The sequence below is a fragment of the Piliocolobus tephrosceles genome, chromosome 16 (genome assembly GCF_002776525.5).
Source record: "Piliocolobus tephrosceles isolate RC106 chromosome 16, ASM277652v3, whole genome shotgun sequence".
In the NCBI taxonomy this organism is placed as follows: Eukaryota; Metazoa; Chordata; class Mammalia; order Primates; family Cercopithecidae; genus Piliocolobus; species Piliocolobus tephrosceles.
This window is the reverse complement of record NC_045449.1, coordinates 13961548-14207745: the sequence shown is the minus strand read 5'-3', so window position 1 is coordinate 14207745 and position 246198 is coordinate 13961548. Positions and strand designations below refer to the sequence as shown.

The following is a 246198-nucleotide window of genomic DNA, read 5'->3' as shown; positions in this document are numbered from 1 at the left end:
AAAAAAAAAAAAAAAAAAAAAAACAATAATTAGCTGGGTGTGGTGGTGAGCGCTTGTAATCCCAGCTACTCAGGAAGCTGAGGCAGGAGAACTGCTTGAACCCAGGAGGCAGGGGTTGCAGTGAGCCGAGATCATGCAGATCAACTGCACTCCAGCCTGGTTGAAAGAGCAAGACTCTGTCTCGGAAAAAAAAAAAAGATATTTTCATGCACACCTACTGGGAACTGTACAAAACCCAGTGTCTCCACGGGTGGGGCGTTCATGGTGCTGGACAATGTAGCTCAGAAGCAATGGGCCCCAGAGTGTAAAATGTTGGAAGAGGGGTGTCAGTGTGATCCCAAGAGCTGAGAATCTGAGTGGTGCGGTTGTGGGGGGCAGCGCAAAGGGCAGGTGGGAGAGAAGGGATGAGTTGGTAGAGGAGGGGATGGGAGCAGGCCTCAGTCAGAGAAGGGGAGTCAAATGCACAGATGTTGGGGCAAGGGCTACAGGGATGGCAGGAAAGTGCTGGGTTGACACACGGATGGTGTGGTTGAAGACTGCCACCATCAACACGGGCATCACAGCAACAGAGACAGGCTAGGAACCAGTGTGGGGAGTAAAAGAGAATAGGGACAGAAAAATGGATGAAAAAAACAGAACCTTGCAAATGCTTTTAAGTGGAAAAGTCTACATCTTTGGGAGGAAAGAAACAACAGAAGAGATGGCTTAAACTGGTCCAGAAGGAACATGGCATTGAATTGCTGCCAGGTAGACAGCCTCCAAGTTGTGGAGTTTGAAAGGCCCTCAGGGAGTCATTCCCGTCTTCCTTAGGTCCAAGAGGTAGAGCCACCTACAGATACAGCTGTATGACCTTAGGCAATCTCTGTGAGTTTCCGTTTCCTCCCTTGGAAAATAACGGAAATCACACAGGAAGCATCACTGTGAAGATTAAGTAAGCGCCTGGCCCACTCGCCTGCACACAGCAAGTTTTCGCATACCGAGGCTAAGACATATTTTTTTTCCTTTTTTTAAAATCACACAGTCGCTGACTTTCTGGCCCCTTCTTACCTCCTTAGCCCTCTTCGGAAAGCTACTGGAAAAGTAAAATGCAAAAATCACATTTTAAAATTCGTACTACCTTATCTCATGCTTCTGCTTCCTCCTTAAATGGTTTTCAGATTTACCAGTAATTTAGTAGGACTAATGATTTCAAAAATAAAAATAAAAAATCAGGCTTCAATTGCCTGCAGATCTCCTTGAGCCCGTAGATGTCAGTCCACTGACTAAAACAGGCTTCTCGGGGACAAGTTCATGGCTCCTGTACTTCTTCAGTGCTTTAAGTGCTGCCTTGCCCTAGATGAGAGCAAGTGCTCTGATGGGATTTTGGAGGCAGTAAAACTACCCTGAATGCTACTATAATGTGGGATACAGGTCATTACGCATTTGTCCAAACCCATGCAATGTACAACACCAACAGTGAGCCTTAATGTAAACTGCGGACCCTGAGTGATGACGTGTCAAATGCGGGTTCATCAGTTATAACAAATGTACCAGTCTGGTAGAGGATGTTGATAGTGGGAGGCTGTGTGTGTGCAGGAGTGATGGGTATTTGGGAAATCTGTATAATTTATTAAATTTTGCTGTGAACCTAAAACGGCTCTAAAAATATGGTCTGGGTCTGGCGTGGTGGCTCACACCTGTAATTCCAGCACTTTGGGAGGTTGAGGAGGGCAAACTGCTTGAGTCTAGGAGTTTGAGACCAGCCTGGGCTAGCATAGTGAGATTACATCTCTACACATTTTTTTTTTTTTTTTTTTTTTAATTAGCCAGGCATGGTGGTGTGCACCTATAGTCCCTGCTACACGAGAGGCTGAGGTGGGAGAATCGCCTGAGCCCGTGAGGTAGAGGTTGTGCCACTGCACTCCAGCCTAGGTGACAGAACAAGACCCCATCTTAAAAAAAAAGAAAGGTATATATTTTAAAAAGTGCTCAATAAATCCTTGTTAGATGAGTGAAAAAGTAAGTAAACACGATTTATACGAATGTATTATTCATCGACTATAGAAAAGGATTTTAAATGGTCACCTTTGGCTTCCTCCATTAATAAGTATTTTAAATCAATGATAAGGTAATGATCACTGCCTTTCTCTCTTTACCCCATTACTTCCCACACTCATCCACCCACACACTTGGGGATCTTCCGTGGGAACAGGATGTTTACTGCTTTGTGTATCTGTGTCAACTGGCAGCACTAGCATATGCTAAGTGCCCGGAGGCAGACTGGAACAATCAGAGAAGAGGGCACCAGGGACCAGCCCGACAGCACATCAAGAGGAAGGGCTGGACCCAGCCAGGAGAGTTTCCGGTACACAAGGCCAGGACGGGCAGGGAGGGGCTGCTCAGCTAGGAAACCGCACCAGGAGCTATCTGGAAGAGAATTACTGGTCTCTAATTGTGTGCTCTGTATGTCTCTCCCCAGGGAAATTGTACTTCTTTAATGGAAGTAAGAACGAAATTTTGTATTTCTTCAACATCTCATGCAACAATGTTCAGCGTCTTATGTGCACTTCCCGACGTGCCCTTTTCATAGGCCTTTAGAAACGCGAGGAAAAAGGTTGCCTTTTTCAAATCCACAAGAGTTCTTGGCACCACGGAGGAAGCCTATCCGCAAAGGCTGGGGCTGGGGCGTTTGTGGGCTGAGTCCACCTTGGGCAGCCCGAGAAATGGGTGGGCTTATCAGTGCCCACGAGGAGAGATCCCCTCTCCCCTCTGAGGCTGTCCAGGAGAGCCTTCCTTTCCCTCCTCTGGCTAGGAGCGGCTGCAGGGCCCTGTGCACACGGCTTAGGGTTAGGAGGACTAGCCTTACGTGAGTGAGCAGCGGGGAAGGAGCTGGGGAGAGGGCGGACCACTCGGTCTGAGTCCAGGTGAGATTCAGGAATCGGAGGGGGCTTGAGACTTACTGGCCTTTTCCTTTTCCTCCTCTCCTCTCCATCCCAATCCTTCCCACTTTCTCTTCATCCAGTCATTTAATGGGCCAAATTATGGAAATGAAGGTATTCTATGTTATCTCCTGAATCTGCGGAATCGCCTTACAGGCACCCATTATAGAAGTGGGTGGAAAGAGGATTATCCATTTCTTTCCCCCAAAGAGAAAAGGGGGCGGGGAAAGGGAGAAACGAAACGCGTGCTCTTTGCAAACTGATTCAACTAAATTCACTTTCTTGCCAGCGACCCCTCCCGCTCCCCAGATCCAAAATAAGGTCGGAAAAAGCTGAAGTGTCCTCTCTGGCTGTAAAGAATCCACTAGGGCCCACGTCCTGCCAGCGAGGGCTGCATAAGGCGAGGCGGTCTGGTCTCCCTGCAGGACTCGGGAGCCGAACATTCGGAAAACAGACATCTCCGCTCCAGAACACAGGAGAATTTGTGCAGGAGGGTGCAGACAGGACAAAGAGAGAGGAACCAAAGGAAGAGAGTACAATAGATCAGCTGATAGGCTCGACTTGGAAAGCGAAGGCAGCTCAGGACCAAATCAGCAGCACCGAGTCGAAGCTGAGCAACAGAACAGCCAGGCCAGCACCGGCGGGGGCGGGGCGCGGCCGCTCAGCCCGCCTCTCTGGGCGGGGTTCTCCTCTCTGGCGGAACCCCATTGGTCTCTCCGCAGCCCCTCCACCCAATCAGCGCGAAGACGGGTCCCGCCGGCACCGCCCACCTCGGGTGCGGGCCGCTCAGCCAGGCTCAGCCCAACAGGTGAGGCCGGACCGAGGGGCTGGTCACGTGGCCACGGCCAACGACCCGCCCCGCAGAGGGGCGGGGGAGGCGGCCCCAGTCTCGGCTGCCAGCCCTGCCTCCGCCCTGGGAAGCTCCGCCATCTGTCTCCGGCTCAGCGGCCCCCGGGCCAGAGGCGGCGATCCCGCGCCACACCAGGGCCGCGTCGATTGATGCCCGAGGCCGGGCGGCTCGGAGCCATTTTCCCTGCCCGTGGCAGCGCCCCCGGCCACCCTTCCACAACGGGATGTCCAAGCCAACGCCCCCTTTGCTCCCGAAAGGAGCGGACACGTGGCAACATCGTGGGCCGCTGGGGCCCTGCTGGACACTTCCGTCCCCAGACCTGAAAAAGGGGGGCGGCTCTCCCCCTAGCTCCATTCATTAAATCACGAGTGGGATTCTCACTGCTCTTCCCAATGTTTCTTTCACTCTCCATTTGCTTCTCAAACCTCACATTGCCCAGAACCATCTTTCAGCATTTTATGGGTTTCTAAGCAAGTGTAACAGTGTTAAGTAGCGTGGGGCAAAAACTTGGGAGAAAACAGGGATTCTGAATCCTACGTGTAAGGTGCTTCATGGACACACATGGAATCGTTCACATTCTAGGCAATGGTGTTTAAAATAGTGACCCCTTGGCGAGAGAGTCTGGGCTGAAACACAATCAACTTGATATTAAACCAGAGTCTTCTTTGCCATATTTAGAACAAAAATATCTTATTCCAACCATGTATGGTGGGTGTACTTTTTTTACTGTCCGGAAAATATAAATTCCTCTCGGACAGTACTCTTTAACCAGCTCTAAATCTAAAGATACGCGCTCATAGTTTTTACAAACAGCAATCTTTGGGAGGCAAAACCTGTGCAGTACAACTTTGCTATTTAAACATGTTTCATCCACGACACAATGAAGTACATTTTCTGAATGAGCCAGTAACAAGATATTTTTGATATTTTTCAGGTTACAGAAATGTGTGTGAAATTTGTATTTAAAAGAACTTATAAAGGAAATTAATACCACTTTTATCTATGTACAAATAAAATTAATGGTGGGTTTTATTAGCATTAGCAGTATTTTAACACATAGCCTCTTGGCTGCCATAAAAATTATTTATTATCATTTTATTAAGATGGTAATTGCTTCTCACATCCTAAACTTTTCCCCAAATCTCTTGACAAGAAAAATCAGAAATAAAAATCAGCGTGCACGAACATCAGTTTTATGTGATGTTAGTTTTATTTTGGCGTAGTTTGAGAGAAATCCGAGAGTTCCAACAAGGTAATGTTTTAAATATATAAAAAGTTTCATGCTCTACTTACAATTAGTTTTCAAAGATATCAGTATCTCATTTCTTTTCGGTCATGGTAAATGTTTTCATTCGAGGTAGGCAGCATATTGTTTTCATTACCCTTTAAAATATGCCACATACTTGGGGGACTCATTTTGCTGGAATTCCTGACTGTCCCAACAGCCTAGGATTGAAATTTCTCTTACTGTCTGAAATCAGCGACTGTTAAATGAGAGAGGTAGCGCCCTATTTGGAAACTAACTCTATTCACAGCAAAAGAAATGCTCATTATGCCCTGCCTTTAGAGTAGGCATTTTGTGTTTCTGTCAATCAACTTAATTTCCATGTTCATAGAGTGAGAACATAAAGTATTCAAAATACTACTGACATAGAAACCAGTCGGCAAGCAGCCTGAGTCACGTATTTCAGTTCTGAAGCTTTAAATAAATGTCACCTCCCTGATTCATAAAACTAGCTGACTGGTGAGTTTGTCTTTTTAAAAATTCCTGGTGTGCTTTTAATTATAAATAATTTTAATGATTCAAGGAGTCATTTCATATAACCAGAAAACCTTATTCCTACAACATATTATAAACCAAAAGATAAATTAGCATACATATGTGGCATGAGGTTATGTGACATTGACTGTTCAAAATATTAAAAAGTTTTTTTTTTTTCAGACTAAAACATCAAACTAGAAACTCAGAAGCTGTGACAGGTCATTTTAAAGTTTCAACTTTAGCTGGAAAATTATCTTTCACAGATACTAGTCTGTGCTAAATTACAAATTTTCAATTATCAGATTCCATTAAAAAACATAATCTAGCTTATTAGCCAACATGTAATTCCTACTTGTAGTATTCTATTTTGATAAATATGTTTGAAGACATGTACTGCAACCTAATTTTTAGAGACCTGTTCAATAATAACATATCATTTGGAAGATAATAAGTGTAATCTAATTCATATATTTTAGCATCGTATTTATCTAAAACAAATGGGTTGCTATTAAATTTTGACTATTTTATTAACTCAGAGCATCTGGGAAAACACTTATGATTAGGTTAATTTATGTTATATTTTCCCTTCAACTTGTAGAAGATTAATCAACCATTTTATGGTCTAATTTAGGTGCCTAATTAAAAACAGAGTTCAACACATGCTCCACTGTCTTGCTAATAAATCTTGACAGCTTTGTAACATGATGGTTTGTATTTCAAATTGTTGCATACAAATGTAGATTTTTTTTTTTTTTATCTTCACCCAACATCTTGGAAGTCAGTTACATATTTGGTTTAAACTCTGGGACTGAGAGAGTACAATTACTTCAAAATGGATTATCCCCAATCAGATCTTATCTTAAATTTCCCTCAGTGAAGACAGAAACAGTTTTTGCTACCAGGTTTTCTGAAGTAGACTAGAAAAATAGGGGGCAGTTTTGTTTTCTCAGTATTTGTTAAATTGAAAATGTAGAGAATATTGCTATTTTCAGCTATTAGCCTTCAAGAGAGAGATTTCTGAAGTTACAAGATTTTCTATTTTCATTCTAAACAAATCTGCTAAAAGTGTTAGCTGTAATTGTCTGCTGATTAACCAGTACAAGTCAATTATGGACTTGATTTGGGGGCACTCTTTTTTATGAATAAATTAATTCCAAGAAGTTCTGGAACATGTCATTTAACCCCACATCCTCCCAGCCTTAAAAAGGGCACATGGCAGAGGATAAATCTCAAGAGGGACACTCACTATGTTTTCTCTGTCCGGATGCTTGAGGGATTTTTTGTCATTTTACTGACTCCCTTGATTCTAACTGTCCTTTGCAGAAAAATGAAACTGACACAGTGGTGTGATTATCCTCACTCTTGTTATTAACCAATGTTAGATGTAGTAACTAGCCTGTTTGGGGGCTGATATTCTTTTCAAGTGAATGACAAAATCTGCAGTCTGCACTGAGACCACTAAAGGCATGTCAGAAAGCTGTCAAACTCTTCTAAAGCAAACTCAGTTTTGGACCCATGCTATATGATAAATATCCTGCTTCGATCACTTAAGAGAGGAAGCATGATCCAGAATGATCCAGAATGATCTCTGAAGCAGAACTGCCTGGGTTAGTATATTAGCTTTGATTCTTCCCAGCTGTGAGATCTTGGGCAGATTGCTTAACCTCTCTGTGCCTATGTTTCCTCATCTGTAAAAGTACCTACTTCACAGAACTGTAATGAGGATTAAATTTGCTAATCCTGTAAAACTTGAAACAGTGCTTGGCACATAGGGAAAACATTCGGTAAGTGTTAGCTACCACCATTATTATGCCACACACACACACACATACAATATACTTTGTTTAATGTTGGCCAGAGCATTAAAGTGTCAGCTTATTTTGTATAACTCAGAATGGGAAAGGGAGGCGGAGGTGGTAGAGGGAATTTCTGCCGCTGTACAGTCTAAGGCATATTTTTGTATAACAAACAATAATTACGCAATATTTCGCTAACTTAATTCCCAAACGGAGGTCATTAAAATTTCAGAATATTTACCAACACTTAAGTAAAATCACAAAGTGAAACTTTAAAAGTTACAGATTTTTTTTTTTTTTTTTTGACCATTCAAGGTTTAACATCCCAAGCCTAAATAAATGTACAGGGCAGGTGCTTTCTCCACCTTGGCATACGTGAAATTCTCCTGAAACATAGCCCCATGTTTCCTAAACACTATGGGGTACCCGTGGAAGAGGAGTTAACACCCAGTTTCACCAGCCTGCTTGATGAGCCTCTCTGTGGTGCCTGCTAAGTTTGGGAGGCCTGATTCAAGAGGGCTGCATAATGAATTGGAAAAGTCAACCTAGAAGAGTCATCATCGCAGACTAAAACCAACTGGAGGTCCAGTGTGGATGGACTGTCCGTAATAGCACGTTTGATTTTTGCAGGGTGAAGGAGGTGGAAAGGCTCCCACTCTCCGGCCAGTGGCAGGGTCAGCTCTGTGCACCACCTCGGTGGGTTCCATCTCACCATGACACCTCCCGATCCGGCTGATGGTGTCTCCTTTTGCCAAGTGGAAGGAAGAGCAATCAAATTCCGAGATGTCAGGCAAATCTGCCAGGCCCTGGGCTACTGGTTAGGCCACTAGCAGGCTGTGTATTAACCGATTAAACCCGTTAACGACTCCCAGACACAGCCACGACCTCATTCTCTAACAGATTACGATGCTGATCCTCAGACTCAACCATCCGTGCCCATCGTTTTCTGTTCTTAATGCCTTCAAAATGTCTCCCCACTCTCATATTCTCTAGTTTTTGAGGACTTGTTTTAACCAGGTTTCTGAATTACAACTCTCCCTGGTTAATTACTATTTATACTCTTCTCCAATTGGCGGCCTGACTGCAGGGACAGAGAGGAGGTACAATGGCGCACACCTCTGGCAAGGAGCAAAGCTTGGCAGACAGGAGAGAACTCCAACAAGGGCGAAGGGTGCACTCTGCGCACCAGATTTCAGGTAAAGCTGGTAAAGTCAGATTTCCTGACTCTGGGTCAGGAGTCTCCTCCTGGCGGCGTGGTCTGTTTAAAGTTAAAAAAGCCGCCTTCAAAATAATTGTGACGTCCATATCTTTGCCCAGACATCCATTCATTATTCTTAAGTAATTAAAAATTTTAAAGTAAACAGATAGCGTTTAAAATATTTTTTCCCCCTTAGAAAATATCCACCAACCCTGCGGCCGCGCCAGGCGCTGCTGGTGCAGTCCAGGAACGCAGTGTTTGGGGCCAGTTGCGGCATTTACAGTGGGCTACTCCGGCCGCCCGGTCCGCCGGGTCACCGCCCCGGGCCCTGTGCCTCCTGAACCCGGTAGTCTTGCTTGTCAGTTCACTGAGATGGCTCGGGAGGACGAAGAACCTCCCGCCTCCGGCGGCCCAGCCAAGCCCTTGCGGCCCCCTAGGTCCAGCGGCCGTGCGTGGCCGCTCGCAGAGCAGCCCCCGGGCGCAAGTCCCCACCCGAACCTCCCGGGCTGCGCTCTCCGCTGCTGGCGCGCGGCGAGGGTTTCCATGCGACTTCATTCTTCATTCAGCGTTTTTGAGTCAATCAAAAAGAACGTGGCAGGTGGAGGGCAGCCGCCTAAGAGACTGAGTGAGCCTTTCTGTGGGGATTTCCATAGCTTGCCCCAGGTGCTTCAAAACCGCCTGACATTAAGGGTTCAGTCCTTTTCCTGCCAGTTCCTCCCAACCCGGCCCCAAGCCTGTCTGATCTCAGAAAATCCTAGGCTGCCTCGGGGCTCTGGCGGGTTCCACCTGGAAGGGCGCTAGTGATAGCCTGCCGCCCGGCCCTAGAATCACCATCCCAGGAGGAGGGGGAGTGCTGGTGGTAGAAGTAATAACAATACAATCGATGACAATAGCTAACAATTAGAGAGGCCCTCACGTGCCTGCGGGGCATCTTACCGTACCAGCGCATTCACTCTTCCCATCCCTGCCCAGAACCTGCATTATTCCCACTGCACAGATGAGAGCATCGAGGTTCACGCGACTAACCAGGACGTGAATCCAGGCGGCGGACTCCAGAGCCCCCATTCTTGTCCACCAGTATCCCGAGAATGGGTCACAGCCCGGGAACGGTGGGAAGGGTGACTGTCACAGCTGGCTAAACCTCGAGACTTGGGCAACTCCTGACAATAATAAAAAACGTTAAGGACAAAGGGGAAGGGGTAGGACGCGGCTGGGAAGGGAGCGGTTTTAATCCGCGGGGTCAGCCCTCTTTTATTCTCCATCGCACCCAGGTCCCGAGAGTGGGGTGGGCACAGGGAGAGGGGTTCAGTTCTCTTCTCCTCTTTTGTTTTCCCAAGTCTCGAGCCTCTGTGAAGCTAATTGGGCCTGGAGGGGTGCCTGAACGTCGTGTTGGCTGGGGTTGCGGGTGGAGACCCCAACGGAAAGGTGGGGGCCGGTACCTGGGTCCCTGGTTGAAGACAGTTATCGGAGGCCGAAATCTAGACCTCCTGCCCACTAGTGCCTTATCCGAAGCTCGGGAAATCCAACAGCTCACCCCAAAGACCAGCAGCTGCGGAAAGCAGTGGGCAGAGGTAGTGATTATGACCCGGGGGCCGCTGTCCCTTTGGAACCTGACCCGCAACCCGACTCCAGAACAGAATTTCCGGAAACCGCGACCTCGAAGCAACCCTCATTTCTCAATCAATGGGCCCCGAATATTCTTTGCCCCGGACGTGTAAAAGCCCCGCGGAGACACGCGTCCTTGCTTTCGCTATCCCAGCACCGAGGCCAGGGAGGCGGAAACGGGCGGCGATGCCCGCGAGCCCGGACGCCTTCAAAGCCGCGCGCCGCTCCAGTCGGTTGCAGTGCGCGCCTTTGCCCGACAGGGACCAGCACAACTCCACGCTCTGCGCGCCGCCCGCCCGCCAGGCGGAGGTGCCGGGCCACCCGCCCAGCTCACCCTCCCGAGCCCAGGCGGCTCGCGAGCGAGGCGGGTCTGACCCCCTTGGGGTTCCGGTAACCAGGCGGACTGTAACAAAAAGTTAACAGACTCGGCAGCCTCGGCGGGACGCCGCGGCCCCCACCCTCTCCCCATCTGGGAAGCAGAAGCTGCTCTAGAAGTTCTTTGAGGGCGGAGACCAACCAAAGGGGCGCAGAACATTCCCAACGTCTCGGACTCCGGGAGGAAAAATTTAAGACGGGTCATAAAATGCTATTCGAGTCGGATACCGCCATGGTTGGAGGGTGGCTTGCTTTGCTGAGCGCGGCCTCAGACGCTGCCCTTCTTCTTTGCGGCGAGGTCGCCTGATTAATTCAAGGGCACCATAGACCACTGAGCCGCCAGCGCTCCGCGAGAACTTTCTGGTGTTGTGACGAGAACCGAGAGCAGCGCAACCCTCACCGCACCCAGACAGGATGCGCGGCGCAATCTGCGGTGGTTTCCCTGCCCCGCCCCGGGTGGTCCGAAGTGGTAACCCTGTCACTTCCCTATCATACGCCATGTCTCCCTTCGTTCAGGGTCTGAATCGACGATGGAGACCCTGCCCCTGGCAGGGAAACTCACCGGTACCAAGCGAGGCCCTTGTCGTAGCTGCGATCGAAGAAATGGGGCTCCGCGCCCACGGCGCGCACGTCGGGGTGCACGCGCAGAAACTCCAGCAGCGCCCGCGTGCCGCCCTTCTTCACGCCGATGATGATGGCCTGCGGCAGCTGCTTGCTCCCAGACCCACTGAAAAAGCTGGAGATGGGGCTTGGGGAGTCCGGCACCTCGGGACTCTGCTCCTCAGGGCTCGCAGCGCCCTCGGCCATCTCCTTGCCTGAAGCCAGTGGGGTGGCTGGCTGCGCCCGGAACGGCAGCCTGGGGGGCGTCCCGTCCGGAGCTGTGGCCAGGGCTGGCGGGGCATGTGCGGCGCGGGACCCGGAGCCCAGCAGCAGCAGCCCCGGCGCGGCGGCGCAGGAGCCGGCACAAGAGTACAGGAACATATAGAGCCAGACGCAGAGCATGGCGAAGAGCAGCGCGAGCTTCCTCCTCACCGGCGGCGGGGGCGGCGGCGGCTGCGGTAGGAGCCGGCCGGGGACATCGAGGCAAGATCTGCCGCCACTCAGGCGCTGCCCCATGCGCTGCCCGCGGGCGCGACCAGGGGCATGGCTCAGCACATGGCGTGGGTCCCGCCAGGCAGTGAGCGCAGAGAGGGTTTCCCAGCCCGCTGGACGCCTGTGTGGCTCGGTTTATTGCCCCCGCGTGCCCGAGGCCGCCGCTGCTGCTGCTCTTCCCCAGGTGGCGGCGGCAGCTGTAGCGGCGGCGGCTCTTGACATATTGCCCGGCAGGAGCTGCAACTGCAACGGAAAGTCGGGACGGCGGTAACTGCTGACCGAGGGTCTGCTCCTGGGGCGCGACGACGCGCTCGGGGCCTGGAGGAGGTTGCACTCCCGCGCCCTGACTACTCTAGACGGTGCGCCCCGCCGCACGCCGGGGCTGCCTCCTTGCAGTCCTAAGAACTGAGCCTGGAGCAGCCCCGGCACTTCCCTGCAGAGGCTGCGGAGGCGAACTGCGCAGGAAGAGAGCTGGGGACCGAGGTGGAGTGGGCGGTCCCGGCCTTCCAGAGTGACGGGCTGCTCCACCTACCAAAAATCCCGAACGCCATGCAAATACAGGCACTTCGCCGAGCTCACAGCAGCCAACCCTCTCCCAAGACGTGGGGGTGTGGAAAGGCTTCTGGGCGGTGTAGGGCGGTCGGGGATTGCCATTGGCTGCAGAACAAGGGGCGGGCCCAGAGGGGCGGAGTTAGGGGCTGGTGACAGGAGCAGATGGTGGAAAGAATGCTGCAGTGACCGAGCGCTGGGAGAGGTCCTACCCTACTGAGTGGTGCCTTCCCGCACCCGCATGCATTTCCGTACTCGTTCCCTAGAAGTCAGCCTTGGCGGTAGTTGCCCAGATGTTGGGACACGAGTCCCCATCCAGATGTTTCGCAGGAGGTTTCGTGATGCTTACGTGTTGCAGAGTAGGGAGGCGGTTGGAGGAAGGAGACCAGGGCCGGAGATGCACTAGGCACTCGAACCCCTCCTCCTCAACCCACGCCGGAGACTTATTCGGAGGCCCCTCCTGAACAGGCACGGGATTAGGAAGTTAAAGCAGAAAGGGTGTTTGGAAATCGCTGTCGTGTGTGTGTGTGTGTGTGTGTGTGTGTGTGTGTGTGTGTTCTTTGCCTGGTTAGCTTGGCCTGCCGGTTAACTGAGATCAGTGTAAAGTGTCCTTAACAAAAATCTCCAGCCTTCCAAACTGCCCAAAGTAGGTTGGGGAGGGGAAAAGAGACAGGAGAAATTAACAGGAAGAGAGAGTCTGGTAAATGAAAGTTTCCTGGTCGAAACGTGTGTGGGGGAGTCAAGTGTAGGAAGTTTTATCTGGATATGAGTTTGTTGGAGACTTTAGGTTTGAGAAAATTTTCCGTCTCCCCCTTTTCCCTGAATAGATATAAAGCCAACATTTGCCTTAATTTAGGAGACAGTTTGATTTGCTAACCTGTGACATGGATTATTTCGTGTTGTCATTCGCCACACCTATTTTAAAAGTCAGACATCAATTTGGAACAAATCCATCACTGAGGTGCACTTATTTAATAGTGAAAGTCTACTCGAAGGTACTCCCAACCACATTTTCTTTGGCAGAATGACCCACCCACCCGGGACTGGGGCGGATAAGCGCGTCTTCCAAGAAACAGCAACCGCTAGCTGGGGGAAGTGTGGGTGAGCGGTGCTACGCTTTGCTGAATTCTTGCCCAGGCGTTTGGAGTTCAGAAGCTCGAGATCAAGTTCGTACTGGTCGTGTTCAGGAAGTTTTCGATGTCTGCAACCCAACCTCTGCGGGGCCAGAGAACCTCCAACTCCCGGCTGCAAGCGGTTCCCGGGACAGAACATTCCTTCCGATTCTGACCCCAGCGCGACCCCCAGGGCTGAGTGTCACTCACGAAGTGACTCACCGGGAGCCGCCGCCTGCACTGTACTTACATCACTGTCGGCGAAGGCTGGCGCAGTGGAACCGACCTGAGCCCTGGTCCCTCCACCACGCTGTCCAGGACCAGCCGCCAGCAGCCCGCCCCTCTCACTTCCTGAGTACATGTTCCCAAGTGTCCCCGAGTTTACGCAGCCCCATCCTGGGTCCGGTCCCCCACCTTCGGAAGCAAATTGAGAAAGCCAGATTGACTTTAACACCTCTGGTTTGAAAATGTGCCTGAGCAGCGGTAATGGTCAGAGAGGATTCAGATAGCACAGCCGCCAGCACCGGACCCGTGCGCCCCGGCTGTGCTACGGGAGACTTCTTTGCAACTACTTTGAGCCCAAGACGTTTTCTTACAAAACTGTTGAGGGAGAAATAAATGAGGCAGAGGGTTTCCCTCCCGCTTTTATATTCTCAGCAATAACTTCTTTCTAGCTTTTCTTTCCCTCTCTCACTGGGAGGTTGTTTGTTCTTCGAAATGACTTATTCGCTCTTAATTTTTAAAATCTAATCCATTTATTTTAAACTTCTAAAACATGAGAACAAGTGTATTTCTGAGCACTAACCCGACTCTACTTGGAAATGTGAGGAGAAAATAGTGTCTCCGTAGGGAGCGTCTTCAAATTTTATGTTATTTAGGTGGAAAATTCATGTTGTATAGGTGTGTGTTAGGCGAATTGTAGCTCCCATGTGGCTAACGTCAGGCCTGCCTGGGTGTGAGTCTTCCAGTGTTTTAAGGATTTTGGTAATGCCAATAAAAAAGGTCCCTGTTCTGAGGATTAGTACAGTCTACTAAGTGAGCAATTACAAATCGAGGCAGCTGAACACATTTGACATTTCTTTTTTCAGGGGGTGGATTGAGGGAAGAAGGGAGTAGAGGTAAAGATGTGGGCGTCGGAAATTGTTCTGACTGCAGAGCAGAGCTGAGCTCCCACAGCTGAGTCTAGGGCGGGGCCCACCCAGCGTTCATTCAATTCTCACTATTGAGAACGATAAGGGAGTTCGCGGTGCTCACCGTGCCGCAGGGCCTTCCCGGCACAACGTTGGAGAGTCGTCTGGGGCCTGGACAGCGCCCGGGCGGGCTGGGAAGCGGCGCCAGAGGACGACCTGGGCGGCGAACTCACGCTTTGGCCCTTTTGCCCACGCAGCTGATCCTCCCATTGCTCTAGAGAGTCGCAGTCTCTGCCGTGAAATTCCCACGCTGGGCAGTCGCTCTTGCTCCACCCTTGGCAAGCGCTACCTCTCCCAACCATATTCCCATTCCGCAGATGCAGAAGCCAAGGTTCAAACCTGGACAGAACTGGTAGCCAAATTAACCGTGAACCCAGTTTGAGCTTCTGCCCTTAACCTTTGCTCAGCAGTGCGGTGGTCCCCACGCTTGGATCCTGGGCATCAGCGAACTGCCACCACTAAAACCGAGGGAAAGTTTTACCTCTGATAAACTCATTCAAAATGTTTGCATTTGGAAATGGAGAAAGGAGAGAATTCTATTTCAGCACGCCTATATGGTTTGTGTTTTATTTTGGTCGGTTTATTTGGTATTACCTAATGGGGTGCGCAGCTAGGGCCTCTGAGGGCATCTGGGAGGCAGCTCCTCTCTTTTAGGACAGGGCAGGGCCGCCACAGGGGCTCTCTCCTCTCCCTCTTTCCCCAGGTACTGCTGCCAACAACCCTCTGTGCGAGCCCAATCGGGTCACTCTAAAATTTCACATCTGTAGAATGGGACACTTGAGCCAAAAGATCCCCGCAGTATTTTCCGCCTGAAGTTTCTCAGATTCTAGGCTCGTGATGGGAGGCTCCGCAGCTGCTCGAGCCCTGCGGCCGGCTCCGCCTCCCCAACAGCCGCCCTCCGGGGCCGAGCTCCCCCATACCCTCTGCGGGACCGCAAAGCAGGCGTTTCCTGGGGCCGCCTGGACCGGTGGCCCAGAGCCCCCGTTCCTGCCACCGGAATCCGGACCCTCCTCCCGCGCCCCTAGCCAGCGAGGCGGCGCCTCGGGGGTTAGCAGCTGCGAGCTCGCTCCGCCTTCTTCGGCTGCCCGGGTGTGAAGGGCAGTCGGCGCCGCAGCGGCTCCGATGCCCGCCCGGAAGGGAGCGCTCTGGTCCCGGTCTCGCAGCTGCGGGACAGCCGGGAGCGGAGCAGGGGGCAGCCGCGGCCAGTTGTCTCCCCAGTGGACTGGGAAAGGAACTTTGTCTCGGCCTGGACTCCCGCTGTACCTTTGTTGGGGGTTAGTGGGGAGACTGCGGTCGTCAGAGCTCCTGGATGTCGCGGGCGCCGCGATCCCCTCTTCCCCTATAAGGGCCGAGGGCGCTGCTCGACGCTTGGGAACCCCTGGCCAGAGACCGGCACTGGCGCGGCCCCGCGGATGCCGCTGGCCAAGCCGACGACAGAGATGAGAAATTCCTTGCAAGAGTGGCTGGAAGCCCCCGCGGAGAAGGAATAAGCGCTTCCCAGAGCGAGCTCCCACTGCGCCTTGGGAATGGTGCACTCTCCAGTCCCAGCTGGACCCTCTGACATTGTCACAGGAAGCGCTGCCATGTATGAGGAGCCCTCTGCAAACTACAGGCGAAGGATGACTGCTCTTGGCCTATCAATAAGATTTTGACACTCAGGTTGGTTTGATGACTTGTGTCATGAGGAGTAGGGGTGTGGGCTGATTCCAAATTCTTCTTCCACGCGGCATCCTGCTCTGGGCCGGAGCCTCCCTTGTCTCCTAGAGAATGGGGCAGGGAATGGAAGGATGGGGAGCCTGAGGGAGAGGCCGCTATTCCGCAGGCTGTCTCCTGGCTGGCTCCTGAAGGGCTGGCTGCTTCCCCCACCTGGAAGTCCAGGCCCCTGTCGGGAAGTCCTCTCCGCACAGCCTGACAATCACCTGGTTCTGTTACAATTGTTCTCCTCACGCTTCAGGCCTACGACGGCAAGGACAGCTCCCACTTACCAGAGCCAAGGCACGATGCCGTTCCTGGGTGTCCTCTTCTCCTCCAGCTCCTTTGTAAGTCACATGCTCCTCTATTGACCGGCATATGATACACCAGAGCTGCCTTGCTTTTCCGAATCTGGTCAAGCTGTAGAACACTTCTGAGCCTCGGTACCACCAGCCATCTGTGGTCCTCCATTTGTCCTCTTCTCCTACAAATACCTCCAGCCCCTCTCTTCCTCCATGATGCTTCTAGCATTGGAAATCCTCCAGGACAATTCTGCCTTCAACTTTCCTGGCCGGAGCCACTGAGTTGATGGAGGGAAACATGATAGAGATGACTGGTCCTGCTTTAATTTTCGCACTCCTATGAGCACATAAAGGTGCTCTGCCACTCTCCTAAGTGTCCCCAGGAGGCCCGCTTTCCCAGTCTCTGAGACAAACATTTCTTAGCCTTCTCTCCTGCAAGAGATATTTCTCAAAGTGTCTTTGAACATGTAGATACTGACAGAAGATGATCTATCCTTTCCACCACCAAACCTCCACACCAGTTGGCACTCCACCCTTGTCACAGGGAGGAAGTTGCAGGCTAGTTCCAGCAGACAGTGAACCTCAGTAGTGCTTTGCTTCTCAGCCTTTGCCATCTCCTTGTCCCTGAGCCATCTCCCTGTGGCGGACACTGATGGGCCACCAGCACTGCATCAGTGAAGGACTTGCTGCCCGAGCCACTGGCATGCTGTCAACGTGGCCTCCTGCAGCCCGCCTCTCCACCATTGCAGAGAGCAGCTAGGCTGGAGGGTAGGTATGCTGCTTCCCAGGTGACCCCTAGCCAGTGACTGATGTAGAAGCTAAAGGCTTGCTCTTCTCAGCCCAACTTCAGACATCTCTGAAGGGCTGTCCAATCTCTAGAGCTTCCTGTGAGTCGGGCAAAGGATGTTGGGCTCCATCATAGCTGACCTTCTCCCCGTGCCCACGCCTCCTTCCTCCTCCTCCCTTCTACAGGTGCGGGTGCTACATGCATTGGTTTATATGCTTCCTGTACACTTCCCAAGGAACTCAACCTGCACCTCTCCTCTACAGTATGGTTCCCATCAGCATCCAAACATACTCCTTTTTTTTTGCTTCTCTTCATAGCAAAATATATGAACAGTTTTTACCTTTCACCTGTCATTTTCTTTTTATTAAGCTAGTTTTTTTCTTCAGTGATGAAAAATTTATACACGCCCTAAAAAGGATCGAATGTGTAAGAAATACAGAATTTGACTCTGACCCCAAACTGCCAAACATTGTTTGCGAATATAAGCAAAAAAGTATACATTCCTCTCTTCCCCTCTTTTCTTTTCCCAAATGGCAGCATTAAAGAGCAATGTTCTGTCCTGTGGGTGATCGCTGTCTATCAGTGTGTGTTTCTTAGAAATATTGACTATAGGTAGTGACAACTTTAAAATGATTGAAGTTGTAAATGTCTCTTTATGCTTTCCTTACCTCTAAGCACATTTTCCTTTCCGCGGCTGCCCCCTGCTCCACTCCTCCAGGCTGTCCTGCAGCTGCGAGGCCGGGACCAGAGTCCTCCCTTCGGGCGGGCATCAGAGCTTCTCCAACGCCATTGGAGTATGGTTTCCTAAATGGTACCTCTAAAGGTAAGAAGAAAGTACAGGCTAGGCACGGTGGCTCACACCTGTAATCCCAGTGCTTTGGGAGGCCGAGGCGGGTGGATTACGAAGTCAAGAGATCTAGACCATCTTGGCCAACACGGTGGAAGCGTGTCTCTACTAAAAATATAAAACTTAGCTGGGCATGATGGTGCGCATCTGTAGTCCCAGCTACTCAGGAGGCTGAGGCAGGAGAATCACTTAAACCTGGGAAGCGGAGGTTGCAGTGAACTGAGATGGCACCACTGCACTCCAGCCTGGGTGACAGAGTGAGACTCTGTCTCAAAAGAAAAAAAAAAAGTACAATGCTTGTGTCTCGACTCATTTTTTAAACTACACATTTTCCCTGTTGACAGCATTTATTCACTCCTTAATCTTAAAAAATAGGTAAATTAGCATACATACTTGCTTTTGTCCTTCCAACTTAAAAAAATGAAGCAGTGTACATTTTATTTTACTCTATCACGATTGATAATATTTGTAGTCTTAACTATAATTCCTGGAGTTCTCTACTTTCAGTTTTATGTTTATGTGACTCACAGGAGCCAAGAAATCTGAGAACTTCATTTATGATACATTGTAGTTGGCTGGCGATCATGGAATGATTGGTTATTGTTTGTTGTTTGAGAAGTATTCATTGATGCTGTATTTTTTGTTGTCTTACCTGCTTGAGAATATCTGTCTGTTGCCTTTAATACTTGATGAAAAATTTGATGGAGTAGAGAATCTTTGGTTAAAATGTACTATTTCTTTCCACTTAGAATTGAATGAAACTTGTTTTATTCTCTACTGGCAAAGGACGTTGCTAGTTCATTCTTTGTATTCATTCTGCAATTTCTCACATTCATTGAATTTTTTTTTTTTTTTTTTTGAGACAGAGTCTCACTCTGTCGCCCAGGCTGGTGTGGTGGCCGGATCTCAGCTCACTGCAAGCTCTGCCTCCCAGGTTCACGCCGTTCTCTTGCCTCAGCCTCCCCAGAAGCTGGGACTACAGGCACCCGCCACCACGTCCGGCTAATTTTTTGTATTTTTAGTAGAGATGGGGTTTCACCGTGTTAGGCAAGATGGTCTCGATCTCCTGACCTCGTGATCTGCCCACCTCGGCCTCCCAAAGTGCTAGGATTACAGGCGTGTGCCACCGCGTCTGGCCCATTGAATATTTCAACCACTGTATGTGTTATATCCAGCATATCCATTTTTTAACTGTTAGTTTGCATGCCTCAATTGTCTATTTTTTTTCTCAGTGAGCTCATGTTCCTGGGGGCTATCAGCTGCTTAGTAGATAATATTTAGTTGGGAAGGACAAAAGTCCTAGGCCATAGCCTGTGCCCGCTCCACTTGCTTTTTTAGGGTAATGGGAACCCTGGTGTTGTCAATGGAGCTCAACTACTACCTATGGAACCTTCTTCCTACTAACTTCAGATGACTCCCACTGTCAGGGCAACTTCAAGTACCTGAGCTCAGGGTACCATTATTTCTTTTATTTTCTTTTTTGGGACAGGGTCTCACTCTGTCACCAGGCTGGAGTGCAGTGGTGCCATCATGGCTCATTACAACCTTGAACTCTGGGTTTAAGCAATCCTCCCACCTCAGCCTCCGGAGTAGCTGAGACTTCTGGTATGTGCTACCACACCCAGCTAATTTTGCTTATTATTTTGTGGAGACGGAGTCTCACTATGTTGCCCAGGCTGGTCTTTAACTCCTGGACTCAAGCAATCCTCCTGCCTTGGCCTCCCAAAGCGCTGGGATTATAGGCATGAGCCACCACACCCCAGCTAGCACTGTAATTTCTCATTGCTGCATCCTTACATTGTAATTATGTGTAGGGGAGGTGGTGGGGAAACAAAGCTCCTCCTTCACCTATTTCTTATGGTGGCAACTGGCCCCCTTCTGCTTTAGGTACCATTTTTCTTCCCCACAATGAAATACAAAAACCTTCTACCTTCCTAAGGCTTCTGGTGTTTTCCCCACCCTACAGTCTGGGATGTCTTGCTTCGGTGGCATCTTTACAGTCAAATGCAAGGGAAGAACTTTGCAAAACATGCTTTTCCAAAACTTTGATTCAAATTATCTGCTACTTTTAAAGCTGAGTAGCTTCACTAGCAGCTATTTTGACGTTGACTTTTCTGTATCAATTTTAATTGAAACATGATACGTTTCCAGCTTCATGGTTTACTTACTGCTTAAGGAGTATATTTTTAGTTTTCTTTTTTTTCTATTTTGCTTGTTTTATTTCTATTTTTCAGAATACGGTCATGTGCTGCAAAACAACCTTTTGTCAACAAAAGGACCACATAGAAGACAGTGGTCCCGTAAGATTATAATACTGTGTTTTTACTGTATCTTAGATACACAAACAGTTACCCTCATGCTATGATTGCCTACAGTACTCAGTACAGTAACATGCTCTACAGGTTTGTAACCTAGAAGCAATAGGCTGTACCATACAGCCTAGGTGTGTAGTAAGCTATGCCATCTAGGCTCATGTAAATATACTCTGTGATGTTGGTACAACAACAAAATGACCAAGTACACACTTCTCAGACATATGCTTGTCATTAAGCAACATGTGACTCTACTAATTACGAACTCAATACATCTCCTTTGTCTTTCATGCTTATACTTTTCTGTATAATAGTTTCAAATCTTAGATATTCTCCAATGTTTAATGTGTGTATCATTTCCTTTAGCCTGTCTAGTTGATCTCTGAACAATTCAATTATTTTCATTTTTTTACTTCTTCATTTTGTTCTTCTCTTTCACTCTTTTCTGCTATCTGTCAGCAGATTGCTTTTCTTTTTCTGTTTCTTCTTCTTCTTTTTTTTTTTTTTAGCATTTTATATGAACATGTCCATTCTTTAATCTTATTTGTTTTTCAGAAGGGTCATGTTATTTGTAATTCTTTGAGAGTTAGGGAATTATTATTCTTCCTCATCAATTTTTTTTGTAATGAGTTTTATTTTTTAGAGCAGTTTACATAAAAATTGAGTGGAAAGTACAGCGAGTTCCCATATATCTCCCTTAACACAGACACACACACACACACACACAGACACACACACAGAGACACAAACAGACACAGACACACAGAGACACACACACAGAGACACACACACACACAGAGACACACAGTCACACACAGTCACACACAGACATACATAGACACACACACAGACAGACACAAACAGACAGACACACACACAGACACAGACATGCAGACACACACAAACACACACACAAAAACACACACAGACATACACACACAGAAACACACAGACGCACACAGAAACACACACACAAAAACACACACAGACATACACACACACAGACGCACACACACACACACACAGACACATACAGATACACACACAGACACACACAGACACACACAGAGTTTCCCCTGTTGTTAACTTTTTGCATTAGCGTGATACATTTGTTACAATTGATGAGCCAATATTAATAAATTATTATTAATGGAAGTTCACAGTTTACACTAGGGTTCACTTTTGGCGGTGTACATTCTAGGGATCTGGACAAATGTATACTGACATGAATCCACCATACAGAACAGTTTCACTGCCCTAAAAATTGTCTGTGCCCTGACTATTCATCCCTGCCTCCCCACTAACCCCTGGCAACCACTGTCTCCACATTTTTGCCTGTTCCAGAATGACATTGCTATGATCTGAATGTGTTCCCCAAATTCATATATTGAAACTTAATGGCCAACATGATGGTGTTAAGAAGTGTGGCCTTTAAGAGGGGATGGAGCTGTGAGGGCTTTACCCTCATGAACGGTACTTGGTGCTCTTATGAAAGGGCTCAACAGGGAGCTTGTCCTTTTTCACCCCTTCTGTCCCTCCCACAGGGGACACTGTGTTCCTCCCATCAGAGGATGCAACAACAAATGCAATGTCATGGAAGTGGAGAGCAGCCCTTGCCAGACACCAAACCCATCAGCACCTTGATTTTAGACTACCAGCCTCCAGGACAGTAAGAAATAAATTTCTGTTCCTTGTAAATTACTCAGTCTCAGGCAGTTTGTTGTAGCAGCACAAATGAACTAAGACAGTCATACGGCTGGAATCGTGCAAGATGTAGCTTTTTCAGATGGGTTTCTTTCACTCAGTAGTGTGCCTTTAAGGTTCCTCTATGTCCTCTTTTCAGGGCTTGATAGTGCATTTATTTTACTGCATTGTATGGATATGCCACATTTTGTTTATCCATTTGCCTATCAAAGGATATCTTGGTTGCTTCCAAGTTTTGGTAATCATGAACAAAGCTGCTATAAGCATCTACGGTTAGTTTTCAGCATTGATGTAAGTTTTCAAGTCATTTGGGTAAAGATGAAAGAGAGCAATTTCTGGGTCCTATGGTAAGAATATGTAAAAAACTGCCAAACTGCCTTTGAAAGTGGCTGTACCATTTTACATTCCCATGAACAACAAACGGGAGTTCCCATTGCTCCATATCCTTGCTAGCATTTTGTATTGTCTACTCCTCACTTTTTAATAAGATTTAAAATATAATTCCTCTGTGAACTATGCCTTTTTCTTTTACTCAGTTTTAAACATACATTTTAAACAATGTATTCAGAAATATTTAGAGAATAGTTTTTAAAAACACAGAAAGTGATATAACAAACATCCATGATTCCATTATCCAAATATTTTACATTTATTTATGTATGTATGTATTTATTTATTTATTTATTATTTGAGACAGGGTCTTGCTCTGTTGCCCAGGCTGGAGTGCAGTGGTATTGTCTCAGCTCACTGCAGCCTCAACCTCCTGGACTCTAGCAGTCTTCTCATTTCAGCCTCCTGAGTACCTGGAACTACAGGCACATCACCACAACTAATTTTGTTTTTTATTTTTTGTAGAGATAGAGTCTCACTATGTTGCCCAGGCTGGTCTCTAACTCTTGGGCTCAAGCAGTTCACCTGCCTCAGCCTCCCAAAGTACCGGGATTAAAGGTGTGAGCCACTGCGACTGGCCTTCATAACTTATTTTTATTTTATTTATTTATTTATTTTTGAGACGGAGTCTCGCTCTGTCGCCCAGGCTGGAGTGCAGTGGCCGGATCTCAGCTCACTGCAAGCTCCGCCTCCCGGGTTCACGCCATTCTCCTGCCTCAGCCTCCGGAGTAGCTGGGACTACAGGCGCCCGCCACCTCACCCAGCTAGTTTTTTGTATTTTTTAGTAGAGACGGGGTTTCACCATGTTAGCCAGGATGGCCTCGATCTCCTGACCTCGTGATCCGCCCGTCTCGGCCTCCCAAAGTGCTGGGATTACAGGCTTGAGCCACCGTGCCTGGCATAACTTATTTTTAAATAAAGTATTACAGAGACAATTGAATCCCTTTTTATATTGCAAATAATGAAGTAGTTGCACTTATTTCTACCATTTTATTTGAGATGTTATTTGCCACCCTTTATCTTTGCTTCTTTTCCCCTAATTTTCTACCTTGTGTTGAACTGTCTTTTCTGCATTTCCACCCCTTGTTCTTTTCCTGATTTGGAAGCTATAGACTGTATTTTTATTCTTCTGGTGGTTGTGGTAGATGGTTACATTAACAGACCTCATTAATCCACACCACTTCGCATTTATACCCGTACATTTTCATCTCCCATACTGATTTCATTTGACACAGATTTGACCATGCGCCTTGATTTGTCCAATGACACATCAGCAAACATGACTCAAGTGGAGTTGTAAGAAGCCCTTGTGCATTGGGGCATATTGGAACATTGCCACCACTTTCTTCATGATGAAAGATCTCTTGGAGACAGAAGCCCAACCAGCTCATCTGCCTCCGAGACTCAACTGAGCTCAGTTCCCAACTGCCCCTCCAGATGAACATTGCCACCTAAGTGGGATGCATAAAAGAACTACCCAGCTAGCCAACAGGATCACAAGAAACAATACACTGTCATCTTAAGTCATTAAGTTTTGAGGTCGTTTCTTATGCAGCAATTGATAATGGAAACAGTGGGTATCTTTAAGTTTGTTATAGACATATGCAAGAAATCAATAAATTTTTCAAAAAGTTGGTTGTAAATGTATTTTTATAAACTTTTGGTTATGTGTCAGTCTGATTGGGTTTTTGCCTCTATGTAACTGCATTATCTAGAAACTTGTAAGTAGTTCTCTTTGTTCTTGGAGTTGTCGGATTTCTCAAGACAGGTAAAGTTCCTGACAATCCTTTCAGGAATTTAGTAAAGCTCTTCAACCCAGAGTGTCAAATCTTCCTCTCAAGGTAAATTCCTTCTTGTTGGTTGAACTATTGCCTCCCCTTCCATTGAGTTTACTCCCATTGGCATTTTTATTTTTTACTTGTTATAACTCCTTGACTTAATGCCAAGTATTCCATCTTTTCCTTCCTATTTTCTTTTCCTGTGGAGTTTTTGCTCTGATCTTGGAAATATTTCTTTCACTTGATCTTCCAAGCAACTTGTTTGGAACTCACCAGTGTCTACATGGTCCATCTACTGAATGTTTTGTTCCAAATTATGGGTTTAAAAAATTCACCATGTTCAGCCAGGCACAGTGGCTCATGCCTGTAATTCCAGCACTTTGGGAGGCCGAGGCGGGCGGATCACCTGAGGTCGGGAGTTCGAGACCAGTCTGAACAACAGGGAGAAACCCCATCTCTACTGAAAATTCAAAATTAGCCATGAGAGGTGGTGGGTGCCTATAATCCCAGCTACTCGGGAGGCTGAGGTAGAAGAATTGCTTGAACCTGGGAGGTGGAGGTTGCGGTGAGCCAAGATTGTACCATTGCACTCTAGCCTGGGCAACAAGAGTGAAACTCCGTCTCGAAAACAAACAAACAGACAAACAAAAAATTCACAATGTTTTGTTTGTGTTATACTTAAATGTCCTAAACTGTGCTCCTTTGTCTTGTCTTCCCCCAAGAGCTTTATTTTTTAAGGATCTCTTGTGAAAGTTCTGCTTGCTCCTTCTCTCTCCACCTGCTGGGTCCCCTTGGTGTGTTACTCTCTTCCCCAAGTCCTTTCAATGGGGCTCCATTCCTGCTGCTGTAGGACAATAAACGGTGCCGCCTTGAGTGGTGACAGGGTCAGCAGCCTGTCCCCAAGAGCCTACAGCCAGCGAGGCAAGGTTGTCAACCCCCCACAGAAACATACAAGGAAGACTCCATGTCTTTGAACTCCCATCGAAATGGAAAGAGATGACTTGGGCCACCTCCTTACACTTTCTGGAGTCAGGAAGGCCAGGAACTGGAACCCTCATGTGAATGGAGTCAGGAAGGCCAGGAACTGGAACCCTCATGTGAATGGAGTCAGGAAGGCCAGGAACTGGAACCCTCATGTGAATGGAGTCAGGAAGGCCAGGAACTGGAACCCTCATGTGAATGGAGAGCACTTTCTCTCCCAATTGTCCATGAGTCTGTAGCAGCAAAAGTCAGACACTTGCTTTTGGCTGCTTCTTGTCTCTTGGAAGGAGTTTGGCGTTGAGGTTGGAAGGGAAGAGGAAGCTGCGCACAGTTGGGATGACGCCATCTTCCCAGAGTCCCCTGATTCCCCCAGGGAGCCAGTGCACACTTTTCCGTCCTTATCTTGCATAGGATCTCAGCAGCATTAGATACTGTTGACCATTGTGTCCTGCTTGATACTCACCTCTTTTGGCTCCTGATACCTCATGCTCTTCTGTTTTTTTTTTTTTTTTTTTTCTTCACTGTAAATTAAAAATAAAATCCTAACCCCATCCTCACCAACCGAAAGAACTCCCTGTTGGCCAAGGGGACCACAGAAAAAACTTAAAACTGAGTTCCCAGTCATGATGGGATGGCAGGTCAGACATGCCTCATTATACCTCCTCTCCCGTCTGTGGTTTAGACACAACTGACCAGCAGTAATGTTATTATTTTATTATTATTATTTTTTGAGACAGAGTCTCACTCTGTCACCCAGACTGGAGTGAAGTGGCACCGTCACAGCTCACTGCAGCCTGGACCTCCTGGGCTCAAGCAGTCCTCCCACCTCAGCCTCCCAAATAGCTGAGATTTATAGGCCAAGCAGTTCTCCCACCATGACTTCCTAAATAGCTGGGACTTACAGGCATGCACCACTATGCCTGGCTAATTTATGTATTTTTTATAGAGATGAGGTTTCGCTATTTTGCCCAGGCTCGTCTTGAACTCCTGGACTCAAGCAGTCCCCCACCTTGGCCTCCCAAAGCGCTGGGATTATAGGTGTGAGCCATCACAACCAGCCAATATTAATATTAAAATAGAGATTATAAGACTGACATAATGAACTCTTTATGGCAATAAGACATCAAATTATAGGCCAGGCGTGGTGGCTCATGCCTGTAATCCCAGCACTTTGGGAGGCCAAGACAGGCAGATTGCTTGAGTCCAGGAGTTCGAAACCAACCTGAGCAACATGGCAAAAGCTTGTCTCTGCTACAAATACAAAAAATAAGTCAGGCATGATGGCACATGCCTTTAGTCCCAACACTTGGGAGGCTTAGGTGGGAGGATCACCTGAACTCAGGAGGTTGAGGCTCACTTCGAGGCTGCAGTGAGCCGAGATGGTGCCACTGTACTACAGCCTGGGCAACTGTACTGAGACCCTGTCTCAAAAACAACCTCCACCACAACAAACAAATTATAAACAGGAGAGAAGGCCATGCCAGGCAAGGGTTAATTCATGTACCCTACATTTCAAGAAGAAACTATGTTCTAACTACCACAAGGTTGTTCTTTTTCTCTAGCAGCTAAACAAGCACTGGCCTCGAGATAAACAATCTTAAAGCAATTAAAACTCATCCAGCTCACTGACACTGACTTAACTGAATCCGTGTTCCACCCCAGCTATGACTACAGCTTGAACTGGACGAGAGACTGATTTCAGTAGCTTTCTCCTGATGAGACCAGTGATCACGGACTGGTTCTGGCCAGTTGACAGAGATTGCACACTTGAGTATCTTTGTGTCCTGAAAAGGCCTTTTGACGTATAGGGCCTAATTGTAACACATTTATATGTTCAGTCTCCACCCAAAGTGAACATGGGTTATATGTTACGTGCATGTTTGTTCGGGATGTATGTGTCAGGACCACCTTTGTGAGTATTCATAGCTCCTCCTGTCATCTGTTGAATATGTATGTTTAGTCAACCCGACCAGTATAAAGCTCCTACTTCAACCCCTCCTCCTTCAAAGCGCATGTCTTTCAGGCTTTGTGTTTCCCAGCCTGTCGGATGGCTACCTTGTAGGCTGTAACCCCTGACAAGAAATAGTCTCCTTTTCCAAATGTATAGATTCTATGTTTTCTTTTAAGTTGACACACCTAACTGTTCACTATATCTCATCTTCATTTCCTTTACGTATTCCATACTCACTCCCTAGCTCAGTGGCTCTCAAGCAGGGGCGATTTTGTCTTCATCTCCTTTCTCAAAGGACATTTGACAATGCCAGGAGACATTTTTGGTTGTCACAACTGGGAAAAGTGCTACTGACATCTAGAGGGTAAAGGTCAGAAATGCTGCTAAACATCCAAAATGCACAGGACAGTCCCCCTCCCCGACCCCACCAAGAATTATCTGGCTCCAAAAGTCAAAAGTGCCTAGGTTGAGAAGTCCCGTCCTAGATGATTTTGCCAAGTCCAATGGCTTACAATATTTTCCATTTTATGATTACTCCAAAAGTACACGCCCAGCCCAGACTTTTTTCTGAGGTCTAAATTCATAACACCCAATGATTTATTAACAGTTCCACTTGGATGTCTCCCAGAAACATCAAATTTTACTTAGGATAGGAATCTTGATTTCACCCCAGTTTTGCTCCCCTCATCCTTATCTCTCATAATTTTTCAAGCTAGAAACCTGAGATGAATCCTTGATTTCCTTCTTCCCTCCACCTTCCACATCCAATCTATCATCACGTCTTGTCAGTTCCACTGAGACACAAAGCTTGAGTCTCCACTCTTCTCTTCACCATCATTGCTACTGGTCTGATCCAAGTGTCCATCTTCTCTTCCCCGGTCTTGTGCAACAGTCTTCTAACCCACCTCCTTCTTTCCATCCTTGGCCCACCTCCAATCCCACTTTCCAATTACAGCCAGTAGGAGCTTTAAAACACTCACCATATCCCCTTTGCTGCTTATAAGTTACCAGTATCTTCCCCAAATACTTCAGGTCCTCACACTGTGTCACAGGTTATAAGCCTCTGCATGCCCTAGCTCCTGCCAACCTTCTCAACTCATCCCGTCAACACTCTAGTTGATCACTGCAATCCAGTTACACTGGCCTTATTTCAACCCCTTAAATATTCCAAGTGTTTTTCCTCCTCACTGGAACTTTGTACTGCTAATCCCTCTCCTTGTAACTGCCCTTTACCTCGATCTTGAAAGATTGCCTCGCTCTCAATCTTTAGTTTCATTTAAATGCCACTCTTCAGAGTCCTTTTCTGATCATTTTATTAAAGGTAGGTCTTCTCCAGCTCAACTCCATTTTTTTCCTTCCCGGTACTATTGGTAATATTTAATAATGTTATTTATTTGCCCACTCATTGGATCATCTTTCTCCTCCACTAGGAAAATACTTGCTTACAGGCTTTGCATGTATATTCATTGAATAAATAGATTAGCTTGGGCGGATTAAATTAAAGTGTATGTGTAAGGTGCCTAATAATATACCTGACGCATTGTACACGTTCAGCAATATTTAAATTTCACTTTGTAGAATGTGGTTATTTCTACAAAGGTACCATGGGTTGTTTGCAAACAATCCAGCAAGTTCCCTTTGTTTTTGAAAGAGAAAAGATATACTTTGTGGAACCCTAGGAGCAGTGGTTCTCAAAGTGTGCTCCTTGGACCAGCAGTATTAGCATCACCTGGGAACTGGTTCAAAAGCAGTGTTACAGCACTCTGTGTTACTGTAACAAGACCTCCAGGTGGCTTCTGCTGTGTGCTCAAGTTTGAGAATTAGTCCTTTAGCATTTTGCTTTTCTTTCTTATTTTTTTTATTTTTACTTTTTATTTTTAGTTAGGTAGTCCTCTTTAAGTTTACAGTTCATAGTGTTAAGTACAGTGACATTGTCCACACTCACAGCCTCCAGAACTCTTTTCATCTTGCAAAACTCATCCAGCAACAACTCTCCATTCCTCCCTCCCCTAACCACTGGCAACCCCATTCTACTCTCTGTCTCTAGGAATCTGACTACTCTGGGTACCTCATGCAAGTAGAAATCATACCATACCTGTCTTTTTGTAACTGGCTTATTTCACTTAGCATAATGTCCTCAAGATTTATCCATGTTGTCCGAACTTCCTTCCTTTTCAAGGCTGAATAATATTCCATTTTGTGTATATACCACATTTTTCTGAACTATTCATCCATTGATGGACACTAGATTGTTTCCACCTTTTAGCTATTGTTAAGAATGCTGCTATGAACCTAGACATACAAATATCTCTTTGAGATCCTCCTTTAACTTTTCTGGAGCAGATGCCCAGAGCTGGAATTACTGTATCATATGGTAATTCTATGTTTAATTTTTTGAAAAACTAACATGCTGTCTTCTACAGTGGCTGCACCATGTTACACTCCTACCCACAGAGCACCAATGTTCCACTTTCTCTATAGCCTCACTGACACCTGTGATTTTTTGTGGGTTTTTTTTTTTTTTTTTTTTTTACTAGTAATGATGCTAATGGAAGTGGGGTGGTATCTCATTGTATTTTTGATTTGTGTTTTCCTAATAATAAGTGTGCTTTAGCATGGTTTTACTAATACTTGAGCCCAGTTTATAGGATAACAAACTTATCTGCAATACTGCTGGGGATGGGGAATTTTCAGTCACTTCAACATTTAATTTTTTAATTGGATGAAAATCCAAATTTCCTATCAATGGTCTTAAACTTTTGGCCTATCTGTATTTTTCAGTCATCAAAATGTGACCTTTTTTCCACCTCCACCATCACAGCCAGAAAGGCTAACAAACACTTACATGAACAGGTCTGTGCTGAAAACCTGCCTGCAGAAACTGACTCTTCCCTCACATAGAGACAGCCTGGTTAGAAAACGGTAGGAACCACACCCAGGAGTTCAATTGCCCTGAAGTAAATTGCTCAGGGAATTGAAAGAGCTTTTGAAGTAGCAGGTGGCAGTTTGAGAGCCTTTGAACCAGATTCTACTTACATATTGGCTAAAAAGGAATCTTGTCATTTTAATCGAAGAGAAAATCCTCAGAGGTATGTGGAGGCATCAGTGATTCTGATAACCTACCTCCCAAAGGCCTGCACACATTTCAATCCGATTCCTCTTAAAGTGGCAAGAAGTTATTGGCCCTTATATTTGATCCACCAACAGCCACAGACTTGCTGAAGTCATACAGGGATTTTTCCCAAACTAAACCCGTGGAAATATAATGTGGGATTCCTTCTAAATCTTGAGATATGTTCACCCTGGAATTTTCCCTGCAGCCAGTAGATGTTTGCTACCCTGTTTTGTGAATAGTTACCAGATTCGCCAACCTGGTTTGAATAAATGCAAACGCTCACTATCCCTTGCTCCATTTCTCATCCAAAGGGCTGCTGATTCCAGAGGTTTCCATGCTGGGTGTCACTGTCCCTTTATTTCCACTGGAAACGTCATCCACACTCACCTCACTGCTGATGCATTCTCTCCTTTTATTTCTGACCATTCTTTTCCATTTTCCACTCTCTCTCCCTCTGGAAATCACCTTTGTAACCTATTCCTCATTTTCAATTCCCAGCAGTCTCCAAACAGGCTGAAGCAATAGATAAGTGAGTCTCCTGTCGTCATAAATGCTAGACTCGTCTCCTTCACTTTGCTAAGTGCGTTATGGAAAAATTGGCCATGCAAGGAATATGATTTTCCCATTGACTTCCATTAGCAGTTTATGATTCCCCGAACTTTGAGCTTTTGGGAAACCCGCTTGAAATAGGAACGCCTGGTACTTTTCGTGAGGTAAGCGTGTGAGTATAAAGTAATGATATTGACTTTCATAAGCCATCCATGAAAATCAGTTATGTAACTGAATGGCAGGCTGGCAGGCTTTGTCTCCACAGCGCTCTGCCCAGTTTTTAAACTTCCGGAGGCCACAATCACACTTTTTTTTTTTTTTTTTTTTTTTGAGACGGAGGCTCGCTCTGTCGCCCGGGCTGGAGTGCAGCGGCCGGATCTCAGCTCACTGCAAGCTCCGCCTCCCAGGTTTACGCCATTCTCCTGCCTCAGCCTCCCGAGTAGCTGGACTACAGGCACCTGCCACCTCGCCCACCTAGTTTTTTGTATTTTTTAGTAGAGACGGGGTTTCACCATGTTAGCCAAAATGGTCTCGATCTCCTGACCTCGTGATCTGCCTGTCTCGGCCTCCCAAAGTGCTGGGATTACAGGCTTGAGCCACCGCTATATTTTTTTTAGTAGAAACGGGGTTTCACCGTGTTAGCCAGGATGGTCTCGATCTGCTGACCTCGTGATCCTCCCGTCTCGGTCTCCCAAAGTGCTGGGATTACAGGCTTGAGCCACTGCGGCCGGCCCACAATCACACTTTTAACCCTTGTTTCTATCTGCGAGGCACAAAAGCACAAATGTGAATCTATCAAAAAAAGAGACTGACTTACAAAACCCAGAGTTGCCTCTTATTTGGTTTCCTTCAGAATTCATCCTGGGGAGGTTAATGGTAAAAGTGCTTGGCAGGAAATTGCTTTTCCAGCCATTATCAACAATTCAATTAGTATGTAGTACCCAGGTTCTGTTCTGGCCATCCAGATCAATCAGTCCTCACCAACACCCATTTCTGCCTGTTGCCGTCCCACTCAAAGGCCTGTGGGGCTCCTTGGTTGTGCACATCTGTGGCTCTCAACCTTGGTTTCAGAGAGACTATCTAGCTCTGTTCTTTCTTTTTTTTTTTTTTTTTTGAGATGGTGTCTCGCTCTGTTGCCCAGGCTGGAGTGCAGTGGCACGATCTTAGCTCACTGAAACCTCCATCTCCCGTGTTTAATCAAGTCTCCTGCCTCAGCCTTGCGAGTAGCTAGGATTGCAGGAGAACTCCACCACGTCCAGCTAATTTTTGTATTTTTAGTAGAGACGGGGTTTCGCCCTGTTGGCCCGGCTCATCTCGAACTCCTGACCTCAGGTGATTCACCCGCCTTGGTCTCCCAAAGCGTTGGGATTACAGGCATGAGCCACCACACCCGGCCCTAGCTTTGTTCTTGTGTTACCTTGCTTCACCTTGGTTTCACATGAAGTAAGACTAGCTCTGTTCTTGCCATCCAAAGCTCTTTGGAAAGCTACTAATCTATTCATGCCCCCCTTTCCTCTGTAAAATGGGGTCCATCATGCTCGTAAGGGGCTTACAGCAGTGACAGGCCCAAGCAGGCATTCAGTGAACACTGGATCTTGCTATCATCACTGAAATGATCAGTACACGCCCCTCACCTGCCCTGATGGGATGCTCTTTGCTGTTGCTTATGACACCCTGTGATGCTCAGCTAAGGATATGAAGGGAGGGTACCATCAGAATCTCCAGACTTGGAAAACCTTGCTACGTTCCTACTCCCACTGGGGAGCCCTCTCCCACCCACACCAACATCCACATGCTCCCCGCGAATCACTTGCCTGAGGGTTACATTTTGAATTCTTTCTGATCCTTACACCTGTTTTGAAACTTGGTCTACAGACACAGACAGGCCAGGTAAGAAACAAAGGCGAGGCCCAAGGTCAACAGGAAAGCAGCGTGGCCACCTCCAGACTGGTATTTGCCTGGTGTTGTCAGATCTGATTTTTCCGGCAAAGCTGGAAAACTGGAGTTACTGAAATCACCTGGATTTTAAACATGAGTTGATTTTAAGTGTTACAAATTTGAATAAAATTTGAAAAGAGCTGTGCAGCCATTCATTGATGAGCCATACACAAGCCTGCACCATCGATTAAGATGGTAGAACTCCAACTTGTAACCTCTGGCCCCTGTTCTCTCCTTTTAGATAGTTACTGAAGACAAAGAGAAGTGACAGTATTAGAGTGGAAAGGACTTCTGTGTGCACAGAATCTAAACATTCCCCCCCCCCCCCCCCCCCCCCTTTTTTTAGACGGAGTCTCGCTCTGTCACCAGGCTGGAGTACAGTGGTGCGATCTCAGCTCACTGCAACCTCTGACTCCCTGGTTCGAGCAATTCTCCTGCCTCAGCTTCCCGAGTAGCTGGGATTACAGGCACCTGCCACCATGCTCAGCTAATTTTTGTATGTTTAGTAGAGATGGTGTTTCACCATGTTGGCCAGGATGGTCTCGATCTCCTGACCTCGTGATCTGCCTGCCTCAGCTTCCCTAAGTGCTGGAATTATAGGCGTGAGCCACTGCACCTGGCCAAAACATCCCTTTTCATAAAAGAGAACACCAACTTTCCACAAAGTGAAGTGACCTCCTGCTGCAGGTCATCTAGACTATAACACTGTCACTATTTCTCCACACGAGAGCCTCTTGCTCCGTAAGTCTCCTCATAGGGAGATGCATAGACCGCAGACCATCACTGACAGAGCCATTCCTCTCCTGTACTGTTCATTTTCTTCCCTGTGTCTTAGTTTGCAAGCTGAAGATCAGTTTTCTTCCACTTCTTTGTATACCCTCCTCCAATCCTGCCCCCTCTAGTGCCTGGTACAATCCTAGACCTACAGCAAACGACCAACAAATTGTTGTTTCTGAAAGTCACAAAAGCAATTAAGTGCCTTGGATGATTTCATTAGAGTAAGAACTTTTAATGTCCATTTAAAGACTTATATGGGTAATATCAGTTTATGGTCTGCTTCAGACCCCTGAGATTCTAAAGGAAATGAGTTTCTGGATCCTCCACTAGCTCAAAGCCTCCATTCACTTATTCATGTACTCACCCATTTGGCCTTTATTCACTCCTTGGTCTGGGCACTGTGCTGGCAACAGAGACACGGTTGGAAATCAGACTGCCCGAGGGCACGCTTTCATACACAGTCTATAGAACAATCTTGATATAATTAAGTATAGATATTAGAAAGATATACATTCATTACAAAATGGAAAAAGATATACCAATTTAATTCATGAACATAAAAAGTGAATGCAGGTAGAAACTGAGGCAGCTGTATATAAGGACTCTCTCTCCCTCCATCTGTCCTATATCCTTTCGGTGGCTCAGAAACAAATAAATATTTCCTCAAGCAACTGAGGAAGCCTCACTAATTCCTGCACAGCAAGTTGGCATCATAGGAACATAGTTCTGGAAGAGGCCTGGGGGATCTATTTGCCCCTACAGAAAGCATTTACCAACCTTTTAGAGCAGCATTCCATGACCTTCCATCTGCCTCTGGCGTCAGTGACTGCTGAGTATAAACACAGATACTATCTAAGTCATGATTCCAGCCATTAGACTCCATTGAGTAATTCTGGAGAAAGTTTATTTCAGTAAATCCTGGCACTCAGGCGGTCTGATCTGGACATGTTTTAGGGCCTAGCTAATGTGAGGCCATTCTTTTGCTGCTTCCCCCCATCCACTTGGCCTCTGAATGGTGGTTTCTAGGTTTTCCTTTTCTTTTTTTCATATACACTCTCCCTAGGTGATCTCATCAATTCTTCTGTTCTGATAAATTCTGTGTTTTGAGGGCTTCCACACTGACATCTCCAGCCTGGTCTTCTCATGTCTAAACCACAGCCTCATATGTCCTCCCTAACCAACATTTCCACTAGAGCTTGTATAGATATTTCAAGACAAATCAAGAGAAATCTTTCTTCCCTCAAATGTCCCCCAGTACAGTAAAGTGCATCATCATCTATTCATCATGTATACAAAACCAGGAGTCATTCTTAAGTTTCTTGCTCTTCCTTTCATCTATCCTGTCCATTCTATCAGAAAGCCCTGTCACATCCTCCACCATGATACAGCCACATCTCCCCCTTCTCTGCATTTCTATCTCTACCTTAGTGCAGACTACCATTCCATCCCTCTGGACTATTACAAACATCCTTCCAGGTGGCCTCCCTGCTCCCATAATGCCACCCTCCAATCAGTTCTCCACTCAGCAACAAGTAAGATTAAAAGATCAATCAGAGGCTGGGAACAGTGGCTCACACCTGTAATCCCAGCACTCTGGGAGACCGAGGCAGGTGGATCACGAGGTCAGGAGTTCGAGACCATCCTGGCTAACATGGTGAAACCCCGTCTCTATTAAAAATACAAAAACTTTAGCCGGGCGTGGTGGTGGGCAGCTGTAGTCCCAGCTACTTGGAAGGCTGAGGCAGGAGAAAGGCATGAAACTGGGAGGTGGAGCTTGCAGTGAGCCGAGATCGTGCCACTGCACTCCAGCCTGGGTGACAGAGTGAGACTCCATCTCAAAAAAAAAAGGTCAATCTGAGCATGTCACTCTCCTGCTTAACATACAGCTTCCCACTGAACTTCAAGTGACCTTCAACCACTGTCCAGTCCCTGCCTCTTCATGTGTTCTGCTCTCCTACTCACAGCCCTGCAGATTCAGCAGTTGCCCTTCAGTCCTGCAAGCAGGTTCATACAGCATGGGATTGCCAGTGCCATCCATTTGCCTGGTGTTCTTTGTCCACACTCTTTACATGGTTTTCTGCTTTCTAGCCTTCAGATCTCACTCAAATATCCCCGGTTCAGAGGGACTTTCCCTGGAATCCCAGAAAAATCCCACCCTCAGCCCCCACCAATCCAGTCGCTCCTGATATTATATTAGATACTACATTAGTCTTTCCCCCTGCCCCTTCATATCACACATTAGAACTTACGATTATCTCTGTTATTTGTTTATTGGTCTCTCCCACTAGAAGAGAAGCTGTATGAGGAAAGGAATTGCATGTATTGCATTTGCTGCAATATGCCTAGTGCTTACAGTCACAGAGAAGATACTTAGAAAATGCTATTTGTCTTTTTCAGATAAAGTAGTGGCAAAACTACTAAAATAAAGTAGTAGGAAAGAACAGAGAAAAATGGCAGACTAGGAAGCTAGAAGCTCTCATTCCTGTACAGAAACGTTGAAAAAACAAGTAGAAACAGACAGAATCAACCTTGTGAGAATTCTGAGAAAATGTCAAGAGTTTACACAACTCCTGAGAATGACAAATTAAAATGAATACACACATCAGATTCAAAATAGTGGGACAAATCTCTGGCATTTTCTCTTGACCTCACCCCAGCTCTTTCCTGGCACAGTAGTTGTCTTGGCCTTGAAGTAGGTGGTAGCAGCTCATGTTCCGATTTTGGGACCCTGGTTCTTCAAACCAGAGGAAACAGAGTAGACCTCATTTACAAATTATTGTGTGTCTGTTTTAACCTGTCTGTGGGATACTTGAAGGACACATGCCAGGCACTCATATCTGCTTCACCTAACTTGGAACTCAGATGAGAAGAACAGTTGGCACTGCTCATAAAGCTGCAAGGTGGACTAAAGACCCACAGGTGCCTGGGGTGAGATTCTTTGGGAAATTGGGCTTTAAAAACTGCCCCATATTGCCGGGCGCGGTAGCTCAGGCCTGTAATCCCAGCACTTTAGGAGGCCGAGGCGGGCGGATCACCAGGTCAGGAGATCAAGACCATTTTGGCTAACACGGTGAAACCCCACCTCTACTAAAAATACAAAAAATTAGCTGGGTGTGGTGGCGGGCGCCTGTAGTCCCAGCTACTCAGGAGGCTGAGGCGGGAGAATGGCATGAACCTGGGGGGCGGAACTTGCAGTAAGCCGAGATGGCACCACTGCACTCTAGCCTGGGCGACAGAGCGAGACTCCGTCTAAAAAACAAACAAACAAACAAAAAACTGCTCCATATATATGGAGGAATTGAGAGAGCCATGTACATGCCCAGGTCAAGATGCATGCTTGGAAAAGACCTAAAAAGACCTTAAGATTTTGCCATAGGCTTAGTGAAAGCCTAGCTTAGTGTTGAAGGAGTGCCTTAGCACAAAGCCAATATGTAAACACTGGAGAGGTGTTTTTTCCTCTTTTATCTATGAGTATGTTTTGTGTGCATATTTTTTGTTTGTTTATTTGTTTTACCTCCCAGCATTCAAGGAAATCTCTCTCAATCTTTAGCTGAACACAAGCCAAAAAAAATTTAGGACTTAAATGATCACGAATGACAAGCAACTGTTGTCACAAAAATGGTTTGGAAAAGTCTCAGAATAATTGGACTATTGTAGCCTTCAACAATCAAAACAAACAAAAAATCCAAACAAAACTAATCAAATAGAAACCTTCAGAAAACTGGGAAGAAAATCTGATCTTCAGAGTTACAACATAATAATAGTCAAATATCCAGTTTTAAACAAAAAAATCACAAAGCATAAAAAGAAACAGGAAAACATGACCCACTTTTCAGAGGAACTAAGGAATCCCAGACACTTAGACTCTTTTGACAAAGACTTTAAGACAACTGCATTAAGTATGTCCAAAGGGCTAAAGGAGAACATAGAAAATGAAATCAGGAAAACAATATATGAACAAAATGAGAATATCATGAAAGAGAAAGAAATTATGAAGAGGAAACAAACAGAAAATCTGGAGAAGAAAAGTACAATAACTTAAATTAAAAAAAAAATCAGAAGAGGAGTTCAAAAGCAGATTCGAACAGGCAGAAGACAGAATTGCCAAACTTAAAGATAGGACAAATTACTGAGTATGAAGCAGACACAAAAAAGAACAAAAAAGATGTGAACAGAGCCTAAGGGACCTATGGGACATAAAAAAGTGGACCAACATTACATTAGGGGCCCCCAACAATGAGAACAGAGAGACAAAGGGATGATAAGGTTGAAGAAATAATGGCCAAAAATGGCCTACATTTGATGAAATACATGAACCTATAAATCCAAGAATCTCAACAAGCTCCAAGTAGGATAAACTCAAAGAGACTTACATCAACACAAATTAAGAGCAGGGGGATGGTATATTTAAAATGCTGGGAAATAATATCAACCAAGAATTCTGTATCTGGCAAAACTGTCCTTTGAGAATGAGAAAGAAATTAAAACATTCCAAGTAACAGTTTTTGACTTAAAATTGATTTTGTCTGACAACAGTATAGCCCATATAACTCTCTTTTGGTTCCTATTTGTATGATGTATCTTAGTCCATCCTTTCACTTTTGACCTATTTGTGACTTTAGATCTCTTTTAGACAGCATATAGTTGGGTGACTTTCTTTTCATTTTGCCAGTCACTGCCTTTTTATTGGAGAGTTTAATTCATTTACATTTAAAATAATTACGAATAAGAAAGGACATCTGCCATTTTGCTATTTGATTTCTGTGTGTCTTACAGCTTTTCTTGTCCCTCATTGTCTCTATTACTACCTTCTTTGGTGTTTAGTTGATTTTTTTTTTTTAGTGACATGTTTTGATTCCCTTCTCATTTCTTTTTCTGTATATTCTACATATACTTATATATACTTTCTTTGTGGTTACCATGACACCTACATTTAACACTCTAAAGTTATAACAATCTAATTTGAATTGATACCCATTCAATATCATATAAATATCTTGCTCCTATACAACTCTTTCTTTACCTCTTCATATTATTGATATTACATATTACATCTTTATACATTGTACATCCAAAAACATATTTTAACTATTTTTATGCCTTTGTCTTAAATTATGCAGAAAAAAATAACTGGAGTCATAAACCAAAATTAAAATAATACTGGCTTTTGTATTTGCTCATGTATTTACCATTACCATAGATTATTGTTTCTTTTTTTTTTTTTTTTTTTTTTTTAGTTGGAATCTTGCTCTGTTGCCCAGGCTGGAGTGCAGTGGCATGATCTAGGCTCACTGCAAGCTCCGCCTCCCAGGTTCACATCATTCTCCTGCCTCAGCCTCCCAAGTAGTTGGGACTACAGGCGTCTACCATCATGCCCGGCTAATTTTTTGTATTTTTAGTAGAGACAGGGTTTCACCGTGTTAGCCAGGATGGTCTCAATCTCCTGACCTCGTGATCTGCCTGCCTCAGCCTCCCAAAGTGCCGGGATTACAGGCATGAGCCACTGCGCCTGGCCAATTCCAAGTATCTTTTCTAATCACAATAGAATGAAACTAGAAATCAATTACAGAGTGAAAACAGAAAACTTCACAAGTATGTGGAAAACAAACAATTGTTAACACATTAAACACATTCTTAAAAAACCAGTGGGTCAAAGAGAAATCAGAAAAGAAATTTAAAGATAACTTGAGAAAAATGAAAATGAAAAAACTACACGCTAAAACTTACAGAAAGCAGCAAAATTATTCTATATTGATGCAGAACTACTCAATAAAATAATAGTAAAGTGAATTCAGCAGTATATTAAAAAGATTATACATCATGATCAGGCAGGATTTTTCCTGGAATGGAAGAATGGTTCAATATATGAAAATTAACCAATGTAATAGTCCACATTAATGTAATGAAGAAAAAACCTAAATGTTCATTTTAATTGATGTAGAACAAACATTTGACAAAATTCAACACTCTTTCATTATAAAAATACTCAGTAAACTAGGAATAATAGAAAGGAGCTTCCTCAACATGATAAAGGCCATTATGAAAAGCCCACAGGTATCATTACATACAATGGTGAAAGATCGAAAGCTTATCCCCTATAATCAGGCAAAAGATAATAATGTCAGCTTTTACCACTCCTATTTAACATAGTATTGAAAATTCCAGGCAGAGCAACTAGACAAGAAAAAATAAATTAAAAAATTAAAATTGGAACAAAAAGGAAGAAATGAAATAACTTGCAGATGATGCCATCTTACATGTAAAAAAACTTAAAGAATCCACATATACACGTGCAAACTTCTAAAGCTAATAAACACAGTTAGCAACATTGCAGGATACAAAATCAACACTCAAAAAGCAGTTTCATTTCTACTCTCTAACAATAAGCAACCCAAGTAAAGTAATTTCATTTACATTACTATAAAAAGGAATACAACTTAGGAATAAACTTCACCAGGAAGGTGAAGGATTTGTACACTGAAAACTATTTAACTTTGCTAGAAGTAATTAATGAATACATACAGAAGTGAACAGACAGCATCTATTCACAGTTTGGAAGAATTCATTTTGTTAAAATGATAACACTACACAAAATATTCTACAGATTCGATTCAATCCTTATCAAAATCCCATTGGCATTTTTGTGAAATAGAAAAACCCATTTAAAAATTCATAATGGAATCTCAAAAGACCCTAAATAGCCAAAACAATCTTGAAAAAGAAGAACAAACTTAGAGGCTCACATTTTCTGATTTAAAAACTTACTAAAAAGCTACAGTAATGAAAACAATGTGATACTGGCATAAAGACAGACATATAGACCAATGGAATAGAATAGAGAGGCAAAAAAAAAAAAAAAAAAAAAAAAAGGAACAAAGAAAAAAAACCCCCAAAACAAAACACTTTGTCTATGGTCAATTGATTTTCAATGTGGGTGCCACATCAATCAATATGAAAAGACAGCCTTTTCAACAAATAGTTCTGAGAAAACTGAATATTTCTAAGCGAAGTTGTATTGGACCTTTACCTTACATCATATACAAAAATTAACTCAAAGTAGATCAAAGACCTAAACCCAAGAGCTAAAACTATAAAAGTTTTACAAGAAAACTTAGCGGAAAATCATGGCATTGGATTTGGCAGTGATTTCTTCAATGTTACATCAAAAGCACAGACAACAAAAGGAAAAAATAGATAAATAGATATCAAAATTAAAAACTTTTGTGCATCAAAGAATACTACCAAGAAAATGAAAAGACAATTCACAGAGTGGGAAAAATATTTGCAAATCATATGTCTAATAAGGAATTAATATCTAGAATATGTAAATAACTCCTACAACTCAAGAACAAAAATGCAAACAATCCAATTCAAAAATGGGCAAAGAACTTGAATAGGCAATCCTCTGAAGAAGTATACATATGGCCAATAAGTTCATGAAAAGATGTGAACATCAGTAGCCACTGGGGGAAATGCAAATCAAAACCACAATTAGACACCACTTCCCACACATTATAATGACTATGATTTTTAAATTTTTTTTTGAGACAGAGTTTCACTTTTTTCACCAGGCTGAAATGCAATGGCATGCTCTCAGCTCACTGCAAACTCTGCCTCCCAGATTCAAGCGATTCTCCTGCCTCAGCCTCCCAAGTAGCTGGGATTACAGGTGCCTGCCACCACACCAGTCTAATTTTGTGTATTTTTAGCAGAGACGGGGTTTTACCACGTTAACCAAGCTGGTCTTGAACTCCTCACCTCAGGTGATTGACCCGCCTCGGCCTCCCAAAGTGCTGGGATTACAGGCATGAGCCACTGTGCCCAGCCAATTTTTTTAAAAATGGAAAATATCAATTGTTGGCAAAGATGTGGAGAAATTAGAACCCTCACACATTGCTGGTGGGAATTAAAATTGTGCTGCTGCTGGAGAAAACACTTTGGCATTTGTTCACAAAGCTAAACATAGAATTACCATATAATTTAGTAATTCTGCACCTAGTTATATACCTCAAAGTGAAACCAGGGACTCAAACAGATACTTGTAGATTAATGTTTACAGCAACATTATTCACAATAACTAAAAGGTGGAAAGAACTCAAATGTCTATCAACAGTCGAATAAACAAAATGTAGTCTATACATACAATCATAGATATATAAATATGTATGTGTACATATGCATATATATGCAAATATATATGAATCCTTATGCATGCTATAACATGGATGAACCTTGACAACATCATGCTAAGTACAATAAGCCAGACCCAAAAGGACAAAGATTGTGTGATTCCTTTTATATGAGGTACTTAAAATAGGCAAATTCATAGAGATAGAAAATAGAATAGCGGTTACCAGGGATTGGGTAGGAAGGAATGGAGAATTACTATTTAATGGGTACAGATTTTCTGTTGGGATGATTTAAAAGCTTTGGAAATAAATAGTGGTGATGATTATACAACATTGTGAGTGTACTCAATGCCACTGAATAGTACACTTAAAAATGGTGAAAATAGTAAATCTTAGGTATATTTTACTACAATGAAAAAAGTAGAGGGAAGAAGATATTTATAAATCTGTGAGGCACGACAGAGGAAAAGATTGAGACATGAAAGCCTAGGATGATTACATTGACGACATAATCGTCATACTCAGTGGTCAACTGGGTAAAATGACAGCAGCCTATTTGTGAGAGGGGACAATGGTGCAATGATTAGATGTCCAGTGATGCCAAGAGCACGTTTAGTGGGGGCTCCAGGGAAGTTAGGCACCAACACCCTCTACTTGTGTTCATTAAGCATTTTTAGGCTGCAAGGAGTCAGGGTGACCTCTTACCTCTGGTGATAGGAGTTCATTGTAAGGATGCTCAGGGCAGAGGAAGCACACAGCACACTGTCCACAGCCACCCTAATCCCTCTAGACACCTTACCAAAGCTGCTCAATCAGATCTCTCAGAGAGACCGATCACCCTGCTTCTCTTCCACCCTCCAGCAGGGAGCACCTCTGGTCTATCCCCTTGCTATAGGCCAGTTGCTCTCTGTTTCTGCGCCTGCCTCTTTTCCTTGTCTTTCAGCTTCTCCTTCTTCTGCGGTCCCTCTCCCCATGGGGTACGCTCCATCTACACAGCTTCTGACAGCAATTCTGGTTGTTCCAGTTATTCTGTCTCTGGTTTGGCAAGCCCCTGCCGGGCAGGGCTGCAGTTCCAAGACCTCTTGTAGGGCACTAGGCAGCCTACAGATCTCTCCTGCAATCATCTGTGGTCTGCACAACAAGTCAAGTGGTACAAAAACCGAGCAACTTATGCTGGGGAAATGACCTGCACCACTTCCTGTTCAATGGAAACACAGGGCATGAGCCATACCCAGATTCCTCTAGGAAACAAAGCTTGAGACAAGAGATAAGGCTCAAAAGTTTGAGAAGAACAAGGTTGTGGATGAGTAGTGAAGGGAGGGAGTGAGGTTGTTACCTTGTGGGCATTCACTTCACTAAGAGCTTGGATGGTAGCCCGGCCTAGCAGGCTTGTTCTCTCAGCACACATGCCGTCCCCGGTAGTGTGGAAGGGGGTTCACAGGAGAGGGTGGAGGCATTTATCTACCCAGTCTCCTCCTTCTCTTGCCTCTCAACGGTCAGCGTTCATCAGTCTGGTTACTTTGTCACACTTCCAGATTGCATCATCAATTCCTTGTTGGCTGCTCTGGAAGCCAAATCCCAAACACTGTGGTGTGGTGTGTCTTTCATGTTCGAAAAGTAGAGAGGTGCAGTGGTTCAAATGGAAGGCCCCTCAAAAGGTATGACCACCAGGTATCTGTGACTAGGACCTTATTTGGTAAAGAAGTCTTTACGGATGTCATTAAGTGAAGGATGTTGAGATGAGATCATCCTGGATTAGGGTGGATGCTCAATCTAGTGACAAGTGACCTTTTCTCTTAGCTGGGAGGCTGAAAACTATGAGATCAAAGGGAGTCACACAGGAGAAGTCCACGTAAAGGCAGAGGCAGAGATTAGAGTGATGTCATCCAAAACCAAGGAATGCCTGAAGTCACCAGACGCAGGAGGTGGCAAGGAATGGATTTTCGTCTGGAGCCTGCAGGAGGAACATGACTGCCCATACCTTGATTTCAAATGTCTGGTGTCCATAACTGCAAGATAATAAATTCTGTTGTTTTAAGCCACCAGTTTGTGGTAATTTGTTACATCTGCCCCAGAAAACTAAAACAAAGGATGACTGGGCACAGCTGGGGCTGCCTGCAGAGGAAAAAGAAAAGGGAAGTAGAAGAAATTTCAGGTGAGCAACATGTGTGTCCAGTGTAACCCCTCCTCCAGAACTGGGAGGAGGGAAGAACCAGATCTAAAGATGCAGCCCTGCCTGTGGGTGGCAGATGGGAAGTGGAGCTGGAAATCAAACAAGGCTGGGAGGCTGAAAGCTATGAGATCAAAGGGAACCACTGGGTCATTAAAAATGGATGTTGTTGTCAATGAGGATTATGGCAGGGGATATAAAGAGAACAAGAAGGATAAATACAGGGTTGAAATTATCTAAGAGATGGAGATGAGTTCTGGTAGGAAGGGAATGAAAGCAGTGATTATTTGGCAAGAATCGAACAGACAAATGGCTTGAATTTTAGATGATACTAATGGGAAACTGGTGAGAGGGACGGGTGTAGATGGGATGTAGATGTGGAGGAGGGTGTCTGTGTCTTCTGCCGACCCCTGTGAGGGTGCAGGGAGACAGTCTTAGCGCCATTGTGCAAGGTAGCTGCCACTGGGGATGCTTCAGTTAGGGTGAGAGATTAGAAGAAATAGAAGGAAGTTTAAGGTAAAAGAGAATCTACCCTCAGTGGAATACAGGGCTCCACTGAGGTCATGCAAAAGAGGGAGAGGAGTGTTTGGGTTGGGATCTTAGGGTGCAAAGAATAGCAACTAACTTAAACCACTTTAAATATAGTAAGTTTTTTTTTTTTTTAAAGGATGCAAAAGTTAACTTAATGGATATCCAGGATAAAGTGGGCTGATCACGAGGGAAATTGGAACCATAAATCTCATAAATGAGAAGGAGCCTTCCCTCTCTAAGGGGTCTGAAGGGTGTCCCCTCTGAAAACCTCTCTGTTATTTTCTCCAATCTTTTGCAGACCAGCCCCTGTGGGCTCCTGGGCTGTCCCTCACCTTTACCATGTGCCCATGTGGATATGGCTTGCCATGCTTCCTCCTGATCTTATAGATATCATGTTACTCTGTAGCTCCTAACTGCTAATGGGCTCTCTTAACAATTTGAAATTGGCCCCCATACACTATCTGACTGGTTCTATCCAGCCTGTGGACTGGTTCTTCTGAATCAGGAGCCCATCATTAAAGCGTTCAGCTGTGGTCAGGTAGATACGTTTGCCTGGAACAAACACATGCTCCTTCCCTTGGGCTGTCTATAGTGCAGTAGGTTGAAAAATGTCCCGCAAAGATATCAGGCTCTAACCATCAGAAACTGTGATATTATATTATGTGACAAAAGATGAGATTAAGTGAAGGACTATATTAGTCTCTTTGTGTCCTCCTCCAGAACTGGGAAGAAGGAAGAACCAGATCTAAAGATTAGCTAAATATATAAAGGAATACCAGACCTAGGAAATTTATTTTTAAAAAGAGGTTTATTTGGCTCATGGTTCTGCAGATTGTAACAGTAAGTCACAGTAAGTATTGTGCTGGCATCTGCTTCTGGTGAGGGCCTCAGGAAGCTTCCAATCATGGCAGGAGGCAAAGAGGGAGCAGGCATGTCATGTGATGAGAGAAGGAGCAAGTGAGATGCTATGTCGTTTCAACAGCCAGCTCTTGCCTTAGCTTATTACTGCAGGGAGGGCACCAAGTCATTCATGAGGGATCCATACTCATGACCCAAATATCTCCCGGTAGGCCTTACCTCCAACACTGGGGATAACGTTTCAACATTGGATTTGGATGGGACGAACATCCAGGCCATATCAAGGATCTTGCCATGGGTAGGTTATTCTGGGTTATCTCCAGGGTTCTAAGTGAGGATATATGTCTTTTTGTGTGTGTGTATGGCGGGGGGGCGGGGGTTAGGGGACAGATTCTCTCTCTGTTGTCCAGGCTGGAGTGCAATGGTGTGATCTCAGCTCACTGCAAACTCTGCCTCCCGGGTACAAGTGATTCTCCTGCCTCAGACTCCTGAGTAGCTGGGATTACAGATGCGCACCACCATGCCCGGCTAATTTTGGTATTTTCAGTAGAGTCGGGGTTTCTCCATATTGGTCAGGATAGTCTCAAACTCCTGATCTCATGATCCACCCACCTTGGCCTCCCAAAGTGCTGGGATTACAGGCAGGAGCCACAGCGCCCAGCCGGATATATGTCTTTATATGAGACAGGTAGAGGGAGAATTGATGCACACATACACACACACACACACACACACACACACACACATACACACACACACGACAAGGCAAACTGACAAAGGAGGCAGAGATTGGAGTGATAGCATTAGAACCCAAAGAATGCCAGGGACCACGAGAAACTGAAATAAGCAAGGAAGGATTCTCCCCTAGAGCCTCTGGAGGAAACTCACACCTACGGACACCTTGATTTTTGCCCAGTGATACAGATGATGGACCTCTGTCCTTCATAACTGTGAGAAAGCACATTTCTGTTGGTTTAAGCCCCTCAGTTTATGGTGACTTGTTACAGCCGCCCCAGGAAACTAATGCATATGAAGAGGCAGGAAGGGCTGGTCAGACATCCTAAACCATGGTTCCTAGAGAATCTAGGGGTACACATGGAGGAAATGAAGGCTAGAGAGATGGAGGGTATGATTCCATTAGCATGTTCTGCAGCAGGCACTGTTCGATGCCTATGAAATGCAAACACTTACCCTTGAAACACAAGAACAGAAATACGAGGTACTTTCAAATGCTGCTATAGAGATGTTAAGTGGAAACAGCATGAGTAGAAGATTTAGGTCTTCTTAGGTAGGAGTAGTGGTGAGATCATGAGCGTAGCACCTAAACAGAAATAGAAAGCACCAGTTGCCTCGAATGAGTGGGTAAAGCAAACAAGGAAACTCAGCCAGACGCTTTGACATGCAAACATATACACACGCCTACACCCTACACTTTGAGGCATTATGATTTAAAAAAAAAAAAAAAAAATCTTGTTCTACTTCATAGCCTCTGGCTGTGTCTACATGAGGCCAAAACAATTGGGCAATTCAGTAGAACCATTAGTCAAAACTAAAAGTTCAGAGAGGCAGCACGCCATAAAGGTGTGACATGGTGATTTATAATAAATATATATTTGGTGTTCATCCCAGTTCCTAGGACAGAACTCCTGAAACCCTCACAATTTCTTAAGTGACAAAAGCCCTAAAGGTGAAAGGAGCATCTTTTATTGCTCATACAGGGCCCTTTCAAACACACTTGAGTTTATGTTGATGAGGTAACTTTTGGAAAGCCCCAAAGAATAGGGGGTTGGCTGCCAGGGGAATTAACATATAATTAGAAGATTGGCATTTTCAGGGGAAATTTTCTGGGGAGGGGAGAGGGGCTGGAGATAGATTCTAATCACCAATGGCCAGTGATTTAATCAACCGTGCTTACATAACAAAGTCACCATAGAAACCCAAAAAGACAGGGTTCAGAGAGCTTCCAGACTGAACACATGGAGGTGCTGGGAGGATGTCACGCCCAGAGAGGGCATGGAAGCTCCATGTCCCTCCCATACCATGCTCTAAGCGTCTCTTCCATCTGGCTGTTCCTAAGTTGTATCCTTTTATAATAAATCAGTAATCGGGTAAGTCAACTATTTTCCTGAGTGAGCTGTTTTAGCCAATTATCTAACCCAAGGAGGGGTTTGTGAAAACCTCAGATTTATAGCCATTGGTCATAAGCACAGGTGACAGCCTTGACATGCTACTGGGTGTCTGATGTGGGGACACTCTTACAGGACCAAGCCCTTAACCTGAGGGGTCTGCACTAACTCCAGGTAGCTAGTGTCAGAATTGAATTAAATTGTAGGACACCCAGTTGGTGTCTGCAGAGAATCGCTTGGTGTGGGAAAAACATTCACACATTTGGGATCCAGAAGTTCTGTTTGTGGGTAGTAGAAGAAAAGACAGTTGTTTTCTTTCCTTCTTTCTTTTTTTTCCTATACAAGAGGAAAGAATGTGGATTATTTACTCCAATACCTCCTCTCAGCTTATTGTACCAGATTATTACAGATGAGGAGATAAGCCAGAGTTTGCAGGAGTGGCAATGCATGCCCGTATCACACAACTGAATAGCAGACCAGAATTTGAATCTGGGTCTGTATGACTTTCAGATGCATGGTTGTTCCAGCAGTATGCAGACTGAATGAATCCAGATGCTCCTTGGATCTTCAGAAGCAGTCTGGCTTAGGGAACTAAGACATCTGAAAGGAGTAGGGCAAAGATCTGTTAAGAAACCACCCCACCATACTAGAGACAGCCTGATTTCTCCCCACAGCCTGATTTCTTCAGGACATCCATGGAGAAGCATCAGGGGAGCCATACATGCTCTAAATGTGTTTGCAGAATTGGCATATGTTCATTTTCTGGGTGACAAAGACCTTACTTCTTACCAGAGTCTCAAGGTGTGTTCATCTTCCTACTCTAAACATAGGAAACCATGCCAGGTTTTATGAATAAGCATCAATTTTTCTAATGCCACCTGCCTATAGCCCACAAATTAAAACAGTGCTTTGGGAGGAATCTATAACACTTGCATATAAATATGCTTTTTTTGTTGTTTTTTTGTTTTCAGTTTAGGCAACTTCTGTCCAGGCAGTTCTGGTCCCAACTAGGTATGAAATAAAGATATAAAGGTGTCCCCTTACCATGAAAATCAGGGTACCCATAGCAGAATGAACACGAACTGATAGCTTGATGGTGAAAATAACAAGGTGTCTACTATATAAAGTTTTGTCAATTTGTAGACAGTTGAGTGTAGTTCTCAGAAATTACCAAGTCATTCCGAATTACATAAAGATTTTATTAAAATTTTTTATAGCCTTGTGGCCCCCATGCCCTACTCCTTCCTCTGAAACTTTCTAAAGCTCTGGGATCCTTTCTCAGTGAAGTGGCAAAGGTTAATTTAACAGGGCAGCCTCATCCACATTGGAGAAGTATAAAAAGGTAGGGGCGAGAAAGCTTGAATCAAGGTAAGGCACAGATTTCCCCCTTACACACTTGTTCTGCCAAAACCCATTCGTGTTCGTCTGAGTTCTTCAGAGAAACAGAACCAACATATATATGTGTGTGTGTGTGTATGCCACACATACAAACACACGTATATATGGACAGAAAGCGATTTTTAATTTATATAGAATAAGTGCATATAAGTACAGTTTTGCTATGTTGGTATATTGCAGTGGTGAAGTCTGAGCATTTAGTGTAACCTTCACCTGAGTAGTGTACATTGTTTTCAAGATGTAATTTCTCATCCCTCACCTGCTTCCCTCCTTTTGAAATCTTCAATGTCTATTATTACACTCCATGTGTCCATAGGCACACATTGTTTAGCTCCTATTTATTTGTGAGAACATGTGGTATTTGACTTTCTGTTTCTGAGTTATTTCATTTAGGATAATGGACTCCAGTTGTATCCATTTTGCTGTGAAAGACACGATTTTATTCTTTTTTATAGCTGAGCAGTATTCCATGGCATACGTGCCACATTTTCTTTATCCAGTCATCCATTAATGGTCCTTAGGTTGATTCCATGACTTTGCTATTGTGAAGAGTGCTGTGGTAAACATATGAGTGCAGGTGTGTTTTGATATAATGATTTCTTTTCCTTTGAGTAGATACTCAGCAATAGAATTGCCGGATTAAATGGTAGTTCTATTTTTAACTCTTTGAGAAATCTCTATATCGTTTTCCATAGAGATTGTACTAGTTTACATCTCCACTAACAGTGTATAAGCATTCTCTTTGAGAGAGACATTTATTATAAGAAATTGGCTTACGTGGTTATAGCAGCTGAGAAGTTCCAAGATCTGTATTCAGCAAGATGAGGACCCAGGAGAGCTGATAACGTACTTCCAGTCTTGAGTCTGAAAGGCTGAGAAGCAGGAGAGCCGACGGTCTAATTTCCAGTCCAAATCCAAGTCCAAAGGCAGGAGAAGACTGATACCCAGTTCAAAGACTTAGACAGGCAAAGTTTCTCCTTACTTGACCTTTTTGTTCTATTCAGGCCTTCAATGGATTGGATGAGGCCATCCCATATTAGGGAGGGCAATTTGCTTTACTCTTGGTTCTGATGTTAATCTCATCCAGAAACATCCCTGCAGATATACACAGAATAATATCTGGGTACCCCATGGTTCAGTCAGATTGACACATAAAATTGGCCATTGCACCACCTGTTTACCCTACTATCTAAGCCCAGAGGAAGAGGGTCCCACTTCTTCCAAAGTGAATTTCTCTACCTGTCCTCAGCCTCATTGTTCAACCCCAAAGATTTCTTGAGAATTGCCTAAACATAGAGAAACTAGCAAAGAGGAAAAGTGTAATCTTCCAGGTAACCTATAACTCTAGTGCAGAAAAGGCTATGGATATTGTAAAGGGAAAGCAAGTTTATAGATTGCAAGCAGATCAGCAAATATATGTTTTGGTAGAAAAAGTTAAGACCCAGTGTTAGATCAGTAGGATGGTTATAGTTCACAATAATTTATTTTACATTCCAAAATAGCTAGAAGAGAATAACATGAATGTGTCTAGCATTAACAAAAGACAAATATTTAAGGTGATGACTATCCAAAGTACACCGATTAGATCTTTACACCTGACATGAATTTATGAAGTTGTCACATGCATCCTGAAATTATACACATCTATTTTGCATCAATTTAAAAATATTTTAAAAAATCTAATTAAATAGTACCATAAGGATCCTTTGCATATAAGAGGAAATTTAACACAAAATGGCTTATGCCCAAAATAAATTGATGGGCTTATGACTATGAAAAATCCAAGAGAGAAACCAGGCATTAGACATCGCTGGATTCAGAGGCTCAGATAATGTCATCAAGAACTGGTGTCTCCCCTTCTCTTTGTTCTACTTTCATCTCTATTGCCTGCTTTTCCAGAGAGGCTCTTTTTGGGGTTGCAGGATGGCAGCCGGCAATTCCAGGCTTATATTCTCACAAATGCAAGTCCAAGAGTTCATGTCAAAGTCCTCAATATGACTCTACAGATCATGAATTGGACCCAGCATCAGTTGTTGAACAGATCACTGTGGTCAAGAGGATGCTGTACTCCCACTGATCAAGCCCATGTAACATGCCACCTAGGGTACCTGGTTAGAGTCAGTCCCATCCAAACCCCATGGACAGAGTAGCAGAGGGAAGTCAGGGTGCCCTTACCAGAATAAACATAAATGGATAGGTTGGTGTTGAAAATAACAGGATGCTCACTACATATATATATATTTTTTAATCTGAAGATATTTGAGTGTAGTTCTAAGACAGTGGTTCTCACTGGGGGAGATTTTGTTGGCAGGGGACATTTGGCTATGCATGAAAACATCTTTCTTTTTCACAACTGGGTGATGCTACTGGCATCTGTAGGGTGGAGGCCAGAAATGCTGCTAAAATCCTATGATGCACAGAACAGCCTCCCACAACAAAGAATTACATGGCCCAAAATGTCAATAGTGCTGAAGATGAGAAACCCTGGCCTATGACCAAAAATGCTGCCAAGGATGCTGTGGTCCATGTCATTAGATAACAAAAGATTTCTGTACAGATATGCTGTGAATATTCATGTCCTTGCAGTTTGCAAATACCTGTTGACCAATCACAATGAGAAAGAGGCTTCAGATCTTTCTCTGCTTCCCTTAACTTGTGAGTTAAACTTCTAGCCCCATCCATCTATATATCAGGAATTGTAATCATTGAAGTGACCATTTCAGATCCAAAGCAATTAGGTGGGAAAATCCTAGAGGGCCTTTTATAAATCAAGATTATGGGCAAGAGTTAATGTAACAGATGGTGGGCACTCGCCTGTGATCTCCTCCGTGAAGATCAGCCAAATGGCTTCGTGTATTCCACCAGGCAGGGCTTGGAGGAAGCTGCCTGCCCATCTGCACTTATTTTACTTTTGTTCATATTGGCTGGTAAAAATAGCACCAGGATCAGAGCCTCGGTAGCACATTCCTTGGGGCTTCCAATGGTATCCCTATAGAAATGATGTGAGTCATGGGAAGGTAGGTGAAGAACTTTGCAAGTCTTCTTTACGTTGTCAATTAGGATGCTTTTGGCTGCCAGTGACTGAAGGCCCTACTCAAGTTGTTTTACACAGAAGGGCAATGTATTATCACAAATAACAGTAAGTCCAGAGGTCCTGATTTTGCTTTGCTACAGATCTCCTAGGTTGGTTCTTCCCTGAAATAGTTACAGGGATCCCATCCAAGTACCACACACACAGAGCAAGAGGAGGGGCCTCGTATCTTACAAATAAGGCCTTTCCCAGAAGCTGTGTAGCACAGTCCCCTCATGTTTCATTAGCCAGGATTTGAGTCACATGCCTGTCCTAAACCAATTCCTTACAAAGGAAATGGGATTACAATGGTTGGGTTAGGAACCTAATCACTTGGAATGAAATGGGTGCTACGTATTCACATACTGAGCACTGTCTCCACTTAGTAGAAGGGAGATGCTGGCCCCTGGCAAACCAAAGTTACAATTCATAAGGCTAGGAGTAAACAGGCATTTCTCTTGATGGTGATGTTTGAAACAGTTCCTCAAGGATGGGCATAATTAGAACAGTGAAGAATATCAGAGTCGAAAGAAACTTTATTTTTTGTCTCTGATGTATGTCTTCATCTGTCAGCAAGTCTTTGGAAAAACAGCCCAAGGTTCTCGGTCTCAATAATGCAATGGACTAAGTTCCAAGATACCAAGGATGACATTTAACCAACCACTACATTACAATGTGACAAAGACCTCAAATGTCCAAACCTTAGATGGAAGGACCTCTAATGCCACTGGCTCACTCTGAGTGAGACAAGTCTACATTTTAGGGACAGTCACTTGTAATATTCCATTCTGGGTACAAACTACCTTCTTCGTGAGCAACGAGAATTCATTAATGAAACAATGGTGGCAAAATCTTTGGAAGCTAAAAGTTTTAACATATTTGGTACATGAAAAAATGTGCGGGCCAGGCGCGGTGGCTCACGCCTGTAATCCCAGCACTTTGGGAGGCCAAGGGGGGCGCATCACGAGGTCGGGAGATTGAGACTATCCTGACCAACATGGTGAAACCCCATCTCTACTAAAAATATAAAAATTAGTCAGGCGTGGCAGCGCGTGCCTGTAATCCCAGCTACTCTGGAGGCTGAGGCAGGAGAATCCCGTGAACCCGGGAGGTGGAGGTAGCAATGAGCCCAGATCGCACCACTGCACTCCAGCCTGGTGATAGAGCTAGACTCCATCTCGAAAAAAAAAAAAAAAGGTGCAAACAGAGATGAAAAACAATAACCCTAAAGAAGAAGCAAGCATGTTTAGGAGCAATTAGCCATCCTTCACTAATTTGTTATTACTGATCACTCAATCTCTTCTCCCTACTTTTGAATATTTTATCTTGGAGACAGACCATTACAGACTTTCTCTACAGCTACACAAAACTCTTATCTGCTTGACATTACGTCTCCTCCAGGTAATTTTCTCCTTTGAACTTTTTTATTGACAAACTCCGTGTTTGCCTTGTCTCGGAGAAGAAGCTTCCTATGGGAGTCATGAGTGCTGTTCTGTCTCAGCCTCTGTGTCTTTATGAACAGGAGGTTGCACATCATGGCCTCTTGTTGGGGTGGAGGGACATTTTAAGTGGAAATGATGGGTGTCATCTGTAAGCTGGAGCATTTCACTGCCAGTGTGAGACTTTTTGGGCCTTTCTCTTCACTGCAGAAACCACCAACATTTAAAATGATGGCTACTCTATCAGTCTGGGTCCCAGAAGCTGGGGAGATATGGCAGAACCCTTACCTCAGCTGTGGTGGGCACCATCTCTACTAAAAATACAAAAATTAGCTGGGCGTGGTACTTGGGAGGCTGAGGCAGGAGAATCGATTGAATCCAGGAGGCGGAGGTTGCAGTGAGCCAAGATCATGCCACTGCACTCCAGTCTGGGCGACGGAGCTAGACTCCATCTCCAAAAAAAAAGAGGGCAAGATTGGAAGGAAAGACAGCTTTTCGAGCAACGCAGGCAAAAGATGGTGAGAGTTGTGCAGATAATGAGAAGTGAGAAGTAGCTGGATACTGGATACACCCTGAAGCAGGATTTCCTGAAAAATTGGGACATGAGAGAAAGAGAGGAGGGTGTAAAGAATTGAGCTGAACAAATGAAAGAATGGAGTTGCTGTCAACAAAGATGTGGAAGGTTGTGAATATCTCGGGGGAAGATCAGGAGTCCATCTGGGGCATGCTGAGTTTGCAATGTCTTTTAGGCATTTCAGCAGAAATGAAGGGGCAATTGGATCGACAAGTCTGGAGAAAACCTAAGCTGGCGAGGCACATTTGGGAGTTGCTAAGCATCTAGGTGGTATTTACAGTCTTGAGACTGGATTGCATCACCAGTCTGGTGAAGTGGCTCATGCCTGCAATCCCAGCACTTTGGGGGGCCGAGGTGGGTGAATCACCTGAGGTCAGGAGTTCAAGACCAGCCTGGCTAACATGGTGAAACCCCATCTCTCCTAAAAATACAAAAACTAACCGGGTTTGGTGGTGGGCACCTGTAATCTCAGCTACTTGGGAGGCTGAGGCAGGAGAATTGCTTGAACCCAGGAGGGTTCAGTGAGTCCCACTTACTGTTGGTTGCAGTGAGCCAACATCACACCATTGCACTCCAGCCTGGGCAACAACAGTGAGACTCTGTAAAAAAACAAAAAAAAAAAAAAAAGAAAGAAGATTGAGGACTGAGCCCTGGAGTGCTCCAACATTAAGAGATTGAGAGAGAAGAACCAGGAAAACAGGCAGACAAGGAGCAAACCGTGAAGTAGGAAGAAAAGCAAGGAGCATGGTGTACCAGAAGCCAAGAGAAGAAAGTGAATCAAGGAGGAGAGAGTACTCAGCTGGGTGAAGCGCTGCTGAGAGGTCAAGTAAGATGAGGGTGAAGACTCACCCTGTGGACTTAGCAGTGTGGCGGCCAGGCGTGACGTTGACAAGAGTGATTACAGTTGACTGGTGGGTGCAGGAGCCTGTTTGTGGATTGAAGGGATCATGGGAGCAGGGTGTTGGGGACTAAATGTTTATGTCCCCACCAAATTCATCCATGAAAGCCTGAATCCTCAGTATGGCTGTATTTGGAGTGAGGAAGTAATTAGGGTTAAATGAGGTCATGAGGGTGGGGCCTTGACCTAAGAGGATTAGCGTCCTTATAAAGAGACAGCAGAGGCCAGGTGTGGTGGCTTCCGCCTGTATTCCCAGCACTTTGGGAGGCCGAGGCAGATGGATCGCTTGAGCCTGGTGTTTGAGACCAGCCTGAGGGACATGGTGAAGCCCTGTCTCTACTAAAAATACAAAGAAATCATCTGGGTAGGCATGGTGCATGTGCCTGAAGTCCCAGCTACTTGGAAGCTGTGGTGGGAGGATCATCTGAGTCTGGGGAGTTTGAGGCTGTAGTGAGCTGTGATTGTGCCACTGCACTCCTGCCTGGGCAATAGAGTGAGCCCCTATATCAAAAAACAAAAGAAAGAGGGCTTGCTCTGGCTCACTCCAGGAGCATGCTCGGAGGAAAGGCCAGGGAGGACAGCGTGCCTTAATTGTCTGTAAGTCAGGAGGTGGGCTCTTGGCAGAAAGTGAATAGGTCCAAAGCTTGATCTTGGACTTCCAAGAGTGGTTGTGGGTACTGGATATACTCCGAAGATATAGTTAGTGAGATTTTCTGAAAACCCAGAAGGATCTTTTCTGAAAAGCCTCTGGAACTGTGAGAAAACACATTTCTGTGGCTTAGGTCACCCAATCAATGGTATTTTGTTATGGCAGCCTGAGCAGGCTGACACAGAGGGTAACTGAACAGAGCAAGTGTAGACAATCCTTGCAAATTCTGCTGCAGACGTGAGCAAAGAAATGAGGTGTTGGCCAGCAGGGGAAGAGGAATCAAGAGGGTGCCTGTTTGTCTTGTTTTCTCTTAAAATGGGCAAAATAGCATTTTTTAAGTTGGTGAGAAAGATCCAATAGAAAATAAGAAACTGGCTTTGTAGGAGAGGGAAGAGGAGGGTTTCTGGAGCAATGTCTGAGTGGATGAGGAGATGAAATTAAACGCACAAGGAGAGGCACTGGCTTCAGACAGGAGCAGGGACAGATCACCGTGGGAACAGAGAGCCAGGGATGGGGAGGAGGGGCAGGGTCTGAGCAGAGAAGAGTGTGTGTGATGTAAGATGTGAGAGGGCTGCGGTCCTGGGGCATCAGGGCTGGGCCCTGAGTGGCCATGAGGCTGGTCCATATTTCCCTGATGCCAGCAGCCGGTCAAGCGCAGGGGTGAGTAGGCAAAGTCGGCTCTCCCCGGTGGTTGAGGACTTTGCCAAGTAAGCATGACCCAATGAAGCAGCAAGACGTCAGGAGCAGGCTGAGGGGTGGGTACAGGGCTGGGGGCAGCTGGAGTGGGAGCCAGGTAAGGAGAGAGCACATGGCCTTTTCTTTGAAACAAAGAAGCTCAGCTCACCCCTGGTACCCACCCACCGTGAAGAGTCTGCTTGGATTGCAACTGAGTCTTTCCCACCCGCCCGGTTCCAGGTATCACCTGACTCTTGGTTCTCAGTGAACTGAGCCATCCTGTTGAAACCGTAGAGACCGCTCTGCCCAACAGCACACGAGCCCTTCACCAGAGGCTGCCTACAGAGGGCAAGGTCACGCTGAAGCACAGCCTGCGCTGGTGGACACGTCAGGCACGGTGACAGGAGCTGGTGGATGGGGCTGTCGAGGTCTTTCCAGAGACACAGGTGGTTCCAACTTAGAACCATGGATATATCCACAGCACAGGCTGGAGAGAAAGCAGAGTGAAGGCAGGAGAGAGAAAGGAGGCGGCCATGGGAGAATAGGAAAAAGTCAGACCAGTGCGAGGGGCAGCAGAGACCAAGTAGGTCCCGGGCCAGCCTGGGATCTTCCACAAACCATGTTGACTACTCTGGTTTCCAGCTGTGCCCAACAGCCAATGCATTTTGTCTTTTGACATTGGGGACTGTGAGGCTGTCACTAATTATGTTCGTCTCGAAGTGGCCTTCATGTTGGAGCAGGTTCAGAGACCAGATGGCGCCATCGGCACAACCCAGGGCCTGGAAGGAACCCCTTTCCTGCCCTGTCTCTTTCCTCTGCCCCTCTGAAAGCTCAGCCAGGACACCCGCTCACCTCTCCCGAGGCCTGGCTAATTACGAATTAGAACTGGCTAATTCTTTTTCTCCAGCTGTCCCAACCTCGGTTTGTTATAGTTGTCTGCTGGAATGCCAGTTGCACAAATACATATGTTAGGGCCTTTGATCTCTGAGCACAATGACATAGATTTATCAAATGTTTGCCTCTTTCTGCCTCTTTGACAAAGGCTGATTTATTGGATGCAGCCCTCGCCTCCCTTCCATTCTTGAAATATGAAGTGTTTGTGAATAGCCAAGGTAATATTTAATATCCTGCCAACGAGCCTTTTGCACTTGCTAACAAATGAACTACATCCCTGCCAAATGGCCCACATCTGTTTGGGCTCCTCTTTTTGACTAAACACATTAGCATGAAAATGCCTCGTGGAGAATGCCAAGTGTCCCTTTCTAGATGAGGGAGCAGGGACAATTCTGGGGAAGAGGACCACTTCCCGGGCAGCAGCAGCCTTGCTTGAGGCAGGTGCTCTCCTCTTGCCTGAAGTATCTGGGCATGAGCTGTTCCCCCAGCAGGCTTGGGGCCAAGGAGAATTTAGTGGCCTCACTTTCCACTCCCCACATAAATTCAGAGCATGGGGCTACTGTGAAAAATAAACATTGCTAGCTCATTTCTGGCTCTTCAACCCCGAAGGGTTTTCCTTAAGGGATTCCTAAGAAAGTGAAAGTGGCTTCCAAGCAACATTTTATTTCGAGAAGAAAGCTGCTGAAGTTTAAAGGTGCTGATTCAGGTGCTTTTGACGGGATCTGGCCTTAGCCCTGACTGTGGCTCTGTCTTCCCTGAACATGGCGCTGGCTTGGGAAATCCCAGGCGGTAAGGTGGATTTGGTTTAAAGAGCAGGTAGTAAAATGTCCTGGGTTGTCTTCATGTTAATGGCCTTGTAATAGGCTGACCTTAATCTGGGACTACATATAAATGTGGTCTTTCCTTACAATAAACTGAGACCACAGGTGTGAAATGTTCGGGACAGCCTTGCCTCTTGGCTGTGGGTGGGAGAGTCTGAGGGTCTGCAGAGGAGCTGCGCCCAGCCTTGACTGGCACTTCTCTCCAAGGCCCTGGGGCCCACTCCCTTAGAGCTCCTGACCCCAAAGTCTCTGATGACCAAACTGGAAGGAATTTCCCCTTCCTCCGCCCTCTTCCTACCACATTTCCCAGACCTTTAGTCATGGGAAGGGAAGACTGTGTTCTACACGCAGCCTCCGATTGACTTGAGCCAGGCTCAGTTAATCAAAAATGGGCACCAACCCCGAATCAGATCAATTAGGACCTGCATCTCAATTCCAAGGCTTCCTCTTTCTTACTGGGTTTGAGTAAGAAGCTTTTCCCAGCCCGACAGTTCCTCACCCCAGAGGCAACCCCAGTTACTAGGTTTTCTGCATTTTTTTCTAGAGATATATTATAGGCACGAGGGCAGGGATTTTTGACTCTTCTGTTCACTGCTGCATTCCCAGTACCCGAAACAGTACCTGGCCCAAGGTAGGTAAATATAGAGAAATAAAGGAAGGAATAATTGTTTAAGGGATCTCAGTATCTTAAAGGGAGAGAGCTTCCCAAGAGCTGTGGCCAGGAGCAAGTCTTGCCGGAAGCCAGTGTGCTTCTCAACTTCCAACTATATGAACCAACACATTCCTATTTTTGATCAGTTTTAGTTGGAATTCCTGTCACTTGCAATTATGTGTCCAGATGGATACAGGAAGGTTGGTTAATGGTCAGCTGATGAGGACGCAGCCCTGTGGGAATGGCTGTCTACAAATAGACAACGGGCTTAGTAGGGAAGAGTTTTTTCTCCTTGTCTGGTTCTGGGGAGATCATTTCCATTTTTGAGGTGACTAAGTGTCAAATGGCTGTGTGAGGGGTCTGGACATCAGCCATAGTTTGGGTCGGTTTTAAGGCAAGCAATCCCATTCTTCCTTTTTGTCAAATGAATTCAGACCCTCTGACTGAATAGGTTGGTGGGTTATTCAGGTTGGGGAGACTTGGATGGAGAGAAAAATTGGAGGAGTTCCTGCTTTGAGCATCTTCCAGGCAGAGGCAGTTGACTGAGGGGAACCATGGGGCCATTCTGTTAGAGCAAAGGCAATGCACCTTGTCTTCAATGAGTTGGTTGTTCAGCACACCACACCACAGCAGGAGACTGCAGCTGGGACTGTCCAGGGAAGCTATTTCCCAAGTGCCAGGCAGTGGGGAGATTCCAGGCAGAGGCTTGGGTGGCCTGGAGTCTGCAGTGTCGGGGGAGGCAGGATTATGTGAGCGTGACGGGGTGGGGGCCAGGCTGAGGCAGCCTGGGTCTTCCACTAGAGCTGAGACCAGCAATTGAGATACTGGTGACCACAGGCAAAGGGAGAAAAGGGAACATGAGAAATGCAAGGGGTACTCCCCTTGAGCGAAGGCACCACCTTGTCCTCAAGCTGGGACCCCGGGAATATCCCAGGATCTTCTCTTACCCCAATCAACCCTGCAGAGTTTCCTCTGCTCTCCCTCTCCCTCATCTGCCCAGATTCAGACCCATTATTGCTCCCCTGGTCTTCCCAGTTCTTCCCATCTACTTTCTGCTCTGTGGCCTGGATTTTCTTTCTAAAGCACAAACACGATCATGCTACTTTCTAGCTTTACTCTTCAATGGTTCCCTATTGCCCTTAGGGTAAAGTCTAGACGACTTAGTTGGGCAAACATAAAGTTGGCCAGATCTAGTCCCTCCACTTCTCTCTTTAACCTCATCCTCCAGCTCCTCCTGGCCCCTACACTCCAGCCATGCAGAACTGTGAACGCTCCCCAAACACTCGATGCCCCTTCGCCCTGGGCCCTTGCTCACCCTGCTCTCTGCTTGAAGTGCCTTCTCTCCTCCCCACTCCCCCTACTAGTGTTTGGCCTAATGACCAATCACCTATGCTGAACTATTTCCTTTGAGACACAGAAACACAACTGCGGTGATGCGTAGACGCTAGAATATCCCATAAAAAAAAAAAGCCACGGGCTGGGCTGAGTGCTCGGTTTGGCTCAAGTCCCCTTAGAGTCAGGGCCTATGGCCAGACCAGCCCTGTGACAGCGATGGAGCCCGGAAGGAAGGACCCTGAGAGCCAGATCAAGGGACACAAGAGTCAGGATCATGGAGAAGCGGATGTTGAGAAGCCCCCAGCCAGGCTGCACAAAGGCAGCCGTAAGTCAGGTGGCGGGTCCTGAGAGTGGCACAGGCGAGGTTGGAGTTTTCTAGGTGAGGAACTGGGGTTGGGGGTGGGAGGGAGGGGAAGGCTCCTTTTACTCTCTCCTCATGGCTGCACTGCCTCTCCGGGAAACCTCCGGAGTGTGCTCCTGCGGGCTGGGAATATTCGGGTGCATCTCACTCCCCGACACGAGGCCTCACTCACAACCTCGTGCTCAGTGGGCACAGGATAGCTGGCTGGTGGACAGAAGGTGGCTGTCCTCTCCGTGGGTCTCTGTTTTGGTTCCTGGCTTCTTGCTTTCTCTGTGTGTTGAAGCTGCGGAGGGCTGAGGACCTTGTTTGGTGTGTCAGGCTCATCTTCAGATTGTCTCGGTCACCTTGCCTCTCTTTGGACGTTTGGGATGGGGCGGAGTGGGGTTACTCAACCAAGAACTTTGCTTTGCCTCGCCCACTGTGCCCTGTGCGGTCCTCGCCCCGCCCTATCCTGAATCTCGGGGCTCTGGCCCCGTTTTGCTGAGTGGGGTGCCCTCAGCCAACAGCAGCTTCACAGCGCCCCAGCCTGCAGCGCCCCCTGGCTGCCGGCTGGTGAGGCTTTTCTCACGACCCTGGAACCGCACCCTCTTTCCCTGAATGGGGTCCACCTGCCCTCTTGACCTTCTCTGCATCTGGGAGTCCTCATTGTCTTGGCTTCTACTTCACAGGCAGGTCCCCAATTTATAAACCTGGAGGGGTTCCCTCATTTACGGTGACCTGGATGCATGACACTAGTGCTCAGGAGGTGACGCCTGAGCTCCTATCTGGTGGAAGTGAGTTAAAGCAAAGCCTTTAGTGGCAGATGATGAGGGATGAAGATTCTCTGCGAATGCATTTAAAAAGTAAAAATATTGGTCAAGAATCCAACTTAATTTACTGGGCTGAAAACTCTTTGTTACTAAGTAGTTGTGGGGAAAAGAGAGAGAGAGATCAGACTGTTACTGTGTCTATATAGAAAGAAGTAGACATAAGAGACTCCATTTTGTTCTGTATTTGAGATGCTGTTAATCTGTGACCCTACCCCCAACCTTGTCCTTGCAAGAGACATGTGCTGTGGTGACTCAAGGTTTAACAGATTTTGGGCTGTGCAGGGTGTGGTTTGTTAAACAAGTGCCTGAAGGCAGTATGCTTGTGAAAAGTCATCACCATTCTCTTAATCTCAATTACCCAGGGACACGTACACTGCCAAAGGTCGCAGGGACCTCTGCCTAGGAAAGCTGGGTATTGTCCAAGGTTTCTCCCCATGTGATAGTCTGAATTATGGCCTCGTGGGAAGGGAAAGACCTGATCGTCCCCCAGCCTGACACCCGTGAAGGGTCTGTGCTGAGGAGGACTAGTATAAGAGGAAAGAAGGCTTCTGGGCAGTTGAGATAGAGAAAAGCATCTGTCTCCTGCCCATCCCTGGGCAATGGTACATCTCGGTGTAAAACCCATTGTATGTTCTGTTTACTGAGAAAGGAGAAAACTGCCTTAGGGCTGAAGGTGGGACGTGCCAGCCGGCAATGCTGCTCTTTATGCACTAAAAAGGTTTATGGAGATGTTTGCACATGCATATCAACGCACAGCACCTTCCCTTAAACTTATTCATGTCACAGAGATATTTATTCATGTCTTACTGCTGACCTTCTCCCTACTATGATCCTATTATCCTGCCACTTCCCTTTTTCTTTGATGGTAAAGATAATGATCAATAAATACTGAGGGTCCTCTGTATGCTGAGCAGCGGTACCCTGGGCCCACTTTTTCTTTCTCTATACTTTGTCTCTATCTCATTTCTTTTCTCAAGTCTCTCATTCCACCTAACGAGAAACACCCACAGGTGTGGAGGGGCAGGCCACCCCTTCAGTAGTTAAGTCAAGGTACCCCTGAAGATACAGAAAATGATGAAAATTGATGAATGAGTCAAACTAGGAAGAAATAGTCACTTGCCTTTGTTCAACTTTGGCAGTTTTCTTAACAAAGCAGGCAGAAGGGTGCACCTGTTCCAGATTCAGTCACAAGGGGCAGGCATGCACCAATCTCCTCCACCTTCAAGTGCTCCCACCACCTCCACCTCCCACCATGCCATAAAAGGTACTCGTTCATTCCTTTCATCGATGAAGCACCCATCACATGATCACTTATGGATTGTCTTCTGTTCTAGGTGCCTGTGGACACAGCAGTGAGAAACAAGACATTTCTGCCCTACTGAGTTTACAGTTCAGGGGTGGTGGTTGGTAGTCAGTAACAAGTAAGTGAAATGTGTATGTCACATATTAATAGGTGCTATGGGAAATGAATATGTCAGGAATGGCCGTGGCAGGGTGGGGTGGAAGTTTGAAGTTAGAAAAGGCAATTCCAGAAACAAGTAGAAGCTGTGGGGTGGTGGCCTGGAGGCAGTGGAGTGCATTCTGGTTGGTGCAGCCTGGGGACAGAGTCCTGAAGTCAGGAGTGGGAAGAGTGATCGCACCAGCCAGATAAGGACTATGTGGAAGCCATCTTTTCTCATGGAACCACATGTCTTCAATACCTTTCGAAATCCATTCATTCTTTATCCCAGGCTAACAGGCCGTTTCCCTCTGACCACAGGGACCTCATACAACCCAGATGGGGTTATTCTTTTATTTCAGGAAAAGGCATTTATTGAGCACCTACCCTGTGCTAAGCATTGTTCTAGAAGCTGGAGATAAAGTGATGCAAAGATACAGTCCTTGCCTTCACGGAAGTTATTTTCCAGGGAAGACAGTCATTAAATAATGAGATACGTAAATAGACATAGAACATGAAGTAGTGTTAACTGAGGTCAGGAGCTCGAGACCAGCCTGACCAACATGGTGAAACCCCATCTCTACTAAAATACAAAATTACCCGGGCAAGATGGTGCCTGTAATCCCAGCTACTCAGAAGGCTGAGGCAGGAGAATCGCTTGAACCCAGGAGGCGAAGGTTGAAGTAAGCCAAGATCGCACCATTGCACTCCAGCCTGGACAACAGAATGAGACTCCATCCCAAAAAAAAAAAAGAAAAAAGAAAAAAAAAAAAAAAAAGAAAAGCACAGCAAGGAGGTAATAAGCACTGGGGGTGGGGACAGGAGTGCTATTTGGTCAGAAGGCCAAAAAAGGCCTCTCTAAGGAGGTGTCATCTCAATGAAATGAGAGGACCTCACACAGAGGGAACGGGAGTTATCAATATGAATACACCACAGCAGGTGTGCTTGAGTACTGAGGAAAAGCATGGAGATCTGTAGGCAGGACAGTAGGTGTGGCAAGAAGGTATTTCCAAGATCAGAGAGAGGAGCAGGACCAGATGGCATGGGACCAGATGGCATGGGACCAAGTAGGGAAGCAATTACAGGGTGGAGAATGGGAATAGCAGGATCTGCCCTGTAGCTTAGAGGGATCATGCTGGCTGCTGTGTGAAAAACAGACAAGGCTGGGGCAAAGAGGAAAATAAACTGCAGGCACGTCTTGCAGGCATGTGTCTCGGATAGACGGGTGGTTCAACCAACCTCGTGGTGGCAGAGGCGGTGAGCAGTGGTCAGACGGGATTTTCAGAGGGCTCAAGTTGGTGGCGTCATGCAAGCTGAAGTGTGAGGCATGAGGCATGATCAGAATGCAAGCACAGAGTTGTTCCACGCTGGTGGATACCTTGCCTCTCAGATGCTCTGTGATGTGCATGGCGGAGTCCAGCCACTGAGTGATGGACTCTGAATTAGTAAGTGAACAAGAGCCTCTTTGATCCAGAGCGTATCTTCACATCTTGCAGTTAGGCAATAGTGGTCAAAAGATGCTAAAAAGTGTAATCTGTCCAGCAGGTCAATTATGTTTGGGTTTCCAACAAACAAGAAGCAGGTATATTGCTCTCATTTCTCCAGGCAGGCAGATAGGTACAGCAGTTCTCCCTTATCCGTGGTTTCTCTTTCCACTGTTTCAGTTACCCATGGTCAACCAAGGTCCAAAAATAGTAAATAGAAAATTACAGAAATAAACATTTCATAAGTTTTAGATTGTGTGTTGTACTTAGTAGTGTGATGCAATCTAGCATCACCTGCTCAGGACCTGAATTCTCTCTTTGTCCAGCAGATCCATGCTGGATACCGTCCCACCCATGAGTCACTTAGCAGCCAACTCAGTTGTCAAATCCGACTGTGATGGCATTGCAGAGCTTGTGCTCAGTAACCTTTATTTTGCTTAATCATGGCTTCACAGTGCAAGAGTAGTGATGTTGGCAATCCACAGATGTCAGAGAAGCCAGAAAGTGCTGCTCTTAAAAGTGAAAAGGTGAAAGTTCTCAACTTAATAAGGCACAGAAAGATAAATATTGCATGTTCGCACTTATATGTGGAATCCAGAATAATCAGACTTGAAGAAGACAATAGAATGGTGGTTAGAGAGGCCAGGAGTTGAACGGAATGGGGACAAGACGGTGAAAGGGTACAAAGTCAGTTTAGGACGATTATGTCTCCTCCCTTTGACATACATCACACGCTGTATGAATGCAGTAAATAATGTATTATAATTTCAAAATTACTGAGTACATTGAAAATGTTCTTACCACAAAAATAAGTGTCTGAGGTAATGAATACATTCATCAGCTTGATTTCATTATTCCAATTGTCTTCATAAATCATAACATCACTTTTTTACCTCATAAATATACACAACTACAATTTGTAAGTTTACAAAACAAAACCAACCTCCCCACACGCCCTCTGCCAGCTCTTGAAGGCGTGATCAAGTGTTGTCAGCTCTACCAGGAACTGTGTGAACTCGGCACAGGATGATTACTTCCAATGACGCCACACGCACTCCTGTTCTTGTATACCGTTATACCGTTTTATTGTGGAAGGAAAAGGGAATCCATGAATTGTACAAGCGTGAAGGCTGTAACAAGTTGTAGAGGCTTTTTCCGGACATTCCTATGCATTGTTCTCCACAGTAAACAACCTGGGGGCAGCCAAGAGGGAAGACTTCAGATGAGTGGAATCAGTGATGTATGTTATCTACCTACAATCCCTTGAGACATTTTTGAGAGAACTCTGTTTAAATGCTGTTCAACTCTCCCACTCCGACCAATGAATCCCCACAGACCAGCAGTGCCCTGGGAGACTGAGTAATGAAAACATCCTGTCAAGCTTCAAGACCTTTGGGCAGATGGGACTCTGCAGACCCGTGGGAGTACAAAGGACCAAAGAGCTACAGGCAACTGTGTTTGGTACCTGAGGTCACACCTGACCACAGGATAACTTGCAAAATTCCCAGAACCCGTCTTCTGGCTCTTAAAGCCATTGCACATGTGGAGGCTAACTTCTGAATTCAAGAGATATCAGGATGGACATGTATTTTTCACCCAAGGGACAGGATGGTGAGCTCTGTGGCCTGGTTAGCCCAGCACACCCTTATTCCTAACTTCCCTTCTCAATACAGCCTTGAAAAAACTGTGCTGTGTAGCAGAGCAGCGGCGACCCACAGTAGTGGCTACAGAGGTACAGTACTGGGGTGGGGGCCAGAGGTATCCGGTTGGTATTAAGTCCAGGGCTACCCTTTTAGAAGGAAATACTTCCAATAGTGTATGTTAATGTGAACTATAAAGGTGCCTGTGACTCCTTGGAGTTCTGAAATGCTCATACGCAATGGGGGTGAAGGGAAGACAGGGGCTGGTAGTCCAGCCTGAGACTCCCTAGGCAAGCGTGTGGAATCCCCAGTCCCAGTGCACAGCAGCCGGGTCCTAGCTATTGGCATTGTTAGAAGGACTATGGCTGAGAATGTGTGGGGTGGGGAAAATCAAAAATGCAGGCCCTGGCTCAGTCACCAGGAAGGGGGTGCCACGAGGCCCTTGAGGAACCTGAGCTCACACAACTACAGACAGCAGATGATGAGGTTCACGCTGTCTGGCCACAAAGTGCCACTCCGCTGGGCAGGTGGAGTGTGTGTGTGGTGCGGGGTAAGGAGGAAGTGTGTATGTGTATACCCAGGTGAGGAAGAAGAAACAGAATGGAGGGTGGCGATGGAGGAGAGATCATATATAAAGACCCTCAAAGGGAAAAATATTCCTTTTTTGTGTTCACTGACTGAGCTGATGCATTTCTTATTTGGGGAACATTTTGAGTATTCTTCTTAAAAAAAACCGTCAAATAATCACTGAGCACCAAATTCGTGTATAATCTTGTTCTAAACCCAGCATTTTCTCTTCTTGTGATCCAGAATTACCACAACATGCCCGCCTGGCAGCGGAGGGAAAGGAGTGGTGGGCGTCCCCATGCGTTCAGCTGGGAGGGGGCGTCGCGTCCCCGTCCCCGCGGGGCCGCTTGCAGGTGAGCATGAGCAGCAGCAGCAGCGGCAGGTGCCACAGGCTGCAGAAGAACAGTTTCCGCGAGCTCCTGCGGTCTGCGTCCACGTAGAAGCGGAAGCCGAGGTAGGAGATGTATGCGTTGATGGGAAGGGCCACGAAGGGGAAGGTCCACGTGGTGACGTCCAAGACAGGGGCTGCTGCGGACAGCACGATCAGGGCCAGGCAGTGGCGCAGCGCCACGCGCCGGCACAGGCCTGGATGGGTGACCGACATCATGCAGTAGCCGCCCCGGGAGTATTCTTCACGGAGGCCCCAGCTGAGGGCGTTGAAATGAGGAAACTGCCAGGAGTAGAGGATTCCTCCCAGGAGAAATGCACCTGTGTTGGGGTCAGGGCAGGAGAGGGAGACAAAGGCAGTCATCACCAGAGATTTCCAAAGAATGGTTTCCTCTCCTGGGACAGCCTGCCTGGCACCTCAGAAGCTCTGCCACCCTGTGCTCTCATCGTGCTGCCTGCCTACATCACAGGGTAGCTGGGAGACAGGTGTCTACATCAGGCTGGTGGGGCAGCCGATGAGCTAAGATGCCTCCTTTCTCACCTGGGGGTGCCTGTGTGCCTGGGGGCAGGCGGCTGTGGGGTCTGGCTCAGACCCTGCTTCACAGCGGGGGCTGCCTGCGCTGCAGAACCCTTAGCATCGGTGGCTCCTGCCCACCTGGTGCCCCTCATGCCTCCCACATTGTGGAGAGGAAAGAAGCCCCTACACGTGGGCAGACACTTGCAGGGAATTCAGTATCTATTTCGGTATTACCTCTGGGTGCAACCTCTGTGCTAGAGCGCTGAGCTCCATTTCCGCCCGCTGGGACCGGGGTATGTGGCTTCAGGCAGGTGGAAGCAGTGCTGTAACCTGGAGGATGCTGCGAGTCAGCTCTGCCTGTTCCAGGAACCCTGGCTCCCTTCCCAGGGCTGTTAGCGCTCCCCGCTCAGCACTGACAGAGCTGGATGTACCTGCAGGCGAGTTTGTCACACCCTGGCTCTGATCTGTTTACCTGTTTCACCAGGGCTTCCAGGGCATATGCCTGCCACGTTCCTCTCACCATCCCCCAGAGCCTGGCACAATGGCACAAGCAGGAGTTGTGAAAACCACATGTGCTAAATAAAATGAGTCATAAAGGCAAAGCGGTCCCAGAGTACCATGATAACTTGTCCATGGCTTTGTAAGTTTTCAACAAGGACATAATACCCTGAGCACCATTTTGCCCCTTTCTCTGGAACAGTCTCCCCAGCACCCACCTTGGTGGAATGAAGGCTGCTGTTCGCTGAGCTCCTATTACATGACAGACCCTACTCTCATAGTTTGCCCCATTTAATCCTGACCATTGGATTTTGAGGTAGATTGATAATCTTCATTGAAAAAAAAAAAATCAGACAATGTCAAGTTCTCCAAAAATAGGTGGAAGGGCAATTCAAAACAAGGCTGCTTGATTTTTAGGCCAGGGTCCTTCTATGACATGCACAAAGCTACCTAAGGACAGGCAGCAGGGTGGGGGCTGGAAGGCAAGAGTTGGCTATTCCTGTGCAGGTGATTGAGTACTCACGCCAAAAATGCTCCCTGGGCGCCTACTATGGGGTAAGCACCGTGCTAGGCGCTGGGGATACCATGGTGAGCAACAATCCACACGTGCTCCTGCCTGCACTGAGTAGACCCTTCGGTCAAGGCGGTGGACATCAAGAGCCACACTAGTCACTCTAAAGTCACCACTCCAAATGCAGTGAGGAAAAGAGCATGGTGCAGTGAAGACACACAACAGGAGCTGACTGAGTCTGGGGGACCAGAGGAGGCTTCTCTGAGGAAGGAATGTCTGAGCTGAGCTGCAGAGTGGTGACCTTGTCAAGTCAGGGCTAGTGGAGGGGACAGTATTCATAGAGGCCTTGGGGCTGGAAGGTTTGAGGTGTGGGCGGTGTAAAAAAAAAAGATTAACACGTGTTAGGAGTCACAGAACTATATATGTTAAAAAAGTCAAGTTTACTGCATGATGAAGAAAAGGAAGGTGGTGTGGCTTGGCTGGAGTGCTGAGAATGACAGGGAAAGTTCTTTAGGACAAGGCTGGCTGGAGTGCAGTGGCATGGTCTCAGCTCACTGCAGCCTCGATCTCTTGGGCTCAGGTCATCCTCCTATCTCAGCCTCCTGAATAGCTGGCACGATAGGTGCACGCCACCAAACTCAGAAAACTTTCTAAAACAATTTTTTGTAGAGATGGGGTCTCACCATGTTGCCCAGGCTGGCCTTGAACTCCTGGCTCCAAGCAATCCTCCTGCCTCAGCCTCTCAAAGTACAGAGATTACAGGCATGAGTCACTGCACTCGGCCTTGACTTTGCTATTCTAAAAGCAACAGAAAGCCACGGAAGGATCTTAATGTATATGAATGCTGAGCATGTGTGCCTGCGTGTGTGAGTGTGTGCACCTATGTGTGTAGGGGGTGAGGGGAGGGGCACCAGTGCTAAGTGATCCTATTTGTGAAGGACACACTGGAGGGGCCTAAAGCAGGTATGGAAGGACCAATCAGGAGATGAGGAGTGAGGGGATGAAGGATGACAGTATTTAGGATCAGGATGGTGACAGCAGAGATGCCAAGAAGATGAATTTGGAAGGAATTTGGGAGGCAAAGGGACAGGATGTGTGTGCAGTGTAAGTAAGGAGGGGAGGAGACAGGGAGGAGGTATCAACAGCAAGTCCTGGGCTTATGGGTCCATGGAGATGCCACTCATTGAGACAAGCAGGGAAGAAGAGGAGAGGAGGTCGTAAGTGCAACCTTGGGTGTGTTCAGTCTGAGATGCCTTTGGGATATCTAAGGGGAAAGTCACAAAGAGGGTCCGGCAGCCAGAGTGTGGGTACGGTCTGTGATAAGCAACTGTGAGCGTCTTTTCCTGAGTAATCCAGGCAGACATTTATGTGTCTGCATTTCCTACCTGAGGTGAACTTCTTAGGGTAGGTTCACTTATCTGTGAATCTCCAGGCATTAGAACATAGAAAGTAAGTAATAATATTGTAGTAAAGTACACCCAAACTCATCATGGGAGCCAATGTGGAAAAAAAGTGGATTTACTCTAAGTTATCCCCAAGATCACTGTTTCCCAACACTGGCTTGGGAACCAGTCAGGCAAACTGTAGGATTCTGTCTACCTTCTCCTTCCCCTCCTTTGGAACTGCCTTCTCCATGGGGTCCCTGGCAGAGAATTGAGAGTTCACCAACCCACTGTGTCATCTACCCTGGAAAGCGCCATCCTGCCTGGGGGAGAAGAGGTTGAGGATTTGTAACCACAGTCCTATTTCAGGTAATGAGGATCTTTTAAGCCTCTGGTCTGTGGGAATGTTCAGAAAAAGGGAGCTGGGGGCTATTGCTAGGCAGAACTCACCAGGAGACAGAACACTTTACATAATGCAGAATACTTCAGAAAATAAGTCTGAGGCTATAAGCCGCTGAGGGGCCCCTGTTTGTGCAAATGCCAATGAGCATGAGAAGGAACCAGCTCCTCCTTTAATCTCTGATCTGTATTCCTCAACAGCGGAGAGTGCAGAGTGACACTAGGGGCAGGCTTTGCAAGTCATCTAAAAGAAAGGAGGGGGATTTTTAATGCACACTGTTCTGGAGAGAAACTTAATCATTTCTGAGTTACGTTGATCAGGCAGGGCAGTTGTAGCTTACCAAGTGGAATTTGTGTGGGTACAGATGATTTAAGAGGGAGGAGGGCTTCCTTTTATATCCATGGATAGTTTTCTGTGGCTTCCATAAGTCAGTCAACCCCTTTTCAGTCTTCCAGTATGGGAGGAAATATAACAAAGACCTGATTTTAGGGTCCCTATTTCAGTAGGGTTACTGTCAAATCCCCCAAATTCATTTTTAACTTTAAATTTTATACACACACACACACACACACACACATATGTATATACAGTTGAGTGTGTTTGCATGAAGTAAGATATATATATATATAATTTAATTTTAACGCTGATAATAGGAGCAGCTACTATTTATTGAATCCATTAACCTGGTAAACAGTTGACAGGTGTCTCACACATAGGCACAATTCCGGGTGCTAGAAAGGCAGTGGCAACCAAGACAAAGTCCTGCTTAAAGTCTAGAGGGAGATGGACATAAACATAAGTAACAGTGCTGATCGCTATTTTGAGACTAGACTCAAAACAGGGTAATGCAGTGGGGGTGACTTGAGACTGAGTGCTCGGGGAAAGCCTTTCCATAGGTGATATTTAAGCCATGACTCAACTAATGGCAAGCAGAACTCTATCAGATGCTGGGAAAGGTCCCAGTAGGCCTCTGGGACAGCATGGAGGCTGGAATGAGGAAGGGAGAGTTACAAGAAGGGGCTGGGAAGGCATCTGGAAATCAAGATAAGGAGGGGGGGGTCTTCCCCCAGCGCAGGGGGAGAACAGGCTGGGGGTCGAGAGACAGAGGGGATGGCAGAGGGGGGTTATTCAGGTGGGGAACCCTAGGACAGACACTGGTGAGTGTGCTCATGGTAGAGACACGACCAGTTTTATTTTTGACTATTTTAACTTTGAGGTACATAATAGACATCTCAGTTGAAATGCCTGTGGCTGACATGTGCCAGGCAGTTACACATATGCTTTCTAATCTTTACAACAACCCCACCTATAGGTATCACTATCATCATCTTATAGATGAGAAAGATTAATTTGCCTGATGATATTCAGTACTACTGGCACAAGATATTAGCACCTTCTGTTAGAATGTGATTGGTTATCTGGGGCAACATAGCAAGACCCCATCTCTACAAAAAAATTAGGCAAGGGATCACGTGCCTATAGTCCGACCTACTTGGGAGTCTGAAGAGGGAGGATTACTTGAGCCTGGGAGTTCTAGGCTGCAGTGAACTATGACTGCACCACTATACTCCAGCCTGGGTGACAGAGGAAGACACCAATTCTTAAAAAAAAAAAAAAAAAAGAAAGAAAGAAAGTTGTTGCCACATAGAGACTCAAATTAGTGACGTTCCCACATCAATGGACTGTTGGATGCTGTGGGTAGAGGAAGGCTTGCTGAAAGAAAAAAATTGCAGAAGCATTTTCTAGTACCTTAAAAAAAAAGAGAGAGATCTGTTTTAACAACAAAACCATCAACCAGATGGCATTCACTTGGCAGTGAGTAGTGCTAGGGAATTCAAAAGGACAGAGGAAAGGTTGGAATGCTCAGGTGCAACTGACGGAGTAAACAGGGTGATGCAAGTAGACTTCTTTATATTTTGATGGAAAATAAAGTGACTGGTAAGAGGAAGCGTTGTTAAGAGTCTTGGGGCGCAGGGTCATGCTGAGACTTTGAACACAATGTACAGAGAAGCCCAGCCCCAGCTCACAAGCTGTCTCAGATTCAAAGAGTTTGCAGTTGTGACAGCCACAAGCACAGGGGGAAGTGTCTTTCAAGAAAAACAACATCAGTGATAACTTAGAAATGGGGGGAGGGATTGGATCATTCAGAGCTCAGTGTCTGCTTTGCTCTAGAAATGGCCCAGAAGGAGCAACGTCAGCTGGAAAATGGCTAAAACACCAGCTCCAAATGTGGGATTTTCCTTGTCTTTCTCAAAAGCCCTCCTTTCCTTGTGTGTGTCAACTGAAGTATTTTGTTTTGCTCAATACACTTTTTCAGTAATGCTTCTGCTTAAAATAAACATAATTAAAGAAATCATTTTCCTGAGAGTAGCATGCTGTTTTCTGTAAGAGGAAATTGGGTGTGGGTTTGGCTCATGTCACAAATGAAGGAGATTTGGAAATCACAGCCTGGCCTTAATGGACTGTAATCAGAAAACCACCACCCACACACAGTTTTACTTGATATGCTTCAACTGCCTCTCCTCCTATAAAAGATGAAAACTAATTACTCTCTTCATCAAGATAAGGTGAACTAGAACAGGAAGACTTGAATTAGTGCCGGGGCTGTGGTGGAACCCACCTTCCTTGTGGAGTAAACATAAAGCACTCAGTGGACTAATTCAAAGACCTCACCTTCCTTCAAGATAAGTATTCCGCTCATCTCCTCTGCCTCAAGCTCCTAAAGCAGTCCATTTTTATTGGGTCTGTCATCTATGACAACAAATCTGGACTGTGTGCCCCTAGATACAGGACAGTCTGTTTTCAAAGTCCTCTGCTGGTGTCTGGCCAGGGAGAAAGACAACACAAAGGGATTACAGTCCATGGTGAATGTTACTTAGTGCAGGGCAGGAGAACACTTAATTCAGCCTTGAGAGGTCAGGGAAGGCTTCCTGGAAGAATCTGTAAACTGAGATCTAAAATTGGTCTCTGAGTTTCAATCCATTCACAAAAACCATGTGTTTTTGACTTCTTTTAACCGTATCTTCCCATTTTCCTGCTTAACCCTGCACAATCTCTGTACATATTTGGTTTCATCACATTTGAAAGAAACGTCCACTTCTTCTCTGTTAATCGATTACTTGCTAGTCTATGAACATAGAAAATTCTGAAAATCGAGGTGGCATATCTGTAGACATGGTTCTCCAGAGCACGGCAGCTTCCTGAGAACACGGGACTGAAATCCCACTGCAAAGGCAACTCCACAGAATGTCCAGGTGTGCAGGCCATCATTACTTCTCTCCTTACTCAGAAAATGGAGAAGGGCACATGTGCAGTACTGTGTGTGAGGGAACCCTCATCCAGTGGCACCTGGCTCTGATTAGAGGGCTGTATTAGGTGGGGCAAGGCTCATAATGTCTTCCTGATGACTCGTTGAAAATGTATGTATTTTTACATTCTCTTGAAACTTCCATCAAACATCCTACGACATACAGACTGGAGGAGAATCGCAATTATTTCCGCCTCTGTCCATTGTTCAGAAATGCTCTTGTCCACGGCACACTCCATCACTTTGCTGACAAAACTAATGAGCAATTCCAGCTCAATGGTATCTGAATGGAATGGAGACAAAAATCCTCAAGCTGCAGCTGACTCTGTGAGGAAATTCCTTGTGGAATGGAGTTCATCGGTTTCGGCTTGCTTTCTCTGACTGCCCAGTGGGCACCTTCCCACCCCACCCCCCAAACCCATTGTCACTCACCATCCACGCATGGCCTTGCAAAGGATAAAGAGCCCTAGCTCCAGTGAACCTTGGTGCTGGGTTTGGGAGGTCTTCCCTCGCCAGTACAATAGGCTCCTCTCTGATGGGGCCCACGGTAGCGCGTCTGCTCCATGACCGGCTCTATTTGTGCTTTCAGGGTTATGTGGTTATGTAGACTGGGGGCTGGCTGGGGAAGCAAAACCAAACCCAGAGCTTCATGGTCACAGATTTCAAAGTCTTTCTTTTGAGGGGCAACACAAAGGAGCCTGTGAAACAGATCAGCCTCAACAGTGCAATAGACTTCTATGGTGCTGCAGATAAAGGGAAGAGGATGTGGGGCCAGTTTATCAACTGCACAGGCGACAAAAGGGAAGATTAAAAGTCCCTGAAAATAGGAAATAGAGTGGGCAATAACTGCTTGCCCTTGAAGAATTCTTTGCTAGTAGCTTAGGAATAATGGAGAGGCTCAGTGGGCGGGAGGGCGCTGGATTCTCTCCTCTCCCTCACCTCACTGTGTGCTGCCGCCCTCCAGGCCGAGTCATGGGGAGGTTTCACTTAGAGAGAAAGACAGGAGTAAAGGAAGAAAAAAGCTCTGACTCTGAAAACAGTGCTCCCCTTTTTCTCTTCTTGCCATTTCCTTGGAAGGACATTTCAAGCACCTGTGAATCCTCTCTGAAATTCAAATGCTTCCTACTCCCTTAGCTCATATTGGAAGGTCTTTCCATCCTTATCACTTAAATATTAATTCATTGAAGAATATTAGTTACATGTGCATTCTGCTCCCGGCACATGTCTACCAGAGGCTGGCCTACCACACCGTCATCTATCATTCATTCAGGAAGGCACTGACTGGCCCAGCCCCCTCAAAGCTTGCGATCAATTATGGTCAACACAGCACAACTGACAAGATCTCAGCGCCCTTGGTGCCAGTTTGCCTCCAATTATACCACCAATCTGGGGGCCTGCAACATAATTTCTAGCATGTTCTTTGGTAGCTCTTTTTTTTTTTTTTTTTGGTCTTTCAAGAGAATATAGTGTTCTAAATATTGCTTGTTTGCTAATATTCCCATGAAAATGTTCCTTATTTTGTCTTTAAAAACATCATTTAGCTTAATCTGGAGCTCCAAGGCTAGTATAACTTAATCTAGAGTGCTAAGGCTAGTTATGGTAAAATCTTATACAAAGTGAACAGAGACACAGATACTCATTTTCAAGCTTGGTTTCAAACTGAGGCAGCATTATAAAGGAAATCGTTCAGTGCGTGGGTTAAACAGTACCTGGTACTTAGTAAGCCTTCCATAAATATTTGTTGAATGAGTGAGTGAATAAATTCACTCTGACTCTACTTTCTCATCCAGGAATAAGGGAGGTAAATAAAGCGAAACAGCGCTGAACATTTTGTAGTTTACCAGCTGAGGGTAAAAAATCTCATTCTCTTTTTGTTACCAAAACCATCCATCTGCCCAATGTCACTTCCTGATAAGAGCCCATTTCTAAGTCCTCATTTGTAACTAAATGTTGGGTGACATAATTAATGCTTAACACACATTTGAATTACAAGCCATAGGCAACTGCAAATCCACTCTACAAGATGGTCATTAAGGAGGCCCAATCCATACACCCTCAAAACATGGGATTTATTCAAATTTAGGAAAATCAGGAAAAAGAATCTGAACCTTTCTAAGATATGGGAGTGATGAAAAGAGGGGGCCTTGGCAAGAAGGAGGGGGAGGAGATTTAACTCAAAGCCTCTGAGATACACTAATAGTCTCTGGAGATAAACACTGCTGAGAGGCCTAATGCGTGTGGCTCCAGGCCTGCTTGCAGCTGGAATGTCGGCTGGGCACTTATCTGCAGTCCCCTCCCTCCGCTACCTCCTCAGAGTGGACTCCTTCACTGGGGCTCCAGCAGGTCACTTCTGTCATTGCCATTCCCTGTGTGCAGAATCAAACCAAGTACTGCAGCTCCTGTGACAACAAGCTGGCTAGACCAGGGGTCAGAAAGCAACCCTCTCATTCTGCTTTTCCTGAATTTTAGCTAGGAAGCATTTTTAATGTTTTCTGCTGTTAGCAGAATACTAAAAAAGAATTAAGACAAGATAATTAGGCAGGTGAGAGGAAAAGGCCTAACTCTGAGGCTCAGAGGAAAATGGACACAAGTAAAATGATTACCTTTATAGACAGAAGGGCTTTGTAAAATGAAGTTATTTCCTGTGCACAGAAGCAGCGGGACTGCAGAGTCCTGACTTCCCTGACAGAATGACCACAAGGAGTGTTCTCTGGGCTAGACCCGCGCTTTGCAGCACAGCACTCTCTGTAGCAAGCACTGGACTGAAAGCTGTTGGCACTGTGATGGGGAGAAAAGCTGAGCTGCTTACAGTTCATTGTGCAGTTATAAAATAGCAAACATTAAGAACAATTCACGTTTGCTTAGCTTTTACAATGGCCGTCTGCTCATCTGTGTCATTTTCTTCACCCCGCCATCTTACCTCACTCACCCCATGCTGGATTCCCGAAGCAGGCAGGTCAAACACCTGCGTGGGACCCACACCTCTCACCGGGCATCTAGAACAATTAGAAGTTCTTTTACACTGTCTGATTTTTCAAAAAGTCAAAGTAGTTGTGGGGAAAAAAAAATAAATCAGAATCCCATGGCACATCCTTAGAGTTATTTTATATTTTATGTCTTTGCAGGAAGAGAGAAGGCATCACAATCTCTTCGGTGCTCAAGGCCCCTTGGAATTCTTAATGTGACCTCGTAGCCAACCACAAAAACCACAAAATGATCCAGACACCACAAAGGGGAAAAGGTACTTCCCGACATGTTGCATTTCCTTGCTTGGTGGAGCACTGTGACCCACGGGCTGCCTCGATGCACAGTGTTTTCTGTATCTACTAATCTGTAAATATCTCTCCTCCAAACTAGATGGTTAGTTGGGCCTTCAATACATGAGGTTGCAGGATTTTCATTTCAAATCTTGGCCCAGCTGCTTCCTCTCCATCTTGACTACCATCTACTGAGCCCCAGGAAGGGCTTTTGCAAAAGTATCCACAGTCAAGGTGACTGGGTGACTAAAGGTTGGTGCTGGGTATTTGATGTCCTGGCTCATAAGGGAGTATGTTCAGCGCAACCTGCCTCCCTTCAAACATGTATCCTTCATCCATTTCCCCACTTGGAGGGTCACTGGTGGTAACAAGCTGTTTCTTCAAAGGATGATCAGATTGACATTTCACTACTTAAGAGGCAAAATGTTAAATTAACTAGGTAGGGCAAAGAGAGTGTGGGAGGGGGCAGGTCTAGGGTAGGTGGAGCCCTAGTGCAGAGAGAAGGAAGTGGAGGAGAGGAAGTAGGAGGTGAGAGGAGGCACACAGGATTGGAAGGACAACAAAGGCAGGCTTCTGCAATTTACTGACTTTCCAATACCTCGGAGAACCTGCAGCACACTGTTAAATGATCCTAAAAGTATGGCCCTGCTGTTACGCTGCCTCAAGCTCCAGTGGGTCTTTCTCACCACGGAATGAAGTACGAGTTCCTCTATAGGTGGCTCATCCTTGCGCGTGTCCCCACCCCACTGCGCACTGGCTTTCAGGCCTGTAAGTCTTTGTACAGGCTCTTCCCTCTTCCTGGAAAGCGTACTTCCTTCTTAAGTAAACTGGTCATGACTTAATTCTGTAGTCTTTGTTCACCAAAGTCATCTGGGACCAGTTTGGGGTAAGTTAAGAGAGCCCACAGCCCTCTGAAGATACCCTGCTAAAGCTCTTAGATCACTCAGTCATTTGATTACCTGCCTGCCTCTCCCCAAAGACCCTGAGACATGATTTCCTGAGGACACTCACTGGATTCTAGTGATGTTTGTGTCTCTCAATGCCTGGCAAACAGTAGGTCCCCAGTTGACACTTGCATGATGAAGCGATTATGGGGACCAGTTTATAAAGGTGGCTATCCAAAGTGATCCATCTTTAGGGGCTCAAAGATTAAGTGCTTGGCAATATCACAGAAGAAGGGAAGCCTTTTCGGCCATTTTTTTTCTCAGAAGGGCTCTTTATAACTATATACGTCCCCTAAGACAAGAACCCAGATGAGAGATATCCCCTCTGTGAATAATATAAATGATATCATTAGTACATCTCAAATAATACCATCTGCCCATGCCCTAATCTCTAGGTATTTTCAAGATATGCTAATGGCTAGAGGTCTTTTTGGTTCTATTTCTGCAAACTGGTGGTTCTTAACCTGTGGTCCCTGGACCAGGGGCATCAGCAGCAACTAGAAACTTGTTAGAAATAAAAATTCTCAGACCCCATACCAGCCCACTGAATTCAGAAGTTCCAGGGGTAGGGCCCGGGAATTTCTGTGTTAGCAAGCTCTCCAGGTAATCATCATGTGCACTGAAGTTTGAGAACCACTGTTTTAGACTTTAGTGAGAGACCACAGGTACAGTCTCATTATTTGAAGTACATATTCATGTGAGGATGATGAAATATAGATTCATAAGGACATCAATCTTTCCACCTAGGCAGTACGGTCTAAGTGAACATTCTGCAATAATGGAAATGTTTTACATCTGTGCTGTGGATAGTGTAGCTACTAGGTACATGTGCCTTTGGGCATTTGAAATATGGCTAATGGGACTGGGTAACTGAATTTTAAAGTTTTGTATAAATTTAAATTTAAATAGCCACTTGAGCCTAGTGGCTACCATATAAGACAGTACAGCTCTAGAAGATGACTAAGCAATATAAAACCATATTCAACCCAGTTCCTAAAATCCCAGCAATAAAAATCTTTTAAAAAATACATTCTCTTAGATTCTGTCACCTGTAAAATGGAAGGTACCTATATTCACTGATTTGTTCATTCAATTAAGTATTTGCTGCTTATCTCAAGTTGGTTCTATCAAATTAATGTTTGGAAACTTTTTTGAAGTAGTTTAAAGCATTATGTAAAGTAGCAGTATTCTTTCTGTATAATCTTGACAAGGCTTTAAGCCTATGGTTTGATCTGCAATTAATTAGGATACTGGGGGCAGTAAGTCATGTTGTTACTGTGTGCCCCACAATGTATCTTTAAGATTTAAAGTAAAAGGATATACTGTAATAAAAGCCAACCTCAAAAACTGCCCAGGGAACTTCTCTTTGTGGTTATACATGCCTTTCAGGCTGCTCTGTTTTATACCAGGTTCTACTGAGGTAGATAAGGGGTCTCGTTTTCCAAGACAAATATGTACTTTCATTCTGCTACCTAAACAAGGGATGAATTGCCCTTAGCTGTCCATCATTAATGAGTTTGTATAAAAATGATTCAATCTGTATTATAGAAAGACTATAATCAACATTAAAAACATTTATTTTAAATATGACTATTAGCAGTTTAGCCAAATCCAGACTATCCCTAAACAAATGAGGGCTCTTGCCTGAATGTGCACTCCTAAGTGAGGACTTTTGAAAAGTTCTTTTTCTCTAGCCTCCGGGGAGGCAACTCCAGCCTGCACATGCCGAGGCTCTCTTCAGGAGAGAAACTGCCTGGAAGTGTGACAACGGCCTCTAGCCCTCGGCAAGAACCTGGGCCCTAGGACAACACTGCACAACAGTGGTGACCAAGTTCTCCATGGCCTGGGATTGAACTGTCCATACCAGTCTCCTGTGCTACCTGTCCCTAAGGCTGTAATCCTTGGCTCTGACTCTGGCCCTGTCTGGGTCTTCCCGGATTCAGAAGGTTCTTGTTGCTTTGTGCCAGGTTTGAGGAAGTTGAATAGGGTTCAGGCACTCCTGCCAGGAATGGGGTGTCTCTATCAGATAGGCAGGTGACTCGGTGCAGGAACCCAAGTGCTGAAGTGGGGCTACACCCTTGAGGACGGGGATACTCCCCATGCACAGCTTAGGCAGTTCCGCACTGTCTTTCATGGTCTGCACCTCAAATGTCTGCACAATCACTACAAAGGTTTGACGGGAGTAAGAGGGAAGAGGACACTTGCGTTAAGGGGGAGAGGGAGTTGGGGTCAAGTCAGATGAGCTCCGGGTGGAACTGAGGAAGAGGAACATGACTGGGAGCGGGAGGGCTGGTGGTGTGCCGGTGTGCTCTGTGAAGGTCAACTATAAACCAGGGTGAACACGCAGATGTCATCTAGCCTAGGGATGCCAAGCCCGGGCTTTAAACCCTGGCTTCTCTTTCCCAATGCAAACCTCACAAAAGGACCCCAGCACTCTTTCCCACCAGGCCTGTAGGCGCCTCAGTCTTCAAAATAACAGCCCAGAGGACAAGGCTGCATTGCTCAGTTTACAAACCAAACAAAATCTTCCAGTTCCCGATCTGTGCCAGTCCCTCCACTGTATGAAGGAGGACTCCTGATTGATAACAACAGCATATGGGTCCCAAATTGAGCCCTCACCATGGTCCAGCACTTTACAAATAACAACTCGTTTCATCCTCACAATGACTCCAGGAGGGGAGAAGACTATTAGCCTCACGTGGGAGATGAGGAGACAGTGGCAGAAAGAGGCTGAGTTCAGCCGTGAAGGATGCACAGCTCACGAGTGGTGGGGTCAGACTACCAATCCACGCAGCGCTGCTGGCTTCCTTGCTCACCACCGCTTTGCTGACACTGCCTCCCACGTGGGTGGGGCTATGGTTTTAGGTTTATCGGAGAACACACAAGCACATACGCTTTAGAATATGATATTTGTAGATTCATTAAAATCCGACCTTTACAGGATATTAAAACCATTCTAAGAGACAATCATGGTAAAGGTGTAATCGCATTTGTAAGCCTGCCAAATTGGAGTGTAAGAGCTTTTATGAAAAGTTTCAGAAATGTGGCTTACAGGGTAACGGTTTATGGTCAACTGCCTTTTGATCTCTCATGTGAAAAATATGTACTTACATATATTGCAGGAAACCTCACCACTTCCTTCCTAAGTGTCGGTCAAAAACACTAATTACTTGACTAATTAGACTGTGAAACTTCCCTTACAGATGGTAAAAATGAGCTATTTTCACCCCACAAATTTACTTGTGACATACCACCAAAAAAAATGGGGAAATCTTTCAATGGTTTTATTGTAGACAGTATGAACAATTTAAGCAAATCATATAAAAATAAATTAGAAACTAATGAAAATAATCTGCCCTTTCATAAGAGGAGAAAACAAGAGGCTGGCTCGTGAGATGACACCCCTTTGATGGGAGACTGGAGGTCGGATCCAGATACATTCTTCCCACCCCACGAATTGGTTAGCCCTAGCTTGGTTTGTGATTTTCATCGTGGCTTCAAGTACTTTCTTTATCCACCTGTAGTCACAGGCAGGCAGCACTCTTTCTTTTGTTTTCTCCCAGTCATTCCCTACAAGGGAAAGTGTATGTCATGTCCACCCACCAGCCACGATGACTTGGTCTCCTTTTACTCTGCGTCCACAGAATTTCAGTCTGCGGCATCAGCACATTTGCCAAAAGAATTAGTGTGGGATGAAGTGGAACCGAACCAAGTGTGACAGCTCGGGGAGGAAATGCCTCCTTGACCAGAGTGTGCTCATGTGAGACTCCACACTGTGGAACACTTACCAGCATCGAGGCTGCCCGTGGCCGCTGTCCAGCCCATGACAGGCGGGATGGCCCCAACCACGGCTCCGACCCATGTGTTGACAATGCTGATCCTCTTCAGTGGTGTGTAGCAGCAGGTATACAGAAAAATATTGAAGAGCCCCAGGGCTCCTGTGAGTGGATTCACCCCCCAGGTCAGAATGGCAACTCCCGGAACAGCACAACAAGTGGCAAAGGACACAGCTAGCAATGGGCTGGAAAAGAGCAGAGAACATGGAGTGATCATCTCCGATGCAACTCAATCACACTACCTAGAATCGGCACTGACAAAGTGCAAATAATCCACCCATCCAGTAGAGGCAGTACTGATCTGGCTTATTCCTGGATATGGGGACTCCTCTTTATGAAACAAACTTACAATAAGACAGAATATGTTTGTGGGAGCTCTGGCTGCTCTTCTTGATTTTGCTAGCTAAGTGTAAAGTGGTTAAGAGACTCAGGGTTAGAGTGTTCTGGATTCATATAGGTTCTGTCCATTCCTGGCTATAAGACAGCTAGGTTTCACTTACTCCTCTCTACAAGAGAAATGATCCTCTCTTCCTCCTAGGGCTGAAGTGAAGCCTGACGGAGACAATGCCTCCTCTGCACAGCGTTCCATTTTATATTTAGTCACAAGCAAACCACTTCAAACACAATATTGGAAGACTTGAGCAGAAAACAGAACCTGAATTCTAGAAGCAGTTCTCCCCCGGTATTTATACTTTATTATAACATCACTTAATTAGTGATCATGAGTAACAATGGTGAGCCTCTGACTGCCATCATTACGATGTCTGTAATGAATTACAGGCTCAGCATTACCGGTTCCCGATAACAGTAAACACCAGGTGGCCGTTGTGTAGTACCGGTGCCGTAATGTGACTTATGGACACGGGATTTTCAAGGGGAGGTCACACAATGTTATTTATGTAAATGAAACCCATCACCTAAAACTCTACAACGATAATGATTATTATAAGCCTGTTTCTCAAAAGAGCCAACTTCTAAAAGTAGCCTTTGTATGGAATCTTGTGAAAGGCTTTTTGAGAGTCTAGATAAATTGGATCTACTAGTTCCTGCTTATATGCATGTTTATTTATTCTTTCTTGAGAAACCTAAGGAGGTTACTCAAGCCTGCCTTCTCCTAGCAGAAGCCATCATTCCACTTCTGAATAAGGTATGTTTGTGTAGTGTTCAGTGACCCTGCTGGATTACAGATTCCACAACGCACTTCTTGGCAAGCAAGAGTCATCAGTGTGCAGCTTCTAGGGTGCTCTGGTTTTAAAAACAGCCAATTCCCTAAAGAGGCAGTCTTTACCCTACGTGCACACATGTGAGATGATACCCTTCTGTGCACAGGGCTGCAGTGTTCCCATGGCAGGAGAGAAGGCCTGTATCTATGAGACGGCCCCTCCAGGAAAAAGACGAACTTGTAGAATTATGACAAGTTAGAATTCAGCTGGGAGGGAGTCAGGCGAGAGCCCAGCAGCTGGAACTACAGTACTGAATGAAGTCAGGGCAACAGAATATGAAAGCTAGAAGTGACTTGATGGAGAATTCTGGCCACCACTCTACCACTCTGCTATGGGGGCCAGGCCCGACTCTTTCCTACCAGGCCTGCAGCCACTGTGCCCAAAGAGTGAACCAACAGAATGGGAATTTTCATGGAAAAATGAGAAAATACAAGGGCTATGTTGCTGTCAAGGTGCTTGTGACAGAAGAACCACAAATTACAGCTGAGAGACTTCCGAGTGCATGTTCTGCCCTGAGGGGGCATTTCCACCCACCTGTTCCTGGGCCATCTCTTCTGAACCCTGTGGTCAGTTACTTCCACAACACTCACTCAGGTACCCTCAATCATCTACTCTGCCTTTTCCATCCAACATTCCCACCCTGGATCTGCTCAATAACCTACGGTCTCTGCTCCTGCTGGGAAAGCCCTACACTCATACTAACTGGCCCCATTTCAAGGGGATGACTTAACAGTGCGGGTGCTTAGCCAGGGCTGATTTCCATTTTCGTTCCTTATAGTGGCTATTTTAACTCCTCTCCTGCCTTCTCAAGGCTCCAGGTTCACTCTAGCTCCCAAGACGCCTTAACAGATGCCCTTCCCTCTTATACAACAGTGACAAATGCCCTCAGATTTACTTCCTTTCTCCCATTTCAGAAGAGACTGTCTTCACTCCTTTTAAAGATTAAACTGTTTTTATTTAATCTCCTCCCTAATCTGTCTTTTATCTTTTATCTCTACTGTCTATTAACCTCCAGCATCAGATAAATTACTTTCTTCATATTTCCCCCAAGGTAATACCCCTCTTGCTTCAACACTCTTCAAAGCCAAGCATCCTGATGGAGTGGACCACATGCATTCCTTGTCTCTATCTCTTCCACCCCTCAGTTTCCTATTTGTTCCTCAACTGTATCCCTCACCAGCTGCTGAAACACATTTTTCTAAGGTGGAGATAAACAAGGGGACTTCAAAAAGTTCACGGAAAATGCATATTATGAAAAGACTATGCATGGATTTCAAAAAATTTTTGCACCAAAACAAACTCATACTAACTTGTTATAACATGTCTGAACAGGATCTAGTTTGAGGCACTAAGAAGGGTAAGACATCAGTTTGAAAAGAGCCCTTATCAAAGCAACATGAATTCTGCTAAAACAGAAGCAAGAACAAATATCAAATTTATGCTAACGTTTGGATGGAAGAACAGTGAAATCATTGACTCTTTACAAGAAGTTTATGGGGACAATGCCCCCGCAGATCAGCAGTTTACAAATGGATAACTTGTTTAAGAACAGATGATGCTGAAGATTAAAGTCCACAGCTGCAAACCATCCACATCAATTTGTGAGGAAAAAATGAATCTTTGTCATGCCCTAATTTAAGTGGACCAACGGTTAACAGTAGAAACAACCACCAATACCATAGACATCTCAATTGGTATAGCTCACACAATTCTGATGGAAAAATTAAAGCTGAGCTAACTTTCCACTCAGTGGGTGCCAAAACCGTTGCACCCAGATTGGCTGCAGACAAGAGCAGGGCTTTCAATGGAAATTTTAAACAAATGGGATCAAGATCCTGAAGCATTTCTTTGGTGAAAAAAAAAAAAAGAAGAGCTGGGCACAGTGGCTCACACCTGTAATCCCAGTACTTTGGGAGGCCGAGGCGGACGGATCACAAGGTCAGGAGATCGAGACCATCCTGGCTAACACGGTGAAACCCCGTCTCTACTAAAAATGCAAAAAATTAGCTGGGCGTGGTGACAGGCGCCTATAGTCCCAGCTACTTGGGAGACTGAGGCAGGAGAATGGCGTGAACCCGGGAGGCGGAGCTTGCAGTGAGCTGAGATCGCACCACTACACTCCAGCCTGGGTGACTGAGCGAGACTCCGTCAAAAAAAAGAAAATGAATATATAACAGGAGGTGAAACATGGCTTTACCACTACAATCGTGAACACAAAGACAATCAAAGCAATGGCTACCAAGAGGTGCCAGTGGTTCAGTCAAAGAAAAAGCAGACAGATCAAGAGCAAAGCTCATGGCCATAGTGTTTTGGGATGCTGAAAGCATTTTGTTTGATTCCTTTCCAGAGGGCTACAGAGCAATAACATCTACTTATTATGTGAGTGTTTTGAAAAAAATTAGCAAGGCTTTAGCAGAAAGGGCTGGGAAGGCTTCCCCAGAGAGTCCTTCTCCACCACAACAATGTTCCTGCTCATTCTGCTCATCAAACACGGGCAACCTTGTGAGCATTTGGATGGGAAATCATTAAGCATCTACTTCACTGTCCTGATTTGGCTCCTTCTGCCTTCTTTTTGTTTCCTAATCTTAAAAAGTCTTTAAAGGGAATCCATTTCTCTTCGGTTAATAATGTAAAAAAGAATGCTTTGACATGGTTAAATTCCCAGGACTCTGAGTTCTTTACAGATAGACTAAATGGCTGGTATCATTGCTTACGAAAGTGTCTTGACCTTGATGGAGATTAGGTTGAGAAATAAGCTTTTTTTTTTCTTTTTAATTTTAATCTTTTAATTCTATTTTTTTCCATAAACTTTTTGAAGTTCCCTCATACATCATATTACCTGGGACCATCTACCTTCCCAACACGGCACACAATATTAATTTCCAGATGAAAGATTACAAAGATACCTCTGTGTTGTTACGTCTCCCATATACCCAGAAAGGAAACTGAAATGTCTAAAAAGCAGTACACATATTATAATGTTGTTCTTCCAATAAGGTAATTTATAGCTTATAAGAACAGATTTTTTTTTTTCCTATGAGATTCTAAAAAACTAGCTTTATTTTGGGAGACAGAAAAATGTGGTGGCTGATAAAACATTTCATTTTTCGTGAATTGGCCCTTGTGTTAAAAAAAAAAAAAAAAAAAATTGAAGAAGGTTGTTTATTCCTTCTCCAAGTTCCGTGGAAGCCAGTTGGATTCAAAGGTATTAGTGTTATGAAAAGCCCTTTTAGAAAAGCACACATGAATTTAATTTATTGAGATAGGCCATTTTATGTAAAGTTTAGTTTCTGACCTTTGTTAAAATCACAGAAAATGATGTGGCTCAATTTGGGTATTTATATCAATGTGCACAAGGCCATGAATGAGAACTGGGTAGGTTGACAGGCCATGCAAACGAAAATGAAGCTATTTACCCAGGATGCCATGATTACTCTCAGCATCCAGGGACCTGAAGGAACCCATCCCCTCCTGGCATGAGAAGCCCTGAATCGGTGCACTTCAGAGCTTTCTTGTGTTATGGGCAAAGGTATTCCAATTGCAAACTGTGTGAAATTTATTTTCCTCTTATGTTTCATTTTTCCTAAAACATTTATAACAAAAGTGATATACATCCAATTCAGAAAATTGGCAACTCTAGAAAATCACAAAGAAGAAATTCTTAATGAGTTACTCAGAGAAACATACTAGTTGATATCTTTCCAGCCTTTTTCCAATGATATAACTACTTAAAAAAATTGAGAATATGCTAAATTGCGGTTTTATTCCCTGATTCATTGCAATATATCTTAATAATTTCCCCAGGCTATTAAATATATATTTTAATCATCATCATTAATATTTATAACACATAGTGGCTTATTCTTTGGATACACCACAATTAATTCAACCAATATACTTTTTTTTTTAGATGTTCAGTCTTTTTCCATCTTTAAAAATCAAAAAGGATGCTGGGATAAATATCTTATGGATGGACTTTTGTTCACAGCTGTGGTTAGGAGAAATTCTGAAGATAAATTCCCAGATGTGAAACTGCGAAGTCAGATGATATGCACATGTTGTAGGGATTTTGATATGACTGCCAGGCTGTACTCCAGGGAGTTTGCACACAAGTTTACACTCCCACCAGCACTATGTGAGAGCACCATCTCCTAGAACCTGTATCAACACTAGGTGTGACATTAAAAACAAAGCAAAACAAAAAATAAAAGTTGCCAATAGGATTAAAAAACAGTATTGAGTTTCTTAAAAAAAAAAAAAAAACCTTAAAATTAACAAATAAGACAAGTTTACTGAGATAGCATTACCTCATTTCAGCAATGAGAAACTGAGACTCAAGGCAAGTAAAATAACTTGGAAACAGGATCTATACTCAGGCTCATTTGTTGGCTCATCAGTGTGACCCAGAGTCTCCCAACTGTATGTGGGGCACACTGGTATAATACAACTTGCTGAGCCTCTTCTTTCCTGGATCTGCTGAGGGCCTGGGGTGGCCAGAGTCTTGAGTTGGGATGCCATCACCTGGGAGTAGCCTCCTGTGGGCTTAAAAGCACCTTCAGTTTACTCCATTATGCAAATAGCCTAATACTGCATTCCCTGAAATCAAAACAACTGGATATAATATGGTGAGCAAGACAGGTGTGGTCCTTGTCCTGGGGGACTGATGCTGTAGTGGTGGTCCGTTCAGTGGGCAAAGGCAAGCACGTGTGGCACAGCAAGTGGAACACAGGGCAGTCAGCGACACCTAACCTAGTTTATGCTGGGTGGTGGACAGGGTGTGTTTCTAGGAAGAGGTGATGTTTAAACTGAGACCTGATGGATGGGTGGGAGATGGGCGGAAAGGGTGGAGAGGGGAGTTGCAGGCAGTGGGAACAGCGTGTGAGAGGGCCAAAGGGGAGAAGAATGGCAAGTTTATGTTCCACCTATCTGGAGAGCAGAATGAGGGTGGGAGGTGTCAAGGGAACACAGAAATTAGGAAGGCCACATACAGAGACCTCTGGGCAAATGCAGACTCAGTGAAGTCTAGTTTTTAAAAACGGGAAGAAAATGATCAGATCTGCTTTTTAGAAGGATTACTCTGCCTGCCATGTGAAAGTCAGCAAAGAGAGACAAGCATTTGTTTAATTCACCTCCCAAGAGAGGCTCAAGTTAGGCATTTTAAAGGAAGAAGAATCATGGGCACACCACCACATAATTTTTATCAAATGCTTCGTTGAGAGAAACAGCCTTCAGCTAGCTTGTATCTTTAATCTATCTTCCAGATTTCCTAAAATGCATTGGTGGAGCACATTAGACCAGCAGAGAGCGGGCCCTCCTCTCCCACTGAATGGCTCTTTGGTCTAATGACACGAGGGTGATCGTGGTTTCCACTTTTAGTTCTATTATTCTTGGCTCCACTTTGTCTCTCCTTAGTCTTCTTTTTCTGGACTATTTTGTCACATTTTACATATCTTTGCAAGTTACTTGAACTCTTATTTGAAATAAGGCAGAGGAAAAAAGTTAAATAAAGGGGTAACTACAGGATTTTCTTTAGAATATTTGTATACAATGAGACATCAGTAAAAAAAAGAGTAAAGGACTCTCTTTGGAACTGTATGTAGAAAGAGGACAAGCAATAATAATGGTTTTGGAATAAAGAGAGAATATATCAAATGATATGTGGGTTATTAAGTTTGATTTACCACGAAATCTTTAAATATGGTTATATTCAGGTTGTTGAAGTTTAGCTGTTTTAATCAAGAGATCTATCTTTTAGATAGAAAAGGGTTAGAAAAGAGTGTTCATTTTTCATCTCAGTTAAACACAACTATGATTTTCTGCCTTAGTGCTCATAAAATGTGGTCAGAGCTAAATCTCAGAGATCTCAAACACTATTATGTCAAGGACTGATTTCTTGTTATTTTAGGTCAATTATTCTATATACTTTTTCTCCTAATCATACCATTTAGCCTTTGATAAAACAAACAAACAAAAACCATCTGCTCTTCCCATTCCTAGACGGAATTTTCGAAAGCATCCCAAGCCTGGAGACACACACATACACACACACACACCTCTGAGTTTTCTCCTTTCATAATTTATTCAATATTTAAATTTTTTGTGAAATATGTTTCTTTTTTATTAGTCATTTTACTCCTTTTTATCATTTAAATTCCTTAGCAGTTTGCTTCCAGTTCAAGTGTTACCCTGACATCTGGTTTCTAGAAGCAAGATGAAGAGGAGAAAGGCTAAGCTGGCCTCCTTTGGCATCTCTGGGCTCAGTTACCTTAGGAAAGAAGGCCTCATTGGAATTTCCAGGTAGATCCTACACATCATGATTCTAAGTGTGGCTCCTGGACCATCAGCATCACCTGGGAACTTGTTAGGAATCCCCGTGGTCTAGAAGCTCTCTGAGATTTGATAACTACTATAACATTACAAATGTGATGCTGGTCCCCATCTGACCAAGCTACATATGCTGAGTCAACATAAACCGCTCCACTCCAGTGCCGACTGTGGCAGGCCTGGTTAGGTCACCCACTTTCAGTTGTCTTTCATTATATGCCTCTTGGCATGTTCCAGTGGAATAACAGAGGGCTGTGAACTAGCTCTGTTATCAATTAGCAGAGGAACTTTGGATATATCCTTAGACTTCTGACTTGCCTGCACTATCTACTTTGTTTTAATTTAATCATACAAGTGTTTTGATCATTAAAAGTACTTAAAGGGCAAGATGAAGCAAGTGTCTTGATAATTGTTGATTCTGGGCCACGAGTATGTTGAGGGTCCACTGTACTCACTCTACTATTCCATCTGTTGGGATTTTTCATAGGAAATATGTTTTTAAAATACTTTAATACTTTTTATTATTAGTGTTATATTTTGGTTTCCTCATGTTGGCATAACTAAGCATGCTGAGTAGGATCAGGTGGTCTGCATTCTAGGTCTGACTCTGATGTTAACTAGTTATTTAAAAGTGGGCAACTTATTTAACCTCTCTGGTCCTTGGTTTCCTCAACTGAAAGGGTGTAGTAGGGCTCTTTCAATGGCAAGACTGAAACTCAAGGCAAACTTGCTTAGGTAAAAAGGCTCAATAAAAAGACAATAGGGAAGGTGGGTTTCGACTTGTTTAGTCGTGTGATCTTGAGCAAACTATTTCATCTGTTGGCCTTAGATTCTTCATCTGTAAGATGGGAGGTACTTTATAGAGTTGTCTTAAGAATTAAATACAATGATGCAAATAAAGTACTTAAAAAGTGCTTGTTAAATGAGCATATAGTGTTGACTTGTTCGTTCATTCATTCATTAAAATTTCTCATTGCCTAGAGAGTCAGTCCCTATGCTAAGTGTGGCTGTACAGCAGTGAACAAAACAAGAAGAGTTTAGTCTAGAAAGGAAGACAGACCTTAAACAAATACATGTAAGTACTATGAACTCTCCAATTGTAAAATCAGCTACAAGAAAGAACAGATGAAATAAGACAGAATAATTTAAATAGGAAGGACCTATGTAAATGGAGTTGGAGGGAGGGGCTGATGAACTTGCCATAAACTGTTTCCCCTGATTTATTTTGTCAGACTTACAAAGACTTATGAATATACCACTATTTTTATCTTCAATTTTAATTTTATTTAGAATTTAATTTTATTATACCAAATTACAAACAGTGGTATATTGAAAAGCTAGATTGATCACATACAAAACATGTTTTTTAAATGTTGGTGCTCTTGCACCACTGCACTGGTAGCTGTAATGGCCTTTTATTAAGAACAGAGGAATTAATATCTCTGTGAGTGATTCTTGCTGGATTGAATTTATATAGGAACAATCTGAAATAGAGTTGAACAGGGTGTGATAATATTGCAAAAAAGTTTTAATTTTCAACAACACAAAATAAATGTATGAATAAGAAAAACAGCACTATTTGATAGGGAGTGGGCAGAAAAAGACAGTAATTTTCTTGAACAAAAAAATTCTTTTATATTCATTCACTCATGCATGCAAATAGGTTCATGGTTCATGCTGAGGGTTGAATGATGATTTGTTTCCAAACTTACATACAAAACTGAATTACATTTTAAATTAAGATGTCTTTCTACTGAACATCAATGCTTGGGATTTTTCTACTTCTGCCTTTCCTGCCCAAGGCTACTGTAGAAAAGAAACTGATGGATTGAGAGTGGGGAAAAATTGGTCCACACATTTCTATGAATTATTTTTTCTCCTACTTAAATATAACAGTTTTGTTTACTAAACATCAGCCCTTACATAGCTCTACGAAAGTATAATTTTCTACAGAAATTAAGAACAAATAAGAGAGAAAGAAGCTTTAATTTGGTGCCTATGTATTGCACTTAATAAATGTAATTTAAATCACCTGACTTTTAAATAACTTCCTGAAAAACGTGGCCTTTCTGTTAAGCAATGTCTCAGAGAAGCCTATGAAATGTTAAGTCAAGAAAGCTTTATAGTTTGAGCAGCTCTGCAGGTAATTAGTTTAGACAAAAATTAATTTCATACTTCTTGGTCATTCCTCCAGAATAAATGATTTTGAAATTACAAAATAAAATATCCTTTCTTCAAAAACAAAAGAAAATGCAAAACCTTAATCAAACCAAGATAATTTAACTTTAATTTCCTGCATAAATCCCACATTGGAGCTTGGAAATGAGTTTCTGGAGAAAGTCTCTACAGAAAACTGTTTTGAAAACGTCTCCCCAGAATCTTATTTAGGAGTTTTCTATTTCTGAACATGTCTCAAGTTATAGATACTGTAGAGTGGCAGACGACTGATGTAAATTCAGAACTTAAGGAAATTGTGAAGAAAATGAGAAAACAAAACCTATTTGAAAAGCAAAGTAAATTTTAAAACATGTTTAAAAGAAATGCGAGGAATGTAAGAAAATATATTTGGCATAATTATATTCAGAACACGGAGACTGTGGTTTCACACACACGGACACCTTTTTATTTATTTATTTATTTATTTAAGAAATGGGGTCCCATCTCTAAAAAATGCTCAAACTCTTGGTGAGAAGTGATTCTCCCACCTCAGCCTCCCGAGTAGCTGCGATTATAGGCATGCAACATGATGTTTGGCTCAGAGACTGTGGTATTATATTAACAATTTTTTTTCAAGGAAGAAGACAAACCAGATCTACGCGGTATGAGTTTTGAAAGCGGACTGAAAGAATCTTATTAATCTAGAAGGAAGAGAAGAAAGATTGCCTATAAAAAAAAAAAAAAAGAAAAAAAAAGACCAAAATGAATCTTCCCCATTGCTGACCACTGAGATTCAGCCTTCTAATTCAGAGGGGAGCATGTGGTGACCTCTGAATTATGCTATAGCAATTCAGCTTAAATTAAGGGTAATTTGTATAAAGACTCTGGGATTTTTAAGGAGAAGTGATTCCTACTGTCCCAGCCATGAAAATCAGGGTTTCCAGCATAGTAGTCCGATCTCTTAGTCTGTTTTTCCAGTTCCTTGAGGGCAGAGACCACCTACTGAATCCCTCCATTGCTCCTGGATTCCATGACATCCAATGCCTGCCCCATGAGAGAGACACACTTTTCCTTTGTCCTGACTGAGCCAGATAGTTGAATTCTCTGATCTGCCTCCTTATTTTTAATTTATAGGACTCTATTTAAAAAATACCTTTGTTCACCTGCACAAAATAGGGTCAACACATTTTAAAGAGTCTTTGAAATTTACAAAGAATGAAGCTGAGAAATAAAACTATCCATCTCTGCTGCTTTGGAGACTGGGAGCTGCATGCACGTGCAGCTACCCAGAGGTACAGGTGCTGACCTCTGACTCCATCTCCTTACCTGCCCCTCGGGACCAGGGACCGTGTTTACAAACGCAGACATCTACAAGGACCAGGTTGGCACAGTAGGCCAAACAAAAAATTGCCTCTTTGGGATTTGGTCTGTTGGCCATCATTTTGCCATCTCTGATCTGTTCTGTGAAGGTATCTAATTAACTGTGCATCTGGCTCCTTTGCCCTAGAATTGACCCCCTTACCCCCTGAAACACTTCTCTCTATCTTTTAGTATGGCCATCTCTTACTCATCCTCTAAGACTCAGCTTAGACATCAAAACACTCCTCCAAGGAAATTTTCTATCTCTGTTCTCACCTTCCTGAGCCCCTCCCCATGGTTGGTCTCCATGTCTGTCCCTGAGTTCTCACAGCACTTCTTAGTCCTTATACTAACATGAGCTGCTGCGGTGCCTGCCCATCCCATTATGCCGTATTTTTTTTAGTGCAGTGACTCTGCACTATTCATCTTTATATTCTCTGTACTTAAGAATGGTGCCCAAATGAACCTTTACAAACCATGCAAAACAGAGAACACTATCGTAAGACTTGTACTCATGTAATACCAACCAATGAAAACAACATTTGATTGTGTCCTATCTTTTCATATCATCTTATGTGAAAAGACAGGAATCAAAGTCAAGGGACATTAGGTAAAATGATCCTAGATTATTAGTAAAAGATATTTGCTCCTAAAACATATGTTTTAATTGGCTATAAGTGATAGACTAAGTTACTATGACAGTTAACTCTTCATATTCATATTTATTAGAATATCTGGGTATTTTCTGGTTATAAAAAGGGAGATGAGAACAGAAGAATCCTTCATCCCTAGGAATACTGTCACAACTCACAATGCTTCAAAATAATCATAAATGCTTTCTTTTTTCTCATGATGAGAGAAAGGAGTGTAACTTTCGTAAAATCCCAGCAGCGTTCCTCTTGTTCAACCTTTGTAATGACTAAGCATGACAGTATGTACAAAAAGTTTTTGTGAACTCTTCATAGCATGGTTAACAGAGAGTAGTTTTATTTTAAGGGTAAGTTCTCTACATTAACATCACTATTATTAAGTTGAGGCCAAATTTGTTCCTCCTGCCACTTCACTGGTTAACACTAAAAAAAAAAAAATAAGAAATTTCTATACTTGTAAAATGTTTATGTTCTTATTACATTAGCAATATATACACACCAAGACAGTAATCATAACAATCCTTAGAAACTCTGCAGAGCTTTGGCCTGGCTGGGTACCCGTCTACTAGACTAGTGTGCCTGGCTGATGAATAATATCCACAGCTCCCCTGCAGCCCACAAAATGTTTACATTTGCTTAAGTGCTTACTGGTAAAACCCTCAGTAAATTTGAAAAATGTCTCCTGTAAAGCCCTATAATACTTAAGCTAAACCCTGTTCTTTAAGTTAATAATGCCAACTAAACAATCCATTCATTTCATTTCTAAAACTCCATTTTCATCATTCATTTCAAAACCAGGTATTGACTGACCCCGATTCCAAGTGTTTTAATTTATCCTCTCTAAATAACCTTTTGCTCTGCTCTTATCGTGCAATCTCTCCTGCTTACAGCCCACACCTAAAGCTTACATGTTATGGATCACTCTCATCTGACCCATTACGTTGGAAAAACTAATGCTGACATGTATTATTTCCCTGTCAGCGTCACCAAGCTGGAAAACAGATAATTCAAAAGAGACATAATCAAAATACAGATGTCTCTGAAATAACAAGAAGAAAGGCCCGGTCCTGGCCCCGCCTGCAGGAAGCTTTCACTGTCCACTCCTTCTTCTTTGTCTGACTTTCCAGAGAAATTCTTGTTTGTACCGTTCTATTCATTTCATTCAACACATATTTCTGGGCTGCCTTATGCTGTCTGTTAAGCATTTTATACATGTGGCTAGGTTTTTCACCCAGATTATAAAGCTTTGAGCATTATAAAAATAAAACTGACAGTGCTTGTACATTACAGGTGATCAATATATTCTTGATGAATTGAAGAAAATAATTATTTGATTCTGAAATATTTAAAAGAAACAGTAGGCCTTGACATCCTTAAGAAAGATTAAATTAGGATAGACCAGCAAAAAGGATATCACTAAAAAAATGTGTAAGATACCTCAAAAATGTAAGTCTGAAGGACCTCAGGTTTGATAAGAGATGGTAGATTAAAGGTGTCTATCTCTCTGTCTTCTCTGAAAACAAGGAGAACATGAACAGAAACTCCAATTTTAATGGAACTAGGAAACACACCTCTGAAGCAAAATATAAGACTTGGTAAATATTAAGAATCTTTTTGGCTTTAATTATAACACACAGAAAGAATCTGATGTAACGTGTGTGTTGAAAGTTGGGGAGGTGGATTACAGCTAGAAAGTTACAGAGCAGAATCATAGCTTGAGATACACATCTGGCCAAGGGCCACCTAAAGTCCTGTGGAAGCTGCCCTGGATCCCTCATGTTGCCTTTGGTACTTCTGTCCTCTCATTCCCATCCCTAATGCTTAACTGTCCTCATAACCCTTTCCTTTGTCCCAGGGAAATGGACCAGGGAGGAACTATCAGGCCCACGCTGGAGCCATCAAATTTTCTCTCATAAAGATTTGGAATTGGGATAGGGAACTCAGCTGGAGGACCCAAGGGTTAAGGCTGAGGTTGCTATTTTGATATGAGTCCATTTAAGTGAAGAGTGATCGGGATTGGAAGGGCCCACATGCAGAGAGAAAAATGCAGTGAAAGTACAGAGAAAAGCAGAGATGAATAGTAAGGCTGGAAGCTGAACTGTGACTAGTGAAGTGGTGAGCAGGCCACTCTTTCCAGAAGTCTGGCTACAAAGAGGATAAATAGAAGAGTAACTGGATGGAGTGGCGAATTTAATAGATTTTTGTCTAAGACAGGACAACCTGTCAAATATGAAGTCAGAAGAGAAGGAACCAATGAGGCAGCAGGGCTGGCAGAGGTGCTGGGAGAGCCCTCAGGCCCCACAACCTCCATTCAGGCCAGCTGGTCTCCAGGTCTTACAGCACAGAAGACCATAAGATAGAAAAGGGGTCCCAAGGACCCCCAGAAACATTCCAAAATAGGTGTTAGACTCTGCAGCTACATAATCTGCTGGGGCAAAACACTTGGTTTTATATCCTCCTGAGAAGAACTGAGGTATATTTTAGAAGAAATATTGGGAACATTCACTTTTAACCACTTGTCTCTTCTGCCGTCCCCTCCTCTTGGCCACTCTAAAACTACTAAATCCATTTATCCTATAGGACCAGTGTTGCAAGCAGATATGGACCTTCGTTAAGTGGAAGGCGTTCAAGGACACCAGCTGCCTGTGTGATATGTAAGAGGTACAGGGAATGTTGTTCCTAGTGACGATATAAAACTGGCAACGAAACGGGCTCAGAGGTGTCAGAAACAAACTACTTGATTTTGCCTCTGCCAAGTCCCACTTACCAGTGTGGGTATCCAGAATGGAAGCCATAGGTCCCTGAGGCTGTGAGGTGGCTGTGCTGACTCAGCCTAAGGGGAATAGATGCAGTTGTCTGGCTCCAAGTTAATAGGGATAAACTCTGTGGTGAGAAGCTGACAGCAGAGGTTAAGACAGCTCCATTGTGACCCCTCTGGAGGACTTCTCTCCAGACTTCCTCATGTGCAGCTCTTTAGCCAAATGCACCATGACTCTAGATTTATCCATGAGCATCTGGGATGCTTCCTAAGTGATGTGATGTACAGCGTACTCAGGTTCATCAAGTGGCCCCGAGCCATTAAAGACTCTGATAAATAATTCTATCATAAAGGCCCCAGAGCTGACATAAAAAGCAGAAAGCCACGGGGTCAAGTGTTTCTACAGGAACTACATTTGGTAAATAGAAGATGCAAAAGGATGTTTCTACTAAGCACTTGCAATTATTGTAAGGCCACAGTCTTTTCTGGAACGGATGGTCAAAATAGCTAATAATTTCTTGTGTCCCTGGACGTTTTTGGATGAATTTAAATAGGAGGAAAACAGGAAGACCAGAATTTTCCTGAACATAAGACAATCATGTTTTTTAAAAAATTATAAGTGATACCTAGATATATGGAAATGGTATTTTCTTTCTTTTCCCTTTTGTGTCTGCTCCCAGACTAGAATGAAACAACCAAAGTAAACGCCTGGCACACTCTCAAGGAAGCACAGCTCTGCCTTGCACCAGTGCTAGAAGCCCCTAGAACAGCGACGTGGGCGACCAGATGAAGAAGACAAGACATTCCTCTCCCAGCAGTGTGAGAGACACCTGGCGACGGCTGGCAGGAATCAGCATTTTACATAAGCAATCAACATAACTAAAACTTAACTACTGTCCTCTCTATTCTCCTTGGGAAGATGAAACAAATGATAATGTCATCGCATTGATTTTATTCTCATTAAATGGTATTTTAGCTATAAACGTTTTCCCCTTTGATTTGCAATATATATAGAAAATTTCTATGTTGCTTAAAATGTAAAGGGTTTTTACTGGAACTATTTCAAAAACAGTCCATTATCTTACTGTTCCTTGTTTATTAAATATATTCAAGGTCACTTTTTCCATTGTTTGAAACAACATAGACAAAAGACAGCTCAGTAACAAACAGGCAAGCAGCACCAAGACTGGCACTCAAAGCTGTAATAGGACCAGATGCATTTTCAGTTTCTTGAAACAGTGGAGCTGCAGTTTATTCCGTTTATTTAGGTCAGCCCTAAGGTGAAATTATATTATATTCAGAATTATCCTTTAAAATCCCCTGAACTCATCCATAAAGTACATGGAAGGTTATGTATGTACAATTCTGGAAAATAATGACTGTGCTCACTAGGGTCTGAGTTACATTAAAAGGGGGAACAAAGAAAAGACTATATTTAGATGGCTGGGCATTCAAACCATTCTGCCTTTAAGAAGACTCTCAGTAGAGGAGAGGTGGAGAATTCTATGGGATTCAGTTTCCCTGCGGGGTTTACTCTGTTCTGTCTTCACAATACAAGCATCGGCAGCCTGGCTAAACAGAAATGTATTTCTGTTGGTGATGGCTGTGACGATTTGACTGAACAGAGGAGTGGCACCTTCTCTGGGATTATGTTCTAGTGTCTCCTTTGCTCCTCTTCCTTACAATGAATTACAGGTAGACAGAGCTATAGCACTGTAATAAAGGTGAAGATACACATAGGCAATAGAGACGGGAACATTTCAGAGAAGATAGGCAATGGTAGCCAGCCTGAATTCTGAGCTGAGTAACAGCAGAACTTCTGCTGTGACCACCCTGATCCAAGCTATCATCAAGTCATGTGGGGAGCTATACCAAGTCTCTCTCCTGGGATTCTATGGTCTATTTCACCCAGGCAGCTAAGGGGTTCTTGTAACCTAAATCTGGTCACACCAGCCCCATTTGTACAACTCACTTCTGGTTTCTCCCACTGCACACGGCATTCCAGCCCTTCTGACTTCATCTTGTGCCACCCTGCCCCTTGTTCATTATGTTCTCACCACACTGGCCTTTCTATTTATAGTGTCAGGTACAAGCCCACTCTAGCCACCGTGTGTTCCCCCAGATCTCTGCATCACTCTCCTTCAGGTCTCAACTCCAGTCCACTCCCTCCCAGTGCCTTCCTGCTCTGGAGTGCTCTCTCCCAGTTGTTCTGTATTATCATTCTGTCTCTTTCCTTGGTACCACTGATGCCCACCTAAAATGAGGTTTTAGAGCTCATCTGTTCACTGGCTGATGTTCTACCTTCCCCACCGGACTGGAATGAAGGCAGGGATCAGGTCACGCTGGTCACATTCCAGCATTAGCACTGAGCGTTACATCCAGAGATGCTCAGGACACAGTTCTGACAAAAGTAGTAACAACGATGACAGCAGTATCATTTACTGATGGCTTTATGAGAACAGTCGTTTTCTTACATAACTTTGTGAGGTGGAAGACACGATCCTCATTTTATAGGTGAGGAAATAGAGCCTCAGAGAAGTTAAGTAATCTGGTCAGGGTTGCATGGTGAAGCAGGCAGAGGAGGAAAAACCAAGTGCTCTGAAAATCTAGTCTAAAACAGACTCTAATTTTTCATACACAAATTTACCACTTTCAAGTGTACAGTTAGTTCTGAGTTAAAAAAAAAAAAAAACACTACCACAATCAAGATATAGAACATATAAATTTATCTTTTCAAAAAGTTTCTTATGCCCCCCTGTAGCCAATTCCCTCCTGTCACCCCCTAGTTCCTGGTAACCACTGACCTTACTTCTGTGCCTAGTTTTGGATTTCTCAAATGTCATATAAATGGCATTACATGGCACGTCGTCTTTCGTCTCTGTCTTCTTCACTTAACATAGTGCTTTTGAAACACACCCGTGTCACTGCAGGTACCAGTGGTTTGTTCCTTTTTATTTCTGAGTAGTATTTCGGCCGTAATTTGTTTATCCATTCACCAGCTGAGGGATGTGTAGGTTGTCTTTAGTGATATTTAAGCTAATATTCATGTACAGATCTTTGTACGGACATGTGTCCATACATACACAGGAGCGGGATTGTATGGTATATTTTGTTTAAATTTATTGGAATCTGCCAAACTGTTCTCTGAATTGATTGTACCATTCTGCATTCACACTAGCAATATATGATAGCCTCAGGTATTCCACACCCTTGTCAGCACTGTATTGTTGTTTTTAATGACTTAATTATGCTAATCAGCGTGTAGTGGTATCTCACTGTGCTTTTAATTTGCATTTCCCCTAATGATTACTAACGCTGAAAATCTTTTGCTTATTTAACATTTGTATTTCATCTTTGGAGTAGGGCCTATTTAAATCTTTTACGTACTTTTTTATTTTTATTTTTTGAGACAGGGTCTTGCTCTGTCACCTAGACTAGAGTGCAGCAGCGTGATCTTAGCTGACTGCAATCTCTGCTTCCTGGGCTCGAGTGATCCTCCCTCCTCAGCCTCCCAAGTAGTTGGGACTACAGGCACATGCCACCATACCTGTCTAATTTTTTAAAAAAATTTTATAAAGATGAGGTCTCACTATATTGCACAGACTGGTCTCAAACTCCTGGGCTCAAGCAATCCTTCTGCTTCGGCCTCCTAAAGGGCTAGGATTACAGGCGTGAGTCACTGTGCCCAGCCCCTTTTGTCTACTTTTAAGGTGGTTTTCTTGAAGAGTTTAAGACTTCTTTCTGTATTCTGTACATGAGTTCTTTACCATGTCTGTATTTTACAAATGTTATCTCCTACTCTGTGGCTTATATTTTCATTTTAAGTGTCTTCTGAAGAGCAGAAGTTTTTAATTTTGATGAAGTACAGTTTATCTACTTTTCTTGCGTGGTTTGTGGCTTTTGTGTTTTCTCGAAGCGTCCTCTGCCGAGTCCAGTTTCACTGGGGAGCAGCCCATGTTGCCATGCTGGAAGTGGAATTCCACAGCTGATTTTGGTATACTGACCTTGTATCCTTCACCCGTGCTAGATTTACTAATTACTGCTGGTAGCTTTTCTGTAGATTCCTTTGCATTTTCCATGTAAACAATCACATGGTGAAAAAAATTTCATTTCTTTCCAATGCATGTGACTTTTCTTTCTCTCTCTTGCCTCCAGAACAACACGGACCAAGGTCCAATTCCTACAGAACAGCCCTCACAGTGTAGTCTGGTCCATACATCTTCCTTAACCTCTTCCCAGTTCAGCTTCCTCACAATTCTCCTATACACATTCTTCCCTCTACAGCTGGCCGGGCTGCTTGTTTTTATCCTTACACATATATTTTGCGCTCCTGTCTTCGCACCTTTGCTCACCATGTTCATCTTGCCTGATATGGTCTTTGCTTCATTCTCTACCTATCCAAAACCTATTTGTCTGTCAAGGTCTACAGCCTGTCTCTCTATCTTGATGTTCATTTTGTCTCTTTACTCATTCTCCACTCCTGTCCTAATAGCCTTCTCATCGCCTTGACAGCAGATGCCACGTATTCCTTCTTTGGTATCTTTACTTCTGTATTTCTGCCACCTGGAAGGTCATTTCTTTCTCTATCATCCATCTACCTGTCCATCCATCCATTTTTAAGCATTAGCTACTTGCCAGATATAATGGCTAGCATGCAAGCTCCACGACAGCAAGAATTTTTGTCTGTTTTGTTCACCTCTGTAATACAGTATTGACAATGGTGCCTAAAACTGTTCAGGCGACAGAGTGTTAATACCCAGAACGTACAAGGAATTCAAACAGCTCAATAGTAAAAACAAACAAACAAATAATGCCATGGAAATGTGGGCAAATGACATGACATTTTTTGAAAGAAGACATACATGGTGGCTCATGCCTGTAATCCCAGCACTTTGGGAGGCCAAGACAGAAAGATCACGCCAGGAGTTTGAGACCAGCCTGGGCGACATAATGAGACCCTGTGTCTACAAAAAATTAAAAAAAAAATTAGCTGGGTATGCTGGCTCACACTTGTAATCCCAGTACTTCAGGAGGCTGAGACAGGAGAAACGCTTGAGCCCAGGAGTTCGAGACTAGCCACAGAAAGTAAAAAAAATTACCTAGGCCCAGCGACTGGCACCTGTAATTCCAGCTACTTGGGAGGCTGAGGTGGGAGGATCATGAGTTCCGGAGGTTGAGGGTGCAGTGAGCCATAGTCCTGCCACTGCACTCCAGCCTGGGTAACAGAGCAGGACCTGTCTCAAACAAAAAAAGAAAAAGAAAAAAAGAAGACATACGAATAGCCAAAACATATACAAGAAAATGCTCAACATCACTAATCATCAGAGGAATGCAAATTAAAACCACAATGAGATATCATTTTGCCCCAGTCAGAATAGTTATTGTTATTATAAAAAGACAAAAAATGAAGATGTTGATGAGGATTCAGAGAAAAGGGAACTCTTACACACTGTTGATGGGCATGTAAATTAGTATAGCCTCTATGGAAAATAGTATGGCAATCTCCCAAAGAACTAAAAATAGAACTACCATTTGATCCAGCAACCCCACTACAATCTACCCAAAAGGAAATAAATCAATATAAATAAAAAAGATAACTGTACTCACGTTTATTGCAGTACTTTTCACCACAGCAAAGATATGTGTTTTGTGCTGAATATGTTTGGTGAAAGAGTGACTGATCACTTATGGGAGACCTATCTGCCAGCTGAGTGGAAGACAGATGGAAGGAGGGTTAGGAAGAAGGCAGACAAATCAGCTGGGATGTGCTGTAATAACCCATGCAAAACTGATGATGGTCTGAAGCTAAAGCACTGAGGTGAGAGGTCATAGATTCCAGGGTAAACCAGGGGGTTGAAAAGACACAATTTGTTGAGTAATCAGATGAAGGGGATAACAAAAAGAGTGTCTAGGATGGCTTTATAGGTGCCTGACTTTGGAACATAAATTAAGGTATTAAGGAAAAAGATTTGGGAACGAAAGTGAATTGGGGTAAAACATACAAAATGTGAGCTGCCTGCAGGGGCAGCCCAATAGATTTTCAAAGGAACTAGGCTCAGAAAAGCAATCTGGGCTGGAGGTACAGACAGTGTGGAGTGTAGTAAATGCAGGGAAGTGAGATGAGAAGGTTAAGGACCACCAAACTAGAGTAGGTGGAGGAGGAAGGAACAGAAACAAGAGCTCAGCAGGGAACAGGCAGAATGACTTATTTCTTACTCATCCTCTGGTTCTCAGCTTCAAGACTCATTCCCTGAGAAGTAATCCTTGGCCTCCTCAGTTTGAGGTAGATACTCCTCTTTGTGCTCCCACATCACAGTGGGCCTGTCTGTGGTATTTAGCACATTACACACATGAGATGCTTCATGACTCAGAATCCCACAAGACACAGAAGTGTGCCTTCATCACCATTGTGCCTCCAGGGTCAAGCACCATGCCTGGCTTGCATGTGCATTAAAAAAACACATTTGTTGAGTGAAATGTACCTTTGACAACACTTAGTGTCCTTTTAATGCACGTGTCTTGCCATCTCCTCGACGTGATAACAAGAGAATGAAGACCATGTTATTTACCTCTCTGCAACCTTAGGAACTAGCACCCTTTTCTACATAGACAACACTCTCCACAAAACATCAGAACAACAAGTGTTCTGATGATGATAGTATGAGGGAAAGTTTCAATAACCCGCCACTCTACTTTCCACTGAGTGTTTTTGCCTACCAACTTAATCATACTGGAAACACACAGTTTTCATTCTGAGTTCACTTATTCAGCAAGTGTTTTTGCTTACCCCTCCCCATCCTTTGAAAATAACTTGAATTTCTTTTTTATGTTATTAGCTGACAAGCATATTTTAAAGCAAATTTTAAAAATTCAAATTCTGTAAACAACTCAACATTTCTCTATAGTTTTAAACCTCTTCCCTAACAACGTACTTTTATTTACATGATTTTAGTGATCTTATTATTATATCCATAATAATGTTTTGAGATGAACAGGTTAGGATTTTTCTTTTCCCTGAGACAGGGTCTTGTTCTGTTCCCCAGGGTGGAGTGCAGTGGTGCAATCATAGTTCACTGGAACCTCCAAATCCAGAGCTCAAGCAATTCTCCCGCCTCAGTCTCCAAGTAGCTGTGATGACAGGAGCGTGCCACCATCCACAGCTAATTTTAATTTTTTTTTTTTTTTTTGTAAAGACAGGGTCCCACTATGTTGCTCAGGCTGGTCTCAAACTCCTGGCCTCAAGTGAGGTGCCCACCTTAGCCTCCCAAAGTGTTGAAATTACAGGTGTGAACCATGCACCTGGCCTAGGTTAGCAATTATGATTGCTCTTTACACATGAGGAAGCAGTAATGTGGAAAGATGAATTAAATGACTTGTCATGCTTAGAGTCAGTTAAGTAACATTTTTCATTAGACCATGATCATCATATGAAGAATACCTGAAGACTGACATGTTATTTATTATATAAAAATTTGTAAAATTGCTAATTGGCTTTTTCCAGTCACCAAGTTAAAACTGGGTAATATTTAATCTTTCTATTAAGAGGTTAAACTTCTCTGACATTTTCCTTAATTGCATGACTGAGTTTGCAGACTCAACTTGTAAAGTGGGTTTACTCACTATATTAGTCCATTTCATGTTGCTATAAAACAATACCTGAGACTGGGTAATTTATAAAAAAAAGAAGTTACTTAGCTCACTGTTCTGTAGGCTGTGAAGTTCAAGGGCATGGCTCTGGCTTCTGGTGAGAGCTTTCACATAGCATCAAAATATAGCAAAGAAGGTCAACAGGGAAGCAGACATGTACAAATGGGAAAACCTGAGGGCATCCTGCTTTATGGCAACCCACTCTCTCAGAGACTAACCCATTCCCATGAGAACTAATCCAGTCTCCTGAGAGCAAGAACGAATTCACCATGACAATAGCACCAAGCCATTCATGAAGAATCTGATCCCATACCCCAAACACCTCCCACTAGGCCCTACCTCTCAACACCAAAACATCAGGGATCAACTTTCAACACAGGTTTTGGTGAGGACAAACAAACCACATCCAAACCAAAGGATTCACCCTTCAATGTGAATCCCTAATATGTGACATATTAACTCTAAGGTGTGTTCTTTGCCAGAGAATAAAAGGAGGCTCTAAATCTAACTCCCTCATTACAGCAATCATTATAGCCAGAACGATTTGCCAGAAATGTTCAAACAAGTCAGTTTGTTTGTCCATATGGCCTCCCCAGCCATGTGGAACTGTGAGTCAATTAAATGTCTTTTCTTTATAAACGACCCAGTCTGAGGTAGTTCTTTATAGCAGTGTGAAAACGGACTAATACAGAAAATTGGTACCAGGAGTGGGGTGCTATTATGAAGATACCTGAAAATGTGGAAGCGACTCTGGAGCTGGGTAGTGGGCAGAGGTTGGAAAAGTTTGAAGGGCTCAGAAAAAGACAGGAAGATGTGGGAATGTTTGGGACTTCCTGGAGACTTGTTGAATGGTTTTAACCAAAATGCTGACAGTGATATAGACAATGAAGTCCAGGCTAAGTTGGTCTCAGATGGAGACAAGGAAATTATTGGGAATTAGAGTAAAGGTCACTCTTGCTATGCTTTAGCAAAGAGACATTATGCCCCTGCCCTAGAGATCTGTGGAACTTTGAACTTGAGAGAGGTGATTTAGGATATCTGGCAGAAGAAATTTCTAAGCAGCAAAGCATTCAAGAGGTGACCTGATGTTTTCTGAAGGTGTACAGTCATACGCAGTCACAAATAGATGGTCTGAAGTTGGAACTTACGTTTAAAAGGTAGGCAGAATGTAAAAGTTTGAAAGATTTACAGACTGACCATGTGGTAGAAAAGAAAAACCCATTTTCTGCAGAGAAATTCAAGCTGCCTGCAGAAATTTGCATAAGAATGAAGAGCAGAATGTTAATTGCCAAGAGAATGGGAAAAATCTCTCCAGAGTATTCCAGAGATCTTTGCTGTAGCTCCTCCCATCACAGGCCCAGAGGCATAGGAGTGAAAAATGGCTTCATGGGCTGAGGCCAGGGCCCTGCTGCTCTGTATAGCTTCTGTACAGCCCTGTGTCCCGGCCATTCCAGCTCCAGCTGTGGCTAAAAAGAGCCAAGGTATAGCTCAAGCTATGGCTTCAGAAGGTGCAAGCCCCAAGCTTTGGTTGCTTCCACATGGTGTTGGACCTGCAGGTGCACAGAAGACAAGAGTTGGGCTTTGGGAGCCTCTGCCTAGATTTCAGGGTATGGAAATGCCTGGATGTCCAGGCAGAAGTCTGCTGCATGCAAGGGCTGAGCCCTCATGGAGAACCTCTGCCAGGGCAGAGCCTCCATACAAAGTCCTCACTGGAGCACTGCCTAGTGGAGCTGTGAGAGGACAGCTACTATCCTCCAGACCTCAGAATGGTAGATCCACTGACAGCTTGCACCATGTGCCTGGAAAAGCCACAGGCACTCAAGGGTAGCCCGTGAAAGCAGTCATGAGGGCTGCACCCTGTAGAGCCACAGAAGCAGAACTGCCCAAGGCCTTGGGAGTCCAACTCTTGTATCAGTGTGCCCTGGATGTGAGACATGGAGTCAAAGGAGATTATTTTGGAGCTTCAAGATTTAATGATTGTCCTTTTGGGTTTTGGACATGCATGGGGCCTGCAGCCCCTTTGTTTTGGCCAATTTCTCCCACTTGGAATGGGAGCATTTAGCCAATGCTTGTACCCTCATTTTATCTTGTGGGTAACTTGCTTTTGATTTTATAGGCTCATAGGTGAAAGGGATTTCCCTTGTCTCAGATGGGACTTTGGACTTGGACTTTTAAGTTAATGCTGGAATGAGTTAGGAGTTTGAGGGACTGTTGGGAAGGCATGATTGTGTATTGAAATGTGAGAAGAACATGAGATTTGGGAGAAGCCAGAGGCAGAATGATACGGTTTGGCTCTGTGTCCCTGCCAAATCTCATCTCAAATTGTAATTCTCACATTTCGAGGGAGGGACCTGCTGGGAGGTAGTGGTTGGATCATGGGTGTGGTTTCCCCTATGCTGTTCTCATGACACGGAGTTCTCACAAGATCTGATGGTTTAAAAGTTTGTGGCAGTTCTCCCTTTGTTCTTTCTCTCTCCTGCTACCATGTAGGAAGGTGCTTGCTTCTGCTTCATCTTCTACTATGACTGTAAATTTCCTGAGGCCTTCCCAGCCATGTGGAACTCTTTAATTTAAGAGTCAATTAAATCTCTTTTCTTTATAAATGACCCAGTCTCAGTAGTTCTTTATATCAGTGTGAAAATGAACTAATACACTGCCCAACTGATTGACTCTCCATTTCATGAAAGATTTTTCTACAGAATGCAATGCTATTTGATAGCAATTTACCCACAGTAGAACTTCTTTCAAAATTGGAGTTAGTCCTCTGAAACTCTGACACTGCTTTATCTACCAAGTTAATATAAAATTTTGTTTTCATTTCAACAATGTTCACAGCATCTTCGTCAGAAATACATTAGGTCTCAAGAAACCACTTTCTTTACTCATCCATAAGAAGCAATTCTTCATGTGTTCAAGTTTTATCATGAGATTGCAGCAATCCAGTCATATCTTTAGGGTCTACTTCTAATTCTCATTCTCTTGCTATTTCTTTCATATCTGCCTCCACTGAAGTATTAAACTCCCCAATGTCATACAATAGAGTTGGAAGCAATTTTTTCAAACCCCTGTTAATGTTGACATTTTAACCTCCTCCCTGAATTATGAATGTTTTTCATGGCATGTAAAATGGTGAATCCTTTCCAGACAGTTTTCAATTTGCTTTTCCCAGATCCATCAGAGGAATCACGATCTATAGGAACAGCCTTACAAAATGTATTTCTTAAATAAAACTAAAAAGTCAATTATGGTTGTAATCCCAGCACTTTTGGAGGCTGAGGCGGGCAGATCACAAGGTCCAGAGTTCGAGACCAGCCTGACCACACGGTGAAACCCCATCTCTACTAAAAATACAGACACACACACACAAATTAGCCAGGGGTGGTGGTGCATGCCTGTAATCCCAGCTACTCAGGAGGCTGAGGCAGAAGAATCGCTTGAACCGGGGAGGTGGAGGTTGTAGTGAGCAGAGATCGCACCACTGTACACCAGCCTGAGTGACAGAGGGAGACTGTCTCAAAAAAAAAAAAAAAAAAGTCGAAATGACTCTTTGATCCATGGGCTGCAGAATGGATGTTGTGTTGGCAGGCACGAAAACATTAGTTTCCTTGTATATCTCCATCAGAGCTCTTGGGTGACCAGGTGCATTGTCAATAAGCAGTAATATTTTGCAGGCAATCTTTTCCTCTGAGCAATAGGTTTCAAAATATTCAGTAAACCATGTTGTAAACAGATGTACTGGTATCCAGGCTTTGTTTTTCCATTTATAGAGTACAGGCAGAGTAGATTTAGTGTAATTGTTAAGAGTCTTAGGATTTTTGGAATGGTAAATGAGCATTGGCTTCAACCTAAAGATAGCATCAGTCTTAGCCTCTAATGAGAGAGTTAGCCAATCCTTTGAAGTTTTGAAGCCAGGTATTAACTTCTCCCCTCTAGCTATCGAAGTCCTAGATGGCATCTTCTTCCAATAGAGGGTTGTTTTGTCTATATGAAAACTCTATTGTTTAGTATGGCCACGTTCATCAATGAACTTATAGCTAGAAATACTGGATAACTTGCTGTAGCTTCTCCATTAGCACTTGCTGCTTCACCTTGCACTTTCTGTTTTGAAGCTGGCTTATTTTCTTAAACCTCATGAACCAATCCCTGCCAGTTTCAAACGTTTCTTCTGCAGTTTCCTCACCTCTCTCAGCCTTCATAAAACTGAAGAGAGTTAGGGCCTTGCTTTGGATTAGGCTTTCGAGTGAGGTAATGCTGTGGCTGCTTAGATCTAGCCAGATCACTAAAACATTCTTCATATCAGCAATAAGACTGTTTCACTTTCTTATCATTTGTGTATTCACTGAACTAGCACTTTTAATTTCCTCCAATAACTTGTCCTTTACATTCACAACTTTGCTGTTTGGTGCCAGAGGCCTAGCCTTCAGCCTATCTCAGCTTTCAACATGCCACCTTCCTCATTAAGCTTAATCATTTCTAGCTTTTGACTTGAAGTGAGAGATATGCAATTTTTCCTTTCACTTGCACACACAAGGCTATTATAGGGTTATTAATTGGGCTAATTTCAATATTGTTGGTTCTCAGGGAATAAGGAGGTCCAAAGAGCGGGGGAGAGATGGGGAAACTGCCAGCGGGTGGAGCAGTCAAAACACACTCATCGATTAAGTTTGCTGTCTTCTATAGGCACAGTTGGTGGTGTCCCAAAACAATTACAACAGTAACATCAAACACAACTGATCACAGATCACCATGCCAGATATAATAATAACAAAAAGCTTGAAATATTGTATGAATTATGAAAGTGTGACACAGGACACAAAGTGACCATGTGCTGCTGGAAAAATGGCACCAACAGACTTGTTTGCTGCAGGCTTGCCACAGACCTTCAATTTGTAAAAAATGTAGTATCTGTGAAGCACAATAAAGCAAAGTGCAATAAAATGAGGTATGCCTGCATACCTGGAAACTATAATAATTTAGATACATTATACTTTACATTTATATGTTTTTCTCTTCTAAGCAAAATAAGCAATGCCAATTTGCATGAAACCGCCTCAGAAATAAGGAAATTCTGTGAGCATCACAATCATATTTCCCTCTGTACAGGGTGGCATTATCGTTATCATCCAAACTGGGCATTGTTGAAAGGGAAACAGGACGTTATCAATAATTCTGTGGGGGCAAACCAGGACTGTCCTGGGCAAACCCATTTGACCTTCAGCCCATTTTACAATCATGCTATGTGGGAGAACACTATCCCTATGTGATCTCTTTGATCCTAATCACCTGATATACACATAACAATGACACCTTTTCTTCTTTCTTTCACTGACTCAATTTAATCTCTGGATCTAGCTGAATAGCTAGAGATACATCTTTGGGCTATAATGTCTGGCCAATGGCTTCTTGTTCCTCACTTGCTTCAAGGCCATATACTCTAAATGGTTCTCACTGGGATCTATTCTTTGCCATTTGGTCTATGGCTTGCACAAAGGGATGCCTTAGAAACCCATTGTTTATTTTCCTCAACAGAACGCCATAATCCCAAATGTTGAAATCTTGAAAAATCAAAATCCTTAAAGTCTAAAATCCCAAAAGATCAAAATCCTGAAAATATAATTCTGGAAAAAATAATTTAAAAATTCTTCAAAAGATATCTCTGTACATTTTTGAAAGGGAATTTGAGAAACATACAAAAACATGATAGAATACTTTATAAGCCACTTTACACAATAAAATAGGCAATAATAACATATTCATTTGTGCAAGCATAAACACTCAGGTATACTAATGACAGTCACATGGGCATAACAGTTAAAAGCAGACAAACCTTATTCATAAAGAAAGAGGTCAAACAAAGGAAATGTACAAATCCGTATCACTATGGATGGTGATGGTGTGCAGTCAGTGGTAAAACTGTGTTCCTCTGAAATGCCATGACAGACAACCTAAGTCTTTTCACAAGACTGCTCAAAAACCATGATGGGTCACCATCACCACATACGCAGTCCCCAGAGCCAAGATCTTGAGAACTTCTATCTTTCACAAACACAGATGGATAAAAAGGACATCTTTCCATTTGTTGAGGAACTGTCAGTGTTTTTACATCCATGCACAATGCTAATACACAAAGTCAAATTTGTGATAATGCACTTTGTGGAGTCAGGTTTGCAAAAATGCACAAATTGAATTAGAACTCGAAAAGGCCTTACACAATCTACACCTCCGGAATTGGAAATGAAGTGAAGATGAAATACATAGCATAGTGAATTGTAAAAACAATGCCGACAATTTAAAATGGTGAAAAAAACTGAAGAGAAAGAAAAAAACTAAAAAAGAAAATTAGACAAATGAAAGAGTATTACAGGGATAGATTATGAGCAATTGAACAGAGACAGTCCATCAGAGCAGGCAGACTTTCATAATCATTACCTATATCTTGATTTCTTGCATCACGATGAAGAGCTGCTTTTTTTCTTTTAAGACACGGCGGCTCTCCTTGGAGAATACATTCACATTCATTTTCAATGTGGTTCTGATCTTTTTGAAACTCTTCTATGATTTGATATAAACTGACATGAGCATTCCTTATTAAATTTTCCCGGCTAGGCACAGTGGCTCATGCCTATAATCCCAGTACTTTGGGAGGCCAAGCCAGGCGGATCACTTGAGGTCAGGAGTTCAAGACCAGCCTGGCCAACATGGCAAAACCCCGTCTCTACAAAAATACCAAAAAATTAGCCAGGTGTGGTGGCACACACCTGTAGTCCCAACTACTTGGGAGGCCGAGGGAGGGGAATCACTTGAACCTGGGAGGTGGAGGTTGCAGTGAGCCAAGATCACGCCACTGCACTCTAGCCTGGGCAAGAGAGTGAGACTCTGTCTCTAAATAGATAAATAAATACATAAATTTTCCGGTCTTATGCCATGCTTCTATGTTATTTTGGGTAAAAGGAAATCCATTCCACATGCACCCATATACAGAACATAAATTTGGTGGAAACAATACTGGTGATCGAAGAGCAGCACCATTTCGTGTCATCTTATCCTAACACGCACATAATTATTTTCAAACCAGTCAGTAACTTTACTGGTTTCTTCAGGCAAATGCAGCTTTAATTTATTAAAAGCTCCTGGAATGTCATAACTTGGAAGGAATGCCAATGCAGGCAAATAATGTATTTTTAAAGTGAGGTTTTCGGTTTTCAGTGTTGCCAAATCGTGTAGCCAACCCGCTCATCTGAATTTTCCGCCAAATGCATTGGGCTGAATGGAAAAAATACACTTTATTGGTAACATCTTGAAATTCACTTTAGATGCCTTGATTGCACCTAACTCTGTATCTGTGTTTGAGGATCCGATTACAATCCATTTTCTTTTGCAAAGTCTTCCAAATCTTCAAATAAGTGTTTATAAACTGCTTCACATTTTCCAGTCATTAATACATAACGGAGGGAATAATTTCTAGAATTTGTGGATCCAACAGGGGCATATTCTATATAGTTGATTAAAAAAAAAAAGTGGGGATAGTTTTGAAAGTGCCATCCATTAGCCAACGTGAAGCATGTGCTGATTTTTCTACATTAGACTGAGTGGTAAATATAAGAAGTCTATCTTCTTTGACAGTCAAATCACTGATCAAGAATAGGTCACCATTTAATGGTTTTTTGTGACACTAGAGGAACTTCAATATCGGCAAGTGTCTTTGGTTCGGAAGGTCCCTGGGCTTGTTGAATTCCTTTTATTCTCTGATGAAGGGCATTTTTTGAAGGCAAACATGGTGTTACGTGTGAAGGGGCAGAAGTTGTACATGACAGAATAATTTGACAGGGAAGACTTCTTGTATTTTTTGCCAGTATTTTCACTTCTATGATCTTCCAAACACTCACTACACTTGTATTCCGAAAGTGGTTGTGGTCTACAAATTTTATAAGTATATGCTATCCATTTGAAAGTCTGTTTATTGCCAGCTGTTGCAATTAAGCAATTTTCTGCTTTCAAAGCACCAATAATAATTAGCTTGAAAATGTTTATCTTTCACATTAGGTAGCCTAATACACTTAACTTATCATAGCCTTTTTTAGAGGGAACAATATCACAGATCTCTTCCTTTGTGTTGTAAGAAATACAGTAAGAAGGAATAATCTTTGGCTTCCCCAGTGGCAAATCTGTATTAGTCAGAGTTCTATAGGGATACAGAACCAATAGGATGTGTATATAGATATATGAGAGGGGATTTGTTAAGGGGAATTGACTCATGCAATTATGGTGGCTGAGAAGTCCCACGACAGGCCATCCGCAAGCTGAAGATCCTAGGATGTCAATGACCCTAGGAGCTTTTCAGCTCAGGCTGAAAGCCTCAGGACCCAGGGGGCTCCTGGTGTATGTCCTAGAGTCCAAAGGCCAGCAAGCCTGGCATTCTGATGTCTAAGGGAGCAGAAGATAAGTCTGTCCCAGCTCTTACAGAGACACCAGTTCGCTCTCTTTATCTGTTCTCTTCCAGCCTCCAGCCAACTGGATGTTACTCACCAACACTGAGGGCAAATCTTCCCTATCTACTCAGATTCACACACTATTCTCCTCTGGAAATACCCTCACAGACACACCCAAAATAATGCTTCCCCTGGTTTCTAGGTATTCTTCAATCTAGTCAAGTTGACACCTATAATTAAGTCCACAGGTTCACCCCTTATCAACCTGGCATCCATATGCATCTCCTTAAACCATACTTAAGCTTTAAATAAAGATAAAAATAAAGTGATAGTTCCACCTAACATGATTTTACTATCCTGTAATTGGAATTTTCGGGACTTTGGACATTAGGGATTCGAGACTTCAGGAATTTTGATCTTTTGGGACTTCAATATTTGGGACTGTGCCTTTTGGGATCATGATCCAAACCCCTTTTAAAAGGAGAGTGTTGCCGATTACAACAGCTAAGGCCCCAATGCTCCCTCCTGAGTACTAACAGGTTGTGCTTCCACCACAAAGTAAGATGGGCTGGACAAAGTAAAGATGGGCTGTTTAAAATGATGAGGCTTTATCTGATTATGCTTAAAGACTACTTGCTGGGCCTATTCCTACACTTCCCTGGTTCTACAGGAGGGTATAATTTCACTGAGGAAAAACGACTGAACAGAAATTCCAAAGCATTACCAGGGGCAACAGCAGCTTTTAGCTCTTGAGATTACAGACTTTGCATTTTCCCCTCTAAAACAGATCTACCCAAATAAAAGTATTTTTGACAGTTTCTAAACCTCAAACACAGCATATACCTTCGTTTATTATTTCAGAAAAAGGAAATAAAATATCAGTAGATGTGAGTTTTTTGTTCTTATATCTTTTCATCTGGTTCTATTGCCCTTTTTAATATGATGATATTTTAAATTCATTTGAGAAATGTCTAAAACCAGATAATATTAAAGATCATTTTTGCATAGATTAATCTGATTGCATATACATTTGCTTCCTTTATTGTTTTATCTAAATATGTGTGATCATTTGATTCACAAGTGTTACCACAATAAATTTTAAGCTCCATGAGGGCATTGCCTAGAAACGTGAAGACAGAATCCAGTGATTTATCGTAGTCAGTATAAACCATTTGGCCCTTTTTATTCTTCTAGGCTTGTAATATATATTAGGTTAAAAAAAAAAGTTTTTAAATGCCGGTTTAGAGGTCTCCAGGAAGTAAAATGTTTAATTATTAACCATTAGTGATATTAAAATATTTATATGCCTTTTAGTTCTACTTAATTGAAATGGGTGGAGAGTGATGGAGGCAGTGCTTTACTTGGCATACAATAGCATTATCAGTTTATCTGAAAAAGTAAAATTTCAGACAGCCTTCTTCTGAGACCCTAGATGGATTTGTCTGAAAATCATTGGCGTTAATGCAAGGTTTTCATCTTCAGCCACTACAAATGAAAGTCTATGTCTCAAAGTAGAATTAACAAAAAAAATCTATCACGTAAGTTACTACCATAAAAAAAAACCCTGCCATTCTTACATCCATCTCAAGTGCTTTATAAAACATTTTGGTTAGAGGTGGAAAATACTGCATTTCCGTATCAATTTGTTCCTTTGTGGGTATTTTATTTTCACTTCACAGCTCAAAGCAAAATAGTGGGAAATGACTCAGATGAACAAGCAAATGAATGCTTTATAATGTGGAAGACACTTGTATTCATGATTTTACCTGATTTGTCCACGAACCAGCGGTCTGTTCTTTGTCCTATTCATGTTTGAGTCAAATGGCACCTCAAAAAACTGTAAAAAGACAGACAACATTAACTATAAAACAATTCCTTTCTTCTGCTCTAGTACTGAACATTTTTTCTATAGTAAACTTCATTTTAATTTTGATAGTATAAATCAATACTCTGGCACTTCTTGAAGAAAAATTAAAAAAGAAAACAATTTGCACTAGGTGCCAGGAATATCTACTTTTATCCATTTTGAAAATCACTTGTTAAACATACAAGTGGTATGTCCCTTGACATACGCAGATGATTGGCTCTAGGATCCCCCATGTGTGGATCACACTCAACTCCCGCAGTAGGCCCCTCTTTATATTCAAGTTTCACATCTTGCAGTCTGCATTGATTGAAATAAATCCATGTATAAGTGGACCCACACTGTTCAAACCCGTGTCACTCAAGGGTCACTTGTATAGTTTCAGGTTTGAAGCATTAGCGCTGTAAATAATTTCAGAATCTTTCACACAACCCAAAGTCTGTGAATCAACCAAGAATCAACTGACCCTGAGGAATGGACTACGGATGTCAAGAACCAGGGCGAATGTAATTAAGATCTCAGATGAAATTGGCAATATACTGTGATGAAGGTAACCATCCTATTCTGCCCAGGATAGTTCTAATTCACATCTTGGTGCCAGTATCATTAACAGAAACCTCTTTCATTCTGAAAGCATCCTAGCTTGGACAATAGATTGGTATGGTCATCCTAATAATGAAGTACAGTTTTAATTGTTTATAAAAGACAAGGCCCAAGGGATTATCAAAACTAATTTTCCAAAGCCTTGAGAAACTGTACAGTATGTTCTTAAATTTGTTATTAATGTCTCTTACTAGTCTCCTTTTTTGCTAAAATGGAATACTCAAAAAATGTGCTGACCAGGTTATTATTTAAGAACATCTTTGACTAAATGGGCTAGAACCAAATCAACAGATGAAACAATAATTCAATGGAAGGCTGAAGTCAGTATTTCCCCAGCTATGTTCCCTTACTGTCCCTGGAGTTGCTCCAGGAAGAATGACTCTATGGTCAAACCATATTAGTACAATAAAATCTCTGAGAAATCCCAAAGTGAAGAAACCTAATTAACCTTACTTTAGGCAGTGTTCCCCAAATTTATTTGACCATGAAACCTTTTTTCAAGAGAAACATAAACAACAGATTTCAGAAATTCCTGGTCTGACTAGATTTGAGTGACAGGAATCATTTCTTACTAATGTCTGTATGAATCATAGCTCTTTGTAGAGTGTGTTATACTCGATATGTGTTCTATAAATGTTAGAAAAAAATAAACACTAGTGCTAAAGAGATGAATAAGTAACATTCTATTTTATTGTACTTTTACAAGTCATCTAGTATGACTTGCTAAAAAGTATAGGTTAAAAATGAAAGAAAATTTATTCTGAACTATTTGAGAAATGTAAAATTTATCCCTGTAAGTTTGGGACATCTGGTAAGTTGTGTTCCCTTTAATTTTCAAAAAAACTTCGACATACGTTTCCTTTCCCTGTATCCTATACTACAGACTACCTACTTTTAATTTTTTTACAATGTCTTGATATTCCTAAACACAATGATGTTTTCCGGTATGATTATTTACTTTTTTCTTTCTCATTCCTTTCACATTACTATAGTCACTTCACTCACAACACTCTGAGTGTTACGCACAGTGAGGATTCCCTGTCATTCATATTAAGAATCTACTAGCCCTAGTCCTTCACACTTGGGTCATAATGACCATCCAGTTACAGCTCATTTAACCAATGGTAAGCTACCTGTGATTCTCAGACCTTTAAAAGAAAACTACATACCAATAATGATAACTACCACTATCCCCACAGCATTAAGACAGCATATATTATCTATAATTACAAGAATAAAAGATATTCTTCTCTTGATGGCTAACCTTTATGAAGAATGGGCTATACATGTTAAGCATTTTACATGCATTGCAAAAGGAGCTGTATACCAAGCCTGAGTTTTCAGAGCTTCCTGGGCACTGCTGCACCTGGGTTCCTGTGTGTGTGGCTGTAGTCAGAGTAAGACACTACATGTCAGGAGTCTGCATTGCCTCACCTGCATTGCCTGAGGTCATGGCTGCATGGGAGGACCCCAGATTAGGAAATGGCAGTGTTCACTCTACAGGTGGCTTTTTTGAATTGGTTTCTGTTGGAAGCAACCATGGCAGCTGCAGTTTTTATCGACTGCAGCATATTTCACTTAATGGATATACCATAAAACCAATCCCGTAGAGATGAACAGGTAAGTTATTGTTCATCATTCTATATGACAAACATCCCTAAACATGTATCTGCATATGTGTGCAATTATTGTTACAGGATAAATGCCTAGAATGTTCCCCTCCTTTTGAAAACAGTCCTGCCTTGACATGAACACACTACTTAAAAGGGGTTCTCCTAATTCTACATTCTCTCAATGCTCCTCTTTAGGCTCATTATTCAGTCCATACAATTTCCTTAGTGTCTACTACACACCATACAATGGGGATACAAAAGTCAGTTAGATGCAGAACCTGCTTTCAAGTTCTTACTCTATGCAGTATGCAGGTGTTGGCAAACTACAGCTAATGGGCCAAATCCAGCCTGCACCTGTTTTTAAGACCCACAAGCCACTGTCTTTTTATATCTCCTTAATAATTGGGAAAGTAAGTTAAAAGAAGAGTACTTGTGGCATGTGAAAATTATATGAAAGTCAAATTTCAGTGTCCATAAACAAAGTTTTATTGGAATTCAGCTACACCCATTTGCCTAAGTATTGCTATGGCTGCTTTTACACAACAGCAGAGCTGGGTAGTTGCAACAGAGACCGCATAGCCCACAAAGCACAGAATGTTCAGTCTTACTCTGTGGAAAATGTCTGCCAATCCCTAATCCACTAGAAGGACTGAGATAAGAGAACCTGGTTAATTATAATCACATGTGCAGTAGGAGGACAGCCTTGTGCAAAGGATTATGGGAGTCCAGAGAATGGGCTCTGAACCCAGGTAGGGAGACAGAAAAGGGCAAGGACGATTTTCCTCAAGTACTCTTTAAGGGAAGTTTAAAGGCTGAGCAGGGCTAGATGGTTAAGGGTATAGGGTAGGAGGGACAAGCACTCCAGACAGAGGAAGCACGAAAAAATGCGTAGGAGGCAGAATTTTGATGAAATGCTGGAGTACCTAGGAGAAGTTCAACACAGCAGACCGATTAGGAGCCCAGTCTTGTAGCTAGAGAAATTAGGGTTAAACTTCAGATTTAGGCCAGGCACGGTGGCTCACGCCTATAATCCCAGAACTTTGGGAGGCCGGGGGGGGGTGGGGCGGGGGGTGGATCACGAGGTCAGGAGATCCAGACCATCCTGGATACACGGTGAAACTCCGTCTCTACTAAAAATACAAAAAATCAGTTGGATGTGGTGGCGGGCACCTGTAGTCCCAGCAACTTGGGAGGCTGAGGCAGGAGAATGGCGTGAACCTTCCCGGGAGGCAGAGCTTGCAGTGAGCTGAGATCACGCCACTGCACTCCAGCCTGGATGACAGAGTGAGACTCCGTTTCAAAAAAAAAAAAAAATCAGATTTACCATTTAATAGTGGCTGTGCAACCTAGGTAAACTTAATTTCTTCATACAATATAGAACTTGTCAGGTGATGTAAGGATTAAGATAATGTACCCAGGCATGATGCCTGGCACACAGAATGTGCTTACTAAAGATTAGTTTATTTGCTATTACCATGAGTGTTGCTGCATGGCTGGTGATGAAGCTCCAGAGGTAGACAAGGGTCATGGAGAGCCTCACGTGCCATGCTAATGTGCCAAGACTCTGCTGTGTACGAGGTGTATTTTGGATTGATCCCTATGACCGCCACTTGGAGGATGATTTTGACAGAAAACATTGCAAAGAAGCCCAGGTGAGATGATGAGGGCCTGAACAAGGGCTGTGACAGTGGAGATGAAGAGGAAGCAACATCTCCCTTTGCCCCCAACACAATGAGCCTTACCCAAAGTGCAGACCCTTGCCTTCTGTGTTCACTCTCCTATCGTTTTTTTTTTTTTTTTTTGGAGATGGAGTCTCACTATCGCCCAGGCTGGAGTGCAGTGGCATGATCTCGGCTCACTGCGAGCTCCGCCTCCTGGGTTCACACCATTCTCCTGCCTCAGCCTCCCGAGTAGCTGGGACTACAGGCACCCACTACCATGCCCGGCTAATTTTTTTGTATTTTAGTAGAGACAGGGTTTCCCCGTATTAGCCAGGATAGTCTCGATCTCCTGACCCCGTGATCCACCCGTCTCGGCCTCCCAAAGTGCTGGGATTACAGGCGTAAGCCACAGTGCCCAGCCTCACTCTCCTATCTTTCAATAAAACCACTATGTGTGCAGCCCCGACTTTCTCCTGGGCTCCAATTTTGTAAAGTCACTTGATTGCTGTTTTTTTTTGTTTGTTTGTTTAGGTATTTTAACATCACAGACTCAATGTGTCTCAAATTGAATTCAACACATTCCCATGAAAATCAAAGTGCCTCTAGATTCTTTTTTGTTAAACATACAACTTCTCTATAACCCATGTCAGAATCTTTAGAATCGGCTGATTTCTTCCATGCATTGGCCAACTATATCCATTTCATTACCACATCCTGATTATTTGGACTTCATAATATTTCTCAAATCTACCCTTCCTGGTTCACTCTGCTATTGCCACTACTATAGAAGCCTAATGAAATTATTTGCTCAAAAATATTTAATGGACTCCTCACACTGCTCACTCCCAATAGACCCTGAAAAATCCAAATTCTTCAAAAGTTATTCAAAGGCTATCCCTAATCCAGCCCTCACACTACTTTCAAGCTTCTCAATTACTTTATTTTTATCCCCTGGTCACACTCGTCGCTGTCTCAGGAACAGAGCAAACTGCCCATGGGAGTTGGAGACTCAGCCAGTTTCTGACTCTGAAGTTGGAGAAAATTATGTCGGAAGCCTTAGTTTCCTCAGCTGCAAATGGGAATAATTTCTCTAACTACTGAAGTTACTACGAGGATCTGAAAAGACAGTGTAAGTGATGGACTGTAGCACATCATGCACTTCTGCTCATTTCTCGCCTATGTCTGCATCCATTGATTAGACTGATGTTCCTTGAATCTTCACTTAACAAACCCAACCCATCTTTTAACACTAAGTTCAAATTCAACTACCTAGACTGAAGCCTAAACTTCTGACTTAAATGTTATATCTCTCTCTCCTTTCAATCCCCATGTTACTTGTCTGAACCACTTAAGAGATGTGTGGTTGTAATTTATGTGAATTCAAAATAATGCAAATAGAACAAACACTCATCAAGAATTACATAATTTAAAAGCAGCAGGTCAAGCTAATAAATCGTTTGTCATTTTACAACATAGCCATGTCACTCTAGTTGGTAAATAAAAATACAGATTATCCATTGTTAGAGTCAATCTCTTTTTCTTAACAGTTATATCTTTATTAAGGTATAATCGACATGCAATAACCTACACATATTTAAACTATTTAATTTGGTAAGTTTCAACTTATGTATTTACCCACGAAACACCCACCAATCAAGGTACTGAATATATTCAAATCAACCCAAAATGTTTTGTTATGTTACCCTGTAGTCCCCCTCTCCCACCCACCTCACAAGCTTCTTGTCCTCAGGCAGCCACTGAATTGTTTTGTGTTCCTATCCATTACTTGCATTTTCTAGAGTTTTATGTAAATAAAATGGACTCTTTTTGTCTGAATTTTTTGCACTCCAAATAACAACTTTTGATATTCATCATCTTGCAGAGGGTTTCAATAGTTCATTCCTTTCTAGTGCTGAGTAATATTCAATTGTATCGCAGTTTGTGCATCCTTTTACTTGCTGATGGATATTTGGTTTTTGGATGGATATCTGGTTAATGGATATTTGAACATTTCTAATAGTTTTTAACTATTACAGAAAGGCAGCTATGAACATCTGTGTGCAAGTCTTTGTATGGACATATGCTTTTCACTCTCAAAGCTAAACACACATATATCATATAGATGAGGTATTTAAACTACTTAGGAAACTGTCAAACTATTTCATGAAGTGGTTGTGCCACTTTTTCACTCCCACAGCAGTATACGAAAGCTCCACTTCCAGGTTTTGGTTGTGTTATGTGGTAAGGACAAAGTGTTTGCCAAGGACAAAGAGAATAGGGACTGGCTATCAGAAGAAAGTGGTTATAAATACCAGCAATGACCCTCTGATCACTTGCAGAAATGAGGACTAGAACAGTTATAAATGCTTTTTTCTTATTTTGATAGAACTGTATTTGTATATATGAATCAAAATTTTATTCCTCTCTCCTATCCTCCTACCATTTAATGTAAAATATGTTAACAGTATTTAGACTCATACCTCAGTATTTAAGTTATGCAATATCAAGGAGCTTGAAGAGAAATGAATGGCACCTAAAGATGAATAGAGACTTGTATTCTCTTTTGGGGAGTAAATTAGTGATTTTTTGGTTGTAAGAGGGTAAGTTTTATTGTGTTTGGCATAAAGCATGATTCTGCTATCACCTTATTTGGAAGTTTAGTATGGCTGAAAGATGTATCTGACTGCCAAGTTGACAAGGGTGAACCGTGATGGCTCTGTGCTGTGCCAATTTAGTTAATCCAGAACTACATTACCCAGAATTCCCTTTCTGTACAGTTTTAGGTTAGGGCTGGCCAAAAGAAGCTTATGTGAGATGTGGAAGTTGGAAATGAAGCAGTAGCCATGCTTATACTTGGAAAATTGGCATAAGGTCAGGTACTACAGTGGAGCACACACAATTGTGAATCTGTTGGCTCACACTGTTGGCCTGGAGCAGTGCTGGGCCTGCAGTTTCTGTAGCTCCTGCCAGATATCCTTGGGTTGCAGCTGATGCCCGAGCTTTTCCAGCTTCTCATTATCCTGGGCCAAGTATGTGCACTGCTCCTTGGGGGAACATACAAGCTCTTCTGTAGGTCATGTGCATCATCAAAGTCCGATGCATAGAAGTGGCAAGGGCAAGAGACAGTCATGTGGTCTAGTTTATTCTAATGAGTTTTAGGTTGTCCTCACAGATTCCAGGTTGTTCTTACTCTCTTCTACTTCCCTTATAGACGGCTCTGCTTTTGTCAGGCCCAGCACTAGATACTGGGGCAACAGCCTCACAGGCTGCTTAACTCAAAGGAATGCACAAGGTCTAACCCCTACATCAGCCTGATATGGTTTGGCTCTGTGTCCCCACCCAAATCTCATCTTGAATTATACTCCCATAATTTCTACGTGTTGTGGGAGAGACCTGGTGGGAGAGAATTGAATCATGGTGGCGATTTCCTCCATACTGTTCTTGTGGTAGTGAATATGCCTCACAAGATCTGATGGTTTGATAAGGGGAAACCTATTTCGCTTGGTTCTCATTCTCTACCTTACCTGCTGCAATGCAAGATGTGCCTTTCACCTTCCACCATGATTGTGAGACCTCCCCAGCCATGTGGAACTGTAGGTCCAATTAAACCTCTTTCTTTCGTAAATTGCCCAATCTCAGGTATGTGTTTTATCAGCAGCGTGAAAACGGACTAATACACAGCCCTGATATCCTGCATAGTGGTTCTGACATTCTGATCAAACTTTGATACAAATTTCTCTTACTTTCAACAGAGCTACTGCTTAAAGTTATTTAGTTTTTCAATATATTCCTCTTAGCTAACAATCTAAATGGCTGACTTCCTGAGATATGTGAATTCATAATTCTTAATGTTAAGGGGAAACGGTATAGTACCATGCAAATAGGCACTCAATAAATAATTTATTTAATAAACCATCAGTGCAAATAAACATATCTGCAGACTGCACTATATTATTTAAAACTGATGTATAATTTATATAAGTTTTGAAAAATTATTTGCCTGTTACAGTCTATCTTCTTTATTGAATTAGTTGAAGTTACATGTAATTAAAAGGTTCTGCCTGAAACGTTCACATTCCTTCCCTTCCCCAATATTCAAACACATTCTATAAGTATTTGGAATAATCTTTCCTCATGACTTGATATATGTACTTTAACTGAATTTCATGGGATAAAAGAGGATTCCAATTACAAATCAAGTGATTTAAATGCTTGTAAGGTGTTACCTAATTTAACAAATAAACTTGTGGTTAAGTAACTATCTTGGCAGTTCTCGTGTGTGTATGTGTGTGTGTGTGTGTGTGTGTGTGTGTAGTTCAGGAATTCTAAAGTGTCATTTCATCTGGATGAATGAAAAAAGATACTATCTTTTCTATGTTTCTGGTACATTATCCATGGAAGGACAGAAATAAATAGCAATTGAACTCCAGGATGCCATAACTTGGCAGCAGCATCTGACTCCCATGAATGCTTAAATTTTGCAGGACAAGCAACATCTGGGCAAAAATACCATGCTAACCAAGACTCCTGGTTCATTTCAGTGAGGGCCCAGCAATTCTTCCTAGCACCAAGGGATCAGAACTCATGATGCTACTTGATTCTGTTCTTCATGCATTTACTATAATGCTTTCAGTTAGGCTTACTCTATTGGTTTAGATATTTAAACCACATTTTCTAAATATAAAGCACTGTATATTTCAATGAGCAATTTAAACACTTCAACAGTTATTTCAGAACATATATACAGCTGGCTTTAGTCTACTCATTTTTTTCCCTGTGCTTTATAATAACTAGTTTTTCATAATGTTATCATTTTCAGTTGGTTCCAACTACTTCTGAAGCAGTGAAGTAAAAACTCTGGCAACTTGTGCTGAAAACAAAAGACAAATGCAGTAATATCAACCCTTAGAATATACTGTTTGGCCCCCTTTTTCATATACCCTCACTACTTCAGAGAACACTGAAAGTAATATACTGTAGTAAACAGAATTTGGGCAGCTGTCCAGGTCAAGCTAATTCTGTCAGGGACCAGTCTTGTACTGCACCTGCCTTCTTCTAGTTGAAGGCTCTTGTTCATGGTCTCAAATGCTGAAGAATCCAATACCTTACACTACTCCTGGACACAGTGATTACTGTGTGTGTTATCTGATTCAAACTGGGCCAACCGAAACGTCTTTCCCTGGAACCATACAAACCAAAGCCCCAGAAAACATGCCCTCCTTTCTCTTCGTTGTCTGTGGCCACAGAATGGGATAAAAGAGAAGTGAGGGAAAGACTGGACATTGATTCCAATGGTCAGGTTACCTCAAAGGCCTCCACCCTTTCCAGTTGAAATCAAACCTACAACGGGGTTTGACTCCTGTAACCTCCAACATCCTAATACACAAAGACTAAACATTTCAAACATTAATATTGCACAGAAAGGAATAACACCTTTCCTTCAGAAATCAACTTATTTTCTGTCTAGGTTAAATGTTCAAAAGAGGTTTTCCTCTCAGTCTTTTGTCATTAAAATCCACCAATCTTTTAGAATTTCTTTCATTGTAAACTTTTTTCTTTTCTTTTTTTTTTTTTTTTGAGACAGGGTTTTACTCTGTTGCCCAGGCTAAAGTACAGTGGCACAATCACGCTGGCTGCAACCTCTGCCTCCCGGGCTCAAGAGATCCTCCTACCTCAGCCTTACAAGTAGCTGGGGCCACAGGTGCATGGCACCACACCCAGCTAATGTTTTGTATTTTTGGTAGAGATGGAGTTTCACCACATTGTCCAGGCTGGTCTCGAACTCTTGGCCACAAATGATCCACTCACCTCAGCCTCCTAGAGTGCTGAGATTACAGGTGTGAGTCACTGCGCCTGGCCGTAAACTTTTCCTTTTTTTCTTCAGGTTCACTTCCTCACCATCTCCCTTCCCAGTCAGTCATATTCTCCCCCACATTTATCCACATTTATTGCCCTCTGGCAATCCTGGGATCTGTTATAGTACTCAGGCTCTTGGGATTGCAAGTGATAGAAACACAATTCAAACTAGCTCAAAGGAAAATGGGGCTTTATTATTGCTTATAACAGGGTTGTACCTGCTTTCAGGAAGGAAAAGATTCAGAATTTCAAATGATGCCATCATGATACTGGCTCCTTCCATCTCTTAAATTGGCTTGGTTTATTCCTGCATGCAGGCTTTTTCCATGAAGCAGGCAAAATGACAATGGTAGTCCCTGCCTTCCACCCTCCTAGCCACCCTAAAAACTAGTTTATTTCCGCCTAGCTCCAAGAAAAGTCCAGAACCATCACAGCCATGAATCATCATGGCCAAGGAATGAGGTAACTATCCTGTGAGCATGCAGAGGGTGTTGGTAGAGAGACACAAACACACAGTATAGCCACTAAAACCACATGTACTATTTTCTCCATAGCAAAGGAAAATTTTATTACAAAAAAGTGAGAAGATGCTTGGTAGACAGATGCAGTTAAATTATTTATAATACGCTGTAAAGCTAACAACCTCGAATCATTTCATTCACATACATCATACCTACAAAATAACTTGCCTGTAGTAGAAAGGGTATTCCTAGTTTAAGTATCTGAAGGGCATTAATTGATAGAAACATAGTAAGTATTTATATTAGTCTTCATCTCATAATCGGTTTGGGAATCAATTAACAGTTCTATTTAACAGAGTAGTAAATGGATCATTTTTTTTCTCCTCATGGTCACATGATAAAAATCTAGGGCGTGTTATACTAATGGATAAATATCTATTAGACACCTACTCTAATGTTTGTGCTTTCTTATACACATTTTTATGTCGGTGAATATTAACTTTAATATAACTACATTGTTATATATGTTATAGGCTATCTAATAATACCTTTTATATTATAAAATATAACATGTTGTATTTTAATATAGTATATATAATTACAGAGTAATACATTAAAATATATTAACTATAATTATATATTATCCAAATAGTTAATGCTCAGATACAAAATACACACTTACTAATCCTTCTAACAGACAATACATACTTATGATACTATTGAACTCTGTGAGCCAAAATATATAGATAACAAAAATGGCTAGAAATAGAACAGCCTAAGTGATGTACTTCCTAGTCCTACTTTGATTAATTATATCCTATGCAAAAGACAGATGTATTCTAGAGATGTTTGTAAGACAGGCTCAGAAAATACTGAATTTGATAGTAACTTTTTCTTCCCCTGCGTTAAGTAATGGACGCAACATTCTTCTAGAGTCAACAGGAAAACAAACATGTGACTCTTGTGGGAGTTTGTTTTTCCATCCATCTTCTCAACACTGTCAACAAGTGTTTGTCATTCCAATATGGCTCACAGCTTCCAGGGTTCAAGATAATGTCTCAATCAATCTCAGACCAAGTTAAAAGCGATGTTAAAAAAAAAAAAAAAACATAAAAAAATAAAGCACGGGGAGAGGCACCTTATCCAGCAGGATTCCACATGCCATTACTTTCAGCTTACAAATCAGTAAAGACACCCAGTCAGCCATTACTCCCTCGTTACCAATGCTCTGTTGTCTTACCTAGAATAAACAAACTAAGTAAGACTGCTTCCCATTGATTTTCCCCCTATGAGGCATTTGAAATAATGAATGTGTGTGCTCTGGCATTCATCAGAAGTGGCTTTTCACTCAATGTGGTGATTGGGGCAATGTTCTCCTCTAAACAGATTACTCAGGCCGTCTCTCGTTAGGCTGGATTTTAAGGCTTCATCCATGAAGGAAAAAATAAAGGATCTAAAAGGTCACCTAGCACTTATCAGAGGCAAAGTGCCACATCCTACAAGTAAAATACTCAGAAAGTTAAACTGGCTTTTACTAGATCCAAGAATCACTGCTATGGAACTGACCCCTTTTTCCTTTCAGAGAGATCTCAATTTGCAAGCAATGCTTTCTGAAAAAAGATGGAAGGAGAAAACATCAAAATACTTGCAATCCTTGTCTCTGAATAGTGAGAGGTAAGCTAATTTACTATTCTTTACCTTTTTGTAGTATTCAACTATCTATAAAGACCATGTGTTTTCTTTAAAAATTGTTTTTAATTGTTTTAAATTTTAATTTTTGTAGGTACATGGTAGGTATATATATTTATGGGGTACATGAGATGTTCTGATACCGTCATGCAATGTATAATAGTCACATCATGGAAAATGGGATATCCATCCCCTCAAACATTTATCTTTTGTGTTACAAACAATTCAATTATACTCTTTTAGTTATTAAAATGTATGATTAAATTATTATTGTATAGTCACCCTGCTATACTATCAAATATTAGGCCTTATTCATTCATCCTAACTATTTTTTTGTACCATTAACCATCCCCACCATCCCACTATCCTTCCCAGCCTCTGGTAACCATCCTTCTACTCTCTATCTCCATGGACTCAATTGTTTTGATTTTTAGATCCTACACATAAGTGAGAAGATGCAATGTTTGTCTTTCTGTGCCTGGCTTATTTCACCTAACATAATGATTTCCAGTTCCATCCATGTTGCTGCAAATGACGGAATCTCATCCTTTTTAATGGTGGAATAGTACTCTACTGTGTATAAGGACCACATTTTCTTTATCCATTCATCTGCTGATAGACGCTTAGGTTGCTTCCAAATCTTGACTATTGTGAACAGAGCAGCTGCAGCAAACATGGGAGTGCAGATATCTCTTCCATATACTGATTTCCTTTCTTTTGGGTATATACCTAGCAGTGGAAGTGCTGGATCATATGGTAGCTCTATTGTTAAGTTTTCTGAGGAACCTCCAAACTGTTCTCCATAGTGGTTCTACTAATAATTCACATTCCCACTAACAGTGTACAAGGATTCCCTTTTCTCCACATCCTTGCCAGCATCTGTTATTGTCTCCCTTTGGATACAAGCCATTTTAACTGGGGTGAGATTATATCTCATTGTAGTTTTGATTTGCATTTCTCTGATAATTGATGATGTTGAGCACCTTTACATATGCCTGTCTGCCATCTGTATGTCTTCTTTTGAGAAATGTCTATTCAAATCTTTTGCCCATTTAAAAATCAGATTATTAGATTATTTTTCCTATAGAGAGTTGTTTGAGCTCCCTATATATTCTGGTTATTAATCCCTTGTCCGATGTGTAGTTTCCAAATATTTTCTCCCATTCTGTGGGTTGTCTCTTCACTTTGTTGATTGTTTCCTTTCCTGTGAAGAAGCTTTTTAACTTGATGTGGTCATATTTGTCCATTTTTGCTCTGGTTGCCTGTGTTTGTGGGGTATTACTCAAGAAATCTTTGCCCGGGCTGATGTTTTAGAGAGTTTCCCCAATGTTTTCTTGTAGTAGTTTGAGGTCTTAGATTTAAGTCTTTAATCCATTTTGATTTGATTTTCGTGTAAGCCAAGAGATAGGGGTCTAGTTTCATTCTTCTGCATATAAATACCTAGTTTTCCCTGCACATTTATTGAAGAGACTGTCTTTTCCCCAGTGTATGCTTTTGGCACCTTTGTGAAAAATAAGTTCATTGTAGTTGTGTGAGTTTGTTTCTGGGTTCTCTATTCTGTTCCATTGGTTTATGTGTCTGTTTTTATGCCAGTACCATGCTGTTTGGTTACTATAGCTCTGTAGTATAATTTGGTCAGGTAATATGATTCCTCCAGTTTTGTTCTTTTTGCTTAGGACATCTTTGGCTATTCTGGGTCTTTTGTGGTTCCATATAAATTTTAGGTTAGTTTTTTCCATTTCTATGAAGAACGTCATAAGACCATGAATTTTCCAGTCAGGAAAAAAAGATAATAAAAAAATTCTACCAAAATGATACAAAATATGGACAGACCCTCTTTAGGTAAACTAATAAAGTATTACTAAGGTGAGGTAATATAAAACCAACATTAATGGAGCCTTAGTCAATTAGAACCTTTTTTTCTCCAGAAAGTCAGAGGAAGGCAAAATGTTGATCCGAAATATTTCTCAAATACACCCATTTTTTAATCCTATCCTCAGTGCCACTTCCTTAATTCAGGTTATTTTATTTTGCCTAGATTACAACAGCCCCCTGACTACTTCCCCTACGTCCAGTATTGATCCTCCCCTAGTAATTTTTCACAGAATAGTCAAAGTGATCTTGTCAGATGCAAATCTTATCATGTTACTTTCTAGCATAAAACCCTTCCATGGCTGTCCACTGTCCAAGGAATAAAGTTAAATACTCTAACACGGCTTATAAAGCTCTTCATAACAGCTCTTGCCTCCTTCTACCTCTCCAGGCTCTTTTCTTTCTTGCTCTCTACCTCTTTCATGCTATACTCTAAGCATTCTGAGCTACCTTTCGGTTTCTCAAGGATGGCATGCTTTCAGGTCTTCACTCACTCTACCCCCTGGCTGTCAAGACCCATCACAGCATTGAAAGCACATCTCCAACTACCTGGGGTTTATTAGGTTTTGCCCTAATATTCGACTCTTTTCTGTGCATGTGCCTAAGCAGTGGAGCTATGCTGGAAAAAGCCACCTTATAGGATAAGAGGATTCATTACAAGTACACAACCACAAACTTCAAATGTGCTCTCTAGTCAACTCCATCTGCTTCTCTCCACAGGGTTTCATATCTGGTCCACTCTCAAGAATCTGATGTTTCTACACAGCATCCCCCACCCCACACCTATAATACAGGGCACAGCCTTCTATTTTATTGAACACTGAGGTCCTCAAACAGGACACTCCCTCCTTTTCCTACTATCATCCCTACCACTGTGTACAACCTCTTCTCTCCTAACCTGGACTGGTAATCCTGTCCACTTCCACCTCCTAGGAAATTTATTCCATCAATCATCCTTTTCTGTAGAGCATGTTTAGCCTGTTGTCTTTTAACTGTATTACTCCCATTTATACCTAACTATGCTCAGTTTTGCCCCATCCCAACCCCTCTCCCAAATCCCACATATCTCCCAGCATCATTATTTGATTTTAGGACAAAGTTAGCATTTGGGAGACAGAAAAAGGAAAAAAAAAAAAAAAAAAAAAAGAAAAGAAAACTTTGGGCTCACATTGTAGGCAGCATATTTAGTTAACAGGGGTATCCAGGGTGGGGTTAAGCTCCTTCTAAAATCTCCAAATAAGCTCGAAGGAATTTCTACTCTAACAGCTGCCAACGGCTACAATTCCATCTTTGCAAAAACTGTTTTAAAAACAGTTCATTCTTAAGGCCAGTTTTCAAGAACAATAAAGAAATGTATTAAAGCTCACTAAAAACTTCTAATGTTAACAGACTATTTAGGTTGCAAAATTGAAAGAAAACCAAACACTTTCCAAACTAGGACTTAAAAGACTAGAAAATTTTTCATCCACTGGTGCTACTTCATCACAATCGAATATGAATACAAGACTTTCATAGTTAATAAATCCTTGCAGATCCCCTCACAATTATAACACAAAATAGGCATGCTTACTGACAACATTAACAAGGAGAAAATAATGTGACAACAGTATGACCCTGGAATCCATTCTCGAAAATACTACAGAGTTGAAAATGCCATCATTTAAAAACAAACAAACAAAAAAACAAACAAACAGAACAGGAACATTTACTGCAGAAAAATGATATACTCAAAAAGAAAAGGTTATACCACATACTAATCAATAAAACTGGCAAATCTACAGAGGTCCAAATACAGTTATAACATACATCTGGTCACAACACAGTGGGGGTGGAGGCCAGAGAAATCATTAAGCAACCTGAGAACTCCCAAACAAAGAAACTGTAAAATTCTGAACTATAAAGCAAAGGAAACACATTAATCCCTCAGGAGTTGCAGTATTTCAACTGGGTTATCCCTTCTCTTGGAAGGACACAACAATTCACCAAAAGCTAGGGTGACACAGTATCTGCACTGTAGGCTTGTGGGCACAAAGCCAGCTTGCTTTAGCACTCCTGACACCTGTTGGCTTCATCATCAGCAAAAGCATGACTCTATACAATAGAGAGAAGGGGAAGGAGGGAAACAAAAATGGGGAAGCCAGGGGGAATTGGGAAAAAGTAGGTCTCATCCATTTTGCCTATCAGAGAACACAGAATACACCTTTAAAAGACAGTTGCGTATGCTTTTTATAGTGTTCAACATGTTCAAAATGTTCAATAACACCCTGAAAGATTTACACATTTCCTCTAAGATTACAGTTTGTTTTTGAACTTCAGATCCTACCCAAATGACAAGGGAAGTGATTTGGTCAGAGAGGAGATAATAGCTTTCTACTATATTACCTAAGCAAACTGACTTGAAACCTCTCTTTAACGATTCTGTTTCTTCCATCTCTGAGATGCTGTATTGGGAGTACAAGCAATTATAGTGCATTTCATCTTAGGCAAAATTGCTCTACTGCCCATTTTCTCCACAATCCTGAAAGACTTTCTTACCAGTTCCATAAAAGTATTTTAAAATAACTTAAAAATCTTCACGTTTAAGGAGTGTATGTTTTCAAGCAAATACATTACAAAATGTGCTTCTTTATACATTTCAATGGAAGACATTGGAATCATAAATAAAAACAATGACTATCCCATTAAAACAATAATAAATAGTAAATAATAATATTTGCATTAAAGGATAAAATCAGTACTTGAAATACATTGAGACATTTTCAAAAAGGTCTTAAGAAGACGACATGGGCAATATGCATCTATAAGACAGTTCTTAATTTGAATACTCCTGACAGCTTTTTACAACTGTTCCTAGCTTTTCTTTCAACCCGATTATTGGCAATGCCTTTATAGTAGAATTGGACCATCCACATGATAGAGGGGGGCCTAGAGTTTCTTTGCTGAAAGAAGTAAAAAGGCTGAAAATTCTTATAGCAGGGTGAGACATTTGTCATGCACAGTGGATAGAATATTGGGTAATTCCCCAGAACCCTGAAAAACTGAAGTACATAGCTTCTTTCCTGAGAGGCCAAACAAAAAGCTGTAATGTGTTGCAAGCATAGTCACCATGTCCTGAGAGAGTAATGTATGAACTTAGCACCATAAAGAATGAAAAAGCTAACAACGTGGTCCATCTATGGAAGAAAAGTTTTTGATATAAGAGTTTCTAATAAAGAAAAGATATAATAGGGTTCAATGGTTCATTTTCGGTCTTTCAATGGTGCTTTGTTTTTAAGGAAAAAAAGACTTAATTAGTTAAAAATGGCATAAAGGGAATTTATTTCTAACTCTTCTGCCAAATACCAATTTAACTCAGAAAGCAGACAAATATTTTTAAATACTCATAAATAACAGCAATTGATGTGTGACTATGATTTTATTGGCATAATTATGCAGCTTTAGATAAATGACATTTGGTCATCAAATCCCAATATTAAGAGAATTACAATAGGTTATGTATTTATTGGCTGTCTGCCTATGTCACAGTTTTCTGTCTCTGACATAATTCTTAACATCCAGAAATATATGTGAATTTTCCATGTCTGCACAACTATCTGTGTAAAGTAACGTCTAATTTTCTGACAAATATGAATTAAAGGAAGAGCATTAATGTCTTAGTAAAATACTTCCAAAAAGAAAAGGTTTTAATTTTACTAACTAGACTTGACTCTTGAATACTAGTTTCTGGCTAGTGGGAAGGCAGGTTTTCTAATACAGAGGCCCTTACCCCTTATTTGAGTGACAGCAGCGCAGACAGGCTTGATATTGACAATGACCATGTTAAAATCATAATGAAAACCTGATCCCAGGAGAAATGCTGAACACGTCAAGACAGAAAAAACATTTTAAAACTTATGTGAGTACATTTCCAAGCAGAGATTTTACTTTAGAAATGTCATATGGACCACAATTCTCTATTTAGTACAATTCTATATTTAAAAAATCTTCCAGATCATATACTGCTACTCTTATGTGAGGCAGTGAAATTCTAAATTATATGTGGCAAGTTGAAGCAGTAAACAACGATCATTACCACAACAACAAAATTCATAACAAATGAAAAGTGGACTCTTTAAATATAATAAAATCTGCAATTATATAAAACAATGTTAGATAATAAATGTCTTTACAAAAAAAAGTCTGTAATGCTAAATCATCTAAGACTTGCTAAATTTATTTTAGCCTATCCAGTTTACAGTGATTTTTATTCCACAATGAGAATAGACTGAAATACTCCTAATTCTTATAAAAGGTACTTTTCTTTTCTTTTGAGACAGTGACTGGCTCTGTCACTGAGGCTGGAGTGTAGTGGCACCATCTCAGCTGGGAGAACCACCTCAGCCTCCCAAGTAGCTGGGACTACAGGCATGCACCACCACGCCTGGCTAATTCTGTATATTTTGTAGAGACAGGGTCTCACTCTATTACCCAGGCTGGTCTCCAAGTCCTAAGCTCAGGCGATCGGCCCACCTTGTCCTCCCAAAGTGCTGGGATTATAGACGTGAGCCACTGTGCCCGGCCAGTGTGAGGGGTAGTCTTTATAGGTATAACACAAATAAGGAAAGTCACACGGGGGAGGGGGAGTGGAAATTCTGTCAACTGGCCTTTAATAATATATATTTTCGAACGGTTTCAGATACAAAAGTGAGATCTAAAACACATAAATTAACACTATAATAATTAACACTATAACTTTAAATTAACTCTATAACTCATGATTAGGCAAAAAAATCCTAGACGATATCCATGTATGAATTTTGAAATGTATGGGTAATAGCAGTAAAGTAGAAACTAGTTTGTACTAATATAATTTTTCAAAATGATAGTTTTAATAATTCAATGTATTAGAGGCATCATTTCTTTCATCATTTATCATAATGTGATGACTTATTAATTCTGTTAAAAGCTTTTTTAAAAGCAGATTACCACACGTCAAGATTCTGAAAGCTTTGCAACAAAAAAATCAGACATAATGTTGCAATTAAATGAAGAACAAGCTCACTGAAGATTACTAGCTGACGATTACTAATCACATATATTACATGCTATTTAATAATCTAAATTTTATATTGCCTCTTAACAGGTCAATGAGGTTACTATTGGAATAGAAAATGTTTAACATTAAAAACAACAATATAAACAGGAATATGAAAGTAAGAATATAGTGTTTCAATATCATTTATGAATGAAAAGGAAAAATGTTCTCATGAAAGACAATAAGAAACTCTAAATTTAATGAATTTAGTTTATCTCTAATAAATTCCACTTCTGAAACTACATATTAAGGAAATACATACAGAAATAGAGGAGAAAACTATCTACCATAAAAAGTGTCTACTGTGGTTGTTAACAGGTATGATTAGAAGAAACACTAAAAGAATGATTAAAACGTGGTAAACAACTTGATAGAATATCAGGCAGTCATTAAAAATGTTAACTAAGATTACTCTGAAATAATCTGGAAGAATGCCTAAAATACTAATATAATTTACAGTTTATTATTTGTTTCAGAGTGGTAGGTCTATAGTTTTTTGTTCTCTTGTCAAAAAAACTTATTAAAATAAAAAGGAGACGAATCATAAACAAAGAATAAGTACAGATCGATGTGGCTACATGCTTTCAAAAAGATTTGCACATGGTTGGGAAATATTTTTTTAAATTGAATGTTACATTATATTTTCCAAACCACATTAAATCTTTCGGGCTTTCCAAAACACATTGGAAATGTAAAATTTCCATCAGAAACTCTTTTGAAGGTTACTTTGAGGAAGAAAGTTCCTTGTAAAGATGGCAATTCAAACAGACTTACAAGAGAAGCCCTATCAGAAAAGGTTACTTTACTGTTGAGTGCTTTTCAGAATGACATTTTCTTTATTCGTTTATGGATAGCTGCAGTTCTCCATGCCTACATTGCTCAGAACTTTTGTTTTATTTTTACTACTATTATAGCACATTCTAATTTTTCTTTTTCTTTTTCTTTTGTTTGTTTGTTTTTGTTTTGAGACAGGGTCTCCCTCTGTCACGCAGGCTGGAATGCAGTGGCACTATCTTGGCTCTCTGCAACCTCCGCCTCCAGGGTTCAAGCGATTCTCCTGCCTCAGTTTAGCTGGGACTACAGGCATCTGCCACCACACCTGGCTAACTTTTGTATATTTTTTCTGAGACGGAGTTTCACTCTTGTTGCCCAGGCTGGAGTGCAATGGCGTGATCTAGGCTCACCACAACCTCCGCCTCCCAGGTTCAAGCGATTCTCCTGCCTCAGCCTCCCGAGTAGCTGGGATTACAGGCATGCACCACCATGCCCAGCTAATTTTGTATTTTTAGTAGAGATGGAGTTTTTCCATGTTGAGGCTGGTCTCGAACTCCTGACCTCAGGTGATCCACCCACCTCAGCCTCCCAAAGTGCTGGGATCACAGGCGTGAGCCACCGTGCCTGGCCGAGCACATTCTAATTTTTCGAAGAAGTTACAGACATCTAGTACAGCAAGACAGGCAATCAACAAACACTGCAAGCTGAAAAAGTTTTGGATACTAAATACCGGAGTCAACACAGGGATCCTTCCAAGTATAAGGCTTCAAATGTGCCCACCTGTATTTTTTCCTCTTAACACAGTGATGGTTATGAATGAAATACCTAAGCTTGCAATCACTATGTAACTTTTATACCTATTTATTTTATTGCCAAGAAATCTCATTTACTTATTTAGGCCTAGGAAAGGTGTAGCTAGGTTATTTCATGTGAAACTTTCTTATGAAAATTTCAATAATAAAATTATAAAACCTTTTATTTTTGTCAGCTTTCTACTTGAAAAGTAGTATATATTCTCAGCTGTGGGTTTAGTTTAGTGATTAAGGCAGTACATTTGCTATGAGTCAACCAGCAAATTTGCTATAAACAATTCATTAGACCAATACTGGCTAATATTACGAGGGTTAATGTGTTAGCCTCTCATGATAATCATTCATAATTTTATTAAAGCAGGTGAAAATCTACAGCGAGTTTAGTAACTGGATGACTGTAACAGACATGCAAAATATTGAACACCAGTGCCTTTTTTTATACTGATAAAAAAAGACTACAGCAATGCCCCAACTTACTTTTTATAAAAATCAAGAACAATTTACTACCATTAGTTACTATTTACTAAGGGCTTACTTACTATTACCAAGTCTGGGCTAAGTTCTTTTGTGTATTACTTCATGTAATCCTCACTGTAACCCTATTCAGGAGGCATTATCATTATCATCATTTTAAAGATGAGGAAACTGAGGCCCAGACAAATAAAGTAAATGATTGAGGTCGTACTGCTTGGATATGATCCCAGGCAGTCTGTCTTGAGTCTCTGTTGCTTCCTCACTACCGAATACACCACACAGCACACTACACTTGAGCAAGAGACAATGCTGGGATGAGGAGACAATCAGGCAGTGTAAGACAAAGACCCTGGCTTCAGCTCAGGGTGCAGCTCAGGAGATAAGACACTTGCTTATAAAATAACAGGAAGCAGTACAATAAGATCTACAGAAATGCAAATGATAACTGCTAATAATAAGTTTAGAGAAAGGACTGATTATGAGTATCAATACTGTACATCCAAAATGTGGCCCACCAGGCACTGGGGTACAGAACACCTGAGCACTTTTCACAAAAATCTATGTTTACTTATATAGCTAGCACTCAAGAACCGGTAGGGCTAACCCTTCACAATATAAAACGTAAACTTAAAAAAAATTACTCTTGCTACCAATACAGTGGTTGCCATTAGGAGGATACTATGGAGAAAACATTTAAAATGATTTTGTTCTTTTCAACAAGGACAACCAGCATGTTTACCTTTAGTGGAATTGCTTATAATGTACTAGATATAATTTCAATGTCTGACAATGTGGGCTATGTTAATGTAAAGTTTGGCTTATCTGTAAAATGGCACAATATGCAATATTCTAAAAGCCCCTTAAAAACAAATAATATTTAGTGACCTGGAAAGTCCATGATTTGATATTAAGAGAAAATATCAGATTTTGACATGTCATATACAGTATGATGTCTATTTGTGCATGTGTGTGTTATTGAAAATAACTGATCAAGAGCTGCAAGCCAATATATTATAGCTGAGTGACACTATTCCCTTTGTAAAGAAATTTTATTCATTTGTGTCCCTTTAATGACCACCACATTATGAAATATCTCAAAGAATCAGAATCAGAGTAAGAAATCTGGTTGATTTTAGTGCAGTAAGATTGCTAGGTTGTAGAAATACGGTAAAAAAAAAAAAAAAAAAAAAAAAAAAACTGAACTGTGTCTGCCACTTAAGAACATCTTGGAATTAAGAGCTCTGACAGAATCACAAAACTCTATCTGAATAATGACCCAATCTGCATGGAAAGAAAAACCAGGAACACAGGCAAATTGTTGAAGGACATGAAGATTAACCTAGACATAGAAAATGCATTCAGTAACTGATACCCTTTCTAGTCTACCTTAATACTATTTATTTTTCTTCCATTTATTCGTTTACTATTTTAAAGGGATTTGTATTAGATAGTTGTTAAAGCCTATATATGAGTCGGAAACCCTAATCACACTCTTTTAACAACACTATTCTTAAAATTTTGTGTGTGAAAACATTAAATATATAATAACCCACACGGGAAGAATTATTTTTATTCTCCTACCTCTGATCAGCATTTTAAAAAGAGATGTAAATATTTACTTTCACTTAGGATATATTAATTTCTAAAAGAAGAATGAGTTAAAAAGTATAAATATTTTTTGATCCAATCACTCAGACATACACATACTGTGTACACTATTATATTCTAATACTTTCTCATTTAGGACTCAAAAACTTTCCATGTCATTAAATATCATCTGGAAATGCAATTTCTAGATATTGTATAGTATTACATTATATGAAGAAAACATAATTTACTGAGATCACTTTTTCTATATTGAAATATTTAATATGTTTATAATATATAAATATATTTGCACATATTTTGATAATTTAGAAAAAAACTTGTAGAAATGGAATTACTGGGTTGAAGAAAACATATGTTTTTAAGAATTTTAAACTATACTTCTAAAATTTCCCTTCAGAAAGGCATTACCAATTTAGTTTCACCAACAGTGAGAAGGCCTGCCTTCTAGCATCCTCACCAACTCTTGGTAAAACAATTAAAAAAGAAAACACCACCTAAAAACATCTTTACCCATTTAATTGCTCACCACCTCACACAAACTTAGACAGCCTTCTTATTGACTTTCAAAAAGAAACACACACAAAAAAATCATTAGGACAGTCTAAGTAAACTTGAAGTTTCAATGAAAAATATAAACTGACAAACAAATAACCAAAAAGATTTCAGTGTCAAATGGAAACTAAACACTATAGCTTTTACTTTATGAAAAAATCCAAAGATTTAATAAAGTGTTGATTTTTTAGATGAGGCAATTATCACATGCAAATATCTTTATGAACAGACTAAAACCATACATGTCCATCTTTGTCATCTTTCACTATAATTAATTTCTAACATTGGGAGGCAAGCTGAAGTTCTTGTCCTGCTAACCTTATAAATAAGATGATTTAAAAAAAGCTACCATAAAAATGTATTTTGAGGTCAGAGATTCACTGAAAGTTTTGAAATGTACATACCAAGGAAACAAATAAGTACAGGATTCAAACGGCCAAAGTCTCAGCCGTGCTTTATGGCAAGAAATTTCCTAAAACATCAGTATGTCCCAGACAAGCCAAATGTCAAGGTTTGAGCAAACTGGAAATGAATGGAAAGCACATCTAGGCTTGGTTTTGCTAACAGAAAGAAAAAAGCCTAAAAAAAGGTATTTATAATTACCTAGTTTTTTTCTTAGAAGGAAGATGTTATTCAAAACTCAAATGAGTAAGTCACACTTCATTTTTATGTCATCTCTGGGAAATAAGATGTTGCATATAAATGAATTTTCTAGATTAATGAAGTAATTTTCTTGTATGCATACCCAAATATTAATGAAATTGAAACCAGTTTTGATGGAAGTATTTCTAAAATATCTCATATTTCTGAGCCTTCAAAACAATTTACTGAATATCATTTCATCTCTTTCCCAATGAATGACTCAGTGTACTTGCTGTCACATCAGATTGCTCAAACTCCTTAGCTTCTTAAAATCAATCACCTTTACATTTTGCTTTGTTTGATGCCAATGTTTTCTTCCTCTCTATCTCCATCTCTAATCCCCAACTTACTATTTTTAATTTCTTTTGTCATTACTTAAAAAGAAAATTAAAAATGCCTGAAGAAAACAAAATCCAAACAACTTATTTGATGAAACACAACTATTGACAGAGCACTTTTTGGTGGCTCTCAACCTGTATTCCAAGCTCTTTTCTTTTCTACTCAAATGCCTTTACTTTTCCTGAGTTGCTGGCCATGAGTTTGAAAAAGATTTTAAGTGCAGAGCACAGGTATTACCGAACTGCAATGCTGAAATCTAAAAATTCCAATAGGTTACGTAGTAAGACTATGAAAAATAGTAATTACATATTTGAATAAAAATCTACTTTTGGAAAACAAAATGATGTTCTTTATACACATTTAGAGTACAAAATCAACACTCTATTGCTTCTACAATACAATGTAAAAAGCTCAATATTAAGTGTTTCTCAAAGTGCAGTTCAGGGTTCATCTGCATCAAAATCTTCCTCAGTCCTTAATTATAAATGCAGATCCCTGGGTCTCACTTCTGACCTAAAGTAGAATATCTAGGAGTGGAGACAAGCATCTGCATTTTCAATCAGGTCCCCAGGTGATTCTTTATACATGGTAAAATTTGAGAACTACCAACCTAATATCTAAAATTGGTGATATGCTTGCTAAACTAATAATAAACACATTTTTATTCATAACAAAATAGCTACATTAGTTCCAAATAAATTTTATAATTAAAATATTGGTTACCAAAATTATTCAAAGATTTCAACTTAATAAAATCTGCATACTACACAGATAAAGAAAAAGATTAAAATAAAATATTTCGTTAGAACAAATAAACCGCATAGGAAGCAAAGAGAATACTATATAAAATTTCTAAATGTTTTACCTATTCAAATATGAACAGTTCTATATAGTATGAATCTTCACGCCCACACTAGGACAGACATCTCATCATACATTTATTAGGCTAGTTTTTAAGATAATTTTTATATGCATCTTATATACTGTTGCCTTTTATTCAGAATAAAATAAAACAGTGTTATGCTTTGGCCATTTAGACAGACTCAAAAAACATTTTTAAAACAAAAAGTTAACATCCTGCTTGTAATATTGTACTATATAGTTCTGCAACACTACCAGTGTGGGAAAATAGGTAAAGGCTACATGCAATCTCTCTATATTATTTCTCACAACTGCATGTGAATCTATGACGATCTCTAAATAAACAGCTTAACTTAAAAAAAAAAAAAACAAAAAAACACCAAGGGCATTTAATTTATCCATGTCTACTCAAAAAACTACTACCTTAAAAGGCACACTTTCTGCTATTAAAGTTAAATAGCATTGCTGTTTTTTAGCTTACTCAGCTAATTACTTTCGAAATCCTCTCCAAGAGTGTGTCACACCACACATATTCTTTGGGAACAAGTTTGATCTCCTTTTATGTGCTTGCTGTCCCTTTTTGGAGGTGAAAACATCTGTGTCCCACATACAAAGCAAAATTAGGCATCTTACAGAGTTATTCTGTGCTCTGAAACACTATCTGACAAAGGCGGATGCTTTTCATCTTCCAGTGTGAACAACCATTAAAATACTTGTAAGAACTCAGTTAATTTTTTCCAGAACACAAACATTTTCTAACACGTATGTTGTTTACTGGAGTTCTTGATGGTTGAAAAAAAAGCTGATAGAAAAGATAACTTTGTATTTTTTATCTCTTCACATTCTTTAAGAATACTTTAACAAGCATGTATGCATATGATTAATAATATTCCTAAAGGTCATGAGTACAAGACAACTAGATAAAACCTAAAAATATATATTCTGTAAAGATCTATATATAATCAGTTATAAAGAATCATTCGTTTTTCCTTCAGGCATTAACATTTGTTGAATTTGAGGGCATCATGGAGTCTACATTATGAAGTCTTTAAAGTACAAGTAACTAAAAAGTATTACTAATATTTACAGTATAAAAAGGAATTATTTAACACCAAAGCAAAGAAGAACCAAAAGAGTTCAGAAACACTGACTCAACCATTATGAATACCAGGGTTCCTCTTAGTAAAAGTCATCCATCATCTATTATATTAAACACATTTTAAAAAAAGAAAAGACTTCTATATGAAAACATACAGTCTCACTTATGCCCTATAAAGTAAGTCAAGTCGACTAAAATCTCACTAATTAAGACTACACTGAAACTCATAAAAATCTGAATTAAACACTATTTTAAAGAAAATTCCTTATCTGCAATTATGATACAATCTCATGAATTTAGATATTACCATTTTTTTTCATCATTCAGACTGAAATCTGGATGAAGGCAATTAACATCTAGCAAACTCTTTTATTCCATGTAGCGCCATTTCATAGTTTTAATAATATGTGGTGTTGGTAGTGATGGCAGGCATTTTAAATGACTGATACCCAACTGTTTAAGTACATTTAAGTATATTTATTAAGTGTTTTATATTACATTGAGTATAATTACAACTCATGTTTGTTAATTCACTTATAACATTATTAGCTACTATGGGTCATGCAAAAATAGACATAAATACCCACCACTCAGATTACTTTTAACAATAAGAAACTCTTCAAGGACTTAATTATTCTAATTTAATTTTAAAAATAATAGTATTATATTTCTTCAAAACTATTTCACAATTTCAACTTTTCACAAATCCAGTTAGTCCAAATTAGTGTAATAAAGATTAATGGATAACCAGGTTCTCTCAAAGCTTCCTTTATGAGGAAGCTTTCATGAAAACATGAAAACATTTTCTAACAATTTTCATGTTTAGATGTAAATACGTACTTCTAAAATACATTTGATTATTAAACAAAATACAATCACAGTTGACTTATTTTAATAAACTTGACTTATTTTTAATACATTTGAGGGAAGTTTTAGGGAATTTTATCAAATCAACATTAACCCAAGATTTACCTGGTTCCTTTGTAAAGAACTTCACAAACACCCCACATTTCTAAACAAGCTGTAAGTGTCACCATGCTATAAGCTTTTAAGTTAAAAATCTCAACACAATTTCCAAAGTGATTGAGTTGTACTATTTCTTTTAGAAAATAAATCTAAAATGAAATGAAAATAAGAATGGTTAAAGTTCTAATTACATAGTACTTTCAACATTATTAGATTACTATTAATATTTCTATAGTCACATTGCATATTTTTCCTTAATATTTAATTTCCTTAATATTTAATCATTTTAAAATAGAAAATAAATATTTGAAGCTATAATTTTACATCAGAATAAACATTGGAAAAGTAAAAAATAACCAGGAGTATTCTTTGATATAGACGTTTCATAATGCTACAAACATGTCTTTTTTCTTCTTCTCAAATTATTTAACAGGTTAGAGGTTAAACTATTAATATATCCTCTGGAAAATTTAACACTTCATATAAATATTCTAAGATAGGACAATGTATTTGTAAGACTGAATAAAATATATAAAATTTAATTGTTTAAGATTATGAAAATATTATGGATAAAATATTTTAAAATAGAAACTATTATGCTCACATACAGCCACTACCATTCAGTAAAGTGCTTATAAATGCAAAGTGACAGAAAGCAGAAAATCAAGGGAAGAAATATTTAGTAATACAAGGATCATACCTCCGTGCTGTCTCAATTGAGATATCAGTAGTTTTACTTCAGATAAAACTTTTCTAAGTGATAGATTTGACCATCTACACGGATCCTCCTTCAGAATTTAAAACAACAAAATTATAGAACCTGGTATCGTATACGTATGTTAGGCCCAAGTGATCACACAGCTGTGGAAAGCTACATCTCAAATATCAAAAATTCCTGATATAATAAAATGGTGTAAACTTAAACCATCCATTTCTAATCCAATTACTTTATCTCCTCACCTCATCTGCAATGATTTCATGATGTTTGGATGAAGAATGAGGTGGCATTTGGTTCATGATTAAACTCTAACATAGGATGTAGGAATATTAGGAAAAATAAACCCAAACGAAAGCAAATGTAGGTATTTTTAAAGGAAGATATAAACAATGACAATGTAATATCTAAAGAAACTTCTAGTAAGGAGGAAATCATCCCATAAACAACTTACTTTTGCATCACTTTATAATTTAATTTCCCAGTTTTTTTTTGTCAGAAGATCTAAGTGAAAAGGACTTTGTACAAAGCTACTGATTTAGGCTTCAGAATCTCCTACATAATTACTTTCCAGGCATGATGTATGTCAGTATCGCAACATTCTTTCTTACAGTGACTGTCTCAGTCTCATGAAACTCCTCTGTATTTGCTATAATTACATGGGAACAATACAGGCTGTAAGAGAATGATTTATTTTAAGGGGAAAATCTGTCCTGTAATATTTCCAAATACTGTTTTCTAAATTATTGTCAACAGGACATTTAAAATGAAATGTTTTATTTCTTGACCTGCTTTACTTGCTTCATCCAGTGTATTTTATGGCATAATGTGACCATCCAGTCACATTCAGTTATCTAAAAGTATTTCACTACAAAAAGCCAGGGCCGGAACAAATGAGAGAAAATTCATTTCTTATAGAAAAATAAAAAAATAAGCCAGAGTACTGATACTCATATATGAAGAGTTAGTATTTTGATCTATATTTTCATATATACTGTCTTCCAGCATGCTTTTTCACTTTATAAACATCATGTGTATTAAAAAATATGTTTATATACAGATAGAGCTACCTTATCATCTGTTGTAGTGTATTATCTTCAATGAATGCATCCAGATGTATTTAAACAATCTCCTTTTGGTTTCTCTTAACCTGCGTTCCGATTATTCTTATAAATTACAGTAACTACTTAGGAATGCCCTTTGACTCCCTCTTCAATAAACTGCCCTTTTAAGATGTCTACAAATCAATGAGCTGGTCATTCATTTAAATGACTTAAATATATCCAAATTACACTTCACAATAAAAATTCAATCTTTCACATGCAAAGAATTTTACTAAGCCACTATGACGTGCTATTAGGAATAGTGGTGAACTAGGTTCTTTATCCTGGGAAGCTAATATTTAGTGAAGGCACAACCAAAGACCTATTTTGTGATGGTTTTTCACACACAGACTAAATCATGGGTTTTCAAACAGTGTTTGAAGAATCACAGGTCCTGGAAGGTTCTTGAAAGGGCTCTATAGGAGATGATGAGGCTATTTGGTAAAGAGGAGCAAAGGAGAAGAAAAAGGTGGGGAACAGAAAAATGAGGAGGAAAGAAAAGAAAGCAAAGGAGAGACAGCAAACAACAAAGATGAAGATGACAATGAAGAAGATGGCCATGGAAATGCATATGATGAGGACAACGAGGTTGGCAAAGAAAACAGCCAAGAAACAAAGACAGTGCTGAAGAAGATAACAAAAAAGAAAATTTAAAAATTAACGGATTTACTTTAACTCTTAGAAAAAAATCCTATAAGGTTGGATGGTACAGGCCTCAGTTTACATATGAAAGAGCTGAATGTAAATGAGATGAAGGAATTACATAAGCCAAACACCTAATAAGTAGAGCTAGAATTTGATTCTAGGCCTGTTTCAAACTTTGACCTTAAGTAATGCATTATTATATGTATTATTTGTAATACCTATTACAACTAACTCTATCAGAAGTCCCGGGGAATTTTTAATTGCCTATGAAGCTGCACTTTAGAGGCAGTCACGGGTCTCAAATCTTCTAATCATTGGTAGACATTACTCGGATTTTATCTTAAAGAGATGAAATTCCCTAAGAACAACACTATATCTAGTGCCTTTAGTTGTAAAAATATGCACAAAAATGGGAGGAATATTTTCCTAGAAAGGGAGGAATTATTCTGAGGCAGACAGAATACAATCACCTATAAGATAATCACTTCTCCAGTGTAATGTAATTGGGAGTAGAAACTCCTCACTTATGTCCAAAGAATTTTTACTTTCTTAATTTTTTGTTGAAACTCCAGGCTGGCACTGGGTGGCTTCAGCACCTTCGCTACATTCTCCCAGGAAGAGAAGAGAGGAAAGAATATACACAGGGCTCATAGGTATACCCACGTAGGATTAAGAAGCCTCACGAACTAATTTATGTGGACTTCTTAGTATGTGACTGTAGAGTTTCCAAGACAGGCTGATGCACAGGCTGAAGAAAAGAAATAGGCTTGCAATCTGATTCCTCAATAGGTAAAAACAAAACCACCAACCCTATATAACCCTATATTACCCAGAGTCCTCCTATCCTTTTGCTAGCATAGCTCTGCTAAAGTTGGTTTTTCAAGGTAAAGAGGTCTGTTTTTGTTGAGCACAAACAGCCTGCATCTTTATGTCTTTTGCTAAAGGAATACATGGTTTACAATGCTTACAGCACAATGAAAAAAATAATTATGGGGAGTTTTCTCAAGGGGCCTTAACGAAACAGTCAAAGCAAAGAAAAATCCAGAAGGCTGAAAGAGCTGATTTATCCATATAAGCCTAAATAAAAATAGCTCAGCTACAGAAGAATCAGATCCTGGTAAAGATTACAAAAGACATAAATACTACAGGAAGTTTTAACGGATTCAGCCAGAATGCGTATAACTAGAAATCAAACAAGGGAATTTAGGTAGGACAAACTGAGAACTTGAGTAAATAGTTCTTAGTGGCAAGGGACTCATCGGCTGCGGAAAGGTTACATTATTTACACACTGACATATTTACATATATTTTGAAATATAAAGTGTTATTTCAGTAAAGAGAATAAATTTCATTTCTGTGAACTAAAATTTAAACACAATATATCTAGCAGTACCTGAAATCTAAAAAGGAAGATTTTTTTTTAACTAATGCAAAACCGGTGTTTAAAAAAAAAAAAAAATAGGCCAGGCACAATGGCTCATGCCTGTAATCCCAGCACTTTGGGAGGTCAAGGTGGGCCAATCACCTCAGGTCGGAAGTTCAAGACCAGCCTGGCCAATATGGTGAAACCGTCATCTCTACTAAAAATACAAAAATTAGCTCTCAGTGTCTGGCGCTTCCCTATAATACCAGGTAGTCAGGAGGCTGAGGCATGAGAATCACTTGAACCCAGGAAGAAGAAATTGCACTGGGCTGAGATCACACCACTGCACTCTAGCCTGGGCGTAACAGAGCGAGACTCCTGTCTCAAAAAAAAAAAGAAATAAAAAATAAAATAAAATAAATGTAGAAATACAGATTTTTGAAATGTGCCTGGAGATATGCTCTTCTTAAAGTTGACCGCTTTTGTTTAGGTTCTACAGTCCTGCTGTAACTCAGTCCAGCTGTACAATCATAAATCCATCTATAATGTACTTAAGTTCTCCTTCTTAAAGCACCCTGCTCCCTTCTTCCAATGTCCTTTTTATTTAATTATGTAAATATTTTTGGTGAAAGCATTTTTATGAGGATTCATGTGTGTAAAAAACCTACAGAATCCCTACTATATGCACACCCTATCAGGAGAATTCTGGATAATTTGCACCCTAAGCTACTAAACATTAATTGTTTATTATGACTAAATGAATATTTGAGAATAGTTACTTTCTGTCTGGAAATATAAAATAGAATAAAAAGAACACAGGTAATAAAAGTTATAACTGAATGAAATACATATCTGATATTTAGTATTTTTAATTGATGGCTTCAGGGAGAGCTTTCTTGTCAAATAAGCATTGTTTCTAATGTTCACAGCTAACATTTTAATCTCATAAATACATGACAAACTAAAAGCAAACTGCTGCTGAAAATGCAAATGCTCAAAACTGCATCATTAAAATAGATTAATATGAAATAATAGATTAAAGTAGATACAAATGAAATAATTACATAATCCTTTCATTTATAATCATTTGGAGGTTCATTTTTCACATCTTTTTCTTTTACTAAGAGTTCAGTTCAGTGAAATGTTCTTATTAGTATTAGAGGTACCAAAAAGAGTAAAATTAGACATAAAACGTCTAGACTTAAAAAAAAAAAAGATAAATCAGATTTATATACAGCATCTGCAACAAATTTGAGGTACTGGCTAGGCAGGCCTTCTAAGTTCAATGCTGTAATTTAAAAACCACACACACACACACACACACACTCTTAAAGATTCAAATTACTATTAAAAATGCAACTTTTGAAAAAAATTTAAAACACTTCTAAAGGTGGTGCTAACTTTGATGTGGTCAAATACTATCTTGGTATTTGAGGGCAAAATAATAGCTTCTCAGTAGTATGTAATTAATAAAAGGACATCTAAGTGGACAAAGAAGATTACTTTTAATTTTTAAATACAAAAAGAGTAACAATGTTAATATTTTAAACACAAGGCCAATGCATACATTCTCAGTGCAACACATTCACACACATATATAATTGTTATTAATAGAAATCACTAGTGCAATATTATTTCTTGGCTTTAATCTACATGAATGTTATAAATAGAATGCATTAATTGCACTTAACATTTTTGTATGTGATTTAAAAAATTCCTATAGGTACAAAATATTTAAACTGACTGACTTATTTTTATTTATAATCATCAAGAAGATTTTACATCAGAATATACTTTTTCTCTCCTTCCCTGCACTCAGTACATAAATATATGAAAAAACTGAGGTAACCGAGGTAAGAATAATAAACAGCTAAAATATGCTTACAGTTGAGCTGTCTTGAACTCTATCAGAATGTCTCAATGTTATAACTTTACTTACTGGTAGCACACCAGGAAAAGAGACAGAGGAAAAGTATTCTTCAAACAATAATCTATTCAAAACATCAATTTTTAAAAAATATACATCTATAGTAGAAAGTTTGGTTTAGTGAAGATGGCAAATAGCTAAAACAAGTATCTTTATAACTTTCCTTAAAATTAACTCTCTTTTAAAAAGCCAAAAGTAATTCAAAAGTTATAACACAGTTTTGGTCAAATTAAACTATTTTCTTTCAAGTTTATAGTTCAAAGATTAAAATATGAAGATTAGGACATTCAGTCATTTGCACCAAATTCATGATTCTATTTATTACTCAAGGAAACATGAATTCGAGTCACTAACAATCTATTTTTTTCTAAAGTTAAAAACAAATCAGAGACCAAATCAATAAGATTTAGCATATTTCAGTAATGCTCATACTGATTAATATTTAAAGTAAATATTTCCCCATAAATTTTAAATACTAATAAAACATTATATAAAGCAAAAAAGAGAGACATCAATACTTCAGGAGCTTAAAAGAATTAAACAAAACCCCAAGTTATCAAAGGGACATTTAGCAAGTTCTCCCCCTCAAGCTGTACTCCATTGCATCCTCCCACCCAATAGACATCCCTTGTCACCAACACCCTAATATCGATGAGCTGAACAAAAGATGAATTTCATCAAAATAATAATAGCAACAAAACTGTGACCACTGTCACCATAAAACACACACAGTTCAATTAGGCAGCTTAAAAAATGTATATGCATAAAAGTATAGAATACCATACTAAAATTTGAACACATCTACTATATAAAGTCAGAATACTGCAAAGAGAAAAGAGTTTTAGTTTTCAGTTGTTAATTAGCTGTGGTAACAGGATGTTTATTAAAAGTGAATTTATTTTTAAAATATACATTATACATCTTCAAAACTAAGAGGATTATAGAAATCAGAAACTTTTAAAAGTGTGTTTGAATGCAGTAATTCAAGAGTTTATACTGAACCTTTTATTCAATGGATTGGCTAAAGGAATTTAAATTAGTGAGACTCAAATGGCTTAAGTTTAAATGGATATTGATGGAGAAGTAAACATTTGGATACATTTTAAAATAAAGATGAAATGGCAAAGTGCCTTCAAGCTAAACATATTTAAAATAATAAATAGAAAGTAATGAAGGATGCATCCTTATAAGGAATCAGAAAAAAAAAACCCAGCAATGAATCAACACAAGTACCCCTTATTAATCGCAGTGTTTTGTTAGAAGCATTTTTCTAATTGACACCGAATTAGCATTTACTATCCCAGAGAGAGTTCTCCGTGGCAAACACTGTAATGGAGGTTGTCTGATGGCTTTGGCTCTTAATAGAGGTGTAACAAAATAGATTTAGTGAGCAGAGTTAGCTGCGGTGGTACAAACAGCACCGTGAAATAGTTCCCCTCCTCACCCACAGAACAGGTTATGCATGAAGCTCTTGCCCTTGACTAATATATTAGGTCCTCTAAAACAATACATTAATTATGCATTCACTGTGAGTTCAGACACTGTGCTTAATATGATTAGTGCTGCTGTCTACCCTACTTAAGTATTGACATGTATTTTAAAAACCGAAAGTGAATTGGATGCCATCTACTACCCAGAACATTAGCCGTGAAGTCCTCTCTGAGAACATACAATAAAGATGAATACACACATGCCTCAACTACTAACACTGGTAGGAGCCCTGGTTTAGTTCTTTAAACTCATAGGCATTTCCCTTTGTAATCCTCTCTCAAATGTATTTGCCTCCCAAAAGAGCTGCATTTCGTCGTCTGGCTCTGAATATTGGCCTCTGAATATGTTTTAAATTTTTACAATGTGCTTTTCAGTATTAAAGTAAAAATTTACTTTTCGATAGCCAATTTTTTTCCCTGTTAATTGCAATCCCCTTAATACAAGGCTAATTCAACAAAGAATGAATTTGACACTGTAAACATTACAAATAACAATCTAAAATTCCATTTTAGAGAGTTGTAAGATTTTCTTACAGTTTTATTAATAAGCTGACAATGTTGTGCAAAACAGGCATGCTGTCGCTTCCTATCAGCTGTAGGAGTAGAGCCTTCTATTTTCAGTGCATATTGAAAACTACAGCCTCCATGAAATGTTTCAACTAGATGTGGCAGGATAAAAACATTCCTGTAGCTATTTTACCAATGTGCATTCGTCAGTGACAACCTGTGTAAATACATTTAAAGATGAAGTTCACATTTCACTGTACACATTTTAGTGGGGGAAACCCAACCAGCATCTCATAAATCAATTTGTCACTTGCTTTTACTGACCATTTTTTAGTGGATTTCAATTCAAAGTGAAAACTAGTAAAGCAATAGAAAAAATAACAAGATTGAAGTAAGTTTTACACAAAAGGGAAGATTTCTAAAATTGGAGCACATTTGTTTCAAGTATAGCTCATAACCTGGTTGTGACTCAACATTAAACAAGGAAGATCTAACATGTGAACATTCTCATAATATCAAAACACTCAGTCTTCACAAGCCCACCTTACAGGGGAAGGAAGATGTCACATTATGATAGATAAAGAAACGAAAGAGGAAAGCACAGTTAGTTGAACTTCACCCCAAAACACTCCACAGAGGTCTCTGCACCGGACCATCGAGGGCAAGAACATGGCAAGTCACTTTTTTTCTTTCTTATGTAATCCTAACAACCTACTGTTATGAAATGAATATACCATCTTAATTATCAAGAAGCCCATTAACAAATTACACGTGCAACATGAACTGTGAGAACAAATGTTGACCAAAAAAGCACAGTGGGACTGGCAACAGCATTCCCAAACTCTAATATTCTGAACAGAATAAGAAAAAATAATCTACCTTGAGTTGTCCTAGGGAATTTGATTTTCACCCCTTAACTTTATGCGAATGGAAATTAGGAAAAAACTTACTGTGTAATATGCTTAGGATATGGCTCTGCTTCCCTAAAAATATTCTACTTCCCTATCTTTGATAAAATGGCAATAAAGTGTAATAAACTCTAAATACAAATCTCTCTACTTGGCTTGCAATTCACAAATTTTGTGCCAAGTTACAGAGATGAAGCAATTCTTTCTATCATTAAAAAAGACTTGTCAAGTCTAACGGAGTGGTCACCCTGCAATATTCGATGCAACAACTAACCTATTTATAGCTGAACTGAGCAGAAAACAAGAGTCAGGCAACCTGATTTATCCTTTAGAGACCCATAGTCACCTTGACAGGAGTGAGAAATGTGAAACTAACCACCATGCAATCAACTGTAACTGTTGTAAACATTTTATCTGCTTTTAAGTAACAAAAGGCAAGCCTAGTTTCACAGCTGGGTACTACTAATATGGAGCATTGAGAAAAAAAAAGTACTTAATGCTGAAAGGAAAAATGTGTATGTCTCAAGATCATATGGTTTGACTTAAAACGGAATGATTAAAGATACTTAAACTACTCTTGAACAGAAATTGCATGCACCTGTTGTTCTCATAGTGTTAGACCTTCCACACCCCATGTGAGAATGCTCCTCCATCCACAGAAAGCCCTGGTTAACGCCATCTCACGTTGCCTAACGCTGGAGGAGAGTGAATTTATTAATCGATTTCACAGTTTCTTCGGGATACATTATTTACCTTAAAACGTAATACTAAATAGACTACAGAAATAACATTTACATTCTCTATTTAATGGCTTTCATTACAAACCGCCTTCCTAATTTTATGATTGTATAAATTTTTCTTTTTAATCAGACAAACTAGTTTCATGTGTTTCCATCATGCTCTAGGCTACTTTATCTACACTGGAAAAAAATTCTGAATTCTTAAAGAAGTTTGAATGTTCACGGCTTACACATCAGTAATATGGCCTGTGAGTCCATTCTATCCAAATGATCTTGAGAAAATTACTGACTAATTAATGCCGCTGAGAAGAGATTTAGCATTTTGGATTTCAGATTCACTATGATAGATTGTGAATATGCAACTTAAAATTCTGAAGCAGTAACTTCCCCAAATCAAGAGTTTACTGCATGAACTGGTAGAAAAAGCAGTAGGTTTAATGACAGAATAAATTGGAATTTGGAGTTTAAGCTGTGGTGCTGAGGCAAGGAATTTTAACTCTGGGCCTCAGTTTCCTAATCTTTACTCATGTGGTGAAACCTGTTCCATATGCCTCAGAGAACTGTGGGAAGATCAAATACGGGGTACATGAAATAGCACTGTAAAGTGCTCTAAAAATCTAAGGCATTATACTATCATTGTCACTCCTAGCTCCCTCTCCACATCCAACTGACACATTGCTTTGGTGCTATTCTCTTTCCAGTGCTGACCTGGCTTGGCTGCTGTTCTCAAACCATTTTTGAACCGCGCAGATGCCTTGTAGAAGCAGTTCCTCCAAAGGCAAGCACTAGAGAAATATTATCTTGGTTTCTTTGGGTACAGGTAGGATTTAGTTGGTTTCTGGCTAATGTATAATTATAAAAGATATTAATTTAATGTGGTTTATTGAAGCAACAGTACTTTGGCCAATGGGCTGGCCAGTAACCTCGTGTTTAAGATAACTAAGAGATGGTGCAATGAATGTATTCTGTGGTAATGAACAGGCCAAGTCTCAGAGATCCTGGCACCAATCGCCAACTGCCAGGACTTCGTACAGTTGGACAAGGGCATTTTTCTCCCTCAGATAATCCCAAGAGTCACTGCCACTAACCAAGGCTTCAGGCAGCCCTGCACAGAAAATCATTTAATAGCAAATAAAAGTACAGAAAAAAAATTTTCTCTTACCAGAATCATATATGATCGTATTAAATGTCTCTTGGTTTCCTCTATTTTTAAAAATTTAACTGAACAAATGATGATAAACTGTAAGTGGATAAGCAAGGATTTAGTAAGATTATAGATAGTGAGTATCAACTCATTTAGTTGGTTGATGGGGATTGCCAGAGCACACTGAAGATTTTGCAGCCTCGTGTGTTTTATAAGTATAAGGACCCTGATCACAAAGGGGTGCCTGACACCCAGGCAAACAAGTGTCTCTTTGTTTACTAATAAAGTTACAGCTCAAATTAAATCAACTTTCTCAGAATGAAGGCCCTTTTTTTGCCTCAAATCCATTTCCTCTTCTGCATTATCTCCATCATTTCCAAGTTCCTGTTTCCTGTAGTTGCTGGGGTGATGGCAATAATACCTGAACTGGTCAACATGCCTCTAGGCTTTGCCCACTTCAATGGCTCCCTATTGCCTACAGAATCAAATCTCAACTCTTTACAGCTGGGCAATTCTGATACTCAACAACATGACCCAAGCAGTATGGCCAACTACTTCCTTTTTGCCATCTGACATTCTAGGCCTCTCCACACTACACATGAGTATGCTTCGCAGCTTCCCTCTCTAGGCTCAGGTTATTTCTTCTGACTAAAATCCTCCTCTCCTCATCTGCAAATCATGTACACCCTGTGTACTCCAGCTAAAATGCACCACTTCCTTTGGAAGCATTCACTACCACTTTCCACCACACAAGCCAGAGATAATCTTTTTTCTGTGATATTCTCTATCACTTTATTTTATGTTCTAAATTAAACTGAATTTGTGTATATATCTTATATTTCCCACTAGGTTTTGGGAGTAGAAGTAATGTCTGTCTTACCCATCTCCAATGAGAGCAAATGATGCAGACAGATACTATTATTACTATCTCCATTTTACAGATGAAGAAATCAAAACATAGAAAAGTAATTTGCCCCATGTCACACAACTACAAGTAGTGACAGCCAGGGCTCACATCTGTGTTCCTAGCCATTGTGGTACGCAGCCTATCAGGATACTGCAACTGTTAGAACTCACAATATTTTCATTGTTACTTTAATTATTAGGCTGCTCGAAGCCCAAGTGACTAAGTTGCAACCATGATAGCAACAGTGCAGGATATTAATATACGCATCCCTCAGCATTAACCTTGCTTCTGACTTAAGTTTTTCAATTTATTATTCTCTTTTCCTTGCCATGGTTTTTAGAAAGTGCCTGGGAATAAATATACAATTTTTAAAATCATTACTTCCTACTCACAAAATTCAGATCATAAAGCCTGTTATCAAGGGTGAGATGAAATACATCTGGCTGAGGCAGACAAGACATAAAAAGAGAACTGGAAGTTATGAACAAATAAATTTAAAAATACATTTTCAGAATTGAAATCAGCACTAGAAATGCTAAAGAACAAAATCCATCCCCAAGGAAGTTAAGCCAGTTAATCACAGGCAGAGTGAGCATGACACATTCACCCAGGTTACAGAAGCAAAGGACAAAGAGATGAAAATGTCAGGAAAGAAAATGGAGAAGGAAAACATAACCAGTGCCTGTATGGGAAGTATTACAAAGATGTAGGTTCTCCACATCATAATTCCTGTATTTCTAGGGATCTAAGCTTTAGGATATAAAGCCATTGATTAGAGAAGCCAAGCTTCCACAAATCGTGGGACACTATATTCCAGAGGATATAGTTTTCACTCATCATTTTTGTGTAAAATTATCTGTACTCACGTTCTATGTTTCATCACTTATTTCTCTCTCCAATTCGGCTTCTCATGGCTACCGTGCTGCATAAGTCCTGGAACTACCATTCATTTTTATCCCATCTGAATGACATCTTCTGGAATTCTGTTTCACTATGGGTCTATGGCTTCCCCATCCAACAGACCAACAAAGCAGCTTTTCCTAAGGTCATCACTGATCTCTTCATCACTATATCCAATGGACTCTTCCAGTCTTCAGCTCACATCACCTTATGACAGCATTCTATTAATCTTCCTTCCTCCTTGAAATATGCCCTCCGCTTCTGTGATACCTTGGTTTTCTTCTTTATGTCCTCTGCAACATCATCCTCTTCCATATGCTGTTCAATTATGTAGCTCTTCAAGGCTAATCCTAGGTCATTTAATCTCATTAGTATCCATGGCTACAATTACCATCTCTGTGCAGATGATTCTTAAGTTTCTATCAGCAACATGCTCCTCTATTCTGACCTCTAGACCTACATATCCATCTATCCACTTGATGTCTCCTCTTGGCTACACTGAAGGCAACTTCAAAGTCAACATGTCCAAAACTGAAATTATGATCCTTCCACCAAACCTAGGTCCTCTTTGGGTGGTCAATGATATCACTATCCACCTAATTTTGTAAGCTACCCCTAGGAGTCATCCTCATAAACTTCTTTCTCTCATTCCACCACTGCTAACCAATCTCTAAATATCATTTATTTTATCTCTTAAATATCTTTTAAATTTATCTCCCCAACCATCACCCTAGTGTAAAGCATCATCACCTTTTGTCTAGAGTATGGCAGAAGGCCTTTTGGACATTCTCTCTGTATCCAGTCTGGTTCAAATAACAAATCTGATCAGGTCTCTCTCTCCAAAGCCTGAAAATGGTTTCCTAACACTCCAAAACTAAAATAAAAGAAAATCTTAACACAGTCTATAAGACTATTCATGGTCTGATCTCCACCCTCATCTCACTCGACACTCCCCTTTCTGTCTCTGTCTCGTCACAGGGCTCTCAGTTTTTCTAAACCACGCTTCCTCTTGTCAGTGGGCTTGTGCACATCTTATTCACTCTGCCCAGAACCCTCTTCCTTGTCCTATTGCCCAGAAAACTCCTATTCATCTTTAGGATTTCAGCTCAAGCATCACTTCAATCCCTTTTACAAATTCAAATAGTACCAGGTATCACTCAATTTGCAGCTCCCACTAAAGCAATTTTATAATTTTAAAATAAAATATAATTATTTAATTATTATCTTTATCCTCATTCTTCACTAGGCAATAGGTCCACTGACAGCAAAGATCATGGCAGGGTTTTTTTTTTTTTGCCTACCATTGTATCCCCAGAGCTGAGTGACAGACGCTCAGTTGAAGACATAAATAACAGTTGAACACAAGTTGAACACATGAATAAATTGCTTTAATAAAGGCATAAATTACAAATTTTCACAACATATCTGAAATAGGATCAGGAAATGTAACCTCAGAGCAGATGAACTCTCCATAAACATTAGGTAGGAGATACATACCTGTCAATGACTGGCAATCACAAGAGCAGAGAGGAGGCCTGTAACATCAAGTCTGTAGACACTACAGATTCCAGTAAATATCACACTATCACACACTCTGCATATGAGCAAATACTGCAACTGAATGTACCTCACTTAGTTCAATGATGAATAAACAGAGGGAAATAACAGCAATTGAAACTGTCAAAACTCCCCGACATAAAAAAAGGAAAACAATACTGAGAGGTGAGGGAAAGTCTATTTGAAAAAAACAATCCTACTAGAGAAAAACAAAAGCAGATTTTGAAAAGCATTTGTCCTTTACTCTCAATACATAAAAGAACTAAGAGAAGATATGACAACATATTTGTATGAAAAAAAAAAAGCTTCCTGACTACACGTATTATAGAAATAAAAAGAAAATGGGTGAGAAATGGAACTATTTTAAAGAAACTAAAAAATCTAAGAGCTAAGAAAGCCTAGAAATGAACATTCAAAAACAGATACAGATCTAAATTTTTGACATATACTTTACCATGAAATAGAAAACATGAGAAATCAGGAAAAAAGTAGCATTTAAAAAAATTTGAAGTCTTTTCTCCCGTACTTCTGAAATGGATTCATCTTCACATTGATTTGTACATTTAATATTGTCTGTTAGCCACCCTCCTGCCATCAAGTGTTAGTAAATGGTCTTAGTCTAAGAAATACATTTGGTTAGGAAGATTAAAATAATACAAAGATGTATACTCTATACAAATACATAGGCAGATACAATGTAGTTCTAATTATATCCTACTTTTTTTTCTTTTTTTTTTTTTTTTTGAGACGGAGTCTCGCTCTGTCGCCCAGGCTGGAGTGCAGTGGCCGGATCTCAGCTCACTGCAAGCTCCGCCTCCCGGGTTTACGCCATTCTCCCGCCTCAGCCTCCGGAGTAGCTGGGACTACAGGCGCCCGCCACCTCGCCCGGCTAGTTTTTTGTATTTTTTAGTAGAGACGGGGTTTCACCGTGTTAGCCAGGATGGTCTCGATCTCCTGACCTCGTGATCCGCCCGTCTCGGCCTCCCAAAGTGCTGGGATTACAGGCTTGAGCCACCGCGCCCGGCCTATATCCTACTTTTTAAAAAGAACTTCAAAAAGTAATTCTCAACCTCATCTGAAACAATAAACTAATTAAAAGAACTAAATACATCTTGGAAAAGAAGTGCACTGTGGGAAGACTTGCTCTCTCAGATGTTAAAGTAAATAACAGATTACATGGGTGGGCGGCGGCAGGGAAATGCTGGGTAGAGAAGGGCGGGGTCCCTGGTGAGGGCTCCACCCTCAGGCCTGTGTCCATGGACCTGAATGAGGACAAGCATTTACATTTTCGCACCCCGAAAGTTGCCTTTTGGCCTGCAATGCCCACCTACCCTGTGCCCATAAAAACTCGAGACCCTAGCGAGCACAGACACGAGCAGCTGGACATCAAGAGAAGCAGAAAAACACACCGAGAGACACCAGCAGACATTGGCAGGCCATCAACGGCGGAATAACGCAGATGCCAAGGGGAATTCAGCCGGGAAGGTCAGAGGAGAGTCCAGCTAGCTGGGCGGCCTGACTCCAGGAGACCACCTTCCCTTTCCATTCCCCTTCTGGCTCCCCATCCATCTCGCTGAGAGCTACGTCCACCACCCAAAAAAAATATTGCACTCATCCTCCAAGCCCACATGTGATCCAGTTTTTCTGGTATAATACAGGGCAAGAACGTGGGATACAGAAAGCCCTCTGTTCTTGGGATAAGGCAGAAGGTCTACTTGAGCTGATTAACACAAGCCGCCAGCAGACAGAAAAGTAGAAAGAATATATGCCCACTTGGGTTTTGGGAGCTGCAAACACTCACCCCTAGACGCTGGGGCCCAAAAACGCTCCCCACGACCTCTGCACCTGCCTGTCTGCATGTTCCCCCTTGGGGTTTGAGCAGCGGGGCACCGAAGGAGCAAGCCACACCCCTGTCACATGCCCTGCAAGGGGGATAAGGGAATTTCTCTCGTTTCAGAGACATAGGATGTGATTTTGAAAACAGAATGAGTCAGAAACAAATTCAAAATACAGCATAATGTAGCACATTATAAGAGTGGCATTTAAAAATAAGCCCAGAACAACCAGCTAACAGTTTAGGACCGAATTAAGTTAAATCACCACCTCACACATTTTTTTTCAACCCACATATTACTATGTAAAGCCTTTGTAATGATCTTTCCCAAGGAAGAAACTACAAAACAAAACAAAAAAAGATGTGATATTTTGAAATGTAAAGTCTCCGTATAACCCAAAATAAACATAAAGAGCAAAGTAAGGTACCGGATCAGAAAAATAGTTGTAACAAAGGGTTAACGTTTTTAATGTAAAAAAAAGCCCTTGTATGTTGTTTAAAAAGAGAATGTCTAGTTCTAGATCCTTGAGGAATCGCCACACTGTTTTCCATAATGGTTGAACTAGAACTTAAAGTATAATTAAAAAAAAAAAAAAAAAGAAAAAAAAAAAAAGAGAATGTCTTCATGCTAAAATGGACAGAAGATATGATAGAACAATATTGGCAACTAACAAAAAGGGAAATACAAATAATGAATAAGTATTTGTAATTAAAGCATCATGAACATAAGCCCATGTTACTTTTCTCAAAATTTAAGATAACTAACATGAAAAAAACGTGTGGACCAGTATGTGAAGAACCAGGAGTTGGGGGTGGGTGGCACAATGTTCACACAGGATGAGGGGAGTCCCTGCAAGGTGTTGATGAGAAGAGGGATATGATCTCATTTATATTTCCAGAAGATCACCCTGGATGTTGTACTGAGGATGCTGTAGAAGGAGAAGGTAGAAGTAGTAATACCAATGAAAAAGTCATTACAACCCTGGCAAGAGATGATGGTGGTGCTAACGTGAAGGCTGTGAGAACTGGCTGGAAAATCCAGCCATCCTCTAATCATTCCTCACAACTTCCACAGCTAACACGTGTGTGTGTGTGTGTGTGTGCGCGCGCGCGTGCGCGTGCAATCAGCATAATTTCCTGATGGCATAAATGTGGGGTTTGAGAGAAACCAGGAGTCACTGATGACTCCTTTCTGGCCTGAGCAACCAGCAGATTGGATTAACAGTAGCGGTGATGGAAGTCAGAGCCGGTTTGAGAAAGATCAGAAGACGTAGGAATGTTACACTTGTGGTGTCCTGCATAAGTCTAGGCGGAGCTGGTGAGAGGGCAGTTAGATCTAGAGAGAGTCTGGGTTTCTGTATCTCCTAGCTTGTGCTTTCCTCTAGTAATGAAATTTCTGATGAGAAAATGTATCTTTGAAATACATTTTCACTAATAGCTACACAGGGTGGCTGGCAACTTAAACTTAGGAACTGTTTAGTTCCGGAATTTTCCATTTAATATTTTCAGATCTCAGCTGACTGTGGGTAAGTGAAACACCAGAAAGGATAAGGGGGACTGATGTACCAGTTAATGAAGGGTAACTTTTAAAAGCTTTCAAATGACAAAGAAGATGAAATTAATGCACAATTTCATTTAGTATTAAATGAAAAAAAACTACTTTGCTGTTATAAATAACTTTTACATTGCCACTAACTTTAGCTTAATTTGATCTCTTCCCTTAGTATACTATGTTTTTAAAAATAAATGTATGGGGTAGAAATGTAATTTTATTACATGTATAGACTGCACAGTGGTGAAGTTAGAGCTTTTAGGGTATTCACCAACTGAGTAACTCATCATCCACCCTTTCCAAACCCTGTCACCCTTCTGAGTCTCCACTGTCAATCATTTCATATTCTATGGCCATGTGTACACATTATTTAGCTTCCACTTATAAATGAAAACATGCAGTATTTATCTTTCTGTGTCTGACTTGTTTTACTTAAGATAATGTACTCTGGTTCCATGTTGCTGCACAAGACATGATTTATTCTTTTTAATGGGTGAATAGTATTCCATTTTCTTATCCACTTTTTCCTTATGTAATCATCCACTGATGGACACTTAGGTTGACTGCATATCTTTGCTATGGTGGTAGTGCAGTGATAAATGTATGAGTGCGGGTATCTTTTTGACACATTGATTTCTTTTCCTTTGGGTAGATACCCAGTAGTGAGATTGCTGGATCAAATGACTGTTTTATTTTTAGTTCTTTGAGAGATCTCCATATTATTTTCCACAAAGGTTGTGCTAATTTACATTCCTACCAACAGGGTATGAGTTCCCTTTTCTCTGCATCCTCTCCAACGTCTGTTATTTCTTGTCTTTTTAATAATAGCCACTCTGACTGGTGACTGTTAACCAAATTTTAATTCAACTTGTTTTATTATAAGCTCAATGACTAATACATTTCCAAGAAAATGTGTACGAACAATAGGACTATCTTCCTCTGTACATCCTAAAATGTAACTTCATTTTTAAATGACAGCTCTGATAAATTTGGAGTAATAAAGAAACTAAGTAACACTGTGTGTTTAGCCCCTTTTAATTGTTGAGTTTATGTTCTCATTTGTTGACCCATGTTCTCCTTCATTTATGCAGCAGCCATTCACTGAGTGCCTGTCAGGTATCAAGAATCAAGATGAATAAAATATGCCCTTATAGCAAGAGAGGGACTCATAGGCTAGTGGAACATTCAGATGCATAAAAATATATTGAAGTGCAATTTAATAAATGATGTAACAGAGTCATATACAAGGAGTTAGGAGATCTCAGAGGAGAATGTGTCAAAATTCTAGAAAAGATTAAATTAAACCCTATCTAACTTGCAAGTTTATGGAAAGTAATTAGCAAACAACTATTGATTAAAATGACCTTAGTGGAAAAGGTTAAATAAACTAATATAGGGACATTTTTATGCAACTACATGTAATCCCTAATTATCATAACTTAAGAATATTCATTTTAGGTATTTCTATCTAACAACTAAGAGTTCTATATGGACATGACTATAGGTCTTTCACCAAATTACTTAACTCTAAAGTATTCATCAAACACCTAAGGGCTGGACTTCTTTTACAGAGGATTACGGTGTTAATGTCACCCGCTGGCAACTTGAGGTACTTTGTAGTAAAACATCAATAGCATAATCAGAAATATTTCTTTGATCAATGAATTATTAAAAATGAATGCTGAATTTTTTACTATTATACTAACCTATACTGACATTTAGAATGCAATTATGAATTCCATGTACAATTACTATTGAGATTTCAACTTGATAGAAATGATGATGAAAATGAGGATGAAAATAAGCATGACAATGAAAATAAGGATGACATGTTTAAAGTGATTTGATTTTCTCTTCTTGCAGAAAGAACACTGGAGTTAATTGGCTGAATGCCTAATTCAAGTGTTTATTTTTAAAGTTCATGTGAATTTTTAAACACTATGCTTGGAAAATAATGATATCTAGAGTATCATACTTAATGTATGTGTGAACAGTTGCAGGAAAAAATGGGATAACTGAGGGAAAGGATGATTAAGAAATGTGGATAATTCTAAATACTGAAGTCAAAAAGTATACTAATATGGAATGACACAAAAAGTAAATTAACTTTAGGATCTGCTGTTTTAATTTGACAGCTGTTTGACAACTGCAAAATGGAAAACTGACCTCAGACAACTGAGTATAAATGAGAGGCGATTAGGCCAAAGAATTTCACATGGAAAGATACAATATACATTGTAGTAACGCCTCACATGGGAATAGATAAATGCAGGCTGGAATTTTTATTGTCTTTGAAGGTGCTGATATTCAATAGACTTAAATTTCACAAAGAGCTGTGTGTTACTCTATCACAATTAATGGCACTTTCTGAAACATAATGCCATCAGTAAAGAAATAATTGTAAACACATTTGCAATTTCCAGGTGTTTCTTGAAGCAATTTTGAGTCTCTGTGACTTTACCTTTTGAATGCTAAAGCAGTAACACACTCCTTCTCTTTCAAAATTTAAAAACAATGAGCTCTTTTAGGGTATAATTCAAGAAGACACAATTGTCCATGGCTAGCAGCTGAAACTATGAGTTAAAATTCAGTACCTATGGCTTGATGCTATATAAGCTGCTGAGATATTTCATGCTTCACTTTCTCAACATGAAAATAAGGAGAGAAAACTACATTCTATTACTTACTTGCGAAAAATTCCGTTTTCAGAAAAAAGTTCTTTTTCATCATCATCCATTTTTGGTAAATGATAATATAGAAATTATAATGTCCTCCTTCAAAGACAAGAATTGTTGTGGAGGAGTCAAGACACGTTCAACCCAATGACAGGTTTTGTTGGGTATGAAGGGAGTGAAGGGAGGAAGGCGCAAGTGGACACAGTACACAAGAACAGAGGACAGAAGAGAGGTTGAAATGCATGGGCTGATTTTTGGTGCTTTCTGTGATGAGAAAATGAAGATATTGGACAAACAGAATTAAAGTTATGCCACAGGAGCATTGACTAGGTCAACTGAAATGTCTGTTGAATGAATCACATTTTAGCTGAAATCTAGAGGATCCTATAGTTCAGACATGGACAGTGAAAGGAGAAGGGGCTTGAGAAGAATCAGATCATGCACAGTCTACAGGTCAAAGTCCAGTCTTCCTTCTCTAGCCTAAGATTAACAGAAAGCCATTAACTATGTTACCAAAACCTACCAGTGGCTGCTAGACACCTATAGGGTAAGCCTGGTTGCTTTAGCAAAGCACATGATGCCCTTCTCTGCCTTCCCTCCTGCTTCTTTAGACAAATACCTCACAGTATCCTCCCAACCTTGTGATTCTGCTACACTGCAGTGTTTGTAGTTCCCCAAATGGCCCCTCATGTTATAAAATTTCACAACTCTGGGTCTTTACTCATGATGCTCCCTCTGGAGCATCTGGAAAGTTCCCCTATCACATGCACATACCTAGTAAAAAAACCCATCTAATCTTTTGATGCTCTGGTCACTTCTCTGAGAAGCTTTCGTGATCTTCACAGGTAGAAATGGCCACTCCCTACACCTTCCTTTATATGCCTAAGGCACTGCCTATATTCTGTTACAAAGCCAACAAATGTTATTGTTTGATTGTACTTACTTATTCATCTGTCTTCTTCTACCAGACTGTAAGCTGCTTCAGAGTAGGGACCAATCTTTTTATCTCCAGCAAAAGTAATCAATACATATACATGGATCCTTCCAGAAAATAGCTTTCAAGAAAATAACAGCAAAGAATATCAGCACTTTCTACTATGTAATGGCATTCTACTTTCTGGTCCAGCCAAATCAGAGTTACTTTCTAATAGGTGGGTGAATGTCAAGAGGATTTCAACTGCCTTCCCCAACCTCAATAATTTGAATTTGAACTTAGTAGAATGAACAAAATTCTGTGGAAGTGTGAACTGCTTTTCAAAGGTATTAAAGTCTTAAAGCCTGAAGGTTCACTGAGTGCTTACAAAAAGGGTCATTTCTGATGTAACCTGACTTTACTTAAGTCATAGGTACTTAGGATGGCTGAGTATGTTCTGCTGGAAAACTTATAAACTATTTTTCCTCTTGTGGAAAAATACATTACACTTTGTGCATGCTCACTCAAATACACTCTTCAGTCACTCACTCACTCACTCAGAGGAAGTGAAAATCATGAAAGGAATTCAGCCTCAGTAAATTCTGTCTTTTATTGATATCCTAATTTATAAATCCCTGAACATTTTTGTAAGAACTGAGAATGTGGTCTTAACAATACGTTCTTAAAGTCAGAAGCTGTATTTAATCCCCATTATTTTAAGTTAGTAGATTACATCAGTAACATTAGGGGAAGAATCTTTATCCACATATCTTCAGCTAGCTGTTTAAGGGAATTATACACAGTACTATTTAATCCTTTTTACTTACTTCATCTAATGACAGCTATACAACACAATGGCATTTTCTAGATTACCAACCATACTTCTGCTAAAAGCAGTAACAGATCATAATTTTATTCAGACATATCAATGAAAATGTTAGAATATTAAATTAGACTTGTATTTCTTTCTTGAAAAAAAGTTTTCTTTCTTGTAAGTGGCAGTTTTCTTTCTTGTAAGCTAGTAGGTAAATATCTTTTAGTACTAAGGAAAGCCCAGTCAGAGTGAAAGCTAAAGCTGCACTTTAACTTAGTATTTTAAGGTTACATGGTATATTTTAAAGCATAAAGATATTCTAGATTACAAGTATACATAAATCTGATCAACTACCAAAATTTCTCTTTTGTTTCATCCTATCTCTACAGTCCATCATTCAAATCCTTTAGAATTTCTTTGTTCCCCCTGTGATCGTTGCTTCCGGAAGAAATCTGGCATAGGATCTGAAGGAAATGCCACAGTGAAATTTTCCTTAAGATTAATCACACAGGTAAGTAATTTCCCTTTCTTGCCCAACAATATTTTCTAAAACTTCTTAGAAAATTGGTAAGACAGAAATGGGTGGTCATGAAAATGTGAATTTTAGGATTTACTTAATCACTTAACACACAAATTTTAAAGGTCTAATAGCTTGCCTAAAGCAGTCTGGAGCTCTATTACTAGTTAGAAACAGCAATAGACAAAGAAGTCTCAAAAGGTAGTCTGGGATTAAAGAAGCATAGGTATAACAATTAACATCTGCTCTACTGTCCATCCCCACCACCCTCTGACACCCCAACTTCTATTCCTTTCAGTGTCTGGGGGCTCAGTTTAGAATTCAGAATCATATAATGACTCCAATTTTAAAGTAAAAAATATATATGAAGGCATCGAAATGTTCACAAATTAAACCTTAAAAGCAGTTTGTCACTAAGGCAAAGAGTATGAGACAAAGAAACGATACAGTCTCTCAGGGATCAGCCACACAGTCAGTTTTTACATCAGTGCCATCAGTCATCAGTCAACCAAGAGTCAATCTAAGCCAGATAACAGGGAGGGGAGTCTGTGGTTCAGAGCAGAGAACTAGGAGGCTAATGGGATTCAGAAGAACAAAAACCATCAGGAATGGCAAAATGTAACTGAAGATTCAAAAAAGAAAAGAAAAGAAAGAGATAATTAGAAAAGAACACTACTTTGACCTCTGCTAGGTGGGGGTGGTAGGGAGCTGAGGGAAGCAAGTCTCCAAGCCACCCAAATCAGGTTTAATTACAACATGCTACCCAGAGATACACACCAAGAATTATAACTCCCCAAGTCCACATTGTATCACTTCCATTATGTCTCAATTAATTATCTGCTTTTGAATCACCCTTTTCCACCAATATTTCTTTGATTTACCAGAACCTCATACATAATTCCACAATGCTTACCGAAGAGTAGAAAATCAATGTCTGCTGAACCCAAGTCATCACCACATATTCAAATATGAAGAATTCATAAACAAGTATATACACACTTGACATAAATATATACATATATTCATAACATACATATATTAAAGTTTGCCAGTATAACCCAAGTCTTAGTGCCCTGAGAAAAATAAACATGTCTCCTTCTCATTCTCTATTAAGACCCTACTTCTCAGATCTGAAACTACTTATGTTTTGTGCCTTTCTTGTAATTTTCTCCAAAATGAAGTCTCTAAGAACATCAATGGTTCTCCTTAAAGCTAAGTTATAAATTCATTCACCATTTATTTCATCTTACAAAAGAGCTATTTTTTTTTTTTTTTTTCTGAAATCCCAGGAATCTAGACTCAACCAAGACTGGAGATAACTGCAAGATATTCAGATTCTGAACATGTGAAAGATGTGGGCCAAAACCAGACCAAACTTTTATGTTAACAACAATAATCATAGCTAACATTAATGGAACACTTAGTTTGACTAAGACGTAAGTGCTCTAGATCCTCTCGATGTCATTAGAGGTAGATATATCACCACCCCCACTATGTTAACTCCACCTCTACTACACCGTGACAAGGATGTCAGCAGTTAACCTGGTGGCAGAAAGACAAATATTAATAAAGAATAGCCTGATTCCAAGGTAGCGACTGGAATAAGACATCTCATTTGAGAGGAAATAGTAGAGAACTGGGTCCACAGGTTCTGCTCCCAATTTGACCACTTTCAGACATGTGTGATCAATCGTACCATTAAGCTTCATTTTCTTCTTCTACAACACTGGAATAATGCCACCTCATAGAGTCGTTGTAAGAAGCGAATAATGACCAGTGGCATGTAAATTATTGAAAAACTATTTACAAATACATGTTCGAATTATCATAATTTCTGCATTTGTTGGCAAAACCTCACCTGGAGTTATTTTGGTTATAAATACCAATGCCAAACTCACTCCACTGAGATAGATCATTCTGGAAAGGGGAATCAAATGTAATTTAGAAATTATTTGAGGTTATTTAAATTCAGGAAAAGAGACTCTGCATTCAAAATGCATTTTCTTTCTGTCATTGTTCAGTAATGCTCATCATTTTCCTTATATATAAAAACCATATTTAGTTAGAGACTCTTTCCCACATGGTATTCAAGAACTCTCTATGCAAACCTGATCTAGTGCAGTAGCTAATTTGAATCATCTGAATAAGCCACGAGTTATGAACTTCAGAGACCACTGAATGAATGCTAGTTGCCCAGCAGCTAAAACATCAAAGTCAAACAAATCACAACATTCAGAAGAAAAATACATTTCTCATATTGATTTTTTCTTATATGTATGATGTTCAATAAATCACATCACTGGTATTCACTAACGTTAAGTCTTATTCTCCTGGAATACAACACCAAATTTAATAACCACTTTTGTTCAACATAGAAGATGAAAGTCAATTTCTATTGCTCTAGGCAGACTGTATAGTCGAAACACAAGAAACATCAGAGAAAAGGAAAATGGAGAAAAATGCCTTAGATATTAATCTCATATTCACTGGGAAAACAAAAAAATCTTTACCTGTTTTTCCTTTCAGAGTTTAAAAAGATGTAAATTTTCTTTTGCCCTACCTACTCTACACTTCAGAGCTCTTTATCCAAAGCCCCTTTTTACCTTATTTCAGCCATGAATGTCTCTCAAATATTGTCAGTGTTAAACAAAAAACATGTCTCTTCTTGACCCTATTTTATTCACACCTCTTGATCTTTCATTTGCTTGCACAAAAATTATTCAACATTCACAGATACACTAGATCCCAAAGATAACATACCCTTGTCACACTTACCTTTCTAATTATAACCTGCTTCTAAGATCTGAAACTCTACTTATGTTTTGTGCCTTTCTTCTAATTTTCTCCAAAGTAAAGTCACTGAGAACATCAATGGTTTTCCTTAAAGGTAAGACTAAGTTATCAATTCATTCACCATTTATTTGATCTTTCAAAAGAACTCTCTTTTTTTGAAACCTGATGAACCTAGACTCAAACAAATGATCTAATGTATGTACAATGCTTAGAACATTATTTGGCATATAGCACAAGTGTTTGCTGCAATTATTGTTATCATGAACACTTATTGCTACTTTCTCCCTTCCCTCATACATATTCCTTCAAAGCTGTACTCTGTTGTCTTGCTCTATATGCTTGTAGGCAGAAGTGATGAATGTACAAAATATGTAAGTCATAATCATTGGTTTCCAGAAGTCAAGAGTTCTCTAGGAAAGAGATATAAATGAATAATTATACAGCAGTACCACAAGTGGCTACTAACCATAGTCAGAAAGTGATACACTGGAAGTATTATCACACGAAAGAAAAAACAACACTGAGTTTTTCCACATAGCAGAACTATGACCAACAGATTGAAGTTATAAGGAGGCTGACTTTGGCTCAGATGAGAAAGAGCATTCTAGTCATCAAGGTTGTCTACTTACAGAGCCATAGTAATGAGAAGACAATCTGCCAGGAATATTGTAAAAACTAAGGAGATCAGTCATCAAGATTCTAGAACAATTTACTAATAGCAGAGTAATAATGGATATAAAATGTTTTCTACGGTCGTGTGGTGTGTGTGTGTGTCTGTGTGTGTGTGTGTAAAACACTAAAATTAGGCTGACAGTAGAGCAAGATGTAGCTACAAAGAGGGTGAAAGCTGAGGCCAGACAGGTGACCATGGCTGTGGTCAGGAAATCTCTACTTGTCTCATGGGAACACTTGTGGCAAAAAAAAAAAAAAAAAAGGAACTCAAGATGAGATTTGTTTAGATACAAAGATATTTTTACATCTCATTTATGGTAAAAGATTGAAGGCATAGGTGGGCTATGAATAGCAAGATCATATAATTACTTGTCCAAACTAGGACACTTGAAAGTAAACGAGGCATTCTTAGTAATTATGCCATGAACACAGGCATAAAGCAGTACATATGATCACCCTAGCTATCCACGAGTAATTAAACAAAAAGAAATGTGGGCCAGGGTTTGCCTGAGACAAAAATTATAGCCAGGATCTTGGGTAAAGATCTCAGAAAAAAAATCAAAAGTAGAAACTATTAAAGCAGTGGTTCCTAAATGGGAGTGATTTGAGGCCCCAGGGACCATTTGGCGATGTCTGAAGACATTTTCAGCTGTCACAAGTGGGGGTGGGGGAGTGCCATCAGTGTCCAGTGGGTAGAGATAGGGGTGCTGGGACGCACTCTGCAATGCACAGGACAGTCCACACAACAGTCATCCTGTCCAAATTGCTAATTGTGCTAAGATGAGAAATTATTAAAATTTCTGTATTACATTTGTGTTAAAAATAAAAAGACCTCACTGCAAAAACATATAAAACATCTGCACTGTAAAACATTCAAGACAAAAACTGAAGAAAATATTTGCACCTTATATGTCAATGCAATCTATACACAGCAATAGCGCTTAGACAAAGGCAAGCATCCCAACAACAAAACAAGCAAAACTCACTAGCAAACAACTGACCAAAAAAACGCATCAGTGGCCAATAAGCACTAAAAAATAAACACACTCCACCTCGTAAGTCATCAAAACAACTTGAACTAAAAGAACACTTCTGATGGGTTACCTATAAACCCAGCCAAGATTTTCTAATTCACAGCATTAGTGATGAGTACTTTAACATACTGATAAACAGAAGCGTAAGTTGATTTCAAACAAACAAAAGACTGGGAAGACATTTAGTTTTACTAAAAGTAGTTTTTATTAATTTTAACTTTGTATTTTGAAAACCTCAGAATCTCTTGACATGACCACATATTTTTAGAAAACTATCAAAATCAATAAGGATACATGCAAAGATTTAGCTAAAAGAATTTCAGCTCACCATTGTTTACATGGACAAAAACTAGAAATTCCTAAAATGTCAAATAAGGAGAAACTGATTAAACAAATCAAAGTATATCCATATACAACTCTTAAAATCATGCTATGCCGGCTGGGTGCAGTGGCTCACACCTGTAATCCCAGCATTTTAGGAGGCTGAGGCGGGTGGATTACTTGAGGTCAGGAGTTCAAGACCAGCATGGCCAACTTGGTGAAACCACTTCTCAACTAAAACTACAAAAATTAGCTGGGCATGGTGGCAGGCGCCTATAATCCCAGCTACTTGGGAGGTTGCAGCAGGAGAACTGCTTGAAACCAGGAGGTGGATTGCGCCACTGCACTTCAGCCTGAGTGACAGAGTGAGACCCTGTCTCAAAAAAAAAAAAAAAAAAAATGCTATACCAAATATTGACATGGAGAGATGTCCATGACATACTATTAAATGAAAAAATATACTCAAACTATAGATATATATGATATATATGTGAAGATATCCATATGTTAAATATGTTTCATATATGTTATATATGTGAAGATATGTGTGTATGTGAAGAAGTCTATAATAACATAAACCAAAATGTTAACAAATGGATCTATTTGGGTGGTGAGATATAGGCACCACAAAACAAAGATATTTGTTTGTTTCCAGCTGTATCTCTAACACAGAACAATGTCTGGCATAAAGGAAAAGTAAATAATATTTGTTATTGTTATTTTTGCTTATCTATGTTTTCTCACTGATATGCAGTGAAAACATTATTTGCATAATACGTTTTAAATGTTGCCTTCTAAAAGACTAATTCAATAGCAAAACAAAATGTTTTACACATAGAAACAGAAAGAATGCCACCTACTTTAAGGATTATAAGCCTTTAAGAATAATTTATGTAAATATGCTCTGTAAATTCAACAGCACTGTATAAATGTAGAAAATTAATTATTTTGTTAAGATCACATATTCTGAAGTTGAAGTGGTTTCATGTGTGCTTTAACTGGCAGCCTTCCTCCCGGCAATTCATTTCCAATAAGTTGTCTTTAAAAACAATTAGAGACATGTGCAGTGTTACTTATAGAAGCAAAAAGCTGCAACAATGGAGAACTGGTTGAGAAAGTTGAGGCACATCCATAAAATGGAATACCATCTCATCACTAAAATGTTATCTTGTAGAAATGTATTTATTGACATACACACTGACTGATATAACCACTCTAAAACATCATGTATATGTAATCTAGGTAAAATAATCCCAATTACAGCTTATTATAACACTATTATGTCAAATCCTCAAAATAATTGTTATAGATTTTTGATAATTCTTATCTTTTAAATTTGTTAATTCAGCTATTCAGTTTCTCACTTGTTTCTCAAGACTTGATCAGTTAAACCATCCATAACATTTTATCTTTCAGTTGCAAAATTCAAAACATTTTATGGATTTTTCCATCCTTTGAAGGCATATGTGCTTTAAAGCCACACTACGGTTTCGAATGAAGCATGTGTATATATTACAAAATATGTATGTAATTTACTTTAACATTTTAATGTTAGTGGTTTCTTATACACTTCTCTTTATGCACTAGTCACTTCTTCGTAATTCAGAAGCTGAATCTCATTTTCTCTCCTTAAAACAAATGTAAAACTTGCTTTCCAAAGCTTTATTTTTTCTACATTCACAGAGATCACAGAAATAGAGTACAAAGAATACTGAGAACTATATAACTGCTAAAAGAAAATATTAATAAATTAAAAATATAAATAAAATCTGAATCTTTTTATAAATATGAACAGAAGGAAAGTTTTCCTCCCATAGAAATACAGACCAACCACATGTATGTATTTTTAATTTGAACAGTAGCTCTCTAAAAAAAGGATAGTAAACTCTTCCTTTTTGCTAAGGACTACTGCTTTATTTATATGCTACTCAAAAACTCTGTTAAACCCTTATTGCTCAGTGCTCTTTGTTCGGCTTACACTATTTAAAAACACTAATCAAAATGGTTTTGCATTCCTTTATTTTAAATTTATAAGATTGCCTAACACTGGAACTAAAATCTCTCTAACATTATTGGGAAATATTATAATTTGGGAAGCTGACTGATGCCACAATGATAACACTAGGATTCTACTATACTGGGAATCGTTGAGATTTTTAAAGTGTTGTGATGCTTCCAAATGAAATCAGAGCCTGAGACAAGTGGAAGGAAGCAATATGAGGGGTACAAAAAGATGGAGAAATTCATTTGTACCACAAGCATGGATGAAGAACTGACATCTCTCAGGACACTGCAGAGGCCTGTGTGGGATGAGTGACACATGGAGGAACATGACACGGAGTTCCAACGGAATATCAAGAGTGCTGTGTAAGTGGGATACGGAGCAGGGGTGGAAAACCAGCCTAAGGAGGAAAGAGGCAGACACTGCACTTTTTCAGTACCAGAAAGAATCCCATCATGCATTCTGTGGCTTTCCTCCGTATTTTTAAAATTTACAGAATCCAACTCGCCCCCTATAGCAAAAATAGTTCTACAGACTAAAAATCAAGCAGCCACCTAAACACATCCTTTTAAAATTTCCAAAACCTTGGCTTATGTTCAATTTCTATCAATTTCTGCCTAAATGTAAATCATTCCATTTTTATTCCTCCAAATACTTTCTTGCTACAACTGAGAGATTTTTTCCATGATAAATTCTTGAGCTACCTATTTTTGAAAAGAAAAGGGGTGGGATGAGAGGGGAGGAGGAGCAGCTCCAACTCAAACAGCTCCTCTTTTTTATAATATTTAGGAGTTTCTGAACCATTTGATGCTTTCTAGTTATTTTTTTCTCTGAATGTCCATACTTTATTTTAAACATTTTCTTTGAATCTACATAATTTAAATTCTTGAGATAATCAGTATCTCAAGGAATGGGGCTTTTCAATTTAAGAAACGCAGGCTGAAAACTAGAATGTGCTCCTGGCTTAATCTCGGGTCCCAGACGTATAATCAAATAGAAGTAATAACTTTAAAAAATAAAAAATAGACCCAAGTGGACAAATAAATCAATTTGGCTTATATTGCTTTTTATTTGCATTTTCATTAAAAATATGTTCATGGCGGAATCATGTTTATTCTCTTTACCAGAAAACATGGGAAGGTAGCAAAAGGAAGACACTACTTGGAAGAGACGGTGTCTTGCTTTATAGAAGGGGATGATCCTTTTGGTAAAGTGGTAGCACTATTTGAACCTCACTGTAAGACTGTTTTGACATCCACAATAACAACAACCAAACACTTATTTGAAATAGATTGATCCTCCTCCAAATAGCTAACAAGATATTGTAGAACCATAATGGCTATAGGCATTATCACATTAAATTCACATATTTTGCAGACTAGCAACTTATATATCCACTCAGCCAAGCTGTTTTCCTGCTGGTAACTTGAATTCCTGTTTTAAAACTGTGCCAACTCCTCTTGGGTGTTCTGGTAATGAAAACGATTTTCCTTAAGTTTTAGCCAACATTTTTCACTATAGTATCTTATGAAAAAGCCACAACGTTAGGGCAGACCACAATGACCAGATAGGGGGGAAAAAAAACTATTTGGGAGAATTATTTTGATGTTTAAAATAATAGGAGGCATGTATTAAAAATAATATGTTAATTTTGGGGTATAATCTTATTCCATACACCAAGTTAACTGAGTACTAAATTACTGATTTTTTAAAAAAATAGCTGAATATGTGTATTTAAAATATATTCTGTTCCTTATAGTAGTGGTTTAAAATGCAAAGAAATGAAACCAAGAAAGAATAGTGCATAAAAATGACAAGCTCAGGGAAATGTATCTGAAATGGATAAACAAAGATACCGCTAAGAGTAGAAAGTTATGACAGCTCAAAAACATGTTTTAACCCAAGGAATCCTAGTCATTTGAAACATCTACTCTATTGCTCTCTCACCTGAACATATCTGAAAACCATTCATCTCAAAAGAAAAGACAAAGTGGTTATGAAACCCACAGGCTGCTATAGGATATATAGTGTTACAAATGCTTCTCCATCAATATATATGAGTTTAGAAGGTTTTTAAAAATATGACAATACAGCCATCTAGGAAAAAGTGACAGTATCATAATTTAGGTAAAAGTGTGAAACTGACCTGATTGACGGAGTTGGCAGCACAGGATGCAAGGCCTGTCCCAACAGAAGTAAGCAGGAAACAGGACCAGTCGAAAGGGTCCGGAGCCAATGCAAATCCAGCTGCAGTGGTACTTACAACTAGAGCTGTGATACAGAAACAGAGCAGACGCACTGTTACCAACGAGAGTCCCAACTGTAAAGGCCAAAAAGACAAAAAACAAGCCATCTTTCATATAAACTAATTGATTATATTAATAATACAAAGTACAGGCTCATCTTTGGTTTAAAAAAGATCCACATTTTCTTGATTATAAAAACTACATGTACTAATTATATAAAAATGTTAATTTTATTTTAATTCCATACTCAAGAGAAAAAAAATAAGGTCAGTCTTCCAGATTCAATCATTCACTTATTCATTCAACAGACGTTTACTGAATACCAAATTTGTAATCAGCATGTACTGTCAGGGATAAAGATGTATACGGTCTTATTCTTGCTCTTGCGTAATTTGAAAGGGAGATGGCAGATATACCTTAATAACTGTAACACAAAATAGCAAATAACAAATAACAAGGATCCCAATTATGTGACAAACTCCAGACAAGCCTAGGGGTGGGCTTGCCTATAAGAGATGATGGTCCCAGGGGTCAGAGAATGTGCAGTGGGAGATGATAATCCTACAAGCCATCAACAGAAACCAAGTGAAGAGGCGAGGTACAGAAGCAAAGCCAGACAATTCAAGCATCCACCAAGCCTGCTCCTTTTCGGTAGGCCCTGCTGCTTCTTTCCTGGGGTTTATAGAAGCTGACAGGGCCAGAAAGTGTCCAAGAGTGGTGCTGATATGGAGCTGTAGAAATCCGCTGGAAAAAGGATCCCCATTGGTGGGCAAATCTGGAAAAGCTTCAAGAAGATGGCATTTAAGTTGGATCTTCTAGAGGGGATGCAGAGAAAGGAAGAGAATGGTGGGGTGAGCAACATTACAGGTACAAGGATAATTCTAAGAACAGGCACAAGGGAAGGGAAGACCAATGTCAAGAATCTAAAGTATGCAAGATACCATCTACCTAGATTCTCCAACCAAAAACCTAGGAAGCATATATGATTATCTCCTTTGTTACTTGCTATATCCCATTCATTACAAAGTAGTGTCTGTTCTATCTCTACAGTAGGTAGAGATAGAAACCCATCACACTGCCAGGATCTAGTCCAGCAGTTCTTAACCAGGGGTAGTTTTGCCCCCCAGGGGACATTTAGCATTGTCTGGAAACATTTTTGATAGGAGGGGACGGTGCTACTTGTCTTCTAGTGGACAGGGGCTGAGGATGCTTCTTAACATCTTATGGTGCATAGGATACCCCCCAACGACAAATAATTTTCTAGCCTAAAATGCCAGTAGTGCTGAGCTTTAGAAACCCTGACCTAGTCCAAGCAATTACCATAAGAGCTCACCCCCAACTGGTCTCCTTGCTTCCATCTTGCTTCTCTTCAGAGTGGTGTTTTTAAAATGAAACAGATCAAATCACATTGCTGCTTTGAACACTGAAAATTCTTTGATGCTATACCTGATATAAAATGTAAACTCTTTCTCTGCCAATCAGTGCATCTTACACCTCTCTTTAGCTCTCTCACTGTTCTCCGATCATGAGAATTCTTCTATTCTTTGAGCATTCCAAGCTCTTTCTTGTCCCTGGGTTCTTGTACTTTTGTTTCATCTGCCTCTTTCCATGGCTGGCTCCTTTTCATCCTTCAGATCCCATCTGAAATACTACTTGTTAAGGGAAACCTTCCTGATCACCTCATCTAACGTAAGCCTCCCCTGTTACTTCCTCGCTCACATCCTCCTTTTATTTCCTTCACGACACTATACTCTGACTCCTCACTGTAATATAAGCTCCATGAAGGTAGGACCCCGGTCTGTGTAGTTCACTGCTGTATTTGGGGGGCCATCACTATGCTAGGCATAGAGCAGTATTTACTGGAAAAACAGGAGAAAAGGTGGCAACTGTCAGACTGCAGAATAGCAAGCTGAGGAGTTTGTAGTTTGGTTGGTTGGCAGTGGAGAGTCACTGAAAGTCGAATGCAAGAAGGCAATCTATAAGTGGAAGTATCTGTGCACTATGACTTAAGAGAGGCAGAGAGTTTTACAGAGGAACATTTTAGGAGGCCATACCATTAATTCATTGTGAATAAGGGTTGTAAAAATGGGATATTTTGATTAGAGAATTGTTAGGATCTGGTAATTGGGAGAGGTAGGAAGATAAAACAACAAAAAAGAATGAATGGAAAAGTGAACTTTACCATTTGCCATGCACTTGGGTGACATGGAAAGGAATGATAACATTAATAGAAGTAAGGACATTAGGGAAAGAGGTGATGAAGCTAGTGGCCTTAGCAACATGTGCTGTTTTGAGAAACCGTGGGACATCCAGGTAGAAATAGAAAGAACACAGATGAAATATAAAACTAAAGCTCAGGAGGGAGACTTGAGAGACTAGAGAGGCATGAAGCTCTGGAGTCGCCTAGAGGCCATGGCTGAGCCTGAGGGAATGGATGAGATCAAGGGGCAGCAGGTACAATGCAGAGAAGTATGTGAAAAAGTCAGATCTTTACAGATGGGGGGAAGGAAAAGAATGAAAGACACAAAGACTATTTGGAGACATGCATCAAGAGGATAAGGGGGCATAGGTGTCCAGTAACCATGTGAGGGGCTACAGGAAGCAGGACAGGAAGCCACCACTATCGGCATCAGCAGGTACATGCTGGAGAAACTAGTAGTTCCTCATAATCATCATGAATTGGCTGGCATGTTCTTCAATCTAGTCTTATCAGCAACTTACAATTATCCTTTATAGTTCTACCATATGAACAAGCCCCTTCCCTAGTATCTATAGGGGTCACGGATTTCTTGATATTGCTATATCAAATACTTTGGCTGGGTTCAATGGTAGTTTGTAAGGTGCCTTAAGTATAACTATCTCAATTCAAAGTACCTAGAGCACAAGTATTTTGACAAGGGGTCCTTCCTTCAAGTCAGTCGTTCCCAACCAAATATGGCGTGCATCCGAATATCCTGGGGGAAGATTTACCTCCAGGAAACGAGAGACATGCACAGATATAAGTAGAGAGCAAGGTTCAGGAATGAGGGTGCAGGTTTGGATAAAGATTACAGGAAGATGAGCAGATTAGGAGCTGAAGGCAAACAAGGCTAATCAAAAGTCATGAAGACATACACATTCAGGAGAAAGGTAGCATGGCTGAGGTGGGGAGTCTAGGCCAGAAAGCATGTGCTGTCCCCTCTCACATCTCCTCTGCTTAGGGGTACAGCCTGTTCTGGCCCTTACATGGTACTACAAGTCATAACACAACAAGTGCACACAAGGTACCTAACAGCAGCAAAGAATCACATGGAGCAGAAGGTAGCAATCAAAGGTAGAATACTCAATTTCAAAGTAAACATTCTGGAGAAAGTTTTAGCTATCTAATTCTGTAACAACTTATGCCTAAAGGAACATGCCATGGTGATTACAGACTCTGAAAACAGAAGTCGCAGGTACATTTTACCCTTGTGCCAACGGGGAACGAACAGTCTCTCCTGTAATAGGCCATTTAGTTTTACCTGCACACATTTAATGACCATCAAGAAAGGCACTATTTTTTAAAGCAAACAACAAAGCTCCATTTAGAATATTCAAATAGCACCCAGCTTTGAGGAAGCTTTTTCCTTCTTTGTAGATATCACACCATAAATTGCAAAACCTCCTGGACAGGCCAGTGTGAAAGAACAAGATTCATCTTGTTTTGCAAGACTCAAGAGCTCTCCAGATGGGTTAGGTGACTCTTCACATATTGCACAGTGCATCAGTGACAACCAGGACTAGAAGAAAAATCCTTAACATCCAGGCTGCCTCTCATTTGTATCAGAATTATACTATGAAGAAGAAAGGCCGATGTTATCAATGGGAGAATATGAGGAAAAAGAGACTGCAGAGGTTTCTCTCTTAAAATCAAACTAAGTAAACTACTTCTCTCCACAGAGTAAATCAGCCAAAATAATTTGACTATATTTTAAGGCCTTGAACACAAAAGTGGAGTTGTTTACTACTCATAAACAAATGTAATAGTTGAAAGAAAATCTGCTATAACTTTCTCAATATATAGTTAGTAAAATCCAGAGTCACAAAAATAGAAGACTATAGCCAACCTTCTGCATCCATGGGTTCCACATCTGTGGATTCAATCAACCTTGGATCAAAAATATTCGGAAAGAAAATAGTTACGTCTGTAATGAGTATGTACAGGCTTTTTTTCCCTGTCATTATTCTGTAAACAATACAGTATGACAATTATTTATATAGCATTTTTACATTGCATCAGGTATTATAAGTAAACTAGAGATGGGATACTGGAGCCAAGCCCCCAGGGATACTCCAAAGGATGATGTATTATACCTTAGAGATCTCTAAATATCCAGATCAACATTTTGTATTGTGCTTAACAAATTTTTTTAAGTCAATTACCATTACAGTGAACAAGAAAGCCTCATAATCATTGAACTGTCAACAATGGAAATGTTCTAAAAAGAAAGTTCATTTTGTGTAAAATTGAAAAGGGTTTGCAGTTACATGAAAGGAAAACTGCTAATCAGAGGAGGAAGTATCTTGTTATTTAAACTTTTTATTCACCCCAGAGCTTGATGGGGTGATAAAGCATAGAGAAAGTACATCAAATGTTTGACTGCATCTACTGACAAATTGAGGAGACAAAAAGTGATTTATAAAAAGCTAACAAAGGGAAAAGAACAGTGTTTTAGTAAGACATAACAATGAAGAAATTTACAAAATGGAAATACTACCTAATTTTTAAATGTATGAATTGTAAATGGTAATACATGTAAAAATAATAACAACTATTACTAGAGAGAAGGAAATTTGAATTTTGTAACACATTTCTAAAAAAAACCCAAAAGCTAACAAAGAATGTATTTATACTTATTTCATCAAAGCAATTAATTTGAAAAAGAAAGGCAGGGAGGACTGATAAATTGTACAAGTAAAATTGACCAAAGAGATTTTCTCATACAACACTGCCATAACTGTAATTAAACTTTTCATTGATTTCCTGGGGTTCATTACATGGAATCATTTTGTAACACCAGAATCTCATTAAAAGTGAATGCAATATACTCCCTCATTAATAACACCTGAAATTATATTTTATTTGGTAATCTCATATTCTGCCCTTTCACAAATAAACATAAAATCAATGTTGTCAATGAAGCATGGCCCATCTAACATAGGCCCAGAGGCACTGCACTGCAGGCCCAGAAATAGCTCTGGGAGCCCATGGGAGAGTAATATTCCCAAACCAACAGAGCTTGACCCATCCCCACTCCTGGGTGGAAGGCCAAGTAGAGAACCTCAAGCTTCTCCATGAAGAGATCCAGTAGCAGCCCTCACTAAAGATGGTCCTGCCTAGTGGGTCCAATCTGTTGTCCAGGATTCACTTGCTCCAGATGCTCTCTTATCTGCCTCTGCCTTCTCCAGGAATAAGTTCCTACTATGTTTCCCAAAATTAAAAAAAACAAAAAACAAAAACACATTTTTTTGCCAGATGCGGCGCATGCCGGTAATCCCAACACTTTAGGAGGCTGAGTTGGGAGGATCCGGAGTCAAGTCAGGAGTTCAAGACCAGCCTGGACAACAAAGTGAGATCCTATTCTACAAAAAAACAAACTATCCCAGCTCAGTGGCATGTGCCTTTAGTCATAGCTACTTGAGACTGAGGTGGGAGGATGACTTGAGCCTGGGAGTTCAAGGCTGCAGTGAGCTATGATGATGCCACTGCATTCCAGCCTGGGCAACAGAGCAAGGACATCCCAAAAGTAAAAAAAATTTAAAAAAGCCTGCATTTTAAAATTTTGAAACAATCGCAGTGAGATATGCCCTGGTCTGAAAATTGGTCCCCTCTGAAATTCATGTTGAAACTTAATCCCCAGTGTGGCAGTACTGAGAAGTTGGGCCTAGAAGCGGTGATTGGGAAATGAGGGCCCAGCCCTCATGAATGGATTAATGTATTAATGGGTTAATAGACTATCATAGGAGTGAGACTGGTGGCTTTATAAGAAGAGGAAGAGAGACCTGGGCTAGCACACTCAACCCTTTCAACATGCCATGCCTTGTGCTGCCAGGGACTCTACAGAGTCCTCACCGTCAAGAAGACCCTCACCAGAGGTGTCCCTGGACCTTGGACTTCTCAGCCTCCATAACTGTAAGAAATAAATGCCTTTTCTTTATAAATTACCTAGTTCCATACGCAACAGAAAACAGACTAAAACATCCTTGACTGGGCGGGAAGAAAGCAAACATACACAATGAGAACTGCTTATGAGGGCCATGTACTTACAAGGGCAAAGCAAGCACCACAGGCTGCTTCCAAGAGCTAAGAGCTGGCCATGCCAGCAGCTAGAAGGAAAACAGGGACTTTAGTCCTAGAGTTGCAAAGAAATGAATTCTGCCAACAACCAGTGAGCCTGGAAGAAGACCCTAAGCCCCAGATGAGAACAGTCTCAACCAACACCTTGAATTCAGCCCGGTTAGACCCTGAGCAGGGTGTCTAGCCACATCATGCCTGGACTTCTACCTGTTGAAACAGTGCAACAATAACTTTTGTTGCTTTAAGCTGCTAAATTTGTGGTAATATGCTTCACTGCAATAGAAAATTAATATGTACTGTAATGAGGGTAGCATTTAAGAAGGACTAGTCTACCAGCAACACAGAGGACTGATTGGAGTGGAGGAAAATTTACTCAGGGAACCACTTAAAGGTTACTGCAGGGCGCTAGGTGGGAGGTGATGAGGGCCTGGGTAGGATGGCAACAGCGCAAACAGAATTCGCTGTAAGTATTTGACAAAGGGCTTCGTTACTGAATAAATTTAAGCAGTTGTAGAAGGAGCTAAACAAAATCCAGTACTTCAAGTAATCAAATCCAAAAAGGTCAAAGAGGATTTAGGGTCAACTAGTCTAATTTCTCTCCTAATGTAAATCCCTTCTCCAACATCTCAGTGTATATTCTCTCCAAATCTGGTGACAGGAAATTATTTCTCCCTGGGCAACCCCTTCTGCTACAGAAGAGCTCTAGTTGCTCAAAAGTTCCCTCTCCAATCAAGTCAGAATCAACTTCCTTGAAATACCTACTTAAGATGCAATTTCTGTGTTCTGGAGCAGCAGTGAATTAACTTTTTCTTTCTTAGCACAACCCTTCAATCATGCAAATCCAACTATTCCTACAGTTTCTGTCCCTCCAAGCTAAATGTCGCTAGTAACCAACCATGCTTGACTTCCAGGCTCCTGTCCATGCCGAGGGCATCTTCTACAGACACAACAGTTTGCGACTATATCAAATGCACTGAGCACAGTGTCTGGTAAATAATAAGGGCTTAATAAGCAGTGCTCTTGGAAATTATTAAAATGTGGTTCATAAAATTCTAGATCAAATATTTCTCTGGCCACTACACTTGGACTCTACATTTCAAAGTAATGCCTAAAAGAATTTAGAGAAAAAACAAAACACTTCACACCACACTCTGTATGCTACTGTATTATAATCTAAGTTATCTCTCTGTCTCCTTTAGGGGAGTGAACAGATGGCAACCCTTAACCATTAAAAATAATAATGATAAAAACAAAATTTACATTCGCAAAGCACTTTAGTGTGCCAAAATGCTTTTACATTTATTTAAATCTCAAAAATACTGCACTTCAAAGAAAGATGTGGATACCTCAGGGACTCAGTAAGAAAACAAGAGAACTTTCACTTATGTTTAATTTTTTAACCCTTTCTTTTTAAACCCACAGTTTGCATATCTTAAAATGAATGTATCAGAGTAAGAATACATGAATTTTATTTATATATAATTATTCATTTATATTATATATATTTATATATAGCATAAATATTATACATAAGTACACTTAAAGTTCTTTTTACTGATAAAGTACACAACTAATAAACTGGAGGACCTGGCTCTAAAATGAAAAGCAAAGCAAGCAATTATAGGTACAAAGTCTGATTTTCTATATGGAGGACCATGTGCAAATTACTGGTAGTAAAATCTACCAAAGTCTAATCAAGAGAATCATATGGTTTATGTATAATATTTGGCTCTCTCTTTTTTTCAGAGGCAGGGTTTTGCTCTGTCACCCAGGCTGCAGTGCAGTGGCACAATCAGAGCTCACAGCAGCCTTCAACTCCTGGCCTCAAGTGATTCCTCCACCTCTGACTCGGCTTCCCAAAGCACTGGGATTACAGGCATGGGCCACCATGCCCAGCCAGAATATTCTTTAGTAAGTACTACACAGACTCATTTTCAGAAAAAGAAAATTCCACTAACTAAAGGAATGAAGCACATACAAACACACAATCACCTAGTTGATCACAAAATCACAAAGCAGGCAAGACAGGCTTTAACACTGTATCCCTAGCACAGGATCCATGATAACGCTTCTTCCTCTACAGATTTTAAGGGGGAATTGGAAAGAGTCACAGAGGGAGCCCCATACTGGGGGTGGGCAGAAGCAGCCCTGCTATACATGCTGTTACTTCTGCAACAGAGGGGGCTTTATCTGTCACCCATAAATGGAGGCTTTTACAGGACTTGCAGTACAAATTTAGCCAGGCCCCTAGTTCTAACCTCACAGCATACTTTGCAGGGCAGCAGTAAACCACTTGAAATGTTTTGCCTTTTCCAACACATAAGAGGTTTTTTTGGAGAAGCAGCTTTATCAAGAATGTTTTTTTTTTTTAAGTCTCAATACTTTGAGACTATTGGTCTCTGGGCATAAGCATAATGACTGTACTTAATTTTCTAAAATCATCAACTAAAAATAACTGTAAGGGTTATATTAAAAAATGGGTCAGCTATATCTTCCTTTTCTTCTTTCTCTGTCTCTTAACGCCTCACTATTTTTTAGCACTGGCCACAAAAGAACTAAGAGAAAAAACAAAAGTCCAAAAAATCAATTTGGATAACTATCAATTCTGATGAAAGATTTGGTAGCAAGAGTAAAGCCACTGGCTAAATGAGACTTTGAGATTCTCTACAGATTTCAAATTACCCTTGTAATCTATTATATCTCATTATCCTTGATAGCAGATACTATGCAACATTGTAATCCAAGTCCCATAAACTTGAGATGTAATCTCTTTAAAGCTGTTTAATGTGGAAAGCTGACAAAGAGTAGGCAGTTAATGAATTTGTATGTGGTTTTGTTTATGTGTGCGTCCAAGCAATGGAGTTAAGCTTTTGTTAGTAGATCTCAAAGTTCAAAATCGTGTAACTTAATTCAGGGAAGGAGTTAAGTCTTTTTTGATTTTTAAATGAGAGTGTACTTTTTACTAAATAGCTGTACTTAATGATTTTCATCTCTTTTTTTATTAGCACCTTAAATTTTGAATAGTTGAATTTCTAACTTAAGTGAGTTTTTTAGGCTTCACAGCTTGGCAGCATTCTGTGAACCACATAATATAGTTGTCTTCCCAACAGACATATCAAAAAAGGTGGTAATTCTCATGCTTATTGTTAAGTTCAGATGAAAAGTCAATTGATATGAGACATGGTTTTTTTTTTTTCTCAGCCACGTTAAAAGATATCAATCAGGGGCCTAACTGATTACAAACTATAACCACTTCTGGTTAAAAGATAAAACTTTTAATACAGGTTTTTAACACCACAGCTGTAAAGGTAAGAATTTATTAAGGCTTCCTGTTTTCCTTTCTTATTTTTCATATGATTAATGATGAAAGTTAGACTGAAAGTCCTAGGACCAAATTAAATCGCATATCTTCAAATTTACTAAGTAACAATGACACCGAAATGAAGCATTTAAGTATGGTCACCAAGGCAGTTCACCAGGAAGCATTTGGTTTACATTTACAGTTAGCATTCAGAAAAAGGAAAATGAAGTATCTATCAGGCTTGACAAATATATAAATAAAAACTGTTTATATTAAGCTAATTTTGCAACACTGAGTGACATTCTAAACTTGTTCTTTCAATTATAGCTTTTCCTTGAACCAAAGAGCTTTCTTACCTTATCATCCTGCTTTTAGTTTGTTCTTCTCAATAAACTCAATTTACTTCATATACTCAATAACCAACAATTTATAACCTTTTTAATTAACTAAAAAAATTCCATAAAGCTGGTGCCTGTAAACTAAAACTGATGAATAAAACTGAAACTTTTAAGAAGCAGAAACATGTAGTTTCAAAACTATTTGGGAGGCTGAGGCAGGAGAATGGCACAAACCCGGGAGGCGGAGCTTGCAGTGAGCTGAGATCCGGCCACTGCACTCCAGCCTGGGCGACAGAGCGAGACTCTGTCTCAAAAAAAAAAAAAAAAAAAACTGAGTTTGGTGAAAAGAAATTGTTAGTTGGACAGTTTTCACAAAAATAAAGCTTCATCTCAGTATCTCAGTTTCATATCAAAATTACAACTGTGATTATCCAGAGAGCAGATATTGTACAAGATAAACATTTAAAATAAAGAATTAAGTCTCCATTTCGAGTATCATTCTGATTTTGATGGTATTTAGTGTTTAGCTACCTGTGCTTATTTTGCAGAACACATGTAACAAATCAGTAAAATGCCAAAATGCTTTTACATTTATTTAAATCTCGAAAATACTGCAGAAGAATCAACTTCCTTGAAATACCTACTTAGGATGCAATTTCTGTGCAATTACTCACTTGTGATTTACATCTGGACCTAACTGCATACATGCATATTAATGTATCATTGTTTTCTTTTTCTTTGGGAATTTTCATTTATTCTTATTAATTGTTTAGGCAAGAATGATGCTTATGTCATTCTAAGCATTCAAAAGAGCTTTCTAGCAAGAGTCTTTTAGAAATACTTTTGAGACGATGAACAACTAAAAGAATTCCCTTATTGGTGTTGCTGTTCCTTTAAGCGAAACCAAAAATCAATAGTTTGTCAAACCTAATAGCAATTCACTGATAACGGAACGAAGCAAAGTCTTTGCGGATCCCTCTGAGCTTCCATCGGTACAGTTTTCACGAATTTGATGAACTTTGTGAGAAATACAGTGGGGCTATCTCCAATCCTCCACAATTATCCTGAATACAAAAATCGTGTAACAGAGTAAAAACTTCAAGACACAATGACAGCAGTTGAAACAGACACTGTGAAAAGCAGATCAAGTAACTGTAAATGCACAGCTGCCTAACAGTTTAGATACAATGCTTTTCAGTCATCACTAACCACTAAACTACTACAGTACAGTAAAATAATTATTTGTAATTAAAAGGCTAAGCTGTTCAAAATTCTACAAATGGTGGCAAGCTAGATCGTTACACTTCTTTTCTCCATTGAGCTACTATTTTTTGAGCACCTATTATTTGCAAGGCACTGTGCTGGGCAATGGGAATGTAATAGTCAACAAGATAGATGTGGTCCCGGCCATCTTGGGGCTTTCACCCTGATAAAGATTCAGAAAAGTCAACAGGCATTAATTACAACACAAGGCGACAGTGATTCAGCAGGTGAGGAACTCTGAACATAGAAGGACCTCCAAACTCAGAAGGCTTCCCAAAAGTGATGTCAAAGTTGAAGACTGAAGGATAAAAAAGAGTTAACCTGGCAAACACGGAAGATGGTGAGGTATACATGTTTGAGACAGAGGCAACAGAGAGCACAAAATCCACAGGCTGAGAGAGCGCTCCAAATAGTTACTCTCTATCTACAGATAAAATATCACAGAGTAACTATGAACAAATATGCATCTCTGCATCCTTGTAAAAGCTCACTGATATGCAGCATTCTTCTTTTCTTTCTTAATTGTCAAGTTTACTATTCTTCCTTCTTATTTAATATATTTTTTAAAGTTACCGTAAATTTAAAACTTTATATGCGTTTTGGAAAGGTTTTCCAAAATAAACAGTTGAGCAAAAACTTGAGACAATCTTACAACATTCTTCTAAAATTCATTTATCTTAAGTGTTTCATTCCTTAATCTTAATAAGATTCTACAATGCTTTGCTTTGAAGTAAAAACCAAGCCCTTCATAAAACCCAAAATGATTAAGTACCCAGGCAAGTCTGACCTGCAGGTTGAGAGGCAATCATTTGCTTCCCTCGAGTGATTCAGATAACATTCTCTCCACCTAGTAGATAGAGGGAGATCTGCTTGGACTAGCAGAATCTAGAGGACCCCAGGTGTCAGGCTAAAAGTGCCATCCACTGAAGGGGACAAGGGGAGAACAGGCAGAGGAGAGAAAAAGCAAAAACAGGTAAGAATTCAGATAAACTAGGTTAGCTGTAAGTTGCAGAGGTCTCTCTTAATGGGAAATAAACATTCTTGTGAGTAATGGGAAGCAAGGCAGTGTGCTGAGAGTAAAGAAGAGCAAGGAGAGACAGTGTTGAATCAGTTCTATAGATTAGAAGAGTGTGTCTCAAAGTATGTTATGGGGACCATAAAAATATACAATTCTAGACCCTACCCCAGACCCAGAGTGAAGGAATTTATGGAGGTGATGGCTAAACATCTGCATTATAACAAGCATCTCAGAAGGCATATGAAGTTTGAGAACTCCTAGGAATAGTGAAGTTTTCTAGGTTGATAGTAGAATCTTGGATAAAGAAGAAAACTGAGCAAGAAGGCAAAACCCTCAACAATGATTGGAATGCAACAAGAAGTAAAAGAGAGGAAAGTTTATGGTGATTTTCAACTCCTTCAACATTCACTAACAGCTTTGCCACCTGGCTTGCTTTCTGGTTTGGCTGAAGTTCCATCATCCACCAACACTTTTGGTGTTGGTGGATGTACACTTGGGCTAGCTGGCTTTCCTCTGTTGTACAGTCCAGTACTGACTACATACAACCCAACCCAAACCAAGAGTCTCCAAATGTGTATTTGGTTATCAAGATGATAGGGAGAAACTGCTGCCAGATTAGTACACATCCACAACCGCTAATGGAAAAGTAAATGCCAAGCTGGCAAGTCAGTCTTCATTTAAATATCCTGCATTTGAAGCACATATATGTGGTGGTAGTCACAGAGCAGACTAAAGAATGGTATTTTATTTTTCTTTGGAAAAACTGTGTAGGGAAGAGGCAGGCAGTTTCATGTCCTCCTCCAAGAAGGGGATGTACTACATAATGAGAGAGCCCAGTGAGGGCTATCAGGACAGAGAAGTTGGCTACTGTCAGAGTTGACTAGGCTGAATTTAAGATATTTGGGCTTTTAAAATGATAGATGTAAGAATTATGCCTTACTTTAAAACCTCCCTTGCAGCTGGAGGTAGCCACATAGCACACTCCTGGCCAATGAGATATAATAAGTTCCTATGAAGAACTTTGCCTCCCAAATTAAGAGGCAAAGTCTTATAAGGAGGTTTCTGCCTTTCCACATTTCCCCCTCATTTCTTCTTTCTGCTCAGAATACAATACGATGATGAGGGTATGGAAGTCATCTTGTGGTCCTGAGGACAAAAACCACAAGCTAATGATAACAGACAAAGAAGGTACCAGGTATGTTGGCAACATCCTTAAGCACCAGCTCCAGACTCGGAACCTCAGAATCCTTGACACATGAAATAATAAACCCTTGCCGGGCGCGGTGGCTCAAGCCTGTAATCCCAGCACTTTGGGAGGCCGAGACGGGCGGATCACGAGGTCAGGAGATCGAGACCATCCTGGCTAACACGGTGAAACCCCGTCTCTACTAAAAATACAAAAAACTAGCCGGGCGAGGTGGCGGGCGCCTGTAGTCCCAGCTACTCCGGAGGCTGAGGCAGGAGAATGGCATAAACCCGGGAGGCGGAGCTTGCAGTGAGCTGAGATCCGGCCACTGCACTCCAGCTCGGGCGACAGAGCAAGACTCCGTCTCAAAAAAAAAAAAAAAAAAAAAAAAAGAAATAATAAACCCTTTACTTAAGTCATTTATTTTCAAATTTTCACTTATGTGATGTTGAATCAATTCTCAACTCATTTTTTTTCTTCTTCTTTAAAGTTCTCAATATATTTTGAGAGTGATTATCATTCTTACAAAATTTATCTTTACCTTCCCCTAGCATCTACCACATCTTATACTTACAATCAGTTTGATTAAAATCATATTGAACATAAGGCAATTAAATCCCATCTTAACAACTAAATCATCAGAAAACAGAGTAGCCTAGCTAAACTTTTTTATTTTTATTTTTTGTCTAAATTGGAACATTGGCTAAAGCATCTGTAGAGCCCCAGCCCCACAGAAACCAACTGAAATGATGGAATAAAAATGAAAATCGAAGAAAAATCTGCATCAGCAATAAATTAGGTAAAGACAGGATGCTAAAAACCTCAAGAAGCATTTGTTAAATAAAGGACAGATGAGACTAAATTGAAGACAGTTACTGAGGGCTGAGTCACTACATTCATTATTTAAATAGCAAAAGACTATACTACATAAATAGCTACTAATAAGGAATGGATAAATATGGGAAATAAATATGGGAAATCAAGGCTATTCTAACCATACTCATTATTCCTTCCTGGTGAGGAGCAAGGACAGAAGCCAGGGTGAGCCATGGCCAGACGAGCCCACTCAGAAAGCCCCTTTGTCACTACAGTGCAGGAGAGCTGAGAGGCGGCAACATCATAGCTAGAGGGACAGAAAGCAGTAGAGGGTCACGAAAAAATGAAAGCAGGGCCTCACCTTGACATAATTCTCACTGAGACAAGGGAGGACACTTTTCTGATGGCTTCACACAGTGTAGCAAGCCACCCACTGCCACCATACTTTGGCACACTGTGGTATTCTTCCAACTCAGCAGGCCACAGCACCAGAGAAGAGGCTGGACACAGACATACCATATGCAGAGAGGAGAAACAGACGACACTAAAAACCAGATTTGGGAAACAGGACATTGGCACTGTGGTTTCAGAAACATGGTTAAAAAAAAAACCTTTTGGAGAAAAAGTTCCCTCACTGCTTATGCCCTCCTTGTTTCCATCAGGCCACAGGACTGCTAAACCAGTAAACGTAAATTGATAGCCTTGGTTCCTCTCACTTAAAATGAGAGGGAACTCCAACAACAAGTGAAACTGTTAGGTGATGAATACAAACCCAACCCTGCATCCGTTCAATCGACACATAATGAGCACTTACTATGTGCCAGGCACTGCTGTAGGTATATAAGACAGAACAGTGCACACAGACAAAATGCCCCATCCCATGAAGCTTACCTCCATTTGGGGTGTAACTACTGTCTGGATAGTGTTGTCTTCTTTCCGGAATGGAGAAAGATAAAGAGAGGTAAAATGAATCAATGTGTGACTCATTAAAAAAGACTCTACAGTATAAAAGAAAAAAAAGTAGTATGGAAGAATAAGAGGCTGAATATATTTTTAAAAAGATGTACCATAGACCCACTAGACTATACACTCCTGAAGAGGAAGACCTATCAGGACACAGACTATGTCAGCCACCTGCACCTTATTCTGTTCACAACACTCAGAAGCGGATACTTGGAATATAATAGATGCTCAACAAACATCAGCTGAATGAACAGAAAAAGTAAATTTGTATACTCTAGAAAAAAGTAAAGCTCATGAAACAAAGTAGGTTAAGAAAAGTAGTACAAGAAACAAAAACTGCCGTAGCAGAATGTTAAAAGTCATGAGATGTAATAAAAAGTAGATGGCACAAAATCAAGTCAGCACTCTACATAACACATTTCAGAAGACCCTTCAGAATGAAGTAGAAAATTATAATGAAGAAAGCAAGTAGAGAAAGTACAACAAAGAGGTAATTACCAGAAAATGAAATAATTAGCATAAACATGAAAAAGGAGATAACTTGGTCATTATTTCACTGTATTCCTGAAAAACTCAAGAAATAATGAACTGAAAAAAAAGTTTAAATACTTCCAAAATCATTTATCAATACATGTACTGATCTATTTAAGTAAAACTATAAAACTCAAGAGGCATAAAAGAAGACTTGTATAAATGAAGCTGACGTAACTGTAAAGTTCTCAATTCATCCCCGAATAAACATTGAAATCCCAATTAAAATATTAGCAGAATTGAGGTATTTATTCCAGGGATATAGCTTCATAAATTCTTTGTGAATAGAACATTCAAACACTGGTTAATGATTTATTAAAAACTGGCAATATCTCTATCTTATACCACTGACCAAACTACATTTCTTATCAATAATAAATTTTATTATAAAATATAAAATCATAAAAATATAATATTAACAATGCAGATTAATACTGTATTTACAAAATCTTCATGTGGGAAAGCCTAAGCATGGTATAAAAACGAGAAACTCGTAAGAAAATAGCTTTGGTTACATCAAATTAACTTTTGCACATGAAAACAAAGATAAATGAAAACAAGACACAAACAACATAAGACATTTGTGACAGATATATATAATGAGATCAAATCTTTAATATATAAAGAATCCTTACAAACAATAAACAAAGACAAACACAGAAGAGAAGGCTGGGAGGCAAACAGGCCATTAACAAAGCAATACAAATCACCACTCAGCACATGACAAATATAAAACCTCATCAGAATTAAGTACAAAATTAAAAACTTAAGTGCTACTTTCATACACTGAATTGACAGAGTTATTCAGAAAAATACATTATTATCAAGCATTCATTGATGAAGATATCGTAAGGTGGCTAGCATGAATTGGTGCAACTTTTCTTGAGGGGAATCTGTTCATGAAAACTGAAAGCTTTAAAACCATGCATACCCTTTGACCTAACAAGGCCACTTATATACACTTATCCTAAGAAAATCATTATAGATTTAGCTTATTTATTATAGTACTATTTATAATAATAAGGATAATAAAATAAAAAACATCTAAAACAGGAGTAATAAATAAATACATTATGGTATAACTATGCAATGGCATGCTATATACCCATCAAAAATAAAGGTATACTTCCATACAGCTAACTTTGAGAAAAAAATACATAAAAGGATATATGTAAAATGATATTACAAGTCTTTATTTTTAATAACAAGAAGTAAGAGACTACTTAAATGTCCATTAATAAGGAAATGGTTCAATAAACTAAATACATCTATAGTATGGAATACTCTCAACCTTTAAAAAAAGAAGGCAGATTTAATTGTATTGATGAGGAAGTATGAGGAAGATATACCAAATAGTGAAGAAAGCAAATAACTAAACAAGACATGTAATATAACCCCATTTTTATAAATCAAACAAAATAGAAACTATCTATGCACTAATGGAATAATAACCTTTCTTGAACATTTACTGGATATGGCAGTGAATCATTTGCTTACGTTATTGCTTATAATCATCACAATAATCCTTTCTGGGAGGATTATCTCCATTTTACAGACAAGTAAAGCAAGGCTTAGAGACTTGAAAAAAAATGTGCCTGTAACCACAAAGCCAATAAATTGTAGACCAGAGATTCCAACCCAGCCAGTCTGACTCCAGAGGCTGTACTGCTAATATTAAAACACAGACTATGCACAGATAAAGGCTAAAAAACTGTATGCAAAAAACCTGGTTATTGGCTGGACATGGTAACTCACGCCTGTAATCCCAGCACTTTGGGAGGCTGAGGCAGGTGGATCACCTGAGGTCAGGAGTTTGAGACCAGCATGGCCAACATGGTGAAACTCCATCTCTACTAAAAATACAAAAATTAACTGGGCGTGGTGGCAGACACCTATAATCCCAGCTACTCAGGAGGCTGAGACAAGAGAATGGCCTGAACCTGGGAGGCGGAGGTTGCAGTGAGCCGAGATCACACCATTGCACTTTAGACTGGGTGACAAGCAAAACTTTTTCTCAAAAAAAAATAAAAACCCTGGTTATTGCATGGCCTGAAGGGACTTTCTGTATATTATGTGTTTGTGTTTTAAGAAGACGCTACTTTTAAATTTTAAAAGTCACTAAAATCAGGGTAAACATGTTGATACACAAAAAGACATAAGCAGAATACTAATTTTTTCAATCACAGAAGGCATTTACACTATGATCGTATATTTGTTTATAAAGCAAAAATACATGAGATGCATAGAAAAAATTCAGGGAAGAGAATGTACCAAAATATTCAAAATGGTTTTTATTTTGAGATAGTGAAATTATAGGAGGATTTCAATCTTTTCTTTTTGCTTATCTGTATTTTCTATTTTTTCTAAAAATACATACTTATTAGTCATATAATTAAAAATAATACTATAACATTTAGTAAGTATATCATTATTAAGGTACTTATTTCAAAAAATAAAGTTCAATAAATCATAGTAATTCACTCATTTCATACTGAGTGAATGCTAATAACCCCTTAATACAAATATTTAATAACTGAAGATTACAATAAGTTGACTTCTTAAACTATACAAGTGATCTAAAATGAATGTGTATCCTCCATTTCTCCTTTTCTCTTTTAATAAAAAACAGCATTCTAGGCTCTAGGAGAAAAAAATTTATAAATTGATAGACCATACTTCATATCAGTTCCACCAACAGCATAATCTATTGGTTCCAATAAATAATCTATTTCAGTGTTCTGGTCTCAAAAAACGTGTTGCAGCGTTTCAGCACAGATGTTACTCTGGAAAAAAGTTCTGCTTTTTACTGACCTATATTAAGTATAAACTCAGTTGAGTCACCAAAGCCTCTTATGATCCTAATCCAAATAAAATTTCTTTACCCCAGTGTGGTCCATGCAATGAACTCCAAAAACATATTGTAAATAGCTCAGTTGGCAAGAGAAACTCAAGGGAGACATATTATTCCTTCTTTATAATCTCAGTCTTACTTCCCTTCATTTAAAAAAAAAAAAAAAGTCTTTAAATGGCATTAGCACCAGAAAACGTTTGGCTCATATCCTGGCCTAAATGCCAAGGCATCAGGCTGCTGCTACCCTCTATCCCACAGATGAAATATGAGTACTATATGGCCCTTCACTTATTCTACAGTTAATTATCCTCTGTATATTACAGCTATAAACAAAAGAAGGCAAAGAAAGAAAGGCTAGTTCTATGAAAGTGATCGCTGACTCCCAGATATTTGTGCCTGGGCTATCATTAGCTATAAATGAATTGTGCGAGATGTTAAGAGTCCAAAAGAAATCAATTGACAGATATCAGGTATTTTCTTAAATAAAAAATCCTGCTGACTCCAAGACACACGTGACTTCTAGTAATAAACTAAATAGAGAGGTAAAAGGTCAGATAAGAGGGTAGGGGTCACTCAAAGGGTGCTGCTTCTTTAAATGGAACAACCAGAAGGAAATGACTTTAATTCAATTAGTTCATCCAGAAACCTGGGGCGTGGAATATATAAAATAATACAAGGGAAATTTACTGCCCTGGGACTTTCCCATCTGTGTGTGTAGGTGAGGCTGCTCCCCTTTTCTGTGGTGCATCCGTCTTGCTTTGCATGCCTCTCTTGTGTGGTCCAGATTTTGCCCAGTTGGCTTTTCCTGCTGCCAGCGGTAGCGACCGGCTCCGCTGGCTCTCACTAGGTGAGTTCTCTCCACATTCAGTCAGACCACTCGGTCTGGGACTGGTACTCGCTGCCTGCGTAACACCTACTTCGCTTTCTCGAAGTGTGGTCTAGGACCACCTGCATCAGAATCATCTGGTGTCCTCATCAGACATGCAGATCTCTGGGTCCCGTCCCAGCCCTAGGGGATCTGAATCAGTGGAAACAGTGGCCAGGAATCACTGTTTTAAGAAGCCCACCATGAGGGTACATCACCATGCTGACATTTGGAAGCCAATGAGTTGATGTACATTATACATCACAGTATATACTATTAGATAATTAATTTATTAATTTCTTGAGATTTCAGATAGTATGTTTTAGATATCAAACCCTGCATCTGGAATGACAATTCAGATTTATAACCATATAAGCTACATAAAGGAGAAATAATACAACAATAGCCAGTATGAAGGAAAGGAAGATGTGGCCAAGAAAAAAGTTGATCTTAAACAAGTTATCCTATTTTCCTGTGTTCCTAATGAAACAAGCATTATGATAATAAACTTAAAATTATTTTCAAATGAATTATTTAAAGCAGCTCATTTAAGACTCTAAGAAGACACAGCAATCATTATTCTCTGATTTAGCAACCAGCCAACACTGACTTCCTAACTGGCAAATAAAATACTCTCACCGGCCAGGCTTCTCGGGAGACCTCCAGCATTTGACATCCAGTCCAGATCACTTCCCTTTATGAACTGGTTCTAGTCTTTTGGCTTCTGTGACAGGGTCTTTTCCGGTCTTCCTCCCTCTGACCATTTATTTCCTTGTTGGGTCCACTATATACCTTATCCAATCCTTAAAAGGGGATATGCTCCAAAGTTGCGGTGACCATCAGCATGGTCACTCCACACACTGATCCTTGGTAACACCATTTACTACCATGACCTCACTGCCAGCTCCATGCTGAAGACCCCTAGTTCTTCCAGCCTAATGTTCTCTATGAGCTCTTGCCTTTCACAGCCCACTGCCCCACTGGATATGCCAGTAGCAACTCAAATTCCACTTGTCCAAAATTGAACTTATCATGTTTTCTTTAAATATTTTCTTTCTTCCATATTTACACTCTTAAGTCTCAACACCACCATTCATCTAGTTTTTCATTCTAAAACCCTGTAATCGTGTCTAGAGCAGGGGCGGCAAATCCAAAGGCCAATGGGGGTAGCCAGGTATTAAATTTATGTTTTAAGAAATATGTGTATAGTTATTGACATGTACTAGGCACTTGCATGTCATTTGCAAATGTTAACTCACTTATTACTCAGAACAACCCTATGAAGGAAGTACTATTGTTATCCCTAGTTTACAGATGGGTAAACTGAGGCCGATGAGATTCTACAACTTGCACAAGGTCAGTCAGCTAGCCAAAGCCAGGATTTGAATGCAGGGAATCTTCACTCCAGAAGACGGCTCACTATGCTCTCTCTCAGAGAGTAGGATAGAGTCTAGAATAATAAACGACAAAAGGGCCCACGAAGCTGGAAAATACCTGCTTCACCTCAAGGTATTCAAACTCTCTGCAGCTCCATGCTCCCAGCTCTTATTTTATGTCTCCTTAGCAATCCACTTCATCAAGCTAAGGTCCTACTCATTCAATTCCCTTAATGTTTCTCTCTATATATCTATCTTTCTCTCTCTCTCCCTTGTTCTCTTTCCCCACCACAGCCTCAGTTCAGGCCCAAGTTGTTTCTCAGTTCACCACCACTATTTGTCTGCCATCATTCTTGCCTCTCACTAGTCTGTGCTCTCCGATAGAAGGTCAGCAAACTTTTTCTATAAAGGCCAGATAGTAAACATTTCAGGCTTCCCAGGCCACAAGGTTTCTGTTGCAATTAACTCTGTCACTGCGGCATGATATATGCTCAGAACAAGTGGGCGTGGTTGTGTCCCAATAAAACTTTCATCTACAAAAACAGGTGATCCTCGCTCTATAGTACTACCCACAGCAGTTTTCTTAATCAAGCCTATGCCTTCCACTGAAATATAATCCAGATGGTTTCAAAGCATTAGAGAATATGCAAAAATATAAAAGCATCAGAAGAAAACATGAGTGAATGTTTTTGTAACCACAGGGTGATGAAATCATTCTAAGCATGAAAAAAACAGATACATAAAAGTCAAAAATCTCCATGGGGCAAAATAAAACAAAACAAAACAACAAAATACCACAAAAAAAGAAAAGGACAAAATGAGAAAAAATATTTGTAATGAATATGATGTATAAAATGCTAATTTTCTTTATTTACAAAGAATTCTAAAAAGTCAATAAGGAATGACCAAGGATATAAGAGCTAAATAACAGAAGAAAAAACACAAATGATCAAAGTACAAAAAAGATGCTAAACCTTACCAAAATGGAAATAATGAAAACTCACACAAAATCTTTTTCAATGATCAAACTGGCAAAACTGGTAAAGACTGCTTATGCAGGAGTGGACTCTACAGAGAAAGTCTAATTCCCAAATGCTGGCCGGGTGCAGTGGCTCATGCCTGTAATCCCAGCACTTTGGGAGGCCGAGGCGGGCAGATCACAAGGTCAGGAGATCGAGACCATCCTGGCTAACACGGTGGAACCCCGTCTCTACTAAAAATACAAAAAATTAGCCAGGTGTGGTGGCAGGCGCCTGTGGTCCCAGCTACTCGGGAGGCTGAGGCAGAAGAATCATTTGAACCTGGGAGGCAGAGGTTGCAGTGAGCCGAGATCATGCCACTGGACTCCAGCCTGGGTGACAGAGGGAGACTCCACCTCAAAAAAAAAGAAAGTCTAATTGCCAAATGCTGTTGAGGGGAAGGGTAAATTATACTATGTTTTTAGAAACAAATTTGTTGTTCCACCAAAGATTTAAATGTTCAAAGCTAGCTATTACATTTCTAAATACTGATCCTAAAGGCAGACTCACATGAGTATACAAAGACATACATAAAAGTTAATAACAGAATTGCTCTTAACAGTAAAAAACCTGAAAATATCACAAATGTTTACCTGCAGAAGACTAGTTAATAATGGCAGATCCATACAATGGAATAGTATGCAGTGAATACTGTGAGTGAAAACTATACGTCATAAGAAAATGGTAAGTTGCAAAACTGTGTGTGTGTGTATATATAAATATATATAAAATGATCCTATTTCTGTAGAAGAAAATTTACAACCATAGCTCTATCTGCATATGTATCTATATAGAGAAGGCGACATTTCACACAGGGGTTTTTATCTAGAATGGTGGGAAAGGATACTTTCTCAGTTTAAAATATATGCTTCTGTATTATTTGAATTCTTTTTTATAATAAGCCTATACTAATTTAATAGAAATTTTAAAATACTTAAAAGGTAAATAAGACAAAACATAAAGTCATCATATCCCTCCAAAGAAGCTTCCAGGACTTCCCATGGCTATGATCTAACTCTTTAGCCTGATACACATGCCAATATAACAACATGGCCACTGCCTAACTCTTCAATCTTAATAAACACCTCTCCTATATGATACTCAGGTCATACTATGCTACTCATAGTCACCCTGCAGCTTTTTTAATGTGCCAGGATAACTCAGACTTCTTTGCTTTTGCAAAGACTCTTTCCTCTACTTAAAATTCTCCTCCTCATCTTCCCTGCCGAGTAAATATTCATTCACCTCAAGTCCCTCCACAGGCAAAAACAACCTTAGGGGAAATATAATACACATTAAGCAGACAATCAAATGTTTACCTATACTTATTTGGAAATTTGTAGTGTCTCCCATGTGTCGAGCGTGCTGTTGGATGCTTTCTATGCATTAACTATCTAATTCTTAAATGATCTATTATTATTCCTACTTTACAGATGTGGAAATCATCTCAATAAAGTTAAGGAACTGCCCAAAGTCTCACCGGCTAGTAAATGTGAGAGCCAAGATCTGAACTCAAGTGTGCTTATCAATTCTGAGTTTTGAGAAGGGAGACTGGGACCAAGAGCCAAATTAACAAAGGCCCTGAAAGGATCTGACTGGATATAAGACAGGCAGACCAGTTTCCCATGGAGGTGGGGGAACAAGTATGGTGGGGTGGAAGGATTGGCCTAAATGGTAGGGTGGAGGGACAGGGAAAAGGGAAAAAAGGTTGACTCTGAGGAACAGTTTGATCAATTCAGGTTACAGTGTTCCTTTAACACTAAGCAGGGTTGAAACAGAAGATAGCATGGAGAAACTATAGACTCATATAAGCTAGGAAAATCGAAAGCAATATTTTGGGAAAGTTAGTTCAGTTCGGCAACCCTGGGCTGCATGAACTGCAGGGTAAGCGGGGCAGAGAACAAAAGAAAAGAACAGGGAGGAGCTGCTGCAAAAACCAACAGCCTCCCGTGTTTCTAACCTAAACTGGGATGGCAGCTTCAGAAATGAGGATGGGAAAGCAAATCTTATAGGCCTTACGAAAGATTCTGTTGGTGACAGAAATTAGATTAAAGATGAAGGGGACAGCAGAGAGCAAAAAGTGAAGGCGACTGTAAGGTTTCCCCTCTGAAGGAAGTGAAGAATGCTGTAACTGACAGAAATGGGACGATAAGAGACAAGAGCTAATCTGCCGGGTGGACGTGCTAAGTGATGGCACACACAAAGAAGCTCCTGCTTTTGACAGGCCACATCTGATGCCTATGGGCTGAGAGGCCTCTTTTCTGGGGTGGCATCCTTATAAGCATAACTTATCTATAGTCATTCTTAACATGTCAGCAGCATGACACTCAGGCCACTTGTGTAAATGACAAAAGAGAATTTCTTTAGAAACATGCTGATTCCTTGCTTAGTGACCATAAACCACTGAGACATGTTTTCAAGGTTATCACACAGAATTCATCTCACTGTCTTAGAGTTACATTACATAAGTCTTACTAAGACGTTTTAGCTCCTTCACCAAACCCCCTTGTCTATTCATCATTTCTTCAAAAACAGCTTTCTTTAAGTAAGGCTGGTCCCTAAGGAGAGAAGTTGTCTAGTTGCCTGCTTTTGCCCTGGATTTCAGGCTCAAGTCTCTTTAAAAAAAAAAAAATCACCCTTTCCCTGATCCTTCTCTGCTGTCACAAGCCTCCCTGTCTCATCTTTTCATCTGACTCCAATATTATTTACCACTTTCTCACTTTCTGTCCTCAAAGAGGCCTGGCTTACTCTTACTATTCACACATTATATTCAGTCTCTTTATTCTCATTTAAGAGGAATAAACCACATTTCCCCCAAGTTGCAGCATGACCCAGAACATACCTTCTAAACAAAGTTAGCCCAGAATAAGCTAAGTCAAAGTTTGGCTATATGATGGGATAATAATGATGCTCTACCTGACTTACAGGGTGATTGTAACAACCAAATAACTTAATTATGGTAATACAATTTGGCATAGGATGCTAGAATTAGGTTAAAAAACAAAATCTGGTTCAAATCTCCTTTCAGGAAAAATGCACCCTGCATCCCCACAGACCTGTGACAACCCCAGAGGCTCTACAAGAAGCAAAACACAGAAGTGAACCAGGAGACTCAGTAGCCACTGTGGATTCATATCAAGTCCAGCAGTGCAATTCTTCCCATTCCAGAACTCAAGTCAACAAAACTTATTATCTTATGCATCTTTACAGTAGGGGTAAAAACACTAAAGACAAGGAAATAAGCAGGATAAACATTCAACTTTAATTGCAAAGGAAAGGGTGACTATTTTTAGTACAATACTTACAATGCAAAACTATTTACAATTCTGTGTAAATAGAATGCAGAAATTTAATTTCAAATCCCTGTTAAATTGAAGAGACGAAAAATACTAAGACAGGACCTGCAGTTCCAAATTATTCTTTTTGGGTGGTAAATAAAATGAGCTTTTTGTTTAACTAAAAATAAAGTTTCAAATAAGTAAGTATATCAGAAAAACAAAGTACCTGTGAGTTTGATTTTGGATAGTCGAGCCAAAATTCCTGGCAAATCATACACTTGTAGCTTCATCTCTTTCCACCGCTTTTCCTCTTTTGTCTCTTTCAGTACATCTATTGAGTCTTCAATTACTGAGGCTGGCTCTAGTTCTATCAATTCCTTTTCATTTGGCTTTCTGGACAAAGATAGGCTGGGTGGTGAAAGAGGTCTCATCTCATACATTTCTGCTTTGGCTTGACCTGAAGATGTTTTTTCAAGGAAAGGAGATGCTACTGGTTCTGGCTTGGGTTTTACTTGCTGGTTGTGGCTTCTGTTCAGCTGTGTGACATACTAAACAAAAAAGCACAAGTTACTATAAAACCAAGGCCCCAAAAGCTCTCAAATGGTTGTTTAGCAATCTCTTTAATCAGTTCAGCTTTTACATTATTTGAAAGCTTTTCCCACAGCTTTAGTATCTGTTAATTCAGCATGTATTTATAGAGCGCTATATGGAAACCACTATACTAAGAGATAGGGAGAATAAAATTTAGGCCTCAGTAATGGTTTTCAATTTCTGTAGTTTAGAAAAGCATAGAAATATACTTGAAAGAAAAATACATTTTTCCTTGAAAGAAAAATACATTTACTTGTCATCCATCTCCTCTAGAATTTGCCCTGGAGGCTTAACATTCCAAATACAATAAAAAAGTTTTCAATAATTAACAGCCCAATAATCCTCGGCACAGTGGCTCATGACTGTAGTCCAAGGATCCTTGAGCCCAGGAGTATGAGACCAGACTGAGCAACACAGGAAATGTCTCTACAAAAACAAAAAAAAATTAGTGGGTCATGGTGGCATATGCCCACAGTCCCAGCCACTTGGGAGGCTGAGGCAGAAGGATTGTTTGAGTCTAGGAGATTGAGCTGTGATGGTACCACTGTACTCCAGCCTGAACGACACAGTGAGACCTCGTCTCACACACAAAAAAGATAAGAGCCCAAGTCAACCTGTTGACTTTCCATGTTCTCAGGCAAACAGTATAGGGAGGGGCTCAGTGGTAGGGCATAATCCAGGGCTGAATGATTTTATAGCAGGGCAGGATGAAGACAGAACATGGGCTGCAGAGTCAGATAGTCTCTACCACTTACTAGCAAAATTAATAAGTACTACTACTATTTGTGAAGTACTTTACAGTTTTATATAATATATATCTCATTTAATCTTCTAAATAGTTGTCAAAGAAGATACATCATCATTAGTATCTCTCTCTCTTTCTCTCTCTTTAACTTACAGATAAGGAAACTAAGCCTCAGAAATAAACTGGCATATCAACAGCCAACAACCAGCTATAGGTAGGCCTGGGAGTGGAGCCACCTATGCTGATAACTATTTAAGTGCCTTTTCCATTACATCACAAAGATGTGAAATTACATACATTAGTCTTAATAAAGAATTACAGACTCATGAATGAAGAGTTCTATTTACATAAAAAAGGGCATTACACATATTTGAATTTCTCCTCTAAATATCCACCATTATCCTTGACCCCCCAACTTAAAAAGCCTGAACATTTCTAGAAATTTAAATTTCTTATCAACATACTGAGTTTTATTAAGATTTTAATTTAATTTTAAGTTTTAAGTTAAAGATGAGAGAAATGTAAAATAGGACTTCAAATTATAAGTTTGCTGTTCTTTCAGGCTGGCACTATTAGTTTTCAGCTACCATTCTGCCATTCTACGATCCTTTTTCTATCTGAGAAAATGCAAATGGCTTCGCTGGCAATTAATAGTAAGTTCCATATTGCCCACGAATTCACAGAGTCAACCTGGATTGATGGATGTTATCAATACCTATTATAAAATGCCAAGAAAATTATAAAAACTGTCGAATTGTTTGAATTTACTCAGAAGTGCAACTGTTAAAAAAGACTTTTAAATGTACTGCTGATTTAAGAAAATGAGAGGGTTGGCCGGGCATGGTGGCTCATGCCTGTAATCCCAGCACTTTGGGAGGCTGAGGCGGATCACAAGGTCAGGAGATCGAGACCATCGTGGCTAACAGGGTGAAACCCCGTCTCTACTAAAAATACAAAAAATTAGTCGGGTGTGGTGGCGGGCGCCTGTAGTCCCAGCTACTCGGGAGACTGAGGCAGGAGAATGGCATGAACCCAGGAGGTGGAGCTTGCAGTGAGCCAAGACTGCGCCACTGTACTACAGCCTAGGCAACAGAGCGAGACTGTCTCAAAAAAAAGAAAGAAAATGAGAGGGTCACACTTTTAAAGAAAGTATTTCTCTATTACTGATGTAGTCACAGAACTCCAAAGAATTTTAAAAGATGTATCATAACAGTTCAGCTTTTCCCAGTTTTGGCCAGGTTGAAATATGCCAGAAGTTTTCGGTCGTTCTCTAAACTTAATCAGTAAGTTCAGGATCATACTTTTAACCTCAAACACCAGAATTACTCTGGTTTCGGGTAAGAATAATCAAAACAAGAGATTTGGATAAATTTAAGGACACTAAATAAAAGTTGTTTTCAAACAGTATTTCTTAAAACTTTTATTAAATAGGAATTTCTGAAATTCCCTCAACAGAGAAAAACAAAGGCAGAAAGTAACAGAGTAAGAATGGTCTTCTAAACATACCATGCGTTTGAGGAAGCTAAAGTGCTGAAATGTAATCCACTGCTTATTGACATTCCTGAAAAGATGTAAGAACTTGTGAGGGGATTCCTGTATAGTTCTTCTTTCAAGATACCAGACACAGCCTCCTACCCAACCTATAATAGAGAGAGAAGTGGAAGAAAGGTTAAATGATTCGTACTTCTTATCAAATGATGACTACACCTCCCCAGAAGCAAAGCCAGCCACTAAGGCAGTGCTACACTGTGTGATGGGTCCAAGCTTTGAAATAATCTAATCCAGATTTGTGAATAAATGCAATTTACCAGCCCTACTCATTGTTCAAGTCAGTGTAAGACTTCAGAAGGGCCAGGGAAAATGTTCATTTCAGGATCACTATGCTTTATTACATTTAATGCTGAAATGACCACGCTACAGATCTTTTTAAGAAAATATAAAATGATCCATTCAGTCAGTTTTTCAAAAGTAGAAAATAAAAAGCATAATTTTTCTTAATAAATGACAATAAATTGAAATATATAGATTTCAGGTTAATATTTTAACTATGTAGGGTAAGACAACAAAAAGGAAGAAGAAACAGTTCTTAATAAAGTATGACTCTCTAAGTCTAGTTAGGAATAAGCTATTTTTGTTGTATCTAAATTTGGCTTTTAGATTCTACTGAAACCTCTCTCAAGTATCAACAAATTCAATGTTTCTCTGCCTTGGTCCTCATCCTATTCAAGCCTCCGACAAGCCATACAACACTAGATTCTCCTGATGGCTTCCATGACACTAAGTGTTCCTGGTTCTCTGCATTCTATTTCTCAGTTGCAGATGGTGTCTATTCTTGCTATGTATGCCACCTTAAGGTAGTCATGTTCCCTTTTTCTGAACACTAAATATTGTCCCTGAGCAAATGTAATTATAGGATAATTTCTGATCTTCAAACCATTTCTAGAGTCATTGGGCCTATTTCCATCTCCTCTCTTGGTATCTCTACATGGATGGATTGCAAAATGTCTGTAAGAGCGTTTTATTCTCAATCAATCTCTACTCTGTTCCCTACTGTACATAAAACCATTACTTATTTAAGACTTCAGGAACATCTTAAACTCTCCTGCTATCACCTAACAACCATCAAGTCCACTCCAGCCTGGGCGACAGAGCGAGACTCCATCTCAAAAAAAAAAAAAAAAAAAAAACAACCATCAAGTCCAATCTACTCTGAAATATAGGTCAGATCTGTCCACTTCTTTCAATTTTTACCGATCATCTTACATTTATCATCTTATATTTGGACTATGGTAATGACAGCAGCATTCAAGCCAGTCCTCCTGCCTTCAATACTTCCTTTCCTCTCCAATCCACGTTCCCAGAAGCAACAGTTTTCTTCCTGCGGCCCTGAATACATATTACTCACGCAACCCACCAAAGCAACATTGCCCATGACCCTCCACTAAAAACACCACACATTTCACAATTTGCTCATCTGTTTCTATTGTTTCCTTGTTTGTACGCCACTCTCTGTCAAATTTTCTGTCTTTTTCAACTACTCTATCACTTTATGCCATGTTGTATGACACTTCTTCATGCAAATTGTTCCTATCATCTAATATTTTAGTTCCTTGATGGCAAGAATTCCCCTTTACTCACCACCTTTGTACAACAGCTAGCAGAGCACTTTTATATAATAAGGAAATAATGTTTGATGACTACATAGCCCACACAGCACACCTGGACTATGGGAAGGAGAACTATCACAACCCCGAGAAATATATCACAATTTTCTTAGACTGGAGATAAATCACTTCTTCATTGAAATTACAGTCTCAAACCTGAGTTAATTATGAGATGCTTGTTTTCCATAAACATGAAAATGTGTTTGCCTTGGAACCACCTTGGAAAATAACTCTCATGATTAAGTGGGTGGATTACCTGAGGTCAAGAGTTCGAGACCAGCCTGACCAACATGGTGAAACCCTATCTCTACTAAATACAAAAAATTAGCCAGGCATGGTGGCGCATGCCTGTAATCCCAGCTATTTGGGAGGCCAAAGTGGGCGTATCACCTGAGGTCAGGAGTTTGAGACCATCCTGGCCAACATGGTAAAACCCCATCTCTACTGAAAATACAAAACTTAGCCAGCAGTGGTGGTGAGCGCCTGTAATACCAGCTACTCAGGAGGCTGAGGCAGGAGAATTGCTTGAACCCGGGAGACGGAGGTTGCAGCGAGCCAAGATTGTGCCACTGCACTCCAGTCTGGATAACAAGAGTAAAACTCCATCTCAAAAAAACAAAAAGATTAAGTGGGTCAAACTGAGATTTTACAGAATGGTAGTAAGAAGAAAAAACAGCTAGAAAACTGACATTTCATTTAGTTGAAACAAGTCCCATTTCTATGAATCAGTGCCTAGAAACTGAAAGACATTTCGACCTTGTGTAAACAAATTTAAGTTTGAAGATACACAAAGATTATAATAGATACATTAAAATTCTGAAAGCATAAGACCATATTTATTATTCACCATCAACACTGGCTCCTGATTTTAGGACGTGTAAAATTAGGTAAGGAGACAAGTAACTAAAAACTGTTGACATTTTTTATTTTTATTTTTTTATTTTTTGAGATGGAGTCCTACTCTGTCACCCAGGCTGGAGTGCAGTGGCATGATCTTGGCTCACTACAATCTCTGCCTCCTGGGTTCAAGCTATTCCCAAGTAACTGGGATTACAGGTGCACACCATTGCACTTGGCTAATTTTTTTTTTTTTTTTTTTTTTTTGTATTTTTAGAAGAGAGGGCATTTCACCATGTTGGCCAGGCTGGTCTTGAACTCCTGACCTCAAGTGGTCCACCCACCTTGGCCTCCCAGAGTTCTGGGATTACAGGCGTGAGCCACTGCGCCCAGTTTTTCACCCAGTTTTTAAATGGCTATAAAATACTTAGAACTTTTAGAAGCAAAATCAGGCATGATACTACTAGATCACTAACACTGTCCCAGGTTACCTTCTCTGCCACCTCGTCCCACCGTGCTGCTTCCCCATCAAGCTCTCTTAGTAGATCTTCCAAGTGGGTCATAGGAAGTTATACTGGCCACTTACTAGCAGAGTTTTTGGCAATTATGTTCACAGCTTCAGGGAGTAAGCTGTCTATTAATTCCTTCCATACCACCACTGCAAAGACCGATGCAGCAACAAACCATGTGGGCCATATGCAGCCCACCATTGGAACTGGGGAATTCATAGTAGTCAAGCAGAATTATCCTATAGCTGACAATACAGAATGGAAAGGCAGAAAAACAGCTAATCTGAAGGATGCATGCTGGAAAAACCTACATACAGAGGAGATATTTCAAGCACTAGAAAAGGATGAGTTCTCTGAGAATGAGTGCCCAGGATCAGGATCAAAGAACATTCACAGTCAGGGATGGTAGAAAGTAACAAAGAAGTGATTCAAAAAAGAATCACGGGACTTTAAAAAACAACAACTTTTCATTATAGAAAATCACAGCCATGTGTAAAAGCAGAAGAGTACCATGGGCCCCTATTACTTATCCCCAAGCTTCATCAATTACCAAACCCTAGCCAATCCCGTTTCATCTATTTTACCTCTCCACTTTACAAACCAATCAGGACCTTTAAGATCACCTACTTCAATTACATCATTTTACAGATGAGTAAACTCAATTCCAGAAAAGTCAAATGAATTGCCCTGGGATCACACAGACCGGAAGAGAGCCATAAAATAACATTATGAAAAAGAAGAATGCAATTTCGTGGAGTCACAGTGTCAACATCACCAGATGGTGCAGAGAGTTTGTGTGTGGTAGGTGACAACTGAAAAAAGTTTCTGGGATGTGATCAAAAGGCAGTCCCTGGCTTCTCTTATCTGGCCTCTAATATGCACCACCAGCATCGCATTCCTCACACAACCATTAGTTAATCATCTAAGATACTGGGGGCAAGATAATTCCCAACGTCCTCTTTCATATCTCCATGGGGACAAATTGCATCCATCCACAAATAACTATTGGGAGCAAACAATGTACACTAAGTAATGTTCTGGGCACTGGAAACAGAGGTAAACCAGAGATGGACACTGTCCCTGCCATCACAAAGTTTATATTCTAGTTGGGAAAAACAAATAATAAACTAGTATATAAATAAACAAGTATAGACTGTGCTAACCATAATGAAAGAAATAAATGGAATGATGTGAAAAGAAAGAGGTAGGGGGCCCTAATTTATATAGGGTGGTCCCTATAAAGGTCTCTTTGAAAAGGTGACATTTGAGATGAGACATTACCAAGAGTCAAGGAAGAACATTCCAGCTCCAATATACATTTGTCACTAGTTCCTTCGAGTGAAAGGATATTAAAGATCACTCTGGCGGTACAAAGACAAAAGTCTGAGGGGGACTACAACCTGCTGTCTGCAACTGTCATTATCATCACCGTTGTCATCATGACCCTTTATATTGGAACAAGGCTTCTGAGTGGAAGCAAAGTACTTCCTTGTCATTGCAAGCCAGTGGCTAGAAGCTGAGGATCTGATAAAAAGGACTGTGGAACCCCAAGGTTCTACTCTGCCCTCTCCTCCAGCTTCCGCTATCTGAAAACCGAAAGAAGCACTAAGACACCGCTCTTCCGCAGAAGCCGGATGGAAGAGGCAGTGTGGACCACCAAAGCCACAGTGCAAGACTGGACCCTAGTTCCGTAGCCTCTTCGCTCCAAGCTACTCCAGAGGTCAGTTCCCCCACCACACCGGTGGCCGGCCAACCTCGCCAAGGGCTCCCCAAGGTTGCAGCCAGCCGGAACCACGGCCTCGCACGTGGCAATAAGAGAAGAATTTCCCCCAAGGTCGTGCCCAAGGCAGGTACAGTACCTGCCAGGAGGCGTGAGGAGAGAGTGTGAGGAGATGCGGCCATAATTCACGAGTCCGGCCGCTCCCCGGGATCCCCGTGTCCTCTCTCCTCACGGGCTGCCGGGCGCCGCCATCTTCCTTCCCCGCCCCACTGTGGGAGTAGTTCCGGGCCGTCACTTCCGGCCGGCGGGCTCCGGTAGGAGGGCGTGGTGGCTGGAGAGGATCGGAATGTAAACGCTGGAGTGTGGCGGGCTGACTGGTCTGCGACCTGAAGGACTTCTGGGAACCGCAAAGCAGGTGTGCCTCCGTTGTCCTGAAGAAAAAGCCGCGCGCGGACGACTGGCCGACCCGCGCTCGCAGCTCCTAGACGTTGACAGGCATCCTCGGGTGACCGGGTGAGGTGGGCAGGGCTGGGCTGCAGAGTCCTTGCGGGCAATTTAAAGTTACAGCGGGCGAGCGCTGTGGCTCACGCCCGCAATCCCAGTGCTTAGGGAGGCCGAGGCAGGAGGATCGCTTGAGCCTGGGACCTCGAGACCAGCCTGGGCAACAAAGCGAGACCCCACCTCTACAAAAAATGTAAAAATTAGCCGAGTATGGTGGCGCAAGCCTGTGGTCTCAGCTACTCAGGAGGCTGAGGCGGGAGGATCGCTTGAGCCAGGAAGGTCGAGGCTGCAGTGATTGCGCCACTGCACTGCAGCCTCGGCAACACAGTGAGACCCTGTCTCTAACAATAAATTTTAAAATAAAAATAAAGTTACAGTTAGGACACTCCCAGGTGACAGGAGCATCATGAGGAAATAGTTCTCGTGGCGATGCTTCCACTTCCACGTCTGATCAGTTACACTTTACCATAGTCTCTATCAAATGGGAGCCCAGATGAACTCCGGGTTACTTGTTTCTGAGCCACACTAAAGGAACTGAATCATCCAGATGTTTCCAGATGAAGAAGGTGCATGTAGAGGTTCAGATTTGGTGCTCTGGAGTGAAATCCGTATTTTAGTTCTGCCCTTGTGACCTTGCTTGAACGAATTACCTAAGTCCTCTGGACCTCAGTTATCTAGCAATACAATGGGGGTAATAATAGCACATCTTTTATAAATGGTTGAGATAATTAGATAAATGTGTGTCATGGGTAGTCAGGCACCTACTAGGTACAGGCACTAATAGATTATTACCTGTGTTATCGTAAGTGTTGTGATTACGGGGCAGATCTCAGCATCCCCCAACCCCTCGATCTTCTTTTCAGATTGGAGTTCCACAAGTAAAGGTAGATTGAAGAAAAGATTCTACTTTTGAAAAAGAAGAGAAAAATAGGTAATTGCGTTCTAAAAAGGCAGTTTCTGTGTTTTCAGTAATGAGAGGATAGCGATTTTGGTTCACCTCAACTAACATTGCTAGGCACAAGGAATGCTGAAGAGATTATGACACCCCCCCCCTCCCCGATTCTGTAGGAGCTTACACTAGACCAATGAGGGGACAAGACGTTGTCGATTGTCACTACCAGTGTGATAGGGGTAGTATACAAAGTGCTGCAGAAACGCTGATGAGGTAACATTTCTGTGCGGTTGGTTTAAGGAAGGCTTCAGAGATTTAAACTTGGTGCTCTGGAATGAACAATAAGATTTTTACAGCATGCAAGAAAGGGAAATAGCATTAAGTACTGTATTAAAAGTTTTTGAACTCTTTATAATTTTCCATGTGCTTTTATAAACACTTGTTGTTTAAACCTAGAGCAAAAGTTATCCTCTCTAAGTCTGGCACATTAAGGCCCAAGAGTTTTAAGTAAGCCGCTCAAAGTCACCTAGCTGTCGAGTGCCAGAACAAAGACCTGAGTCCCTGAAACCTGTGAGAGTGTTATATTTTCACCATGCCATAAGGCCTTACTCACCTAAGCATCTTGAAGAGTCATAGCTTCTATGATTTATAAAACAGTGTTTTCATCTTGGCTGCCTGTCAGAATCAAATGTAGGACTTTAAAAAATTATAGATGTCTAAGCCACCTCTAGACCTATTGAATCTGAAGAGGTGTATGATAGATGTAGAGAGACCTGTAATTTTCTCTTTAAAGCACCACTGGTGATAATGATACACAGAACTGAGAATACTAGATTCCAGCTTTTACTTCACAACACAACCATGTCTAAAAGTTTGATTAACGTAAATGTTATATTTCACTAACTCCCAAGTTCTCTAGGCTTATGATAGACAAGGGGTTTAATAGACATGCACCTTCTTGACCAACAGATTTTTCCTTTGTTTTAAATTTTTTTCCAAAAATGGGGGCAAGGTAAGACCAAGTACACAAATGAATGCTTAGGTTTTTATTTATTTGTAGAAATTAGAGTCTGGGTGTGGTGGCTCACGCCTGTAATCCCAGCACTTTGGGAGGCCAAGGTGGGCAGATAACCTGAGATCAAGGGTTCGAGACCATCCTGGCCAACATGGTGAAACCCCGTCTCTACAAAAATACAAAACTTAGCCGGCTATGGTGGTGGGTCCCTGTAATCCCAGCTGCTCTGGAGGCTGAGGCAGGAGAATTGCTTGAACCTGGGAGGTGGAGGTTGCAGTGAGCTGAGATTGCGCCCCTACACTCCAGCCGGGGAGACAAAGCAAGACTCCATCTCAAAAAAAAAAAGAAATTAGAGTAAATGTTTTATGGAAGAAGTGTCTGAGAGATAATACATTCTGGCTTTACTGGCCAAGAAATGCACTTATCTATCTACTATTTGTAATATAGTTAGCCTAGGCCATCATACTCTCCAAAAAAGTAATCCTTTGGAGATACTTCTGGAATGAAGAGGGTTCCATGGCCATATACATTGACTTGGCCATGAGTAGCGGCAAGGAAAGCAAGGAAAGCTGAAAATAGAGTTGCAATGATTACCTTAGGCCAGTCACAATTCATCACTGTGGACCTAGCCATATTGCTGTTTCAAATAAAATTAACATTAAACTAAGGAAGAAGTGGGAAATAGATTTTGGATAAGTAACTGAAAGAGTATCACAACTATTTGACCCACAGTTTTCCAAACATTTTGAACACAACCCATTTTATAAAATACCATTAAAACAGGAAATAGGACTTTTAGAAATAGGCCTCAGAAATCTATATAGCTCCCTACCTTTTCATTTCTAGATTTGTAAACCCAGGTCCAGAGAGGTTAAGTGATTAACTCTGTAATAGAACATTGACTCTAGATATCCAAGTCAGCATTTTTTCTATTTCATTATATTGTCTTTTTTTTTGTCCCTCAGTCTCCCTGTAACATCTTCATTGATGAAATAGTATAGGACTCCACAATTAGATATAGTATTTATTTTGACTTTGCATTTCACATTTCAAGCAAAATATATTTCATAGGCTATGTTCAGTATCACTTGTGGAAAGAGATATAAGTAATCAAAAGCATTATTTTTTAACCAAAATATTAAATAGATGTAAATAATTGAAAGCATTATTTTTAGCTAATAGCATTATATATATTATTGCGTAATTACAGAAAGTTGAGTTATATCATTCAATTGTGTGTTAATATGGTCATTACCACTTATGTTTTTTCTTTTCTTTTTTTTTTTTTTTGAGACAAGGTCTCACTCTGTCACCCATGTGGGAGTGCAGTGGTGTGATCATAGCTCACTGCAGTCTCAACCTTCCAGTCTCAATTAACCCTCCTGTTTCAGCCTCCGAAGTAACTGGAACTACAGGCACATACCAGCATGCCTGGCTAAGTTTTAGATTTTTTGCAGAGACAGGGGTCTCACTGTGTGGCCCAGGCTGATCTTGAACTTCTGGGCTTAAGCAATTCTTCTGCCTCAGCCTTTCAAAGTGCTGTGATTATAGGCGTGAGCCACTGTGCTCAGCCTGCTTATATATTTTTAAATAGTATTCGTAAAGCTTTGTAACTTGTCTCTTAAAATTAATATTTCAAAAGCCTGAGAACCTAGAAAATGGAAACTAACCTATACTCTCATCCCATTTTGTCCTGTAGGTTGGCTGCTCCTTTGCTTTCAAATAAGATTTCTTCTCAGAAAGTCTACATGTACTGAATAAAATCTGCAGTTTATACAATATCACATGACCTCAAAGTAAATCCTAACTTTTTCAAAGCCTCGCTGAATTTCCCACAATAGATAAAGACCCAGCTTTCCCTAGGAGCTGAAGGGAGAAAAAAATCCCAACCTAGTATGCAGGGTGTAACCAGTTGACACAGAACTATGTATTTGAAAACAAAATAGATTTCAAAACCTAAGGGGAGGCAAATGATTTGAGTAGATTTTCTCCCAAGCAGACTTACAAATGCCAGGAAGCATGAGGGAAAAAAAACCTTAGCATCATTAGTCATTAGGGAAATGCAAAGCAAACCTACAATGAGATATCATTTCACATCCACTTGGATGCCTGTAATCAGAAAGTCAAATAATAACAAGTGTTCACAAGGATATGGAGAAACTGGAACCCTCAAAGATTGCTGACGGGGATATAAAATTATGTAGTCACTTTAGAAAACAGTTTAGCTGTTCCTTAATAAGTTAAACATGGAACAGTATGATCCAGCAGTTCCTCTCCCAGGCATAGACTCAAGACAAATAGAAACATACATCCACACAAAAATGTATATATGAATATTTATAGCAGTATTATTCATAATTGCCAAAAAGTGGCTACAACCCAAGTGTCCATCAACTGATTAATGTATAAATGTTGTATATCCATACAGTGGAATGTTTGGCCATAAAATGAAAATGGAGTACCAATACATGCCATGATATGTATGAACCACAAAAACATACCAAGTATAAGAAGTGTCACCAAAGACCACATATTGGATGGTTTCATTTATAAGAAATGTCCAAAGTAGCTAAATCCATAGAGACAGAAAGTAGGTTAGTGGTTGCCTATGGCTGGGAAGGTGAGTAGAGGTAAAAGAGAAGTGGCTGCTAATGGGTACAAGGTTTATTTAGGATGGGGAGGATGAAAATGTTCTAAAATTGATTTTAGTGGTAGTTGAAAAACTCTGAATATGTTAAAAATCGTTAAATTGTACACTTTAAATAGGCACATTGTATAGAATATGTATTATCTACCAATAAGCCTGTTTTTAAATTAGTCAGGAAGTGCTACTCAAGGAGATCAAAGGTCCTGGTGTTGGACAGACATCTACCAATAGCTCTTCCCTCCTATGTAGAGTGGAAGATGTAACTGTCCAGAATAGACGCATTTCCCACCCTCTCTTGCAGCTTGGCATGACTTTGCAAGTAATTCTCAACAGTGGGATGCAAGCGTAGGTAATGTGTTTAAGTTCCAAGCGTCCTTAATAATGAGATACCAGCCACATACTGAAGACAGCAGAGAAATGAAATAGGCAGAGCTTGGGTCTCTACTGCTTGTGAAACTGCTGTATCAGTCCTGGACTGGTTTCCTGAGGGACAAATAAACTTCTAACTTGTTTAACACGGTATTTGAGTTTTCCGCCCCCTCTGGTACTGCTTAATCCAAACAATATACCATTAATGTGATTAATAGTAAAGTTAGTGAGCTCATGCCCCTAGCTCATAGTCAGGTCAAAAGCGATAGCTGTTGCTATTAAATGACTCACCATATGCTTTAATAAGCAATGATGAGAAAATGTTAATAGTTTTTTAAATATGTGTTTTCAAAAGGAAAATTTAAGGGTCGTAATGTTCAAAAATTTATTGTAATACAGCAATTTGATGAAGTTTATTCATCAAAATGAAGCAATTTGATGAATCTAGAGAAAGCAAAATTTACGCTATTTAGGAATGAGGGCACCATGAGCTTAGACAATTAGTCCCAGTTTGTCAGACACAAGATCTGTGAGGTGGAAAATGGGAACTTACTTACTTCATAGAAATATTCCTAAAAACCATCCAACTCACCTGTTCTCATTCACCACACTAGCATCTCAAAATGTGTTCACCAGACTCTACTTAGGGTTCTCTAGGATAAGGGTGCCGCTCATCCCCAGAAAGGAATGCTAATATGGATGGGTTAAGAACAAGGATATTAATGAGCATGCTGCTGAGAGTCAGGCTTTTGGAGAGGTGATGAAAAGGGATGAACATCTGGGTTTTCACTTGACGTCCTCTCTTTGGAGTCAGTCTCTTGATTTTCCTGGCCTTTCGGTTCTTCTCTCTCAAAATAAACCCCCACCCCTACCCATCATCCTTGATGGTTCTTCCCCTGGTCCCATGACGTTGGGAAGGTGATGACAAGACGAGTCTGAATATGTCTCTTGCTTGAAAAGGGTCTTCTGCTTTGAAAGAGACCCAGGGAAAAGGAGGGTGCTCAGGCCCCTCCTTGTTAAACCCACCAGATCTATCCCTGCTCACCAAAGTTAGGGCTTCCACATAAGCGTATGGGGCGAGAACCTTAATGTAGTAATGAACAGTGGCCTCCCTCTGGTCTTATCTTCCAATGGAGGCTTTGTGAAGGTCCTGCAACTACAGTAAGTAACCCCAGTGTGGGGAAGCTTAGGGTATTTTAAGATTTCTTCATTTGTCTGTCTCTTCATGATGTAACACTACTGAATTAGCTAGGGTCCAGTCAGGAGACAGAAATCACGCCGATTATTTGAAAGAATTTAACCTAAAGAAAGGTTAATGTGGTATAAAGTTGTTAACTAGGTGTGGGTAACTAAGAAGCAGCTACCAGCTCTATGACTGGGGAAACAAAAGGAAGAAGTTGGAATTACTACAACTTAGAAACTTAGAGGAGTGGAAACTCAGGCTGTTAAGGAGGAGCACTGCACCCCTGGTGCTCTTGTCACTGAGCAGGAGCTGATTGAGCTGGTTCTTTATGCATTGGGAAAGCTGCAAATGGGGCTCAACTGTTGCTGGGGATTCTAGAAGCTTTGGAGTAGTGCTCATAGGAATTGCAGACAGATGGGAAGCAATAGGAGGACCAAGTCCTTGGCCCAGTCTTGTAGCATTACTAAGGCCTCATTGGCAGAGATTGTGGTTTGCAGGAATGTGGCTTGCACTCTGCCAGCTCTAGGCACAATATGGAAGGGTAGCTTTGGAGCCAGGGCAGATAACTGATGGGAGTTTTTTGAGTAGATGTTCCACTCTAAGTGTACAGATTAGAGTTTCCAGTCAGTCTCCTCTGAGATTGAGTAACTTAAATCAGTTCCTAAGATCTCTTAATAGTTCCTCTGAAGTGACTGATAACATCAGGCTAGGATCCTAGTCCAAGATCACTCCAATCAGTCATTACACCTCAGCTGTAACCTGCCAGCCAACCTTTTCCATCTTTACTCCCCAGGGCTTTATTCCACACATGAGTTTTGGAATACCAAAACTGAAAAGTGCAGTACTGGACACAGAAAAAGGAAAAAGCAGCAGGGAAATGCACTATAACAAATTCTATTAACTGCCATGGTATTCTCCCTTTTTAATAAACAGACCTTGGTTTTGTTAAGGGAAGCAATATGCCAGGAGATGAATCATCATTGCTTTAAGTTTATCAGAGTACTGTCAGTCACATTTCCAGAGTTTCTTACAGCCAGTGATGGCTGTGTTTCTCAGTTCTGACTAAAGAGATAAGGCGAGACTGGCTGGTAAGGTTTTGGTGGATAATTTTTTTACCATTGAAAGAGCTGGGCATGTGAAGGGAGATGCTCCTTCTGCCTTTTTTCTTTTATACTCAGGATGTAAGACTGTGGATGGAATTGCTGGAACTGAGGCAGCTATCTTGCAATGATGAGGTGACAAGCATGAGGACAAGTAGACATGCCAAGGAAGGCAAAGCAGAAAAAATAGAGCCTAGTTTCTTGAGGAAATTGTTGAGCTGCTACACCAAGTCAGGAATATCTGTCTGCAGACTGATGGCTATGGGCATATTATGATGCTTAAACTACTGTTTAGTTGGCTGTTCACTGCATCCTGGATGATGCATTCAATGAGTGAGACAAGGAGTGAGCAACCTGACATCAAAGCTTGCTGAGGACAGGTGACATGGAGAGACAACTGGAATCATGTCAGCTATCCAGAAAGGATATCACGTTTAACAAAAAACAGATTTGTTATATCTGTTTCTAATATACAGACTAGTGGCTGTTTATAATATGACTTAAATCCACAATGGGTTAAATAATGCAAAAATAAAAGAAATTTTGTGCAGATTTGTTTCCTACCTTGTTTCTTGCCATTTGCTGTGCGTCCAACTCCTCTGATGAGGTCAGAATGTCTGATTTCCCAAACCAAGGAAAGCATTTCTTGCCTTGTTCCCTTCTTGACATCTTAGAGCTTCATGAAGAATACAGTGAAGTATTCTAAGTATAGCAGGAAACTAACCTTATTGGGCACTACTGATTGAGGAAATCATAACCAGTCACAGCATTCTCACAGATACATTTTCTCTTAGCTATGAGGTCCTCTTAAAAATGAGTCTTATGTATTATGGTAGATGACTTGTCAATCAATATGACCTGTCAATCAAATGACCTGTCAATTTGTGTAATCAATATTATAAAAATAGAGAATAACATGCTGTAAGGAGAATCACTAAGGGCATATTAATAAGTAGAATCCCAGGTAAGTTATTTATCAGAACAATGATCATTAACAAGCCACTAGGAAGGGAAAGCATGGAGAGCATTCTTTTCTAAAATCAGCCACTACTTCTAATCTACAGTCCTTCTTTCTCCCTGCATTTGTAACTTTTTTTTTTTTTTCCTTGAGACTGAGTCTCGCTCTGTCGCCCAGGCTTAAGTGCAGTGGTTTGATCTCAGTTCACTGCAAGCTCCACCTCCTGGGTTCACGCCATTCTCCTGCCTCATCCTCTCCTCTCGAGTAGCTGTGACTGTAGGTGCCCGCCACCATGCCTGTTTAATTTTTTGTATTTTTAGTAGAGACGGGGTTTCACTGTCTTAGCCAGGATGGTCTCGATCTCCTGACCTCGTGATCTGCCCACCTCGGCCTCCCAAAGGCATTTGTACCTTTATGACAATCAATAGCAGATGAAAATGTTGATTTCTTTTTTTGAAATAAATGTCAATGTATGTTGCAAAAATGCACTATTAGTACTTAGTGTGCTAACAATAATACTAATAATGCTTTATCATGACATCTCATTAACTTTTTCGTGAGAACCCGGATACATGGTATCCCCACATTCAGATGAAAAGCTAAGACCTGGTCTGGGCGCAGTGGCTCACACCTGTAATCCCAGCACTTTGGGAGGCCAAGGCGGGTGGATCATGAGGTCAGGAGATCGAAACCATCCTGGTTAACATGGTGAAACCCCGTCTCTACTAAAAATACAGAAAATTAGCCAGGCGTGGTGGCTGGCACCTGTAGTCCCAGCTACTCAGGAGGCTGAGGCAGGAGAATGGTGTGAACCTGGGAGGCAGAGCTTGCGGTGAGCTGAGGTAACACCCCTGTACTCCAGCCTGGGTGACAAGGCAAGACTCTGTCTCAAAAAAAAAGATAAGAAAAGAAAAGCTAAGACCTTAAAGGTTAAATAATTTTCCCACATTCCCATAGCTAGAAAGTAAGTGCTACAGCTAGAATTTAAACCTTTCTGATTCCAAAACATATGTTCTTAATCCTCCTATTGTACCATCTCCCATATTTTATGTATTATGGAGGTATTGTTGAGGTATTACAATGCCTCGTCATCTGGAAGTTTAGGGTCTAGACTCACTTCATCAAACTGATGAAGTTATTGAAGTTCAACCTTGAAAAAGTTACTCAGGTTTGTTACTCAAGTTTACATTTTCTGGCTTGGTTCAATTTTCTTTTATTTCAGTTTCCATATTTATAAAACAGGAATACTAATGTGAGGTCTACGCTTAAATGACATTGCGCTTTCAATACTTAATGAGAGTTCATATCTGGATACCTTTAAACAATACCCATTCCACCAAGACCCACTGAATCAAAGATTTTTGGTGGTGAGCCTGAGAATCCACAGTTTAAAAAAAAATGACTTTATTGAGTTATAAAAATCATACAAGCTTTGTATAAAAATTTGAAGAGTATGGAAAAAAAAAGTGTTTCCAGGAGAGAGGACTATCCAAGGAAGTGGGTGGTGGTGATGGTAGTGTTGGTGTTGAGGATGATGACAACAAACAACCCATTTTATTTATTAGCTAGAATGTGCCAGAATTTGTATATCTTATCTCATTTAATCACATTTAATCTCAACAATCTTATAATCTTACAACTTTAAACAAATTATCGTCCACATTTCATGAAGTCATTGAAGCCCAAAGTGTTTGAGGAATCAGTTGCCTTAGTTTCCTGGGGCTGCTGTAATGTACTGGGTAACTGTAAACAACAGATGCCTATTGTCTCACTGTTACCAGGCTAGACGTATCTGAGGGGCCATGCTTCCTCAGAAACCTCCAGCAAGGATCCTTTCTTACCTCTTCCAGGTTCTAGTAGCCCCTAGCATTCTTTGGCTTGTGGCAGCAAAACTTAAGTCTCTGACTCCATCTTCATGTGGCTGTCTTTCCTTGTGTCTGTCTTCCCAAGGCATTCTCTTCCCTAGGTGTCTGTGTCCAAATTTCTCTCTTCTTAAAAGGACACCAGTCTTATTAGATTAGGGTCCACCCTAATAACCTCACCTTAATTTGACTACACCTTATTTCCAACTAAGATCACATTCAGGCCGGGTATGGTGGCTCACACCTATAATCTCAGCACTTTGAGAGGCCAAGGTGGGAGGATTCCCTGAGCTCAGGGGTTTGAGACCAACAGGGTAACATAGTGAGACTCTATCTCTACAAAAAATTTTTAAAATTAGCTGGGCATGATTGTGAGTGCCTGTAGTCCCTGCTACTTGGGAGGTTGGGGCTGGAGCATCCCTTGAGTCCAGGAGATAGAGGCTGCAGTGAACCATGATCCCATCACTGTGCTCCAGCCTAGGTGACAGAGTGAGACCCTGTCTCCAAAAAAAAATAAAAAATGACATTGATAGATATGGGGGGTTAGAATATCAACATATCTTTTGGGTAGATGCAATTCAACCAATAACTTTGCCCAAGGATACAGTGGCTAGTAAAGTATGGAAACTAGATCTGAACTTAGGAGATGCTAGAATCTAGCCATTTGGCCATCAGCCACCACATATTCCATCTCAGTGGCATGTAGTTGGTGAAAATATGTACAATGCCTTGAGAAAGGGAGAAAGTGTAATAAATGAAAGAAATCTTTCAACTATTCAGTAAAGATTTATTTACAGGAGAACAAAACTTTGGGTTGGTTTCAGATGTTTCCTCTGCAACAGTTAGATGCCAAATGGCTCCACCGTTTTTGAGGAGGGAAAAGTTATGAGCTAAGAATGTTATAACCAGCAATTTGTCTTTCAGTAGGACAGGCAGGCATTCTCAAAAATGCAAGGGCTCAGAAAATATGCCACTTGTTGAAAAACTATTCAAAGATACATTCCAGTGGTTCGTAGGGTTTGGAATTATATAGACCAGAAAAAAGTCAAAAATAATTTTGAAACCAGCATAGTATTGCCAACTTTTAACATTGTAAGGGTGTTTAAAACATGTCAAACTACCATCTAGTGTTAGAATCATTTCATAAAAGACAGATTATTTTAATGCCAAAAAATTTAAAAGATATATAAACTGATGGCTATTTAAATAGAATAATTTAGCTTTATGAAAAAAATCCTTTAATATTTTGCCCCAGAGCAGTGAATAACTTTTTCCATAGATAAGATCTCTTCTATGAATGGGTGTTTGAAAACCAGGAACTGACAGGAACACAAAAAGAACATGATCTGAAAATGAGCTCTGGCTAGCACTCTGATTTATGCAACTGAGGGAAAAATGTTATTTGAAACAGACTCTAATCATTTCCATTTTCTAAGGAAAGTTTCAGTGGGAAAATCAATCCTTGCAGTACTATACCCTTCCACATACAGAGGGTGGTGGAAGGTCCAGAGAAGATAACCCTTTCCCTCAACAGACATCTGGATTTCCACTTAGTGTTTTCCAAATTATCTTTGAAATGTCTATGAAAGGACCACTCATTGAAAATAATGATTTGAACCCACACATTTAATTAGTTCTCCCTCCCAAAGTCTCTATATTTAAAAACAAACAAACGAAAAAACAAAACAAAACAAAAAACCTCTACATTTGAAACCAGATAGTGTCCATTTGGCTATAATTTCTAAGAATTTCTGCAAATTAGAGTATAGATGAGGTTAGATTGGGAAAATGGCCCATCAATTTGTGATTCATGACATATATAAGGTGAGACTTATCTAGGGAGAAAGAAGAGCCAATAAGCAAAATTTAACCAATACCTCCCTCCCCAAACTTGGAGCAAGAGGACAGTTAGAATCTGGGAATGAGTGCATCTGGAACCAACACAAAATCTCCTTGAAGCATTCAATTGCAGTTTACACTTGGAATGAATTCCCAGGCTGAATAAAGCAGGGCAGTTGCAAAACTGCCTTAAAACTAAGGAAGTGGGTGGTTGTTGGGGAGAATTGCTCTGAAACATTGCCCTAGAGTTTAGCTAACTGAGCTAGAACTACAAACAGGAATAGAAGATCCCAGGCAGAAGAGTGACATTCCTACCCCATATATCTGCTCCCTCCCTGACCTCCTAGGCAAATGGGCCTCCTATCTGGTATAGGGTAATACTATGGTAAATCAAAGCATGGTAGCCTCCATTTAAGAGCATGGGCTCTGAACTCTGCCTACATTTAAATACAAGCTCCTCTATGTACTAGGTCTTTAACTATTGGCAAGATATTTAACTTCTGTGCCTCAACTCTTCTTTAAATGGAGACAATAATAGTACCTAGATCAAGGGTTTCTTTTTGAGTGTTGGTGAGTTAATGGAAAAGTTATGAGCTACGAATGTTATACCCAGTATATCTATGTATCTACATACATACCCAGTATGTAGATTACTTGGCTCTGTAACCAGAATTTAGCGTTCAGCAAATGCAGTCACTATTATTGATGATGTTACCACTATTAGTATTACCAGTATCACCAATATCTACTCTGAAATAGATATTATTATACACATTTTATATGCATTGAAACAAAGGTTTAGAATGGTTTTTCAAAAGGTGTTTGATTTCAAATAATTAATGATTGATGGGTTTGAGCATTGAATCTAGATCTGACTGAAGGCTAGTATTTGGTTCCTATTTCTGCTATAAAAAGCACCATAAACTTGATGCTTGAAACAACACAAATATATTATCTTACGGTTCTGGAGGTCAGAAGTCCTAAGTGGGTCTCACTGAGCGAAAAATCAAGGTATTGGCGGGGCTTTGTTCCTTCTGGAGGCTCTCGGGAAGAACTCATTTGCTTGTCTTTTCCAGTTTTGAAGGCTGTCACGTGCATTCCTTGGCTTGCAGCCCCTTCCCTCTTCAAAGCCAGTAATGGCTGATCAAAAATCCATCTCCTTCTGCATCACCCTGACACTGACTCATCTTCCGCCTTCTTCTTTACCTTTAAGGACCCTTCTGATTACACTGGGCCCAGCTGGATAATCCAGGATAATCTCTCTATTTTAAGGTCAGATGATTAGCAATATTAATTCCATCTACAAGCTTAATTACCCTTTGCCATTTAGCCTAACACATTCCCTGGTTCCTGGAATTAGGATGTGGACATCTTTGGGGGGCCATTATTCTGCCCACCACAAAGCCATGTCACTATATTATTTAAATCTCCCTATCCCTCCATCTGAGCTAGAAAGATAAGACTTAATCTTTGAAAGAACTTATCCTAACACTCCCAGTGTGATAAACATAGATCCTCCCCCTTTTCTCTATGCAGGCAAGATAGGCAAAAACAAAAAATTCAATACTTCAAAAGAAGAGGACCAATCTGAGGAATCGACATATTCTTTATTTGTCACAGAATTTCTACCATAAATGGAAGGAAATAAGTGCAGAGATATTTTTATATCTAAAAGTGCTCTTCTCATATTAGCAATAGTTACTTAGAACTATTGAAAAATTTCCCTGTCACAATAACAACAGAAATATCCATATTTGGAAATAAACTGAATAAGCAATTTGCAACCTTTACTAAGGAACTATTCTATGGTAACAAATAAGTCTCCAAATCTCAATGTCTTAACACAAATAAAAGGTTTATTTCCCACTCACTTCAAGCCTGATGCAGGCTGAGTGACTCTTCAAGATTGCCATCCTTCAAGTGGAAACTCAAAGGTCCAACAGGCTTTTACTTTGCAGCTTCACCATTCTTAATATGTGGTCTTGGTGGTTACCACCCTTGGAGAGTAGTGTGAGGGACTCACTCTTGATTCCTTCTGACCATAAGTGGTAAATGCCCTTTACTATCACAGCCCTTTGGTTAGAACTAATCACATAGCCCCGATGTAACCACAACGCAAGGGCATCTATGTAGGTGAGCCATGGAATATACAGTGAATGCACCTCTGCTCCAGGAACATAAAATATTTGAATAAAATGAAGTGTATACTATGTTTCTGTATTAGGAGAGGTAATATGGTAATGATGTCAATTCTCTCCAATATAATCTCTGGCTGACATAATCCGAGAAACAGTACATAATAAAATGATTCCAGAGTTTTCTGGGAAGAATAAATGAACGAGTATAGTCAAGAAAAGTTAGGAAATAAAATGGGATAAGGCAAGGTTCTCCACTAATATATTGAATTTACTGCAATGCTTCAATAGCTAAAATAACTTGGTGGTACTTGCCCAAGAATGGATAACAAGATCATTGGAACAGAATGAAAAGTGTAAGAACACACCAACAAATATGTAAGTATGGTGCATATAATACTGGCCTGTAAATCAGTATGGAAAAGAGTGCTTACATGAAAAACAATGGAGGGACCTCAGAACCATTGCTTACGAGGAAAAATATTACGTCCATACCTTATGCCCTACTCCAAAATGTATTTCAGGTCGATTAAAATTTTTAAATGAATTAATAGGAAAAAATACACGTTTTGGAAAGACAGTCTAAGTGTGATTTAAGTCAGAGAATCCATGAAGATAAGAATGCATGCATTTTTTAACCTAAAAATTCCATGTCCCAAATAACATATCAAATTAAAAAGCAATCAAAAATGAGGAAAGAGCTGGGCATGGCGGTGTGTGCCTGTAGTCCCAGCTATAGAGGAGGCTGAGGAGGCAGGATTGTTTGAGCCCAGGGGTTTGAGAAAGCCTGGGCAAAATGGTGAGACCCTATCTCTTAAAAAAAAAAAAAATTGAGGAAAGAAATTGTATCCTATCTGACAAACAAGCGGATACCACCATCAAAATGTAAACAGTCTTAGAGATAAATAATAAACTCATAACATTACATGAACAGAAATGTGGTTATACTTTCAATAAACACAATAAAAACTTAAATATCATTAGTAATAAAAGTAGTACAAATTCCAATAAAATGATACAGTCTTCTACCTGTTGAATTGGCAAAGATAAAAAAGAAATAAGCACTCAGCACTGTTAGGGTGCAGGATGATGAGGCATGTAAATCTGTATACTCTTTCTGAAAGGTTGTTTGTATTAGAGATCTCAAAATGTTCATCTCCATGCATTCTACTTGTGAAATTTATCCTAAGGAAATAATTATCTGTAGAAATACTCATCCAAGCTCAGTTTCAGAAGCAAAAATTTGAAAAACAACCTATATATTCAACAATCATTCTTAGTAAATATTCAATAACATCATATGTTTTGATTGAATAAATTGTTTTATATCCATATGTTGAAACATTGTAAATATTATAGTTTATAGGCATTAAAATGTACATGGGCTATATTTGAATAAACAAAGCAAGTTATATACAGTATGATTCTATTTTGATTTTGAAGAGTTTATATATGCATTAAAAATTCTAGAAGCATCTATTTAAAATTCACAGTAGTTACCTCTACATAGTAGAAATAAGACAATTTTGAATCTGTTTTATTGTATTTTTACAAATGTTACACCATCAGCATGTCTTACTTGATTAAAAACTGGAGCGGGTGGAGGAAAAAAGTGTGGGGTTCCCGGAATAACCACTGCCAAGATCTAAGGCATGGATCAACAAAAGCAAATGGCTGTTTTGCCCTTATGGCTGCCTGAAAACACACACATATTTCAGAGTTGGCCGCATATTTTGTGGTAGCTTTGTATTCCAAGGGCTGAGTTTTGCAAACAAACTGAGCAAAGTACAGCGTGTGCCCCTTCAGGTGGTTTTTGGAGCTCATCAGGTATGAGTAACACTAACTCATTTATCTTTGGATGAATTTGCACGGAGCACTGAGGTGTTGACAGAACCTAAGCTGAGAACAATGTTTATTTATATCTGCACAAAATAATTCATGTCTCTGTAAATCTAGGATTTTCTCCTCATTTGCTCACCGTTTGCAAACATTTGCAGTTCTCCCCACTGGTGATCCCTGGTTTGGCTTGGCTGGGCTTGAGCAAATGAAAAGGAACATAAGACAGTGAATGGAGCTGAATGCTGTGATTCACACATGCTGACATGTTGGAAATGCTGAAATCTGTAGAGTTCTGTTTTGTGTCTTCATGACAAATTGATATCTGCATTGTTTATGTTACAAGGTGTCTCAAACTGTGTAACTCTATGTGTGTGTTTGTGTTTGTGGCCAGTTGGGTTGAGGCGGGACATTCCTAATGTCCTGGCTAGGTGCTGAGCCATTTGTAACTATTGAATGTCTTTATGGAACATATAAAAGTTTCTACCAGCCTCTGTTTATTATGGAAAATTTCAAATACAGAGGCACAGAGATTAGTATAAAATGACTCCCCCCTCACTGTCCTAATTTGAGTAGGTGCAACGGACAGGCATAATTGCTTCAGCAATTACCAACTCATGAACAATCTTATTTTCTTTATAATCCCTACACTCTCCAATGGCAACTATTAGATAGTGCTAATGCCAGCAGATGTTGAGTTCAAGTTGAAAGCCTTAGACCCTGACATCTTGTTGTAAATTGTGGGATGAGAAAGAAGCAAAAGATTAGGGAGTCAGGTAGACCTAAACTAAATCAGGCTCTACAATTACTATTTTCTAGTTAATTGATTTTAGGCCACTTAACTTTTCTGAGCTTCATCTGTAAAATAGAATTATAGAATGTAATTTATAGAACAACTAAGTTAAACCTATGGTATAATTAAAGTACGAATAAATACCACTCTTTGAATCTAGCAGGTAGTTGGTCACTGTTATTTTATTACTGTTACTGCTTCTTTGTCTAGAGTAGAAAATCAAAGTATAGAAAGACAAAGTCAACCAGAATATTAAAATTTCCTGATCAGCTGATAAATATGAGTTACCTATTGGCTGAGGTCAATAGTCAGCAAATGAGTGCCTTTTGAGAGTAAAAGCTGCACCTGGACATTATTTTTAGTGTGAGGTGATTGTTTTCTCAGTATAAAGGATGAACACATATCTCTCTGCCCCAAATTTCACCAACCTTGGCCTGTACAGTTGTGTTTTTTTTTTTTTTTAATTCCCCTACTCACCAGCCATTTATTTGGGTTAAATGTTGTAGGCACAAATCAGGTGATCATTTAGCTCTTATCAGTGGGTGTCATTTAGCGTTTCAGCCTAAGTAGTCATCCATCTATCAAAGAAATAGAAAACAGATGGGAAACAAGGATGCTAGGAAAGATAGGGAGACTGAGCAGCTGCTTCTCGGGGTGCTTTGACCTACAGAGTGCATGAGGTGCAGTAGGGGTGCCAAGAGGGCAAGGCTCTGGGTAGCCATTTGGAAATGTGATTCTCCTGGATGGTGTGTGTGGAATAGAAAATGTCACAGAGCCTAGGATCAAGGAACACTGTGGATAAATGTCAGCATGTGTTCCTGTCTGGTTTGGGATCTGTGTGAACCCAGAGATGCCTTCCAGTTCAGAAACAAAAGAGTTATATATTTTTAAGGAGGTTAATTAATTTCTTTTTTTCTTATTTTATTTTATTTTGTTTTATTTTATTGAGATGGAGTCTCGCTTTGTCACCCAGGCTGGAGTGCAGTGGTACGATCTCAGCTTACTACAACCTCTGTCTCCCAGGTTCAAGCGATTCTCCTGCCTCAGCCTCCTGAATAGCTGGGATTACAGGTGCCCACCACCATGCTAGGCTAATTTTTGTATTTTTACTAGAGACAGAGTTTCACCATGTTGGCCAGGCTGGTCTCAAACCACTAACCTCAAGTGATCTGCCTGCCTGAGCCTCCCAAACTGCTGGAATTAGAGGCATGAGCCACTGTGCCCTGCCTTTATTTCTTATTTTTTAAGTTGACAAATAAAATTGTATATATTAATGATGTACGGCATGATGTTTTGAAATATATATACATTGTGGAATGGCTAAACCAAGCTAACTAACATAGGCATTAGCTCACATATTTGTTTGTGGTGAGAACATTTAAAATCTACTCTTTTAGCAATTTTCAAGTACACAATGCATTGTTATTCATTGTAGTCACCATGTTGTATAGTAGATCTTTAAACTTATTCCTTCCGTCTAACTGAAATGTTGTATCCTTTGGCCAGCATCTTCCCAATCCCCCCACCCCCAATTACTTTCTCAATGACTCTTTTTAATTAATTTCTAAACGGTTATACCTCTTAGTAACTGTGCTTGGCTCAGTCACTGAAGCACAATGAAGTGTGCTGCTCAGTTCTTCATGGGAGAACCTGCCTCTGCCTCATCTGCAAGGAGAGCAGTTAGCTAACAATCTCCAGCTCCTGCACCTTGGGATCCAATTCAGCTTTTGAGCTGAGGCCATGCTCTTTGAAGAAAGGCACCAGTCAGTGACTAAGCATGACACGAATCCTAGGGCCTGGCCGTTTCTGCCCTGCATGAGCCTCCTCTAATGGATCCTCTTTGGTCTGAGGCTCCGGATCAGACTAGCCTAAACTTTGACAGCCCAGCATCAAAATCAGAGGCTCTCCCCGCTAAATCCTGCTTCTTTCCCTCCCTTTTTTCATGAGTGTCAGATCAGCATCATGGTCTGAAAGTTTTCTATGTAAATCTATATTAGGTACAAATGGAGTCTTGCTCTGTCACCCAGGCTACAGTGCAATGGCACTATCTCCGCTCACTACAACCTCCGCCTCCTCGGTTGCAGTGATTCTCCCGCCTCAGCCTCCTGAATAGCTGGGATTACAGGTGCCCACCACCATGCCCAGCTAATTTTTTGTATTTTTAGTAGAGACAGAGTTTCACCTTGTTGGCCAGGCTGGTCTTGAACTCCTGATATCAAGTGATCCTCCCACCTCGGCCTCCTAAAGTGCTAGGATTACAGGTGTGAGCCACCACACCCGGTCAAAAGTATACCTTAATTAGAAAATAAACTTTATTACATGTCCCAGCATGTCTTCCTCACCATCCTCTTCAAGTAATAACTAGGGAAAATTTGGAGTAAATACTGGTGAGCCAGGGAGAGTCTAGAAAGGGAATCAAATAGGAAAATTACTGCCTCAATTTTTTTTCATTCACATCTCCTGGCCATTGCTTCATAGAGAAGATAACCAGAGATCTTTGTTTACCATGCCTGTATTTATTTACTGGGCTGATGCTTTTTAAATGGGTGGGTCAAGATTACCTTATTTTGTTTTAAACATTTTTTTCATACAATTTCACCTTATCTTCTCATTTGGACCCCAAAATAATGTGTTTCTTAAAAATTGGAAAGCAAACACATCGAGTTTAGATAACTAAAGGTATTTTAAACACTCAAAGAATAATCAGCACTAAATACTGATTATGATTTTACCAAGGAGTTATAGAGTATTTGTTCCATTAGAAAACTTTATCTGCTCGAAATGTAAGCCTTAGTGGTATCTCCATTATTATCGGAAAAATTTGAATTTGCTTATGAACTCCTTAAAGGCTGATTTTGAGAATCATGCCACTAAAAGTAAAGAAATAAACAAGAAATAAACAAAAAGAAAACAACCCTTTTCCAAATGAACACATCATTTGGCAAGTTAAGCAAAGGAAAAAAAAAAAAGACATAGTGCTGATTAACAGTGTGATGTTAAGTGGTATTAGAACTCTCTTTCTCAAAAATAAACAGTGGTACAACCAGGGCAGAAGAAGGAAGTGTTAATAGGTTACGATTCTCAGGCTGGGAATGCAAGGAAGCAAGAAAAGTGTCTTATTTCCCCCCGTGGCAGCTTATATTCTGTTCCAAGCTTCTAGTCTACCATATTGGAGGAAACAAACTTCATCAACTCCAGGTCCACCGCCCTTTCCGTTGGTCTTTGCCCCTGTCAGTCCAGGTGCACTTATATGCTAGGAAGATGTGCATTTGTCAGGAGAGTGGAATGGAAGTCAGGTCAAGGGGCAATAGTGTTGGTTGTTTGGATGTGGGTTATGATTCTCTTCCCCCGCCTCACCCACCCCCAGCTATTCTCTTCATGTTTCCTCCATGACCCTAAAGGTCCCTGCTGAGTTGTCCCTCTGTGCTTCTGTAAGGCCCCTCAGATGCAGTGGTTTCTCTGCTCCCTCCCTTCTTGGGCACAAGAAACTGCATGAGGCGGATGCCCCTTTTGCCAAGAAGTGCCCCGTAGAGTTGCTTCTGAAAGATCTTCATGGCTTCCCAGAACTCTGTGTGGGGAATGCAGATCATGTCATATAAATCTACCTCCTCTCCTTACTTCCCTTGGCCTAAATTGAGGTCAAGAAACAGAGCCCTTTCTTAGGAATCCTGCATAGGTCTCTGCAAACACATATGGTGCCTTTGTGGCAATTAGAAAAAACACCAGGGCTGGGTGCGTTGGCTTATGCCTGTAATCCCAGCACTTTGGGAGGTCGAGGCAGGCGGATCACGAGGTCAAGAGATCAAGACCATCCTGGCCAACATGTTGAAACCCCATCTCTACTAAAAATACAGAAATTAGCTGGACATGGTAGTGCATGCCTGTAATCCCAGCTACTTGGGAGGCTGAGGCAGGAGAATCGCTTGAACCCAGGAGGCAGAAGCTACAGTGAGCCAAGATCACATCACTGCACTCCAGCCTGGTGACAGAGCAAGACTCCGTCTCAAAAGAAAAAGAAAAAAAGAAAAGAAAAACAAAGAAAAAGGAAAGAAAGAAAGAAAAGGACACTAGAGCTGGAGGGTCCCAGCAGAAAATAATGCCCCCTGTGGATGCATATGGCTATGCAGGCTGGTAGGTGAGCAGAAGGACCTTGTGCCTAGAGAAAGGCCTCCTTTTTTTGCTGGTGGTAGTGGGTTGCTGGAAAGTTGAGAGTTGGAGCCTTGGGGGTGGGAATTGCCATCCCTCACCTAAAAATCTCAGTGCTTCTCTAATCACAAGGAAGAACATTTTCTCCAAAATCTATGTTTGGGGAATATAGGCATTAGAAGCCCAATACCTAGAAAGAGAGGCCTTTTTTCTTTCTTTTTTGCTAATCCATCACTTCTCTGAGGCCAACAGCCCAGAGTCACCTGACTGTTGTCTTCATGTGTGTGTGTTGTAGGGGGAAGGGGTGATCACTGCTCACATCCTAGGCCTTAGAGGCAGTTGGAATTCTAATCTGGCAAAGAAAAAGGACACAAATATAAACTTTTCCCTTTTCTCTTCATCTGGGTCTGAACAGTTTGAAAGGGAATGCAAACAATCTTGGCAGAACCCATCTCAACTTTCAATGCCGGACAAACACAGATTCTCCCTGTGACAGGAGGAGCAAACAAGACAAATCAGCACTCACACAGTCAATAGTTCAAAATGAGGGGACCAGATTAAGCAATTGGCATAGAAGGGTCTTCATGGAGATGGGTAGCTGTGAGAAATGAGACGCCCCTGGAAACCTAAACCATTCTAGCAGCTTCTAGGAATTGTTTATAAAATTGTAGCATATTTCATTTGTTTTTCATATATTTTATTGTAAATATAATTAACAATCTTGATCTTCTCAGGAATTACAATTAGTTCCAGTGACAGAGGAGTGAGTACCTGGCTGTGATTATACCAGATTTTCAGGGAGACTAGGCAGATTCTGCCAAACGTTTATCCCTGTAACTAACTCAGCAGCATATATGGCTTTTTATAAATTCTGGTTGGCACTGGATTAGGTTCAAAGGAGTATGTAGATATCCTTATCTTTTATATATAATATAATGTTTTGTATTTTCAAAGATTAAGAAAATAAAGCTTTCAAACCACTACCTATAAATTATCACTCCCTACTTGTTATAGTACCTGTTCATAATGACGTTTATGTGTTAACAAGCATGTTTTTACACAGACAATGGATGCTTGCCTGTTATTTGGCTACAATCCTGCATGATCCTGTAAAAATCATGCCCAGCTCAAACTTCCGGTAACATCCTTAAGAATTTGTATTAGTGTTTCTCATTCTTTAGAGTGTGTGTGAGTCCTTGGGGAACGTATTAAATGCAAATTTTAACTCAGTAGGTCAGAGGTGGGGCCTAAGTTTTTGTATTTCTAACAAACTTCTGGGTGATATCAAATCTCTTGGTCCATGGACCACATTTGTAGTAGCGGGGTTTTATATGGCTGGAAAAGGGGTAAAGGTACTGTGCTGGAGACTCCAGCTAATCTCAAATTGGCCTCCTTCCCAATCTCCCCCACTCTAGTTCCAGTGAGCAAGATTTCTTACAGTGCCAGGAAGCAGTCTGGGTCTCGGGTTGCGGACATGAACTAGATGGCTAGCAGGTCTGGGATGGTGGTGTGTCAACACTGCTCTGAGTATACAAACTAGATCCTGTGTCAGGCCTGTTGTGTGTCTGGGAGACTCTGTGTTCAGGGCTTAATTTTGCTCATCGCTGGGTCTAAAATATGCATGGGCTGGGCCAGTCTCTGGTTAAGTTCATGTATCTGGGGTGTGGCCATTGTATGCAGTCTTTCAGTCTACTGGGTGTTTAACAAGTCCAGGCAATCAGTGTGTCCAGTGTGTTCCATCTCTCCAGCTTGGTCGAGGTTTTGGGCTTTGCATTTTTCCTGCACCATGTCATAATCCTAAAAATGTCGGCAGCTCTCAAAGTCAGGATTTCAGCCAATGGGTATGCTTGCAGGTAGCTTTACGAGGCTGGTAGGTCTCTAGCCTGGCTACTCTGTCTATAGAAGGAGTCACCCACTCTATCTACAGAAGGAGTCACCCTCAGTCTCGTGTGTGTGGGGGGGTGGGCGGAGAGAGAGAGAGACAGGTCTCTCTCTGTTCCCCAGACTGGAGTGCTATGGCACCATAATGGCTCACTGCAGACTTGACCTCCCAGGATAAGTGATCCTCTCACCTCAGCCTCCCAGGTAGCTGAGACCACAGGTGTGTGCCATCTTGCCTGCCTATTATTTTTTTTTTTTAATTTTTTGTAGAGACAGGGTTTCGCCCTGTGCCCAGGCTATTCTCAAACCCCTGGGCTCAAGCAATCCACCCGCCTTGGCCTCCCAAAGTGCTGGGATTACAGGCGTGAACCACTGCACCTGACCCTCAGCCTCTTAAAAAGGGGAATCTGCCTCTGCTCTCACTCATTATCTATCCCCATTGCCACCCCAGATATTCCATGGATGGGGAGCCAGATGCCGGCCTGGGCCAAAGGACTTTCCCTTTGACCTCCCCATATCCCACCCACCCAATAAAACAAAGAAGCAAAGAGAAAGAAACAACGATTTCCTATCTCCAGGCTCATGCAGAGTAAAGAAAGAGGAATAGCACAGAACTCTCCCCTGACCCCATTCTCAAACTCTGGGCATCAGTTTTTGCATCAGTGAAATGGGGATAATGATAATTATCACTTGTAGAGTTGTTGTGAGGGTTAAATAAACAGCATGTTTGTAATGAATTGAGCTGTGTGTGTAGGGCACAGAGTAAAACAATAAAGAATAATTACCAATTTCTTTTCTCTATAAAAACTCTGTATGGACACATATAAGAACAAGGCCCAGATGAACCATACAGAAAAATAATTCAGTTTTATCATTTTATAGAGATTAATTATATAATTTCTTCTGCAAACTGGAATACCTTTGAACAGTAAATATCATATATTTTACTATTAACATGTGTGGCAGAACAACAGAGGTAAACAGATTCTTTCACCAGAATGAATGTCCATTTAATTTATATGTAAATGTTTAAATTCAAAACGCTTTGGTTCATTTTTTCAAAACATATTGAAGAGGTCCTTGCTTATTCATCAAAACAATCTGAGCTAAGGAAACAATCAGGTGAAAAGCTAATAGTGAATTAGAAACTATCAATAAAATGCCAATAGAATCAGGGAACATACGACTAGAGAATATAGAAAGTCAAATCAGTAACTGGGAGGAAAAGTTCAACAAGTTCTTTCAGATCTCAGAGACAGGATAACTGGAGAAAATTATTCTAAAAATATAAGAAATGGTGCTAGAACAACTGGACGTCCACATGCAAAAAAGTGAATCTAGACACAGATCTTACACTTTTCGCAAAAAATGACTCAAAAGGAATCATAGACTTAAGTGTAAAATACAAAACTATAAAACTCTGAGAATAAAACACAGGAGAAAATGCAGGTGACCTTAAGTTTGAGAATGACTTTTTAGATACAACACCAGAAACATGATTCATAAAAGAAAACAAAAGATAAGTTGGACCTCATTTAAATTAAAAACTTCTTCTCTGCAAAACAGTTAAAAGGATGGAAAGATAAGCCACACAACAGGAGAAAATCTTTGCAAAACACAAATCAGACAAAGACTGGTATTGAATGTATATAAAGAACTCTTCAAGCTCAACAGTCAGAAAACAAATAATCCAAATTAAAAAGTGGACAAAAGGTCTGAACAAACACCTCACCAAAGAAAATATACAGATGGCAAAAGAGCATATAAAAAGTTCTACATTATATGTCACTGTGGAGTTGCAAATTAAAACAACAATGCCACACCACTCCACATCTATTAGAATGACCAAATCCAAAACACTGACACCACCAAATGTTGACAAGAATGTGGAGCAACAGGAACTCCCATTCATTGCTGGTGGGAAAGCCAAAATGGTACAATCACTTTGGAAGAAAATTTAACAGTTTCCAACAAAACTAAACATACTTTTTACCATATGATCCAGCAATCATGCTCCTTAATATTTACCCAAATGAGTTAAAAACTTACGTCCACACAAAAACCTGCACACAAATGTTTATAGCGACTTTATCCACAATTGCCATAATCTGGGAGCAACCAAGATGTCCTTAAATAGATGAATGGATAAACAAACTGTGATATATGCATAAAATGGAATGCCATTGAGCAACAAAAAGACATAATAAAGCTATGAAAAGGCATAGAGGAAATAAATCTATATTGCTAAGTGAAAGAAGTGACCCTGACAAAGTCACCAACATGAATCCAAGTATATGACATTCTAGAAAAAGTAAAATTATGGAGACAGCAAGATCAGTGGTTGCTTGGGGTTTGAGGTAGAAAAGAGGAACGAAGAAGTAGAGCACAGAGAATTTTTAAGACACTGAAACTCTTATTCTGTAAATTACTGTAATGATGGATCTGTCCTTATACATTTAAGACTCAGAAAATATAACACAGAGACACAGAGTGAACCCTAAGGTAAACTATAAACTTTAGTTGATAATATTAATGTATTGATATTGGTTTATTGATTGTAACAAATATGCCGTACTAATACCAGATGTTAATATTAGGGAAAATTGAAGGGAGGAAAAGGGGGACATATGAGAACTCTCTGCACTTTTCACTCCTTTTTTTCCTGTAAATCTAAAATGGCTAAAAATGAAAAGTCTATGAGTTTAAATACATATATATATGTATACACACACACACACACGTATATATGGAAAAGGGATTGCCTGAAGAGAAAATCAGGAGACCTCATATACACAAAAAAAGTATTTCCGGGTAGAAAAACCAAGAGGGCAAAGAGAAGCAATAATGGAAGAACTTAGCACATAATTTTCTTTTAATAGGAGAAGGACTTACATATTTAAATAAAGAAAAATTAGCATCAGAAAAACTTAATAAAAATAACTGAATATGAAGACAATGAAAAAAATAGATAACTTTTTTCACCACAAAAATAAATGCCTGAAAAAGGAAACAATTTCAATATAATTTTGCCAGAAAGAATATGACTCAAGTATTTTATATTAAGCCAGTATTGTTTTATGTGCAAATGTAACAGAGACATTCATAGATTTACTCTGGGATTCAGAAAATATGCCCATATATGTCAATTCTGAAAAAACATTATCTGAAAACTTCCTGCTCACTAGAAATACAACTAAGAATTCAAGAATATAAAAACACTGCATAAAAGAAATGGTGAAGGATCTTGTAAGCTGGAAAAAATACCTAAGATTTAAATAGTCATTGTTACCATGGTCAAGAAACAACATAAACTAATTCTTGTAAGAGACTACATATAATAAAACATTTATGCATATTAATATTAGAATTTCCTAAAATTTCAATAAAATCCTAAACTAAGAAATTATGCTAGCAAAAAATGCAGTAAAACTTGAAAGTTTTGACACAAGTATACAAACATAAAAATTAAGGGTACTTGGCAATTCAAAATTTTCCTAAATAACCCAGGGCAAGGATTAGAAAGTAATGGCAATTTCAAAATTATCATAATTAATAGGATGTGGATTAAGCTGTACTCCAAGGTAAATTTATTACCTTAGGTACAATGAGAATCATTGAATTAAGATTTCAACCCAACTCATATTTTAGAATCCTCTACTCTTTATTTGGCTGTGACTAATTAATGAGAACAAACTTGCTTTACCTTTTCTTATTTGCTGTGTAGGTTTTTCCCAATGATGCTAAACTTTGCTCGGCTGCTTATAGCTATTCTTGTTATTGCTCAAGCTGAGAATCTGGAAGAACTTTTCTTAGATGTTGGTTTTCAAGTGCTGACTTGCCAGTACACATTGAGGGCCTCTGACATCCTTAATGGAATTTCTTATGGATACACCATCAGAAACTGGGGCTTTGTGGAGAGTTTGTAGCTTTGCTTCTCCTAGTTCTCCCGATAGTAATTTTACGAAATATGCATTTTAGGTAAGGAAAGGGGGATGACCTGGGAGGGAGCTAGCGAAGGATGCTTTTTCTTGATGGGACTTAATAAACTACGTAATTCTTTGATGTTTATTCCTTGGAACTGAGTTTGAAAAATCACACCATCATCTTACTTTCTTGTATCATGATGATATAATGCTGCTTTCTAAGGTCTGCAGCCCATGTTGGTCTCTCCCTTATATTACATTGAGGCACAGAGAGGCCACAATGCAGGGGAGGGGTCGTGGTAGGGGCTGGTGGGAAGACTCTTACTTTAGGGATATCAATAAAGGCAACCAGAATTTCTTTATTGCATTATTGACAAATCAAAAGAGGACCCAAGCCCATCTGTTAAAAGAGAACAGTATAAATATTAGCAGTATGGACTTGTTTTAGGAACTAAATTTTCTTTCTTTTTTTCTTTTTTTTGAGACAGGATCTTGCAGTGTCACCCAGGCTGGAGTGCAACGGCATGACCATAGCTCACTGCAGCCTTGACCTCTCATGCTCAACTGATCCTCCCATCTCAGCCTCCCAAGAAGTTGGGATGACAGGTGCGTGCCACCATGCCTGGTTAAATGCAACCTGGTCTATTCAAACCTAGGTTGCATTTACATTGATGGATTCATTTATTTTTTCTTTTATTCATTTACTCCTTGTATTAGTCTGGGTTCTCCAGAGAAACAGAACCAATAGGATATATACACAGAGAGAGATACAAGAAGAGATTTATTAGGGAATTTTTTTGTAGAGACGGAGTTTTGCCATGTTGACCAATCTGGTCTGGCACTCCAGGGCTCAAGAGTTCTGCCCAGCTGGGTGCGGTGGTTTATGCCTGTAATCCCAGCTCTTTGGGGGCCCAAGGCGGGTAGATCACCTGAGGTGAGGAGTTCAAGACCAGCCTAACCAACAAGGAGTAACCCCAGCTCTACTAAAAATACAAAATTAGCTGGGCATGGTGGCATGCGCCTGTAATCCCAGCTACTCGGGAGGCTGAGGCAGGAGGATCACTTCAACCCGGGAGGCGGAGGTTACAGTGAGCCGAGATTGTGCCATTGCACTCCTGTCTGGGCAACAAGAGTGAAACTCCATCTCAAAAAAAAAAAAAAGAGACCTGCCCACTCTGGCCTCCCAAAGTGCTGGGATTACAGGTTTGAGCCATCATGCCTGGCCTATGTTTTTTTAAATGTGTACCAACTAATAGTTTCAAAAAGAGTCACAGCAGGCTTTCTTTGATACAGAGATATATGTCATAAATAGTCATGGAAGCTTCATACTAATAGTATATCTTACAAAGAAGGGGGACTATTATATACTTTAGTATTTTGAAAGAAAAAATATATAATATTGTATCTAACTTTTTACTGAAATTGTTTCCAGAATGTCTTCAAAAATCTTTATCTCCTGTACTTACAAAGGAGGTATTAAATATTAGAAGCCTGTTAACTAATAGCTTTTTCACAAAGTTTTATGTGCTGTATTACAACTTCACTTTTATGTGGGAAATGCTTCAAATATAAATTTGTTTTGCCACATTTAAGAAAGCCTGTCAAGCAAAATTAAGTGAATAATGGATTTGTTATTGAATGAAACTGAGTAATTTCTATTAAAAGACATAAGGACTTCTGCTGACAAAAGCTTTTTTTTTTTGGGATGGAGTTTCACTTTTGTCCCCCAGGCTGGACTGCAATGGCGTGATCTCAGCTCACTGCAACCTCTGCGTCCCAGGTTCAAGCGATTCTCCTGCCTCAGCCTCCCGAGTACCTAGGATTCCAGGCACACACCACCACACCCAGCTAATTTTTGTATTTTTAGTAGAGACGGGTTTTCACCCTGTTGACCAGGCTGGTCTTGAACTCCTGATCTCAGGTGATCTGCCCGCCTCGGCCTCCCAAAGTGCTGGGATTACAGGCTGAACCACTATGCCTGTCCTGATAAAAGTTTTTGAAAATCAGAATTATCTTGTTTACCTTTAATCTATTCAGACCTAGGTTGCATTTACGTGAACATTTTCACTTGTTGATTGATTGAACCATTCATTTATTCATTTACTCTTTGTATTAGTCTGGTTTCTCCAGAGAAACAGAACCAATAGGATACGTATGTAGAGAGATATATAAGAATAGATTTATTAGGGAAATTGGCTCATAAGATTATGGAAGCCAAGAAGTCCCATGGTACATCATCTGCAAGTTGGAGAACCAGGAAAGCCAATTAAATTAGTCTTGAGTTCAAAGCCCAGAGAACCAGGGAAGTCAATTCTGTAATTTTTCAGTCTGAGGTCAAAGGCCTGAGAAAGGGGGGGGAGGGGCACTGGTGTAAGTTCCAGAGTTCAAAGTTCCAAGAACTTAGAGCTCTAATGTCCACGGGCAGGAGAAGATAAACGTCCCAGCTCTACAAAAGACATCGCTTTTCTCTACAGGAGAAAGTGAATGCTTTACTCTTCCACTGTATTATTCTATCCAGCCCCTCAATGGATTGAATGATGCCCACCCACATTGATGAGGGCGTTCTTCTTCACTCAGTCCAAGGATTCAAATGCTAATGTCTTCTAGAAACAACCTCACAGACACACCCAAGAATAATATTTTTACTAGTGCTGCTAAAACAATCCAGGATTAGAGATACTAGTGGCGTCAACAAGATTACTGGCCTTGGACATGGAGAGAAGTGGACGGGTTAGATGGTTCTGGGAGAATTAACAGGGACTGGAATGGATTAGATGTAGGGGGTGCAGAAGAGAAAGGAGTCATAGGTGGAGCCCATGTTCCTGGCATGGCCTTGGTGCAGAATGTGGTTCCATTCACTGAGGAGAAGGAACACTGCAGGGATGAAGTCTTGGTAGATGAAGGGAGAGAAGACTGCCATCTGTTTTAGACAGACTTTTTGAAATTGGAGGTGACCATGGGCTACTTAAGTGGTGGCTTCTACCCAGCAGTTGGGTGTGCATGTCTCAAGTGGACTGGAATAAAGCCGTGGCAGTGAATGAGATCACCACTGGTGCCAGAACAGAGACCAGCATGGAAAAGAATGTTTACAGAATAGTCAGCAGAAGAAAAGCCTAGAGACAGAAGAATGTGTTAAATGATACCACAAGGACCTAATCAGCAAAACCCAGAAACTTGAAAGCTCTGCAGAATGAACAAACCATCGCAAAAGGCAGGACCTTTAGATTATATGACAATTAAGAGACATAAAAACCAAAAGCAAGGCATGGATCTTGTTTAAACAAACCATAAAAAAAAAAAACCTTATGAGTAACTACGGAAATTTAAATTTGATGAGGCACTATTTTTCATTTTTTAAGGTATGATAAGGATATTGTGGTTATGTTTTTTACAAAAATGATATCACTTAAAGATACATAAAGAAATATTTACAGATAAAATGATGTAATGTCTGGGATTTACTGCAAAATAATCACATGAGAGCTGTTGCTGGGGGAGTGATTATGATATGGATGAAACAAGAATGGCCACGAGTTGATCGTTATTGAAGCTGGTTGATCAGTACATGAGGATTCACTGAACTATTTTCTCTGTTTTTTGTTGATATTTGACATTTTCCATAAGAATAGTTTAAAAATACAAAAGAGAACCTCTGAACCCCTCCATGGACAAATCCATGCAATGCAACATTTTGACCAAATAAAATCTTATGCAGAAAATATCTCCAAAGTACAGGTTGAAGGACAGCTGTTGTAAACACAAGGCTGGAAACCCAAAGTCCACACTCTCACTTCCCAATAACCTCCTTGGCCTGCCTCTTAACTTCCCAGAATCCTAGTTCTTAACCCTAACTTCCCAGAACCCTAGTTCCCAGAACCCTAGTTCTTTCTCAGAACACAGCTGGTAAACAAACTGACAAGTGGGTCATGAGTAGCAGCCTTGCCAGTGTATACTTTAACCTTTTCCTCACTTCCATAAATCTCACCTGAGAAAATGAACTATGTCCATATAGCCTATATAGTGGTCATTATATTTACCTTGAAATAAAGTCAAGCAACTTGCCTGAATTTCCTCAAAGTAGGTTCTATACCCAATAATCACTCTGCAAACATCATCAGTTTCTCTGGAGAAAAACATGTTGTATCTTCTGTCACACAGAAGATAATTTATTAAAAGTGTTTTACTTTTAAAAAGTTTAATTTAGGCTGATGCAGTAAATTTAAACGCCTAGAAAAAATAAAAATGTACTGTGAAGCTATTCAGAGTGTTTTTGTAGGCTCTGCATCCTACGGTTGCGTGTTATGTAGCCTTGATACTGATACTGAACTGCAAAGTTTATTTGGGGTTTCTCAGTTTTTCCATTAATGTCCTTTTTCTACTCTAGGATTCAATCCAGGATACACCACATTGTACTAAGTTGTCACACCTCTTCAGTCACCTCCAGTATGGGAGAGCTTCATTTCTTGTCTTTCATGACCTTGACCCTAAAACAGGCTCATTTAACAATCAACGGAGTAATGCTCTCCTCCAAGATTGCAGGATTCCATGAGAAGTGGAGGGCAGATACCCCTTACAGTGATATCGTTTAGATCCCTGTCCCCACCCAAATCTCATATTCAATTGTAAGCTCAACGTTGGAGGTGGAGCCTGACGGGAGGTGGCTGGATCATGGGGGCAGTTTCTCATGAATGGTTTAGCACTGGCCACTCAGTACAGTTCTCACTGACAGTGAGTGAGTGAGTTATCCTGAGATCTGGTTGTTTAAAAGTGTGTGGCATCTTCCCACTCTCTCTCTTTCTCCTTCTCCAGCCCTGTGAAGTGCCTCGCTCCCACTTTGCCTCCTGCCATGATTGGAAACTTCCTGAGTGCCCCCTCCCCAGAAGCAGAAGCTGCTATGCTTCCTGTACAACTTGAAGAACCGTGAGCCAGCGAAACCTCTTTTCTTTATAAATTACCCAGTCTCAGGTATTTCTTTTTTTTTCTTTTTCTTTTTTCTTTTGCTGGAGTGCAATGGCGCAGTCTCGGCTCACTGCAACCTCCACCTCTCCAGTTCAAGCGATTCTCCTGCCTCAGCGTCCTGAGTAGCTGGGACTACGGGCACGCGTCACCACGCCCAGATAATTTTTGTATTTTTAGTAGAGATGGGATTTCACCATGTTGGCCAGGATGATCTCGATCTCTTGACCACGTGATCTGCCCGCCTTGACCTCCCAAAGTGTTGGGATTATAGGCATGAGCCACTGCGCCCGGGCCAGTCTCATGTATTTCCATATAGCAATGCAAGAATGGACTAATACAGACAGCAATCGTTCTGATGAAGAGAATGTTTTAGAAATTGAAACACCCTCTTATCCCTTGATGCTGGAGAGTAGGAAAAATGCGGAGATACTCAAAGAGTACAAACTTTCAGTTAAAAGATGAGTAAGCTCTGGGGATCTGATGTATAGCGTGGTGATTATAGTTAATAATACTGTCTTGTTTACATGAAGATTGATAAATGAGCAGATTTTAAGTGTCCTCATCTCTGTCTCTTTCTCTCTCTCATACACACACACGTAACTATCAGTGGTAATGGATGTGTTAATTAATTTGTGGTAGTCAGCACACAATGTATATGAATATCAAATCATCACATTGTACACCTCGAATATATACGATATCTTGGCAATTAAATATTGTAAAATAAAAATAAAGCCAAGGCTGCTAAATCACTCACATTACAACAAAAGTCTATTTAGAAATCACTACAACAAAATACAAAACAAGCCTGACTTAGCTAGTGGGAGCTACTGCTTTATTTATTGATTCATTTGCGTTATGGTCTAGAATGGAATTTTAATAAATATATGCTCTGGTGGACACATTCAGAACCAAAGTATTTCATATCTGGGTTGCTGCCTTCCTGCCAAGGCTCAGCACTCTTCATCTACCTCACGGTATCCAGGAAGGCAGAATGCACTCCTCACTACTTAGAGCCTTTCTTGCCTTGGGCACTTTCTCCACAAATACCAAAACGTATACATCAAGTGTGAGCAGGTCAACCTGCTCTCTGCCATCTCTGTTAGCTTTATTTTCATCCACAAATTTAAAGATAAACCATCAAATTGGAAATCACCATACTCAAATGCAAATACAGTGAAGTCTTGTTAATTTAGACTCTACTAAATTAATGAGTCTATGATGGTTCGTAGATGGTAAAATGCTTCAGTGAAAAATTGGACTTGTGTCTTTATGAATTTTCAGTTTGCTTAGGGGTAAAGTAAATCTATTCAGATGCCAGCAGCTATTTCAAAAGAAGGACTGATCTTATGAATTTAAAGATTTGTCTTATATACTTTAGGACCCAGTGATTTTTGGGTGGTGAGGGATTCTAACATTTAATACATTATGATATGATAGTACAATTTATTGCTTGATCGATAATAGGTGCCATCCTTGAAAATAATGGGACCACCTTAAAACTGATATCTGATTTAGGATTTTTACTGTCAATGTTCTCCTCAACTGCATTATAAACTTCTTGTATTTAAGGATCATGCATTTTGTACTTTTTTGTATCCCTCTGCCCTCTTAGTCTCTGCCTCATTGTGGGACCCAGAAAAGTACTACACATAGGAAACCTTTAATAAAAGGTTTTCTTTAGATATTGTGGGACTTGATTATTCTGAACATGTGGATTCAAACCAGTTTAAAGCAGCCATAAAGCCAAAAAATTCTAGATAGATAAGGAGCCATAAGCCATAAAGTTAGCTCCTTATCTATCTAGATTTTCAAAATCTCTCACTAAATTACTTGCTTTATACATTTCGGTGTGAGTATGGTATCAGGATGATTCGACTGCAAGCAACAGAAAAATCAAACAAAAACAGCCTAAACCAAGAAGAGAAATGATTATTTCACTTTCCAAGAAGTTTGGGAGTCAAGTGGTTAAATGGCTAATTAATTTAGAAGTTCAACAGTATCACCCAGGACCCATTTTCACTATGGTGGTTAAAGCCTTGTACCCCTAAGGCTTGCACCATGGTAGCAGCAGTGACAGTAAAGACACCCTTATACCACAATGCTCCATGACCAGGGAGAGGGTCTCCTCTCTCCTGCCCCTTTCTAGAGCCTCCACCAATTCCCTTCACATTCCGTTTCTCATTCCTAAAGCAGTCTCTGGCTACAGTGATGGACTTATCATAATGGGTACAGAGCAATTAAGATTCACCACCAGGTAAGTCCTTTGGAAAACACTTGGCCCCCCAGTATATAAACAAATCTGGTACTCCTGTCAAGAAAGAGCTGGGTAATTCCCAACAGCCATTAGTGTCTGCCACAAGTGAAATATCTCATTAGAGAAAACTGAGTAGGTACTACATGATCCTGAGTTTTCTCTGTTTTCCGCCTTTGCCTTTTCCATTCCGTAAGACTCACCCATGTTCCTCTTTGTGGCTCTTCCTCCTTGGTAATACAACCCTGGTTTTGTTCAGATATAGGTGGCAATAGGCCAGAAGGGTATGATTCCAGTCCTAGGAGACAAATTCATGATGAGCCTCATACAGTCATGACAATCCCGATTCCATTTGCCAGTGAACAATTTAGGGATGTCCTTGCGACTCAGTTCTGGTCACCAAGGTGGTGGAAGAGAAATTCTCTTGAGGAGCATCTGGGAAAGATTTTCCTGCCTGATAAAACAGGAGGTGAGCAAGGGTTCTTCTACCCCATTTGCTTTCTGCCTTTGAACTTGGCTGTGGGAAGACATGATGCTTAGCGTTGCTGCAGCGATCTCATGACTTTGAGCAAAACATCTCAACACAGACGAGGGCAAAACAAGCAGCCAGAAAAAGCCTGAGTCTTGTGGGTGTTGTTGAGCAGCTGAACCAACCCTAGCATGGCTTCCCCTGAGACTCCTTAGGTTTGCAAACAATGAAGCTCTATCGTTTAAGAGAGGTGTCGATGGTTATTGTCACTTGCCACTGAAAGCACCAAGACAGAGAATCGTCTTTCTAGGAATATAGACACAAAAGCCTTTATTATAGTATATGCACATAAAGAATATAAAAGTTTTCTTTATGTTTCTCTTTAAAATATAGCTGAAGTCTGCCTCAGGCAAAAAGACAAGCAGAAAACATAAATGTATACATAATTCAAGAACAATAAATATTCATTTTAAAATGAATAAATGTTCTACAGGATACTATAATAGTTTTCTCAGTGAATATATTTTTCTAATACTTACATCAACCAACAGTATTTCTGTGGCATCTCCAGGTCCTCTGTGTTTAAGTCCTCCCTAGAAACTGTATTTCTCTCCTTTTTTCCTGCTACTTTGGATCTCAGATGTGCCTAAAAAGAAATACTTTTAACTTCTCTGGTTTTTCTTTTTTCAAATATTAACTTGTAACTTGCAATTGTAACGTGCTTGTTGCTAGCTAGCTGTCAAGCATTTGTCCAAAAACATGTTCCTAGAATACCTTCATCTTATAGTCACTCAATCCATAATAGAGTTTCAACATTTTTCCATAATATTTCACAGAATATTCATGTTTTTACATAAAAAACACTTTTAATATATGAACCATCTGAAACACACAGCAAAAACCAAGTTATATGACATCAACAGCCATATACTAAAATACACCCGATAATGTATTCATATTAAACTCGAATTTAATATATGTTAATATGTAGGCATATTTACTTATACATAAGGCTGTAGATTTCTCTCTATCCTTCCCCCTTACTTCCCAGAGGTAACCATTGTCTTGATGATGATGTTGATGACAGCAGCAATGATGATGGTAATGATGGTAATAAAAACCGCAAATTTACTATATGCCAGGCAGTATTCTAAGCACTTTACATACATTAACGCCTTAAATGCCCACTGCAGACATATGACATAGATACTATTATTATCCCTCATTTTATAGATGAGAGGTTGAGAAAAAATTGGTTAAGCAGCTTGTCCAAGGCCACACAGCTGGTGTGCCAGGCAATCTGGCCCTGGAGCCCTTTGCTGTATCCCATTGCTATATGGATATTGCTATGTATCATGATATACTTTCTCAAAACATGTATGCATCCATAAAAAGGATTTGTCTTTTTTTTTAAAGTACATAATTTTATAACATCTGTGGGGTCTTTTTCCAGTTATTTTGCTATTATGAACAATATTTCAATGAATCATCTTGAATGTACCTCCTTGTGCACTTACTCTCTGGTAAACATCTACAAGTCAAATTTCTGCTTCATAGGTTAATCATATTAACATTTTTGTTTTAGTTATTCCAAAATTGCTCTTTAAAGTAATTGTACCAACTTGCAGTCCTGCCAGCACTGTATAAGGTTTTCCGTTTCTCACTAACTCCATCCATTCTTCGTATCATTGGGTTCACTGATTTTTGCCAATCTGATTGGTATGAGGTGGTATTTCATTATTATTCTCATTTGGACTTTTCTTTGATTAATAGAGAGGCAAGAGCATCTTTTCATATGTTTATTATCTATTTATGCTTATTTTTTTCTTGGGTTTTCATGTTGTCTGATTTTAAAAGAATTCTATGACATTCTGCCAATATAAAGTCAGTTACATAGGTTGTAAACACCTTCCCATGGTAGCTATTGACCTTCTTTTTGTTGTCATCTTGATACATGGAAGTATTTAGTTTAATGTAGTTACATTCTCAATACTTTCTTTCCTCAATATGGTTTATGCTTTTAGCATTATAAGTAATGTGGCAGTACTCAGATGTCATCAAGATGTTCTTCTATACATTCTTTTTAAATTTAGCTTTTCACATTTAGGCAACTTTGTGTATGCTATGAAGTAGTACCCAGTTTTACCCTCTTTCATATAAATAGTTGGACCTATCTTTTTCTATAAGGTGATGTCTCAGCATCATTTAATAAATACTCTCATTCTTTGCCCAGTGATTTGTGATATTATCTCTGTCATATTCCAAATTTACATATCTAAGTGGTTTTATTCCTACGCTATCTATTCCCTGTGGCAATATCACATTGTTTAGTGTAGCTTTACATGATAATGTAGTATCAATATTCAAAAGGATAACCACCTCACTTTTTTTCTTTTCCTTCTTCTCTGCCTCCTTCTCCTCTGCAATTGTCTAGCCTATTCTTGAATTTTTATTCTTTCATATGCATTTCAGAATCATCTTGTCAAGTTCTTTGAAAAACCCTACTGAAATGGAATTTTTTTTTTTTTTTTTTTTTAGACGGAGTCTCGCTCTGTCGCCCAGGCTGGAGTGCAGTGGTGCAATCTTGGCTCACCCCAAACTCCGCCTCCCTGATTCACGCCATTCTCCCGCCTCAGCCTCCGGAATAGCTGGGACTACAGGCGCCCGCCACTACGCCCGGCCAATTTTCTGTATTTTTAGTAGAGACGGGGTTTCACCATGTTAGCCAGGATGGTCTCAGTCTCCTGACCTCGTGATCCGCCCGCCTTGGCCTCCCAAAGTGCTCTGATTACAGGCGTGAGCCACGGCGCCCAGCCCAAAATTGTACTGAACCCTTTAAAGTACTGAACCCACCCATCCATGAATATAGTAAATACTTTCTTTCTCTCTTTCTTCAATAAAGTTTTGTTGCTTTCTCAATAACAATCTTACATATCACTTGTTAGATTTATTTACGGGTATCTTAGAGCTTTTAATGCTGTGGTTAATAATGTCCTTTAAAAATACATTTTAAAAATAATTTGATTTTTGTATATTGATTTCTAGCAAGCCTACTGAAATTTACTAATATTAGTATTTAATCATGAATTCTCTTGCGTATTCTATATATACACATGTAATCTATTAATTATGTTTCCGCTTTTTCTTAACCTTTTGCCTTTTGTGTCTATTGTGCTTTTTAAAGCTTGAATATCATTACCATACAATAAAATACACAGATGTTAATTATTTATTTTAGTTAGCTTTGATAATTATATACCCTTATGTAATTAACACCCGCAATCAAAATATAGAATACTTCAGTCACCTTGTGCTTCCTTGCCATCCCTTCCCATCTCCCAACTCTAAGCAACCAACGTTTTCTTGTTACCAATCAACTGGTTTTTCCTGTCCTTGCTCTTTATATAAATAGAATAATAAAGTATTATTATTTTGAGACTGGTTGCTTTTGCATGCCATAATGCCCTTTTAAGATTCATTTATATTGTTGCCTGTATTAGCAACCCATTCTTTTTTTTTTTTTTTTTTGAGACAGAATCTTGTTCTGTCGCCCAGGCTGGAGTGCAGTGGCGCGATCTCAGCTCACTGCAACCTTTGCCTTCCAGGTTCACGCAATTCTCCTGCCTCAGCCTCCTGAGTAGACCCATTCTTTCTTTTATGACTGAATAGTATTCCATGTGGAATAACTCAGTGTGTTTACTGATTCGCTTGTTGATAGACATTTGGGTTATTTAGAGGTTTTGAGCTATTATGAATAAGGCTGCTATAAACATTTAACTATTTTAACTTTTTCTTTTATTTTTGTGTTATGATTATTAGAACCCACAGTATAACATTGAAAGTAGAATGAGGGGTGTTCTTATGTTTTTGACATAATTAGTTTGATATTTGTAATAGTTTTAAAATATTTATTTGTATTTGTTTATTTAATTTTTTTTTGAGAGACGGAGTGTCTCTCTTTATATTGTCCAGGCTGGTCTCAAACTCCTGGCTTAAAGTAATCCTCCCGCCTTGGCCCCCTTGAAGTACTGGGATTACAGGCGTGAGCCATCACACCTCATCTGCAATAGGTTTTTGAAAGAATCCTTTGTTAAGGAAGTTCCCATCTATTCCTAGTTTGTTTAAAATAATGTGTTTATTTGGAGGGATATTTTGGTTTCATCAAGAGTGTTTGTTAAATTCCATTAAATACCTTTTCTGCATTTATTAAAGAAACCAGTTTTTCTCCTTTAATCTGGTAAAGCAATAATTTATATTGATAGATCTTCCAAGGCAGTTTTACATTCTTGGATAAATCTTAATTAGTAATGGTTTAAGAAATTATATAGCTAGATTTTAAAAATATGTTACTTATGGATATAAAAATGGAAACAATACACAATGGTACTACGAGAGGGGAGAAGAAAAGAGGAGGGCAAGGCTTGAAAAACTCCCTGTTGAGTACTATGCTCACCACCTGGGTGATAGGCTCAATTGTACCCAAGTCTCAGCACCACACAATATACCCATGTAACAAATCTGCACATGTACCCCTGCATGTTAAAAGTTAAAATTAAAAATAAATAAAATGAAATATTTGTATGTTTGTCACTTTGTTCATGTATGAAATTAGCCTACAGACTTTCTTTTTCATTTTGTTTCAAGAGTTAATGGCCTCATAAAATGAGCTGGATAGCTTTCTTCCTTTTTCTATTCTCCTGAAGCAATTTTACAATATTGAAATGATCCATTTCTTGAAGGCAGAAGTTACCTGTAAAACCAACCAGGCTTGGAGGTTGTTTTTGTGTGTGTATTTAGAAAACACAGCAGCAGGGGGGAGGTGGCCTGGATTATTTTCTTTGATGGTAATATGTATGTTCACATTTTATATTTCTTTTTGAGCCAGTTGTATTATATTTTTCCAGAAAATTACCTTTATAATGTAAGCTTTTAAATTTATTGGCATTAAATTGTTTATAACATTTGTCTGTTAGTTTTCTACTACATTCCTATTATGTCTTGTCCTTTCTATTAAGAATATTATTTATTTTTATTTAAAGTACTCTTGTTTTGTTCAAGTGAGCAGATATTGGTCCATCAAATTTGTCTTCTAAAAGAACCATTTTTCTTTTGTTTATTTTCATGACTGAGTCTTTGGTTTAATGCTATTAATTTTTGTTCTTATCTTTATTATTTCATTTCTTCTAATTCTTTGGGGTTTACTCTGCTATTCTTTTGTTAACCTTTGATTTAGATACTGAGTATTGTCATTTTCAACTTTCCTTCTTTGTCTAATGTTTGCATTTACAGATATATTTTAATTATTTGCAGTGGTGTGCTGGAGCCAACTGTAGTTCATATTGGCTTGTGGGAATCTATTGTGTGTAGCATTCCCAACTCCACACTTCACATTGGTAGCTTGAAATAGACTATGTGGGATATTTACACTGGATATTGACAAAGGCTGCAATTATAATAGTTCTTTCCCATCCTCCTTTCCCTCCAAATATACACGCCAGCATGAGGAACCTATTGGAATACATTTATCAACACCTCATTGGTTGACTCCCAGATTTGGTATTTAGTGTTTGCATCATGATTTTGTTCTAAAATCTTATTTCTTCTTTACTCTTCGGTTGTTTAGAAGTATTCGTTAAAATTTCCAAATACATTAAATGTGTTGTTGTTGTTGCTTCTGGCTTTTAATTTTACTGTGATGTGTTCTGTAGAATGTTAATTCTTTGGCATTTGTTAGGACATGGTTGGTAGCACACTATGTGATCAATTTATTAATTTGTAATTTTTTAATTAAAAAAGTTTTTAGAGACAGGATCTCGCTATGTTTCCCAGGCTGGAGTGCAGTCACTATTCAGAGGCAAAAGCATGGCACACTACAGCCCGTTAACTCCTGGGCTCAAGCAATCCGCCTGCTTCAGCTTTCCAAGTAGCTAGAACTTTAGGTGCATGACAACTGCACCTCATGATTTCTTTTTAAAAATCTATTTATGCTTGAGAACATGTGTATTCTTTAATTCTCAGAGTTCTATATATATCTCTTTGTTCAAGCTTGTTAATTATGTTGTCTCAATTGTCTATATAATTACAAATTTTTGTCTATATAACTACTGAGTCCTGCTTAATCTATCAACTATGGATCTATCAAATCTGTGAAAGGAATCTTAAAATCTCCACTATGTTGCTATCTAAATATCTTTTCCTTTTGTATCAGTTTTCTATAGATTTTGAGGCTAAATTGTTAGTGTGAACAAAAGTTCTCTGAAAAGGAATTTGAAAGAGACTTAAACTGGGGAGACACAGCCTTCAGTGTAAAATGAAGATGCATTCCAGAGAACAAAGGGAGCCTTTGGGTTTCACAGTGAAAGCTCCTGTCCAGGTTCCTAATAAGGTCTGTTTATGCAAATGAAGAGTCAAGCTTGCTTAGTTCTGACTGGTTAACAGAGCTGAGCTCTGATTGGTTGATACAGCCTAGCCCTGTTTGTTGATACAACTGAGCCTGCATCAACATTGGTTGGTTCAGGTGAGCTCTGGAAGTATCAAGGTGGAACAGAGGTATTGGTTTTGGCAGAATTCAGAGTAGGTGTGTGACCTGTAATCAGCCAATGGTCACTTGACTCTATTTTAAATTTAGGACTGGTTAGCCACTTGGGATCCATGTTGAAAGATTGGCTCTTTCAGATATATGTTCACATTAGGTACATATGTGATTATTCCATCTTTCTGATAAATTTTTTCTTTAATGAATATGTAATGTCCTTCTTGTTCTTAAGATGTCTTTTGTCTTAATTATTCTTTCATCTGATACTATTTTTTCACCAGTGACTTTTTTTTTTTTTTTTTGGTTAATATTTGCCTAGTATATCTTTCTATCCTTTATCATTCACTTTTCTATTTTAGACATGCCTCTTATAAACAGCATATAGCTAAAACTTCTCCTATTATAAGAGTTTCCACTTTTTTTTTTTTTTTTTTTTTTTTG

At 40.5% G+C, this 246198-nt stretch overlaps 2 protein-coding genes and 2 long non-coding RNA genes across 5 annotated transcripts in view; 2 read left to right on the top strand and 2 right to left on the bottom strand.

Moving 5' to 3' along the window:
• The window catches only part of HS3ST3B1 (heparan sulfate-glucosamine 3-sulfotransferase 3B1), a 49211-nt gene extending 37104 nt beyond the window's left edge, over positions 1 to 12107 (bottom strand). The window contains exon 1 of the mRNA XM_023188095.3: positions 11067 to 12107. Coding sequence (XP_023043863.1) covers positions 11067 to 11620 — 554 coding nt within the window. The 5' untranslated portion in view covers positions 11621 to 12107. The remainder of the gene's footprint in view (positions 1 to 11066) is intronic.
• LOC116418480 lies at positions 11938 to 24084 on the top strand. 2 transcript variants are annotated; one of them, XR_004228518.1, is made up of 4 exons: positions 11938 to 17209; positions 17947 to 18051; positions 21932 to 22056; positions 23717 to 24084. It is a non-coding gene; the product is annotated as an uncharacterized LOC116418480 (long non-coding RNA). The 2 variants fall into 2 exon arrangements; XR_004228519.1 differs by lacking the exons at positions 21932 to 22056; positions 23717 to 24084 and adding an exon at positions 19565 to 19620.
• A 40871-nt stretch (positions 24085 to 64955) lies between these two features.
• LOC111523483 (protoheme IX farnesyltransferase, mitochondrial) lies at positions 64956 to 204751 on the bottom strand. Its single transcript, XM_023188096.2, has 7 exons — positions 204600 to 204751; positions 199737 to 199870; positions 197121 to 197442; positions 171674 to 171798; positions 113441 to 113511; positions 81080 to 81312; positions 64956 to 66796 (listed from the first exon to the last, which is right to left on the bottom strand). The coding sequence occupies exons 1-7, from the start codon at positions 204640 to 204642 to the stop codon at positions 66393 to 66395; spliced, it is 1332 nt and encodes a 443-aa protein (XP_023043864.1). The 5' UTR covers positions 204643 to 204751; the 3' UTR covers positions 64956 to 66392.
• LOC111523484 lies at positions 204360 to 213099 on the top strand. The gene is made up of 3 exons (XR_002725536.2): positions 204360 to 204973; positions 205825 to 205892; positions 208568 to 213099. It is a non-coding gene; the product is annotated as an uncharacterized LOC111523484 (long non-coding RNA).
• Positions 213100 to 246198: the final 33099 nt, after the last annotated feature.

Coding starts and splice junctions, on each gene's coding strand:
- LOC111523483 (XM_023188096.2), bottom strand. CDS start 204,642: ATGGCCGCATCTCCTCACACTCTCTCCTCACGCCTCCTGGCAG. Junction 171,799..197,120: donor ATCCAAAATCAAACTCACAG/GTACTTTGTTTT, acceptor TCTGTATCACAG/CTCTAGTTGTAAGTACCACT. Junction 113,512..171,673: donor CTGCCAACTCCGTCAATCAG/GTCAGTTTCACA, acceptor GTCTTTTTACAG/TTTTTTGAGGTGCCATTTGA.